The 234,652-nt window shown below is 35.8% G+C and overlaps 3 protein-coding genes across 5 annotated transcripts in view; 2 read left to right on the forward strand and 1 right to left on the reverse strand.

Annotated features, from left to right (window-relative positions):
• The window catches only part of LOC141521319 (cilia- and flagella-associated protein 43-like), a 288,518-nt gene extending 278,634 nt beyond the window's left edge, over window positions 1-9,884 (forward strand). The window contains exons 36-39 of the mRNA XM_074233774.1: window positions 3,270-3,434; window positions 5,235-5,315; window positions 9,132-9,285; window positions 9,489-9,884. Coding sequence (XP_074089875.1) covers window positions 3,270-3,434; window positions 5,235-5,315; window positions 9,132-9,285; window positions 9,489-9,655 — 567 coding nt within the window. The 3' untranslated portion in view covers window positions 9,656-9,884. The remainder of the gene's footprint in view (window positions 1-3,269; window positions 3,435-5,234; window positions 5,316-9,131; window positions 9,286-9,488) is intronic.
• Window positions 9,885-55,675: 45,791 nt separating this feature from the next.
• COL17A1 (collagen type XVII alpha 1 chain) lies at window positions 55,676-135,318 on the forward strand. Of its 2 annotated transcripts, none has more exons than XM_074233777.1 (57): window positions 55,676-55,761; window positions 81,682-81,744; window positions 83,673-83,717; window positions 85,670-85,774; window positions 86,800-86,931; window positions 87,660-87,707; window positions 88,748-88,783; window positions 90,317-90,364; window positions 91,242-91,385; window positions 92,575-92,733; window positions 93,502-93,573; window positions 94,467-94,544; window positions 95,320-95,388; window positions 97,407-97,568; window positions 99,413-99,502; window positions 100,940-100,984; window positions 102,006-102,188; window positions 103,307-103,510; window positions 104,449-104,478; window positions 104,954-104,980; window positions 105,693-105,719; window positions 105,851-105,913; window positions 106,834-106,938; window positions 107,796-107,858; window positions 108,797-108,832; window positions 109,699-109,752; window positions 110,436-110,471; window positions 111,272-111,307; window positions 112,599-112,661; window positions 114,422-114,457; window positions 114,712-114,783; window positions 116,284-116,310; window positions 117,907-117,942; window positions 119,941-119,976; window positions 120,288-120,368; window positions 121,403-121,438; window positions 121,717-121,794; window positions 122,477-122,530; window positions 122,815-122,856; window positions 123,097-123,150; window positions 123,445-123,504; window positions 123,950-123,976; window positions 124,282-124,314; window positions 124,398-124,472; window positions 124,831-124,881; window positions 125,476-125,589; window positions 127,126-127,263; window positions 127,762-127,827; window positions 128,511-128,651; window positions 129,359-129,448; window positions 129,725-129,835; window positions 130,683-130,829; window positions 131,184-131,531; window positions 132,276-132,413; window positions 132,950-133,003; window positions 133,291-133,371; window positions 134,331-135,318. In XM_074233777.1, exons 2-57 carry the CDS (start codon window positions 81,693-81,695, stop codon window positions 134,384-134,386), a joined length of 4,494 nt encoding a protein of 1,497 aa, XP_074089878.1. In that variant the 5' UTR covers window positions 55,676-55,761; window positions 81,682-81,692; the 3' UTR covers window positions 134,387-135,318. The 2 variants fall into 2 exon arrangements, with proteins under 2 accessions (XP_074089878.1, XP_074089876.1); XM_074233775.1 differs by lacking the exon at window positions 55,676-55,761 and adding an exon at window positions 72,661-72,819.
• Window positions 135,319-138,690: 3,372 nt separating this feature from the next.
• Window positions 138,691-213,100, reverse strand: SLK (STE20 like kinase). Of its 2 annotated transcripts, XM_074233778.1 has the most exons (19): window positions 212,789-213,100; window positions 190,219-190,383; window positions 186,976-187,024; window positions 185,594-185,743; window positions 179,525-179,597; window positions 179,184-179,378; window positions 176,294-176,375; window positions 173,662-173,790; window positions 171,640-173,013; window positions 169,605-169,735; window positions 169,256-169,379; window positions 167,327-167,506; window positions 165,358-165,450; window positions 156,769-156,898; window positions 156,137-156,261; window positions 153,641-153,829; window positions 152,607-152,732; window positions 143,238-143,351; window positions 138,691-142,411 (listed from the first exon to the last, which is right to left on the reverse strand). In XM_074233778.1, the coding sequence occupies exons 1-19, from the start codon at window positions 212,936-212,938 to the stop codon at window positions 142,265-142,267; spliced, it is 3,726 nt and encodes a 1,241-aa protein (XP_074089879.1). In that variant the 5' UTR covers window positions 212,939-213,100; the 3' UTR covers window positions 138,691-142,264. The 2 variants fall into 2 exon arrangements, with proteins under 2 accessions (XP_074089879.1, XP_074089880.1); XM_074233779.1 differs by lacking the exon at window positions 165,358-165,450.
• Window positions 213,101-234,652: the final 21,552 nt, after the last annotated feature.

The raw sequence follows: 234,652 nt of genomic DNA on the forward strand, positions 1-234,652 counted from the left end.
CAATTCTATGCCAGGACAAAAAAAAAAGACTGCTTAGCTATGGGACCTTTTTTACTGTCTTTGATTTCTATAAGGTCTGAGATTCAAAGGTTAAGGATATTTTAATTTTTTTTTTTTTTAGTTTTTGTAAGGCAATGGGGTTAAGTGGCTTGCCCAAGGTCACATAGCTAGGTAATTATTAAGGCCAGATTTGAACTCAGGTACTCCTGACTCCAGGGCTGGTATTCTATCCACTGTGCCACCTAGCTGCCCCTGTGCCACCTAGCCACCCCAAGGATATTTTTGATTTTTAAAATTTTTTAATTTTTAAAAAATTCCAAATTATTTTCTAGATTGCTTAGATCAATTCATAGCTACATCAACAGTATTTTGACCTGACTTTCTTTTATTAGACTATAGAATGTAAGGAGGGGAGTAATATGTAGGAAAAGTATAAAATGTATAGAAAGATAAAAAACTAGGTTGTAAAAACTATATAGAAAAGATTTTATATATTCAATCTCAGAAGTAATACTACTTGCGTTATTGAGAAAGGGAGTAACATGGTCAGATATAAATATATATATATATATATATATATATACACACACACACATATATATATATATGCTTTATTCAACATTCTCTAAATTCTGGGTTTCTTGTCCCTTGATCTTGAGTTTGAATAGCTTTCTGGGAAAGGAATAAGCCATCAGGCAATTGAGAGGAACCTATTTCATAAATGGCTGAGGAGAAGTCACTCTAATATGACTCTACTGTAAAGCCACAGGAGTTGATAGAGGCTCATCTGTGTGTACCTCTAAGGGGATGGCTACTACTCTCCCACAAACAACTATAGGCTTCCCTCTCAAACCACTGTGAACATTTCTCTTCCAAAAACACCTTGAAGTTCAATTTTGGGGACAAGAACCCAGAAGGCTAGGGAATGTTGCCTATGTGTGACAATATTTCCTAGAGACAAAAGGAAGCTACTGGAGTTTGAACAAAAGAAGTGATACAGTCAGAAGTAAACCAGGGTGGGGTGGCAGCTAGTTGGCACAGTGGATAGAGCAGCAGCTCTGGAGTCAGGAGGACCTGGGTTTCAACTACAGCCTCAGACACTTAATACTTACTTAACCATGTGACCTTGGACAAGTCACTTAACCCCATTGCCTTGCAAAAAAAAAGAATTCAACTTACGAAAAAACATTTTGGCAGCTCTATGAAGGTATAGATTAGAATGGGGAGAAACTTAAGGCAAGGAGACCAAGTTAGGAGGCTAAACTAAGTGAGAGTACATGATTATGTGAATGGAAAAGAGGAAGCAAATATAAGAATATTTTGGAGATTGAAATGACAAGATTTTGTAATTGATTTGATTGATTGTAAAGGGATAGTATAAGTGAATGTGAAAGTGAAAAATTAAGAAGTAATCAGCAAATATTTATTAAGAATCTACTTTGGGCAGCTGGGTGGCGCAGTAGATAGAGCACCAGCCCTGGAGTCAGGAGTACCTGAGTTCAAATCCAGCCTCAGACACACCTAATAATTACCTAGCTGTGTGGCCTTGAGCAAGTCACTTAACCCCATTGCCTTGCAAAAACCTAAAAAAAAAAAATCTACTTTATACCAGGCATTGTGCTAGGAACTGGAGATAGAGAATGAAAAAATTACCACTGACAATGAGCTTCCATTCTAATGGGGAAGATACGAGTATATATATACAACATAAATACAAAGGTGCTAAATATAAAATCCACAAAGTCCTTAAATACAAGTTAGTTTGGAAGAGAAAGATCTAAATGTTGGGGACAATCAGAAAAAGTTGACATCATGGTTGCAAATTTAGGCAACTTGCCTTTAACTGTCAAAGGGAAGCTGGAAGAAGTGCTGAAGGGAGGATAGAATTGTGACAGCGAATTTGAGATGACTCCCAGACATCCATCTTCTCTCTATGTTCTAATGTAAAACCGAAATCAAGAGTATTCAAATATATGCTAATTCAATTTAGAAGATCTTAATTTGGATTTTCTTCTGAATTTCTCCCTCTTCCTTTATCTTCTGTTACATATCAACATATAGAATAAAATCAGAACTTTTTTTATCATGAGCACTAACATTACCTAGTATCCCTGAAATGTTTCCTTGGACACATTTTAAGCCATCTCTGCTAACTTCTTTATTTTCCTCTTTAAGATTAACTTGTGATCTATCACTTTTACTTAACTACAATTTCTAGTTTCATTTATAGTGAGACAACTGATTGACATAATTCAATAAACTATTCACTCATCAACCATTTAGCAAGGATCTCACATTTAGAGAACCAACAACTAAGTTTAAGATCTTTCTTCTCACCCCTACTCTGACAAAAACAGGAATAATATTGAGAATTACTTTGTAATTTTCTTTCTTTAATGAGTCACCATGACTAAGAAATTAGTCAGCCCCTGGTGATAGATTTCTCCAATTGAGTCAAGCTAGTCCCCCCAAAAGAAGACAGAATCAGTTCTGGGGAAAATATATGAATGCTTTCCAGCTTTCTAGCTTCTAAGAGCTTGTACTCTACTGACATATCTTTCAAGTATTCATGGTTTACCTATTTGCCTCAATGAGGCATCTAGATATGATTGTTTTCTTAAATCTGAGCAGTTTAGCACTAAAGGTAAGGTTTCTGTGCTTTCATAAAAGCTGAACTTAGTCTTATATGAGAATTTTTTTCTAAATATATGATGGCAACAATTATAGGACTAGTATCCAAGGCTTGAGATGGAATTTGTAGAATCATCAAATGTGTTCCATTTCTTCCTAGAAGGTCTTCACTATTTCTCATGAAAGTTACTCATGAATTCCTTCACTGGTCCTACTTACCCTCCCTCTACCTTATCTTCTACTAGTCTCTCCTTTTCCTCTATCTTTTTTCCTCAGTTTGGGATATAAGAAAAGGTGAGATGATATCCTAAGTTGCCCTGGAAAGGGATAGCTTTTTGATGTATGATTCTGTTTAGAGAAATTGAAATAACTCTGAATAAAGTGAACTCTTTGTTCAATTTTTCATATTTTGTATTCCAGACTCAACAGGGATCTTCAGTATGACTGAGAGCAATGTACTAGAATACTATTTCTCAGGAGATATGTTTTTGTAATGATTATTGCAATATAATGTTAATTAGGTCTTTTAAAATTCTACAACATTTTAACAATAGTAAAATCACTTCTCTTATCTTCAGAAATGCATAAGCTAAATAATGGAATATGTTTTTGGTTGTTGTTGTTGTTGCTTTTATAAGGCCCAAGTTCAAAAGAAAATTGACAGCATGATAGTAAGTAAAGATGTCCACAAAGGAATATTTCAGATTGAATGGGAACATAAGAAAATGGAGATGGAAATGGAAGATTTAAGCCAAAAGATTTGGGATATTCAGATGCTGTTTCTTTCAAAAGATCGTCGAAAGGTAATCACTCTATAGCACATATGGTATTTTTCATCGACCACGTGGAGCCAGTAGCACTTTACAAAACATTTTCTGATCCTATAATTTCATGGATTATGGGGATACAGACAATAATGTGAGTGATTAAATGTAAATTATCATCATTAAACATGCATCTTAACATCTAAAGTAGTCAAAATAGGTCATGGTAAATTATCTTTGAATACAAATGATATTGACACATATCAATAAGCATTAAATGCCTACCATCTGCCAGGTACAATGCTAGATAGACCCTAGAGATATAAAGAAGGAAGTCAAACAATCTCTGTCTGCAGAGTTCATATTCTACCAGGAAAATCAGAATATAAACACATGGAAATACAAAAAATATATGCCAAATAAATAGCTAGAGAAATCAGAAAAGCTTCCTATAGAAGGGGACACTTGAGCAGGATCTTGAAGAAAAGTAAGGATTCTAACAGGCTGAAATGAAGAGAAAGTGCATTCTAGGCAAAGCAGGACAAAACAGAACTTAGATTAAATGTAGTAATATTCTTTATTAGGAACAAGAAACATGAATGTGCCAAAAGGAATATAAAAAAGAGTAATGCATAAGGAGGGTAGCAAAGGACACAGATCTAGGTAGGTTGTGAAAGAATTTGAATGTCGTAGGAGTTTAAAATTTATCCTAAGGGTGATAGGGAGTCATTAGAGTTTATTATGAAGACAAATGAGTTGGTAAGAACTGAACTTTAAAGGAGAATTACTCTGGCAGTTTTATGGAAGATAGAAAATGAAAGTGGAAAAGATAGAGGCAAAGATATCTTAGAGCAAAATAGAGCAGAGAAATAAGCAGGAGATTCAGGAGAAAACAGTATCAACAAAATCCAGAGATCATATCTAAGAGAAAAGGCTAGTCACCATTGCCAAAGTCTTCAGATTTGTCAATTAAGGGTCCAATGGTAACTTTGGGGACAACATTCTCAGTTGTAATAAAATCAGAAGCCTTATTTCAAGAGGTTAAGAAGAGAAAGGAAAGGAAGAGGAAACACCCATTGTAATTAGCTACTTCTTGGAGTTTTAACTAGGAAACAGAGAAATAAAGGATAGTAACTACAGAGGGTGCTGGTTTCTAACAAATTTGGAGGGGCATATTTTTAGGTAGCAGAAAATGAACAAGTAGAAAAGGAAAAAGGGAGGAGTACGATTGTGGGGACAGTATGAAGAAGATAGGAAAGGATGGGATCAAGAAAACAAATATAGGCATTGTAGTTGGCAAAGAGAAGTACCATCTAATCATTAGGAATTGGAATTAAGGGGGAGAGAATGAGAATAATGCCAAGGACTTATAAGACGCAAAGGGGAAAAAAAGAGATATATGATCTCTAAGGTATGAGGAAAGATACCAATAAAATACTGCAGAAGGAAAGAAAGTATAGCCTTTTGGGGGAATTGGATGGAGAATCAATTAAGATAAAATAAAAGGTCTTCCTTGATACAATGAAACCAAGCAGAAATTAGATGGGAAAAGGATAAAGTGAAGCCAGAGGAGGGATGATGGCTTAGAAAAGTATTGACATGTGAATGGATTAGAGATCACAATAAGGACAAAGAACAGGTTTGGGAAGAGAGTAAGGCATAGGAAAAGACTAAATGATTAAAAATTTATATTATACTAATTACATAAATCCAAGTACTGATTTAGCAATGGCATACATAAGTGAAATAAGTGAAACTAGTGATTTATTATAGGTCAAAATGACAAAATAATGTGAGGTTTTCATGTATATTAATCTCATCTTTCTTCCCCCCTCCCAGTTCCTAAGCGAACCAAATTATGATCTCCTGATCAACCACCAGATTTCTGTGATGGAGCAGACTCTCACTATAATGGACAAAGTAAGAATCAACCTTATTAATCATTATGTTATAGTTCAGAGCATTGTCTTATTAGTCTTAGGGAATTACCTACGGTACTAAGGAAATTGTTTTGTTTATTTATTTTCCAATTACATGCAAAGGTAGTTTTTTAACTTTTATCCTTTTGCAACCTTTTCAGTTCCATATTTTTCTACACCCCTTTCTCATGGCAGCAAATAATCTGATATAGGTTGTACATGTAAAATGGTATTTAACATATTTCTATATTAGTCAAGTTGTGAAAGAAGAACTAAAACTAAGAGGGGAAAGCATGAGAAAGAAAGAAAAAAATTGAGTTTTTAAAAAAGTGAACATAGTATGCTTCTGTTCTGCATTTAGAATGCACAGTTTTTCTCTGGATGTGGATGGCATTTTCTAGAACATGTCTCTCCTCTGAGAGTAGTGCCCTTTAGACACAGTTCCAATTTACTCTCAGACAGACTGGATCTGTTCACAACTCCAACAGGGCACTAAGGATTTTAAGTAACCTGCCCAGGGCAGCATAATATGTGTCAGAGGCAGGGATTGTCATATTCTGAATCCAGCTCTCTACTACTCCATAGTGTCACTCTCTAAGATTGTAAGGGGCATGGGAAATGCCAACCTGCATCAGTAGCAGTAGTTTCCTTAAATAGGAGGGTTTCTTATGTCAATGAAACCACAGGTCCAAAACTTCTATCCCAGATCTATCTACTATCATAATTTCTAAAATGTTTCAAGTAAGTTTAAGGGTAAAATCAATGGTTTTAATTATCTGAAATTGCCATTCTTGTCAGCAAGTATTAAACACTTTTTTATGAATAAAGTTCTGTCTTAGGTGCTAGGATGTGGGGAAAAAACCCAAGCAGTCCTTCAGTACTTATACTCTAAGGGAATAAGATGGGAGTAGACAATGGACTATATACATAGAAAATAACAAGGTAATTTGAAGAGAGAGAGAGTGCCAACAACAACAAGGAAATAATAATCTGATATAGGTTGTACATGTAAAGGCTTCATGAAACATAAAGGAACTGAATGGATTTGAATATAAGAGAGTATTCATAGAGGAGATTTTTAAAAACAGAATGTGTCGGGGAGGCTAGGTGGCTCAGTGGATAAAACACTGGCCCTGGAGTCAGGAGTACCTGGGTTCAAATCTGGTCTCAAACACTTCATAATTACCTAGCTGTGTGGCCTTGGGCAAGCCACTTAACCCCATTTGCCTTGCAAAAACCAAAAAAAAAAAAAAAAGAAGAATGTGTCCTAGGCATGGAAGATAACTTACACAAATGCTTGGAAGCAAGAGATGGAATATCAGTTTTGTCAAACAAAAATTGACTAGAATGTGGAGTGTGTAAAAGGGTGTAATTTGAAGTAGGATTGGAAAGATAGGTTAGCACTAAATTGTAGAGGCTCATAAATACCAGTTAGGAATTTGTATTTTGTCCAAGATGCAATAATGAAGTTCTGATGATTTTTAAGTATGAGAATGATTAGGCATTGCCTAAGAAAGATTATTTTGACAGCTCTTGTAAAGAAGGTGGATTAAAGAAAGCAGGACAGGAAACAAGATCTCTAAGAGAAAATTAACCTATGACAGGGAGGATGGCAGCACATTCCACAGAAATAGAGAATTTTGAACCCAAGTACTTGGAAAGAGCAAAAGAAAAATGTAGAAAGAGAAGATAAAAGGATCCAGGTCAGAACCTTGGGAGACTTATGAGGTAGTGTATGGCATATGATAAGGAAAAAAGGAAGAGCCATTCAATGGGAAAATATTGAAGATCAGAGAGTGGGGGGGGATTAATGATAGGGCAAACTACTAGAAGTAGCAGAGAATGAAGAAATCAAAGTCATAAAGAGAAGGGTTAAGATACATTTTCCTTGAGAAAAAGAGGAGAATATGGATAGATAAAAAAGAGAAATTTTGAAATACAGATTAAAGGAGAATTTGACAAATTGCATTTTCCCAGTAATACTGCATTAGGGACTTAAGGCAAGAAAAAGCATAAAACAGAAAGTGAAAATATGATAAACAATCAGAAAAATGAAAGTGAAAGCAGTGAGGGCCCAATTAAGAACACTAAGAATTTCAAGAATATTGCATAACTTCTACTAGGCAGGGTTCAGGATATCAGGAAGAACAGGAGAAAAGAAGGATCTTGGGTAGTACATAGGTTTAAACTTGGCAAGGAATGAAGAACAGAAGAGAACTGTATAATGACAAAGGACTGAGAGAGTGAAAATCATAAAGAGCTGAAATTTTTAACTATAATCAAGAGTAAGAAAGGATGGCCCTAAAGTCAGACTAAGGTTGATGAAATGGCAGAAGAGACAGGAAAGAAAGGAAGAGTAATGTTCACAGCAAGGATGAAAAATATGTTTGAAAGGAGTTGAGGTTTCTGGAGAGCAATTTGGAATTATGCCCAAAAATGTGAATACCCTTTGATCCAGCAATACCTCTACTGGGTCTATACTCTGAATCATGAAAAAGGGTAAAAACATCACTTGTACAAAAATATTCATAGCAGCTCTATTTGTAGTGGCAAAGAATTGGAAATCAAAGGGATGTCCATCAATTAGGGAATGGTTGAACAAATTGTTGTATATGTGCATTATGGAACCCTTTTGTTCTATTAGAAACCAGGAGGGATGGGATTTCAGAGAAGCCTGAAAGGACTTGCCTGAATTGATGCTGAGTGAGATGAGCAGAGCCAGAAAAAAATTATACACTCTAACAGCAACCTGGGGGTGGTGATCAACCTTAAAGGACTTACTTATTCCATCAGTGCAATAATCAGGGACAAATTTAGGATATCTGCAATGGAGAATACCATTTGTATCCAGAGAAATAACTGTAGAATTTAAACAAAGACCAAAGACTATTACCTTCAATTATTAAAAAAAAAAAGTTGTCTTAGTACTACATAATTTTGCTATCTCTAATATTTTATTTCTTCCTCAAAGATATATTTTTTTCTCTCAACACATTCAATTTTGATCAATGTATAGCATGGAAACAATGTAAAGATTAACAGATTGCCTTCTGTGGGGGGGGAGCGGGGAGGGAAGGGAAGGTGGGGGGAAAGTGTAAAATTCAAAACCTTACAAAAATGATAGGTAGAAATCTATTACTATTTTATATAATTGGAAAACAAAATATTTATATAATAAAGAAAGAAAAGAGTTGAGACAAATGAGGAGATTGTGATCAGAGAAGAATCTCAAAAATGTGTAATTGTAGTCCATTGCCAATCTGGGAAATAAAATAATAGACTATAGTCTCCCTCAGCAGCTATCTACAATAAATAGTACAGTGTAATATTGGGTCATAGTTTTCTTTATATAAAATACCAATCAGTTACCCATTTAATGAAATATTTGTAGTCTCTTCTATGTATATTACAAAAGGTAAATGCTAAATGTTTGGGGAGATTAGTTATGAAATTAAATTCCTTGCAACAAATTTATTTGGAGCTGATAAAAATCATGTCTATTTTTTCTGCTTCTAAATACATAAAGAGTTTTGTTTGGGGCCAGCTAGGTGGCACAGTGGATAGAGCCCTGGAGTCAGGTGTACCTGAGTTCAAATTCAACCTCAGACACTTAATAATTACCTAGCTGCGTGGCCTTGGGCAAACCACTTAACCCCATTTGCCTTTACAAAAACCTAAAAAAAAAAAAAGAGTTAATGTCCCTGATAATTAATTCATACATCTAGAAATTGTTCATTTTAATAGCATCCTTAATAAAGTAATAAGTTCCAATGCCTTCTTCTCATCAATATATTTTGGGAAATTATATAATTACCAGGCTCACAACAGAGAGGTGGAAGCCCTCAAAAAATTACTCAAGCAACTTGGAAAGTTCGTCACTCAAAGAGATTCAGCAAATTATACTCTAAGTTGTGAACTACAAGAAGTGTTGGTGGCTGTCAGCCAAAGACAAAAAATCTGTAGATCATTTGGTAAGCCAGATTACCTTTGTACAGTTAAAAAGTTGGTGGGAAGCTGTATATCAGAAAATTTTATTACAGTAGTTCGCAAAGCTTTCTGCATTTAAAATATTTTCCCTAGTTTAATAGTTTTATTAATCCATTCAAAGTAAATTATGTTTTTTCATTACTTTAGACAATAGTTTCACTAATTTTCCTGGGTTTTTTTTAAATAGGATCTAAGCTGACTTGTGAAAAGATTATACAGAAACAATATGAAGCTATGTTGCAACAACAAAAACTAGTAAATATTTCAAGAAGTCAGGCTGAAGAGATAGCAATTTTGCAGGCCGAAGTTGAAAGACTAAGAATGAAAACATTTCCTGCACTTATTCAAGTGTAGAAATGCTGGGGGGGGTGGGGGAACATGAAGACATAACACATTTTAAAAATCTGTTCTCATTTTCTTAAAATTCCTTTTTTCCAGGAACAGAAAAACTAAATATTCTTAATTTACTGTCCCTTACTTCTGAACCTTAATTGAAACCCTTTGGTTCCTCTTAAAAAGTTGTAGAAATTTAAGTTTTGCTCTGTAGAAATAGAAGTGTTGCTCTATGGAAATAAAAGTGTTATATCCCTTGAATGTGTCTTTTCTTAAAGCATGAACAAAATTTCCAGTAAGATTATCCGATGGGGGCAGCTAGGTGGCATAGTTGATAGAGCACCAGCCCTGGAGTCAGGAGAACCTGAGTTCAAATCTGACCTCAGACACTTAATAATCACCTAGTATGACCTTGCACAAGTCATTTAACCTCATTGCCTTGCAAAAACAATAATAATAATAATTATTATTATTATTACTATTATCAGGATGGGAATCAAGAAAAGTTTGGTTTTTTTATTTATCCATGGAATTGATAACATTTTTAAACATAAAGCATTAAATACATGTGGGCCCTTTCCCTCTCTGTTGGTGACTTCAATAGGTTCCATGGGTTTAATTATCATGGCTATGACTTTCAAATCTAAATATCTAATGTAGTTTCCTCTTCTGAACTCAACACCCACATCACTACTAGATATTTCCAGTAGGGATAGCCTACTGGATATTTCTGTCTAAATATTTCAGAAATATCAGAAACTCAGCAGCTCCAAAACAGAATTTATCATATCCCCAACAAAAAAAATAATCCCTATCCTTCCTTCTCAACTTTCCTCTTTCTGTTGAGAGAACCACCATCAGTCACCCAAGTTGGCAACTTCAGTGTATCATCCTCATCTATTCACACTCATTCCATATATCAGAGCAGTCAGCAAGTTGTCATTTCTTGCTGTCACCATCCTAGTTCAGGATCTCATAATCTTTCTTTTTGATTACTGCAATAGACTACCACATGATCTCCTTATTTCATTCCTCCTCACTCCACTCCATTTTCCCAAAAGTTGAAAAAGAGATTTTCTTAAAATGCAGACAAGTTTGTCACTCTCCTACTCAGAACTCCAGTAACCATTTACCTAAAGATAACCACCTTTTGGCCCTGTACAAAAAAGAAAATTTTCACAAGCCCTGAGGGACCAGGGAACAATTTGCAGAATAGGTAATCTACCCAGCAATCCTCAAGTTCTTGAGGTCCTGCTTGGGCTTGTCTTTGGGTTTGAACAGAGGTGGCTGAAAGAGTGGTATTCCACTGTCTATAGTTAGTTCTTTTCAACAATCACCAAAGAACTATCATTTCTAATTTTTCTAAAGTTCTATTCAGGTTCTTTTCTTTTAGTTATATTTGTCTAGGTCTGAAAGGGGCACACTGAGTTTCCTCACTCCTATAGTTTTATTATTTCTCTCACCAATTCAATAAACTTTTCCTTTAAATATTTACGATGCTATGCTATTTGGTGTATATATTAGGTATTGAATTAATTATCTATGGTGTCTTTAAGCATAATGTAATAATTTTATTTGTCTTTTTTATATAAAATCATAATTACTACCCCATTTTACAATTCAGGGGAAGCATAAGAGATTTTGCTCAAGCCCCTCTTTTTTAAACTCCATGCGAATCTATAAACAGTATATTGTTGGAGTCTGTTTCCTAACACATTCTACCATCCTCTTCTAATTATCTGGATGAGTTCATAGCATTGACATTGATGGCTATAATTGCCAGTTGTGTATTTCATTCCATCCTGTCCTTTTGTACTATTCCCCTCTCTTTGCTCCCATGGCAACTAGGTGACACAGCTGGTAAGAGGAAGACCCAAGTTCAAAACTAGCCTCAGATACTTATTAGCTGGGTAATCTTGGCCAGGGTACTTAACTTCTGTTTGCCTCAGTTTCCATAAAATGGGTATTATAATAATAGCACCCACCTCACAGAGCTTTTTGAGGATTGTAGTAGCTAAAAGATGAAATGACTGAGGAAAAAGATTCAGACTTCCAAGCATATCAGTTTTATTAAGTAATGCATGCTGATTGCTCAACAAACCAGGACTACGTCCTCTCAGTTTTGATACTGGTCTTGACTTGGCATCACTTCACTCAGCCTCCTCTTCCCTCTTGCTTGAAGGGCTGGTGGCAAGGCCTTCTTTTACAGAGGGCACAATTACACCTTCAGCTCACTCAATTCACCTTCTGCTGCCCGGCTTCCACAGCAGGTACCTCCTGATGTGTCATTCCATGCTCCCTGCCCCTGCTTTCCTATTTCCTTTTTCACACCATTTCCCTCCTTTATATTATAAACTCCTTTTATTCACTGTATTCTTGGTATTTACCACATGCCTGGCTACATAATGGGCCCTTAATAAATGTGTACTGGATTATTAGCTCTGATGAGTAATGGTTGTTGGTCATTCCTTTCTAAACAAGCTGTCTATAAACCTCAGATCAACAAGAGAAGCATATTCTTACAGTCTTACCAAAAGATCCAAAACACGATGTCGTACTTCCCAAGACTGATAATTCATGTAAAGAGCAAACTCTAATATCAAAAGAAACCTAAAAAGCATTGATAGGGATTATGAAGTCCTGAGGAAATACTTAGGGGCAAAGGTAGTGTTTTCATCACTGATGCTAATGCTGAATGAAAATGGTTAAGAGAATAGATGGCTAAGAAGTTGATACCTGAGAAAAAAGATTTGTATTTCTCTGTCTAAAATATAGGAATGACAAGCTCTTGACCAGGTTTAGAGTTTACTTAGCTGATAAAGCTATATTGGCTTGAACATCACACTTAGGAAGATGGTACTATGATTGTTTTCAGAATAACTTTCCTATAACACAATCTCAAAACATTAGGAAACATACCAAATCTATATTAATAACACAACATTAAACTATTTCATACAATCCAGAGAAAGGCTATTAGCTTAAGCAAACATCAATTCAAAAAACCCTTAGTATTTATATACAAGGGATATTTGTAGACATGTGCTTATTCCATATATATATAGATAAAGATATGGATATGGATATGGATATGATATATGGATAGAGATGGAGATGGAGATAGAGATGGAGATAGAGATATAGAGATAGATATACTCCTTTTATTCCTCATAAGAGATACTTCTTATTTGTAGACATGTACTTATTCCATATGTGTATACATGTATATATATACATATACACTCCTTTTATTCCTCATAAGAGATACTTTTTAGCCACAAGAACTCAAACAAGAGTTTGGAATGATATAACAAGAACCAAAGGAAATTAGGATAAACCTCAAAGTTATATATCCAGCAAATGACGTCTAATCAATCAGTCAATCAGAAATCATTTATTAAGTGCCTACAGTGTGTCAGACCCTGTGCTGAGGATAGCTGAGGATACAAATAAAAGGTATGGAAAAAATCCCTACCTGCAAAGAGCTTACGTGCTAATTGGGGGGGGGGGGACAAACAAGATATATTCAAGTATATATGGAATAAATAGAAAGTATATAAATGCAAATATATGCAAAATAATTCAATACAAGAAGGTTTAAAGAGGAGAATATTAGTAGTGGAGATCAGGAAGGGTTTCTTGTAGGTGATCTTTGAATCATAGCCTAAAGAAATTCTATGAGGAAGTGAGAAGAGAGTACATGCAGGATTTGAGGGAAAACCAATGGGAAGACAAAGAGATGGGAATTTGTGAGAAGGCCAATTTCGTGATCTATGGAGTAAAGAAAGGGGAATAATATATAAAAATGCACAATGGTAAGGTAGTTTGAAACCTGGTTATAAAGTACTTTAAAAGTCAATGGGGAGGGCAGGGCGGCTAGGTGGACCGAGCCACCAGCCTTGGAGTCAGGAGTACCTGGGTTCAAATTGTACCTCAGACACTTAATAATTACCTAGCTGTGTGGCCTTGGGCAAGCCACTTAACCCCATTTGCCTTACAAAAAAAAAACTTAAAAAAAAGAGTAAAAAAAAAGTCAATGAGGGATGTTCCTCATTTATCCTAGAGATAATAAAGAACCAGTGGAGTTTCTTGAACAGGGAAATCACATAGTCACATTTGTCCTTTAACATCACCTCAGCAGCTATTTGGAAGATGAGTTGGAGCAGGGAGAAAACTGATATTAGCAAAGAACAAAAAGTCAGATGAGAAGAAAGAATTGAATTAATATATGTCCCCAAAACACATGTTCCTTGTTAATCAAATCAAATCTATTGAGGTAGGGGATGAAGGTAGATATTACACAAAGAAATTATTCAAGAAGGGAGAGGGGAACTAGAGATGTACTCCCCCTTACCATGAATATAAGCAGGAAAGGAACAGTAATAGTACTTCAATGTCTAAAAAATGGAAAACTATGGATCAAGGGGCTAGGGCAAAAGCAGTGAAGAAAATGGATAAGGGAAGAGGTTGGTCTAACATTAGGGGAAATGATTTGTGGGGAGGAAGATGAGAAAGAACTGATAAGAGGTAAGTGGTAACTTTAGGAGACTGTCTTCTCAGATCCAGGGTCAGATTTCCCAAAAAAGCATCACACCCCAGGAAAGGGGTTTTGAGGCCCCTGAATACTTAGTAACCAGGAAATATAGGCAAGTTGGCTTTCATGTTATTCTGCTTCAATGAGTCCTTTATTGAAGAAAAACATTTTTATTCTTCTCTTATTCCCTACCTCATTCCTCACAAAACTTTTCCAAACATTCTCTCAAGGATCACACCTTTCCCTCTCTCTACTATATTAACTGAACAACTCCACTCCTTAATTTACTTAGAAAATTGAGGTCATTTAACATGAGCTATCTTTTCTCTTTATCACTTCATCTCAGAACTCCTAGACATCTAGAGAAGCTTTAGGCTAGATATAAGGAAAATCTTAATTACAACTATCCCAAAATGGCATGGGTTGACATTTGGGAAATAGAAAAGGAAGTAGCTTCCCCTGAATTGGCAGTCTCCAAGTAATCGTTATGATCATGGCAGGGGAAGAAGGAGGGTTAAGGGGGAGGTCATTCTAACATCTAACTCATCCCATATCCTTAAGGGATGTTAATATTCCTGCTAAATGAATTATACAGATTATGGAAGTCTACTTCACCTTTCGACTACCAAAGCTTTACCTCTTTTAACTTTTGGAGGGTGAAAATCTTTCTAAAATAAACTTCCTGTCTTTTATTCCATGCTGCATAAAAGCAGTAAAATGGAAAAAACACTGAAATTGAAGTCATCAATTACTGAAATGAGACCTTGGAGATACCACCACTTACTAATTCTGTGATTTAAAGTTTCATTTTTTAACCTCTCTAGATTGACTTCTCTCACACAAATACATACAAAATATATATATATATATATATATGTATGTATATACATATATATATACACATATGCATACATATGTATACACTAATGGTTCATTTTTAACCTCTCTAGACTGACTTCTCTTACACACACGCATACAAACATATATGTGGTATGTGTCCATATGTATACACTTAATAGGTCACAATGTCATAGGTTAAATGTAAACAGAAGAAATTTATACCATATAAATGTGAACTATTCTGTTTTTAGTTTTGATATCTGCTATGTCAGTTGTCACTTCTTCTATATTTAATCTATCTTTAAAAGCCTCTTCACCATTTCCCCTCTGTTTTTAATCTGTCTTGGGTTAGGAAACCAAATAACTAAGCTTCTTAAGAATTGTATGTTACCAAATAGACTTTGAGTAAAGAACTTAAGGAATTCTTTTGAATGATTTTAGTCTTGGGGCTTGAAGATAAGTCCAAATATTCAAAGAGCTTTTTCGTTTACTATAGAATCTCCACTGGTGTTCTAGAGAACTGAGATTCCCAAAAGTCTGACTTCCTAATAAGTTATTATCATATATTACTATAAAAAAATCTGATTGTCACCTTTTTTTGTAATTTACATTAAAACATATTTTTACAAACGTTTGAAACTTTTTCCTATGTGAACTGATGCTGAGTAAAATGAGCAGAACCAGAAGAATAATATATACACTAACAACAATATTGGGTGATGATCAACCATGATGGGATTTTTCATTCCAACAGTACAATAATCAAATGCAATTCTAAAAGACTTGTGATGGAAAACACCAGAATCACAGAATTTGATTTGAAAGGTACTTCAAAGCAATTTCAAAAAGTAGCTAATACTACAAGTAGTTTTTAAGCTACAAAAATAATAATTAATGAATTTTAATTAAATATAAAGCAAGTATAATCTAAGAGAAGTAGCAAATTAAGATGGTATATGCACTGAGTTAGATTATATTCAAATCTTGAGTCTGTTACTACTTACATGTGAGACCTGGAAGAAATCAGTTATTATTATTATTAATGATATCTTAATATTAATCACCACAACTTATATATCTTTTTGAGGTCTGCAAAGCAGCACTTTTAAAATATTATCTGTCTTTCTCATCATAACAATACTGGAGGTGTTATTATTATTCCCATTTTACAGAAAAGGAAATTGTGGTAGAGAGTGGGCAAACTTACCCAAAAGTCTGAATTTGAACTCAGATCTTCCTGTTTCCAGGTTCAGTACTCTACCCACTCTATCCGGAATCAATGAAAGAGAAGCAAATTACTCCATGAAACAAAAAGAAACATTTAAAGTCAAAAGGTTGGAAGAAAAAAAAACAGAAGAAAACATATGGTATCTCCTAGCAAAAAAAAGAAAAAAAACTACTGACCTAGAAAACAGATCAAGAGAAAAAAAATGTAAGACTCACTGGACTACCTGAAAACCCTAACAAAAAAGAAAGAGAAGAAGCCTAAGAATCCTATTTCAAAGAAATGTGGAAGGAAGGAAGGAAGAAGGAAGGAAGGAAGGAAGGAAGGAAGGAAGGAAGGAAGGAAGGGAAGGGAGGGAGGGGAGGGAGGGGAGGGAGGGAGGGAGGGAGGGAGGAAGGAAGGAAGGAAGGAAGGAAGGAAGGAAGGAAAGAAGGAAGGAAGGAAGGAAGGAAGGAAGGAAGGAAGGAAGGAAGGAAGGAAGGAAGGAAAAAGAAAAAGAAAGAAAGAAAGAAAGAAAGAAAGAAAGAAAGAAAGAAAGAAAGAACGAGGAAGGAAGGAAGGAAGGAAGGAAGGAAGGGAGGGAGGGAGGGAGGGAGGGAGGAAGGAAGGAAGGAAGGAAGGAAGGAAGGAAGGAAGGAAGGAAGGAAGGAAAAAGAAAAAGAAAGAAAGAAAGAAAGAAAGAAAGAAAGAAAGAAAGAAAGAAAGAAAGAAAGAAAGAAAGAAAGAACGAGGAAGGAAGGAAGGAAGGAAGGAAGGAAGGAAGGAAGGAAGGAAGGAAGGAAGGAAGGAAGGAAGGAAGGAAGGAAGGAAGGAAGGAATTCAGCAAGTGGAGAGAAATAAATAATTAAAGGACTTAGAAGCCATGTGTGAACAAGATTTAACACCCAAGACTCTCTGCTTACATTCATATGTGAGGGGATCGCTACTCATCTGGATCATGAAAGGAGTCTAATAAGAAAGAAGGCATGGGAATGGTTCTGTTATAACTTGATGATCTTAAAAGAGGAATGGAAACAGAGAGGGAAAGGAATATACTGGCTCCCTTACTATACTGGGGAAGAAGGAGGGAGGAAAGTTAGGGAAACTTGTCTCAAATAATGACAGTGCACAATTAGACATCTATACAAAGAAAGAAGAAAGAGTGGGGGGAGCAGGTGACATTTGTACCTCAATCTCATCTAAACTGGTCAAAGGAGAGAAGAACACATACACACACAGAGTTGGGTACAGAAAAATATTTCACTCAACAGGGAAAGAGGAAGAAAAGGGAAGAATGGAGAAGAGGAAATTAGAAAGGTAGATTAAGGGAGAGATTAGTCTTAAAACCTAAGGATATTTTAAAATATTTATAATTTAGAAATTAGAATGAAAGAATATTTGATGGAGGAGAAACAGTAGCAAGATTCTTATATCAGGAATAGCTTCCTTGGAAAAATCCTAATAGTTTGCCCTTGAAGGAAGATGATGCAGGAAAGGACATAACTGTGCTAAAAGAGGAATAAAAACACAGTTTATAGGAACTACTCAGGGGTTCTAGGTTCAAATTCTCTGCTGCATACCACTTACCTAAGCTTGAAAAGTCACTTAACCATCTGGGTCTTGTTTTCTTCATTGGCAGAATGACAGTTAAACTAAATGGCCTTCGAGATTCCCTTGCAGTTCTGGATCTATGATCCTAAGGGTAATTAGTTATTACTTTTATATTTCAACTTTCCCCATCATGGTTTTGATATATGATGGATAAACATAAAAATTTAAATGGGAATTTGGAAGGCAGTTTTGTGGAAGCTACAGACAACACATAAAGGCCTGAAGATGATACAGAAAAAGTATATTGGGAAATTCATAAAATATATAATATCAATAAAAATCTATCTTTTAATACCATAATAATTCAACGTTCTCCTGGTACCAAGGGAGGGCCAAAAAATTTTACATGAATTTTCTGGATTACAAGGGCACCATACATCCCTAACCACTGTAAAGTAGAAGGGATAACTGTACAACAGTTTCAAGAAAGCATGTTGCATGTTGAGTAAGGATGATACCAGATTTTTATTAAGAGAATACAGAGAAAAAGAAAAGAATAAGGAGAGGAGCTAGTGCCAGAGCTTTGGAGTGGAGATATAGTCTTGATTCTTTCTTCCATGAAACTTATGATGCCAAACTATCTCTGACCTGTAGTGTGAGAATGTTACTTTGGAAACTGCAGATCAGCACAGCAAGGAAAGTAGACTTCTCAATATATCCCCCAGAAGTTGAGGAGAATTTTCCCTTGATTCATGTTGGGTCTCCCTTGGCTGAACTAAGATCTTACCTCTCTTTCATCTAAAAAGATAATTTATTCTATATATTTTTCTGGTATAGTCTAATCTGTATAACCTATAGGTTTAGATAAATAGGTTTATTGACTATAATGGTCTTTTACATAACCATAATTTGATAGGAAGGAGTCAAATTAATAGGACAAACTCTCCTCTTTAAAGTGAACAGCTAGGGGTGGCTAGGTGGCGCAGTGGATAAAGCACCAGCCCTGGAGTCAGGAGTACCTGGGTTCAAATCCAGTCTCAGACACTTAATAATTACCTAGCTACTTTGGGCAAGCCACTTAAGCCCAACCCCGTTTGCCTTGCAAAAAACTAAAAATAAATAAGTAAATAGATAGATAAATAAATGAATGAATGAATAGATAAATGAATGAATGAATAGATGAATAGATAGATAGATAAATAAATAAATAAATAGAGTGAACAGCTAGAGCTGATCTAGAACCCCTTTCTGACACTGGAGAAAGGAAAACCCAGTCTCATAGCAATTCTGGTCGATGCCTGCCCCTCCCTTCTCAATCTAATCATTCTGGTTCTCCTCTCCAAGAGGAGACTTCATACCTTTAGATAACCTAAGTGGGCATCATATAGCTTACTTCCAGCCCATCCATAGCTTAAGGATGTAAAAGTTAGGCTGGAGCTAGAAGGATGGAGAGTCTCCAATGCCAAGATGAGGCTGTTAGGCCTTGTTGGCGCTGGGAAGACACTTAGGTTTTTCAGATCTTTTAGCACTTTTATGAAGTGATCCACTATAAAAGTCCAATGGAGATTTTCACACCTGCTTCCAGAGCGCTGAAAAGTCTTACGGGTCTTGATAAAGTGGCAGGTAATGACTGCAGTTTTAACCCTGATGGCATTTTCCCTCTTGAAAATGACATGGCAGGTGGCGCAGTGGAAAGAGCACCTGAGTTCAAATCCGGCCTCAGACACTTATTTTTAGTAATGACCTAGCTGTGTGGCCTTGGGCAAGCCACTTAACACCATTGCCTTGCAAAAAAAGAAAAAGAAAAGAAGCCCCCAATTGGTTTCCGTGTCTCTAGTCTGTCCAGTCCATCGGCCAAAGTGATTTTCCTTCTTTTAATTTTATTCAATCTGCAAAACTCTGCCCTCCATCCTTCTCCTAATGAGAATGATCAGAAAAAACAGTATCCTTGTTACAAACTTGTATAATCAGGCAAAGCAAGTGTCTTCGTTGGCCATGATAGATAAACATCTGCATATATGTGCACGGCTGTGCATTGTGTACATCATATATGTATGGTACATGGAGGTGCATGTACTATAGACACATACTATATATTTGTTTGCATGTATTTGTGTGTATGTGCGTGTACAGAGGTTGGTTCACTACTTCTATCAATCTGATCAATACTTGATCTATACCTGCCAGTGTTGAGCACTTGTGGAAGACCAAGGCAAAGTTTGGTTGCTGGAGAAAGTTCACTTTGATTTTGTGCCAGTGCCAGGACAGCAGGCTTCCACAAGTTCTGGATTATGGACTGTGTTCTCACACATGAAGCAGGGCCATATGCTTGCTCCCAAGTGTTTTAGCAGGATGTTTTCAGTAATGCTGTCCGATGCCTTTGAAGAAGACAAAAAAAAAATGGTAAAATAACCTAACACACTGACGGTAAATTGTTTAATCTGCAAAGGCTACATATCTAAAGTGGTGCGTGACTGTTTGGGGTTGATAGTGCACTCAATGCAGCCTCTGAGGCTGAGATGCATCAAAGTATGGGTCATTTCACTGCAGTTTATAGTGATTTTGGTCTGACAATTTTCACAAGAAAAAAAAAAAGATCCTCCACCAGCCCATACCACACCATCCATATGTGGAACCATTGTTTTCAGAAGATGGAGAAATATTGAATCTTGCGAGTAAGTTCACTTCCCTGGGCAACATACTTTCCAGGGATTCATGCAAGCATAGATGATGAGTTGAACACTGATGTTGCTAGAGCTAGCTCAATGTTAGGGAAATTCCTTAAAAAATTATGAGAGAGAAGAGGTATTAGACTAACAAGCCAAAGGACTTCATTGAATGCCTGTGAAATCTAGGCAACATTACCACTTCCATTTGAAACGTCTTGGGAAGATTCTGAAGATCACCTAGCAAGATAAGGTACCAAACTCTTGAGGTCCTTTCTTTTTTTTCTTTTTTTTTTTAGGTTTTTGCAAGGCAAATGGGGTTAAGTGGCTTGCCCAAGGCCACACACCTAGGTAATTATTAAGTGTCTGAGACCGATTTGAACCCAGGTACTCCTGACTCCAAGGCCATGCTTTATCCACTACGCCACCTAGCCGCCCCTCTGAGGTCCTTTCTTGAACTGAACTGCCAAATGTTCAAGCTCAGCTTCATAGAGACAACTTCAGAGGGCTTGCCACATTGTTCAGATCTTTGCCTAAAAGACAATTTTACAAAGAACTCACAAGAGGCAAGTTACATGGTGGTCAGAAGAAGCAATACAAAGACACTCTCAAGGTCTCACAGGAGTAGAGTGGCTACATCAAAGAAGGTGTTGCACTCTATGAGAGAAGCAGAATTCAAAAGAATGAGATGTGCAAATTTCCATATGTTCTGTTTAATGCCTTCCAAACCTGCATTGGTACAGTCAGACACACTGGGCCTTGACTCCAACTTAATGATGCCATTTTGGTTCTCTTCAACTACAAAGGACATAAACACATGTATGCATGTGTCTGCATGTGCATTTATGTACACAAATACTTTACACACATTTATACTTTGTGTACATTTTTATAGATATACTTTTATTGATTATGTACCTACATACTATATACACATATATGTATATACTATAGATGCATAAAAATATTTCATCTTCCTATGTGTGTGTGTGTGTGTGTGAAGATGTAGACAAATATACTTGTATTATAAATGTGCACCCACATCTATTTTCTTCATTTATCTAACAGGAAGAGGGCAGCATGTTTGATAATGCTCTGGAATCATAATCTCCCCAAGTTCCTCTGAAATTCTCCCCTTTATTATTTCTTATAGCAGTATCCCATCACATTTATATACCAAATCTCATTCAAACATTCCTCAATTCAACTTTGAAACTAGGACCTTTTCAGTACTCCCTGATCCTGAGGTCCCTCCTTCCTTCTAGTTGGAGAGAGGAGAAGGTGGTCATCAGAGAGCTTCTCCCAGACTTGAAAATTTAAGAGACTTATTGAAGGTTATATATAGGGTAAATAAATGGTAGAATTAGGATTTAAACTCAAGTATTTTATGTTGCCCATCCTAGAATCATAACCTGTTAGCACAGGCAAGAACATGAATGGTAGAATTGAAGTCAAAGAACCTGGTTTCCATTTCACAAAAGAATAAAAAGGAAAACGACTTCAAATGACATAATGTAAAGAGACTGCAGCAGTTAGGATAACATTATTTAAAATCTAAATTTGAAATTTACTTGCTATGTGATCATGGGCAAGCCACTTCATCTCTCGGAGACTCAGTTTCATAGGATAATAACCCTTAAGTTTGAAGTTTACCAAAGCTTCTAGCCCAACCCTTTAATTTTACAAAGGAGGAAATATTTCAAATTATCCTTTTCAGGTCTAGACAAATCTAATAAAAAGATAAATAAGAAAAAAAAGTTAAGCACATGAATAGAATTTTAGAAAACTGAAATCTCTGATGATTGCTGAATGGTAAAATATAGGAATATAACTATTTCTCAGCTTATTTACCATCTTTACAGAAATTGACCATGTATCAAGGCATAAAAACTTAACAAATCCAGAAAAGCATAAATATTAAACACATCCTTTACTAATCACACTGCAAGAAAAGAGATCTTTAAAGAAAGAACTAAAAATTAATTGAAAATCTAGTAAATTAGTCCTAAACAATTGGTGAGTCAAAGAAGATGTTATAGAAACAATTGTTGAATTAAAGAAAACATTATAAAAATATTATAGAAGCAATAGAAAATTTCATCAAAGAAAATGACAATGTCACCACATATTTAAACTTTGAGGATACTGAGAGGCTATCTACTTTATCAACAAGAGGAAAGGAGGAAAGAGGAAAAGAACACATCAATGAATTGATACCATCCTTGAATTATATCTTGAAAAATAAAGGGCAGCTAGGTGTTGCAGTGAATAGAGCACCAGCCCTGGAGTCAGGAGGACCTGAGTTCAAACAGCCTAAAATACTTAATAATTACCTAGTTGTGTGACCTTGGACAAGTCACTTAACCCCATCGCCTTGGAAAACCAAAAAAAAAAATCACTAAGCAAAAATCCCAACTAAACACCAAATGAGAAATTCTGAAAATCAAGGAAGAGAATAACAAAAGTAAAAGTAAAAAATTTTCATTGATCTGACAAACAAAAGTAGGAACTGGGTTTTTCTTCTAATGTAAGTATATAAACAATTCCTTTGATTTTTTTTTAAAGGGAAAACCAAGTTGACAGTATCAAATTTGAAAAAGCAAAAATAACTAAAATAGAAAATGAATAAACAATCAGTAACTATTTTGTCCGATTTTTGACAACAAAATTGATACCTAGGTGAAATGAATACTTAAATATTATCAATGTAATCCTATATTTTAAGTTTTTTTAAACAGAAATTTAATTGTGTCTACTGTGCACCAGACATTATGTTAAAAGCATTAGGCAAAGCTCATTCTATCCTCAATACAATCTTAGGAGATAAGGGATATTATTATCCCCATTTTATAATTGAGGAAACTGAGGAAAACAGAGGTTAAATTACTTGCCCAGGGTCACACAGTAAGAAAATATCTAAGGCTGGATTTGGACTCAAGTCTTCCTGACTCCAGGGCCAGTGTGCTAAAAACTCTGTGCCAATTTTTCTATGTCTATTGATATAATATGTCACATTACTTTTATTGTTAATGCCTCTTATGTTTACATCTTATCCTATCACATGTGACATTGACTATGCATACATGTTATGAAGGTTGACTTTCTTTTTTTGATGGAGCAAATGGGGAGTAAAAGAAAATTTAATGATGTGTTACCAAAAAAAAGGAAAAGGAAAAATATATCATTGAAGCATTTAAAAAAAGAGAGCAAAAAAAAGAAGAGTAGATTAGCAGATTAAATTAGAATAGAATTAGAATTATCAAATAGAATAGAATTAGTAAAACAGATCAGCAGAATAGTTTTGAAAGTTGTCATGTATGCTTAAAAGGTAAATGTAAACTATACTTTTAAAATATTCAGTTTTGTATACATTTCTTCCTGTTCTGATTGCCTATTTGTTCTATTTTATCATTTTATTTGGTGCTTGTTAAGTTCATTTTTTTAATAGTGAATTGAAGCAACTCCAAATGACCATATTTTCATGTTCTGCATTTACCAAAAAAAAAAAAAAGGCCAGATATAAGATGGCAGCATCCCTAGTCAGCCCCAATAAAGCTCTGTACTTCCTGTCTTAATAATGATGCACCATTGCTATGCAACACAAAAGAGAAAACATTCAACTTATTGGACTTGCAGACTTAGGACTCAAATGGGTGGGGATCTGAGCTGACCAAGTTGAATAATTCTTCAGTCACATGAAGTTAAGGAGTTAAGGAAATGATCTCCCAATTCAATCTCCCAAAGCAAATGGCCACAGAATGTAAATAATCTCAAATAATCTCTTTATTCTAGCATTCAGCCCTTTAGTGACTCTTGGTTTCTCTGATCTTTAAAGCAAAATATGAAACTTATTTTGATCCTTTTACTGAAAATTTTTTACCAATGAATATTTCAGTCTCTGTGAGAAAGTACAATAGCTAGGACTTCAAAGTTAAATAAATGCAAAACATAAATGCTAACTGATCCTATGGAGGTCAATGGTGGTGCAGTGTATTGAACATTGGACCTGGAGTCAGGAAGGTGGGTGTTCAACTTCTACCTCAGATACTTACTATCCTGGGCTTGCCACTTAACACCTCATCCATAAAATGGGGACATAGTAGAGAAGGAAATGGAGAATCATTCCAATGTCTTTGCCAAGAAAATCCCATGAGGTCACAAGGAGTCAAACAAGACTGAACATGAATTTATCCTATTAAAGTAGAAATAAATCTTTGTTTTCCTTCTGCTTTGGACGACTCTATCACCTAGCAACTTTCTTGCCAGTTTCCTCCTTTCTACCACTCTCAATCCCTCCATACCAAAAGTATCAGAATTTATTTAAATCACAATATAGTGAAATTTTGGAAACTCCTAGAAGTTAAGCTTTAAATAGAGCACTCAAGATCTTGCAGGGGGGGGGGGCCTAAATTTGTAAACTTGCTTCCACCCAAACCTGGTGTGGTGTTGAGTTTTAAAGTCCACATGATTATTGTTATTATTATTATTATTATTATTATTACAGATTCTACTCCCTCTAAAACATTCACTGATTTCATAATTGTCATGTGAAAAAAAATAGATTTTTTTTGGTCCACACTACACAAACTCCTGAATCTATGATACAGATCTGATTCACTCACTGAGCCCACAGATCTGAGTCTTTGCATTTATTTCTCCCTTGACTCATCCTCTGACATCAGTTGATCTCACTAAAAAAAAAAAAAGTGTGATTTATCCTGACACATGAAGCACAATGCAAACTCTGCATATTTTTCTAGCCTGGAGCAGAAAGGTGGATTGTTTTTATGTTCTCCAAAAGCCAGCTGCTCCAAAATCCTTCACATTATAGCCTGGGCCTAAGGCTCTGTTTTTGCTGGCTGCATCAGGAAAAATAGCATTTTGTTCCAAACAAGTGTTCTGACATGCTTGTTATTGTGTGAATTGGAATATAAAAACTTTAATTTGTTGGCCAAATTCTCAAAGCTTTGCAGAAAATGTACCTGGAAAAACCTGTATTTTCACAAAAATCTATGTGTATGGATTGACCTTTCTTTACACTGCTTAAAACTGACTGCTGCCTTTCAAAAACCTTCCTTTCTTCCCACATTCTTTAATTTCCATCACCTTTGAGGGAAAAAGAAAAGGACCATTTCTTAGGGACAAATTAACTGATATTATTTACAAAACAAATTTTCAGAGATCTTGCTAGGTAGAAGAGCATCCTCCCCTATCCCTTTCCCACTTTTCTGCCATATCCCAGATATGGGAAGAATTGATGAGAGGTACCATTCTATGGTGGCTAGATTATTGGACCCAAAGTTGAGGAGACCTGGTATCAAATCTTGCCTTAGATACTTGTTAGTTGTGTGATCCTGGACACATCACTTAATTAGAGGAATTGATGATTTCTAATGTTCCTTTCTGTTCTGAATCTATAACCCTATAAATTCTGGAATTTTAGCCAAAATCTATAGTTTTCAAAATATGCTTGCAAAAAATATTTTGGATATATTCACATGCATTAGTAGACTGAAATGTGTGGAATGATCTTAACTTTGTTTTTATAAACCACTACATTATTTTCATAGGAACTAGGCTTGTGATTTCTTTGGTATAGGGGAACCACCAGAGAATGAAATTAAGGCAGACAGACATGAAGTAACTTGTCCAGGGTCACAAAGCTAAAAACGTCTGAGGCCGAATTTGAATTCAGGAAGAGAGATTCTTGACTTCAGTTCCAGACCTCTATCCACTATACCACTTAAGTGCTTAATACCTTAAATGCTGGTCTTACAGCCAGAAAATCTTGAGCTAAAGTCCTATATTTGACAAATACTTGATCTCTAATCCTGAGTCTTTATTTCTCCCTTGACTCATCCTCTGACATCAGTTGATCTCACTAAAAAAAACAGCGTGTCAACTTCAAGTCAACTTCACCTTACTTTTTAAAAATTTAAGACTAGAAGGGGTCAGGGTGGTTCAGTGGATAGAGTTCTGTGAGGGGAATCAGGAAAGTGGCCTCACATACTTACTAGCTCTGTGATCCTGGGCAAGCCACTTCACCTCTGTCTGCCTTAGTTCCAAGTTTAAAATGGAAATAATTAACAGAAATCTATCTTGCAGGATTGCTGTGATGAATAAATAAATTATTTGTTTTAAAAAAACAAAAGGGGTGGCTAGGTGGCATAGTGGAGGGGCAGCTAGGTGGCGCAGTGGATAGAGCACCGGCCCTGGAGTCAGGAGTATCTGAGTTCAAATCTGGCCTCGGACACTTAATAATTACCTAGCTGTGTGGCCTTGGGTAAGCCACTTAACCCCATTTGCCTTGCAAAAACCTTAAAAAAAGGCACTCTGCTTGATACATCACAGATGATGTTTAAATGTACTTTCCCTTCCATTTACCATAATGCTTTTCAACATTTTTATAGGGAATTCATATCACTTGAATTTCTGGCTTAGTTTTTTTTTTTTTAATTTTTCTTACACGCAAAAAAGTGGATTAGCAGAGAACATGTTATTTAACAGGGAGTGACAAAATTATTTTCCTTCATGTCTGTGATCATTGCTGATATGATGGTGACATATACCTTCAAGAAAAGTAGTGTTAAAAAATGATACAAGAGCATAATGAATAGTTCTTACAAGTTTCTTTACATATGGCCCTACTGGGCAAGTAAGGTCTGTTGGTTTGATTTTTTTTTTGAAGAAAATTCTAGCATTGCCTTGTTTTTTTCTTTTTTTTGTTTTGTTTTGTTTTGGGGTTTTTTTTTTTTTTTTTTTTTGGATTTTGCAAGGCAAATGGGGTTAAGTGGCTTGCCCAAGGCCACACAGCTAGGTAATTATTAAGTGTCCGAGTCCGGATTTGAACCCAGGTAGTCCTGACTCCAGGGCCGGTGCTCTATCCACTGCGCCACCTAGCTGCCCCCACCTTGTTTTTTTCTTAATAAAAGCCTCTACCTCCCGAACTTGGAAATTTCCTAACTATATTGGCACAAATATAATGAAGTAGAGAAATGAGATGTTCATTTGAAAATTTAAGAACATAAAGGTGTTTTCTTCTAATCACTAGTAAATTTCACTGATTGAAAACTATCTACTCTCAAAAGCTTCATGACTTAAATTGTCTTCTGTGTAGACAGTTAATGATCATGTGGTGGAGTAGAGAGAATTCTGGTTTTGGAGTCAAAAGGCAAAGTCCTACTCATGGCTCTGTCAATAACTACCTATATGACCTGGAAGGGCAGCTAATTGGCTCAGTGAATAGAGGCATTAGCCTTGGAGTCAGGAGCAAAGGAGTTCGAATCCAGCCTCAGACACTTGACAGCTGGCTGTGTGACCTTGGGAAAGTCACTTAACTGCCTCAAAGTCAGAGCCACCTCCAGTTGTCCTCATTCATATCTGGCCACTGGATCCAGATGGTTCTGGAGGAGAAAGTGAGATTTGTGACATATCACAGCACCTTCTCACTCAAATCCAATCCATGAGCTTGTCATGGTATCACCTCCCTGATGTCATGGTCCTCTTTGAGAACAAAGGACAAATATCATCATCATCATCATCATCATCATCATCATCATCATCATTATCATCATCATCCTCATTATTATATAACCTGGAGTAAGTCATTTAGTTTCTGAACCTCAGTTTCTCCCTTTGTAAAATGAAAAGGTTATACTAAATGATTTTTGAGGTCTCTTTTTAAGTGTTTCATCTTTGAGGTGATACTGTGATAACCATATTGAAGTAGCTCCATTTGAGAGTATTTGTACATACAGTGATGGGAAGATTTATTATATTCTCCACACTTGTTTAATATAATTCTGGCAGTGACACTTCTGCACACATTTATTGTTTCCTTTCTTAATTGCATTTTTCAACATTGAATGTAATAATCATCAACAAGCAAAAGTATTTCTACATTTAAAAAAACAAAAAATTAGATTGTATATGAAACTATTAAATTCTATTTCAGTTTTTTGGTATTAACAAAGTTGATTTATTTGTCTCTGTCTGAACTTCTTTTTTTCTTCTGCATATTTTTTATGCTTTGTCAATGATCTTTTCTTTTTCTATGTCAAATACTTCCCACAAATTCATGCCCCACACCCCATACATACCCAAATTTCAGTTAGATATACATTCAAAGTTGTCCTCAAGGGTTCTACTGAAAATCCCAGGTCACATTCCATCTTGTAGACATGCCCATGGAAAGAAGAGTCATTGAGCCATCCTTAACATGTCTGTAATCTACAACTTCTACACCGTGTCATTGCATATATAAATATTTCCACTTGTATTGCATATCAAGCCTCCCTCCTATAGGCAGAGCCATAACTAGTAATTCAGACCTCTGGGACATATAGAACAAAAAGTACCCTCAAAATGGATCCGTTTTTAAAGATAAATTAATTTGATGAAAGAGGGAAGTTCCAGGAATGTGGTATATGTCACTATGGAGGATGAGATACAAGACACCTTGTGGCCACTACTAGAAAGTTGACCTCATACTAAGGAAAAGGGTAGGACCATGCAGAGAAGAGTTGACTTGAGGTACAGCTTCTGGGGAGAGTAAGACCACCAGTGGTTTCCTACTCTAAATCTTGATAACAGTTGTTTCTACCTACTGAAGGAGTATAAATGTAAACAATCCTCTAGGTTCCTGAACAAAACCTCAGTCACCCAAACCTTAGTTACAGCTCTGTCTATAGGAGCCTCTTGAAGATATATGATCAAAGCAGCCCTTTTGTGGGTAGACTTTTGAATCTCTTTAGCCAATATATGTTAAGGAATTTGGTTTACAATTCCAAAATGAGGAAGACTCTTGCAAGAACATCATTTCCAACCATATTCAGTTTGTATCAATGGTGAAGCTGGAATAATATGAGATGGGGAAAAGATTACAGTTTGATCATTAAGGAGCCCTTCTATACAAGGCAAATTGGAAATATGACCTAAAAACAGAATTTTAAGACAGGATGTTCCTCCTGCATCAAATTAGGAGATCTTGATTTTATCAAATTCAACAGATACCAAAGAAGCAAGAATACTTTTGAAATATCTTTATTTGACAGACTTAAGTTTCATAGCAAGTTCTTATCTGTTATCTACTTTGGTAGATGAAGTTTCCTCATTGGGATGTCCCTATAAACAATGAAACCACAAATATAATTCCCCCCAAAAAAAGTACTAGATATAAGATGAAATCCCAGACAAATAGACAGCAGGATCTCAAGGACTTCATTATCTTGGTGACATAGGATCTCTGAATTTAAAAAGACATCATCATAGTCAGTTCAATCCATAGTTGAAAAAAATCTTCTCCATAGCATCCCCATCAAGTGTTTATCAAGCAGAGATCTGAAGACTTCCAGTAAAAGTGAGCTCATTGCTTCCTAAAGCAGCCCATTTCTCTTGGCCAGTGATTATTGTTGAGAAATTTTTTTATGAATCCAAATCTGAATCTGCAGTTTATATCCATTGCTCTAAGTTCCATCCTCTGGGTCCAAAGAGAACAAAGTTATTTTCTTTTGCATATGACAAGCCTTTTAAACATTTAATTACCCCTACCTTGCCTTCTCTTCTGAATGCTCAATAATATCTTTTACAACCTACTTAACAAGGTGCCTGGTCCTTTCACCATCCTGACCTCCTTCTCTAGAAGCACTCCAATTAATACATCTCCTTCTAAACTGTAGTGCCCAAAATTGAATCCCTAACCAATGAACTAGTGGAGGAAGATATCACATATAGAGGGTGGTTGGTGGTCCTGAGTAAAGGCACCTGTATCATTAATTTCCAGGTCTGTGCTTAGCATGCTTTTAGCCAAACTTCTTCAACTGATCATAAATGATTCCAACATGGATCAGACACTTTACCCAAATAGATGCTCATAATAACAATAGAGACTGTAATCCTTAGATGTACAAATAATGCTTTATCCCTGAGGGTAGAAGGCTACTGGCATGGATAAAGACAAAAGGAATATAATAGGGCTTATAAATAATACGGGATTACCATGCCCATTTATTTGGGATTGTTCAGTGAACAAGTGAAAGATATTTTCTTTGTTGATGTGACTTTTTAAATCTTTAAATTCTTCCAGTTTTCTTCCTTTTTATGAAATATAAGCTGTTATATCAATTATTACAAATCTACAATATTTGAGGGGAGTTTTAATTATAAAAATGGACAAGAAAAATTAGAAATGGACTAGAAAATAATGCATCAAATGCTAAGAGCATTTGGTCAAGAAGAGAGAAGGTTCAGCAGGAACACAATAGCTGCTTTCAAATATTTGAAGGTTTATTACATGTTCTTTTTGGCTTTGGAAGGCAAAACTAGGATCAGTGGGTAGAAGTTGCAAAAAAGAAAAATTTAGTATTGATTAAAAGAAAAACTCCTAAGAATTATTGTTAGAAGGTACTGCCCTGGGAGATCATGAACTTTGCCTAATAAAGTTATCTTCAAACAGAGGTAGGATGACCATTTCTCTGAAATTGGATTAGGTATGAAGACCCACTCAGTGTTAAATTTGAAAATGAGCTCTTGGTCAACAATCTGCTATTATCTTTTTTATAGACATCAGGAAAAAAAACACAGGAATTCAAGGATACATGCAGAAAAATAAGTAACAAATTAGGTGGCCTCACTATGCTTTATGGAAATTCTTATAATTCCTTGTCACAATAGTCAGCATGGAAGTGAGGTTCCTGTCAGATTGCTCAGTTAGAGCAGATATCCCCTTCCCCATTATATACAATTGCTTTTATACCCTTCAGGTTTCTAGTCTCCCAAGCAGCCTAGGGAAATTGTCCAAATATAGTCATTAAAACAAACACTATACTATATGTCTTATGCTTCCCATCTCTGAATTTTTTGCTCTTCTCTCCTTGTAATCTTGGTTTTTTTTTTCAGTTTTGTGCACATATTTCTGTTGCACTGCTCTCTTTGGTACATCGCCTCATTCTGATTCATAACTAGGAATTTACTGGGGACCATAAGAGAACCCGGTCAACATCGACCACAAGGATGGAGGTGGATTCTTTTATTCAGGTATGGTCTGGATTACATGACTGACAAAATCCTCACCAACTCTGAAAGTCTATGATTTTCTTTCACACCCTGTAGGTTAAAAATGGTGGTTTCCATTTAATCTTTTTGCCCTCCCAATTTTTCTTCCTTACATTTGATTACAATATTCCTTGTTGAAGCTTGTTAAAAATCTGAGAATTTATGCTCCATTTTGAGAGCTAGAGGCAGAGCTCAATCTCATCATTGCTGTTTGTCATCTTGGGGAATCTGCTGGGTCCAGAATTCAAACACAGTGGGAAGTCAACATCCATCAACCAAAAGGGTCTTCCTAAGAATTAGCATGCCTAGCTACTTGGCAGACAGAACTTCATGATGTCTGACCCATAGAGAACATGGGTTTGGTATCTTGAGGGTAGACTGCAAATCATGTTCACATTTGTTAGGTAAACATTCATGAAGTTCTAATATGGAAAGTGAGCTTTACAACAGTTTGGCTTAGTCTGTAATGCTTTCCTAGCCAACCCTTGGGCCATTGAAGCAGGGTTTTTGAAACATGTAAGTACAAGTTTGATATTTCTGTAAGAGTGCCAAAGCTTTAATATCAAAACAGTAATTAGCACGAATCTTTGTGCAATTAAGCCATTCCAGAAAGCAAGGAGGTTGAAATCTTTGGCAAGATTTTCTTGTGCTTGAAAAATCAGTCCTTCCTAGAATATATTTTTCCTCAAAGCTTTTCTTCAAAGGTTTTAGAGTCTTAAAACCAAGTTTCTTTCTTTTTGTTTACTGATTATATGAACAGCTATTTATTTTCAGGAAATAGTTTGCAGTATGAGTCAAACTGCAATAGCAACCAAAGTGACCATGACTCCTATCAATACCTTTAATTATGGTTATTTCTAAAGAATCAACCCCTTGCTTCATCAAATTTTTTCATCTGAGCAATATTATTCCAGTTTCCAAGGAAGATATATCCTCCTACTGGGGTAAGGATGGCATTGCTTCAGTGATTCTAAATATTAAAGAGATAAAGTTTTGTAGAGAATAAATTTATCAGCATGCAAATCCAGGGAGAGCCTAGGGGAGCTTGATTTGTAAGACTAAAGATAGTCTGTTTTCTATCAAAGCTTTCCAAGACCACAGTTAAGGATCATGCACACAGAAAGTCTTTAGTGTGCTGAAAATTAAACATTTGCATAGTAATTATCAGCTCATCTGGAATGCCAAGAAGATCACTTACCTTCCAGTCAATAACCACTCCATCTTATAGGGAAAGCTTCTCTCTCATCATCATATTAAACATTGAAATCAGCCTAATTAGGTTGTTCAAGCACTTCTGCCCTGTCTATACAAATACCTAGAAAAAGGGGGAAGGGGAGAAGTCAGATAGAAATAGAGAGATGTAGAAACCCTTTTTCTTTACTATTCATTTTATTGTTATTAGGGAGAAAATATCTTCAAGCATTTGGTTTTAAAAGATTATAAAATGGGAATTGTTTAAATGACAGATTGACATAATGAAATGAGAGCCATCCTTGGAGTGAGGATGACCTGAGATCAAGTCCATCTGGCATATACTGACTGGGTGACCTTGGGTCAGGAAATAGCAGAATAGTAACTATCTGCTTTGGTAGAGGGAGTGTCCTTACAGAGTTGGCACATAAACATATGAAATCATAGGTCTATATTCTCAAAACAGGCAATTCGTTGCAGTCATGACAGTTTATTATAACCAGTCAGTCATGATGTTACTGTGTATTTGTATTCTGGTATCCAGTAAGTCCTAGACCTATTTAATCTGAGCGTATTCCTAAAATAATCACATCTTAATGATATATATATATATATATATATATAAATTCATGTTTTTAAGTTTTTTTAAGTAAAATAATGAAAATTATTTCAAAAGCTGAAAGCTTTAGGATTAAATGAAAGACACTAATAGGATGAAAATGACTTATAAAGTACTGCAATAATACCAATAAACGTATAATCATTGCATATTCATTTTTAATTCAGGAAAGTCATATTGTATATAAAGTGATAGTACCTAACACACTATCTCTAGTTCATAGCAAACAGTAAGCACAAAATAAATATTTGTTGAATTGAATTTTGCAGCAATAATTTTGTAAATTCAAAAAAAAGGTCAAAGATCTTAGTCATATGAGGTTTCTTTTGGTTGTTGGAGGGGGCAGAGTCAAGATGGCAAATCAGAAGCAACCCAGCTAAACTCTCAACATTATCCTCTAAACTTGAAAATAACACCTCAAATAAAATTTTGGAATTGTAGAGTCACAAAAGGACAGGGAGACATATGTCTGACATAAGAAAACTTAGGAGAAAACTGGCAGGAGAAGTTTGTGACACCAGGATAAATGCCTTGCTAAAGCTTATTCATATGGATCAGCAGCAACAGCATTGGGAACTCTCAGCTCAGTTAAGGTAGTTGAGCAACTGGTGAGAAAGAAATTACAAGGCACCCATTGCTAGCATTTGGTAATACTAGCAATGATTAGCTATTACCCTGACACAGTTCTGAGTCAGAGTACTAGAATGTAGAGAAGCATTGGTGGGGAGGGGTATCTGGTCACAAGAGAGCAGGGACTCAGAATGCAATTCCAAGGCAAAGAAAGAACACTAGCCCTTGTAACTGTAGTCGACCAAGGCCCCTCTTGGGGAAAGACCAGATTCTCCCAACATCATACCTTGGAGTTTGCAGACCCCCTAAAACTAGCTCTGAAAACAGAAACACACACGAAAAAGTGTCAAGTGCAGCCCCCCCCCCTTACAACTGAACAGAGTCCAACTTTAACACAAAGTTCAACAACAAGAAAAAGACTGGGGAAATAAGCAGATAACAACAACCAAAAATAATGAATTTGACCATAAAAAACTACTATGTAGCAAGGAAGATCAAGACATAAACTCAGAAGAAGACAACTCAAGAGAAAAATTGCTAATTGTATATAAGCCCAACAAAAATTCCTGGAAGATTTAAAGATAGAATGGTAGAGGAAAAATTGGAGGAGGGAATCAAAGTGATGCAAGAAAATTATGAAAAGGGAATTAATAACTTGCTAAAAGAGGCACAAAAAGGTGGAAAATAACAACAAAGAAAATAGAATTGGCCTAATGATAAAAGTGGTACAAAAATTCACTGAAGAAAAACAGTCTTTAAAAAATAGAATAGGTCATAGAGCACCGGCCCTAGAGTCAGGAGTACCTGAGTTCAAATCCAGGCTCAGACACTTAATAATTACCTAGCTGTGTGGCCTTGGGCAAGCCACTTAACCCCATTGCCTTGCAAAAAAAAACTAAAAAAAATAGAATAGGTCAAATGGAAAAGGAGGTACAAAAATTCACTGAAGAAATGTTCTCCTTAAAAAACAGAATTAGCCAAATGTAAAAAATGGTACAGAGTCTCATTAAAGAAAATAATTCCTTAAAAATTAGAATTGGGCAAATTAAAGCTAATGAAACGTGAAGAAATGATCAAAAACAAAATCAAAAGAATGAAAAAATAGAAGAAAATGTGAAATTTCTCATTGGAAAAGCAACTGACCTGAAAAATAGATTCAGGAGAAATAATTTAAGAATTATTAGATGGGCGGCTAGGTGGCACAGTGGATAGAGCACCAGCTCTGGAGTCAGGAGTACCTGAGTTCAAATCCAACCTCAGACATTTAATAATTACCTAGCTGTGTGGCCTTGGGCAAGCCACTTAACCCCACTGCCTTGCAAAAAAAAAAAATCCTAAACACACACACACACACACACACACAACGAATTATTAGACTACCTAAAATCCATGATCAACAGAAAAGCCTATCACTAGAGTTCAAGAAATTATTAGGGGAAAACTGTCCCAATATTTTAGATTCAGAGGGTAAAATAAAAACTGAAAGACTCTACCAATCAACTCTGAAAGAGAGCTCAGAAAGAAAACTCCTAGGAACATTATAGTCAAATTCCAGAACTTCTAAGTCAAAGAGAAAATATTTCAAATAGCCAGAAGAAAACAATTCAAATATTGTGAAACCACAGTCAATATCACCCAACATTTAATGTATTCCATGTTAAAAGAGCAGAGGACTTGATGTGTTATTCCAAAAAGGAGCTGAGATTACAACCAAGAATAACTCATCCAGGAAAAAAAAATGAGCATATAATCCTTCAGGAGGAAAAAAAAAATTGAAATTCAATGAAATAGAGAATTTTCAAGCCCTCTTTTTTTTTCTTTGCAAGGCTAAGTGGGGTTAAGTAACTTGCCCATGGTCACACAGCTAGGTAATTAGTAAGTGTCTGAAGTCATATTTGAATTCAGGTCCTCCTGATTCCAGAGCCATTGCTCTGGAGAGCAACATTACACTGTGCCACCTAGCTGTCCCTAAACACTCTTGATGAAAAGATCAAAACTAAGTAGAAATTTTGACATTTAAACAAAAGACTCGAGAGAAGAATAAAAAGGTAAACATGAAATAATAACATGAAGGATTTGATAGTTAAACTGTTTGCATTCCTGTATGAGAAGATGATATATGTAACTCCTAAGAATGTCATTATTATTAGGGCAGTTAAAAGGAGTTCGTAGAGAGAGAGAGGGCATGGGAGTGAGTTGATTGATTATATTGGAATGATCTCCCAAAAAAATGAAGGGGTGAGAAAGACTAGAATGAGGGGGAAGGAAGAGGTAGAATAGGGAAAATTTTCCTCCAAAAGAATCGTACAAGGAAGAACATTTACAGTGGAGTAGAAAATGGGTTGGGAAAAGCAATGCATGAACCTCACTTTCACTAGGAATTGACTCAAAGAGGGAAGAATATATGTATACACTCAGTCTTGTAAAGAACTGTAACATATTCAAAAGAAAATAGAAAGGGAATAGGACAAGAGAAAAGGAATGATAAAAGGGAGGATAGATAAAGGTGGTCGGTGGTTAGAAGCAAAATAGACCTTTAAGGAGAGATACAATAAAAAGAAGGAAAGAGAGGAAGAAGCAAGAAAATGGGATGGAGAGAAATGCATAGTAATCATAATTATGAATGTTATTGGGATGAGCTTATCTATAAAACAAATGAATAGCAGAATGTATTAGAAATCAGAATCCAAATTGAAACAGAAGACATACACAGGGCTAGTGCAGAATCTGATATGTTTCAGCTGAACTAAAAAAGGGCAGGATAGTAATCATGGTCTTAAACAAATTAAGATCAAAAATAGATCTAATTAAAAGGAATAATCAGGGGAACTGCATTTTACTAAAAAGGTCCATAGACAATGAAGAATATAAAAAATACAGCAAACTTCTCTGGGTCTCATTTCTGAAATATATACTGAGTATAAAACAGACAAATTTATAAAAATAAGAGCCATTCTCCAATTAATAAATGGTCAAAGGATATATAAACAGGCAATTTTCAGAAGAAGAAATAAAAAATATCTATAATCATATGAAAAAAATGCCCTAAATTGCTTTTAATTAGAGAAAGGAAAATTAAAACAACTCTCAAGTACCATCTCATATCTATCAGAAATGACAATTGCTGGAGGGGATGAGGGATGAAGTCCTGATGGAGTAATGAACTGGTTCAATCAATTCTGGAGAACAATAAAAGAAATAGTTCCAAAAAGCTATATTTAAAAAGAACTATAAGACCTTGCAAACTTTTTGACCAAGTAATATCACTACTAGGACTATACCTCAAAGAGATAAAAGAAAAAGGAAAACATCTATAAGTACAAAAATATTTATATCAGTTTTTGTTGTGGCAAAGAATTGGAAATTGAAGGGATGCTCATCAATTAAGAAGTGAATGAACATGTTGTGGCATATTATTGTGATGGACCTTAATTGTCCTGTGGAAATAACAAGAGGGTTAGTTTCAGAAAAACATGATAAGATCTAATGAATTGATGCAAAGTAGAACTGGGAAATCTTTGTGCACAAAAAAGCAGATATTCAATTGTGAAAGGTTTGGCTACCCTGATTGTTGCAAAAATCCAAGACAATTCCAAAGGATTCATAATGAAAAATGCCATCCACCTCTAGAAAGAAAATTAATGAACTCTGAGTGCAAATTGAAGTATCACTTTCTCACTTTATTTTTCTTCTTTTTTTGAAACATGGCTAATATGGAAATACATTTGTATGATTTCACATGTATAATTGATATATTGATTGCCTTCTTGATGGGTTAAGGAAGATAGGGGAAGGAGAGAGAGATTTATGAACTCAAAATTTAAAAAGAAAAAAATCTTTTAAATAAATAATTAATTTTAAACATTTTTAAAAATAAAAATTATTGTTGTGAATTGGATATTAAGCAGAGTTGTGAATACATAAATAGAAGGAAACCTTGGCCACATGTATATGAGGCATGATATAAACATGTATTGTAAGCTGGAGTTGAGGTGGGAGAGGAAGATTTTCAAAAGGAAAAGAAGTAATTTGTTCTTCCAATGTCCAGAGAACTCAAAGTAGAGTATATATGTAATGAGTCTGTTCTAGTCCTATTTTCCTAGGCCAAGTCTATTTCATCACCTCTCAGGGTTAGGAATTCTGAAGGATTGAATTGTCTCTTCTTAAATTCTTGACCCCCCACTAGCTGTGTTTGCCCCATATTTAGGCAATTATGACTAGTATCTCTGTTCCACTTATCAATTGACTTTTATGAAAAGTTATTTTCATCAAAGATAGATGAAAAACAAACTTTCAAGATTTTCCACAATACCTCTGGAACATATTTTCCCCAACACTACCTTAGTCACTGAGGAAGTAGGCTCATATCATATCCAGATGTGAAATGAAGTCATCTAAAGCTTTTTTAAATGCCAACAACAAAAAAAAAACTCTACTTTTCCTTATGATTAGCCAAAAGAAACTATCTACAGAATTTCCACCTATATTCCATGGTCTCTCCAAGATACTTCCTTTACATATTACCAAGATTCTCCCAGAAGCAACTTCCACAGTATCTTCTCTGGACATTTGTTCATGGAGGTTGGATCACTGGGTCACTATAGAATGAAATTCATTTATACTTTCCCCAACTGTCAAGAATACTCCTTTGCTGTATTCTAATACCCTTCTTCTTCTGTTCCTTGTAGGCAAAGTGAAAGTTCCTTTTTAGTATGCCTTCTGAAACTGAAGAAAAACAGAAAAACTCTGAAAGAGTATGCCCTCTTCCTACTAGGACCTTCAATAATGATTGTTAAAATTCTTTTTTGGAGACCACCATTTTGATAAGCATTATTGTAGCTGAAAGTTATATAATTCTTTAATGTTTTAAAAAGTACTTTCCATATACTCTCATTCAATCTATAGAAAAATTGTTAAATATATATGCATATGTTTTTAGAGAGTTATAATCTAAAAGAGACATCCAGAAACTGACAAATATTTAAGAATTTAGTTAGAATCAGAGACATCTCTAGTAGAGGGGAAATAGCCTACCTTTGCAGCTTAATTCAAATGGCATTGAACTTGAAGTAGAAAAACCTAGGTTTTAGTTCTAACTTAGCCACTCAGTGTTATAAGCCACAAAGTAAAAAAAGGAAATGTCTCCCAAATTCAGATATATAAGTCATGTAGGGGGTTATATGGGATGGACCAGTTGTAAAGACTTACTTCATTTATGATGATATATCTTGATAGGTATAAGATATATATTTTCATTGAATGAATCCTGGATGAAAACTTCCTCTGCCAAGGCAGAAAAGCTTGATCTTGGGGGTTTCTTTGGGCACTGGAAGGTTAGGTGTGTTGTCTAGGATCATATAGCTAATATGTCAGTTAGATCTGGAATACAAGTCTTTCGGATCACAAGGCTAGCTTTCTTTCCATAACTCCATAATGTGACCAATAGTAAAATAATAATGCTTTAGCCATTCAGCAGCTCAGAGTTCCCAGTCCCAAAAGATTCATCAGCCTCTCTAGTATCGGGAATTACAGGCATGCATCACCATGCCCAGCCTACCATTTTATCTTTGAAGTAAATCTCCCTTTGTAAAAGCTAAGTGATGTGAACTAGTTAAATGGAACTGGGGTACTAGTCACTGTTCCCCAATAGTAGGGGGAAGACAACTGGTGAGAGCTTGAACTGATAGTATTAGGGAAGAGACAAACCAAATTCTCAAGAGGACTTTGAGAGGGAGATGCAGTAGACTGGTTCTGAGAAAGTAAGTCCAGACCAGTCTACTTACTGGTAAATAAAATAAATTTTAAAAAAACTGAGGTCACATGAAAGTAATTTTTCACCAAATCACAGAGATCACACAGTTGAACATATACATATATATATATATATATATGTGTGTGTGTGTGTGTATACATATATATATCAATGTATATATGTAAATATATATACAGAGAGGAGAGAGGTATACATATATATGTGTGTGTATATGAATATGCATATGTATATATGAATTGTGGATTGTGTGCACTTGGGAATATATATACATGTTGTATATGAATTGTATGTGTGATATGGTATGTGTGATATGGCATATGTGATATATTGTGTGTGATATGGTATGTCGTGTTTGCATATTTGCACAGTTCGCACTGTGTCTCCCCAACCCCTATCCATATTGCTCATTTGCAAACTTTGTTCCCCTAGAATTTCTGCTGTCATTCTACATGCTGGACATTTATAACAAACTCTCTTGTAAGATGGTGAGCAGGAAAAAAATTGGATAAACTATTCAAGGACCTTTCATCTGGGAGGATATAGGAGGGAAAGATCTGGAAAATACATGGAGAAGCAATACAGCATCTCATTCTTGGGCTAGGATGGCAGCAGGGTCACAGGGATATCTGGTTCATAAGAGAGTTGGATTCAATACCATTCTATATTTAATCTCAACCTTAAATCTCTTTTAATGAGACTGAGTATCAATATCTGCATGTAGGTAGTAAAGATTAAACTGTATATAATATGATAATAGAAATAGTAATAGTAATAGTAATAATTTACATTTATATAACCTTGTAGTGTAGTAAAAGGAGTACTGAGCTTGGAGTCAGAAAAGACATAGGTTTAAATCCACATTCTGGCACACACCAGTTGAGTGACATGGGACAAGTCACTTAATTTCTATGAGCTTTAAATTCTTTACCTGCAAAATGAGCATGATAAAAATACCTATCTCACTGGGTTATTGTGAAGATCAAAGGAAATAATATATAGCACTTTGCAAATGTTAAAAAACTATATAAATATATAAAGTTTGCCACTTCCTATGGCATCAAAAATTTGTATTGCCATTTTTTATTTGTATACATAATTAACAAAGATTAGGAGAAAAAACTAAATATGTGATTACTGGAGTTCATAGAAACAACAATATTAATTTTTGAGGCTACAAACATTCCCAAAATCTATCTGCCAAGCTAAAATAATAGTTTTGGTTTATTTCTGCAAATAGCTTCCTGTTCCTTTGATATAGATTGATTTTCTCAGCCTCCCAGATTCTAGTGACAGCCTCCTAAACTCTTCTGTCCTCTAGTCCTTCCCCCAATTCAGTCTTCACATTGCTGCTACATTATAATTCCTTATATATAAATTTTATCATGTCATGTGTCTGATCAAAAATTTCAACAGCTTCCCCCCAAAAAAAAATCCAAACTTCTAACTCTTTCATTCTAAGCCATCCATAGCCTGCATCTCCCAATGTCTTCAGGACTTCCTCCTTGTGTACAATGGTCCAAACAAACCAAACTGCTTGGGATCCCATCTATGTTCAGGTCTTTTCCATTCTTATTCCTTTACTTTTACCATTCTCTCCTTCTGGAATGCCTTTCTCTCAATCTCTACCTTTTACTGCAGCACAAATTCAAATGCCATCTTCTCCATTTCAATTCTTCCAAATTAACTCTTTAGACTTCTTTTATGCTTTCAAAGTCTCTTTTTTCATCATAGTTAGCAAGTAGTTATTAAACATGCATTACCTAGAATTGCATTCTTACATTCACATAGAACTCCATGCTCTTACTTATCTATGCTTTTTGATAATAGGAACTATGATCTTCCTTCAGAGTCTAATATAGTACTTTACACAGAGGAAAACATTTAATAAATAAATGGTTTTTGAGTAAAGAATGCATCCCACTTTAATGACAATACTTACTGAATCTTCTCCAACAGAATTAGAAATAATAAAATAAATTGTGTGAACTCTATATCAGAAATGCTATTAACTTGGTAATAGCCTACAAATCCCTCTTGAATTAATGTAGTAATAAATTTAATGTTTGAACAGTTTTTGAATCCTAACTAAATAACTGATAGGCTTGTAATTAACATGTAGTATTATCTTTCTACCCTCTCTATCATAGATTGATTATAAAATAAATCTTTCTTTCACTTATAATTACTTTCAAATTGCTTTCTCCTTATGACTTTCTGAGGTTATACCAAAATATGCATTTCACCCCTCCCTATAAAAAGGTTCAAAGTTCATGTCCCTTTTCCCAGCCCAGATGATCTTAAAATTTGAAAGGGGTGGGATATATGGGGAGGGAGGAGCTCATTTGATGAGGAAGAGTGACTCACATAATTCATATCTCTCCTGACAAACTACTACCACTACCAAATGACTGTATTAGGCTTATAACTTTATTTTTTAAAATTATTTAGTATTTTATTTTTCCCCAATTACATGTAAAAACCATTTTCAACACTAATTTTTAAAATTGAAATTCTCTCCCTTCTTTCTCACTTCCTTCATTGAGAACACAAGCAATTTGATATAGATCATATATGTGTAGTCACGTAAAACATATTTCCAATTAGCCATATTATAAAAGAAAATAGACCAAAATTTTTTAAACCAAGAAAAATAAAGTAAAAAAAAAAAAAAGCATGTTTTGATCTATACTGAAACTTCATCAATTCTTTCTCTGGAAATGGATAGCATGTTTTTACTATTAAAACCTTCAGAATAGTCTTAGATTATTGTATTGCTGAGAATAGATATTTCATTCATAGTTAAATATCTCAGAATATTATTGTTACTGTGTACAATATTCTCCTGGTTCCACTCATTCCACTTTGCATCAGTTCATATAAGACTTTTCGGGATTTTCTGAGAGCATCTAGGTCATCATTTCTTAAAGCACAATAGTATTCCATCACAATCATATACTGCAACTTGTTCAGTCATTCCCCAACTGAAAGACATTCACTCAATTTCCAAGTCTTTGCCACCACAGAGAACTGCTATAAATATTTTTGTACATATAGAACCTTTTCCTTTTTTGTTTTTTTTATCTCTTTTGAGATATAGTTCTAGGAGTGGTTTTGCTGGTCAAAGGGTTTTATAGTTGATCCATAACTTTAGAACTGGAAAGGATCTTAAAGATGCTCTAAATAAACCCCCTCATTTGATAGAAGAGGAAATTGAGGCTATATAGCAAAATAGGGGCAAAGTTAGAAACAGAATTTCTGACTCTCCTGACTCTTTACTTTGCACTACAATGATTTGAAGGAATTCCTCTGAAACACTTAAACTCCATACAAATTAAAGAAATCTTGCTTTATAGAAAACAAGGGATATCTTCAAGGGAACCACATTTCTATTGCTACACCTCACATTTCATATCTTCAGATTGGAGCAGACCATGAATGAAAGATATAAATATCGATGCATAGACTATATACTGTATTTCCAAGAAATAGTAGTGATGTGACTGAAATGATTAATCAGAATTGGTGGAGGAAGGAAATTGAAGAGGTTAAGGAAGCATGCTCTGTTTTTACCATGTCCTATAATATCTCTCCTACTGATAAAAAAAAGGGTGTTACTAATTATCACTATAAATTGAATGTTTAATCTTTGGGAAATATAGATGATTAAGCATTGACTCACCTTCCTTTGAGAAGTCTTTAGAAGCTTGGAGTAACTTGTCCATTGCTTATTCCAATCCAGTGATTCTAGCATTTCTAGACACTGACTGATATGACTGTTTCATGATGATGGCAGGAATGACCACTCCTGCCCAATATCCCCTGAGCTATTGATGTAGTTTTGACCTATGGTTCAGTTTAGTATCATCTTCTTGAGGTTTATCTAAATAACATTCTCATACTCATCTAAGGGGGTTCCATATAGGTTTACAATAATATTGTACCCAAAATCCAAAAAGGATTTTGCCATTTTCTCCCCCAAAATTGTACCCAGGCAAAAAGTCCCACAGCATTATGTGAATCTGAAATCTGGAGGCTCTTGAAAATGTCATGGAAGTTGTACAGATTGTATCACCCTTTTTAAAGTATATTGATGAAATTTTCTGTTGCAACAGAAAAGGTTTGGAATCAGGGGACCCAGTTCTGCTACCTTTTACCAATGTGACATTTACTTCTTTCAGCCTTAGTTCCTCAACTATAAGAAGAAGATTAGGCTAGATATCCTCTAAGGTATCTTCTTGCTCCCAGTCAATAATCCTGTGATCATAAATAAGGCCTTTGATTCAAGATGCAGTGTTTATCTTGATGTTAATTGCCTTTACTTCCTTAAATTGTTTTGTCTAAATTTATCAATTTGAAGATCTGTCCTGTGAACCTGACATATGACCCCATGTTGTAATAGCAGTTCTTCCTATATTGTTTCACACAGTTGAATTTACCATAAGATCATGATAAGTCCAGAAGAAAAAGGAATTTGGAAACCACCTTACTACAAATACCAACAAGAAAAATTCCCTAGAAAACCTTGATCTTTCATAATTTCAAAATTAACTGGACCTTTATATAGCTAGAAAAGGGGCTTTGACTTAAAAGATATTTATGCAATGAATATATATAAATACCAAGTATGAACAGTTTATTACTTCAAAGAATATGTGTAGCAAAGGCTTAATCTTGTCCTTCATTCTTCCTTGTAAGAATCATACAAGCATCTTCAGGATGGATTTAGATGGACTTTTAGAGCTTGGGAGATAATCAGGAAGACATTATCAAGCTAATATGCTCATGGGAAGCACTAACACTGACAGGAAACCTATCATCCAGTGCCAGAGAAGAGAATATTCAACTTTGCATTTATTCTAATCAAACCTAGAATCCATCACAAAAATCATTTACACATGAGAAGGATGAAGCTGTATTACCAAAAGCTAAACTTTTTCAATGTGGAGCGAAATATATTGCAAAGAAGAGTTTCAGACTGGAGACATCCCAAACATAGCAGAGTAAATAAAACAAAGACACTAATAACTATAATATAGAATTGTGATAAACAATAAGAGAACTACATAGGCCATGAATCATATGTCAGATTACCGGGACAGAACTTCAAATTGATAAATTTAGACAAACAATTTAAGGAAGTAACGGCAATTAACATCAAGCTAAACACTGCTTCTTGAATCAAAGACCCTATTTATGATCACAGGATCATTGACTGGGAGCAACAGCAAATGAGTTAAAAATACTGCTAAGACCATTAAGCTTTGTAACCCTACCCTGCCATGCTAAGAGAGACCTCTGCAGAGAAGTTTTTTTTTTTTCTTTAGGAAATGGCCTATCATCACCAACTACTTGGGGTCATGGAAGATACAGTTATAATAATGAGGAAGAATTGAACTATAGAACAAGAAGGAATAACCATTAACTCAACTAGCTAAAAGTTGTAAGGGAAAAGATGATAGTCATCCCCTACTGTGAGCTATGAAGAGCCACAGAAGACTTTGCACACTGAGGTATAATAAAAGGTAATAGGTCTTCTGGGAGACCTTCTTGGTTCTTGACTCAAATGACTGAAGCTTTGCAGCTCTCCTTGAAAAGGCAGTTCATTGGTAGGTAACTGACAGAGTTTTATTTGCTTCCTTTGACCAACAAATTCTTTTATTTTAGCACTGTGAACTATAAACTTAAAAAGGTAACAATCCAATTAGTAATATCATATAGTACGTGGTAAGAGCTTAATAAATACTTATTGTTTCATTGGGTAACTAGGTGATTCAATGAGTAAAAGAACTGAACTTGGAGCTAGGAAGACTTGAGTTCAAAACTCACCTCAGACACCAGCTACATGATCTTGGGCAAATTTCAACCTCTCTCAGACTCAGCTTCCTCATCTTTAAAATGTGGATAATAATACCTATCTCCCAGGATTGTTGTGAGGACCAAAAGAGAAACTATATACAACTGTTAAAAATCTTAAAATAATCTATAAAAACTCACTGTTTTTAATTGAAATAGTGAAATTCTCTGATCTTCTGGGAGGATACAGTGAGCCAAATGGATGAGAAATCCTTCAGAGTATATCCAGATACATAATGTTATAGAAATATTTGTAATACAAGGGTTATACATTTAATAGATATTTAATATGTGCTTGGTGGTATCTTAAGTGCTGGGGATCCAAAAATGAAAAAAGGCAATAATTTCCTCAAAGACTATTGAATGTAAGACCCTGGAGAGCAGAGACCATTATGATTTATTTTTTGCATCTTTAGTGTCTAGCACATAGTAGATGTAGGATTGTATTATATTGGAAAGTCCTGAAAACATAGCAGAATAAGCAAATCAAAGACACTGATAATTATAATGCATAATAGAATATGATAAACAAATAAGAAAACTACATAGTACCATGAAAGATTTTAGGAGGAATAGGTCACTTTTCATTGAGGGTGGGAGTGGGAGGCAAGGTTATGGGAAGCTTCATCAAACACACGGTACCTGTACCAGACCTTGAAGAAAGGTCATAAATGGCAGTGTAAGGGAGTCAATTCCAAGCACTGAGAAGGATGTGAATGAAGGTACAGTAAGGAAGTACAAGATGATGTGAAGGAATAGCAAATATTTAAGTTTAGCTGAAACAGAGTGCATGAAGGGGAATAGTGGGATAAATGAATGAAAGCAAAAATATTCTGTGGGTCAAAGTTTTGTTTTTTTTCCCTAGCTATAAAAAGGTTCAGTTAATTACAAAAGATCAGAGTTTTCTAGAGAATTTTTCTTGGGTGATGGTCATTTTTGAATCAATTTCAACTATCATGATATGAAATAAGGAAGGAAGGAAGGTGGAAAGGGAAGAAGGAAGGAAGGAAGGAAGGAAGGAAGGAAGGAAGGAAGGAAGGAAGGAAGGAAGGAAGGAAGGAAGGAAGGAAGGAAGGAAGGAAGGAAGGAAATCCAACATTTCTTAAGCAATCAGTCTTGTATCAGAAACTGTACTAATCGCTTTACCAGTGTTATCTCATTTCATCCTCAAAATAACTCTAAGAGGTAGGTGTTATTATTGTCCCTAATTTTATAGTTGAGGAAACTGAGTCATAGATGTCCCTTCAGCTAATAAATATCTTAGGGCACATTTGAACTCAGGTCTTCCCAACTCTAGGCCCATCCCTCTATTATGTCATGCAAGGATGTTTAATCATTTTATCTTTATCTTTGAGGAGAGATGAAGACTGCTTCCATTTGCTCCAGAGCCAGAAGCTTAAGCCAAGTGATTAAACTAAACCAGACTCAAGGAAAAATGTATGTCTATGAATAAGAAATCTTAGATATCTCTACATCGCCTTGCCTTTTCCAATATTTGTATCTTCCTCTGAAAAAAGGCCTATTTTTCAGAAGAGTTGTATATGCCACTCCATCTTCAACTCAGATGCTGGTCAGGGTTCCTGATGAAATATCAAACTTGAAAGAATTGATTTTTGCATCAACGCCTAAGTCAATGTTAAGCTTGGGGAGGGATGTAAAAGTTATTTGTTCCTGTCTCTTAGTTGACATCTCACAAGGTTCTGACATGCCCATATTCCAGACCTGGAGTGGGAAAGAATATCAGATTTCAGACTTCTCTTGCTCTCCTTTCTATTCTCTTTTTCTTTATCTTCTTTCTCCTTCAGTGAGCAAACCTTCATGTACCAAGTGTTTTGTAAAACACTGGAGAAGCAAAGAAAGACAAGACTATCCTTGCTGTCAAGGAGCTCGCAATCTAAAGGGGAAGACAACATGGAAAATAACCCTATACAAACTGGTAAGATTTAGGGTAAATTGGAGATAAATAGTAGAGGGAAGGCATTAACCTTAAGGATGATTGGGAAAAGCTTCACTGGGACTTGGAAGCCAAGAAAACCAAGAGGTGGAGATGAGGAAGGAGAGAGGTCCAGGTCAGGAGAACTGCCAGGGAAAGTACAAGGAGTCAGGAGGTGGAGTATCTACAGTGAGAAACAGTAAGTTGTCCAGTGTCGCAGGTTTGGAGACTACATGGTGGTAAATAAGAGATAAGATTTCAAAGAAGGGAGCTGGGTATGGGCAGCTTGGAATGACAGAGGATTTTGTTTTAAGGTAAGTGGATGCCAGATTGTATAGAGCTTTAAATGCTAGGCTACAAGAAAAGAAGGGAGAATCATGGTAAAAAGAAAGAATAGATTTAGGGGTGAAGCAGACAGAGAGAGAAAAGACTAGGAGGCTTTGGTCAGAAGCAGGAATTATGGAGTTTAGGATGATGGAGGCAGACCAGTTTTCTTATTATTCTCTTCATTGCATTCTTCTCTGAAACAGCTTAACCTATGACTGACATTACCAAAGGGGGGGGGGGCATTCTTACCTGTCTCTTTTCTCAAGAAGGAAATCCTTTGCTTCCAATTAAAAAACAAAGCAAATATTTAATAATTTTATTTTGTTTTCAAAGTGAATTTCCCTGAATGTATAACTCTGGGCTTCGGGCTGGAGAATAAACCTACTTTTCTCTGCAGGGAAAACGGAGAGGAAGAATTTTTGGCTATTTTGAGTTAAGGGAAGAAAAAAAGGAGTCTTCTTATAATACGATAAATGTGATTTTTCAAAGAAATCCTTTGCCAAATAAGCTCAATCATGAATGAGTGGTGGCAAAAAGCCAGAGGTGAATTATATGAAATAGTTAAAGTAATATAAATCCAAGAAGATCTCCAGTGTTTAATAGGGAAGTTGACTGAATCTCCAAAGATCACAGTACAACCCCAAGTATTTTCATTCAGTCAAATAATTGGACAGGAGATGAGTTTTGCTTAATTTTATTTTACTTAATAAGTTCTTTCTTCATAGATAATAAAATCAATAGTATAATCATATTTTAAGAAACTTAGTTTCTCTAATTCAAATAATTAGATTGGCACTAGGCCTTGCTTTATTTTGTTTTACTTAAGTTCTTCATAGATAGTAAAATTCAGTCATATAATCATATTAAAACTTTGTTTAAAACACAACTCTATTTTAGATACTTCAGTGTCATTCTTTACATAACTCTCTCAAGTTCTAAAAGAGGAAACCCGTGGCTTCTGGTAAAGATCCAAAGATGCAGTAAAAAAAAAAAATGTATTTGATGATTTAATTTTCTTTTTCAAAATGACTTTCATTGAGTGTATAACTATAATACAGGATCATTAAGAATTACAAAACAACTATTCTTATTTATTTTACAAAAATGAATAAGAAAAGTTTCCCATGCAGAACACTCAAAGTTATCATTCTACTATTTTATATCTGTCAAAATGTTTCATCGATTGATTATCAGAGCTTGCCATCACTACCAGCAGATGCCAGAATGTCTCTATGATGATTGGCTGATTTTCTCAGACTCAGAATACACCCAGAGTCACGAGCTAGCTGAGTGAGCTGGGGAATTCCAGATTCTGTATTATATTAATTCCCAGCTACTCCCATACTCTTGAGATTGAGGTTGGAACTAGGGGGCCAGTGTGGGTTGCATTCCTCAAACTGTAAACTTCCCCAAATATGTCTCTTGGTTAGGCAACCCCCACCACGAATCAACACAGTGGATCAGCATCAGAATCAGGTGGGAAGGTGAGCCACACTGCCTGACCAATCTACATGATTCTTCTTCCCAACCCCCAATAGTAAACTCATTCCCACTCAATTCTCCTCTGCTCTCTATTTATCCTGTGTTCTCTTTACTCTCTTATTGTTATGTCACAATAGAAAAAAAAAGTTAAGAGTGAAAGGACCTGAGTTCCAGGAATTTACTAGATGAATGACCTTAAGTCATGTAACTCATGACCTAAGACCCCTGGCTCTGGGCTTATGTGGGCAAGGTGACTATAAGCCCTCCCAATAATTTCTCAGCAACTTATTTTGCCCCTACTTAAGGTTATCTTGGAGAAATCTCAGATTATAACTTATGTCAAAGTTTTCACCAAGTGAATAAAAGGTGAAGGATACCAAGTTAACAAGTATATGTTAAGAAAATACAATATAGCTTTAAGATCCTGAAAAAAAAGTACAATTTTTCTTTTTCTTTTCTTTTTTTTGGGGGGGCAGGGTAAGGCAAATGGGGTTAAGTGACTTGCCCAAGGCCACACAGCTAGGTAATTATTAAGTGTCTGAGGCCTACTATCTTTCTTACTTTGAGAAAAGAATCCATTTATATACATAAATGCAAATACACACACACACACACACACACACACACACACACACACGCCTACAAACAATTGCTAAAATGTTCTTCCTTGCTAGTGCACAGGTATTTTAAACTTCTTAGGATCATCCTGAAGTCAGGGTTAGAGCACCAGTCCCTTGTGGGGAGCCCTCCCCAACTTTTTTACTTTTTTTATATTTCTTGATTAAATCCCAAAAATCATGAGAATTATAAAACTAGAGTCACAGTTCTCCACACCCAGGAGATTCCTCTTCCTGAGTTCAAATCTTGACACACATACTAGTTGTGTGACCCTGGGCAAGTCAGGAGGATCTGAGTTCAAAATCAGTCTCATTCACTTAATAACTATCTAGCTGTGTGATCCTGGGCAAGTCATTTTTACCCTATTTACCTCAATTTCCTCATCTGAACTGAAGAAGGAAATAGTAAAACCCTCAACTATCTTTGCCAAGAAAACTCCCAACTGGTGTCACAAAGAGTTGGATATAGGGGGCAGCTAGGTGGTGCAGTGGATAGAGCATGGGCCCTGGAGTCAGGAGGATCTGAGTTCAAAATCAGCCTCATTCACTTGATAATTATCTAGCTGTGTGACCTTGGGCAAGTCACTTCATCCCATTACCTTAAATTATATAATAGATATAGATATAGATGATGATATAGATATAGATATAGATATAGATATAGATATAGATATAGATATAGATATAGATATAGATATAGATATAGATATAGATATAGATAATTACACTTTAACCATTCTTTTCTCAAAAACCAGTGGATGGTAACTACTCTTCCAGAGTTCAAGTGTTCTCGGACACTTATTGTATGACCCTAGATAAGTCACTTCTCCCTATTTGTCTCAGTTTCCTCATCTGTAAAATGAGCTGGAGAAGGAAATGGCAAGCCACTCCAGTATCTTCATGATTCTAAATGGGTGCATGAAGACTGTATATGACTGAAAAGCAGCAACAAGCTCCCTTGCATGTAGAAATCTCCAATCTGAATTCAATCTCCCCAAATAATTTTTCATTCTTATTTACTAACAAAACATATTTTCAAAAACAGCATATGAGAAAACTCAATTCAAAATGATAATAAAATTTATCAAATATGTGAAATTCACTAAGAGAAAGATAAATAGGACCAATAGAAAAGATAACTATAAAACTAAAATTGCTGAAATAAAAGGATATCTAAGCAACTGAAGGGACATTCCATGTTAAGAGATGGACTGGATTAATATAGCAATAATGACAATATTCTCCATATCCATTAATTATTCAATTTAAGACCAATTAAAATACCAAAAAAAATTTCTTTATATATCTAGTTAAAAGGATAATGAAATGAAGTAAGAAAAACCATGTGGAAATATAAAGAACAACACTGAAAAATAAAGTTTGTGAAGGTGCCATTATATATTCTCAAACTTCAAAACATATTACAAGGCAGTTATTATTTCTGCTTTGTAATATGTCTGGGATTTTAATTGGTCTTAAATTGAATAATTAATGGATATAGGGAATAGTGTCATTTTTGCTATATTAATCCATTTTCTGCAAAGATTTTTTTGTATTAACAAAATAGCATATGACAGAAACCAACAAAATATATATAAATATTAGTGCTTGTGGAATAATTAAAAACAAAAACTGACAAAAATTCACTTTTAATAAATGTTCTTTGGAAAAAATGGTCAACAGTTTGGTGGAAAATAGATTCTTCTGTGAATTCCAGTCAAATGATAAATTTAAATGCAAAGGGGAAAAAGTGCTTTTTAAAGGATGAAAGCAATTGGGAAAAGGTATTTATCATGGATATAACAGGTAAATTGCTTTTCCCCCATTCAACAAATCAAAAAAAAAAAAAGAAGAGGAAGGAGCAAGAGGAGAATGAGAACAAGGAGGGAGAGGAAGAGGAAGAAAACAAGAAGGAGAAGGAGAAAGAGGAGAAAGAGGAGGAGGAGAAGGAGGAAAAGGAAGAGGAAAGGAAGGAGGAGGAATCGACAAACATTTTTTATTTTATGCTTCGCAACTAATTTCACTGCAAATAGTTACAAGGCGAGTTCAATAAATCATACTGTGCTGATTATTAAATATATAATAAATTATTTAATTTAAAATAAGAGAATCATATAGCAAGAAATGCAATCAGTCCAGAAGACTGCTTCCAAGGCCTGGGTAGTCTCAAGATCCACAAAAAAGGAGTTGATATCCTATCCTAAGAAGAGGTGGGAGAGCACATTCACAGATTCTTTCCCATTCACTAATGGTAGGCTTTCTGTTCCTATGGTATAATCTGTTCCTGAGGAGTGTCTCAAAGTAGAGGTGGGAGTGAAGTTAGAAGGGAACATTCATACTTAACATGTAAGGACGGGTGCCTCAGGGTAAGCAATAAGTAAGACTTTTTTTCAGAATCAGTGTTCCAAAAATTATTTTTCTGCAAAATATTCTTTTTGTTTTAGACTTCTTCCCTCCCTACAGCACACCTGTACGCCAAAGTAAGTAGATTCAGGAGATGCTGTACCCAAACCATCATAACAGCTAAATGCATTCAAGCACCTTCTTTCCCTGCAGGCTAGATTACAGCTCGCACAAATAAAATTAAGGAGTGCCTACACCTTGTCTTTGCCCGAAAAAAAAATGACTTAAGGTTACAATTATGACATATCAGCACACAAAGAGCTTGGAGGTTCAAACCAGGAGTAGGCTAGCAACAGAACACATTCTCTCCCTCCCCCAAAGAAAACATTTAGCATATTGAGTGCCCATAGATGAGTGGTCCCCATTTGACTAGGACTGCTGAAACTTGTAAGGCAAGATAATATACATACAGACATATATACATATATACATATATACATATATATATATATACAGACACACATACATTACTTATGCTGTAAAACCCCCAGTACCAGAAATACAAGCTAGATCATGTCCATTCATCTGTTCAAGGCAAGGAAGAAGAAAGGAAAAGAATAAAATTCTAAATGCATATTTCAGAAAGGAAAACTCTGATTTTATTTTTAATCTTGTGTCTCAAGGTTAAGGAGATATGTTTCAGCAAGTTGCCTCCCCACCCCACCCCACCCCACCCCAGCTCTGATATGGCAGAAAACACTGGGCAAAGTCTGGATCAGAGTAGCCACTTTCTCCTTTTCATACCACAATCCCCAGAACCTTACAGAGTACTTGGCACACAATAGGAACTTACAGGTGTATTATTTGATTGATAGTCTTACTTCAGCACCTCCAATATTGACTATTTTCCATTTTTGTAAATTTTTGTCATTTAGGATGGTGTGAGATGACATCTCAGAGTTGTTTCTATTTGCATTTGTCCTACTAGTGATTTGAAGTTTTTTGGTGTTCATTTTAGATTGCAAAAAAGAAAAAATTGAGAACCATTTGTTCATATATTTTGATTATTTATCTACTGGATAATGACTCTTGTTATTACATATTTGTGTCCCTTTCCAACATATTTTAAATCACTCTGGGAGAGAAACAATAGAAGGCAGTACCAATTAAATTGCCACCAATACCTAAATCACCTCTCTGCAAGCCCCAATCAAGACAGCCCAGGGTCTTGAATCTAAGAGCCCTGGAAATTGCAGTGACTCTCAATTATAAACCCTAACCATATAGCCACCACCAAAGGAGAAGACTAAATCTACCATCCTCAAAATCAACCACTGACCAACTGTAATCAAACAGCAGGCAAGCCCAAGAACTTGTGGAATAGGAAATCCTCTGAGATTACTGGCCCTCCTTCTGGCCCAGCCCCCATCATCATTCAGAGGAGCAACTCCTATGGAGAAACCATTCCTTAATTCAGACAAGCTGAAGCAATAACATATTCTGAAAGAGAGAGAGGAGCCAGCAGGAGACTGTCAAATCAAACAAGCCAGCACTCTAATCTCCCTAAGTCCTGTGTGGAAGCATCCCAGGACCCTGAATCCAAAAGTCCCTGGAACAGCAACACCACCTCTGTCCTGCTCCCAACTCATTCTCCTTTGCCATCATTCAGAGAAACATCTCTTGTGAAAATGAAATCTGGCAACTCTTTCTTCAAATGTTACAGCCCCTTCCTTCTCAACAGCCACAGCTACTGAAGATACAGAAATAAAGTTCCCACCATTTTCAAATGGTTCATGATTCAAAAATGGATACAGTTCTATCAGTAGACAAAGACTAATTTTTTTCCTTTGAAAACCCTAAGGACAGTTGAAACCTAAATGTGTAGTACATCACCACCCTCTTAAAGAGAGAAGTGTTTGAGAACAGACTGTCTTATTTTTTTGTTCATGTTCCCAGTGATTATCATAGTTTTTAATACATATGAAGCTCTTAATCAATGCTTTATCATTCATACCATGCTTTTATCAATGATATTTAATGCAAATGGTTTTTTCACTCTACCATCTCTCTTCTAATTTTATCTTCATTGATTTTATTCATGTAAAATTTTTTTTAATTTTGTGTAGTCAAAATTTTCTGTTTTTTCTATTATTATCTCTTCTAGCTCTTAAGAATTCTATCCTAGCCTCATAGATTTTGAACGAAAAGGAACTTCAAGGTCAGTTATGGTAGCTAGTGTGGCAAAGCCAAGATTTGAACTCAGGTCTTCTGACATTAAATCCAGTTATGTTTTCACTGAACCATGCTATTATTGATGATTTTCATTCATCTGTCTATTTCATTCCAGAGTACCTATGAAAATTACACAAGATTTCAGTATAAAGACTCATTAACGCTATCTTGCCCTTCAATTTTCAGAGTCTCACAGTACACTCAGATATTATAATTTGTAACTTCCTGTCATATTTTAATAACTAGATTAATAATTAGGTTTCAGACTAATGTTCAAAGAAGTAAATCATAGAATCATAGATTTGTAGTCAGAAGGACCTTAGAGGTCACCTAATCCAATTCCTTTTTACAGATAAAGTATTAATGTCCAAATAAGTTAATGTGAATAACAAAAATAATACCTAACATTTAACACTTTAAAGTTTGTGAAGTGATTTACTTATGTGATCTCATTTGATACTCATACCAACTCTGTAAGATGAGTGCTATTAGTATTCCTATTTTACAGATGTGAAAACTAAGACTGAAAGAGGTTAAGAGACTTAGCTAAAGTCATATAGATAGTAATAGAGATGAGATTCAAACCCACACTTCTGACTCTAAATTTCATGCCCGCTGAGTCATCAGAAATTATTCTTTTTTTCTAACTTTTAGAACTTTGTCTCATCGTTGTCCCTGGTGTTGTTTGTTTACTAGCATTGCTATCTAATATATGAGGGCAAAAAAAATATTATCTATTACACTATGATCACCATCTGCTCCTTTGGCCATTATTCTTGTACTCTGTCTATCACATGAGTAGCTTAGTATTCAATAAGAGTTCTGGATCTGAAGTCAAAAGATCTGAGTTTAATTCCTGATCTACCACCCATTAGAACTTTTTGTGCCTCATATTCCTCATCTATAAAGTAGGAATAATAATACCTGTATACCTACCTCACAGGATTATGAAATGAAATAATACTTTGAAACCTTAAAGCACAACAAAACAGGAATGTTATATCTTTATTATCCTATATTACCAAGAACATGATGGTGTAAAAATCCAGAATAAAATATTTCTTCCAGGAACATCCTCAGAACCAGAATCCTAAGCAATTGCTAAATATCATACAAAACCTGGGTGGCATTGCTCTAACTTAAAAGTTTTGATAATTTTATAATAATTCTTAGGAGATGATGGTTTGATGTATAGGAAAATATCTGGCCCATTTTCTTTCAGAATGGTGTGATAGAAGGAGTCCTATATTGGAAATCAAGATACCTGACTTCTTGTCCTGAAGCATCTCTGTCATCATTGGCTATCCTTGGAGTGAGAGAATTTGATTTGAATCTAAGGGGTTTGTGGACTTTTTTTGTTTTAATATTTTGATAACTAAAATTGCATATGATTTGTTTCTACTGTATTTCCATACTTTTTAAAATATGATTCTGAGAAGGGCCCCATTGACTTCACTAAAGGTATCCTTGACACAAAATAAAGGTTCAGAACTTCTGCATTATAGTATTTCTTAGGTCCCTCTCCAGATGGAAGTTTCTATTAAATTTAACTAACAACAATTACTCTTTTGTATCAAAATGCTCCTCAAACTTTCCTGCCATTCTTGGAAATTTTGAATCCACCAGAGTTCTAGTATTATGTTTCACTGGGCCATGGAAATGAATTTTAAGCTCTCTAGAGACCATGCCCCCAGAACACAAGCTCTGACAGATCCTACTAAGCTGCAGAGTCTTGAAATACAAGCTTGGTGTTGACTATTTTTCTGTTGTTGAAAGAACATGCTATTTAAATTCTGAGAGGTTCATTGGCTGATCGAATACAAAATTATAAATATGTATGTACCACAGAATCTCTCAAAGATTATCTACTAAATTGCAGGAGTATTGTCTTCCGTATAAGTGGATTCATTAAATTATAGATGCTGGAAGTATTGACTTGCATATCATTGTCATACATTGGAATCTTGGTCATCATTGAATATTTCACAGCCTCTACAGTGGACGATGCAAGCAATAGACACTGAGTCAATAAATGAGTCAACCACTGAGATCCGATTAGAAAGGCTGGACTGTGACCTAGATGTATCCATAGGAGAGACTCAATATGCACAAAAGTTGGGTGTGGTCTTCCTAAAAAAAATGGAATGCATGCAGTCTTTGTACAAACTTGTTACATGAAAACCAAGGCTATCTTGAATCATGTCCTGTACAAGCCAAGAAAAATGTTTCTCAATGGGATGAGACTTTTCAGTTTCCAGGGTTATAAGCTGAAACACATTGCTCTTTTGAATACTTAAACCATAATATGGCATGTGTCTCCTAGGAGGTATTCCCAATGTTTATCTGTTGTTCCTAAACTATGTTGCCTGAAATTATCAGGACTAAATCTGCCACCACTATAAATTCCCTAAAATCAATTGTCTTTGAACACACAAAGAAACAGAAAGATCAGAAGCAGGTGGTACATAATTGGATCCTTTCTAGCTTTGATCCTGCCCTTTCTATGGAAAAGGTTGAGGTTTTCCTGTCTTTGATAACATTCATATTTTTTCCATAAGCAAACAGGGCAAATAAGTTGACCCACCTACTTCTCAGAGAGGTTGAATCTAGTGGGTACACATTCCCAAATTTAGGACTGAAAATTACGTTCCCTTCCAGACATGCTTTAAGAAAATCCCTCGGAATCCAAAAGACTTGTGTGTTTGTGTTTAGCAATTTGGTGACTTGGAGTGTATGTATATTTGGCAATTATGAGCAGATGCAGGATACCACTTCCTATCCTTTTCTTTAATTCTTTATTGTTTTCAAGTAACGTTAAACCACAGATGTCAAATGAATAGCAACAAGTCAAAGCTAATTTGAGAGCAAAGGAATTCCAAGTAGGACGTCATGCTGGCCTGATTAGTTTTCAATTACTTTTCAAGAAAAATCAATCAACAAACATGTATTAGGCTCCTACTTTGTGATAGATCCTGGGCATATAAAGGTAAAAATCAATTAATTTCTACCCTCAAAAAAGCTTGCATTCTACTGGAAGAGAAAACATGCACATAAACAAGTAGATAAAAAATAAGCATAAGGCATATTTTTGGGTGAGAAGGCACTAGTAGCTGAGGGGATCAGTTAAAGCTTCATAGAGAAGATGTTTTAGACAAAGTTGTGAAGGAACAAGGGATTATAAGAGGTCAAGATGAAGAGGGAATGCATTCTGCATAAGAGAGAACAAAAGTTTGGAACAGGAGATGGAGTGTTGTGTGGGAGGAACAGAGAAGATCAATTTGCCTGAAGTGTAGAATTCAGGAAGGAGAATAATGAATAATATAAAAAGTTGGACAAGTAAGTAGGTACAGGATAGGTTTATTTACAAAGAAATCTAGACCATTAAAAACAACAGATTATTTATGAGGTTGACATTACCAAAGAAAGAAATTTTTCTACTCCCTCAGGATAAAAAAGGGAAAGGAACAAAATCACACTGAAAACAATCTTTTTTTTATGTCGTTTTTGCTGTTTAATCATTTTCAGTCATGATCCCCTTTGGGGGTTTTTGGCAAAGATATTGAAGTAGTTTTCCATTTCCCTCTCCAGCTCAATTACAGATGTGGAAACTGAGGAATAAAGTGACTTGCCTAGGGTCACACAGCTAGTAAGTTTCTAAGGCTAGATTTTAACTTAGGTCTTTCCTGACTTCAAACCTGGCACTTTTATCCACCACTTCACCACCATTTAGTAGTAATCTACTAAGAATGATTTTATTTTTCCTTACAAACCATGAGGTTTCAAGAAAAATAGCTGGGCAGGGATTAGTTCAGGATTCAAGATTTAATATGATATGGACTTTAGAATTGTCCCTAAATCCTTCCTCTCTTTTGCCCCCTATATCTATTCAATGACAAAATACTGTCAGTTTCCTCAAGAATCTCTCCTACCTTTCACCTGTTTTCTATTCCCCTACCTTTTCATCAAATGTGAACTTCTCTGATCATCTGATTCAAACAGCTTCCCACCTCCAGTGTCTTTCCTACATAATTCATTCTATATGCTATTACTTGAATAATATTGTTAATGAATATCTAGCTCAAAACACTATAATGGTTTCCTATTAGGAAAGGAAAAAACAGATAATAAGCATGTTTTAAGCACCAATTTTCAAGGCACAGTGCTAAGAACTTTAAAACTTTCTTATTTGATTTTCACAATAGCTATAACAAATTATTACATATAGAATCACATTTAAATTCCTTAGTTTAACATTCAAGGGTCTTCTTTATAAATATTAGCTATTATTATTATTTACATGTTGTCTTCCCAATTAAAATGTGAACTCCTTGAAGCCATAGCCTTGACTCTAAGCCTAGTGTCTGGCAAATAATAAGCATTTAATAAATGGTTGTTGACTTGAAGACTTGACATCAGGGTCTGTTGAGAGACTGTGTGCCTGTAATTGGAGCAAAAGATTAGCAACATTTTGTAGGGCTCCTCATTAGGTTGATTCCAAGGTAAATTTTTTTATAGGTCACAAAAGCCTTTCACAAAAGGAAGTGCTTAGGGGCAGCTAGGTGACGTAGTAGATAAAGCACCAGCCTTGGAGTCAGGAGTACCTGGGTTCAAATCCAGTCTCAGACACTTAATAACTACCTAGCTGTGTGGCCTTGGGCAAGCCACTTAACCCCATTTGCCTTGCAAAAACCTAAAAAAAAGAAAAAAGTAGGTGCTTAAAAATATTTGTCAAATAAAAGGGTAATGAGCCTCATTAATGGAAAGAATACCCATACCAATGATCTCAGATTTTTTAACATATTCAAGTATGGAGTTGATATATTTGAGTTGAGTTGATATAATTAAGCTTTGTCATTTTAAAAATCCTGTGCATTTACCAACCACTCAAAATATTGGAATGTCTATCTTGAATCACAGCTTTCTTTCATGACAGAAAAAAAAATGTCAGATTAGGTTTTTTCAATTTATCTCTCTTGACCTTTATTGTTCAGTCATTTCAGTCATGACCCCATTTCACTTTTTGGAGGTGGTATTCCATTTCCTTCTCTGTTGAGTCCCTTTCTGGACTCCCCTCATCTTTCCCCAGGAGAGCATTGAAGGGGTAGGAGACAAGGATGAAAAGTTCCCCAAGTAGTCTGTTTATTCACCAGAATACAAGTGCCTAAATATCCTCTCCAGTCCCTAATCCACTCCCACTCCCATAGAAATTATTAAAACAATGTTCTGGTGTTCAAGAGCACTAGGTGATGAAGGTTCACAGCACTCCCACACACAACAGGGATATGTCAATCCCTCTTCTTGTCTTTTTTGAAACAAAATTATTACATAATGCCACATAAGTTGTAGACAAGTGTTCAAAAATAGTAAATACAAATGTCAATTGAACAATAATAAAAACTAATCTTCCCAAATTCCTAGAAATACATTTTATCCCCAACTTACAAAGTTTTTTCTTTTGCCAACAAAAAACCTTTCAAAGCAATCAAATTCAAAACCCAAACTAAAAGGAGTAACATTTAACTTTACCTAACTATTTCAGAGTTTAGACACTAACATAAACACAGAAAATAATTCTTTTGAATCACATTTACCAAGCTGAGACTGATACCCTGGGCAGTACCAGATCTCAGAATATAGAAACATTTTCCCACCTCTCCAGGCCAGTAGAGAGATGTAAAATGTCCTATAGATGTTTAAATACACATATACACACACAACTAAAATGTTAGCCATAAGCACAGGATTCATTCAAAAGACAAAATCTAAATTTCCCAATCCCAGAAAAAATCTTCTTCCCCTTTTCTCTTAACTAATTGAACCATGAAGCTTCCCAATCAATAGCCTAAGACCACTATAGTCATTACCCAACCCCACCTCCTCCCCAAACCAGGAAGATAGCATGTGGGTCCCTTAATTTCTAAAATAAGTTTTTGAGACATGGGTTTGAATTTTGAAGTTCCAAAAAGAAAGCTTTCTCTTCTCTCTCCCAGCTCCCTCTGCAGAAGATGGGGGTGGCAAAGAATGAGGGAGAGCATTTGAAATTACTTGTATTAGGGGCAGCTAGGTGGCTCAGTGGATAAAGCACCGGCCCTGGAGTCAGGAGTACCTGGGTTCAAATCCGGGCTCAGACACTTAATAATTACCTAGCCATGTGGCCTTGGGCAAGCCACTTAACCCCATTGCCTTGCAAAAAAAAAAAAAAAACCTAAAGAAGAAAAGAAATTATTTGTATTGTTGCATTCTCTGAAGAATAGTCAACACTATTGCAAACTGTCCAACAGCATGTGACATTTTTGCTCTCAACAGAGGAAGTGCAGTTATTGTCCAAGTCTGAGGTGCACCTGGCTGTAGGCTGGAAAGTGAAACTTATTGTGGCTTCTGAAGTGAAATCTGTCGTGGCATCAGGGTCTGCATCAGGGTCTGAGGCAACCATGAGAAGTCTCTGTAGTTGACCATAGATTTAGGGGTTTGGGTGGTGCTTAACTCACATGGCAGCTGCAGCCAATAAAAACAACAAGAAGGTCCTCCACATCTGGTTCATGGCCCTGGTACTTGGCAGCAGACTGCTACTTGAGGAAGAAATTCTATCCCAGGCAGCACTGCCTCAGAGACTCCACTTCCTGATGACTCCTCAATGCTGAATACTATTTGTCTTCTCACTTTCGCTTTACTTAATGCTAACTTACTTTTGCTGGTTCCTTAATGCTGAATATTTGTCTTCTCACTTTCACTTTACACCTCTGTTTCAACTTAAAATCAGCCCCTGGTAACATCAACCTGCTAACTTCTCCCGAGTTCTCTGCTCCTAGATGTCACCTGGTTCCTCTTGCTTGTATCTACTGGTCCTTATTCTGAACTTCACTCAGATAACTCTGCCTTCATGTCCCTGTATGGGTACCATATATTGAGTCCCTGTTCGGGCACCATACGTTGAGTCTCTTTCTGGACTCCCTTATCTTTCCCCAGGCAAGCATTGAAAGGGTGGGAGACAAGGATGACAAGTTCTCCAAGATCCCCAAGTAGTCCATTTATTCACCAAAATACAAGTGCTTAAATATTCTCTCCAGTCCCTAATCACTCCCACTCCTGTGGCACTTAGTAAAATAAAGTTCTGGTGCTCAAGGGCACCAGGTGATGAAGGTTCACAGCACTCCCACACAACAGTCCCTAACACTTCTCCACTTCACTTTATAGATGAGGAAACTGAGGTCAACAAGGTTAAATTACTTGTCCAGGGTCACATAGCTAGTAAGTATCTGAGACCAAATTTGAACTCAGGAAGATGAGATATTTCCCACTGAATTTTTTTGGAGGGAAAGACCAAAGTTTAATCCCAAAGTTGACCAAACTATTTTTTCATAATTACCAAGAGTGATAATGATACCTGGCAGAAGTATTGAGGAATAAATAGAAATCTACTTACTTAAGTTTAGTTAATACTGAAAAAAGTAAATTTACTATTTTAAAAAAGTTGAATTAGTGATGATTCTTCACTTTACAAAAAGATTCCCCATAAGATTTTTTAAACTGTCTTCTTCAACATTAAAAATATACTTTGATAACCAAAATTTTAAATCACATGTTCTTTTATTTTACAACTTATTTTGCAATTTATTTTGCAACTATGCATGACATTGCATTGGAAAGAACATTGGTAGAATCAGTTGGTCTGGTCTCAAATTTTAGCTTTGCCTGTTAGTTAATCTGTATGCATTCAGTCATTTCACATCCCTTTGCATTTCATCATCTATAAAACAAGAAATTTGTACTAGAAGACTTCTTATGTTGTCTCTTCCTACTCTAGAGCTATGAACCATTAGAGTGGAGTGAAAAGAGTCCTGGATCTGAAGTCAGAAGGCATGGGTTCAAATCTCCACTGTGCACTTGTAATCTTGGGCAAGGCATTGCCCCCTCTCTAAACCTCAATTTTCTCTGCTAGAAAATGGAGGAATTGGATTAGATGATTTGAAACATTGTCTCTAGCTCCAACTTTCTGCTTCTAAACCCCTATCATGTCAAGTGTAGTCCACCTGTGTTCACTTTACTTCATAAAAGGAAAACCTTTAGTCTAGTGCTACCCAAATGAGCTCCACGTGAGCAAATACCTTGGTGGCAAAGACTCTGAAGCTGTCTCACAGATTCCTAAAGACATTCCTTCCCTGAAGTCAACTTCAAGTTAATAATGACACACCATTGGGTGAATATTTTACCCCAGGTTGCCTTTTAAAGAAATCTTCCTTCCGGGCCATCAATCAAAACTAATGAATATGACTCATTAGCACAGCTCCTCATTCAAAAAGTTAGAACCACCTTTCCGGTATCTTAGTCACTGTTATTTCCCAAATCCAAGTGTCTGCTTCGCCTTTTTAACCAAGATAAGTATTGCTGGGTTGTTGGATTTTTCCCTGAGATCTTTATTTCCAAACTTCTTATAAACACAAACACTCCATTGTAATTCAGTGGATCTTAAAATTTCTTAATAATGGCAAATCACACACATATTGATTTAAGGTCTACAAAGCACTTTCCAAGGTAGATAGTAAAGGCATGGTTAACTCATGCTACAGGGAGAGATCCTTCTCTCCTCTGATGTATAATAACATACTGTTCCTTTCTTACATGTTTGCTATAATTTGTAATTGTAGAAGTCTTTACCTACAAGGCTTTTATTTATTTCCTTGGTCACAAGGAACCTTGCTTTATTAGCTATATATTATCCTCAGGTTTGTAGTAAAGTGGTTTTCCTTATTTATGTGGCAAAGTAAACACAGGTAGACTTTGCTAGTCACAATAGGAACATAGAACCTGAGACAACTAGAAAGAATGCTAGAGATCAGTTAATCAGTCCAACTTCTCTATACTAATTAAACTTGAATTTATCTAAATTGAAGTGAATAAGAATCTAAGGAAACATACAAATAGAGCTTATAAAAAATATCTTGTGATCAAAATCATTCATATCCTTTGATGGGATATTCTAAGAATGCCATGGTAGTTCTATGTGTTTTTAAAAGACTTGCCTGTACAAAACTATTTCTAATTACGAAAACTTAGCCACAACCTAAATGTCGAAATGATATGAGAATAAATAACTGAATAAATTGTGGCATATAAAGGCAATAGAATAGCATTACACAGTAAGAAATGGCAAATATAAAGAATACAAAGAAAGGAGGAAGACCTTGTGGTGACAAGACAAGAAAACAGAAATAAAAAATATATAATGAAAATAGTTATATTGAAAAAATAATTGAGCAACAAAATCTGAAAGACTTCACAGAATAAAGAATCCAGAAAGGGATTTAGAAGCAATTAAATATTTTGTTACTGTTTTATTAATATATTCATAAAAGATAAACTCAATATTTCATGAACAGTGGACTTTTTTCTTTTTTATATATTTTAATGGTTATTGATAATTACCAAGATTAAAAAATAAACAAAATAAAAACACTGTGACCACAGTGATCCAGAAAGAAGATCATGTGGGTTTGTTCAAAACTTAACATGGCTATCTGGGATTGGGAGGGTATGCCATTTAAGTGAAAAAAAAAATCATTGGACACGAAACTGATGTTCATAAATTTAGAGCTATAAGGAAGCTAAGAGAATATTCAAAAGAATTCCTTCATTCTATGAATGAGGAAACTGAGGCACAGAGAACTTAATTGACTAAACAAGAGCACACAAATAACCCAGCATCTATGACTACAAAGTCAGTGTTCTTTTCATTACACCACAGTGTCATTCCTTCTACTGTGCTAGGCTTGTATATGCAAAGGCAAAACCAAAATAATTCCATCCCTCAAGAGTAAAGGAGAGAAAATGCATTGATATCTTGGGAGAATCAGAAAAGGTTTCATAGAGGATAAGACAACTGATCTGAGAAGGAAATGAAAAGGAAAGCTAAAGAAGGAAGACCTTTCAGGTGTGGAGTTTAACTTGTTAGAGTACAGAGGCAAAGCAAAGAAAGTCAGCTAGAGGGGAAAGTTATTAAGTCAATTCTGCTGGAACATAGAGTTCATGAGAAGTGATATAAAATAACCTTTAAAAGGCAAGATTGGAGTCAGATTCTGAAGAGTATAAAATCCCAAGAGAAGTAATTGTTTATCCAAAAAAGCAAAGGGGGAACCCCTGAAGATTTTTGAACAGAGAATTGACAGGGTCAGATCTGAACTTTAGGAAGATTGGTCCCTGTATAGATTAGATTGGGGGGGAAGAGAATGGAATCAGAACAATGAAGTCACTTACTTTCAAGTAGAGAGGTGATAAGGGTCTAAACCAGTATTGAGTCCCTATGAATAGATATAAGGGAACAGATTTGAAAGATGAGAGATAAATAGAATCTATAGAACTCAGCAACTGATTGGCCTATGGAGGGAAAAGGGTAAGGAATAATCAAGGATTACTCTAAAGTTATGGACCTAAATAATGAGGATGATGATGATACCTTCAACAAAAACAGTATGCTTTAAAAAGAAGGGTATGAGCTGTGTGGCCTTGGGCAAGCCACTTAACCCCATTTGTCTTGCAAAAAACCTAAAAAAATAAAACAACCCAAAACAAAACAAAAGAAGGGTATGTCTGGGGAAAAAGATGATAAGTTCCATTTTGGATGTGTTAAGTTTGAGATAATATCAGGACATTCAGGTAGAGATGGCTAGAAGATTACTCTTCAAGTGGAAAGAACTTCCCTAGTAGAGCTAAGTGTTAAAGGACTGCTGTGTTCAAAGAAAACAATGGCAAAGACAGTGGTGGTACTAAGAGTCAGCATGAAGGTAGGAAATAAAAGTCAAAAGAGGTACAGACCACAGAGAAAAGGGGAGTGTATCTGAGATGGATCCATCCCCTTGTGCCCTACTCATGCATGGAGCAAATACTTGACTGATTGGTGTCTTCTGTTTTATGAACTATGTAATCAGGAGGAGAGAGAAAGAATAAGTGAATAGAAGATGGGTTAAAATTGTTCCCTTGCCAATAAGGTTAAACTATTTGTCTCTCCTATGTTCTTTTAATAAACCCTCATGATTTCAATGGCTGAAAGGTATATGTAGGAATAGTGTTTAAAGAACTGGCCTTTAAGTCAGAAAAGTTTGGGTATGAGTCTCAAGTCCAACACAAATTGACTATGGAACTCTGGTCAACTCCTACTTTGATAGTATTCCAAGGCACTTAACTTTCCAGTGCTCAAGTGACTTTTTAAGATTATGAATGGTAAGGCAGTTGCCAATCTGTGGAGGAGATTTCTTAATACCAATGATATCCTAGGTTTGTTTGATGCAATGCTTGGTAACCTCAATTTCTTGTAGGGGTCTGTGACTTTGAGAAGTTCCAGCATGATTCTCCTGTTCCTAAAGACATTTCTGGACATGAGAAATGAGTCTTAGAATTATTACTGATTCTACAAGACTTGAATCTGGTCAGTATGAGCTTCAGTAATGGGCTACAAATGAGACATGAAACTGTAAGAACAGTAAAGACAAAAAAGTGAAGCATTCATTTTAATAATGACCGATTTTCATCATTGATGACTATGGAATAGCTAAATTTAAATGCTAGAATCTCAATACCCATTGTCCATCTTAGGAAGAAAGGCTGAACCAGATGAATGAATTTAAAAAAATAATTATGAATGAATGAATAAAAAAGGTTTATTAGTAGCACACTATGTACTGAATTTTATTTTCAGTGCTGATCAAGTGACAAAATTTTGAAAACTCTGATAGATGTCTTTCTAAGATAACTTAGAGAGGAGAAAATAACAAAAAGATGAGAAAATGTCAAGGAAAATATTATTACTCCAAAGGGGTATTTTAGAGAAAATCAATCACTACAATCCCATGCAGAATTTCCCCATAAAATCTCAGTGATGAGGACTTGACCATATATTGTGAGTGGCTAGGTGGCAAAATGGATAGAGCACTTGTCTTGGCGTCAGGAGGACAGGAGTTTGAATCCACCCTCAGATTCTTGACCATCTGGTCACCTCACACCCAGGTCCATCTCCAGTCACCCTGATTCATATCTGGCCACTGGACCCAGATGGCTCTGGAGGAGAAAGTAAGACTGGTAACTTAGCACAGCACCCCCTCACTCAAATCCAATTCATATACTTGTCATGGCATCACCTCCCTGATATTGTGATCTTCAAAAATGAAGGACAAACATTAGGTGGCACAGTGGATAGAGAGTTGGATCTGGAATCAGGAAAACTCATCTTCCTGAGTTCAAATCCAGCCTTAGATGCTGATTGTCTATGTGATTATGGGCAAATTATTTAACCCTGTTTGCCTTAGCTTACTCATCTGTAAAATGAGAAGAAAATGGCAAACCACTCTAATATCTTTGCCAAGAAAACCCAAATGGGATCAAAAAGGGTTGAATATGGCTGAAAATGTCTAAACAACAGAGATGTTTTGAGGTATTCTTGATGAAAATATGAGAATGGAATACTCAAGTTTTAGCAAATGATTTTTCTACCAAAAATCTTATCTTTAAAGTCGTGAGATTGACCAGTAAAGAAAATACAAGTTCCTGCTATGTTTTTGCAAATTCTTTTTAAGAAAAGCATCTTACTTGATAGAACAAAACACAGCCTTCAGGGCTTTCCTTTCACAAGAAGTCACTCATACTTACCCTTATACTCAACTCTTTGATTAAGGCACCCATAGAGATAATTCTGTTTCACAGCCCTCTGGTTATGAGAGTCAAAGGTGGAATAAAATAGAGAAATATGCTTACCAGAAGGGGTAATTGTTATGAGGGAAAACTCCCTGCTCAGATTCCAAGTGGAGGTGTTCCTCTAAGGATCTCCATATGTTCCTTCTTTTAGATGACATTGCAGCATCAAGCCCAGGTATCTCCAAGTGTTCCTGAAGGAGATCTACAATCCCCCCAAAGAGATAGATAATACTGATAATACCAGAAAAATCAAGTGTAATGAAAAGTCTATTCTTTTGACTATGCAGAGCAGCTAGATAGGTAACCTGTTGAGTTAACATGTTAATATATGGATCAAGAATCATAACTGCTGATGGACAGTAATCTGGGTCTAAAACTTAATAGTCTCAAATTGTAGAAAAGAATTATAAGAAGGGGGATGGCCTCTAAGACTGTGGCAACTCTAAAAAAGTAGAGCCATTCTGGTAAGCACCTCTTATCAGGGTGCTAGGGTGCTCTGACCAAAGAATGCTAATTTAGGCAAAGAAATTATGTATGGTAAATTGTGATTTCAGTGATGACTACCATTTCCCTTTGTGTTGAGTCCTATTTAACCATGGATGTGTGTATCCAATGTTGAACAACCACTGGAATCTCCTGCCTCCTGCAGAGCCTCTTGAATATGATTAGCTCATGAATTAATCAGGCTTCATATGGCATGGAATTATACTTAATCAAGTCATGATGTAGTCTCTTCTCTCTAGGAGAAACCATGGTTGGAAAGAATGCTGGTTCTGGAGTCAGAGAAACTGGGCTCAAATCCCACCCCTGAAGTTGACTCCCTGAGGAAGTTGGTCTAGATCCTATCAAAGGTCTCCTTCAGTTGTAAATCTATAATCCCCAAAGCCTTTTCCCCAAAAATGTCACTTTCCCTCAGGCCCTTCCAATTGATCCTTCTCTCTAACACAAATTAATTAATCCAGGACTCCTGGAGACAAAGATGCTTAGCTCATCAGTAACTGTTATCTTGGATGAGTTCAGAAAGTCAATAATACTCTGAGGAGTTGGAATTAAGACAGAAAAGGTATTATCTGGATTGCATCAGGGAAACTGTGCCAGTCAGGAAGACCCAAGTCCAAATCTGGCCTCAGACATTTTCTAGCTGCCTGACCTTGGACAAGTCATTTAACCCCCATTTACCTGCTTTCTCATCTGTAAAATGGAAACCTCCTAGGGTTGTTGTGAGAATAAAGAGACATTATACATGTAAAGTACTTAACACAGGATCTGGCACATAATAAGCACTATATTAACTATTATTAAATGTCATCTGTTTTAATATTCTTCCAGGGGAGGTGTATGTATGGTTTACCATAATCTCAGGAGAATGGAAATTATATCTCAGGTGACAATAGAAAGTCACATGGTAGATGTTAGCAGGTTGAAGTTTATTAACACAGTGATTTGTAAAGAAAGATAATCATTTACTTTTATTAGAGGGCTTTAAAGTTTACAAACTACTTTAAAGACTGATATAAAAATGAACTATTTGAATTGTACATTGACACCGCTGTGATACTAAAAGAATCACAGGAAGAGTTTCAGCATATTGAAATTGTGGAAAAAACGTAAACAAGAATCTCATAGTATGAGATGATATATAAAGGTTATTATCTCTGTCAATGGAAGGAGCATGCTCTCTGATGGAAAGTACAAATCCATCAAAGTAGCAAGTTGAATGCTGAATGATGAAACAATTATTTTTTAAATTTTTTTTTGTTACATTTTAAGTTTTAAACTACGTTCCTCTCTCCTTCCCATCCTGCAGTATGGAAGGTCACCATTTGTCACAAATATATATTAGATGTATAGGAGTATGTGTATTTGTGTAAAACTATACTATGCATACTTCTATTTATCACTTCTTTTGCTAGAAGTGAATAGCATTTTCCTTCATAGGTCCTTTGTAGCTGATATCAGAATAGCTTAATCCACAGCTATTCTTTGAATAATATTGCTGGAACTACATTCCAGTGTTCTTTTCTTAGTTCTGCTCATTTCACTCTTCATTACTTCATTCAAGTCTTTCCATGTTTTTCTAAAACCAACTTGCTCAAAAAATAATAAAACTAGAAATAAAATGATTTCTTGCAGTACAGTAATAGTATTTCATCTCTAGATAAAGTATTTATTAAACATGATGCTAAGCACCATGTGAAGTATTAGAAAAACAAATACAAGAGGGCAATCTCTGCCCTCAAGGAGCTTGCATTCTAATAAAATAAGACAACACATAAAGAGGAGGCAAAAAAGAGTCAGGATACATATTATGGCAGATTGATCTGGAGATATCTGGGAACTGATGTGGAGGCCTTGTACCAAGCAAGATAACACAAAACCTCGCCTATCAGAGCCCAGGATAAAATAGGCATTGCTAAGGTTCTGGTGAAAAGAAGATAAGGAAGATGGGGAGGACAGTTAGAGTATAGAAGGAATAGTGTGGAAATGACCAAAAGTTGTAGATAATAATAGGATCAGATTCTGACCCTAAGACCTGAAAGTTACCTATGGATTCCCCACAACATTTCTACTTTGTGCTGCCATGAAAATGATGGTGACCATTGACATTTCTATAGTACTCTGAAGTTTACAGGATACTTTACCTACTTTATATTATTTGACCCTATTGATCTGGTAAGGAGGGAACTCAGTGGCCAATTTCTCCCACACTGACATCTCCTACCCAAGGAAAGAGCAACAGGTTACATCTCCCTCGGAACTAAGAAAATTGCATGAGGATGATTTGATGGAATAAAGGATATTTAGACTAGAAAAGAATTATTCTGGAGGAACATAATGGCTAAGAGTATTTGAACAGCTTTCATATGAAAGTAGGTCTAGACTTCTGTTTGGCCCCAACCAGCAGAATTTGGAACAGTTATTGAAAGATGCAGCACCAATTCCAGGAAAAGCATTTTTTTTTTTAGATTTTTTTCAAGGCAATGGGGTTAAGTGGCTTGCCCAAGGCCACACAGCTAGGTAATTATTAAGTGTCTGAGACCAGATTTGAACCCAGGTACTCCTGACTCCAAGGCCAGTGCTTTATCCACTGTGCCACCTAGCCACCCTAGGAAAAGCATTTTAATCATTAGAATTGTCCATAAACATAATGACTTATCTCAGGAAATAGTGGGTTCCCTTCCCTTATTGAAGATCTTTAAGAGGAAGCTAGCTAACTACTTGTTTGTTAAATTTTAGTGGCTAATCTTTTTGCCATCTGGTTGAAAAAAATGCAGGCTGAGGTTCCTTCCTTCTCTAAAATTCTTTTTTTTTAGGTTTTTTTTTTTTTTGCAAGGCAAATGGGGTTAAGTGGCTTGCCCAAGGCCACACTGCTAGGTAATTATTAAATGTCTGAGACTGGATTTGAACCCAGGCACTCCTGACTCCAGGGCCGGTGCTTTACCCACTATGCCACCTAGCCACCCCCCTACTATAAAATTCTACAATGATCTTATTCTGCTTAGTCTGAAGAAGCAAACCTTGGAGGTGAGGAGATATAAGCTGTTTTCAAGTTTTTTAATAGCTGTCCTATGGTAGAGGAATTAGTCTTGTTCTTTGAGTTCCCAAGGAATGAACTAGAAGCACTGGGCCATGGTTGTGAAGAGGCAGATTTAGGTTTAATGTAGGGAAACCTTGCTAATGATGAGCACTGTCCTAAAGTGCAATGACTTGCCTCCAAAGGCAAGGAGGTCCCTTGAAGCAGAGGGCTTCCAACAAAGGCTGTATGCCCAACCACCTGTGGGAAGATTATTGAGAGACTTCTTCTGAAGATGTCAGCTGAATTCCTTGGTCTCAGAGATCCCTTTCAACTCCAAGATCCTGTGACTCCCTGAGCCAGAGTTCTGTGTCTACGGGTCTGTAGTGAATTTTTCTGAAAGCTGTGAGCTGATTATCTAAAAAAGAGGGAATTAATGGAATGGAATTAATAATGATAATAATAATAGCTTACTTTTACAAAACAGTGTACAGTTTGGAAATGCACTTACACATTTTCTCATTTGATTTTTACAAGAGCCATATGTAAGTATTATTAGTTTCATTTTAGAGATAAGACAACTAAGACTCTGAGGGAAAGGGGGAGTCAAGTAGAGGAAAAGGTGTGAGGAGAAGTGTCTGGCCACTTTTCCCTGGACCAAGATGGGTCAGAGTTGCAAATGGGGCAACAACACCGAGCACACGTCAAAGAAGTGTCTTACTGTTGAAAACACACTGTCTATCCTTTCCAGGATCCCAGAATTCTTCTAGGACACCAAAGTATTGTAAATCTAAACTTCAAATGTGTAATGGCTTAGGAGATCACTCATGGATACTTCAATGTTTAACTTTCATCCTCTTCAAATAATTCTGAACTATTGGGGGGGGGGCAGGAAGGAAAAAGAGAGGGATTTGTAATACCTATTTCTATCTGAAGTAAAAGTTCTTGATCTTTTTTTGTATCATGGACTCCTTTGGCAGTCTAGTGAAGCTTATGGACACCTTCTCAGAACCATGTTTTTAAATTATTGAAGGAAATACCAAATTTCAGTTTGAAGTCCATGAAAATAAAGGTGCAAATTGTTTCTTATCCAAATTCATGAACTCAAAAGTTCATGAACCAGACTAAGAACCTCTCTGTTCTACACTTTTTTTGGAACTACTTGAAATTGGTTCAATCCACCCCTGTGGCAAGTCAGCAACACCCCCTATAGAAACCTCCAGTGTTGAAAGATCTGTCAATAATGCACAAATGTGCTTTGATGTTGCTAGAGCATCTGGCACCAAGATCACTAGCAAGAAAATCCGCCTCATCCCAAAATCTCTCTCCTATCCAGGTGCCAAAATGTTTGAAATACCACAAGTTGGTCTATTATCCCTTTGACCCCCAGCAGTGCCCTTCCCATTTTACTAAAAGAAAGAAAAGAAAAGAAAACCCACAATGACTACCTAAATCTTCCTGGAATATTTGATTAATATATTGGGTTTCAACCCCTAAAGTATTCATGAATTTGGCTAGATGCTTTTCTTCCTGACTGGAGGTATCGAGACACAGGAGAGGACTTGAGTGTGTGTGTGGTGGGGTGGGGATAGACATAGAAAGAAGAGGAAAGATTTGGATTCGAGATCTCAAATTTCAATTTCTCTGAGACCATTTGCTACTATCCCATGCCAACCTGAGCCTACCCCTGGTACCACAGTCTGGAATTTGGGGCAAAGTCAGACATAGGATGTAAGATCCCGACCTGTGGTGGTATTTAAGGTAGACTCCAGGGAGAGGAAGGAGGACAACTCCCAGTCAATTTCTTTCTTCTGAACCCTTGTTCCTTTTCTTCTATAAACCCATAAAAGATTAATCTACCTAAGCAATGAAGAAGGAGCTCTATAAAGTTTAATTCCTGGAGGCTGATTTTTTTTGCCAGTTGTATCCAACAAGTGTCAGATAATTGGAAGGGTGGAGTAAAGCTGTAAACCATGCCACACCTTTGTCAGGACTTGTTTGGGAGCTGAGTTACTGAAAGAGAAAGGGGGAGGAGGGAGAGAGAAGCCAGCATATTTGAAAGATCACTCAGACATAACACACCTTTGCTGGGGTGGGATAAAAAGTGTTCCCTGCACATTTTTAGAAGAAGAAAACATCAGGGGAGAGGAGAGGGGGGTTTCAACTTTTAGCAGTTCTCCATTCCTTCAGGAAAGAAACCTAGGTAAGTCCTTTGTTTGGACAATTTGATTTGAGATTTTCCTGATGTGTATAAAATGTTTTATAAACCTTAAGGGTTTCATATTGAATGTAAGCTATCGTTATCAGCATAGTTTATTAATGCTGATAGAAGAAATAGCTCATCAAGGTACAAATTGGGTTTTGCTTTATTTTCTTTAATTAGAAGGCAGCATGGTCCACTGGACAGACTCCTGCTCTGGAGTTAAAAGGCCTAGGTTTGAGTCTGACCTCTGCCACTTAACTTTTATTAGACTCAGTTTCCTAATTTTTAAAATGAAGGGAGTCAATGAGATAACCTCTGAGCTCCCCTTCAGCTCCAAATGTGAACCTAGCCTTACTTGAAACCCATAGCCAGATCACCAGATGGGGAGGAAAATGGGGGTGGGGGGAGCTAGTGAATGAGCCACCAGAAGTCAGGTTTTTGGGGTGACTTTCCATAGCATAAAATTTCCCCCTTTAGTAGCAAAGTAGCATATGGCTGAGAGAATATTGATCTGATATCAGATCATGATTGATTTTTTTCTTCAGCAAGTAATTTACCCTTTCTGGGTCTCAGTTCCTTCAACTGTAAAATAATGCCATTGGGTTGGACTAGATGACCTTTAAGGTCCCATTCATCTCCAAATCTATAATCTTTGCATCCTTGACTATCAGTCTCCTATTGATTGTTCCTGGAATATCTCAGGAGGCACAGGTATATATGAAATGCTAAATGGCACCCTGAGAGGTCCTAGCATAGATGGGGCTTATTAGAATAATCATGATTCACACTATTGTCCAGAACAGACTTCATCCCATCAATTGATGAGTCCCATCTTGACTTTAGTAGCTTTGCTCCTCTGTTTGGGTTAAATTAAATCCCTTAGCCAGAAGCACCACCCACCCAAACTGATAATATTAAAAGACAAGCAAGGTAAGTATGATTCTCCCCATTCTGTTACAATAGACAGAAAAGATGTTAAGTGACTTCTCTTAGGTCATCCAGCTAATAAGTAGCAGGACAGGAACCCAAATCTTCTGCCTCCAAACCCAACATTATTTTCATCATGCTGCTCTGCCTCTCCTGGATAAAATTAATTAATTGCTAAATTGCCAAATTCACCTTGGACTAGGGAATTTTCTATTTTTCTTAAACAGAAATTTAAGAAACAGTTGAATAAAAAATAATAAAAAAAATTTTAAAAAGAAATAGATGAATGGCTGTATTCGTGGGTTCAGGAAGCATCAGAAATATTTTTTTTTTAAAGTTCCTTGAAAGACAAAATCATTCCTTCCATGTTGGAATATTTTCCTTTAGAAACAGAGTACACGTTAAACTCAGAATTCCACTGTGATATATATATATATATATATATATATATATATATATGCATATATATATATACATATATATATATGTATGTATTGGGGAATATGCTTCAAATACATAAGCCACAGCAGAGATTACTGGAGAAAATGGCAAGATTTTAAATGGGGACAATGAAAATGAGTGAATCTACTTTAAGCTAGAGTTAAAAGCCTTGGAAGGATGCAATAAGAAACAACCAATGATATTCTTCAGAGCTCTTCTTATGTTTAATGCTAAATTTGGGCTCAAACTGTAAAAATTTATTTGCTGTAGCTTCAGACAAACAGAAGCATCTAATGTTTCAAGTCAACAAATATTTTTTGAGCCTCATCATTTGATAAGATGGTATTCTAGTTGCTGAGAATATAAAGATAAAAATGAACCTGTCTTGCCCTCAAGTAACTTATGTTCTCATCAGAGGTTATGAAAATGGATTTGAATTTCCTCTATTTTTCTCTAAAATCATCAACCATGAAGTCAGAAGACCTTAAGTTTAAATCTAGCCTTAGACACTTACTAGCTTGCCATCCTGGGCAAGTCATTTAATCTTGTTTGCCTTAGTTTCCTCAATTATAAAATGAGCTGGAGAAAGAAATGTCAAACCACTCCAATATCTTTGGCAAGAAAACTTCAAATGGGGTCATAGAGAATTGGACCCAAATGAATAACCTAACAGTCACAAAAATATCCTCTCTTTATCTTGAAGGACATTTCATATTTCCAGATCTCCAACAGAAGTTTCTAATGGCTCTGTCAATGCATTTCAAAGTCCCAAAATGTTCTTTGACTTAATTCTTTTGAAAAAATGCTGCACTAATTCAATAAGCTGGGCCTGTACAGGTTTCTCTCTTCCCTTTTACCAGCCTCCTATGCTTTGAAGTAACATGGCCTTAAAAAATCTAAAAATAATAAGACCATATAACAATCACTTCCCCATCTTAAATCAAGGGTGGTCGGGCATCATTTCCTGCTGAAAAGCAAAGAGTTTGGGTGTGACCACATCTTTTTGAAATAACCTGAAGGTATTGCCACCTTCAGGTAATCTAGTTAGTCTGTTCTGTGCTATCCAACTGCACCTCAGAAGTTAATGAATTTAAATTTCATCTTAAATCATATACTCGCAGCAGTCACTTAATTCATTCTTTACCTGAAAACAAAATTCTCTCTATAATATATCTGGCAAGCAGTCATTTAACCTTTACTTGACAACCTCGGGTAGAGGAACAGTAGGTGACTCAAGAGATAGAGTGCCACACCTGGAGGCAGGAAGACCTGAATTCAAATCCATTTTCAGACACTAATAGCTATATTTCAGTTAGTCACTTATCCCCATATGCCTCAGTTTCCTCATCTCTAAAAATAAGTTAGAGAAGAAAACGACAAATCAATATGATATCATTACCAAGAAAATCCCATATGGAGTCATGAAGAGTCAGACACAACTGAAACAACTGAATGACAAAAATAAGAAGTAGAGGAAATCCATTTCTTGCTGAAATAGCCAATTCTAATCCAGACGTGACAGCCTTTTACACTGAGATTCTCTGACATCCCTTTCAAACAATATGGGGGATCAGACCATGTAGCACAACACTGTACCCATTATCCAAATTCATGAACTCAGTTTCTTGGTATGGCAAAGTGACTAGCATCTATAAGACCCAAGTTCGAATTCCACCTTTGATATGACTGGGCAAATCCCTTTGCCTTTCTGAATCTCAGTTTCCTTATCTGTAAAATAGGGTTAATAGCAGTACCAATTTTGCAAAGTTGTTTTGAGCATCAAATGAGATAGTATTATACAAACCTTAAACATTAGTTATTATTGTTATTATTCAATTCTAAGTTGTTTTATATCTACATATACATATATAAATATAGATATTTGTAGACTATATATATATATATATATATACACACATATATATTCAGGGATCCTGGATCCTGCTAATACAAGCTCACAAGAGCTGATTGTAAAGTTTACAGTGTTAGCATTTATACTTTAGAAATATACAAATGCTACAAATCAGGACTAGATTTATTGTTTTGTTGATTATCTAGAGAGAAGAGAGTGATGGAGAACTGTAAATAATGCAGATCAAATTTAATAGTCTGTTGTGTGAGGGATTTTTTCAGAGAATTGATTGTTAAAACATTTACCAGCACACATGTAAATATTGTTCTTTGCTTTTAAAATTTAGCAATACATAAATCATGGAGGAATAGAAGTTGACAAAAGATATACATCCTTTGTAAACTTTTAGCAAAAAGTAGAGATGTTTGTTCTCAAAAATAAAGACTAAAGAGAAAAATATATTAGATTCTCCTTCTCTTTGGGGAATCAAGAACTGATTGTTGGGAGTGATAAGAACAACATTACACATATATAATCCTTTAAAGTTTGCAAAATTCTTTTGATATATTATCTCATTTGGTCTTCATGACATCCTTATCAGGTAGGTACTCAATTCTATTTTATAGATGAGGAAATGAGCCTCAGAGAGGTTGAATTACTTGCTTGTGGTCAGTCTGCTTTCTCCTAATGGTCCTTATCTACCACTCCACAATACCTCTCAGTTCTATCACTAAGATAGTTTATTATCCACAAACTCTCTCCAGTTGTCCCTGTCTTTTTATTTTAGTTGTTTAGACATTTTAGTCATGCTTGATTTTACATGACACCATTTAGGATTTTTCCAGACAAAGAGACTAAATTGTTGACCATTTCCTTCTTCGGCTCATTTAATAAATGAGGAATCTGAGGCAAACAGGTTAAGTGACTTGCCCAAGATCATACAATTTGGAAGTCTCTAAGACTGGTTTTGAACACACAAAGATGAGTCTTCCTGACTCCAGGCCAGGCACTCGATCCACTTCAACACTTAGTTGTCCCTTGTCTTTGTATTAGAGATCAATTATGAGAGCAGTTTTAATGGGTTTTTTTATTTCCATACAACAGAAAGTGACAGACAGCTCTTACAAATTGAGCTAAATAATTGTACTGATATGTTTATGTTGTAAGGAAATGCCCCCAGTATCTTCAAATCCTAAAAACATACCTTCCATATAAAAATACAACTCCTTCAAAATAAATAGCTGCAGAACTGCTTAACAGCACTGCTGTTTCTAATGAAAATAACTAATAATAGCTCATTTTATTATATCATTTTAAATTTACAAAGAGTACTTTCCTCACAGCAACTCTGTGTTACTATCTTTGTTTGGTAAATGAGAAACAGAGGCACAGAGAGCTTTATGACTTGACCAGAGTCACATGGTTAATAATCTTATCCTTCAGATTTAGGACTGGGTTTTTTTTTTAATCCCAATTCTGAATTTGATCCGAACTCTGAATTAGAGTAACCTGATGGAACTAGAATATACATCCTTGGATCTGGTAATTAGGCTCATTCTTTCACGCTAGTGTGTTTCATAACTTGATTCCTAAGTCTGCCAGTAAGTCAGTTTAAAAGCATTCATTCTGAAACAGTGCCTTATAAAGATGTGAACAATGGTGTCTTCTATGAAATGGGAGGGAAGTTAGCTGAAAAGAGAAAGTATGTACATGGCCCCTACTCAAGCCTTGAATCCAGGGGCAGTCTTCCCAAAATCCATAAGATTCCAAAGTTAGACCAAAGAAAAATTGTGGAAATATGGCACATCCTAAGGGTTTGGTGACCCTATCTATGTCCCTGGATTTGGACATGGGGGAAAGAATGTAGAGATGATTCCAATTGTAAATCTATTCTGCTATCCCTGTGCCCAGGGTTATGATCATTGGTCAGAAATTGACTGGCTCCAGAAATATCACTCTTGAAATGTCTCAGAAATTCCACTATGATGGCAAATAGTGAGTGGAAGAGAAACACTGGTGTGTAAAGATTACATAGTTAAACTTAGACTCAGTAAGACCTGGTGTACACACACACACACACACACACACACACACACACACACACACACATACAGCACACAGGCACACTCACCTTCCTCCAAAAGATATCATTTAGGGCCTAATAAATGAGTTTCACCTCTGATACCATTGTTATAACCTCAAGCAAGTTGTAAAACTTTTTTGTCTGTGACTCATTCTCCTCATCTGTAAAATGAGATTGTACTAAATGGTGTCTTAATGTCCTTTTCAATCTTAAGTCTTTGCCCTAAGAAGTTTCCTGAAAAACATTGAGGTAAAGTGCATTCCTTGCCCAGGGCTATACAGTTAATAAATGTTAAACCTAGAATTTGTGCTAATGTCTATCTGATCAGGTCCCAAATGCTTTTCATTGTCCTCCATTTTGTGACATCATTCCACAAAAATTAAAGGTGCCCACAAATAACCAATTGTTCACTTCCAACTGCCTCTAGACAAGATGATAAAATACGTAACTGGTAAATGGCCATTAGTCCATAGCTAAAGGTCAGTTTATTAAAGAAGGGCCTTCAATTTAGTGTTAGGTATTAAGTTCCATATAAGTTTGCATGTCATAAATTTGCATGGAATTTTTGGAAATCAATTCAAATCACAAGACAAGGATAAGTCTTTTAATTAAACTAGAATAAATTATTCTGCTTGTTGAACTCTTCCTCTTGGCCCTGGGATACATACTTTCTGTGGCATTTCAGCATCAGCCAAAATATGTTCTGTGGTATCTCATTCCCAGCCTGCAGCTAGGCTGTCTCTGAGAAAACATAATGAGAAGTCAGGGCAGCTGGTGTGCCAGGATCTACTTTTTTTATAGGTTGAATGGCATTCTACTGATGACTATTTTTCCATGGACCTGATTTTAGATGAGGAAGAGCAGTAGAGTATTCCAAGGATTCTTCTAAGGAAAGCTCTACAACAATGGAACATATTCCATGGTGCAAGTGCCAAGATATACATTGAACTGAGTAAAGGGAGAATATTACAGAATCATGGAATCTTGGGATGGAAAGGAATGTCATTCTTGTTTAAATCCTACTCAGAACATTGAGAAATTTTGTCCTGAACATCCCCAACATGTTGAGTGAATTAATATCCTCTAGATTACCTCCAGTAACAAATGTTACCTCTCTCCAACATAACATCCCTTCTCCACATTGTTCAGTCATTTCAGTCATGTCCTACTCTTCATGCCCCCACTTTGGGGAATTTTTCTTGGCAAAAATACTAGAGTGGTTTGCCATTTCTTTCTCCAGTTCATTTTATAGATGAGCAAACTGTAAGGCAAATGAAGATCAAAGGACTTGCCCAGGATCATACAGCTAATATTTTGAACTCAGGTCTTCCTGATCCCAGGTCCAGTGCCCTAATCACTGTACCCACTCAGCTGCAATTTCTTTTCACCCATCTAATGTGATATGGTTTTGAGATCTCCTGTCTTGTTTATTGCCTTCCACTTTACCTGTCAATGAGTCTTTTAAAATGTGGTTCCCTAAACTAAGCACCATCATTTCAGCTTCTGATTCGGGCAGAATACAATAGAACTATCACCTCTCTTTGTTCACTGTGGACACTATTAATTCTAACTCTTTTGACAAGTCACTGATAATACACTGAGCTCACATTCTCCTAAAGCACCAAGGTTGACTCTTTTGTTTGTTTTTTCATATAAACTGCCTTTTGGCCATACTTTCCTTATCTTTTACTTCTGTAGGGTTTTTGTTATTGGGGTTTTTTTTTAATCCTAACTGTGGAACTATACATTTAATCCAGTTAAATTTCATCTTGCTAGCTTCAGTTCACCATTTCAGCCTGTTGAACTCTTTCTGGATTCCAGTTCTGTCATTCATTTTGTTAGCTACACATCTAGGCTTCCTACCATCCCTGGCTATACCTTTATCTAATAGGACAGGAGGAAGATAGCTAGATGCTGTGACATTCTTTTGGAAAACTTCCTTGTTAATCAACACTGCTTCCAGTCAACCAATCAATCCTGAAACTATTTAACTGAATTCACCCCCTGTCTCTCCATACTGATCACAATGAGTAATGAATCTTTGATCCCTAGACTCTGACTAGGTCCATAAACAATATTAGGAGCAACTTGAGCCTATTAAATATTAATCACAGTCCATCTAAAATAGGAGTTAGTAACCTTTTTTCTTCCAAGAACCATTTGGATACTTATAACACCATTTGCAAGCTATATTTGCTAAAACCTTTAATTAATTCACCCCTAAGAAGCTACTAGATTTATTGAATTTTGAGTCCCCACCTGCAGTTGTTTTGGTAATGCCAAATCAATAAGGTCTGCTGACCAGAGATTCCCCACCCCAATCCAAAAGGACCTTTGAATGATGACTTTGATGAATATCTCTTATAGTCATTCAAAGGTCTATGTTAGATATATTTTCATTCCAAAAACCAAATCTTCTCTGGCACTATTTGTTTCTACACCTAAGCAATAAGCATTTTAAAGTTCTCCAGTCCTTGAATGAAAACTCTGGTACAAAGGATCATAATCTCAATTGCTATCATGATGTATTCTCATCTTATTATTATACAGAATGAATATCACCCAGGATGCAATCCTTGAAAGTCTTAAAAGTTGAGAATCTTCTTTCCTCTTCTAGGAATTGTAAATAGTGGTTGAAAATCCCTCTTAATATGTCAGTCTACAAGCATTTATTATGTGTTTATTTTGTTTCATGATTGATGTTATGTTCTGGGGGTATGAAGCAAGGCAAAAACAGTCCTTGCTTCAAGGAACTCATATTCTAATGGGGGGGGGACAACATGCAAACTACAAATTATGTACAAGGTGGTTAAAAGAAATCTCCAAGGGAAGGCATTAGTATTGAGAAGACCAAAAAAGAGCTTCTTCCAAAGGACTTTAGCTGAGACTTGAGAGAAGCCAAGATGGGAAGATGGGGAGACGGGGAGGGAGAACAATCCAAACAGATGGGACAACCAATGAAACAATGACAACAGCAACATAAAGTTTTATGATTCTCCTCTCTTAGAGAGATCCAGTTCTAATCAATCAAAAAACATTTCTAAAATGCCTCTATGTATCTATACAAAGTCAAAACAAAAATCAATTCCTTCCATGAAGGACCTTTAGGAGTGGGGTAAGGGGAGGGCAGAAAGATATAATGTATATTATACAAATATGTAAATATAGATGTCATTATTTGAGGAAGGAAAGGTTGTCAGCAACTTGGAAGGGCAGGAAAGGTTTCCCATGGGGGTAGCATCTGAACTAAGCCTTGAAAGATGATCAAAGTCTAAGAGGAAGTGGGGAGGGAGGTATGCCAGCATGGGGGAAGATAGACTGTACAAAATCACAGAGAAGGAAGAAGGAATTCTGAATTCAAGACACAAGTAGACCAGTCTGACTGGAACATAGTGTATAAAAAAGTGATTAACGTGAAATCAGCCTGAAGAAATAGATGGGAGCTTAATGATACAGGGTTTTCACCACCTATCTAGGGTGTTTGCATTTTATCCTAGAGGCAATAGGAAGCAACAACAAAAGTAATTAATTTTTCCTGGTTTCTCTGTTTTTCTCTCAGGTGGCTATGATATGGATGGAACTAAGAAAGGCAGGAGAGAAGGCTCTGAAGTCACAGAAAGAGGCAAGATCAGCACTTCTGAACTTATGCTCTAATGGCCAAAGACCCTCAGAGAAAACATTGATCATACCATAGAAATGACATGAAACCAAACATGAAATGCTCTGGGTTGTTTTTAACTAGTCTTCTTTAATAACTCAGATAGTTTTTCTTCTGTGACCTAATATTTCTGGATGAAAGCATAATAAAGATAGCTTAATTTTTTTAATGTTTTAAAATTTACCAACTGTTGGTGCATGTTATTCCAGTTGATCCTCCTAACAATGCTGTGAGATGGATGTTATTGATATCCCCATTTTATAGACAAGAAAACTGAGATCAAAAGAAATTAAACGAATTACCCAGGGTGCCCAAATAACTAAATATCTGGGACAGGATTTGAACTCAGGTCTTCTTCACTGCATATCCATCATTTTATCTATTTTATAACTGGATTCTTCAAGTCAAAGAGGAATGTGTATCAGAGAATCAATGCTCCTGCTAAAACAACTGAGGCAGCATGGTTCTACTACTTACTAGCTCTGGGACCGTGGGCAAGGCTTATAACCTCCATCAACCTCTGTTTTGTCACGTATAAATAATATTATTTATGTTACAGATTTTTTCTGAGAACTAAATGAGATTATAGATGTATGCAGTTTTGCAAGCCCTAAAGATGATATATAAATGTTAGCTATTTAGAAATAGTAGTAGTAGTAGCAAGAGCTATAGCTGCAGTGGTTATAATAGCAAGTAGTAGCAATAGCAGCAGCAGGAGTTTAGTAACAGTAGCAGTAGTAGCAGAAGCAGCAATAGTAGTATGGAATAGTTTGCAGAAGGAAATAGCTTCTAATTACAGAGTTTTATAAATGCCTGATAAGTACAATCAGCTCATGGACACCCTCTCCATACACATACACATGAAAGAGTTGAGTCTGAGGCTTAGATGCCCACTTCCCACGACCCCTACTCATTCCCCTCATGGGACTCCTTTGCCCCTTCAAGGTGGTGCTGTTTATTAATTTTGACCCAATTTTCCATGGATAAATGTTGGGAAAGGACACACATTGATTTATGTGCCCTAAAGACACTCATATCTGTAGCTGAAACATGCCATGTCCTGTTAATGCCTCTGAGTCTGAAGGAAGCATAAGGAACAATAGGCTTTGTGCCAACCTCTTGCCCAAGCTGAGGCAGCTCAGAGCAATCTGGAGAGACAGAATGAGTCATGGGAAGAAGTGTAAGGCTTTTTCCAATGCCAAACTTGTGTAGCAAAGACAAGATTCCATTGTTGAATAAGGAACATTAAATACCTCTTTCAGAGATATTCCATTTTGTTGGCTGTTATGAGTCACAGTGACAGAACATCCAAGGAGAGCAAAGAACAAGTGCCCCAAATAGGACCCTGATGTAACATGATGTCTTATGATACAGATTCAATTTACACTAATCCTCTCCCCAAATATAACTGCTGCATACTAAGCCATTACCAGAATGGGTTAATCAGGGCTTATTCCCAGGATGCTGAGGCTACTTCATCCTTGTACTCCTCTCCTGCACTGAGTCACCAGTCTCAAAGATGTCATCAGCATGGCATCCCTTACTCAAGTACCACCTACCTGCACCATCTTGCCCCTTTCTCTTTATCCTGGGAGTTGGGCTATTGAAGAGAATGGAGACCTGAAACTCCCTAGTGAACTGAATGTGCCTAAGCAGAACAGACAAAACACACACACACACACACACACACAAACACACACACACACACAAGTCACATCTCTGACCTGTGAGAAATAGGTGTTTGTTTGATGTCTATATAGATAGGCTAAGGCAGATGATAATTCTTCTTGCTCCCTTTCTACCACTCCCCATAGTTTGCCCAGATTTAAAAGAAGATTTCTGTGAGAGAGAGATATATATACCATTTTATCTCTTCCTTTTTTTCCCCTTAGTTATCACTGAAACAGTAACCACAAGACTTACATCCTTACCACCAAGTAAGTAGCTATTTTATTGTATTCTATCTCCCTGATATAAAGCATATCATGTTTTTCTTTATAGTTACACAATTCCAGAGTTGGTATATCTAAAATCGTCACCCTTGTGGAAGTCCTGAATGACTTTAGCATGCATTTATACATACCCAGAGGCAAGCTTTTTGTTTGAAAGCACATGGGAGTGTTTGAGGTTTAACTATGGTAAGAAAGAAATCTGAACAGTGAAATCCTTACCACCCTCCCAGATGCTTGCATGATAATTTTAATGTTAATGACTTAAAATGGACAAATTTGGCACCAGAGCACACACAGTTTAAAACTGAAAAACTTATAACTCCAATAAGACTGTTACCCTCAAGTCAAAAAGAAGACTTCATGCTGCTATTATCATATGTGAGCATCTGCTTAGTACCTCGCTCTTCACTCAGTCCTTCACTTGCTTGCCATAAGAATGAGAATTTATTCCAATTAAAGGGTATTTGGATGGAGAGATGGAGAAGGGGAGAGAGAGGGGAGAGAAAATAGTAAGAATGACTCAGATGGTTTTCCTGCAAGTAGTCACTAGTGATTCCCACAACAAGGATTCAATTCAATTTAATTGAATTAAGTAACCATTTAGTTAATTGAAGATCCTATGCCAAACACTATGAGGTATACAGATATGATTAAGACATGATCACAAATGTTTTCAGTAAGTTGGAAATTAAAGGATATTGAGTCATGAAACAGAGACAGTGTCTGAAAATATGCTTCAGAGTTCTGCAATGGCCAGTTGACCTAGATAGTCACAATCATCTTAGTATAAATTGTCTCTGGAGAAGAATATAATATTATTGTATATTTTTATAAGGAGTTATGGGAAGATTCATTCTGTGCCATTTTCATGATTTTGGCTAAAGCAAGATTATGGTTTCATAGGACTTAAAAGTGAAAGCACCTTGAGAGAGCATTTAGTCCAACCTCTTCATCTTTCAGAAATAAGGAAATGGAGATCAAAAGAGGTGAACTGACTTGTTTAAGGTCATAAAAAACCAGATCCTTTAACTCAAAATCCAAGGTTCTTGGTGCATCTAAATTCAATATTTAAAATGTTTATTGATTGCCTCTCGACCTTTTGGCTAAGTAAGATCAAGTGTGAAATGTTTGTTGAATTATTATTTTAATGTGAAAGATTTAAAATAGATTTAGTTGGTCCTTAGGCACATTAAAAAAAAGCTAACCTCATTAGACTAGTTAACTCAAACCAAAGGAGTTATCATTATCAAACTAATGATACTACTAATTTATTTGAGTTTCACAGACTGCTGCAGTCTGTGATGTGGGAGACTCAAGAAGGAGGTGACAAGACCTCTATTACACTGAGGGCTTACAGTCCAGCTAGGAAAATTTTATTTTGAGGCATGAAACAACTAGAAAAAAGCAGCAGATACTCCTCTCTCGGCCTCAATTTCTCTATCTATAAAATGATATTGAATGATTGTCAAGGAATATTTAAGATAAAAAAATCACAAGATTATATAATTTTATTATGTAATTATACAATTATAACAAATAAGTTATAATTCATTGATTGTTTTTAAAAACTTTTAAGTACTATGGTAGATACTAAAGGAGATCTATGCACTTGTTTTAATATTTAGATAATAATAATTTAGATAATTTAATATAATTAGTTCCTGTTATAATTCCATATATTTATCTGGTGAATTTTAAAATATTATTTGGGATAATCTATACCATTGGTTTCACCAGAAAGGGTCCATAATTAAAGAAAAGTTTTAGAATCCCTGGAAGAGAGGTACAAAAAGTAAAAGCATAAATGAGGGAAATCAAAGCAAAAGGAATGATGAGTGTGAGTCAAGACACTCTAGGGATGGCCTCAATGCAGATCAATTCTATCTTATTCCCTTACACTAACCCCCAAATTCTAATCTGGTTCTTGCTTCTGACAGAAGGCGGAACCAGCAATGGATATACTAAAACATCATCTCTCTCTGGAGGGAGTAGGCTGGAGAAGCAGAGTTTAACCCATGGCAGCAGTGGCTACATAAACTCCAGTAAGTACAGTATTGGCAGAGGGGCTATAGGAGCAGAGATAGAAATTCAAGGCAGGAGAAGCTGGAGAGGAGGATCACCAAAGCAATGTGTACAGGGAGACTGAGAACAACTTCTACCACATACCCAGCTTCTCAAGAGAAGGAAATATTAAGACAAAACATATCCCAAGTGAATGTGACTTGAAAATAATCAGTATTTGTGATCATTCACATTAAAATCTGGATATATATACATGAATAATTCAATAGACTTAATAGAGAAAATGTTTGCCTGCCTACCTAACTCACCTTTCTTCCTTCTCACCCAGTTCTAAATCATCTTTCAAGTATGTACAATACTTTAAAAAAAATTTTTTCCAATTTTACCATCTACCCTCTACAAACTACAATCACAGCCCAAAAGAATCTTTAATGTTGGGTTCATGGTGGGCTATGAGAATATAGCATAGCATAAGTTTTCCATAGAAATACTTCATTCCTGATAAAAACAATATTTTTCAGGCAAAAAAAAAAGTAAGCCACAAAAAGACTGTTAAAAAAAAATGCTGTACCATAGAAATAATCTGATCCAAATGTTTCTTTCTTTAGTAGGGAGAAGGAAATCCTATTTAATTGATGAATATGGCATTCATATGTAGTGGGGTCTAATTGAACAGTGGTCTAAGTTTAAATTCTATTGATTTTTTCCCAGATCTTGATTTCTTTGTCCCTATTTGGAGTTATTGCTGGTTTCAGAAATTTTATAGCCATGCATCCACAGACTCTCCCTTCTTTCATGGGTCCCCAATGGGTGTTACAGTAACACCAGCTCTATATGGGTAAAAAAATGCCATTTCACTGCTGAATGAAGAAATATTACTCCTTTAAGAAATAATCAAAGGCATTCACTGGCTCCTTTTCTGTAATTTTATTAGGAATACTTGTTATACATAGTCTAAGATAATTGAGTCTGGTTGAAAACACATTAACTGCTCAATTCATTTCTGTAAGAATACTATAAAAGTCAATCATTTTTATATTCATAGGTGGAAGTGTAAGAGGGAATGCCTCTACTTCCAGCTATAGGAGGACCCAGTCGCCTGCCTCTACACTACCCAATTCACCAGGCTCAACCTTTGAAAGGAAAAGTCATGTCACCCGCCATGCAACATATGAAGGTATCAGTATTATAGACTTCAGAGTTGGACTGTCCCTTTTCCTATGTCAACCTCATGCATTTAGAATATTGATCATTTATATTACTCTCTCTCCCTTTTCCCTTTTTCTCTCTTCTCTCAAATATTTTATGGATTCACATTCACTTGGTTATATCCTATTACATTACTAATTAGGAATGTTGATTCCTTATGTAGAGAGTACTAACTTAATAGAATCAGACCACATACTATTTAAGGGGTGAGAGTCTGAGTATAAGAGTGATATAATAGTTATCTGGGTCAATACTTCAGAACTAAATAGGGTTCAGAGTTCCATTTCAATAAGGTTCCCATTCTCTATCAAAGTTGTAGGCATTCCTATAACCAGGGGCACAATTATCTCTTCTCAAGAACTTGGGTCCCACGCTGATGTGATTATAGTAGGAGTAAGAAAGAAGGAATTTGAATGAAAAGGAATGGGAGCAGGGACTCCTTCCTTGGAAATCCACTTCAAAGATTAACATCTCTTTCCCTGAAACTCCCATCAATGGCAGGACCAATTTTGGAGCAACTAAAATGAAGAGCTCCAACCAGATCCAATGGGAGATATTAACCATTTATTCTATAAATCCATCTATTTTGGCTTTCCTTAGAAAGCTTTGGCAAAAAGGATTCCTCATTTTTGTCTCAAAATGTGCCACCCTATGTTGATAAAACATATTTATGCTAAATGTTTGATCCTTTTTCAGGGAGTTCCAGTGGAAATTCTTCTCCAGAATACCCTCGGAAGGAACTTGGTTTGTGCTTTATTTATTTCTAGTGGAAATGGGAGCTTATAGCCATAGATAGTTACCATAGGAGCAAACATCAAATATTAGATGGTTGTTCCTGAAGCACCCTAACCCATACCCTGAAGATACAATAACCTATTTTAAATGTCATATTCAATGAGGCATCTTCATGAATATTCATGAAGTCAGACATCTATAAAAGGTTTGGTCAAGGGCATCACCAAGTAATGAGATATAGTACTGTTATACCATTTAAACCTCAAACAATATATATATATATATATATATATATATATATAATCACTTGTCTCCACTTTTTAATTTGTCATATTGTTTCCAGAAGTCAACAAAATCTTAAATACCTTTCTACCCATTGTATTTTTATCCTTAGAAGTGAATTTATGATGCTTTTATAATGCTTTGCTTACAGTAGGGAAAAGGCTAAATAACAGAAAGTCAAAGGGGAAATTTTGGTAATTATTATTGTTGAAATTCATTCAATCCTTGTAGTCTCCTAACCTGCACCATTCAAGTCCCTTAATGAACTTTTTAAAAACACAATTAGCATTTGTTTCTCTTCTAGACAAACTAAATTAACTGAGTAAATGCTAATTTTCTCCATCATTTTGGCACATGGACAGCATTTATAAAGTACCACAAGACAGTGTATTACAGTAAATAGAATATGGAACTTAAAGATAAGAAGAAGGGGATTTAAAAGTCTGACTCTGACTCAGCTAGTTGTGATCATTTTGCCAGTCACATAATTTCTTGGAGATTTAGGTATATCCCTGAGACTGTAAGTAATTAAAAAAACAAACTAATGAGGATTGAATAAGTATGGATATACCAAATGTATGTGAAGTGTTTGGAGACCTATAAAGAGCTATGTAATTGATAATTATTATTACCGACTGTATATATTGCATTACCCAAGACTCCCACCTAGACAAGCAAGGCACCCTGAAATGTGCCTGGTTGTTATTATTAAGTTTTTACCTTGTCATCTGTTAGGCAGTCAAGATTGCTTCCCTTTTCCCCCACAGGATCTTCTTCCACCAGAGGACGGAGCCAGACTAGAGGTGAGTTAAAATTGTTGAGTTCAATTCCAGCATTCAATGAGCTCCTACTTCTAGAAAAATTTGGGGCATGCAAAAAAATCCCTTTCTTCAAGAAGTTTATAATCTTTTGATAATCTTTTTTTTTGTCTGTTTGCTCTTTCATGATAAATTGGGATTTAATAATGATTCAGCAAGTGGAACAGGTTCAAGACAAATAGCAAAAATCCAGATAAAAAGGGTTTGCTCTGCCTTGGATAATCTCAAGATTCAATTCAATTCAAGAAACCCTGGTTTAGCACTATTTGCAATGCCTTTTGTGGGTGCTAAAAAAAATCTAAAGAAGAAATTAGATATAGGACCTGCTTTCAAAGAACTTAGAACTGTATAACTATTACTATACATTACAATGAATTCCCTTTTGTAACTTTAAGTATGTAAATGTGAGCTGTGATTATTTTTATTCCTGGCTATCTGTTTTAATTGCATTTTTATGCTTCATAAGATGAAAAATACTCCATTTTTATTCTCATTAGTCAGATGAGAAGAATTCTCTATGATAATTTATCAATCTAACTTCCTCATAAGAGGCAAGTGCATCAGAAGGGAGCATAGCCTTTAAATCAGCTGGAGAAAACTGCTCTTGATAAGCAGAGTTAAAAGAAAGATAACAATACAATTCTTTTCAGACTTTAGACAAGGAACCACATGGTATAGTAGACAGGAGTGCTGGGGAGACCTGAGTTTGAATCCCACCTCTGTGACTTAACAGCTCTATGATCATATGCAGGTCATTTCACCCCTCCATTCTGTTACCTTATCTGTAAAATGGGGATAATAGTATCTGTTATTATCACAGAGTTATTGTGAGTCTCAAGTGAGAATGTATAACACACCTTGCAAAGTTTAAAGCATTTGTTCTAGTTATCATTCAACAAAACTGGAGTACAACATTGACTCTCCCAATGTTCTACAAAGACCTCAGACAAATTTGTTGTAGAACTCGATTATCATTAGTAACCTAAGCGTGTTATGGGGTAGTTTGGGTAGGTGTTTCAGATATCTAGCTTTCCCAAATGTAATGAGCATTTTGAATACAAACTGATGTCACAAGAAATTATACAGGTTTATTTTCCTGCTGTTTCTAGACAAAGACAGTTACATGAACAAGTTTAGTTTTAGAGTTCTCTAACACACTTAGTGCTCCTAAAAAGCTTGCTTAAAAAAAGAAAAAAGAAAAAAACTTGCTTACCCTCAATCCTTCTCAAATAAGGTCCTTATTGATCTCCTGTCTCAGAGTTGGTTTGCCCATTAGACATTTTACTTGAGCCTGGTCACAAGACCTTGGGGCATCTCCTGAACTCTTGTGAATGTCAATAAATGGAGCTTCGTTTCTTCTTATTGAATCAAGAGCTTTGTGAACCATTTACTTCTAAAGGCCATTTCATGTTCATGCTATATGGAAAACTGGATTTCCCAGAGTATCACTTTCCTTGAAGAATCAAATTCATTATATTCCTTCCCCTCATGGCCTTTTCCTTCTCTTCTATTTTGCAGAAAGTGAAATTCGAGTTCGCCTGCAAAGTGCTTCCCCATCCACCCGATGTGAGTTGTTTCATTTCTTAATGGAGAGAGAACAAAAGAAAAAGTAAGAGAGATAAAGAGAACAAGAAATAGAGAGAATGAGAATGAGAGAACATGAAAGAGAATGAGAGCTAATAAGAGTGAGAGGGGGAGAGAGAGAAGGAAAAAAAGAGAATGAGAGGGGATGGAACAAAAGACAATGAGAAAGGAGAGAGAATAAGAGAATTAAAGAGAGAAAGGGAGCGAGAGAGAGAGAATGAAAGGGAGAAAATGAGAAAAGAGGGAAAACAAGAGAATGAAAGAGTAGGAGCAGCTAGGTGGTGAAGGGAATAGAGCACTAGTCCTGGAGTCAGGAGGACAACTTCAAATTCAGCCTCAGACACTTAATAATTACCTAGCTGTGTGACCTTGGGCAAGTCACTTAACCCCATTGACTTGCAAAAAAAACTAAAAATAAAACAAAAAGAGAATGAAAGAGTAGAGATAATGAGAAGGGAAAGAATGAGAGAGAGTAAAAATGATATAGGAAAGGGAAAAGAAAGAAGGAATAAATGAGAAAAAGAGAAAGAAAAGAGAGAGACAGAGACAGAGACAGAGACAGAGAGAGACAGAGACAGAGAGACAGAGAAACTTGGGCATTTTCTTGGTCACCTGCAAACAAGCCCAGAACAGTGCATTGGTAGAGAGTGTTTATTCACCTTGTGATATCTACCCCAGTGAAGTCACAAGTCTGGCCCCCACCCATCAAATAACTGCTCAATGAAGAACTCAATGAAGAAAATGTTCCTGTGGCCCCTAAGTACCTTCCTCCCAGTCAGCATATAACAAATCTCTGTGGCAGCTGAGGTTAGGGAAGAGCTTTAAGGACTAATGAGAAGGTTTCTGGATTCTTGGTCAGGGACAGAATTGGACGATGTGAAACGCTTGCTAAAGGGAAGCAGATCAGCCAGTGCAAGTCCCACTCGGAATTCCTCCAACACACTCCCCATCCCCAAAAAGGCAACTGTGGAAACCAAGATGGTAACCGAGAGCTCCCAGTCAGGTAAGTACCAGAGAAGCCGACATGCAGGGGCTTTCAGAAAAAGAAATAGGTTTATCTTAGCCCAGGAAAACTTCCTGGGCCCTGATATGAATTTCAAACTGTGGTCTATACCTTGAGGAGTATCAAGTACTCTCTGTTTTTGACAATATTCAAAAAATGTGTAGGCGTGTTTGGCCAAAGAGCCTCACTAGATCACTGACCCATCTCCTAATACCTGAAGATTTCATTTCTCAAAAGAAGAATTATCCTCTAGACTCTCTCATCCCAGACAATTCCAGACAAAACTCAGTTTATTTTGCTTTGTACACCATGCTTTATGGGCATGTGAGGACAGCTCTAACTTTTTAAGAAAGCAGTTAGACTGCCAAGCAGAGCTAGTGGGAAGCATAGGAAAATACATGTCAGGGCAAACAGGGATAGTTGCTATTAATTAAGTCCCACCTATCATGAAAAACTTCTCTTTTCTGTGATTCTGTGCAGCTAATTTATCAAGCAATATTTCAAATGAGGGTGAGGGTAGAAAAAGGGAGGAGGAAAGAGCAAGAAAGGGAGCAAGGGAAGGCAAGGCAAAGGAAAGGAAAGAAAGAGAATTATTTAAACTAGGGATTTATCGAAGCAGTTCCAAATGAGCAAACATTTATTAAATGCCTACTTTTGGAAAGGCAATGAGGAAAAGTAGGGCAAGTTATACCTTTGGAGTCAGGAAGGTCAAGATTCAAGTTCTTCCTCAGACAATGTCTCGATACCATGACATATGGGCAAGTCACTTAACCTCTGCCTCAGACCAATCTCTAATGCTATAAATTACAGATAAGGGAGTTCTCAAGCTCACAGAGATAAAATCCTATATCTAGGTCAGTGATTCTTAGTCTGGAATCCATGAACTTATTATTTTTTAAAATATGTTTCATTAACTTCATTTCAAAATAATTGATTTCCTTTGCAAACTCATACATTTTATTTTATGTGTTTAAAACATTATTCTCAGAAGATATCCATAGGCTTTATAGATTGCAAAAGGGATCCGTGACACAAGAAAGGCTTGGTACCCCTGTTCTAGACAAAAAAAAATTCTCAAAGCTAGGTACTAGAGAATGAAAAATAGTTTGGTCTGTCATTCTATGAAGGGATTTAGGAAGCAAGTTTTGAGTCTTTTAATACTGACATATGGCTGTTGTGTGATTCCCAGTGTCAGGGACTTACGATACAACTATTGTGGATGCTAACCTCCCCTCCTACATGTGGTCCTCTACCTTACCTGCGGGTTCATCCATGGGAGCTTATCATAACAACATGGCAGCCCAGAGTTCTTCCCTCCTCAATACAAATGCTTATTCATCAGGATCAGGTATAGTATTAATATATACTCTCATCTGCCATCTTCTGGGTTTACTTTTATTTTGAAATTTGATTGGCTCCCTGAGCAATTTGTCATATTTTAACTAAACTTTCTCAAGTCTCTCACTTTCATAATATACATTTGGCATTCCAAAAGAAATTAGTGTTGCACATGAATTAATTACAATTTAAGAAGTCTTCATTGAGTGCCCAATACATTGCTACTAGCTATAGGAAAAGACCCTGGAGAAGAGAGAGAAAACTGAATGAAAACAAAGAGCCAGAATGATACTTCATGACCTACTTCTGAGTTTTCTGATTTTGGCCCAAACCCCACCTCTCTCAGGGATGCTAATAATTAAACTGTGTAAGGCAAAGAGCTAACCCAGATGTTCTACTGATGTGTCTTCCAGGTCTCTAGCTATGTCCTAAAGTAGGAACACCAAACAAAGAAATGATTCCACCATTTTAAGCACAGAATGTAATTTTTGTTGTGTGTATTTTTTTAAGAAAAACTCATGAAGATAGACTTATAAACCATTGGAACTGTAATCCATTTGGTGGGATTGGAAGAGGTCATCTAATCCAAACTCCCACCTGAAGCATTAGAACCTCCTCCCTGTAAATAACTTTGATAAATGATCATCCAACCTCTATTATTATTTTTCCCATTTTACAAATGAGACAACTGAAAGGTCCTATAAGACTTGATACCTATATGCTGGACCAGTCTCAAAACTAATCAACTAATAATCTTAATCATTGCCTCCTTTTTCAGTGTTTGGTGTTCCCAACAATATGACTTCCTGCTCACCCACTCTACATCCCGGGCTCAGCACCTGCTCCTCAGGTCAGTGATCAGCTTTTTTTCTAACTATGATGTTTAGAAGCAAAATGCTCAATACATCAGTGAATTCTGTCCTTGTCAGGGATCTATCCTTGGGCCAGACACCACACACACACACACACACACACACACACACACACACACACACACACACACACACACACATCTCTATGCTATCGATTGATCTTTCAGGGCTCATTAGAAAAATGAAGATATTGGATCAAATAACATCTAAGGTCTCTGCCAGCTCAAAATCTGTGGTTTTATGCTCCTAAAATGGAAGCAGGGTCCCTGCCGATCCAATCCCTCATACTTTGAATCTAACCTAGGCCTAGGAAAAAGATATAAAGGAAATAAGAAGATCCAAGGGGAATCTCTTCCAAGAAGGTGAAGAGGTGTTTAAAAGAGAAACTAAGTCTCCAATTCTACCTAGGCTAAACTTGTTTTCTATTATACAGTTCATTGTTGAGAGAGAATTTATGGGTTATACTAGCTTAGGAAAGGGGTATTCAAGGTCACCTTTGCATTACGTTCCCCTGGAAGGCATCATAGTATGGAAGAAGGGTTGTCCTGAAATCAGAAGAGCTTTGTTCGCCTCCCAGTCCTGCCATTTATTATTTGTGGGAGCTTTGACCTTAGTTTCCTCATCTACAAAATGAGGGGGTAAGGCTAGATGATTTTTATTCTTGATCTCAATAAAAGGACAATGAAAACTCACCAAATCCCTTTCCTTACAAACTGGTTTGTTCTCTTCCTATCTGTCAACCAACCACCTGCTACTTTTTGATCACATCCTTTTCCAATATTCTGCTGAACCTCCCAGGAGGAAGGAGATAACAAAGATTTCCAAATCACAGTGCCTCTCTTTGACTTGCTCTTTTAAATTCCTTTCACAGTGTTTGGAGTTCAAAACAACTTAGCTCCCAGCTCTTCCACCCTGGCCCATGGAACGACCACTGCCACCACTTCTACAGGTAAGTTGCCATGAGATGGACTTTGGTGGCAGTAAATTCATCCCATCAGAGGGCACATATGTGTCCGAGCTTTAGCCACTTCTCTGGAAGGCCCAAATGTACATTGAAATTTCTCTATTCTCTAACTTGACAAATAATATATCTGAAAGCAATTAAGGAAACACCTTTGAGAGTGCTCACCATATCAATATGGGCAAGGAGCTCAGAAAGGGGCTTGAGAGTGCACTGTAAATTCCCAAATAAATCAGACCAGTGGTCTCACCAGCCCAGGCCTATTTAAGCAATGACCAAAATAAAAAATATTTATCTGGGGAACACTTTCTAGGTACTCAGTCCTTTATTCTGGGAAATACAGAAAATTGGGAGAATAAATCCTTGCCCTCAGAGAGTTTATAGTCTAGTCAGAGAGATAAAAATTCACAGGTATGAATCAATTATATACAGGACAGCACACAAATAAACGTTAAACTGTGGGTCTTGCTATGTGAGTTCAGAGAAATGGTATGTCTATCAGAGGGAAATGTGGTAATCGAAGAAGGCTTCATGGAGGAGGGGGATCTTGAGCTGGGTCATGATAAAGGAGAATACGTAAACTGAGGCCCCCTAAGTACACTAGTCTTTAGTCCAATCTCATAACTACATGTATCAGAGAAATTGATTTATTTACTTTTTCTTCCAGTGAGATTGTTTTGAGCTTCACTCAGGTTCAGGTGGATTGGAATAGCCACCTGCCAGCACACTGATCTCCTTTATTTTGTTGGTTCTTCTCTTATAGTGTACGGTGTAAAGAAAAATGTGCCCCAGTCCCCTGCTGTTGTCAGTACAGGTGTGAGCACTTGTGCAGGTAAGTGTCCCCAGAAGACAGATTTGTAATAGGAAAATAGAGGGATAACTCCCTATCCCTATAATCTAATTCCATGTAGGCTAAGTAGAAAGAAAATGTTTGTGTATAGAATGTTTATATTCAAGTCAGGAAGACCTGGGTTCAAATTCTGATCTGATTTACTAGCTGTGCAATCATGGGCAAGTCTCTTAATTTTTCTTAGCTTTCGTTTTCTTTCTTATCCATAAAATGAGGATAAAAAACCTGTAGTACAAACTTGAGCAGGTCATTTAGTCTCTCAGTGATCCCATATCTCTCTGTAGGAAGATAAATTGTAGACCAAGTAGCAATGTGCTTTGGCAGGCAGAGTTTCTTTGCCAAGGAACTCCCAACACTGAAGAGATCATACCTCTGGACAAAGAAAAAAAATACTTACCTCACTGGGTGGCTCAACTTACAAATTTTAAAGTACTTTTTTATATGTCAACTAATATATTAGTATAGTCTGAAGGCTGCTAGGACATAGCACCTCAAGACATATTGACATTCTACATACATAGAAGAGACATTAAATCATTCTTTCTCTGCCAGTAATGGGAAGCCTTACATTAGCTAGGCACCCTGTTAAAGAAAAACAGAGTTAGATCTATTCTAGGGAATCAACTCTGCTCCCCCAAGCTCACTATTGGCCTTCAGGCACTCACAGATCCTGCCGACCCTACCCTTGGCCTTCCTGCTATAGAGTAGATTCTAGCTCTGCAGAATTCTTCTCAAGACTCAGGTATCCATCCCAGGAGTCTAAGGTAGAGGGATGGAACAAACCCATCTCAGAAGGTATTCAACCTCACCAGCTTATGTAAGAAGCCTTTACCTGCCTCAGTACATGCCTAATAGGTGATTATTTCTAGAGAGTCCTGAGCTAGGTCTATCTGAATGGGAAGGATCTTGCATCAATTGGTAGAGACCCTGAATCATGAGATGGATAGACTAACTCTGCACCTTTTCCAGTGTCTTAAAATATTGACTGATCTATTTGATGTCCCAGCTGGCTATGGGTCCCTTAGGAAAGTCTTTGGTTTCCTAAGTGACTTATCATTGTTCAACTATAAATATAGTTTTTCTTTATGTAAATTTATGCTATTATTATTATTATTATGGCTCTCATTATCGTTAATATCAGCGCTGTTGTTGCTGAATAGAGGACTCCTAGGTACTCGTAAGCTAATATCTTTTCCCTCAGTCATTCCTGGTCTTCATTTCCACCTTCCTCCTTTCCTAATCTCTGATATTCTTGTCTCCTTTCTCATTCTATTTCTTCTTTTTGGTTTCTCTTTCTATACTCCCTCTCTCTTCTCATTGCTTCTAGTACAAATATAAAACTCCTTTGTTTTGTATTTAAAACTCTTTACAATCTGACCATTCCTATCTATCATTCAGACTCTACACTCACTCTATAATCTAATCATATTGATGTACTTACTTTTCTTAATAAAAAAAAAAAAAGAGCCATCTCCTATCTCTAAGACTGTTCATTGGTTGTTTCCATCCCGAGAAGATTCTTCATTGTCATCTTCCCTTCTTAAAATGTCTGGTTCCTGGGGCGGCTAGGTGGCACAGTGAATAGAGCATTGGCCCTGGAGTCAGGAGTACTTGAGTTCAAATCTGGTCTCAAACACTTAATAATTACCTAGCTGTGTGGCCTTGGGCAAGCCACTTAACCCTATTGCCTTTCAAAAAAAACCAAAAAACTTCTGGGACCCTTCTTTATGGGACCTCAGCTGAGTCTTGAAAGAACCAGAAGTTTTTTTTAATGAAACAGTTTCACTAGATCCTTAGCTATTAGCGTCTTCCCTTCTAAAGTTGTCTTGCATCCTCTTTTTATGTTATCTAGTATATACACATGCACACACATATCGTGTCCTATGTAAAACCCACATATAGTAAGCCCAGCACGTAATAAGCTCTTAATAAGTACTTATTGATTCATTAACCACTTTTCTTTCTTCCCTCATCTTCACCCACTACTGCCTCTTTTGCAGTAGGAACCACCAGCTCCCACAGCGATGACCTGCTACGCAAGGACTGCAAGTTCTTGCTGCTGGAGAAGGATAACTCCCCAGCTAAGAAAGATATGGAACTCCTGATCATGACCAAGGACAGCGGGAAGGTCTTCACTGCTTCCACCACCGGGCTAAGTACAAGTAAGTGTAGACCACTTGAGGATGGCATTTGGGGGAAGAAATGGAATAAGTCATCAAGGAGATAGGAATCCCAAGGTACAGACTATTGTGGACACTCTAATAATAAAGCTGCCATTGTCCCATTCAACAGAAAGTGTCCATTTGGAAGCAGTCACAGGGTCTGATTTGAGTTCAAAAAATGGATAAAAATCAGGATTAAAAATTTCAACTACTGTTCCTAGCATGGATGACTTTGGAGCTCAAAAAAAACTGTATGGCATAATGGATATTGTCCTGGACATGGAGAAAGGAAGACCTGAATTCATTTCCTTCCCAAATACATACTGCTCTATGACTCTGGGGGAAATTCTTTAACCTCTCTGAGCCTCAGTTTCTTTTTCTTTAAAATGAGAATAATAATAACATCTACCTCACAGGATGGTTGTGAGAATCAAATGAACCCACACAAGTAACATGTTTTGCAAACCTTTAACTGCTATACAAATATGAACTATTATTACTTCCAACCTTTTCAAATTTAGCAACCTCTTTTTTATGTAAAAAATAATTTTGTAGAATTGTCACTGATATTGGCATCTGTCAATTAAGAAAATATAGAACACAAAGCTGCTATGAATTCAGGACCACTTTCAAATAAATTTGTATTTTATTAATGAAATAGAACCTACATACATTTGAAAAATAGCAACATCAATATATATATATGTATATATTTACATACATAGAAATATGTAAATATACATAAACACATATGTAAATAGCAGTGTGACTTAGTGGAGAGAGTACTAAACCTGGAGTCAAGAAGACTAGGTTCAAATTCTGCCTCTGGCCCTTGGTAACTGTGTAACACTGAGAAGTTCTCTGAGTCTCAGTACTTCTTTAAGGCTACAAACTAGAGATAAGTTTTATTCAGTGTAAAATAACAAATGATAAGTAAATAAATAATGACAATAGTTAACATTTATATAACACCTGCTTTTTTTCTAAGTACTAAGCTAAGGACTTTCTAATTATTTTCTCCTTTAATCCTCTCAATATCCCTAGGAGTAGGAGCTCTTAAAATATGCATTTTACAGATAAAGAAACTGAGGCAAACAGAGATTAGTGACTTACCCAGGATCAAATAGCTAGTAAATGTCTGAGGACAGATTTCAATTCTTCCTGCCTCTAGGCCCAGCACTCTATATACTATACCATCTAACTGTCACCTAATCATGAGTTCTTGATGTTTTGACATAATAAAGAACTATATAGGGCATGTTGTTTATTCAATTTACAAAAGTTATTTATGGATTAATTTGTCAATTCACTGATCCCTTAGAAAAACCCTACAGTTCCCCAGAGATTCCATTAGGGGACTCTGCTTTAAGTCAATAGGAGGATCAATAACTTTAAGAACCAATTAATAGTTTCCTTAAGTTTTAGTTCGATCATTCTTTTAGGGGGAAAAGGACAGGTAAATATTCAAACTCTCTGAAGCAAATCTGCCCACCTTTAAGTACTCAGCATTCTGCAGCTGCTGCCTTCCTAAGACCAAAGCCAAAATGCAATATTAAAAAGGAGAGCAGTTCCAGAGAACAGAAAATGAAGCATATTTGTTTGCCCATCATGGAGGCAGCCTGGCAGAGTAGATATAGTGCTAGGCTTAGAAAAAGCAAGTTCTGAGTTCAAAAGCTGATAGTAACTTTCTATTCCTGGATCCCTGATCCAATAGTGCCCTAGGACTTGCATAAATCACAGTCTGATTGTCTTCATAATGGAGGGAGTGTCCTATGCTGCCAAAATCGCAGGTAGTCCCTTCAAATATTCCTGTATTTGATGTTCACTATTTTATCTTCCTTCAGCTTCATTCTCAGAAGACACTCTGAAAAAAGACAAGCAAGCCATCTCATCCTCTTATGTTTCTGACTCCTGTCTCAAGTCTGAAGTCAATGGTAAGAGCAGATCTATTTGTTGGCCACCCTTACTTGGGTCAGATGGAATTCCACCTGCCTAACCCCCATCCAGCGTTGCTGCTCCATTACAAAAAAGTGTCTTTTCTTCCTCTTTTCTAGTATGGAATAGTCTATCCTTATCTTGCTAATTGTTCATTTTCTTCTTTTTTTAACTTCTTACTAATATTATTTGAATTTACACCACCTTTATTTCCAAGTCTATTCCTCTGTCCTCTCCACCCAGCTAACCAACCATTGCAACAGATTACCAAAGAAAGGAAGGGGGGGTGGGTAGAGATCGGGGAAGCAATTCAGCAAAAAACAATGAATATTTCAACTGAATCTGATAGTATATACTAGTATATACAACTTTAAATACCCATAGCCATCCACCTCTGCAAAAAGGGAACAGTAACCACTAATTTTCAAACCTGATAGCAAAACATATTTTCCACAGGTAAATTTCATAGCAGCAAATTGCTCTCCAATTTGGTGTCTATTTGGCTAATTGTTTCTGCATGGTAAGGTGTACCATGTACATATATTTTGAAGAGAAGAAACATGGCGTAGTAGATAGATATCCAGCCTTGGCATCAAAAGACTTGGCTTCAAATCCTGGTATGACTCATAATCTCCCAGGACACACATGCAGCTCTTTAAGGCTATAAGTTGGGGTGGCTAGGTGGCGCAGTGGATAGAGCACTGGCCTTGGAGTTAAGAGTACCTGAGTTCAAATCCGGCCTCAGACACTTAATAATTACCTAGCTGTGTGGCCTTGGGCAAGCCACTTAACCCCATTTGCCTTGCAAAAATCCTTAAAAAAAAAAAGACTATAAGTTACAGAAGAATTCCAACCTGAATTGTGAAGGAAGTTTCCACACCAGAATTTCACCCATGCTGAAGAAATCATAGGTCTGAACCAAGAGGGAAAGAAAAAAAACTCCATATATTAAAATGCCATGAAATTGCCTTGATTATGGGAAAGGACCATGTGATACCGAAAAGTATCATGAAACATTTCAAAAGAAGCATAGTGTGACTTCTTTTAAGTACCCATAATAGAACTGCTGACAGGACCAGGGAAGAGAATTTGTGCTCTAAGTCCCAGAACCTCTTCCAACTATTTTAGTCAATATATAAACATCATTTGCAATTTTCATTTTTTAAATTCAAATAAAACTGCTTAAAGTGGTATTAAGGAAATGTGTGGGCCTCTATGTATGAGTAAAGGCTAAATATTACCCGTTTTTACACTAGTCAATGTTAGCATAAACATAGATGAATCATCTCATTTATATTTTTCTAAATTCCAAGATTCAACTTCCAAGTCAAACTGACTGATTGTTGCCATATATGCGATATGTTTGTGTCCTGTGAGCATTTCTCCATTTCTGTGAAAGAATGAAATGATAGACTCTTTTTTTTTTTTCATTTTAGGGGGCCTAAAGGTTGCATCCACCAAGGATAAAGCCACCTATGCAGGTAAGGAAGATCATCTTTCATGCCCATTCCTTGGGGGACTGGTCCATAATACTGGGAAGGAGTACTTTATTGTTAAGGGACTAGATCATGGGTGTCCAATTTTTTAGCTTTTCTGGACCTCAATGCCCAACAAAAACTTGTCAAGGACCACATATACAATTTAATATTTATTTATGAATACAATGAAACCTATATTACCAGTGAGTGTTATAATAAAATGCATAATGCTGCATGAATGAGTTTTGAGGGCCACATGTGGCCCGTGGGCCTGGACAAGATAATGACCCTCATATCTTTGAACATTCTGAAAATGATCAGAGTTTTTTAAATAGTTTCTTGAACAAAGACATAGGCTTAAATGAAGATTAATCTGCAGAGTTTAGCCTAGGGGAAAGTGGTAGTGATAAGAGTGCTAACCAAGTTGGGGTACCAGAAACACCACATTCTACTTTATGATTCTTCTGGGGGACCATCTGACAACTCTCCCATATAAAACTCAGGCAGCAAGAAAGGAAAAAAAAAAATCACACTATAACACATCGGTCTAATCTTCAAGTTCCCCTGTATATACTGGAGCTTGAAAACTTCTGATGTGAATTTTGAAATAGTAATATCTAAAGAATGTAAGGGTTACTATGGAGAAAAAGTTCTCTAAACCTTAGGGCACCATAGAATTGAGCTTTATTTTGAGTCTCACATTAAGTCCTTGAGGTAAGCAAGGAAGGTTTGGTGGGCTCCAATTTATAGGATTAAGATCTCACCTAAAATTATATAGTCAATAAATGGCAGACTTAAAATTCAGTTCTTCATATTCCCAATCTTATATTCTTTCTACTGTACCAGTTTCCTAAAAATATACCAGAAGATTTTTAAATAATTCAGAAACTCTCTAAAAAATTTCTCTGTCCTTCTTCCTTCCCCCACCCACATTCACCTAGTTTCATTTTCCTTTGGCATATGGAAAGTCAGTCACTTAAAGGTGAACCTGGGTTCACCAAGCTGACATGCTTCTCTTCTCTAGAAATCCAGGGAGATGACCGTTTCGGAGGAGCAGGAAAAGGTGGAGGAGGTGGTGGGGCAGGTTTTGGGGCTGCCCCTGCCTGGTGTCCCTGTGGTTCCTGCTGCAGCTGGTGGAAGTGGCTGTTAGGCCTACTCCTGGCCTGGCTATTGCTTCTTGGATTGCTTTTTGGACTCATTGCTTTGGGTAAGAGATGACAACAGCAAAAGCAAGTTCTAGAATCTACCAGAAGCAAGAAGACCTGCTGTAGGAAAAGCTCTCTATATATTAATATGTTGTTCATTTATAAGTAGAACCCAAAAGATAGCAAATCTTAGGATTGGTAAGGACCTTGTTGTTGTTCAGTCATATCTGACTCTTTGTAACTCCAGGGATTATACTGTCCATGGTGTTTTCCTAGTAAAAGATCCTGGAGTGGTTTGTCTTTTCTTTTTTCCAGTAGATTGAGGCAAACAGAAGTTAAGTAACTTGCCCAAAGTCACACAGCTAGTGAGTATCTGAAGCCACATTTGAGCTCAGGTCTAGAATCAGGAAGACTCATCTCTGTGACTTGAAATCCAGTCTCAGACACTTACTAGCTGTTATGACCCTGGGCAAGTCATTTTACCTTTTTGGCCTCAGTTTCATCATCTATAAAATGAGTTGGAGAAGGAAATTTCAAACATTCCAGTGTCTTTGCCAAAAAATTCTCCTTATAGTATCACAAAGAGTGACTGAAAAATTGAACTAAACTGAAAAACAACTGAACAAGAGATAGTAGTTGCAAGCAACAACAGCGATAGTAATGGTAATGGTAAGTAATGTCAAACATTTTAAGTCCTTTTAAAAAAAAACTTTTCAAAATATTTCCATTTCCATGAGTTCAATGAACCCTTTGAATCTGGCAGAACAACTGCTATATCCATTTATCAGATTGGGAGACTGAGACCCAGAGAGATAACATCTCAATCACTGAGTCTAGGCCTGTACTTGCATCTCAGTCCTCTTTCCATGTTGCCTGGTTTCCTTGCTGGTTTGGTATAATCCATCCCAGCTAAAATACAGGTGCTAGGGAAAAGCATGGAGATTTACTGCCCAGTGACCCTGCCACCATGATTGAGGTCTCCATGTTTGGGTCTTGTTTAGATTAGAATTCTTACTGGTAAAAGTTTATCCCAAGATCATTTGTCTAGTGCTCATAGTACAACTATTATTTCTATGGGATGCTTCAAACAATCTTTACACAGGTTTGATGTTCACAAAAGCCCTATAAAATAAACTTTTACTCCAATTCCTATGATTCTTGTTTTCTGTCTTCCTTGCAGCGGAAGAGGTGAGGAAGCTGAGAGCTAGAGTGGACGACCTGGAGAAAATCAACACTAGCATGTTAAAGCATGAAAAGAGGATCAGCAATGATCAAAGTTATGTTATTTCCCCTCTTGGTGCGGGGAATGGTGAACTGGACAGCTACAATCAGGAGGCTCTTTGGGAATTTGTGAGGAACAGGCTGCAAATAGAACAAGAAAAAGGTGAGGAGATTCAATGGAAACCAGCAGGGTGGGAGTCAAGACCCTCAGAGTCAAATAGGAATCGTTGTCATCAGAGTTGTTAATTAATGAAAATTAAACTTAGGGTAAATTGGGAGTGGTCAAGATAGATGATACCATGAGGGTAGAATTAGTGATATGGTATGATCCATCCCCAGGGAATTTCAGCCCTTCACCTCTATAAATACTAGAGTCTTTGGGAGATTGGACAAGGTCCAATGGGGTTGGCAGTTAAAAACAGTTGCCTCCTTGTGCTATTCTCTGGAAATACAATCACTATATCCACTGTTGATACCCAGGAGCAAACCTCATTTGCCCTGAGATAAGTTATGACCGATTGCTATCAATCAATAAATAATAATGTTTTATGTACCTTCTATATACTAAGCAATCTGCTAGGGGCTGGGGATACAAAAAAACAAAAATGAAACAGTTCCTGCCCTCAAGAATCTTACATTCTATGGTAATTCACATTTATACAGAGCTTTATGACTATATCTATACATACATTATCTAATTTAAACTTTACAACAACCCTATAGTTAGATAGAACATATTTACAGATTAAAAAAATAAGTCACAGGGGAAGCTAGGTGGCACAGGGGATTCAGGAGGCCCTGGAGTCAGGAGGACCTGAGTTCAAATCCAGCCTCAGACACTTAATAATTGCCTAGCTGTGTGATCTTGGGCATGTCACTTAACCCCATTGCCTCAGATAAATTTTTAAAAAAATTTTTTAAAAAGATACAAAAGAAAAGTGATTTGCACAAGATTATATAGTTTATTAGAGGCAGTATCCAACTACACACAAGATCTAGTCTTGTGGTCTCTCCATTATATTCCAAAGTCTACTTTTTATTCTAGTGTTAACAAAGCAGAAAAAGACATGACATTAACTCGATTTTTGTTTTCTACTTTAGGAAATCTCCGAGGAAACCCTGGACCAAAAGGTTTTACAAATAAATCATTTCCCCTTGACTCTTGTTTCTGAGAAAATGCTACTTGGGATTTCTTGGATAGCTTGGGAAAGGTTTTCTTTTTTTCCCCCCTTTTCCCTACCCCTCCTTTCTCAACTCCTTTTCTCCTCCTTTACTTTTTTTTTTCATCTTGTTTCTCATTTCTAAGTTTGGAGAGTAGAACAGTTTAAATAGGTCCATTTTAAGGGAAATAATGTTAAATAATCTAAACTATTGGGGCTGGAAGGGCTAGATAATCTAGGTCCTTCATTTTACAGATAAATAAAGGAAGACCCAGATTGTTATCCAAAATTACCCATAGTCTATGATAAAGCTGGGAATAGAACTCAAATCTCTTCATTTTAAAATATTTTCTTATTATATCTAAAAAATTTGATATTAACATACTAATTGGATATCACTCTAAAATGACCTCATTTCAGAATGCTGATATTTTTATGTCTTTTAGGTGATATGGGAACTCAAGGTCCAAAAGGTGAGTAAGGAGAATTTCTCTAATTTTGATGGGAACTATGGCTTAGGAAAATCAGACAGGTTATCTTGGGAAATTTGCATAACACCCTATTCATTCATCATCATTCATCATTAACTGAAGTCTTCTAAAGGATGGGGCATGGGCTTAGGCCAGGAATTCCATTTTTAGTGTCAAGATCCTTTTTATTGAGGACCCCCCAAAGAGCATTTTTATGTGGGTTATATTTATTGAAATTTATCATATAAGAAATTAAAATGTTTTAATATTATTATGAAAATAGTTTTAACCTCTTGGACTCCTCAGAAAGGGCCTCAGGGATGCCCAAGAGACCAGCTTCAAAGACCCACTGACTTAAGTCAATTGAACAAATACTAAGAAGCCCATGGAACTTGGTCGTAGGACAGAGATAAAAAACTTCATGTCCTAGTGCTAAACAAGTCCTTTTTTCAGTCATGCCCAGTCATGCCCAGACTCAGAGCAAGAGGTAGAAATTTTCTGCTCTCCAGGACCTTCATTATGGATTCTGGCTCCACTAAAATTTTGGTTTCTAGAGGACAGCACCTATGAGCTCATTGACAAAATTCTAGCTAGAAATATATAGAGAAAAGCCTTTAGATGAGGCTCAAAACATTCTCTGCTTCTCTTCTTAGAAATCTGAGCCTTAATCTTCAGTTAATAATTTTTGGGGCGGTTTCTCTCTCTGCTTTTACAGGAGACAGAGGACTTCCTGGACTTCCAGGTGTGTAAACAATGATCACTTTCCTACCAAGTTCAATAAGATTATGTCTGAGATTTTTTTCCCCTGCTCAGACCCAGTTTCTTGTCACTAGTGGAACGAAAAGGAAGATAACCATTCTTCTGTATTCACAGGTGTCCCAGGGACTATGGGCCATTCAGGCCCAGAAGGACCAAAGGGTCAGAAAGGCAGTATAGGTAAGAACTGATTTTCTTTTTCTCCCAAACACTCTAGTTGTCCTAACAATAAAACAATTCAACACAAAGAGCATTTTAAAGTTTTACAAAGCACCTTAAATATATTATTTCATTGGAGCTTGTGAGGTAAGTCCAAATCTGTGAGGCAAATACAAATATCCCCATTTTACAGATGAAGAAACTGAGGTTTACAGAGAGTAATTTACTTGCCTAGGGTAATATAGCTAGTTAAGTGTTGGAGACAGGAGTTGGACCTATATCTCAATTTGAGTCCACAGTGTGAATTGGTAGCTAAAAAAATTATTGCAATCTTGGACTCAGGCAATTGGAAGAGTTTTCAGAAATAGAGATCACCCTTCTGTATTCTTCCCTCATCAGTCCTTATTTAGGGTGCTGTTCTGAGCATCACAGATTAATAAGATCATTTTGAGAACTTCCCAGAAGTGGGCAATCCAGATGGTAAAGGGCCCTGAGTCTCTGTTGAAATAGGCTCAGTCAATGGAACTGGGGATGTTTAGCCTGGAGAAGAGTACACAATAGTTTTCCTCCAGTATTTTGAATGACTGTGATATGGAAGAGGGATCCAATTTGCTCTGTTGACCCCAGAAGACAGAATATAAAGAACTGAATAGAAGTTGCAAAGAGACAAATTAGGTCTGTGTCAGAAAAACAAACTAACCAAAGGGGGAAAAAAGACCTACCTTATAAGCTAAGTGATACAAAAATGGAATAGACCATATCAAGAAGTGAGGATATCCCCTCCCTTGAGGATTTCAAACAGAAGGCCCCTTGTTGGCATGTTACAATGAGATGGACAACATGGCTGCCAAAATCCCTTTCAGTTATCAAAATATATGATTACGGTACATCATTCTTGGAACTGTGGTAGTTTAATATTTGAACATTCTTGTTGTTTGTAGGGGAACCTGGCATGGAGGGAATCAAGGGTCAGAGAGGTCAAGAAGGTCCATCAGGGCCTCGTGGTGAACCAGGACCTCCTGGGTTTGGAGAGAAGGGAGAAAGAGGTAAGAGGGGATTATCCTACCCTAAGAAAATGGAGGCTGCAGTGATGAACTGCAGTAGGATGAAAAGAGGATAAGATGTTCTCACTCTCTTCCATCACCCTCTCCACTATTCAGGCACAGAAATTCTAATTTCAAGACATTTTTCTCTGCTCCAACCTCATAAAGAAAAGTCTCTGGGAGGGGAATAAAGAGGAGAGGGGTAAATATGATGGGAGAAAAAGAGGGGTCAAGGATCAATATTGTCAGAGGAAGAACTTAGCAAGGGCATGATTCAGGGGTCAGAAAGTGGGTACAGTACTTGGAATTTGTCTGGAGGATGCAAAAGCAGTTCATTGGGTCTCCAGTGACATAAAGCTAGAATTGGGATATTTCAGCATTTCTTTATTAAAAGCAAACCAGCACAGCAACTTTGAGACTGTTCCATTGTGGTGGAACTGGAAATTCTGAAGAAACCTCCATGAATTGGAGTTTAACCATCTAACTTGTATCTCCAACCTGAGGCTAAATGACTTGCCTCAAACCACACAGCTTATAAATGTCTGAAGCAGGATTTGAAGTCGTGTCTTCCTGACTCCAGATCTAATGCTTCATCCACTGCTTGACCTATTGACAAATAGCCAGCTGTCCCAAAGCAAGAGGATCCTTTCTGCAATACCATGGTCAGGCTTCACTACTGGGAGCCCTCATTGTAACTATTGGACTCTTCAAACCACTGAATCTTCCCCCTTTCCCCACCATATGGGCCCTGGGGGATTCTAGGAAGTGGGAATTTTTTTCCAAATGACAGAATTAAGCTTTAAGAGAAAGCCAAGGTAAAAAAAAAATCAAGTCTTTCATTTGGTTGATTTACTCCTCAGGTATTGCTGGTCATCCAGGTCTTCAAGGACCCCCTGGTGTCCCTGGTTCTGTTGGTCCCAAAGGTAAGCACAGGACCTCTGATTGTGTCTGAATTACCTAGAGAGGCAGTGGTGTCCAGAGAATAAAGCCACGGGGCCCCAGTGTCATTACTGGTCCTTAGGGATAAGAGTAATAATCCTAAAAATCATGAATGGGAAGGAATTAGACAACTGGAATTCCACCAAAATAATTGCTGGGGCAAAATAAACAGAATTATAGGCCTGGGAGGGACCTTAGAGATTATTTAGTTCAATCACCTCGTTTTATAGAGGAAAAAACTGAAGACCAGAGAAGGGATGCCCCTAGTCCAAAGCCACACCACTGAGACTTTCCTAATCAACCTGTGTAGGACTCTCTGAGTTGGTGGGGGCCATATCTTTGTTGCCTTTCAATGACAGAGCACCCAGGAAATCAGTGAGGTTAAAATGATCCCATGCTGATTGTGGGACATATACTAGCTGGTTGCCTAGGTAAATCAAGTGGGTATAGACTCTGCTTGCAGATAAAATGATAAAAGAAAGGGTACAGTACTGTTACTTCTTTTTTTTCCTCCTCTCTCCTGAATCCAAATTGTTCTGTCTCAAGTACATGAGAGCAAGGGATAATTTTCATTCATCCAGTTATTTGTTTAGTATTTACTATGGGCAACCTGTACATCCCAGAGCAACTTGCTTTGAAATAGGTTCTTTCTTCAGAGAAGAGGAGGAATTCATCTTTGTATCCTGTTGTCTTTAGAGATTTGAGGAAGAATCTGAGCCTTTGTGATACACACACACACACACACACACACACACACACACACACACACACACACACACACAAACACAACATCAATCAGTGTGAGGTCTTCCACCAAAGCCCCTGAAGATTCCTGTGGTATCTGTTGTCTTTAGAGGTGCTGATCCCCAAATTAGGGTCCAATTCCTTGTTAATAACCATCTCCCTCCCTCTTTTTTCTCAGGCTCCATGGGTGCCCCAGGACCTCAAGGCCCCTCAGGTGAGTAGACCTCTCTTTGAAGTGCTGTTTTTCTGTCCAACAAAAGGAAAGCCTGAGGCAAAGAAAATTGTTTTAAGGAGGGGGAAAAATACTTAAAACACACAAATAAAACAACAAAGACATTGATAGCAGAGGTTTCTAGAGGCTTTTAGTCAGGTTTCAGTGGATTTTTATTTTTTTTGCCTTGGGTTGTTTTTTTATGAGCCCTGACTTTAACTGTTCAGATACCTTTTTCCTATTCTGAGTTGTACTTATTTCACTGGGAGTTCAGAGTACTTTATATGTGATCTGCTTCCATAAATCTTCAACCATGAAAACTATTCATCTGTCCATTTGAACAGAGCACCTGCCAACAGCTGAAAGCATTCCTTTATACAAGGTGCCCCAAAAGTTTTAATATAGATTCTTTAAGCTCCTAAAGCTTAAAATCTTCATTAAGACTTTTGGAACATCCTGTTCATTGCTTTTTAAGGTAATAAGTTCTCAGTCTCCTTTACTAACACTTTGTCCAGGTCAAGTGCATTAACCATGAGAATCCCCCAAAGTTATGTCTTGAACTCTTCTCAACTCCCTCCATACTACTGCACTTGGGATATCATCAGTTTTCATAGGTTCAATTATTATCTCTAGATGAAAACAAATATACAGTCCTAACTTCTCTTCTGACCTGTCAACTCAAATTCAACATACCTAAAACATATTTCATTTCTTTCAAAGTTTCTAGTTAATGCTATCCTTGAGAGCACCACCATCCTGCCAATTACCACTTCTCCCAACCACAAGATCATCTTCCAGTCTTCTCTCTTTCTCCACTTAGCCAATCTGTTTCCATCATATACCCATGTGATTTTCCTCTGGTTCTACAGGTCCCTCAGGCATCCAAGGCTTAAGAGGTGATCCTGGGCTCCCTGGTCCCAAAGGTAAGTTAGTAAAGTATTAGAGAAGGATGAGTTCAAGTCCAGGAAGCTATTCATTAAGCCTAAAGTTAAGCATCCTTTTATAAATAAGAAATATGTTAAATTATAGCATACTGATGATGTGGATTTAAATTCTGGTTTTGCAACTTTACATGGGTAACTATAGACATGTCCTCTTCAGGACTCAGTTTCATCATAAGAGGGAGTTGAACAAGATGATTCTCAGGTCCCTCATAGCTTGAAATCTTTTATCTTATGCGTATATTACTTACACTGAATGGTCAATGTAAGGTAAGGATGGTGGTGGAGACCATCAGCCAGTCAGGTGGGTTAATGAGTGAGACCTGAAGGGGAATCAAGAGGTGAGATCAAGGTAGAGATTGATTATATATGCACAGATAAAGGAGTAGAAACCCATTTGTCCCTGGAACTTCCTTTGGATTCTTTTCTTTAAGAATAACTGCACCTAGGGGTGGCTAGATGGCACAGTGGATAGAGCACCGGCCCTGGAGTCAGGAGGACCTGAGTTCAAATGAGGCCTCAGACACATAATAATAAGCTAACTGTGTGGCCTTGGGCAAGCCACTTAACCCCATTGCCTTGCAAAAACTTAAAAAAAAAAAAAAGAACAACTGCACCTCCTCTGTAGCCCTATCAGTACCAAAGTGTGTTTGTTTCTTCCCTAGGTGAGAAAGGATCGATGGGACCCCCAGGACCCAAAGGTATGTTGCGATATATGAAATATACAGGCATAACGGATTGATACCTCCAAGTGGAGGCAAGCTTAGAGGAGTTTTTAAAGGATGGGGATAGAAAGAGAATGAGATGTACCAAGCAAACGCTTATCTAACCCACCACCCCCAAGATCATGTCCCACATATGGAAGACAGGTGGTCATATACAGATTATCTGTGGTCCAAGTTAAGGGCTGACTGGCCAAGGTTAGGGTGATTTGTGGTCATAAACATAGAGCTTTATCAATTTAAAATTGAGATGAGTCAATATATGGTTGGTGTTACCTGGCAGGAGATAAGGATCAATGTTTCATTAGGGCTAGTGGTCAGTTTGAGGCTGGGTTAAGGTGTGTCAATCTACTACTGGGATTAGAATTCAATCTATGGCCAGGATTAGGGGCCAATTTCTCTTTGAGAAGCTCATACACCAGCAAAAGACCATCCTTAACAATTTAAGCCTAATTAGTCCCTTATTGTTTACCAATCCTGAGCTAACCTGCCAGGACCCAGGATGTGACTCTGAAGAGTGCTAGAATGTTATCCCTGTCCTGAACATTCAATGAGGCTGGGGCGGCTAGGTGGGTGCAGTGGATAAAGCACCGGCCCTGGAGTCAGGAGTACCTGAGTTCAAATCCTGCCTCAGACACTTAATAATTACCTAGCTGTGTGGCCTAGGGCAATCCACTTAACCCAATTTGCCTTGCAAAAAAACTAAAAAAAAAAGCATTCAATGAGGCCTAGGATTGCTGTCTGACAGTACTGACTCTTCCCCTCTATGTCCACTTTAGGTGACCTGGGTGAGAAAGGATCTCGGGGTCTCACAGGTGAGTGCTTACATAAAAACATTTTTAAAAAACTTAAAAGTCAATCAACTTTAAATTAAATACCTACTGGGCTATATACATCAATTGGGCAGCTAGATAATGCAGAGGATAGAGTACAAATCCAGCCTCAGATACTTTCAAGCTGTGTGACTAGACTAGTCAAGTCACTTAACTCTTTTTGCCTTGGTTTTCTCATCTGTCAAATGAGCTAGAGAAGAAAATGAAGAAGAAAGAAGAAGAAGAAAGAAAAAAAAGAACTACTTTAGTTTCTTTGACAAGAAAACCCTAGTAGGGTCACAGAGAGTCAGAAAAGACTGGAAGGACTCAACAACAACGACAGACTGACTAGGAGACTGAGAAATAAACACATCAAGACCTATGCCTCAGAGTTTCTAAATTTGCTGTCACATCCAAATCCTTTAGCAAGCAGACCAAAACAGTTGTTGCCTGAGGATCAGATTGAAATGATCAAATGTATGAGGTCTCTGTGATCATAGCAATGCTGTTTGTCCTTCATTCTTGAAGAAGACCATGATATCATGGAGGGGATGCCATGACATATATGTGAATTGGATTTGAATGAAGGGGTGCTTGGGCAAAGTCACCAGCCTCACTTTCTCCTCCAGACCCATCTGGGTCCAGTAGCCAGATATGAAGCAGGACAACTGGAGATGGCCCTGGGTTTGAGACAACTGGGGTTAAGTGATTTGCCCAAGTTCACACAGCTAGTAAGTGTAGAGAGTTTAATATTGGAATTTATAGTACCTCCCATCTATTCTGACATATTTTCTGTGTACATAATTTTTTGAACATTGCTACTGCAATGGAATGAGCAAAAACTCCTTCAAGGCCAAGGCCATGAATTAACCTTTTTTTGCAAAGTCTGGTATGCAGTAAGCACTGCTGACCAGCAGTGCCATGAATGTCAGAGAGAATGAAGTCATGGAGACTAAGTTCTGTCATTGTATGCTGGTTCTCAGGCACTTGCATCTTGTGATGTCTTTGATATTGACTCCAGGAGACTAATAGTCACTAAATTGACTATAAATGGTTTTTCTTGACTTCTAAGGAGCTAAAACTTACAGATGTGCCCCTGAGGGTCTGAGGGTGGAGGACCAGGTTGGCTCTGTTGGGGCTCATTTGTCACCAACAGAGCCAAATCTGGAAATGTCTTTCCATAGACACGCCAGGAAGTTGATTGACATTAGGGAAAGCCAAGGGAATGATCCTACCAGCTGAGGAGTCCCAGAAGTAAATCCTCTCTCCTTTTCATTGTGAATTTCCATTGTAGGAGAACCTGGCTTAAGAGGCATTCCTGGTACAACTGGTGAACCTGGTGCCAAAGGAGCAATGGGTGAGTGTCAAGAGAGGTTGTGTATTTCTCCCCAGTATCTTTGCTTATATGTATGTGTATGAATGCATTTGTGTGTACATGAACATAGAGTTGTGTTTTCCGCCTTATGTTTATGTTTTTTTTATTGAATTCAGCTCCTTAATCTCTGGTTCACCTTTCCTCTATATTTCCTGATCTAGCTCCTCGTTACACATTTATTATTTTTGACTGTCTCTTAAGAAGTCTATTTTCTCATGGATCAGAACTCAGTACACTGGGGCTGGTCCTGTGGGGCCTTCTCACAACACATCACTGAACATTAGAGTCAGGAGTCTTCTAGGCTGTGATTGCTCCTATCTAGTCAACGAGATCTTGTCTCTGAACTCTCTGCTTCTGGAAGAAAAAGGAGAAGATGGAGTGAACCCTTGGAGCTTTTGATGCCTCCATCCAGTTGAGAGAAGTCCCCTAAGCTAGCCTCATCAACTTCCCCAGCTTTAATCTTTTTCATTATATTTCTGAGCTTGTCCTGGCTGGCCAAGGGGATAAGAAGGGACGGCAGGGTATCCAGCTGCAGACCCTGATAGTAGTTTGAGTGGATGAATGATAAAAAAAAAAAAAGACCAAGGAGGAAAAAGATATAGAATATTCATTCATGGAACAAAAAATCTATTAAGGTGGTATTAGTAGTGTGCCCAGCTTCACTGAGGAAGCTGTGAAGGCAAATAAGATGCAGCACCTCACCTTTAGGGAGTTCAGAGTGTAATGGCAAAGATCAGATACACATAAATACATTACAAACAAGCCTATGAGAAATGTCACAAGAGGTAGAATGCCACAAGAGTTCAGAAGAGAGAGATCACACTGGCTCAAGTCAACATGTATTAATTATGTTTTATGTGCTCATCTCACTGATTGAGTTAATTTTTTTGACCATAAAAGCTCTCAAAAAGATCATACAACAAGTTGCAAAAAGACTTCTGCAGGGGAAAATCCATGAGATCCCTAAAGCATCAAAGGGTTGATTGTGCTTTGGGCTAGATTCTAGATTGCATGGCTGGGAAAATGGACCAGAACAAGACTGTGACTGTCAGTGGATGAGGAAGGATCATGGGAAGTGACTTTTGAGATTGGTTTGGGGGAAGGATAGAATTGTGATTGACAGAAGGGGGTGAGGCATAGAAAGGAGAGAGAAGAGAAGAGAAGAGAAGAGAAGAGAAGAGAAGAGAAGAGAAGAGAAGAGAAGAGAAGAGAAGAGAAGAGAAGAGAAGAGAAGAGAAGAGAAGAGAAGAGAAGAGAAGAGAAGAGAAGAGGAGAGAGCCATGAGGAAAGTTACAGAAGTGGGAAAGGTGAACCTGTGTTTAGAAATAGAGGCTAGTCTACTTTTGCCAAAGTATAAAATATATAAGCAACCAAAGTAGATAGCTAGGTTGGGGCTAAATTTGGAAGGACCTTCAATAATAGCCTAAGGAATTTGAACTTTTTTTGAATTGGCAATGAGGAGCCACTGATGGCTGCTTTACAAGGCATGGTTTAGAATCAAAGTGCTGGGTGTTAGATATAAACCAAGAAGAAGGGAAAGAGGTAAAGAGAATCTTACTGTATCCATTTGATTATCTAGAAAAGGACCAAAGGGATACTTGGACTAGATGTGTGGTTGTATTACTATGTTTTTCTGAAATAGTTGCTGCCAAGTATTCATCTAGGTCCTTTTAGGGATAGTGAAAGGAAGAGTCAAAAAAAATACCTACAGAATTAACTTGGTCTTTGATTGATTTGAACAGGTCCAGCTGGCCCAGATGGACAACAAGGCCCAAGAGGTTGGTCACTTTTTTTTAACTGCTTTCCTCCCCAATAACCTTTAGGTACTCCAAATTAAAGTAAACAATTCCACTACTAACAACAAACAATGCCACAGAAAAATATGCCTTTGGGAACATTACACTTGCTGTCCAATTGTCCTATGCAAAGTTATGAGTTAAGGTGGATTGTCACTTGCTTAGCACAGAATGGTCACCTTGCTTTTTTTTTTAAGGGGAAACATTCACAAATTGATCTCCTGATCTCTCTCTAGGTGAACAAGGTCTTAAAGGAATCCCTGGAATCCGTGGCCCACCAGGACCCACAGGAGAAGGAGGAAAACCAGGTAATAAAACAAAGATAAGTGGCTGCTGCCAATGCCATAATTGGGACCAATTCCCTTTCTCATGTTCTGGCTTAGCTAAGAACAGCAACAAGTTAAGGAAAATGTTGAGTCTGGACTTCTGTGGTTCATGATATTTGGGGAAACATAGATATGTGACATAATAAAGTCAACAATTTAGCATCTATGTAATGTTTTATTATTTTACAAAGCTAATATATTTTAATTCCATAAACATTTATTTAAGTCCATACTATGAGCATGACACTCTGCCAGACTCTGGAGAATCAAAGATAAAAAATGACAGGTCCTACTATCAAGGAATTTGCCTTCTGAGAATGATACAAGTTAAATTTTTTTTTAAAAAGAGTAGCTACTAGAAGGGATCTGAGGGGCAGCTAGGTGGCACAGTGGATAGAGCACTGGCCCTGGAGTCAGAAGTATCTGAGTTCAAATCCAGCCTCAGACACTTAATAATTACCTAGCCGTGTGGCCTTGGGCAAGCCACTTAACCCCATTGCCTTGCAAAATCCTAAAAAAAAAAAAATAGAAGGGATCTGAGAAGATTTTTAGGCAGAAGTCATACCTGACCTAATCTCCACATTAGCCTTGTATGATAAGCACTACAAATAATTTAACAACTATTTAATAAAAATTGGCTCAGGTATATCTTCTGTATCTAAAGATTATATACTATGCCATAGCACAGTATAATGAAAGAATATTTTTCTTGTAATCAAAAAGTCTGAAACTAATTGTCTGATCTTAGAAATGTTACTTGGGGAGAACCGGCCCTGGAGTCAGGAGGACCTGAGTTCAAATTCAGCCCTCAGACACTTAATAATTACCTAGTTGTGTGACCTTGGGCAAGTCATGTTAACCCCACTACCTTGCCAAAAAAAAAAACAAATGTTACTTAATTTGTCTGAGCCTCAGTTTCCTCATCTGTAAAACAGTGGCAATATTGATAAAGGATTGTTATGAGAAAAGTGATTTGTAACTTTTAAAGGACCCTGAAAATGCAAACTCTCATTAATCTTAGAATTAGTTTGACTATGAAGAGGCACCTGGCAAAATGGATAGAGAAGTAGCATTGAAGTCAGGAAAATCTGGGCTCTGGTCCTACCCCTTCCTGTGTGGCCAGGTGCAAGTCACTGAAACACTCAAAGATCTGCTCAATTCTGGAAGACACCTGCAGAGAAGATGCTGACCTGCATTTCCTTTCATCAGTGAAATCGCAGGTCCATTCTCTAACCCACATTATTATGACACTAGATGACTATTCAACAGCTGCTAAGTTTTCTTTTGAAAAGAACACTTCATTTGATTCAATCAAATTCAATTTGCTAAATGTCAATTAGGAAATGTCAATTATGCTTTCTTTGGCTCACCTGTGATGTTTCTGGGCTGCAATGATGCAAAGCCTGAAGTTCAGAATTTCTTTCATCTAAGGAAGTTCCCAGATACATTAGAACTCTCTCATTTGTCTTTCCTTCTCTTTAGGCCTCACAGGACCCCAAGGACCTCCAGGTGAGATACTAATCTCCTTCTGCCCCCACCTCAGACTTCTCGTTTCAAATGACTGTCAGTTATCCATAGTGAAAAATCTACTGAAGGTCTAAAGTAGGTTGGGGAACCTTTTTCTTGTCAAGGGTTATTTGGATATTTATAACTTTATTTGATGGCCATACAAAATTATCAACTTAAAAATCCTAACCCTAAAATGTTCTTAGATTTAATGAATTTTGAGTTCTCCTTGTGGTTGCCTTTGCAGTGCCAGACCAAATGATTTTGAGAATCTTATATGACCTGGACTAAGGTTCTCCCTCCCCTGGTCTAAAACAATCCCCCACCTGCCTAGACAGCTCACCTGGCTCACCAGCCTCCCTGAGCCATCCACCTCTCATATCTATCAGTCCAAGTGTGTTGGGCATTACAACCTCCTTCTGTTCAAGGGAATCTAGGCAATAAGTAATTTAAAAAAAGCAAAATCTGTTCAAGAGCATATCATTAATGAATGGTGCAGACATAAAGAAGCCCTCTCTGGATTATCCCACTATTTGGTGTTCACTGGGCCTCACTACCTTTTGTTGAATCTGCATTGAAAATTAAGAGTAGACAGACTATGGTACTAATGAATTTTTTCATCTAATATAGAATAGAATACTACAAATGAAAAAATAGGCATGCCCAATTTTAAGAGAAATTAGGTAATGGACCAAAATAAAATCAGACTGGGGGTCTAAGAAAGATTTAATAAAAGTTATACCCTCTTGAGAGGTATTGTTGGAACCAAGTCCTAGGATCAAGTCCCACCTCAGACATAAACTGCCTCCATGGTCCTAGGCAAGTCATGCAACTTCTCACTGTGCCCAGGTAACACATTAAGACTGGTTCTCAATCTTCTTTGGTGTCATGGACCATTCAGGGGGTCTGATGAAACCAGTGGATTACTTTTCAGAATAATGCTTTTAGATGCATAAAATAAAATAAATAAGTTTATAAAGGAAACAATTGTTTGTATTGGAATACAGTTAAAATATTTTGAAAAAGAAAGTTAAATTCACCGACCCCTGCTCTAAGACCATAAATTGCAGGAAAGGTGTCACCTGCATGGGTGAAGGGATTTTCCTACCCCAGGAGTCCTCTCTCCTTGGTCCCTAGTGTTCTTTGGGACAGTAACTGATTGGATTTACAATTATGCTCTAAAGGCTTGGTTTGTATTAGAGACAAATGAGAATATTCCATTCAGGAAGGATTTGAAGAAAGGGGACAAGGTGGGTAGGTTCATGAGAATGTTACAGGGAGGGATATTTTATAAATCTTCCCCATCCTAGGCTCTATGTCCAGGGGAATTATTACAAGGACTCCACCCCCTCATCCCTCCACCCCTACTGTGCTGAGTTTTGAACAAAGGCTGTCTTCAGGTCTGGCTTGTTTCCTTCTCAGACCAGGGAGGGAGGTGAAGACTCCACCTTTGCAAAGGTGGAAATTGAGCTGGAGCCTCCTTGACCTCCATTTGGAGATTTGTTCATTAAGCTTCAGTCCAACAGGCATTACGGCTAGGCTATGATTTATTTATTTAGCATTAATACTCTTGATTTCTTTATTTTCTAATATCATCAGGACTTCCTGGGACCCCAGGCCAACCAGGGGCTAAAGGTAAGTGGGAGTCCAAATGAAAAATTCATTCGCTTCCTCTTGGGGTTGTCTGGTCTTTGTCTCTCATCAAGACCTAGAGCAACAGTGACATCTAGTGACTATAAAGAAGCTTTTCCTAATAAATAAGCCCTTAGAGTAAATTTCCTCCCCAGTCCATCCTTTCCCCCATCTCATGCCATTGTCACCATGGACATAGAGATATATACATACTCAAAGGACTAAGATTTCTGTTGCACTGTGCAACAAGATGGGAACATCCTCAAATTCCCTCCACTGACCAAAGACAGCTCCATGAAACCCATATCTGCATGAATCCAACCCAGAGCATTCTTTCTGACCCTATGTGATAAATGCCTCTTTCTTGAGGCAGTCACATTCTTCACCACATCCCATGTCTCAAGCCTCTTCTATCTCCAGTCCAGCCTGTCAGGCAACAAGGATTTATCAAGGACAAATTGTATAAGCTGGAAGTACTATCTAGAAAATAAAACAACACAAAATATTAAACAACTCCTTCCCTAGAATCCCTTTTCTCACATTCTAACTTGTAAAGAAATAGATGCCTATAAGATAAAGTCTCCAACAGGAAATCCTTTTTATCCTCCCTTATTTCTTTACTTTTTTTTCTAATTACATAAAAAAGATAGTTTTCAACATTCACCTTCTTATAAGTTTTGAGTTCCACATTTTTCTATCACCCTCTCTTTCCTCTCCTCTCCTCACAACAGCGAACATGATATAGATTATGTGTGTACAATCATAATTCCATATTAAGTATGCTGTAAAAAAAAAGAATTAGAACTAAGGGGGGGGGAGAAATTAAAAAAATAAATATAGGATGCTCCTAAGTCACAGATCTGACTATGTCATGCCTTATAAAGAAGTTTCAGTGATTTCCTAATAGTTTCTAGGCTAAAATACATATTCCTATTTGGCCTTTAAAAGCCTTCCCTATTTAAGGGCAACTTACCTTTCCAGATCAAGGATACATTCTTTTCCTTTCTGTACTCACTCAGCTTTCCAAACAAACTGACTCACATGCTGTTCTTCAAATACCACACCTCTCTCTCTACTTGCCTCTGCTACTTAAAATTACTAACTCCCTTCAAGGACCAACTCAAGAGTTAGTTACCTCCTTCAAAAGACCTTTCCTAATTTCCTCAGCAGCTAGAAAAATCACAATTAAAGCCCAGGTCCTCCCATTTCAAATCCATTGTTTTTTTCACTGTCCTCTGAATCTTGGTGGAGTTCCCCAGGAAAACATCAGCTCTACTCCTTTCTAAAGTAACCTCTTTTTAGTTTTAGAGACCAAGAACATGTCCAATAAGAAAAAAGTTCTCCCCTCTCTTCAATCTCCCCTTCTCCCCCTCATTTCCATTGTAGAAAGAAAACAGTTTGATGGTTTAAGATCGGAATATAACCTGTGTGAGGCTCCCTGGGTTCAATCCCTGGTAGCTCCACTGTGGCTTTAGGGGGCAGCTAGGTGGTGCTGTGGATAGAGCACGGGCACTGGAGTCAGGAGTACCCGAGTTCAAATCGGACCTCAGACGCTTAATAATTACCTAGCTGTGTGGCCTTGGGCATGCCACTTAACCCCATTGCCTTGCAAAAAACTAAAAAAAAAAAAAAATCAGAATATAACCAACCATAAACTAGTTTCCCCTAAACACATTGGGAAGATGTCAGATGAAAACCACTGCCCCAAGTCTCTGGCACTCTTCTTCCCAGAAGTCACTTCAGGCCCAAGAAGATTTACGACTGAGGCCTTCAGAGTCATCAGCTGAGAGATTTCTGCATAATATAGTGTGCATACTCCCTTGTGCTTTCGCTCTACTCATGATGCCTTTAGCAAGAAGGTTCAGGGCATAGGTGGGAGATCAGTTCCTCTGGTGCAATAAGAAGACACTGAAAAATGATTCAGTGATCCATTAATTCATGCAAAAATCCAACACTCTCATCATTCCTTCTTTTTTCTTCCACACCCTTCTCCTTCCATAGGTGATACTGGTACTCCAGGCAGGATTGTAACTTCAGGTAAGGAAGACTTGGGATCATCCTGATTTCTGTTTCTCATTCCATTTACAATGTTTGCTTGTTCCTAGCTCTCTCCATGTTAATACATTTCGAGAAATATGTGATTCTAAGGTGATTTTGTTAGATGCAATAAAGCTCTAGACTTTTTAGATCAGGGGCCAGGGAAAGAGTGAGGTTTGTCCTCCTCCCTGCTCTCAAACTATGGGAAAGCGTTACTTTGAAATACAAGAGTCATGATGATACTTTGCAGTCTGGGGCTTAGAGCATCTACTTACTGAGGGTGGTTCATCCACTGCCTCACCTTTTTGCAGAGGGAACATCAACAGTCACTGTAGCAGGGCCTCCAGGGCCACCTGGAGCCATGGGACCCCCAGGACCACCAGGTCTTCCAGGTTGGTAAATTGTTTTTGGCTTTGTCTCACTTGCCTTTGGATATCCTTGGCAATGAAGCATCATATAGAGAATAAATGTGATCAAGGCAACCCAAACCTCTGACATTGCAGGGCCCTCTTGTGTTGTTTTCATGCTTATCCCACCTTGGGCACAGTTTCTCTCCCTGGTCTATCCTCTCCACAACTTGACTTGATTGCCAGTGCTAATTCTCAAAACCACGGTTAGCTGTTTTCTCTGCTTTCTGAGACTCTCTTTGGGTCTGTTCTCTGTTGGCTAAGTATGCAGCTGCAAAATACCATAGTCAGTAATGGAAGAAGAAAAAGAAATCTCCCATCCCCCAACCCTTACTGCTTCCTGGTCAAGACTCAATGGGAAAGGCTGGGTTCTTTATGACTCTCTCCTAGTCTTGCCTAATTGCTTGCACTCCTTGAAGTGACTTTCTACCCCTACGGCTGTCAAACTAAGTTTTTAAAGGCCAGGGGAGTGATCAAATTTCCCAATTCTAGTACCAAAAACTTCTTCACAGTTTGTAAAAGGTCTAAAGACATAATTTTATTAAACACATTTTCATCTTACACATTTAATGATATTAATTCTATTATTACATTTATATCTTAACATCTAATAACCACCCCCTTCTGTGATTTCATTAGTGAGGTTGAGGAGAAACCAATTAATCAAGGGTATCCTAACCAATTCCCTACTATATTTATGGTAAATTTCCAACATTTGTCATATATACTTTAGGTTATATTGCTTTTTGGACATATTGAAAACACCAGCATCAAGGCCTTTCATCTTTTTTGGGGGGTTCCATATGGAATTACTCAAGAGGGGCAGCTAGGTGGCACAGTAGATAGAACACCGGCCCTGGAGTCAGGAGTCAAATACAACCTCAGACACTTAATAATTACCTAGCTGTGTGACCTTGGGCAAGTCACTTAACCTCATTGCCTTACAAAAACAATAAATAAAGAATAATAAAGAATGACTAAAGAAATATAATTTGACTTATTTTTCTCCCATTCTACAGGACCTACTGGGCCAGCCGGTCTCCCAGGATTGCAAGGTATGCCATGCCCCAGAACATTGGGAAATACCAACAGTTCTGACAATATGTCATTAAAAGCTCAGAAGGCCTCAAGGGTCCCTTTACTGAGGAATAGAGTGGACATAAAACCTGTCCCCAGAGAGCCTGTTGTTCCTTTCCTCTACCAGATTTCATTCTCCCCAGAGTTGTCACCAGTCCAGATTTGGGGCTCGACTCTGTCCCATGAGATAAAAAAAAAGAAGAAAGTCATACAAGCTGATGAAGAAAATCCCAATTCTTTTTTTCCTGGCCAACAGGTCCCCGAGGGGAGAGAGGCATGGCAGGGGAATCGATCATTGGAAGCAGTTCCTCTTCAGGGGTTGGGTCTGCTCCCCGTGAGTAACTTGATTTTATTTGGTTCATGGAAATGTCAGTCTGAAGTAGGATGAAGAGAAACCTGGAGTCAGCTGGAGTCAGGACACAGGGAATGTCAGAGCTGTGACCTTCCCTAGATATACAGGTCTATTTGGAGAATAGACAGTTCAGACAGGGCTCCTCCTAGGGGCAGCGGAATCAGGACGTTCTCCCCCTACCCCACCCCCTAGTACAAAGAAGATGCCTAACTTCTCCAAAAGAAAATCCTAAGGTTTTTACTAATTTCAGAGTCTATGATTCAGGGGAGGAGGGATGATCACTTTGGATCTTCTCAGGTCTTTTAAGAACATCTGCAAAAAAAAAAAAATAGAAATCAGTTGTCTACTGTGCTTTGCCATGAATCTTAAACAAAGTAAAACAACAGAATCAAATAGGCAAGCACGCCCCCTCCTCTCTCAGAGAGTTTAATTTTGCCTACCAGTAATTTGCCATTGAGTAGGATTTGGGGGGCATAGCCATAGGTTTGGTGGCCAGTCTCCTGGGTGTTTCCCCAAGTTCCTAAGCCTGAAACCTTATGGGTGGAAAGACATTGCCTGAATTACTCCATGGCTCTGATTCCTTTCCTGGGTGGAACAGAACAGAGGTGGTAATGGAAGGAGCTTGTGGTAAACAATAGCCTTATCTGATTTCTTCTCTTTGTAGACTCTGCTCAATTGCAAGGCCCCCCTGGACCACCAGGACCACCAGGACCACCAGGTGATTATCCCAGAAGAGCCCTGGAAAGTAGAAGGGTGGTAGAGACTTATGAAGGAGCCGAAAAACATTTACAAAATCCATGTAAAATGTAGACTTCTAGAGTCAGAGTTAAAAGAGATTTTGCAGATCACATGGTCAGATCCTCAAATTTGTAGATAAGAAAACTAAGAACCAAGGAAATGAATGAATGAATTTGTTAGAATGAATGTGAAGCAAGGTCAGCTTAGAACTCATGATTCTTTGCCCATATTTTCAGCCTTGACTTTGTATGCTTTTTTCTCCAGGAGCCTCCATCACAGGCCCTCCAGGACCCCGAGGTCCAGCAGGTAATAAGCTCACATGCCTCTGGGTAGGGAAGAAAGGAGAAACAAGGATGCAGACCCCATGATATCATGGCTATTCAACATACCCAGACTTCCTCTGGAGCACATCCCTACCCAAACCTATCAGTGTACAAACTTAGCTATTTTTTCTTTAAATGTCACTACGTAGAAAATTAGTTAATTGAGAGTGAACCCCTGAGAAGTTTTCGATCTTGATTTAGAATGGGGAATTTTCTTCCACAGGGGAAGGTCTACCAGGACCTCCTGGACCACCTGGAAATTTCCTTGCAAACTCTGGTAAGGCCATCTCTCACTGGAAACACAATGAGTATCTCAATTATGAGCTTTGAGATTCTATGGGGGTAGTAAAGGGACAAACTTTGATGAAGCATTTTGGAGAAGCAAAATTTAAAAATACCAAACCCAACCTTTGGGACACCAGGTCTTTGGGGACAGGGGCAGGGCAGAGACAAACAATATATCCACAAATAGAAATTAATACTGGGCTGAAAAGAGGTGTCAGGGCAGTTTGGGGCTGGGAACGAACACTCATCACCTAGACCTCCTTTAGCCTGTTCATCTCTTCCACAGAAACATTCTTCTCTGGCCCCCCTGGCCCACCTGGGCCCCCTGGCCCTAAAGGAGATCAAGGTGAGTCTGTTGCTTTTGTGTTCATAGAGTCTTAAATGAACTCATCTATCCTTCCCACCTGGTGTTAGGAAGGGACCTAAGGAATGAGAACTTTGCTGAGTTCATTTTCATTGGTACCTTGGCTATTGCAGGGCACCAATCAAGCTGCAAAGTTTCTTTCATCTCCTCCCATTCTCCTGCTCTGGGTTCCAGTGGGAAAGAGGGATAGGGATGCCTAAGCCACAAAGACTCCCCCAAAGCCCTTCTCTGCCAGAGTCCTGACCTGAGCAGCTGAATGCCTGTATGGGAAGGAAGTCAAGAAGCATCCTCTGATTTTTTCCAGCATATTTCTCCCACAAAATCCCATTCCCTTTCAACACTCAGTTCACCGTAATGGCCCCTCCCTAAATCCCTCCAGTTGGTGTTATGTATCAATCTCACAGTCTCCCTATTTTCTCTCCAACAGGTTCTCCTGGACCTCGAGGATACACAGGTAAACAAAGAGGATGGAGATAAAAAAGGATTATTATATTATCTATGCAAGGTAGGGTTGGGGGGTTGGGGAGAAGGAAAAAAGAGAAGGACACTGGGAATCCTTGAGCTTCTTGGAAATTACTTCATCAAAAGAGTTCTATGCTTAGGTGTGTGTGTGTGTGTGTGTGTGTGTGTGTGTGTGTGTATAAAGCAACACAATGTGGGTATTTGTAAAGGGCAGCCAAGGTGGGAATTGGTGGGAGATTCCATCTGGGAGACTGTAAAAAGGAGATCTAATAATTCTGACCCCCTTTTGACTCTCAGGAGAACCTGGCCTTCCAGGACTATCTGTCTCAGGTCAGTGCTGGATCATTTTCTCCTATTCACTTCTTCCTTCAAATTTAATGGCCATCTATGACAATTATATCTTTTACTTCCAGGTTCAGAAACTCTGGGAGTCACTCTACAAGGCCCACCTGGTCCACCTGGTGCTCAAGGACCCAAGGGTGACAAAGGTAGAGTTGGCAAGAAGGGGGAATTATTGGGATGGGATGTTCTCACAATCCATGGAAATTTAGGATTTCAGGCATCCAATAAGCCCCTTCTTTCAGACTCTTAATCATTACATGAGTCTTTGCTATGCAACCAGCTTTGAGCTAAAGAAAAGTACAGAGGAGGCAAACCTGGTCCTCAGAAATTAACACACTTCTTTTTGTAAGAGAACTGGGATTACATTGAGAAAAGCCAACAGTGCAACATACCAAGGAGGAACTTTGAAGAGAGGGGAGGCAAAGTCAGTTGGCTCATTAGAGAAGGACTCCTGGAGGATGATGCTTTTTCAGCTGATTCTACTTTCTCTCTTCCTGCTTCTAGGTGACCCTGGCGTCCCAGGTGCTCCTGGAATCCCCGGAGGCCCCTCTCGAGGTAAGGATGTTCCCTTGAGAGGTGAACCCTTCTCCTGAGAAGGCACTCCCACTGATGATTTTAGAGAGAAATCCTTTCCATTTCCCTTGATCCCAACTGATTGGGTTTTTTTGAGGAAATTATTGAACAAGCATTCACCGAGTTCTCTGTGTGTGTGTGTGTGTGTGTGTGTGTGTGTGTGTTTCTGTGTAATATATAGTTATAGGTAAATATTTTTTGTAGCTTTGGAAGTAACCTAAATACTGAGTGCTAAGTTAGTGGTATAGAGAGGGCACTTTAAGGAGAGAGAGAGAGAGAGAGAGAGAGAGAGAGAGAGAGAGAGAGAGAGAGAGACTGACTAGTATAGGCTAGAATAGATAAGAAAGGCTTCAAGAAGTAGGTAGGACTCTAAAGCTGGATTTGAAAAGGTTATCTCTATGACCCTCTTAAGCATGAGCTCCACTGTTAACTCGGGTCTAATCCTTTCCCAGTTGCTTGGTGGATCTTAATTTACTTCTCCCTTAGAGAAGGGAAGGCAGAAACTCATCAAAGATAATACTCACCCCATTTCCCCATACCAAATAGAGAGACTAAGTCCATTTCTATTTCCTATAGGGGGATCATCAAGTTCAAGGGGGCTCCCAGGTCCCCCTGGCCCTCCTGGCCCTCCTGGTTCCATCAGCAGCTCCAGACGGGAGATTCAACAATATATCTCTGATTACATGCAAAGTGAGTGCTGGTCCAGCCCATTTGGGCAATAGGGCCTCTAGACTCTGAATTTCTCAGGGATTTGTACAACACTAAATGGGTGGGCATGGTTGGGAGGCAATGAGAGTAACAATTCTCAAACACAGGCATGGTATGGGTCCTCTCTCCACCACCATCCTTCAGAGTGGAAAGGAGATGGTTTCATGAGCTTCTATGGCTTAAAAAGCTCTGCACTGGTGGCCATCCTTCTGATGAAGACCCTCTTAGAATTTATTTGGGCCAGGGGCAGCTAGGTGGCGCAGTGGATAAAAACACTGGCCCTGGAGTCAGGAGTACCTGAGTTCAAATTCAGCCTCAGACACTGAGTAATTACCTAGCTGTGTGGCCTTGGGCAAGCCACTTAACTCCATTGCCTTGCAAATCCCCCCCCCAAAAAAAAGAATTTAGTTGGGCCAGTCCTCAGACAAAAGGCATATGAAATCCATCAGTTTCATCAGCAAGCCTCAGAGAAGCAGAATCCTGGGCAGGTCAATAAGAAACCATGATTTAGGACATCCATGCATGTAATAAACATATATGTTTATTATATCTCTATAATTTATAATATTTATAATAATTTTATAATATATAATAATGTATATTTATAATTTATTATAACAATCATATATATTATATGCAAATACAAACACACTTTCAAATAGTAGCTTACACATACATACAGGCCGATATTATGTCAAATGAGTATTCTTCCAGTTTTCACATGAAGAAATTATCCTCGTGGCTGCAGGAATTTGCTCAAGGTCACACAGTTGAACTAGGGCATCAACTCTGATTTCTTTACTGAGCCTCTGTACTATACATATACAGTCCCATACATGATCGTAGGTACTCATTCCTAGCACAAGGGAAATATTTGTGGATTTGGTATACACACACATGTGCCAGGCTTGAGCAGTTAGGTGGCACCATTGTTCAGAGAGTGCTGGAAGTCAGGAAGCCCTAATTAGGTTCAAATCCAGTCTCAGACACTTTCCAGATTGTGACCCTTGGCAAGTCACTTAACTCTGCCTCAGTTTCTTCATCTGTAAAATGAGCTAGAGAAGAAAATGGTAAACCATCTAAGATTTCTGCCAAGAAAACCCAGGTACCAGATACTTCCTAATTCCATAGCTCTCTTACTAGATGGCCCTTCCTCAAACACTATTCCTCTAGAATTCCTGCTCCCCACAGAAGGGAGACTGACTAGGATCTACCTATCACCCACAAAGATTAAGCCTGCTTGTTGGATCGAAGAAAGATTTAAGTGAATCTTTATCCTTCTAAACCACCCCTCACAGAGATGGGCACATCTCTGATCTGATCCTTCCCGTGCCTCAGTTTCTCCATCTTTAGTAGAAAAAGAACAATCCCTTTGCTCCCCCCCCCCAATTCAGTGAGAACAGCAGGACCCTCAGGGGTTTTGAGCTTCTTTTTGAAAAGAAATAGACCTCTGTAACACTTGAAAAGTCATGTTCCCTTACTGAGATGGATTCCATTCTACTTTTTTTTGGTGTATAGGTGACAGCATCAGAACTCACCTCTCTGGAATTCAGGGTCCCCCTGGTCCTCCAGGCCCCCCAGGGCCTGTCACCACCATTGGTGGGGAGACTTTTGACTACACTGAGTTGGCGAGCCGAGTCATGAGCTACCTACGAAGTAAGTGTCTAGTCCCCTGCACCCTACCTCCATATTCACACACATTTCTTCACTCCATATTCATATGCCTTTCTCTCCTGATCTCACAGAGACTGACCTGTTTGGCAAAGATGCTCTTCCATAAAGTCCCATCTATGGTTTCCTGCCCACCTTCCCCTCTCAAATCTAATGAGATTTTTTTTTATGCAGAAAAACCTCATTAACTCAGATGGTGCAGTCTTGCAGACACTAAGCTAGGCCTTTATGTTAGAAATTTCTTAATAGGATTTGCTGGAAAAAAAATTAATGCCATAAAGTAAAATAGCAGGAATCATATTTAGCCAAACTAAGAAATCACTGATTTCTAGTCCTTTAGCAGCAGTCATTTAGGGACAAATGATATCAGGGATTCTTCTCTGTACACTATACACTTAAATATACTTTGAAAGGATTGAGTATATGGTACAGTTTTAAAAAGAAAATTTCATTCCATTAAACCATTTTTTTATATCTCCACAGCTTCTGGGTACAGTTTGGGTTCTTTTTCTTCTATTTCCTCTGAAGACATTCTGCTTGTGCTGCAAAGTGAGTAGTAGACTGGTAACTAGAACTATACTGTTACTATTTATTGACTGGCTGACCATTGGGTCCCTTCCTTAGTACCTCCTGCCCTTGTTCATTTTACTATGACCAGGGATTTTGTCTATACCAAAAAGAACTCAGAACTCAAGAGTCTTGCATTTGCAGCAATTTCCTAACAATGTGTCATATGCAAGTCTCAGAGCTGTCACCAACCTATGACCCTTCTAATCTCTACCAGATTAGAAAACTTTAGAAAGGTGGTGATCGGGCAGCTCGGTGGTGCAGTGGATAGAGCACCAGCCCTGGAGTAAGGAGGACCTGAGTTCAAATCCAACCTCGGATACTTAATAATTACCTAGTTGTGTGACCTTGGCCAAGTCACTTAACCCCACTACCTTGCAAAAAAGAAAAAAGAAAGGTGGTAATCAGCCCCTATGATGCCTAGCAAATAGGTCAAAACTTCTTTCTGGGTATCTGGAGAAATATTGGCCCAGGGACACTGCCCCTGGGAAATGACAACTTGTTCTTCTCCTGTACTGTGGTCTCAGTTTGAGCATCTGCACATGGACAGATCTATTCACAATTGTTATCTATGGGAGGCTGTGGTTGCTGGGCCAGTCAGTCTCATCTCATTTCACAAAGGGGAAGTTCCATTCTGTTATGTCTTTGTTTGGGGTTTATTTTAGGAGAAGAAGTGCGCCAGTATCTCAGGCAGTATCTGATGGGTTCTCAAGGATCTTCTGGGTCAGCAGGAGCTGGTGGGGATGGGTCCCTACGGTCTCTGGACTATGAAGAATTGACCAATCGCATCCTAAGTTATATGAGAAGTGAGTATTCTGACCTCAGGGAGCTGGAGGAGAGGTTTAAAAGATGGAGTTGACTTCCATTCTGAGCATCTTCAGAAACAACTTGAACCCTCACTCTGCTCCATGTCGAGACTAATGGAAGGTACATTTAGAAAAGTATAGGACCTTGGTCTCATGACAATTCAACTATCACACCCAAATTCTGGAGCAGAGTGGGGGATAAAGTTCCAGAAACAGGTTCATTTAAAAACATTAATCTGAGAAGGGATTCATAAGCTTCACCAGATGTTAAAGAGGTTCATGACATAAAAAAGGAATGACATAAAAAAGGAATCTCTACTCTACTCTCTCTTTTGTCATCTTTATCCATGAGAGATAGTCTAGTATAAGGTTTCCATGAACACTATTCTTAGAGCCAGAATGCTCAAATTGGAATATTGGCTCCAATAGTTCTTAGTTATGGGACTTACTCTTGACCCCCCATCTATGAGGGTTTCCTCAGGGTTTTGTAAAAATGAGAATAATGTATACTACCTACCTCATAGCATTATAAGGAAAGAGCTCTGCAAACAAGATCATAGAGTGTGATTAAATTATTGTCATTCCTGTTTTCCCTTGACAATTATTTGGTGACCCTCTCCTCTTTTACATTCCCATTCCTTTGGCTCTCTTGGTTTTCTTTTCTTAAATGAGCAGCATCCACTATGTCTCTGGTTTCCTTTTCCTAGGTAATGGGATTAGTATTGGACTCCCTGGTCCTCCTGGTCCTCCAGGACTGCCAGGAACATCCTACCAGGATCTGTTGTCTCTGCTCCGAGGTAAGATTAAACTTGAATATTTTTTGCAGTACTGTAGTATAGCACTAATTAGATATGCAAATCTACTAATTCCACCAAATTTTTCTTTGTATAGAAGAAAGTTTGTGTGGCTTTGAGCTGTCAAATATGTCATCAAATAAAAGATGCATAATAATAAATTTAAAACTTTTTCCTTAAAAAAAGATTAAACTTGCAAAGAATCACACTGATATAGGATGGAAGGTGGCACCCCCTATAATCTAGCTCATGATTCTCTATTCTTCCTTTTCATTCCAGGGTCTGAATTTAGTGGCATCGTTGGACCTCCCGGACCCCCAGGACCCCCAGGACCTTCAGGCAACTCCTGGTCCAGTCTCAGTATGGAAGAACTTTCATCTTACCTGCAGAGTAAGGACCTAAGCATGGGGACTTGGGAAGAGAGGATTAAGGATAGTGGAAGATTACAAGGGATAGAGGTTTCCATTGCTAGAATGCTTCAAAGTCATAATACACCTTCATGTGTATTATTTAATTTGATCCTTAACAACAGTCTTCCAAATTAGGCAGTGCATGTTTTTGATCTCCCATTCTCAAAAGAGAAAATTAGATTTAGAAAGGCTATAAAGTGATTTGCCCAAGGTAATATAACTAATAAGTGATGGAAGAACTCATTCTTTCAGTTCTTTCAACTTGAAACCTCTTTTCAAGGCACTTTACTTAGCCTCTAACACAATCTCCCTCGGCTTTGTGAGGATAGCAAATGAAGAAACCGTCAACCAATTATCAAACATTTATTGAATGTGCACTAAATACTGTACTCAGGTACATTTTGGGAATCACTGAGTCTCTGCTCTCCACAAGTCTCTGCTCTCCAGAAATTTTAAAAATTGTTAAAAATGCATATTCATACACACACACACACATACAGCAATATAATGGTGTATAAGTAAATGCTAAATTTTTCCAGAGATCCTGAAAGAGAGCCCAATGTGAACTGAAGGAAACTTGGGAGGGGTAGTTAATGGTTCAGGTCATTTCAGTTGATGCCTTTGAGAGGCACAGAAGTTACTTCTGTCCCTAAATCATTGTTTGGATCCCATGCTCACTGCCATGATCCATCCAGGTTCCTTAGTATTCCTCCTTTTCATTTCATTGGGCCTGTTCTCTCTCAGATTTGAATTGAGCAGAGCCCATAAACCAGTCAAGGGGAGGTTCTACTTTCCCATCAGGTCCTCTTCCTATCTCCCTTCAACAGGTGCAGGCTTTTCTTCAGTCTCTGGTCCTCCTGGCCCCCCTGGTCCTCCAGGCCCAAGGGGACCTCCTGGAGTTTCAGCAGCCTTGGCAACCTATGCTACTGAAAACAGTGATAGTTTCCGGAGCGAGCTGATCAGCTACCTTACAAGTAAGTGTCCAATAAGAGCCATTCGTTTCCTACCCTCCCCCTCCTTCCATCCTCCATCCAGCCCCATTCCCTCAACTCTCCCATCTCCGTTGAACTTCCATTATTTGTATAGGAATTGAGAGTTCAGGGTTGCCCTCCCATGGTCAATCTGAAGCCATCACAACTCCTCTCTGCCCTCCCCACCCCTCTAACCTGGTTTCACAAGAAAAAGAGACCCATCTGTGGATGCCCTTACAGAAGTGATCTTGACAAGAAACAATTAGAAACATGTGTTGAGATCTTTAGTCCTCTCAACAGCTTTGACTTTGCTTCTTCTCCCTGAAGCTGCTGTTATCAAACTGTTCTGTTTAATAGGTCCGGATGTCCGAAGCTTCATCATGGGACCTCCTGGCCCCCCAGGGCCTCAGGGCCCTCCAGGAGATAGCCGGCTAAGGGAGGTTGATGGTTACTACAACAGGGGAAGCAGCAACTCCTACGGTTCTTCGGCCAGCCGAAGTAGCTCCTCACTGGGAGTGGGAGGATCCAACGGAGGATTTGGAGATGGTGGTCCCTATGGCACTGATGTGACCACTGGAGGAGGCTATGGGGCAAGAGCAGGAGAAGAGGGCACCTTTGGCACTGAAGGCAGAGTTTTTGGTGCAGGCTTCGCAGGGGACCTGGATTACAATCAGCTGGCTGTACGCGTATCAGAGAGTATGCAGCGTGAGTAAGAAACCCCCAGCCTAAGAACCTGAGTGCCTGTGGTGCACCCTTGACTTCCCAAGACCTCAGATATTTGGAGATGTAAACCCTAAGAGCCTGTAAGGCAGAAAAGGCCCCAGCATTTCATCAGTATTGGCAGCTGCCGTAATTCCCCAGAGAAAAGATCTAGGGCCCTTCTTTGTGGGACTCCCTGCAACTGGAAGTCATTTTTCAAGCAGAATCCCAAGCTTTAAAGGGGGATATGGTTACCCAGCATAAATTGACACTATGGGGAAAAAGGTCAGATTTGGCACTACAGAGTCAAAGTTTGAGGTTCAACTCTGCTGCTTCCTCTAGTACCTGTGTGAACTTGGGCGAGTCCCTTTCTGAACCTGTTACCCCATTGATAAAATGAGGGGATGGGGTTAGATGACCTCTAAGGTCTCTTCTAGCTCTAAATTCTGTGATTCTTTAATTCTCTGATTCTGGAAACAAACTGCCTAGGGATCAGAGCTTCTTAATGCAGTAAATAGAAGGTTCAGTTCATGTCCTTCATGTCAAGTTTAAGAGAACCAGCTTTAGCTTCCCCAGACCTTGGGCTTCCAAGTGCAAGTAAAATTGCCTTGTGCCTTCTCCCAAATGTTGGGAGAAGGGACCTTGAGATGAATTTATTCAATCCTCAGGCCTTTCTCTGCCTACAAAATGGTGTGAATTTCTTCTCAGGGACCCCAGATACTTTCATTGACCCAAGGATCTATTTTGCAGGTCAGGGTCTGCTACAAGGAATGGCTTACACTGTACAAGGACCACCGGGCCAGCCTGGACCCCAGGGTCCTCCTGGTATCAGCAAGGTGTTTGCAACCTACAGTAATGTGACTGAGGACCTAATGAACTTCTTCCGAAGTAAGGGCTCCCCTAATAATGCAGCCCCAGGACTTCTCTGGGTGCTGAGCCTCGTTCCCCCCCCCACTTAAAGATTGACGAGAAGTCAATAGAACTCTCCCTTTCTATGCTCTGCAAAAGCCTCTTAGTTACTAAGTTTTAAAATCAAGATGATTTGCAAGCTTTTTTCCCCCCAGCACTAATGTTTCATTGTTTTCTCCTCTGCAGAATGTAGACGATAACAGTGATTTGAGATTGGGCTTGTTTTGCTTTGTGCTTTTTCCTCACTGTGGCCATGAAAACTTGTACATGCACAATTTACTATCATTTCTCAAATCAGGGTTTCAGAGGCTAAGCAAACACAAGAGGGATTTTGAGGAAGATGTGCTTTAAAATCCTCCTCACCCACCTACCTACTTCTATTTGAGCTAAAATCTGTTACAAAATCTACTTTCAGGGCTTTTGCTAAGATCCTCCTTGCTCTTTCCCATAGATCTCTCTGAGCAGAGGGTAGCAGTAAAGCCCCATTTGAACTTACTCCTGTTTCCTTTTTGTAGCTTATGGGACAATTCCAGGGCCAAAGGGAGATACTGGCTTTCCAGGACCCAAAGGTAAGTGTCAATAGAGGGAGTAACTACTTGCTTGCCCAGTAAAAAAAAAAAAATGGCAAAACAGCTACCACTTCCAGTGACTATCCTGGAAACCTGATAATCCTTCTTCACCATTATGAAACAAAAAAGTACCTCTAATCCAAGGTAAAGACTTTTTGCATGAACTGCTCATACTTACTACATGAGAATTACTCCATGAATTTATTCTTTATGAGTTTACTACTACCTCAATTAATTGCCCTTGACCACTCTAGACACAGGATACTAGAACTCATTTATTACTCCAGGTGAAAGGGGACCAGCTGGCAATCCTGGTAGACCTGGGCCTCCAGGCCCCAGAGGACAAAAAGGAGACAAGGGAGACAAAGGTAAAATTTTTAAATCACATTTTTATCAAAGTTTGTTATTCTTTAATTTATTTTACCTTGAACAAAATCTACTGTCATAATCTTTCTAACTTTGGTACAAATGCATCTTTCTGATTAAAGAGAACTTTATTCAAAAATGTTCAGAATGAGGGGTTAACTAAGGCACAGTGAATAGAGTACCAGCCCTAGAGTCAGGAGGACCAAGTTCAAATCCAGCCTCAGAAACTTAATAATTGGCTAGCTGTGTGATATTGGGCAAGTCACTTAACCCCATTGCCTTAAATTTTTTTAAAAAATATTCAGAATGGGCTTAAAATTTCAACATCAAGTTTTAAAAAGGTTCCTTGGTAAGGAAATCTCAGCATAGGAAGTATACAATTCAATGAATATTAAGCACCTTCTAGGCAAATGGAACTGTTTTAGATACTGTTTTAGGAGCTGACCACATAATGAAGGGAATGTGTGTTGTGTATAAGTGTACATGTGAGCACTCATATGCAGAAACTCAAATATGATGCACAGTAGGTGACGATGGACAAAAGATAGTAAGTTCTTTAAGAAAATTTGAGGAGGGATCATTTTCACCTGGGAGAATCAAAAAAAAATTTCATGTTCAAAAATCAAGGAGGCTGACCCCATGCAGTCAAGAAAAGCCCCCATTCCAGCAAAAGTATTTGCTATAAAAAGGAGCTTGGAGAAGCAACATGATGTTAATGGATAGGAAGACCTGGGCAGAAGTCTTCCTTTACACTTATTGGATGTAACATTTCAAAGCCCTCGGGCAGCTAAGATCTTAATTACCTTCTGGTACCCACCTGCAGTTCTTGGTCTTATCTGGAACTCCCTAAAACAATGAAATCACAAATCCAGTCCAAAAAATTTAACCATCTTTGTGGGTACAAAATGAAGATAGTGTTCCTAATCGTTCTGTGTGTTTTTTTTCTCTTCCCAACTTCTAGGTGAACAAGTTTATGTTGGCAGGAGGAGGAGGAGAAGCATTGCCGTCAAACCATAAGGACACACATACTCAGTAACATGGAGCTTGTTCCTGGAGCAAGGGTGGGCTAAAAGTCTACTGACTTTCTTTTAGGACATCTTAGTCAACCAACTGAATAGTTTGGGTCAAGAAATGTTAATAGTCTCAATTTGAAACGGCCTCACTAATGCTGGCTTTGGCTCTAACAGCATGTGGATAATTCCTCAGGCTGGATAAACCTTAAGTAACCTATTTTGGGGGATTTATCTGCTCAGTACTGAGCTCCACCTGGGAGTTTGCAACAAATGCTCCCAACAAAGGGCAGTCATAGACTCAAATTTTCCTACTACTTTCAATCACAATTCCAGGGATTCTTTCCCTTTGCTGTGGCTTAACTTTTAACTGGTTTTAAATTGAGCTCAAAAGATGAGTAGTAGTTCATGGTGGTGGGTGGCTTCACTGCTTTGTCCCAGTTAACATGTCCAGGGTTGTTTTCAGCTGTTCCCTGTCTTTATTTCTATCATCTCTCCCTAGCCATGGAGAGCTGATTAAGGAAAACTAATCCATTTAAGTTACTGGGAAGAATAGGAAGCCACAGATTTCAGTTCTCCTCTAGGAGGAGATACAGTTAAGCAGGGTTTTTGAAAACATCATGGTTTTGCTTGAAAAAGAGAAAGTAACATATATTTGACTATCACTGGGCACCAAATGTCTACCTAAATTTCTAATAGCTCATGTTAGGCTATTTATAAACTACAGACAAAAAGAGGTGGCCAAATTCAGAAGGGTTGGGGGTTGGAGATAGTAAATATTGAACAAATTGCTTCAGTTCTGAAATGCCTACTTCTGACTGTGGAGGATGTATATGGGGTGGGAAGGAGGGAAGACTGTCAGGATCAGATGAATTTAAGCACTTTTTAAAAATTTTTTAAACTTTTAAAACATTGTATGTGGTCAAGTTGAAGTTGTTTCCATTGTTAATTTCCAATTAAAGTTTATTAATTATAGATCTTGTTTGTTGAATCTTATTGGTAAACAGGAAACACAGATATTCTTTGTGTTAACTGAGCCTAAATAAACTTGGTTATTCAGGAATAACTTTAACTGTACCTTCTACACAATTACAACTAATCTGTGGTCTTTAAAACTAGACAATAATCCTTGGAATCCTGCTATCTGGGCATGCCACACATAATCTAAAATTCTGGAGACTTTCTGGGCCAAGTCAAGATGGCATTGTGAAGCTAGGATATTCCCAGAGCTTTTTCCTACACAAGGTTAAATGAAGCCTCTACAGAAACATTAAAGCTACAGATCCCTCCAAAAAAAATCAAAACTAATTTTCAATTTTAGATAATGTGGAAGATCTTCACTGAAGATGTCTCTTCAGCTAGGCAGGAGAGAGGGAAAGACTTTTAGCCACAGTGCAGCCCAGGTGCTGATAGCTAAGGGGCAAAATACAGGCCTGGATTGGGAACAAACCACTGCATAGGCAGAGCCTGGATATAAAGGAGGAAACAAACCTCTGCAAAGGCAACAGCTGGGCTGCATAGGCAACATCTTGGCCAGCAATAAGCCATGGAGCAGATCCCAGCCCCAGCACAAAAGTTCGGAATCATACTCCCTTTACCCCAGGAACAGAGTTCAACAATCAAAATGAGCCAAAAAAGAAAACCAAGAGTGCTAACCACAGAAAGCCACTATGCAGAGACGATAAAAATGCCTTCTCAGAAGAAAGCAGTAACAAATTATCTACATAGTCTCAAAGGAGACTATGAATTGGACTCAAATTCAGAACCTCTTAGAAGAGCTTAGAAAAGAATTTAAAAACTGAAGAAGAGAGGAAGAAGAAAAATAGAAAAGGAAATGAGAGCTATGCAGAAAAATTAACCAAAGAAATTAACTCCTTTAAAAGTTAAAAACAACCAAATGGAAAAAGGATGTAATTATTGAAATTTGTCAAGAATTCTTAACAACTTGGGAATAATTAACATGCATGTGATAAGAAAACAGTTAGACTCTTTGCAATTACTGTGTTAATTTACTTTTCAACAAGTGGGTGAGAATTAGGGCAGTTTTAGTTCAAGAAAAATATACATCCAACAAAAGCCTCACTGAAATGAAATCAAAATGGATGCTCAGATCCAACACTATATTATACTTTTACATTTGGTCTCACTTAGAACACCCGCCAACCACTTTGCCTCCAGATTCTTCCCTTTCTTATCACCAGGTTAAACAAAGGTAGATGGTATCTTTCTCTGAAGAGCTGGTTTATATGCTATATGGTCTGCCTGGTGTCTCAGAGACTAATTCAATTATCTGGAATGTTGGAATGCTTAATTTTCAAATAAAAACTGGTACTTGCAGTTATGTGCCATAGGATAATTCATTATCTCAATCTACTTTTTTATAACCTATTAACAAAGATTCAAGTTGGATACTATTACAAGTTGGTCTTATACAAGAAGGCTTAGAAAATGTATTAACAACTTCTAACAACTTAGGATGTACTGTGAAAAAAAAGTTATTTCTAGATATAATACACTTCCTTCTGTCTCACAAAGTATCACAAAATTTTTTGATCTTTACCAAAAATCAATTTCCTATTCTAACATAACTGTTACCAAGGGCTGCAACTATGGACCTTACAATTTCCACTTTGTTTTATCAGACTAAGACTTGTCCCAACTACTGAATTTGTTTACAATAGTTTATCCCAAAATGTTGTGCTAAGCACCTAGAGGTCAGTTCAAAGTTGACTTAAGATGGAAGTTCAGAACTGCCAGTCCTTGCTTGTAGTTGGTGTTCAGTAAATGAGTTTGAAAGCATCCTAGATTTAGTTATTTGGAAATCATCCAATTCAATCCACTCATTTTATAGATGAGAAAACAGAAATAGCAATTCATAGCACTGCAATGAACTAGACTTTTATATATAATCACTTCTTATCTAGGAACACTACAAAATATTTGAAAGAACCAGAATTCACACCTCAATCATGAACTCAAATTGTAGTGCTACCATCCTGAGCATGAGAATGAGTCAGATTATGTTCATGGAGCTGAAGCTTTATTTCCCATCACTGGTATTCAACTATAAGTAGAGTTCCAAAATTCTGGAAGAATAGTCATTCCTCCAGTAACAGTTGGAAACTGTCCCACATTCTAAAAGGTAAAAGTAAATTGGGAGCCCCATAGTCCAAACTATGCCTGAATAAAACTCTCCCAACATGTAGTCACATAATCTTTATTCATTATACTTCAGAACAATTTTATGAGGAAATTCCTCTTGACTCCACTGACCATTTATCAAATTTTAAACCTTAAGTCCCCCATTTGTACCCTGTGGAGAACAAGTCAGTCCTCTTCTATAGGATAACCCTTCAAATACATAAAGAAGATATCTCCCCAAGTCTGTTTCTCTAACCAATCTTCAAAATTAAAGATAAATGGGGTTATTCAAAGTGATGGATTTCCCACCTTGAACAGTCATATGAAATGATTATTTTGACAAAAGTGAGTTTAAAATATGTGATGAATTATCCATTCTTTGCAGAGACTACAAATGTGAAAGATTGCCTATACTGTTGAATTGAGTTGATGTAAAGGTTAATTTTATTGAACTTCTTTTTTCTTCTTTCTTATCCTTTGTTATAGAGGATGACTTTCTGGATGGAGGTAGGAATATATGTATGTGTGTAGATAGATCTATATATGTATATAGATATATAGATATATAGAGATTGATAAAATGTTGTTAAATACAAAAGATTTCTTGATCTGAAAATGTGCTTTTTAAACATAAAATCTCCATATAAACATATTTGACTTTTCCTCTACTTTTAAAGTTCCCTATTTAAAAAAAAATTCTTTGGAGTACATAGCACAGAAGAAAAGAAAACTGGGATCAGGACACAGTTTTGTCATTTATTCCTTCTGAGACCTGGTCCAAGTCCTAGGGCATTATATGCTTGGCACATACTGTTTATTGACTACTGACTTCATCTTTAGAGGCCTTAAATTACAGGGACAGTACTAGTACTAGATCTGCAAATCAGTGACACTAATATCCCTGCTTACCGAGAAGAGCTACATGACCTGTGTGTGTTTGTATATGGGAGTGCATGCACATGTTTAAGCATACATACACATAACAGAAACAGGAAAGGCTTAGCCATGAAAGGCCAGAGATATGATGCACAGGAAAGTCAACAGGCGGAGGAGAAAAAAACTTAGTAAACCATAAGTTCATCATTAATGGTGAAAAAGAACCAAGCAGTCAGTCTTAAACAGGGACAATCCATTTAACAAGATTCTTAATAAAACACTGCTTCCTCAAAATAATTTAAGAAATGACTTTATTTTAGTGTGTCAATCCCACAACTGCAAAGACATTTTGCTCTCTAGTAGACAAGAGGCACAAACTGAAACAAGAGTTCTTTCTGAAAACTTGTGGAGCCATGACAATGCAGGTCAGAACAGTATCACCTACAGCAGCAGCCTACATGGAAAATGACAGGATATTCTGCCTCAAGTTTAGGAGCAGAACTTTAAAGCTACAGCAAAACCACTGCAACCATGGCAACAAGACAGGTGTTAGGTTATTGGGCCTTCATCAGAAATGTTTTCATATCATACCATTTCTTGTAAAATACCTTTTTCCCAAAAAGAACTGATTTCCACCCTTAGAACTAATTTCCCCGCTCGGTTCTAGATTTTCCTTTAAGCATACCCTTATCTATCTAACAATTTGACTGTATTTGACTCTTTCAGAAGAACCTTCTCTACTAAGCACTGTATGGGCTGGGAGAGAGCTATTAGCTAAAGTGGGTTTGGGAGATTATAAAAGGCAGTTCTAAAACTTGCTGATGCTTATAAAATTGGAGACCCTTCAATGAAATGGGCCTAGTATGCCTGAGCATTTTTGTGCTTGAGGAAAACACTACTTCTTAGAGGTAGCTGTGGTTCTGGTTTTTGTTTAATTAAAATTCAACTTAACCTGTCACAGATTACAGGGAAATCATTGTATCAGCTGAATGGAAGCAAGATGAATTTTCTATTTACCCAACCTGTGGTCTCTCTTAGGCCCCACAGAAAAGGGTAAGAAAAAGCTTATTCACAAATTCACATGAACATAACTTAATTTAGCAATTTGTATCCCAGCTATGAATCAAAAGGGCTAGGAAATAGAAACCTGGCACAACTAGCTTTCTGAGTTATACCTGTCTGAGAATGTGTCTATGACACACAAGGAAACTGACTGAAGAATGTTTCAGATATACAAATTAAGACTCTTTTTAATGAGTTTCATTGCATGTTCTGCCACAGTATCATAGGAAACAAGCCAAGAATGGTTAGTTCTACACACTGTGGCTTCAAAGAACTCCTTTCCTCACAGGAAAAAAATCTCTTATCTTTTATAATTCTACACAACAAAACATTTTTAAAGGACCTTTATCAGTTTTCATTTTAAAATTAACTTTTGATTCCATCATATTAATTCTCCATCCTTACCCCAACTTTTTGGAAAATGTTCAATCTTTAAGGCAGTGTTCATTCTGATACACTGAATCTAGTCAAAAGGGAGATGCAAAACAGAGGTATTACAATCAGGGTAGTGCTTTTTGACAATCAAACTTAGCTAAAGTGTCTCATAGTCTTGGCCTGACCTCCTTTATTCAGCAATATGAACATGCAAATTCAATGGAGTAGAAGGTTATGAAATGTTCAGAGGAAAATAGTTATGTTCCCAATATACCATAGCACATGAACCAACCACAACTAAAGAATGGGAACACCAATGTCCTCTGCTGAGAAAGGAGTGAAGGTCCAAAGGTCAATGAACTGATATTTTCCAAAGAAAAGGTAGTATGTGAACACATCTATTTTCCTCCTCTACTTCTTAACATCCCCAATTCAAATAAATCATTGACTACATTGGGCATCATGATATCGTGATATTTTCAAAACAAAATAAAATATTTCCATTTTCTTACTATTATTTTTATAAAGATGTAGCTTGAAAAGATCTTCCAAACATTTTTTAACCTAGCATTTGAGAATAAGCTATTTGAAAGAGTTCTGCATACAATAACACATTTGAGTGAAGATGGTATGTGAATTTACAACCAGTACATGATATATTTATATAGATGTGTGTATATATATATATATATATATATATATATATATATATATATATATATATATATTTAAAAAAAAACCTTGGTCAGAAATTAAGGCTAGCTATAAAGTAGTCCAAGTAAATTATGCTTATCAAAAACAATTACAAAATAAAAATTTAACATGCATTTTTCGATCATTTAAACAAGTGACAGAGTAAGCTTCAGCATTCAGAGTTTTTCAGTCAACTGCAAGAGAATGAAATTGTTATTTACATTTCTTTTCCTTAACTCAACAGTGTTTAAAGGAAATATACTCTTAGGAGTTCCACCAGCCTCCTATTTGATACAAACCAGCAAGATAGAAAATAGATGTTTTAAAATTGGGCACCAAGATAGTGGATTTCAAATAATAGAGGGCAAGTACATAAACATATTTGTCTCTCACATACCACAGAACAGTTTATAATACTGTCATGATATGACTCACCCTTTGAAATTCTAACCCTCAAAAGAACTGACTTTGAATAATTCTTTAATAGCCATACTTACAACAAACTGCATAATAAAAGTTTGACTTTACTCACTGCAAATCAAAGAAAATAATTTAAAATACATCTATCAACTTAAAACAAAATAAAATTGCAACAGGTAAGCAACCAAATTTCAAAACACAAAAAATGTAATCCAAAAAACATTGGTCTAAATATTTAACTTAAATCTTTTTGAGTATGCTGAAAGTCTTCTTATATTTCTTAGATTAATTATGATCACTATGTTTATAAATATGATTCAGGGTCACTGAATCTCTAAGAGAGTTTTAAATGAAGACTTTGGTAAGATGGGGGAGAAGTCATTTTAATTAGCCCAAGAATGTTTCTTTTAAATGGGCTATCCCCATTGAATTCAATTTTGACTACTAAATCTATACTTAGTTTGCAGAACATCCAAATATATTAGAATAATGAACTCTTAGTAGGATTTTTTCACTTTTATATATTTTAGTGCAATATATTTTTTGAGTGAGAATTTCTGACAAATGGTAGTAGCAGCAGCAAGATTTTTTTAAGTGGTAACTTTAATGCTAAAGGGATTTTTCTCTCTTCTCCTTCAACCAAAAAAGAAAATCCTGTCTTTGAAGAGAATGAATTTATATATTTCAGGCACTATGTTAATGAAAGCACCTTCATTTTTAGATTGAATACCTATAACAAATTGCTGAAAAAGTTTTCACTTTAAAAAGGGTTTGTTACTGAATTTAAGGATAAAAACAATAATATCTTTTGCTAAACAAACAGAGTCATTTTGGGGTCCTTTTTTATGAAAGCAATCTGATTCACCACAAGAAATTTCAAACCCAAAATAGTAACATTTCAACTATAGAATTTAGTCATCACTGAGAACTTAGTTCAGTTAAAAAGGTATTAACAATGTTTTATGTTACAGCTTTTCTGAAACTTCAAACATTTCTCTAATACTTTTATGAGTAGCTTAATGTCTAAAATAATAAAGATGCTTTTAAGTTTAATATAAAAAAATACCTTAAGAAATAACTAAGACACCACTGTCCAACATGGAGCAATCAATGTCTGCCCTAGCTTACCTTCTCCACCTCTGCCATTATAATCTTGAGGAAAGCAAACAAAAAAAAAAAAGCTCACTTAAATAAGTGATGCAGACGATTGTCTTCATGAACTTTCTGATGTAATTTGTAGATTTTAAGGGTGGCAAAAGATGAAGAAGCAAATTAAAAAAACAAAAAGCAAAGAGCAATCCAATCACACTTTCTGGAGTTATGAACCAGTGGAGTGCAGGCTAGGAATTGGATAGAATTTGGAGATGCGACTCTGGGTTGAAGGGTTAAGGCATTCAGATTCTCCAGTCATTTTAAAGAACACTTCTTGTTCTTGAAGCTTCCTTGCAAACTCTTCTTCCAGGGTCTGGAGGTGGGGGAGGAGGGTGGAATGAGAGGGGTAGAGAGAGAAGAAAAGAAAAGTTATCATCTAATGTGATTTTAAACAGAATCCTGCTCTAAATAATAATCAAAATATCTCAGCCCTGGAATATTTCTAAGTCCCATCCCCTCAAGTCCTTGGACTTCTTGCTACTGTTCACCATGGCCCCAGGTTGTCACTCTGAAATATCCAGAGAATATAGAATATTATTGCAATAACTATTTACTCAAGCTAATTCTGATCAGTTTCCTAAATTGGTTCTGGAGAGGATGGAACTGGCTAATGGGCATCCTTCAATATCAGCAAGTTTCCCCCACATGCCTAACTCCAATCTACCTAAGTTTTTGTTAACATCATAATCCCAAAGAAACAGCAAATCTGTCACAATAGAAAACCGCTTTCCAGGTGCAAAATTATAAATACATTTAATTCAAGACTGTTCTAATTAAATAATGATGGAAGACTCAATGTCTTTGGAGTCTTCACATGTTTTACTTTTTGGCTAAGGGAACACATATGGAAAATTCTAGTGTTAACAAAAAATTATGAAATTCTTACGAAAGTACACCTGAATGACTATAAATATCTAAAAATATGCCAGCTAAATTGAATTGTGTATTAAAAATGGAATGTGAGAAGTTCTAGGGAGAACAAAGTAAACAAAAAATTTTATGAGCCACTTTTTGAGACTCTTATTTTCTATAATGAATACCAAACTATTACCAATTTAACTTTAACTTGTATTAAGTTAAATAGATTTATCTTACAGATTTGGGATATTGCCTCTTAATCTCTTTTTTGTTAAAGTTACCTTTTTTCTAGGTCTCAATTTTTCTCTCCACTCCTTTAGTTCTTGGCCATGTTCCTCATCTAACTCCTTTAGTTTCTGAGTCTCATGTTCAACCAATAGATGGCATTTTTCATTCTGAAAATAAGGGGGGGAAAAAAAAATATATATATATATATATATACACAGAGAGAGAGAGAGAGAGAGAGAGAGACAGACAGACAAAGATACAGATAAAAGGTAATACTTCATCAGAGTAAACTTTTCTTTTAAAACTTATAAACTCAGTAATCACTAAAAATATAATCAAATAACATACAAAGTAACAAGTAAATTTAACATACACTCCTGAACATTTAGCAAAGTAAAATCAAAAAGTGGTTTCTAATTTTTTTGCAACGTCAAAAAGAGAAATTATGAATATTTTTGTACTAGGCTATTTTCCACAATTGTGTTTTCAAAAATGGATTACCAATTTAAGATTGAATATCATACACTGATAGAACTCAAAATTTATTTCAAAACATCATCAAGGGGCAGTGAGGTGGTGCAGTAAAGCACTGGTCAGTCTCAGGCACTTATTACCTAGCTGTGTGACCTTGGGCAGGTCACTTAACTCCATTGCCTTGCAAAAAAAACCAAAAAATATCATCAACATTCAGAAAATGCGGGGCAGCGAGGTGGCACAGTGGACAGAGAACCAGTTCGGAATCAGGAGTACCTGAATTCAAATCTGCCCTCAGATACTTAACAATTGCCTAGCTGTGTGACCTTGAGCAAGTCACTTAACCCCACTGCCTTAAATAAAATAAAAAAAGACTCAGAAAATGAACCATGGCCTAAATTAAAATTTTTCTGGCTTAAAAGTCAAATCAGTTATATGCTATATATAAATAGCAATACAGATAGATATATAGATAGAGAGAGCAAGGTAACATGGAATAAGTCCTACTTCTTGTTCTTTCTTTACAAATATGTCTAAAAATTTAGAAGGCAGTTTTGCATATGCTTTACCACCAATACCAGATAGTAAAGTTAGTAACCACTGTAAACCAAATCAACTCAACAAGTATTCATTGGATGCCTACAATGGGCATAATACATAACAAGAACTATAACTATAACTCTTAGGCAGTATGGTATGATGAATTACCCAGGAGTATCAAAGAGAATCTTCTCTAATATGCCCCTTAGGAGCTGGGGGGTGGAACCAAGATGGCAATGCAAAGCTAGGCTGCTCCCAGAGCTTTTCCCTACACAAGATTAAATGAAGTTTCTATACAAATATTAAAGCTACAGATCCCTCCCAAAAAAAAAAGATAGAAACAAGTTTTCAACTGTAGACATCATGGTGGATCTTTAGAGAAGGTCTTTCCCATCAGGGGGAAAGAGTGAGGTAAAGCAGGAAGCTTTTAGCCACAGCATATACAGCACAGGTCCCGCAGCCAGATAAGCAAGCCAGCAGAGAGGGTCCTAACCCCATTCAAATACTAAACCCTGGGAACACTGAGCAAAAGACAGGAAACAAACCTCTGCAAAGGCAACACCTGGGCTGCATAGGCAACATCTTGGCCAGCAATAAGCCAGAGATCAGACCCCAGCCCCAGCACAAAAAGCTCCCTCCCTTTACCCCAGGAGCAGAGCTCAACAATCAAAATGAGCAAAAAAACTAAAAGAGAGCTAACCATAGAAAGCCACCATACAGAAAGAGATGATAAAAATGCCATCTCAGAAGAAGAAGGCAGTGACAAATTATTTATATGGAAAGTCTCAAAAGAGTCTATGAATTGAACTCAAAACCAAACCCTCATAAAAGAGCTTAAAAAAGAAATTAAATCCAAAGAAATGGGGAAGAAGGAAAGTAGAAAAAAGAAATGAGTCATGAAGTAAAATTATGAAACATTGATTAAAGAAATCAACTCCTTTAAAAGTAAAAATAACCAAATAAAAAAGAATATAACACTTCAAAAAATAAAATCAACCAACTGGAAAGGGAATGCAAGTCAGCAAAAACTAAAATTAACCAACTGGAAAAGGAAACACAAAAGCTAACTGAAGAAAATAAAATCCTAAACATCAGAATTGGAAAAATAGGAACTAATCAATCTATGAGACAATAAGATTCCATCAAACAAAAAACAAAAGACTGAAAAAATTGAAGAAATCATAAAGTACCTTTGAGGAAAAACAACCTGGAAAACAGATACAAAGGAGAAAATTTACAAATTACTCATCTACCCTAAAGTCTAGATAAAAAAAAAAGATCCTGGAAAATATCTTTCAGGAAATTATAAAGGAACACTATCCCAATATACTACATCAAAAACACAAATAGTCCTTGGAAAAATACATAGAATACTCCAGAAAAAGATACCCCCCACCCCACCCCCAGGATCAAAACTCCAAGGACTGTTGTGGCCAAATTCCAGAATTTTCAAATAAAGGAGAAAATACTGCAATCAGCCAAAAAGAAGCAATTTACCCAGGACTTAGCAGCTTCAACTGCTGGAGGGGCTGGAATACAGTATTGTGGAGGGCAAAGGACCTTGGATTATTATAACCAAGAAGTTCTACCCTGCAGAATTCAACATATTCTGTCAAGGGAAAAGATGGATGTTCAATGAAATAGAGGGCTTCAAAATTTTCTGATAGAAAGAGCAGAAATGAACAGAGAATTTCATCTTCAAATACAAGATTCAAAAGATGCATAAAAAGAAAGGAGAGAAAAAACAAAGGTTAGTCAAGAACATTAAATTATATACAACCCTATGAGGGAAGATAATACTTGTAACTCTTGAGAATCATGTTTCTCTTTAGAGTTAAAGGGTTGAATATAGCTGAAGAGATTGTACTTAGAGGCTATGAATATGGTTAGTTCTTGTGCTTCATCATCGAAGCAGAACAAAATGACATCACTATGTTTGAGACAAATTACAGTTGTTTCTGACTGTGGCTGACCAGACCAATATGTGCTCAGAATGCTCTACCACAAACCGGGTACAAATATTCCAAGTGAACAACTGGGATATTTACTCTTAACTTACACATCTCACATTTCCTTTGGGCTACTTTAATTATGCCTTGCTAAAAGAACACAGCTCTTTACCTGATAAGGGAACTCTATGCTGCACAGTCCTGTGCCAGTGTCTCCCATGCCTTAAGAGAAACCTTGAGGATGTCCTAGTACTTAAAGACTCTATACATAATTAAATCAAAAGTGACTTTGCTTTACTAGATACTTAGAGATTTGTAATACAGTGGGGCAGAGGGTGGAGTACTAAAGGGACAGAGGGAAAGAAGACATCCAATACCTTAGTTGGGGAGGGAATGGACATGAAAACATCATGAAAAGATTTTGCTTTGCTTGATGCTTTGGCTCATGAGCATTATGTGTAAATGGAGGGTACTTGAAAAGAGGGTAAGGTATAAAGTGATTAAAATGTGATATGATTCATGACTCTTGAGATGTGTATTTCTAATGAGTCAGATAAGGAGAAGATACCCGGTGACTATGACGCAATGTTGTTTATCAATCAATTAAGCAATCAATCAATCAGGTCAAATAAAAGGAATATATTTCGACAAAGAGGATGTAATTACAAGTCAGGGTTAAAATAATAAAAACATACAAAGATTGGTGGATAAAGTGACAAGGCACAAAGACTTATAGTAGAAGAAAGAAGTACTGAGTAAATCCTGAACACTGAGTAAATCCTACTCAATAGATTTGGCTCAGAGAGGGAATAAGATACATTCCCAAATGGGTTTAAAAAAAAAATCTATCCTCCCTAGAGGGAAGTGGGGGGGGGGGGAGGAAAAGAAAAGGGAAGAAGGGACTGATAAAAGAAAAGGTGAAGGTATAAATGAAAGTAAACTTAAAGTAAAATTTTAAAAGAAAAGTTAAAGGGGGAAGAGAGCAAAACATTGATGAGGAGGAATAAGAGGAGAAGAAAGGGAAAAGTACAAACAGAGATAGCATGGAGAGAAAGATATAATTAGTAATCTTAATTGTAAACATCAATAGGATGAACTCTCCCATAAAACAGAAGTGGATGGCAAAATAGATTAAAAACCAGAATCCTATAATATGTTCTTTGCAAGAAACACATTTGAAGCAGAAAGATGCACACAGGGTTAAATATGAAAGGCTGGAACAAAATATATTACGTTTCAGTATTAGTAAAAAAATCAGGGGTAGTGATCCTGATCTCAGACAAAGCAAAAGCAAAAATAGAACTCTATTAAAAGGGATAAGGAAGAAAAATTGTTTAGTTTAAAAGTAATATCTTCTTAAAAGTCACCATAGGCAAGGAAGTTATATCATTATTAAACATATTTGCATCCAGTGGGTTGGTGTCCAAATCTAGAAGTTGAATGATATACGAGGAGACATAGACAGCAAAACTATAATAGTGGGGAACCTTAACCTCCCTCTCAGGACTAGAAAAAATCTAACCACAAAATAAACAAGAAGGAAGTTATGAAGGTGAATAAAATCTTAGAAAACTTTGATATTAGAAAACCTCTAGAAAAAACTGAATAAGGATAGAAAAGAATATACCTTTTTCTCTTCAAGTTCATAGCACCTCAAAAATGCATGCTTTATAGATCATGATGCAATAAAAATTACATATAATAAACACAGAAAAATAAACCAAAAATTAATTGGAAATTAAACAACTTAATTTTAGAGGATGAGTGGATCAAACAACAAATCATTGAAAGAATCATTTCATCCAAGAAAATGATAACAATGAGACATCATACAAAAATTTATGGGATGCAGCCAAAGCAGTTTTTAGGGGGAATTTTATATCCCTAAAATGCTTATATGAAGAAAATAGAGAGAGAGGAAATCAATGAATTGCATATGCAACTAAAAAAGCTAGAAAAAGAACAATTAACAAATCCAATTAAATATTAAATTAGGAATTCTAAAAATCAAAGGAGAGATTAATAAAATTGAATGCAAGAAAAATATTGTTCTAATAAGTAAAAATGAGTTTGGTTTAAGAAAAAACAATAAAATAGATAAAATTTTGATTAAAAAATGAAAAGAATATCAAATTACTAGTATCAAAAATGTAAAGGGTGAACCCATCATCAACAAGGAAGAAATTAAAGAGATAATTCACGGCTATCTTGCCCAACTGTATGCCAATAAATTTGATAACCTGAGTGAAATGAATGAATATTTATAAAAATACTAATAACCCAGATTAACATAAGTGGAAATAAAATACTTAAATAACCCTACTTCAGAAAAAGAAAATGAAGAAATCATCAATAAATTCCCTATGAAAAAGTCTCCAGGTCCAGATGGATTTATAAGTGATCTACCAAATATTTAAGGAATGATTAATTCCAATTCTAAATAAGTTATTTTTAAAAATAGGAGTTCTGCCAAATTCTTTTTATAATATCAGTATGGTACTGATACTTAAACCAAGAAGAGTTAAAACAAAGAAAATTATAAACCAATCTCCCTGATGAGATTTTTACATCAAAATCTTAAATAAAATTTTAGCAAAGAGATTACAGAAAGTTATTATTAGGATAATACACCATGATCCCACAGAATTTATACCAGGTGGGCAGGGAAGGTTAAATATTAGGAAAACACTCAACATAACTGAACATATCAATAACAAAACCATCAGAGATCATATGATTTATCTCAACAGATGCTCAAAAAACCATTGACAAAATATAATAACCATTCCTATTAAAAACACCAAGTATAGCAATAAATGAAGTTTTCCTTAAAATAATAATCAGTGTCTACCTAAACCATCAACAAATATATGTAATGGAGATAAACTAGGAGCATTTCCAATAAGATCATGAGTGAAACAAGGATGCCTATTATCCCCATTACTATTCAGTACAGTATTAGAAATAATAGCTTTAGCAAGCAATAAGAGAAGAAAAAAAAATGAAAGAATTCAGAATTGGCAATGGGGAAGCAAAACTTTCACTTTTTTGCAGGTGATATGATGGTATATTTAGAGAACCCTATAAAATCATCAAAAATATACTTGAGGGGGTGGCTAGGTGGCGCAGTGGAGTGGCAGTGGCCTTGGAGTCAGGCGTACCTGAGTTCAAATCCGACCTCAGACACTTAATAATTTACCTAGTCGTGTGGCCTTGGGCAAGCCACTTAACCCCATTGCCTTGCAATATATATATACATACATACATACATATATATACTTGAAAAATTAACTTCAGCAAAGCAACAGGATATAAAATAAACCCACATAAATCATCAGCATTTCTATATATGAACAACAAAGTCCTAGGCCAAGCGATAGAAAGAGAAATTCCATTTAAAGTAACTGCAGACAACATAAAATACCTGGAAATCTACCTCCCAAGACAAATCCAGAAACTGTATGGACACAATTACAACACACTTTTCACACAAATAAAATCAGATTTAAACAACTGGTAAAATGTCAATTGCTCATAGGTGGGTCTAACTAATATAAGAAAAATGACAATTCCACCCAAATTAAATTACTTATTTAGTGCCATATGAATCAAGCTACCAAATAATAATTAAAAATAAAATATTCATCTGTCAATAATATCAAAGGATCTACTAAGTAAAAAATGTTAAGGAAGGTGGCCCTTCCTTAACTATACTAAAAAACTATACAGTCATCAAAACTACCTGGTAGGCAGCTAGGTTGCACATTGAATAGAGCACTGGCCCTGGAGTCAGGAGGCCCTGAGATCAAATTTAGCTACAGACACTTAATACTTACTTAGCTGTGTGACCTTGTACAAGTCACTTAACCCCACACTGCCTTGCAAAAACAAAAAAACTGGTAACGAAATAAGTAATAGACCAGTGGTTTAGGATATGTACAAAAGGAGCAGTAGTAAAAGACTCGAGTAATCTATTGTTTAACAAACCCAAAGACATTAGCTTCTGGGATAAGAACTCACTGTTCAACAAAAATTGTTGGGAAAACTAGAAAATAGTATGGAAAAACTAGGTGTAGACCCACATCTCACAGCAAATGTCAAAATAAGGTTAAAATGGGTACAGCATTTAGACATAAAGGGTAATATCATAAACCAATTAACAGAACAAGAAATACTCTTATCAGTGGAATCAATGGAAAGGGGAGAAATTTGTGATCAAACAAGAAATAGAGTACATTATAAATTGCAAAATGGATGATTTTGACTATATTAAATTAAAGAGGTCTTGTGGGGCAGCTAGGTGGCACAGTGATAATATGGCCTTGAAGTCAGGAGGATCCAAGTTCAAATCCAACCTCAGACACTTAATACTTACTTAGCTGTGACCTTGGGCAAGTCACTTAACCTCACTGTCTTGCAAAAAAAAAACACAAAAAAGTTTTTGCATTTAATAAAACCAATGTTGCCAAGATTAGAAGGAAAACAAAGGTGGAAACAATCTTCACAGAAAGGAGTTCTGATAAAAGTCTCATTTCTAAAACAAAGTAGAGAATTGAATAAAATTCATAAGGTTACAAAAGGTCTCATTTCTAAAACATGTAGAGAACTGAATCAAATTCATAAGGTTATAAGTTATTCCTCAGTTGAGAAATGGTCAAAGAATATGAACAGGCAGTTTTCAAATGAAGAAACTAAAGCTAAGGGCAGCTAGGTGGAGCAGAAGATAGAACACCAGCCCTGGAGTCAGGAGGACTTGAGTTCAAATGCAGCCTCAGACACTTAATAATTACCTAGCTATATGACCTGGGACTTGCCCTACTACCTTGTAAAAAAAAAAAAACACCAATTTAAAGTTATATATAATCTTATGAAGCAATGCTCTAAATCATTAGTGATTAGAGAATGCAAATCAGATTGGCTAAGAAGACAAAAAGGGAAAATGATCCATTTTGGAGAGGTTGTAGGAGGATTGGGATATTAGTGTTCCACTGTTGGTAAAGTTATAAACTAATCCAACTATTCTGGAGAGCAATATGGAACAATGCCCCCAAAACACCAAAACTGTTCATATTCTTTCACCTAGCAATACCAATACTAGGACTATATCCAAAAAAAAAAGTCATAAAGAATGTTTAAAGTTCCAAATGTTCCAAAATATTCATAGAAGCCCTTTTTGTACTGGCAAAGAATTGGAAATTGATGGAATGGCTATCAGTTGGGGAATGACTGAACAAATTATGTAATATGAATATTTATGGAGTACTATTGTTCTGTAAGAAACCATGAATGGTCAGAATCACAGGAACTAATATTGAGCGAAGGGAGCAGAACCAAGAGAATATTGTACACATTAACAACAACATTATGAGTTCATCAACTTTGAACAGTTCAGAAGCTAGGACAACCCTGGGAGACCTGTTATGGACAACCCCATTCACATCAACCTGAAGGGAAAAAAAAAAAACCCACAGAATCTAAATAAACACTATGTTTAGTTTTTTAAAATTTCTCTTACATTTTCCTTCTTATCCCGCAGATTTCTTCCTTTTCCCTTAGTTATAATTTCTCATATAGAACATGACTAATTTGTAAGTATGCTAAACACATATGTACATATATAAAGTACACTAAACTGTTTGCCCCTGGTGGGAAGGGAGGGTGGGAAAAAAACTGTATGACTTATAAATATGCATGTGGATGATGAATGTTGAAAAACTTTCTTAACATGCAATTGGAAAAACAAAATAAAATTTCAACAAGAAAAAAATTAAAATGTCCTTTAGAAGTTTAAGAAACTATATCCCTGCAACATGGGAGTAGCGATCAACATTAATGGACTTGCTCATACCAACAGACAACAATTAGGCACAATTTTAGGGTATCTGCGACAGAGAATGCCATCTGTATCCTGAGAAAGAATTGAAGAGTTTGAACAAAGACTAAAGACAATAGTCTTTAAAAAAAAAATTCAACTTAAATCAATGCATACCATGGGAACAATGTAAAGACTAACAGACTACCTTCGGTGGGGGCTTGGGGGGAGGGAAGCAAGATGGGGGGGGGGGGTTGTAAAATTCAAAATCAAATCTTTCAAAAAAATTTTAAAAAAAAGAAACCTTAAAAACATCTCTGATCACCCTTTGAAAAACAAAGGAATAAAATGAATTCCTATTAAAATGATGAAGAAAGAAATCTGTATTTAAAAGTACAACACTGGTTCTGGCTGGTTCAATTATGAATATATGTTGTATCTCCTCTGAGATACAACAAATTAAAAAAATGCTAATCAAAAGTGAAGTCAGATAATTAAGGCTTATTTAAAAATTTTAAGAATCCTTTAATTATTATTTTACTGTTTAAGCAAGGAGATGTTGAAAAGATGCTCTATACAATGAGTCTGTATAAATAAGTGATGAAACATCATGAGATCCTTTTGTTTTGGGGGCTTGTGTAGCTAACCTGTAGTTGATGTAGCTCTCGGACATTAGCTTCACACTGCAACTGAAGGTCCCGCATCTGATTTTCATGCTTTTGATGCTGAGCCATCCTTTCGTTTTTCTGTCTCTTTTCTTCTTGAGCAGCAAACTAACAAATAAACAAACAATACAGGAGGAGTCAAAAGCATCTTAATTTATTGGTTGTCTATTTAAGGATGTTAATTTAATAGATTAAGTTGAATATTTTAAGTTTATATATATTTTCAGATGTACAAAAATCTACTTTGTCAATATGCCTAAGTGTTAGAAATGAGCTATAGAGATTTTCCAAGCTTCCTCTTCTGAAGAAGAAAGGAAAGAAAACCCATACTGAAAAGCTTTTGGTTCTTCCCACAAGAAATCTGAGAAGAAGAGATTGGAACCTCCTGATTACTTAGACCTGTGATCAGAATATCTGGTAAATATAATGTTATGGCTTGGGAAGACAACAAATCAGAAAACATGTGAGTCTTCACTAAGTAAGCACTCTGAGGTTATTCTGATTCACTGACTCCTTCAAGTTATGAGAAAAATTTATGAAAATTTTGCTTTCTCAGATGTAAAGCAAGATTCACACTGGAAATCACTCTCCACAGCTTTTTCTTACACATCAAGGCTTTGGGGATCTTAAGATTCTATACATCATCCTAACTGCTATAGGACCTAAAGTGGATTTATGGATGAGAAATGTAGTAAGATGTTCCTTCAGTGGAGTCACAATGAGCCAATATAACAATTTAAATTTAAGCAACTTAGAACATCTTTATCACTCTGAGGTTACAGTTGAGATCAATTTAGTTTAAGGTCTGGGATAAGGGGGTGGAATGGGGGTGTTAGAGGCACTCTTCTTTGAATAGCACCAGCCCCAAGAAGTTGGTCTTATTTCCATCTTGATTTTGGCTCTGTATCTCATTAGGCTAAAAATGTTAAATGTGTATCAATAATACTATTATTTACCTTTCAAAACTAATTTAATTCTTAAAAATCCTATTCAAAGTAAGTAATTTGGTTCCTTGCCTGTTTAATTTTATCACGATCCTGGTCAGGAGTTCCTGTTGAATTGATTCTCAAACTCTTCTTAAACATGGCCATCCGAGTCTTGGCTTCACTACGCTGGATCTTGGGAAGTCTTGCTCTTTCTTGAGTTTGTCTGTTTTTTAACTCTTCAATGAGCCGTTGATTATATCGCTGCATTTGTTCAGTTTCCTATAAGAGTTTCAAACATATCTACTGATACAGAAATAATATAATATAGCAATTTTAATTTTAGGTACTTACTATTCACATAGTATCTTTTGGAAGTTACATCCTTAACATGTATAGATAAAAATAATAAGCCTATATTCCTATTAACATAGTAAAATTTAAATTAAATATTTCTAATATTTTCACTGAATAGTTCTTAGAATAGCCAGAATTACATTTGTGCCCATTTAATATACCTTTGTCTCACAAGTGTTATAGTTTAATAAATAATACCAAATAAGATCTTACAATTAATCCACAGTTTAATTTTCCTAAAGAAACATAAATATCTTAATCTCCTGTTCATAACCTTTCATAATTTCCAGTCACCTACAGGATAAAGTTCAAAATGTGTTAGCTTGGCATTCAAGATGCTCCACAAGATGGTCTTAGGCCATCTTTAAAGCCTCTAAACAAGGAGCTGTCCATGAAGAGAGAGAAAACTGTATGAGCATGCTCTTGCAAAATTGTACTTCTTAAGGGAAGAAGCTTATTTATTTCTTAATCTAAACTTGTCCCACCAGCACTGTGAAAATATAAGGTTTAATAATTTATTTTTTAAAATGTGAATCTGGGGGCAGCTACGTGGCTCAGTGGATAGAGCACTGGCCCTGGAGTCAGGAGTACCTTAAAGTTCAAATGCAGCCTCAGACACTTAATTACCTAGCTGTGTGGCCTTGGGCAAGCCACTTAACCCCATTTGCCTTGCAAAAAAACCTAAAAAAAAAAGTGAATCTGACACAAACAATTATCTGCTTTTAGACTTTATGCACTTAATTAAAAAAAAATACCATGCAGGAAACCTCCTGACATAAATGCAAATATGAAATCTACATTTTAATCTAATACCAGGAAATCTGACCACTTGATTAAAATCTTCCATATAAGATACTTAAGAAACATGAAAAATCAGATTCTTTTTCCATGAACTCTTTAATCTTTTGAAATGAAAACAAAACTTAAATTTTCCTTTATTTCATTTTCAACCTGTCCTTGCTTTTGTTTTAACTCATCCATTCAAAATGTTAATCCCCCCCCCCAACTGAAATATCTTAAAAAGACAAAGGCCTTGCTTCCCTACTTTTGCCAACCTGTGAAGTTACCATCAAAAATTAGGCACAAAATAATCTCATTTACTACAACATAGTTAATATACTTTAAGTGAAAGTAACTATAAATGAATGTTTATTTGGTCTTTTTCTTGTTTAAAATTAGTAATAATAATAATAAACTAATTTTTAAAATTCTCTTTCCAGTAGATCTAAGTACGAGTCCTGATTTTTAATACTCTAAACAACACAGGATCTAAGAAGTCATTATGATGAGGCAATATGAAGGATTTTATCTTATGAAGTATTATGTTTTATAAAGTCAATTAAATGTGTCAATTAGTTGTCATTATTATGATTTGAAGTTACATGGTTTTATAACCCTGATCAGGATATAGTTAACTATCCACAATTCTTCAAAGAAATATACTAAGACAAAAGACAGTAAGAACAAAAAGGCAATCTAAAAATGTGACTTTTGGACAAAAAATTATTACTAAGAATTCAGACAAGAATGTATATGAAATTATGAAGTGTGAAATAAGAAGAATCAGACATGACAACAATAATCAAAATGGAAAGAAAAAACTAAACTAGATATTGTATAATTATAATGAGAAAACTTGGTCCCCCCAAAAAAACAGATAAAAAATGCATTTCCCTCTCCTCTTTGAAGAAAAAGGGGCCCATGAGTTTGGAACATTGGTCAGATTCAATTGATATTCTACTAGGTTTTACTGACTTACTTTTTTTCCATTCTTTGTTACTAGGAATGGCTCAAAGGGTAGACAAGAAGGAAAAGTGATAAAAATTAAGGTGATGCAAAAACAAAAGATCAATATAAATGTAAAAAAAAAGTGATCTTCTTACAATAATTCCCATTCCCTTCTCTACCCCTTACCCTCATTCCCTTAAAAAACACCCTAAATTGAATTTGAAGCTGAATTTAAATTTTGCCTCAGTCACTTATTAGCTATGTGATCCTGGGCAGTTTTCTCAATTGTAAAATGGGGTTATATTAGAACTTACCTAATCTCTTGAGGTTTACTGTAAGGATCAAATGAGGTAATATTTGTAAAGCATTTAGCACAGTTTAGTACATAGAAGGTGTTCAATAATGCTTGTTCCCTTCTCTTTCCCCTTGGTTATATATAAACATTCAAAAACCCTAAAAATATCATGATGAAAAAAGAAAGAGAACAAGAATCTTTTCATTTACCTTTTCATGGCGCTTAAGTAGCTGATGCCTTTGCATGAAGTACTGATCCTTGAGTTGCTGTTTAAGCAACTGATGTTTTTCTTGTAAGTGTCGTTCTTCAAGTTCCCAAATAGCAGCTTCACGGGCTGGAAGAGGAAAACAATTTTCTGAAATGTACATTTGGTTCCCCCCCCCCAATATAATCTTGTTTTCTAGTTTTAATATTAACCTAAAACATATATTCTATTTCCTGTAGTTTATGAATACTTATATTTTAAAGTACATCTTGGTAAATTAATGAGAAATATAATTAACTAAATGTTTAGAAGAAATAAGTATTTCAATTTTCATCCATTATATAGTTATAAAGTATATCCAAACGCATAAGATACTAAAGGAACCCAACATGACTAATGAGTTTTCAAGGCTGTGCAACTAATAAACTACTTTAAAGAAGTTAATTTTTCATCTGAATTTTCAATTTGTCTTAAATTCTAAATCTAACAATGTTTCTAAAAAAGAAAAAATGTTCTCCTTTCTTCTCTATTTTTCCTTTCTTATCTCTGAAAAGAACAATGCTGACCCATTTACCCATAAATTTTTAATACTGTTAATGCTACTTGAACATATACAAGTTCCATATTTCTACATACCTCTCATGAGCTGCTGTTTGTTATTCAAGCATTCTCGCTCAATGTTTGCTAACTCTGCTTTCTGTTGTTGGATAATTTTTTTCAGTGCTCCATCTAATTCTTGTTGTTGCTTCTGGACAAATTCTTGCTCCTATCAGATATATATATATATATATATGCAAAAATCCATTCAGTATTTTGTGAGCATATTTGGACATATATTTGTTTGTGTGTGTGTGTGTGTGTGTGTGTGTGTGTATGTTAATGTTTAACAAGAGGCCCAGATCATTATCAAACAAATCACCAAAAACGGTAAGCTTTGGATAATCAGAAAATAAAATGGTTATAAGGTTTAAATCATTCTAAACTCAAAACTAAGAGAAATATACACACACCATAAATTTACAATCACAGTAATAATTACACAGACTGTACTAGTGCACTAACATCTTGCTTCTAGAAATGGTCCAAAGTGCACTAAGCAAAATAAGAAAAAATAGGCAATGCCTCTTAGAAAGTTGATTTACAAAAAGTCAAATTTTAGAACATTTTCCCCTAAGAAAACAATAGTTAGAAAGAAATGAATCACATTAAGAGATTAATCTTTTATTGATGGTGATGTCATTTAGACATGTACCAAGAATAACGATTTGAGGTATACCATATCATTCCTTAAGAATTATGAAGATTAGGGGCGGCTAGGTGGCGCAGTGGATAGAGCACTGGCCTTAGAGTTAGGAGTACCTGGGTTCAAATCCAACCTCAGACACTTAATAATTACCTAGATGTGTGGCCTTGGGGAAACCACTTAACCCCATTGCCTTGAAAAAATCTTTAAAAAAAAGAAAAAAATTATGAAGATTAAGGATTACTTGACTTCACTTAACAAAAGCTTTGTTATAAGCTTTGTTCCTTAGAAGAATTCCAAAAGTTTTAGTCACAAGAAGGTTCTGCTAAATTATAATACCATGTAGGTTTGAGAATCTGAAATGATTATACTAGAGTGTGTTTTTAAAAAGGGAACAAATTCACATAGCTATATTAAATTAAACCAGTCAATGATCTGTTGCCTCCATTTCTTCCTTAGAGGCCAGACCACTTCTGATCTAGCCCCTAAGATAGTGGACCAAATCCTTCTACATATGTGTGTGTGTGTATATACACACACACACACACACTTCACATAAAAACAGATATGAGTCCCTAGATCAGATAAGTCCCTTAAATCAAGAATGATCCAAGTCCAATATGATCAAGAATCCAGATTCACTGAGTTTCAATCAAAATCAGGGGATAGGGGGATGTTTCTCCAGTTAATTTCACTGGAGAAATCTTTCTTTAAAATAATGCCTCAAGATTGATAAACTAGCTATTAGAGCAAGAATTCACTATGTAACAAAAACTGTTGGGAAAATTGGAAAGTCAACTGCTAAAAACTAGACACAGACTAACATTTCATAATGCATACCAAAAAAAGCTCAAAATGAGTGCAAAGGCTTAAAACATAAAAGGTTAATATCTAAAGCAAATTAATGAGCAGGGAAAAATATTACCTACCAGACTTTTGGACAGGAGAATTCCTGACCAAACAAGAGATAATAAAGGCAAAAAGGATAATTTTTGACTGTATAAAATTTAAAAAAACTTTTGTACCAAGGCAATTTACAGATGAGGAGATCAAAGCAATCAATAGTCATTTGAAAAACTGCTCTAAATCATTACTTATTAGAGAAATGCAAATTAAAGCTTCTCTGAGATACCACCTCACACCTCTCAGACTGGCCAATATGACCAGAAAGGATAATGATCGCTGTTGGAAGGGTTGTGGGAAATCTGGGACACTATTACATTGATGGTAGAGCTGTGAACTCATCCAACCTTTCTGGAGAGAAATTTGGAACTGCACCCAAAGGGCAACAAAAATGTGCATACCCTTTGACCCAGCAATACCACTACTGGGTCTATATCCTAAAGAGATGATGAAAAAGGGTAAAAACATCACTTGTACAAAAATATTCATAGCAGCCCTGTTTGTGGTGGCAAAAAATTGGAAATCAAGTAAATGTCCTTCAGTTCGGGAATGGCTTAGCAAACTGGTATATGTATGTCATGGAACACTATTGTTCTATTAGAAACCAGGAGGGATGGGATTTCAGGGAAGCCTGGAGGGATTTGCATGAACTGATGCTGAGTGAGATGAGCAGAACCAGAAAAACACTGTACACCCTAATGGCAACACAGGGGTGATGATCAACCCTGATGGACTTGCTCATTCCATCAATGCAACAATAAGGGACAATTTGGGGCTGTCTACAATGGAGAATACCATCTGTATTCAGAGAAACAACAGTGGAGTTTGAACAAAGACCAAGGACTATTACTTTAAATTTAGGGGAAAAAAACTGGTATCTTCTTGTCTGATCTTGCTATTTCTTATACTTTATGCTTCTTCCTTAAGAATATATGATTTCTCTCTCATCACACTCAATTTGGATCAATGTATACCATGGAAACAATGTAAAGACTGACAGATTGCCTTCTGTGGGGGGGGGGGGGGGGAAGTAAGATTTAGGGGGAAAATTGTAAAACTCAAAATAAATAAAATCTTTAATAAAAAAAAAACTTTTGCACCAATACAACCAAGGCAACTAAGATTAAAGAAGATGCAGGGAACTAGGGGAATTTTGGCAGCAAATCAATTTTACAAGTATAAAAGTCACTTCTCAATTGATAACAAAAGATATGAATAGGCAGTTTTTAGAGGAAGAAAAACTATCAATAGTCATATAAAAAAATGCTCTAAATCACTGATCAGAAAAGATGCAAATGAAAACAACTCTGAGGTACCACCTCACAATCATAAGATTAGCTAAACTGACAAAAAAGGAAAATGACAAATGTTAAAGGGAATGTGGGGAAACAGGTATGCTAATACACTACTTGCAACTATGATGAACAGTCTAACCATTCTGGAAAATAATTTGGAACTATGATCAAAAAAACAAAGCATATCTTTTGGTCTAGCAGTATCACAAATAGATCTATACCTCAAAGAAATGAAAGAAAGAAAAAAAGTATCCAAATGTAAAAAAATATTTATGGCAGTTCTTTTTATATTGGCAAAGAACTGAAAACTTAGTGAGTGTCCATCAACTGAGGAATGACTGAAAAAATTATGGTATGTGAGGGCAGCTAGGTGACGTGGTAAGTAGAGCACTGGCTCTACTTACTCAGGAGGACCTGAGTTCAAATTCAGCCTGAGACACATAATAATTACTAGCTGTGTGATCTTGGGCAGGTCACTTAACCTTGCAAAACCAAAGGGGGAAAAAAAGAATATTTTGCTATAAAATGATAAAGGGGATGATTTCAGATGAACTTGATAACACCTCAATGAACTGATGCAAGAAGTGGACCATAACTAGGAAAACAATTTACAGAATTACAGTAATACTGCAAAAAAAAATCAACTATTATAAACTAATTCTGATTAACACAATAACCTACCAAAATTCATCTTGAAACATGCTATCTACCACCTTCTGAAAGAAAATAATAGATTCAGAGTACTTAAAAGAAGATTTTTTTTACTTTTTCTTTTTTTTGGGGGGGTAGGGGAGAAGTGGGGAACCATGATTAAGTTGGAAATTTGTTTTCTATGATTATACATATTTGTAATGAGCTTAGTTTTTCTTGATTTCTCAGTGACTAGGGTAGAAGATAGGAAGAGGTAAAGAATTTGGAAATGAAAAAAGAATAAAAAATACCCCATGTTTTAAGATAAATAATTTTTTAAATGCCTTAAGATTATCTATAATTTTATAAATAGGTAAAAGTAGCAGATTAAGTTATTTTTACCTGGGTGGCCTCAATTGTGTGATTCAACATAACATAAAATACCATTTTTATAATCATATTGGATATCAGTAAAAAGAAAAAGGCTTATAAATTAACTGCATAAATTACAATTTCCTATGTAACTAACATCAGTCTTTTACAGCCAGAAAACAGGATAATTCTGTGTAGTATACAATTACCTAGAATAATTCTTCAGAATCCCATTAGCTACCTTTTGCCATGAACTCCAAAACCTCCATTTAAGGAGAAAGCTCAGTTCACAGATGTTATTTCTCACTTGGCCCCATGACTTTGGGACTTTGTCTCTGCTTAGTACCTTCCCTCCTCTTCACCTCCACTTTTCAGTTTCCTTTTGAGTGCTTTCTTTGGCTTTTAGATTGTAAGCTCCTTGAGGGCACAGACTATTTTTCTTTTTCTGTATTTTTTAAGGGTTTTTTTTTTTTTGCAAGGCAAATGGGGTTAAGTGGCTTGCCCAAGGCCACACAGCTAGGTAATTATTAAATGTCTGAGACCGGATTTGAACCTAGGTACTCCTGACTCCAGGGCCCGTGCTTTATCCATTGTGCCACCTAGCCACCCCTGTTGCACCACCTAGCCGCCCCTTTTTTTCTGTATTTGTATCCACTGTACCTACTACAGTGCCTAACACATAGTAAGTACTTAAACATTGCGATGACTGTCTGAATAAACCATTTTAGTTTTTAAAAATTATGGAAAACTCAATTATTTAGAGTCAAGAAAATAAGGCCATCTCTCTGTTCCTCTATTCACATTTAAATTTCCACGAAGACATGTTTCTTATAGTAAAATTACTAAAAGTTTGGAGGGAGTTCTCTAGAGCCATTTCAAAAATATCACTTTTTGGTCCTTTGTTCAATATTTTCATCAATGAACATAGAAGAAAAATTTAACAAAATTATCAATGGCATAAAACTAGAAAAAGTGCTGGCTACTATAATGAATGGAACAATACACTAGGGAGGATATCAAGAGAGATAAAAGCAAAGTTCCAAATTTAAGTTAAAAATTGGAATATACAAGTATGTGATGGGAAAGACAGCAATTTATGTAAAAATAAATCTCAGGTATCTTACTTGAAAACAAACTCAGAATAAGCTCAGAAGTTCACATCTACTTTAAAAAATTTTGATATATTCAATCTCAGAATTATTATATAATGTCTAAATAGTTCCTTTTTATTCTGTATAGTCAGACTACAGTTGGTATATCGTATTCAATTCTAAGCAGCACATTTTAGAAAGAAAATTGATAAACTAGAGTAGCCACGAGAAGACAAACAAGAGTTTTAGACCATAGAAGTGAAATAATATAATTTTAATGAAAGAAAAGAACTTTCTAACATGAGAGATTTCCAATACTATAACAGGCTGCATTTCTGAAGGTTTCTAGAACTAAAAAGTGTCCCAAGAGAAGTTAGATGAGTTAGAATGGATGTTAGAAAGGGAGCTAAAGAATTGGGAGTCAAGATGGATAGGTATGACTATAATTAACATGCATCCTACCCTGAGAAGAAATTTGGTTAAAAAATCCTTGAAAAATTCATTTATAAAATCAATTAATAATAATGCTACTTTAGCTTTTCTCTTTGACAATAAAATCAGAGTGTATTTTGAAAGATTTTATACACATAACTCTTAACAAAAATAAATTCAAACTTTAACATAAATGAGGAATACTAAAATAATAATTCCCCTCAGTGGCGTCTCACTGAATTATCTCAAATAGCTCACCTGATTTATCTGTTACTCAAGTTTTGTCAGTAAAAAATGGGGATTTAATCACTATCAATAAATTTGTCAGAAACAAATGAATGTTCATAATGTACATTTGGATCCTTGAGTTATGAATGTAATTTAACTATGCAATAAAATGCAATACAGTAGATTTTATCTACTTACAAATTTTCTTATCTAGGTAAAGTCCTGAGGGGCAATTAATCCAATATTGAAAGTTCTTCTGGGAATCAAGGAAGATAAAAATACAGTAATGTAGAGGGATTCATTTAAGGAAGTAGCCAGAATTGGTTCTCAATTATAAAGAAAACAACTTTGAAAACAAAAAAGATAGGAGGGAAGAAGGAATCAATAATTTCAAATAGAATTTGTAATTTACCCACTCCCTGATAACTAAAAGATGACTGCTTCTTAAATAACAAAATGACAAAAAAATTCAAGAATTTCTATAGAATCTCAGTATGGGTCAATATAGCCTTATTTTGAGAACAGATGGATTTATTAAGAAAAAAGAATAACAAGACGACAGTTAAAGAATATGAATTAGTGATGTAAATATAATATATAATACTGCTGAACAAAAACAAAGTATTTACACATTAAAACTGTAAAATAATCCTTGATTTAAAAATTAAGCAATCTCAGTACAAAATATTTGTCCCCTCCTTACTAATTACCTATCTTTAGAGTGAAAGAAAAGTCATACAGATTAAAAATACAACTTGGTAATTAAAAAATATGGGCAAAAACAGAACACTGTATAATAATAGATAGTTTACCTATTTCAGACATTTTGTGGTTTTACAAGGCTAAAATTATGGTCATGATCAGAAAAGTAATAGGGATTTATAATTTTCCTCTCCCTTAAAAACACTCACACTTTGCTTATTCTGTTGAAAAATTTTAAAAGCTTTTAATTGAAAATATCTAAAAGATATGCCTTGGTTTCTGAAAAATCAAAATGGATTTTTTCTACTTCTGTTATAAATATCAAAAACCAATACTGCAGGGTCAAATTGGTAACTTTTCTCTGGAGCTGTGAAAAAGAAAACAGATAAGATGGTAAAGCATAACTAATTTACACAAGACATATGGATAAGCTGTAATTTGGACTACTATATAACTGAACAAACAGGAAGTAGGGGAAAATGGATTAAAGATGCCATTTTACATTGACTTTTCTGACCACACCCATACTTTTAAAATATAGAACACAAAATGCCACTTCACACAAAGGAAAAATAGTCACAGCACCCAACTGCTCACATGTGCAGAATTCATAACTTTAATATAAATCTGTTTTTTTCTTTTTAATGAAATCATTAATGAAGGTTAAATCTGAGGCAGAATGGGGTAGAATCAAGCAAAGTAAAGTAGGGATTAGAGGACCTATATGTAAATCCCAGCTCTATAACTCATGTTTTATATGATTTTAGGTTTTCTTTGTATGTCTAGCATTTAGTACAGTATATGGTACATGGTAGATACTTAAATGTTAAATGACTGACTATGCCTCAGTTTATTCAATTATAAAATGGGAATATTTTCCTGAGATAAAATCATAAAAGATTAAATCTATATCAAAGCATTCTGAAAAATCAGTTACTAATGTAAAATACTGTTAAATGTAATTTTTTCTTGATTTTCACTATGGAAACCAATAGTGAAATCAGTGAAAAGCACATGTGAGTCAAAGAAAAAGGGAGAAAAAAAACAACAGAAGCCATTCTTTGGGCTTTTGGGACTTACATCCTGCATTTGAGCGTTGAAGAGTGTACAAGATGACAATTGAAAAGACTGAATCATAACCTGAGCAACACCCTGTGAATCAGAATACAATGCACCTCCTAGGTGAGAACATTAAAGAAGAAAATCCCCTGAATATCTATCAACAATAAAAATTAAGGGTTTCATATGGCCTGGGGAAAACTATTTGACCTCACTAGACCTCAAGATTCCTCATCTGTAAAATTAAGAAAGTTGAACGTCTTGATCCCTTAAATCCTTTCTAGCTCTTTGATTTTTTTACTTTTATGAGTACTATCTATTGCTATGCATATAGAAACAGAAAGAAATATCTGTTTATGACCGTATGACTTGGACCATATTCCAAAATCATATTTAAATGATAATTAGATTATCCAATATTTTCTATTCTCTATACTTATTTCTCACAATAATTTCTTACAAAAATTAAAAATTGACTATTCTCAATCATGGTTCAGAAATGGCATAGAAGGGAGAATTCATCCATTAAGCAAATTCTGATGACTAATGAGGTCCTTTCCAGTTCTATAGTTCTGTGATTCTATCATTAATTTCTTGATCCTTACTTCTAAGGAGAAGGCAATCAGAATTTAAAAAAAAAAAATGACCTACCTAAATCAACCCAGCCTTGTTACTATGCAAAATCTAGAGCAAGAGGCCCTGATTTCACCTTTGACAGAAAAAGCAGTGTTTCTCCTCTTGACCACTAGGTTACTTTCACTTCACATTCAGCATAACAGAAGAACAGCATACTCAGTATCTACAATCTGAATTTAAGAACCACTTGTTTGGTCAAGGTGAAAAGAGATACTCAATATACTTTCTAATACTGCTTGGATTTTGAGAAAATTATATAGATATAAATAAAATTTCAAAGGCTCAAAGCATTATATATCTCTACTAAACAGTCATAAGAATATTCTTTGAAAAACAGGAAATATTGCCTATAAATAAAGTTTCCAGAATATTTTATATACATATATATATCACATATGTCTATTATTTGGCAGCTATAAATTTCTAATATATATTCCAAATATTCAACACAATTTCAATTATCAACACAAATCATAAATATCAGCATGAACTTTTGCACCGAAAAAATGTCCTGAGGACAAATCAATATAAAATATTAGTTGCAAATAAAATGAATCCCCTCACAAACAAGTTTATTAAGCTGAGAGAATAACACTGCTTTCTGTTTTTAGTAGCATTAAGCTGCTGCTGTTACCTGAGCATGCTGGGTTTGTGCAAGCTCCTCTTTCCTGCGTTTCATGAGCTCTTTTCTCAGCTCTTTGGGTGCTTTCTCCACTTCATTTATAACCTACAGTGTATAAGCATGCAGGAGGTGGGGAAATAATACTTTCTCCACAGCAAGCAGTTATGTGAGCATATAAGCTAAAAGTCAATTATCAAAGTAATTACGAAGCTCCCTTTCAGCATGCATTAGCAAAGATGTTAGTATAGCGAAAAAGAAGCAAAGGATAGAACATGCTTTCACCTGAGTGTAAAAAAGAACTTTACACCAAATAAAAGTTAACTAGCTGCTCAGTTATTTCTTTATATTACCTTCTTTCTTAAACATGTTTCAAAGACAATCAGTTGATAAAACTATCACCTTCAGTTATTGAAGTTACACCAAATGTGGTATCTTCAACTGATTCTCTTGAAAAAGTCATAAAATGAGAAAGGTATTTATAAAACAATTTGAAAAATTATAAGAAAGATTAAGTTGCCATTTGTAAATATACTAAATGTCATGTCTGGCTTGAGGATTACAAAGGAATTTCATTTAATTGTAATTTAATCAAATATAAGCCCACTCTGCATACTACGCCCCCCAAAAATCAAATCTTAAGAGCACAATACATCATTTTATATCAAGTGCTTTAAAAATCAACATACCAGACAATTTTGTGCAAAAACAACCAGAATTCATTCCGTTTAAAAAAAATAATAATTCTGATGTTATTCTTAAGCCAAACATAACAAAATGGGTAAGTGAAAATCTACTAAATATTAGCACCATTTAAGAAACTGACAGATTGTTAGGAAATGTGATTCGTTATACCAGAAGGTTAATAATCATAACTGATTTCGTATCTTTTTAGCCCCATCATGTAATCATTTCAGAGTCCGAGATTTGTACACCTGCTGACCACAAATCTGCAACACCACTTTAAAATCTAAATGATCTTGTTTAAAAGCACCCATAGAAAAGACTCCAAATCACCACATGCTACTGATGTTCTCTTAAAGAAATTGTTTTTGATTTAACAAATATTTTAAATTCCCCACCATTTTTCCCAAGACCCAATCACCAAAAAAAGAAGAAACTCCCCAAATGCAAGAAGTTTAGCAACAAGAAAAAGAAAAATACATATAACATAACTGTTAAAAAAATGTATGAATGTTTACCCAAATATTTTCAATAACCCATAAACCCCAAAACAGTAAGTGTAATATATTTATTTTTATAAACAGGTATAAATGAAATAAGCAGACATCTACAGAAAAAAATTTTAAAGAATCTCAATTAAAATAACCTATAAGATGAATTCTGCAAAAAGATTATTATGTACCAAAAAACTGTGTGTAGATACACACACATAATTTAGTATATAAACAATATCTTTAATATACAATAATATGATAAAATTTTATCTCCTTTCAAAATATATGAGAAAAGCTTTGGCCCTAAGTTTTCTGGCTATGTTCAATTTAAAAATCAAATCTTCAAGATTCAATGGCATGAAAATTTTTTTCAGAATTTTATAGAAAATAATAAGTAGATCACTCATTTATAATATTTAAGTCAACTAAGACTTTTCATCCAAATCTATAGAATTAATCATAATCAACATACTGGACCTAATACATTATGTAAAGGTGAATCCTCTAACATGAAAGAAAGAACACTTTAATGAAAAATGAAATCACCTAAGAGCATCTAAGAATAATCTCTAGGTTTCCTTTTAAGAAATAATAGGAATCAAATTAATCAAGGGAAAAAACTTGACAAAGAATATTTACGTTCATTATGAAATCTGTAGATTGTCTTCATAGTCATATGCTTTATATTTTCACCTTAAAAATTAACTTCTCTAAAAGTTTTCAAATATTGCACTAATTCTATGCATGACTTATATGAAAAGTTTCCAACTCATTTCTTTAGCAAATCAAAACATTTGCACTTTTACCTCTTTTTTTCGATTTTTCAACATGTTCTGAAATTTGGACAGTTCTTTCTCTTGTTCTCCTTTAATACGTTTGGCTTCATCTCGTAAGCGATTTGTATGTTCTTGTTCTAGACGCTCTATTGTCTGTTTCTGTTGTTTTTCTAGATTTTCAATCTCTTGGTCATACTGTCGCTTTTTACTCTGCAAAACAATTAGTCCCAAGATTAATTATAAACCACTTCTTTTTTAAAATTACATTTCTGCTGATTTGAACATGTCACTTAGAGTATATAGTAATCAGACAAGTAATCCTTGCTACTACATTATGACACTAAATTGTCATTTTCAATTGTTCAGGTTCAGGTCCTACATGCATGTTTCACTTTGTCATTTGTTACTTAACTCTTCCCTGAGGTGTGTATAAATAAATGAAAGGAAAGTTGGAGAAATGGAAATTCTCAAAGTTAATAGAAATTTTGACAGGTAAAAGACATTTAATTCACCTAATAAGGTTGTTCTAAAATAATACAATCACTATACCTTTTCAATTTACTTCTGAACTCAAATTCACAAAATAAACATAGGTCTCTACTCCCAAATCAAGTTCCTTGAAAAGTCTTTCACTTTACTTTTTGATCTAAAGATTTAGAATCAGGTACCAAAAAAAAAATTAGAAAAGACATTCTAATAAAATTTCTCAAGGAAATGGAGATTAAAATGGAGGAAATGTGTAAACAGGAAACCTAGTTCATTTGTAAAATTATGAAAATAAAATATTAAATGATAAATTACATATTAGATCATTAATTTTTAGCCAAGAAATATTAAAAACTCTCTAGTGAATGAAAACATGCTTAACACAAAAAAATGCCCTGGGCTTTATAAATGTAAAATCGGTGATGCTTACTTTACTCCCTCAAGACCTTTTTACTCTCAGCATATTTTTAAAAAGATTAAGTGAGAGGGCAATAAGAAAATATTTTACCTTTATTCTGACATTTTGATGGGGGGGGAAGCAAATCTGTGCAAGAATTTAAATCCTTGGAAGAAGCTAGGAGGCACAGGGAATTATAGCATCAGTCCTGGAGTCAGGAAGAACTGAGTTCAGATTCAGCCTCAGGACATTTGATAATTACTAGCTGTGTCACTTAATCCCATTACCCAACAAAAACAAAAAGATTTTAAATCCTTATCTAAAGATAAGAAAAATTCAAAAACAGGACTATTACAAAGTTGCAGCAAAGGACTAGACCTTAAAAATTATATAGATTTTTTTTTAAATATAAAGAACCAAATGAAAAATGCTTCTACCTATAAATTAATGTAGATATTCTGCACAATAAAAACTGAATTTTTCTTTTATTAAAGATTTTATTTGAGTTTTACAATTTTTCCCCCAATCTTACTTCCCTCCCCAACACCCCCCCATGGAAACCAATCTGTCAGTCTTTACTTTGAAAAACTGAATTTTATTATGCAACACTAATAATTTTTGCAACTAGAGAGAAGATGCAAAAATTAAGTAAGCATAACAGAAATTAATATTGTCTTCTTGGAGGTATTTTCTTTAGATTAATAGTAAAATTTCATTTCATCAACACTGAAAACCTAGCAATGAAAGCATTGAAAACTTCTCTAGAAGTACTGGCTTGAAAATTATGAAGTATGACTATGACTGAGTTACACAACAAGCAATCCTGAGTAAAAAGTCAAAATCAGGATACCAGAGACAAATCAAGTAAAATGAGATGGAAGGTTCAAACTCATCACAATGATGGAAAAGAAAAAGGAAAAAGGGGAGAGGGAATGTACTTCAAATGCATCATAAGTTACAATATGTAATTACAAAAATTGAGAGGAAGATTAGAGAGCTATAGTTGTTCTGTCAATCAGATATTTTTATCACTGAAATATCTTTTTAAAAAGCTGAAGCAAAATCCAAAGGCTCACCATCATTTCTTGTTCAAAACGCCTGAAAATTTGTTCCCGTTGCTGCTGCAGTTTGTTGTTGAGCTGCTGCTGAGCTCTTTGTTCCTCTTTCTGTAGAAATCTTAATTCTCGAAGCTCTTGACGTCTAGTTAAAACATAATGATGATTGTAGGAATGGTAAGGTCATATTTATAAAAGTTATGACAAGAAGTTAATAAATTAAGCATCATTTATTTACAACTTTCTCAAAGTGAAAAAATAAGACTGACCATTTGCATTTTTCTCAAAATTTGATGCAGTTAAAAAATTTCAGAATACATTAATGAATACACAAAACCTTTGGTGTGTACTATCAACATTTTCTACTCACCGAAGAAATCTCAATTCTTCAGTTTTTGAATCACTATCTGTAACTATCTTTGATGTTGTCACACTCACTTCTACACCATCAACAACAAATTTTCGTGTTTTCTTCAATGTTTTCTTATGTCTTCTTGTTTCCTGAACGACAGAATTCATCACTGTTTAATAACTTATTTGTTGTTATATAATCTATCACATATAACAGACTATAAAATATATATCATAATTAATAATCATTGCTTAATAATTATTTAATAAGCAATGAGTAGTATACATTGATGGGTAGGTAATAACATTTCTTGCAATATTTTCAAACTGTTAGCTTGATAAATGATAAACCTCAATTCCTTAAAAGTTGCATGAACTAACAAACTACAATTGAACTATATGCAGTGTGACCATAAAGATAAAACATTAATTTGTATGAGTGGTTTATGAAATCAGATTCATTACTTAAAGGCAACATATAAGGAATCTACCATAATCATAAAAAAATAATAAAAGCTAATTTGATACATACCCCAAGGCAGAAAATTCTTGTGCTCCCAACACATCAGTCCTACCCTAAGGTCATATGCTCCCATATGCCTGATTTTCTACCTTCCATTAGAAAATGGAAGAGATTGAGAAGGAAATTCTGTATGTACACATATATGTCTGTATATGCACATGCATGTGTATTTGAATGTGTACATGTATATGTATAGAGAGGGCTAACTCTCTGCTCCCTATCTCCTCATCCACCCCTACAGTCCTAGGAGTCCTGGATGGCAGGGAACAAGTCCAAGCCCAAGAGTCAATGCCAAAAGTAAAAGTAAAGAACTGTGATCACTAGTTACAAAAGTTAGAGGAGGGAAGGGTAAACTCATGTCAGAAGTGGTATCAGAAGGGAAAAAGAATACATAACAGTGGAAATGAGCATATAAGTCCCTGTTATATGTAAGTCTTGAGACCTAGCTAGGGCTGAGAAAGGAGATATATATATATATATATTTTAAATGATCAACTAAGTTTTGGCCACCAAACATAAAGACCTAGTTAGAATTCTCCCTCAATTCCTTTTTTATTTGTCTTGGGGGTTTTGTTTTGGGTTTTTTTTGTGAGGGGGAAGAGGAAGCAATTCTCCAAGGTCATAGCTACTAAATAACAAGCTACCGAGGCTAACCTTGAACTCAGGTCCTGACTCCAGGGCTCTATCCACTGCCCCATCTAGCTGTCCTTCTCTCAATTCTTCCAATTTCTCTTTCTCTTAAAACTTAATAGTTCATACATGACTATATATACTAATTCATTACTATTTGCTAAGACATCTAGGTGGCACAAGTGGATAGAACACCAGGCCTGGAGTCAAGAAGATCTGAATTCAAATCCAATACTTACTAGCTGTGTGAATTAATCATTAATCACTTAATCCTGCTTGCTTCATTTTCCTCATCTGTAAAATAAGCTGGAAAAGGAATTGGGAAACTAAATCCAGTATCTTTTTCAAGAACACCTCAAACAGGATCAAATGAGACTTAAAACTACTGAATAAAAACAAAGACATCATATCTAATAAGAAAATGCACCTTTCTCCTTTCTTTGCAGAAGGAAACTATGGGTACAAAACACTAGTTATACTGTCAGATTCAACTAATGTATTATTTAATTTTAAGGGTTTTTTAATTCCCTTTTTTGGTTTTTTTGTGTTTAGTTTGTTTGTTTGTTTGTTTTTATGTTTTTGCAAGGCAAATGGGGTTAAGTGGCTTGCCCAAGGCCACACAGCTAGGTAATTATTAAGTGTCTGAGACAAGATTTGAACCCAGGTACTCCTGACTCCAAGGTCGGTGCTTTATCCACTACACCACCTAGCCGCCCCCCCTTTTTCTTAATCAGAAATGGGCAGATGACAAGAGAGGGATGAAGTTAGAAAAGAAGATGTGAAAACAAAGAAAGCAGTAAAATATTTTAAAACCATCAGTTCTAAATTAATGACAAATTGAACTGCTAACTTGGCCATGAGAAATCAAATATTTGCTAAATAAATAATAGAATATACTTACTTGTAAAGATATTGATCCAGTGTCTTTGTTTTTGCTTAGGAAGCTAGAGATGGATAAATTCAAATCAATGCTGCTGTTATCAGCCGTGGAACCAGTGCCTGAATCAGTATCATTTTCCTTTTGATTCTCAGGTTCTAAATGTAGTGGGGTTTCAACTTGGGATGGTATACCTGTTTCTCCTTTATCTTCTGTCTCTTCAGAGTTAATATTAATACTGGGAATGGGGATAGGCTGAGGTTCACTGGGTTGTGAAGCTATAATAACTTGAGGTTCAATTTTAAATGGTATTTCACTTGGAAATTCTGTTTGCTCTATGTCTAGCAGAGGTTGATTAGAATCCTGAGTTTCACTTCCTACTGACTTTTCACCAGTATGAATCACTGTGTTTTGGACCTGTATTTCTTTAGTGCTACCTGTTTCCTTAATTTTTTCAATTTCATTTGTCACTGGCTTCTCATCAATGACCACTGTGTTCCCTGAAGTATTGTTTAAATGTTCCTCATGTCTGTTCATTACACATATATTTTCACTTTTACCTTCTACAGATATCTGATCTGTAACATTTGTTTCAACTATCCTTTGTATCTGAGTTTCCTCAAAACCACCAATCTTAGGGTCAACATCAGGCTTAATTTGCTTTTGATTTTCACTTAATTCAGCCATTTCATTTTTGTCACTACTCTGAGCTTCCTTGGCATTGTTTCCAGCTTCTTTCTGGTCTAGATCTAGTGCTTCACCTGTTTCCACTGTATCACCCACCTCACCTTTGGTGAATTCAGTCTCCTCTATTTTATCTTGCACTTCTGATTTAAATCTAACTTCACTCTCAGTTTCCTGAGTGTCTGTCTCTCTTCTATTTTCTTCTTTTTCTCCAGTCTCTTCAGAAACCAATTCTGCTATATGATCAGCAATGTCTTTAATTTCATTTGTTTCTATTATCATGTTTTCAGATAATTGCTGCTTTTTCTGATCCTTTATTTCCTCAGGTTTCAGATCAGTGGTCATTTCTGAGGTTTTAAGTAGTTCACTGTCTTTTCCTTCCCTCACATGGTCTTCTACTTCCAATGTCTCTTTGACCTTGAAATCCTTCTCTTCTGTCTTATTTTCCTTAATTAATCCTGTCCCATTTTGAAGCTCAACAATATTTTCAAGGTGATCATCAGCAATGTAGTTAATATTTCTCTCAACATTTTTTTCAGGCTCACCAGTGACAGTTTTCTCACTAATAATACTGCTTTGAGCTTTGTCTGCAATACTGCTATGTTCTGTTTTTTCCGATACAGATTCCAGAACACAAGCATTCTGCGAGAGTTTATCTTCTTCAGAACTGGCAATACTGAGATCAGATGAGGCACGCTTATTAGCAGGTATAGGCTAAAAGATATTAATAAGGAAAAGATGCTTAGTATTCTTTTTTCTAGATATTATATGTATAGCAATAAAAAACGTTTTGCAAGCATAATATGCTGGTGATCTAATATCCAGAGGAAAAGCCTCTCCATCATAAAATGAATTTTAGGGAATCACTGACATCTCCTCCATTACCACACACCCAGATCTGGAGTGGGAATCGGCAATATTTCAAAATAATATTACACAGTTCATTCTGGTGTTGATCAGCTGCAATATACAGGAAAATAAACAGCAAAATTCCTCCACTGCATACCAAAGTTTACTCATCACTATTCTTGGGACTCTTAATCAAGTTTACATTTACAGTTGCCTGTTAGATGTCCTTATTACATATGCTTCTAAGTACCAAGTTACTAGAAGAATTACAAATTTAGTAATTTAATAGGTTAAAAGGCATTTTTTATGCACTACCTACTGCTGATACAAATATCTTTAAATTATTTAATCATTCCCTGATAAAGAAATTTCAAACAAGATTTTTCACCTAAACAAAACTGACTTAAAATTAATTTTAAAATGGTATTTTGTAATTATAGGTGATCTTTAACACGATGGAAAATTCCTCAATCAAAATTCTATCTAAATGGAACTTTACACCATTAGACTGACCAGAGAATTTTCTGTTTCTTCATCATCATCATCTTCTTTGCCATCTTCAACTTCTTCTGTTACTTCAGCCTTTGCCTCAGCAATCAATTCTCGGATAGGTTTGTTGGAAGTTACAGTAACAAAAGGATGCTGTTAGTCATCAAAAAAAAACACCAGTCACAAATGATGTACTTATACATTAGGTAAATATGAACTCAAGACATTATTAATTCTTATTCTATCATAACTAGCTGTATCTAAGACAAGGTGCATAATCTCTCAGGGCTTTAGTCTTATATACAAAATGAGAAGTTTAGTCTAAATGATCTCCAGGGTCACATCGCACACTAAAAGTCTTAAATTCTAGGATTCCATTAGGATAGTTAAACAATTTGCCTATATTATACAATCCCATCAAAAGCATACTGATCTGGGGCAGCTAGGTGGCTCAGTGGAAAGAGCACCAGCCCTGGAGTCAGTAGGACCTGAGGTCAAATGTGACCTCAGACACTTAATAATTATCTAGCTGTGTGACCCTGGGCAAGTCAATTAACCCCATTGCCTGGCCCCCCCAAAAAAGCATACCAATAACATTCTTCAAAGAAAATATTAGAATTATATGTTTTATATACACACACACACACACACACACACACACACACACACACACACACATAGTTGGACTTATATAAAATTTTGGTATGACAGAAATCATCTACTTCTCTCTATAATAAGTACTTGGATATTTCTATTGATTGTATAAATTTGGTACCATAAAATACAAAGGCACTGTTCTAGCTGCTACAAAAGTTAACTTTTATAATTAATGATTTTTACTATGATATACAAAATTATTCTAAAAAGATACTCCCATCATTTCAATATCCTTAAGAACCCTAAAAAGATCTGTAGTAATTATAATTTTAAAAATTACTATATATACAAGTTCTTAAAATATCAATCATTATTCCTCCTTTGGAAATAAAATATATCAAATCCATATAAAAATGTCATTTAAAATTCAGATACCAGGCAAAGGAAAATTTCTCACATAGAATTAGAAAAGTTTGCTTGAGTTTCTTTGTATGGTTTTCATTATATCATCTACCAGTTGAGAAAAATAGGATGCCATTCACAGAGCCAAGAACTGGGCTAAAGAGCATCTACTGATCCACACAGTGGCTAACTGGCTATATGACTCTGGGAAAGGTAAACTATCTCTCAGTGCCCCAAGCAACTCTCTTAAGACTATATATTGGAGGGGAGGCTAGGTGGCACAGTGGATAAAGCACCAGCCCTGGAGTCAGGAGTACCTGGGTTCAAATCTGGTCTCAGACACTTAATAATTACCTAGCTGTGTGGCCCTGGGCAAGCCATTTAACCCCATCTGCCTTGCAAAAAAACTTAAAAAAAAAAAAGACTATATATTGGAACAACTAGGTGGCATAGTGGATAGAGCACCAGCCCTGGAGTCAGGAAGACATGAGTTCAAATTCGGCCTCACACACCTAGCTGTGTGACCTTGGACAAGTCACTGTACCCCACTGCCTGGCAAAACAAAACAACAACAAAGACTATATATATTGCAGAAAAGGTATAGACTCATATTGATAAGGGAGTTTCCTCACCAAAGAGGTTACCTTTAATAATGACATCACAGGTTCATTCCCTATCCCTATAATTTATTATTAGCACAGATGAGAAAGGCAGCATGGCATTGTGGATGGAGAGCTAGAGTCAGAACAAGCTCTGTTCAAATCCTAAGTGACACATCCATGCTGGTTATCTGAAACTAGGCCAGGTCCCTCAACATCTGTGCCCCAAAAAGCCCTCTATAGTAGTAGAACATGACTGAAATGCATCTTATACAAGTCTGGCAAAATGTGTTTCTGAAGTCATTTAAACACACTTGTTTAAATTCCTTAAGAAGCAGGTGATCCTACATCATTTCCTACTTCCATCTACCAAGTCCCTAGTATTGCAATAAGCAACAAGAAAGGGGGCAGCTAGATGGCATAGCGGACAGAGCAAATCTGACTTCACACTTAATAATTGCCTAGCTGTGTGACCCTAGGCAAGTCACTTAACCTCACTGTCTTAGTAAAAAAAAAGAAGAAATAAGCAACAAGACATGAAACATTCAGTCACTGCCTTCAAGAACCTCATGACCTTGTTCTGTAGACATAAAATTCAAACTACATTCAATACAACAAAACCCTAATTTGAATCATGACAACAGCCTTGTCAGGTCCTGCCATGTGCTCTTCCCCTCAAGGGGGAGGGCACCTCCTTGCTAAGAGCTTGAGGAATTATTTTTCACTGGATTCTCATATCACTATGAGTCAAACAGGACTAGGGTTATAATTTTGTAAATGAAGAACCTAAAAGTTCTGAAAGACTAAGCAAGATCAGAGCTAAGTCAAAGCATCCTAGGACTAATGCCTTAAACTGAGAATGCCTAGCACTATACAATTATGTTCAATAAAAACAAACTGTGATAAGTGTCCTAACAGGTGTAACAAAAGGTTACAGGTGAAATATTCTTAAATTTCACCAGTTCATCCAGAGTATATTTAACAAATCTGAAATTACATTCCCCTCATAATGAAGTAAAAATAAAATTTGGTATTGTATGCCCAACTTTTTAAAATACCTGGAGAAGCTGGGAAGTATTCCATCTGGCATCCACATTTTTTTCCAAACATTTCTTTAGGAAGTCCTTAAAATTTGAAGACCTTCAAAAGGAATTTAAAACAAATAACTTGCTATCTTATGTTATTACTTAGTAACCTGCCAAATACTGAAACAAACTACAGTGAAATTTCAATTCAGATAAATATGCAATTATATCATAAAGGGTTTTTTTTAAATTATCATATTTCCCCATGCATAAGATGCATTCTTTTTCAAAAAATTTGGGGTCTAAAAATTGGGAGTGTCTTATACAGTGGTTGTATATTTTTTTACTTGCTTTTTTCACTTGTTGTCTTTGCGCTCATTGTTTCACAATCAATACTGGTATATTAGGTTACATTTTGTCACGTTCTGCCCAGAAATGGCTCAAGAAAACATTTTCATACTGTGCTACATTCAAGTTAAAAGTGACACAGTTAAACAATGTAAAGACTAACAGACTACCTTCTTTGGGGGGGGGGGAGCAAGATGGGGGGAAAATTGTAAAATTCAAAATAAATGAAATCTTTCAAAAAAAAGTGATACAGCTTGCAACAAGAAAAGGGACAGCTCGGTGGCACAGTAGACAGAGCACCAGTCCTAGAGTCAGGAAGAGCCGAGTTCAAATCCAGACTCAGACACTTAACAATTGCCTAGCTGTGTGACCTTGGGCAAGTCACTCTTAACCCCACTGTCTTAAATAAATTTTTTTTTTCATTTTTTTTTCAAGACAAATGGGGTTAAGTGGCTTACCCAAGGCCACACAGCTAGGTAATTATTAAGTGTTTGAGGCTGGATTTGAACTGAGGTACTCCTGACTCCAGGGCTGGTGCTCTGCACTGCGCCACCTAGCCACCCCTTAAATAAAATTTTAAAAAAATTAAATTAAAAAAAATGCAGTTGGCAAAAGTGAATGGAAATCATGCTGCTAAACCTAAGCTTGATCTTCCTCCAACTGAGAAAACAATCCCAAGACTAGCTACAAGAAGAAGAAATTCTACTGAAAACGGTCCAGCAGAAGAAGGCCATGAGAGGCACATCAGCAAAATGGCCTGATTCAGAGAGGGAACTGAAGCTATGGATTGAAGAGCAAAGGGCAAGTGGAATTCTTGTGTCCACAAAGATGGTTCAGCAGGAGGCCAGAAGAATTGCTGATGAAAAAAAAGCTACTGATTTCAAAGGAGGACACAATTGGTGATTCAGGTTCATGAAATGCAATGAACCAAGTGCATTCACACACCAGACTTGCCCAAAAGATGCCTAAAAGCTATGAACAGAAGGCCCTTAAATTTCATGATGAATAAAACTTGAATTCAATACTATACATATATATACATATATACATATGTATATATATATATTTTTTTTTCAAATTTCATTCCTCAAAACTAAGGTGCATCTTATACATGGGAAAATACCTAAATCAATTTACATACTTAGCCTTCTAATAAAGGTTCATTTTAAAATTTTAAAAATTTAAAAAGTCAAAAATTACAAGAAAGAAAATGAAAAAATAAAAGAATGAAGGAGACCTAGCATTACCAGATTCTAAATTATATTATAAATCAATGGCCATTAAAATTTTTGGTACCCATTAAAAAACAAAAAAGAAAAAAATCTGTCAGGGGGATGCAAGAATGAAGCAATAATGTAATATAAAAAAATTCTTAAAATCACTAGTAATATGAGAAATAAAAATTAATCAATTCTGAGGTTTCTCTTCATACCCAAACTAACAGAGTTGACAAAAGATGGAAACATTCAGTGTTAAAGGAACTACAGGAAAACAGGTATACTATTAAGTTTAAATCATGATTTTTGCTAAACAAGTATTTATTAACTTGTGTCAGGTAGAATGACAGGTACTAAATACACAAAGACAAACGTGAAAGTAGCTCCCTTGTTCTCAAAGCGATGTATGTGTACATGTGTGTTATTTGCATGTGCATATATATGTTATATATTATAATATACAATTTGGACCTGGTTATAATTATGAGAAACATAAATGGAGTATGTGTGGATGCAATATATAGGTGTGTACACATATACATATATATGTGTGTACATGGTACATATGAAGACATGCTTGTATGTGAGGTGTGTAAGCATGTATCACACACACACACACACACACATACACCAGATCTTACAGGGGAGGGCACCAGCAGCAAGGAGTAGGGAAGGCCTCTTGAAATATGTTTTAAAAGGTAATCAGAGATTTCAACAGGTGAAAGTGGAGAGACCACTCCCAACCCATAGGAGAAAAGACAGTGCAAAGGAATGGAAATGTAAGGAGGAGGGTCATGTATAAGGAACAGAAAGTGGGCCATGGCTGGGGGTGGGGAGTAAGAGAGAAGGGGTCAAAGTAACAGGTGTCAGGCTGGACCCAGGTTGGGCGTCATCTTGTGGAAATTTCTACTACTAATCTGTGGAATGTTTCACATGTCAACAGATATATATAACTATTGAGATAATTTGATTTGCTTAATTGTTTTTCATTGCTAAAAGGAAGGTTTCTATGGGGGGGGGAAGAGGCAATTGTAAAGAAAAAATGGTATAAACATACACAAAATCAAAATCTCATCACTTCAAAAATTTTCTCTACTTTTTAAAATCCACCAAGACAATATCAAGTACAAATGTGTTTCACTTTCTCATAGCACAAAAATTATAATTTTTAAATTGGGTTCAATTCTGCCACATTTTAAAGAGAATATACAAATCCTCAAAACTGATTTTATATCTTAAGGAGTTAGGAACAATTGAAATCACTATGAATTTCTAATGAACTTAACTCTGAATATCCTTTTGAATTGTGGAAGAACTGAACTTATATATTTTATGAAGTTACATTTAAAACACTTTACCATTTTGAAGGTTGTGCCAGTGTAGGAGGTTCAGACTTTGCGATTTTCAGCAGTACTCTCATTGGATTTAGCTCATGATGAGGAGGTTCTATCTGAGCCATTTCTATTAAAGTAATGCCCAAGGACCAAACATCAGCTTTATAATCATAGGGTCTATCTTTAGATGTCTCACACATAACCACTTCAGGAGCCATCCTATCAAGGTAGACAAAATTTAACTTTAATAGTAAAAATCAATAACAGTGACTAGAAATCATGTATTAAAAATATTGCTCTATGTGATCAATATTAGCAAAATTAGTTTTACATAATATTATAAGTTCACAAAACTGAATACATACCAATATGGTGTGCCAATAAAAGAATCTCTTCTTTGTATAGTCCTTGTATTTTTAGCCGATACACCAAAATCCGCTTAAAATAAATTTCCATACAAAAATGTTACTAATTTTAAGGTATTACAGTAAAATTCAATGTATTGTACAGATAAAAAGAAAAGACATTTCAAGACTTTAATATGGCTACCCTGTGGATAGCTTCAGAACTTCTAAAAAGAATAGATAATTAAAACTGTTTTCCTCAGCAACCTCTAGTACCTTAATTTTCCTATCAAAAACATAATCATAATGAAAATATCTCATCAGAAAACATTTCTCCCAACACTTTCTATTTCTTGATTAAACAAATTCTACTCTCTTCAGAACTAAAAATGCTTAAGTCAATATAAAGTTAAAAAATATAAGCATCAGATCTCAAAAATATACCATCTGGTGCTACAAGTTACTTCAAAAGAACAAGAAATATTTTTCTTTTAACTTGTGAAGAAAACTATCTTAAAGCAGCCTTTCATATGATTTAACATATGAATTACTATCTACTTTATTAAAATGAAGCAGAAGGAAAGAGACAAACGACCACTATTTTAAATTTGTATGACTGATAATGATGTTTGTCCTTTGTTCTCAAGGAGTACCATGACATCAGGGAGGTAATGCCATGACAAGCACATGAATTGCATTTGACTGATGAGGGCTGTGCTAAGTTACCAGCTTCACTTTCTCCTCCAGATCATCTGGGTCCAGTGGTCAAATACGAAATAGGACAATTGGAGATGACTCTGGATGTGAGGCAGTCAGGGTTAAGTGACTCGTCCGGGATCACACAGCTAGTAAGTGTCAAGTGTCTGAGATTGGATTCAAATAACTGTCCTCCTGACTCCAAAGCTAGTGTTCTATCTACTGTGCCACCTAGCTAAACTCATCATGCCAAATTATATAAACTATGAGACTAGACAACTGTCAAATCCGGCATAAAATTAAAACTGTATATATTATTTCATATTACATATTTACATATATATACCTTATATAAAAATTTAACTTTGTTGTAGATAATTCCTATAATTGAAAGACTAAATAGCTAACATAAAAATATCAATAATTTAGTTATTATAGGGTACAAAATATAATTAAGTCTGGCACTTAACAAAAGATAATAAATCAGCAAATAGTATTGTTTTATATGAAAATATTTTCATAAAAAGCTCTGCCAGTTCCTATAAAACCATTCTGGTAAACACTTGCCTGAATAGTATAATCACATTGTATCACAATTTTCTCCAAGCAGTCAGAAAACAATTTCAGCTCACTGAAATTATAAGCAAAAGGAGGAACTATTTATATTTCATGGATGAAGGAAGCAGAACACAGATAATTTAAGGGTTCTGCCTTTTGTCATTCACTGGCACATTAAATATTCTTTGGGATTTCTGGTTTTAACTTTTATTATCTACACCATAACATCTGTATACATATTCCTTTGGAATGTAAAATTCAAAAACATATTTAATAAACACCTACTCAAGACAAGATATAATTACTGAGAATAAAAGAATCAAAATAATCTGGTTCCAACCTAGATTTCTAGATAGATTTCACAGATTTGCCCTTCATACTCTCAGTTTTCTAGCCATGGCTCTTCCCATGGCTAGTGTTAGTCAATTCATCACCTACCTCTATAATTTTGTACAAACTGTCCTCCAGACCTAGAATGCTTTCACTTCTTCTGATCCTGGAATCCCTAGTTCTCTTTTCAAGGCATGACTCAAATGAAACCTCCTATAGAAAGCCTTTCTGATTCCCCCATTATTCCTCACCAATCTTTCAAAATTACTTTAAATTTATTTAATTATCTGAATATATGCTACCTCTCTCAGTAGAATGTAAGCTCCTTAAAGAAACTATTTTATTTTTGTATCCCCAATTGTCTACCAGCTTACATGTGAGCACTTAATAAAAGCTTGTTTAAATTATAATATAAAATTTTATTGAAATTTTTTTTAGCTGAAATTTCTTTAAAAATCTCGACAAATCATTTTATTTTCACCAGCAAAGGGCTTCAACTGTAACTTTTATTGTTTGTTTCAATTTAATAACATAATGGATTTAGTCAGTTAAGAATTATTTTTTAGGGGAAGCTAGGTGGTGCAGTGGATAGAGCACTGACCCTCGAGCCAGGAATACCTGAGTTCAAATCTGGCCTCAGACACTTAATAATAACCTAGCTGTGTGGCCTTGGGCAAGCCACTTTACCCCATTTGCCTAGCAAAAAACCTTAAAAAAAAGAATTATTTTTAAAAATCACATTCTTAGTAACTTGATTAGCCATTTCACTACATATTGCCTATATCAAATTATGAAACAAACTTCAATGTCATAAAAGATGTGAGGAAATTATAGCTCAAATAAAAACAGTAAAAACTATTATGTAATAAACAAATTTTTGTAAAGCTTTGAGGAAGGGCTAAAAAAGGGAAAAGGTCATAAGCTTTAGCTTATAGTCAACTTTTATATTTTAATGTTATACTACACATTTTTATTAATATGCTAACAAGTTTATCTAAACCTGAACGGTAGTATGCAATACCACATACAGAATAAGTCTTGCAGTCAGAAAGAAAGGGATTCAAGTCCTGCCTTTAACAGATATATCAGCTCTGTGACTATGGACAGGATCTAACTTTTCAGGGTCCCCAGGAACTATCTGAATATAAGTCACAGGACAGTAGTTCAACTGCATCCTTAAAGGAAGTTAATACAGGAAATTCCTATACAACTTTGTCCCAACTGCCTTGCACTCCAAGAAATAAAAATTGTAAATTTAATATTAAATAGCAATGTAATTAAGTTTGCATAAATTGCTAAAATTGATATTAACGCATATAATTTCTATTCCGTTTCCTATTTCTATTTCCTCTAATAATTTCCTCCATAATTATCCATTCAGTTTCCTTCACTTTTCTTCTTATATGGTCACAGATGCCAGATACTCTGTTCTACTGCTTATCAGATTTATTTATACTCATTCTTATCAAATTTAATTATATCACAGTACTATTCCACTGAATTAATGATTCAAAATTTATTTTAAAATTTCTTTATTGTTTAGGTTCTTTCTTTCTTTCTTTCTTTTTTGCCATTGCAACTAATTCTGTTATGAAAATCTCCCAACAGTTAACTTTTGTTTTTTCTTTTAAACACTCTGGAGTATATTACCAAAAATGGAGTGACGAGATCAAGAGATTTAATTAGTTTTGCTACTTTTACTGCACACTGTCAGACTGTCTTCCAATACATCTCATCAAGTTTACTACTCTAGCAAAAAATGAATGTACATTTCTCAATAAGTCTGATAGCAATGAGTTTTCTTATTTTTATTTTTACCAGTTTGGTTAACTGTGAGCTAATATACCTCAAAGTTGTTCTAATTTCCATTTCTGATTATCAGTAAGGTTGAAAAAAATGTTCAAGTGATTAACAAAAATTTGTGCATTCTCTTTTGAAAATTGCATGACTATATCCTTTTTATCTATTATAAACTGGGAACTAGTTTCCTTTAAAAATTTTCAACAGTTCCTGTAAATATTTTAGTTATTGTGAAGTTTTTAGATGTCTTATGTGCCATATATTTTCCTGAGGGCAGCTAGCAGTAGATAGAACACTGGTACTGGAGTCAAGGGGATACAAGTTCAAATGTGGTCTAATACACTTGACACTTACTTAGCTGTGTGACCTTGGGCAAGTCATTTAACCCTGATTGTCTTACATCCAGGGCAATCTCCTGTCATCCTGATCCAGATCTAGTCACTGGACACAAATGGCTCTGGAGGAGAAAGTGCAAGTGACTTTGCACAGCACCTGCTCACTCATATCCAATTCATTTGCATGCCATGGTCTTCTTCAAAAAAGGACAAACAATATATTTTCCTGATATATCAAATTTTTCTATTTAACTATGCTGTTTGTGTTGAAGATGGTTATTTTTCAAGAAATCAATCTTGTTAATAATAATTTCTTATACTTGTTTAATAGTCATTTCCATTCCACAACTAGGATAAATACATTATTCCATTTTCTACTATCTTTCTTTACAGTTTTTATAAAATTCTTTTTTGCTTATGTTTAGGACCACTATATATTGGGATTTCACTGAGATATATGGATATTTTGTTCATCTTTCAATATGTTTTACTATGATTGTATCTTCTTTACTATCTCTGAATTCTTCCAGCATTTTCTCTATACAACTTATATTGGCTTATATTCTATTTTGCATTACAAGTATTTGTGTACATATCTCATCACCGTTAGTAAATTAAAAGTTTCTTGAAATCTGTAATTTCTCTGAACACTGAGCACAATAACCTAGACAAAGGAGGCACTCAATAAAGTTTTTGTAAATGAATTTTAAAGCATAATGTAATTTTTAAAACACAAATATATATTTATATATTTGGATATGTAAGTATATTTATGTCTATATAATATATAAAATATAATTTTTTAAATTCCCTATTTAAGGCAATTCAACTAAAATTGTAGAAATGTAATTTTGAATTTAAATTGCTCCTTTGAAAATGGCTAATATGACAGAAAAAGAAAATGACAAATGTTGGAATAGATATGGAAAAATTGGTACACTATTGCAATGTTGGTGGAGTTGATCCAATCATTCTGGAGAGCAACTTGGAACCATGCCCAAAGGGCTATAAAACTGCATATCCTTTGCCTGGGGAATATTACTATTGGGTCTGTACCTAAAAGAGATCAAAGAAAAAAGGAAAAAAAGACCTATATGAACAAAAATATTTTCAGCAGTTCATTCTGTAATGGCAAAGAATTGAATATTAATGGGATGTCCAAGTTATAGCATATGATTGTGATGAGATACTACTGTGCTATAAAAAAAATGAGGCACAGGATGATTTCAAGAAAACTGGGAAAACTTATATGAACTGATGCAAAGTAAAGTGAGCAGAACCAGGAAACACTGTATACTATAACAGCAATATTGTAAAATGTGAACACCTTAGCTCTTCTTAGCAATACAATGATCCAAGACAATTATAAAGGACTTACAATCAAAAATACTACCCACTTCCAGAGAAAGAATTGATGGAGTCTGAATTCAGATAGAAGAATACTTATTTTTTATTTTCTTCATTTATCTTAGGATTTTTTGGTCTGCTCTTTGTAACATGGTTAATATGGACAAATGTTTTGCAAGTCTGCACATTTATAATCTACATTGAATTACTTGCCTTTTTAAGGAGGACACTGGGGAGGAGCAGGGAGAAAATTTGGAACTCAAAATTTTTAAAAATGAATGTTAAAAATTGTTTTAACATGTGATTGAGAAAAAAATAAATTTAAAAAAGATCTAAAGTCACTCTACTGGTTGGGGGGATAAAGATGTATAACTGGATTTACATATATTATTATTTTGTTCAATAAACTTAGAAATGTGAAAACCTAAAAAAAAAACCAGGAAATTAAGAACATAAGTCTTCTCTATGACAAATTTTATTCCACATAATTCTCAGAAATTCTCAGAAAAAACTCAAAATCATGAATTTTGTTTTATTTTTCTGCCTTTTCTTTTTTAATCCTAAAACAGTCACATCATTTGATACTCCTAAACAACTGCAAATATTAGGACTTCATGAATATTTTTTTGCCTAAGAAACAGTGTTAAAAAAATTATCAATCCTAAAACTGTATATACAAAATAACATTTTGTATATATTTATATACATTTAACATATATGTGTGTGTGTATATGTATGTATGTATGTATGTATGTATATATATATATATATATATATATATATATAAATACACATAATCAGAAAAACAGCTTTTTTTTCTTCTTCAACTTAAAAGAACTCTAAAACCACCTGGTCCACTCATTTATTTCACACATGAAAAAATGAAGTGCCAGAAAAATTAAGTGATTTGGTGTATCTGAACACTAAAATTAAATATCACACATCATATCAAAGGGAATTAAAGGAGAAAAGGCACAAAATAAATAATTAAAAAACTTGACTGATATTTAGACTAAATACTTACCCAATTTAATGTCTCCTTCCAATGTAAAAAGAATGTTGCCTGCTTTTAAATCTCTATGGATAATTTTATTTTCATGCAAATAATTCAATGCCTCTAAAGTCTGCTTGCAAACTACTTGTATCTGTGATTCTGTTAATGGTCTCTCAAGTTCTATAAGAGAAAAGTACAAAATACATTTTTGTATTTTTCAGCACTTAACTATTTCCAATACATACCTATATCATTGTGACAGGTTTTTAAACTTTATAAAACATATATGGTTTTTTCTATTGTCATTTCTCCATTTTAAAATATCCAGTCTCCAAATAACAATATGAAAATAAAAATCAAAGAAGGTCATTGATTTCCTATATTATTTCAAGTATTAAGCACATCCATCACATGGTTGCCAGGGTTTGTCAATTTCACTCTTGCAACTTTTCTCAACTTGTACCCTTTTCTCCTCTGACACTGCTACCACCCTGGATCAGGCCCTCACCTCCTTATGCCTGAACTACTGTATTAGTCTACAAGTTGATTTGACTGATACAAGTCCCATGACATTCCAGGCCCCATCTCCCATCAGCCACCAAAGTAATTTTCCTAAATTACCATATATCACATGTCACACACTCCCTACTCAACGAGGAGCTCCCAGTCACCTACATATAAGGGTAAGGAATCATTTTTCTGCCAAAGGCCATTCAGATATTTATAACATTATTCAAGGACTACATTTGTTCAAACATTTAATTAATTCACTCCTAAAAAAGTTTCTCAATTTACTGAATCTACTGAACCCAGTGGTTGCCTGGCAATGCCAGATCAATATGACCCATGGACTGGATGCTCCCCATCACCCCTGATCTACAACATCACATGTAAAAACTCTGTTTGGTATTCAAAGTCCTTCATCTTTCCAATCTTTTTACTCCTCATAATGCACCAAGAATTCTTTGATCCAGTTCTCATTCCTGATCCTCAAACAAGATACTCCATTTCTAGAATCTAGGCATTTTCATGCCAGCAATGCTTTCCCACCTCATCTCTGCCTCCTGACTTGCTTCCAGTTCCAGCTAAAATTCCACTTCTACAGGAAGCCTTTCCCAACACCCTTAATTCTAATGTCTTCCCTCTGTTGATTACTTCCTATTTATCCTGTATATCTCTTGTCTGCACATAATTTTTTACATACTATCTTGACCATTAGATTGTGAGATCCTCTAGGTCAGGAATTTCTTTTGTCTTTCTATATAAACTCACAGTGCCAGGCAAACAGCAGAAAGCTGATTGATCTACTGACATGGTAGAAAATAAATAATGTTCAGTAAATTCTACAAGTGCTTTCATATTTATTGAGAACAATTAAAGATGAGAACTATAAAGAATAAATTGATACTTACCCAGCATCACAGCATCTACTGCACCACCTGCACAAAATTCAATGAGGATCTGCATGTAAATAAAAAAACACAAATCTGAAATTTCATTGGATAAAAAAATTCAAACTAGATTTTGACAAATTAATAATAAAATTCAGAATAAGATTTTCATATTCCAAACTTAATATGGTTACTATTCACATCAATCTTTTAGAAGAAAGCAATCTTACTATTAATGCAAAAAAAAGTTTTTCCTTAATAAATTATGATTCCACTAGGCTTTTGAGAAAATTATATATACATCACTGGACTGAATCTGTTAATGGTCTCTCAAGTTCTATGAGAGAAAAGTACAAAATACATTTTTGTATTTTTCATCGCTTAACTGTTTCCAATTTATACCTATATTATTGTGACAGGTTTTTAAAATTTATAAACATATATATATATTAGCAAGCAGTTTATAATTTGTAGTTTTCAAGCAGATTTTAGAGGCATTGAATTATTTGTACCACTGGAATATATACTGTTTAAATATATCTATAGGAAAATACTGTTCAAAGTTATAATGCTAGGATTTTTGGAAAATGCTTTCAAGTACTAATATCTCGTGAGAAAACAATTCTAACATTTTCACTGAATTTTCATGTTTGGGTTAATAAAATGTTTATTATTTTTAAAATAATATTAACTACGTAAACTTTGATGCTTGAGTATTAATACAAATAATGCCTAGAAACTATATGTATTAAATCTAATCTAAAAATGTCATGACATTTATCAACTATCAGAAAGGTAAATGATTAAAGCTATCATGTCTCCTTAAATGATTTTAGTCTGCTAGCATAGTGCAGTGGATAGAGAGCTGGCCTCAAAGTTAGGAAGACCCTGATTCAACTCCTATCTCTAATGCACACTGATGGAATGACTGTTTAGGCAAGCTAGCTACTCTCAAGGCTCTAAGTTATAGAGGCAATGTTAACCTGTACAGACAGGTAAAATTTCTTTACCTTGGAGTAACCGTTTTAAACCAATGAAATAACAGCTCCTGTTCCTTGTTCCTATCCCTCTACAACAGTGCCAAATGAAAATATGAGCATCTAAGGTGATGGGGAATTTAGATAGAATGGCCCAGGAGAAAACATTAAGAACTGTAATCAGTGGACCTGGTTCCAAATCTCCATTCCAACCCATCTGACCTTGAATAAGGTCAATAATTTGTTCAAGCATATTCATTTATAATTAAGAAGTGGGGTAGGAGTAAATGTCTTCTGAGACACACTCCAATTCTAATTCTATAATCCTATGATTTCAGCAGTAGAGGGAACTCCCTGTGAACAAACTTTCCACAGATTCATATTAGCAAGTCTTAAAAAAAGTTTCCTGGGACACTATAAGTTTAAGTAATTGCCAATATTCAAATAAAGCCATGTGTCAGAAATCCAAGTCTTTCTGATACTTATACTAACATTATGCCATCGTCATAATAAGCATCATCAATACATTTATATAGCTCTTACTTTGTGCTAAGTAAGTACTTTACAATTATCTCATTTGGTCTTCACAACCTATAATTACCCCCATTTTACAGATTAGAAAACTGAGGCAGTTAGGAGTTAAGTGATTTTCCTAGGGTCATACAGCTAGTGTGTTTGAGACTGTATTTGAACTATCCAGTATACATTATACTACCTCTCAACAAATTTAATTGAATTTTTATACATTTCTATTCACACACCCCCACACACACACACACACAAATATATTCTTGTTTAATTTGCAGAATGCCTGAAAAATAGATGCCCACTGTTTAAGATTTTTGACAATTTTGCTAGTTTATACAAAAGAATGGAAACCTTTAAAATTAACCATTTCTCTACATAAGACAGGGTTATTCACAATGCTGTAAAGTGGACAGTACAGGTCATAAAAAATACAATTTTACAGGTTGAGGGTACTATGTTACACAAATATTAAGTAATTTACCAAAGATCACATTATTAAGTGGGACAGGTAGCACACTAGTTCAAAACAGTTATATCTAATTCTAATGCTCTTTCAACTAGACTAAACTTGTCTTTTCCATATTAGCTTGCCCCTATTCCTAAGAGGAATTTGCATTTAAACCAATAATTCATTTAAAACAACAATCTTAATTAAACTAATGCTTAATCCCAAGCAAGGAATTGATTAGCTATTTTCAAGTAATAGAGATAAAGGGAAAACTTAAAAGGTCATTTTATCTATCTTGCTTTCTTATTTTACATTTAAGGAAAGAGAAAGTAAAATGATCTGCTCAAGGACCTACAACTAAGTTAATGTTTAGTAAAATTAGTAGAGCTAGGATAAAAACTCAACTTTTCCTGATAGTTTAGACCGGTATTCTTTTCACCAACAATACACTGCTACTATGTCAAAAGTAATCTTATACAGCTTATTTCAAGCCTAATATCATTTAGAAATCACATATACAAAAATCCAAATGATGTACATCCACTTCAAGTACTAAATTCAGTCTGGTTAAAATTTAACAACTGCTGCAACAGTCCTAGTAAGTTTTATGTAATTTAAAGTAAATTTAAGCAAGAAATAATGGAAAATCACTACCAACTTTCAGGGAAGTTCAAAGAAAACAGTTCAATTTGAAATTAGATAAATTAGTGATTTATCTTTCCTTAGATCATGTAAATTCTAATTTCTAAATAAAATTATTTTGATTAACTATTTTGAATTTTAAGTAGTTTTTAAAAATAGTTTAAAAAAGTTAATAGGATTATGTCAGATTTAGACTTGAAGAATAACAAGAAGCTTTAACTTTTCCCACAGACAGAAATAAAATTCCCCATGACTACACTTAGAACAAATTAAGATGAGTCAGGTTTACCTAAAATTCCAAGTTAAAAGTACAGCCCCAAATAGTTCTCATTATGAAACCCAGGCAATTTACAAACTGTGAGAGGCGTCATGGTGCAGCTAGCCTTAATATCAGAAAGACAAAGTCAAGTCCTACCTCATATCTGTACTGGTTCAGAGAGATCATTAAGAGCTCTAGCTTTTAAAAAATGTACAAATTTAACCTTGAAAATACACATATTTTAGAAAATTAATTTTTTGGTAACCCTACAATTATATCAACTCTCCCATAAGTTGTATCAATTACAGCTGAAAAGAAGGGTTAAAATCTATAAATTGTATTTTAAAAATTTATAAGTCTTCTTATATTTATTCAAAAAGAAAAATGTCAAAAGAATACAAAATGCTTACCCAAAGATTGTTTTCATAATAGAAGGCATCTAGCAGCTTGACTATATTTGGATGATCACATGATGCCAAAATATCTATCTCAACCATATAATCTTCAAGTTCTTCTTCAGATTTAGTGTCAATCACTTTCGCAGCAGCTAACACATTTGTCTCTTTATTCTGGGCCTAAAAATTGAAGAAGAACAACAACAACAACAGTATTACTACATTTAATATTTGGAATTGTTTTAAAATATTACAAAGGTAAAAATGATTAACCAATTTAATAATATGAACTCTATCCATTTGTTCTGTTCCTGCTCTCAATAACAAAAAGTAAAAATTAGAATAACTTCCTACTCTTTCTACAACTGAACTAATATTTATATTTTATATAATTTGTATAATAATCAAGCTAGTTGTGAGCAACCTCAATAAAAAAACTAAAGCTCAAAGTATGGTATTTGATAGTGCTGTGTTCTGGAAACCATGGTCTGATCACAGTAGTTATTGAAAAAAATGGTTACCTTAAAGACATGGTTCTCTGGGAATAGGAAGGGGAAGAGGACTGATGTTCAGACAAAGTATGGTAATAATAATCTATTTTAAGATTAAATCTGAGTACAAATTGAAGTTTATTTTTTTCACTTTATTCTTGCTTTTTTTGAGGCATGGCTAATGTGGAAATGTGTTTAGCACAATTTCACATTATAATATTGTATGCTTTCTCAATGGGTAGGGGAGGAGCTAGAGAAAGAGAATTTGAAACTAATTTTTTAAAAAGAATGTTAAAAATAATTTTAAATATATGAAAAAATTGATTTTAAAAGAAAAATTAGAAACAAAATATTTCATGTGTCTCATGTATACAATTCATGTCTTTCAGGAAAATGTACTCGAATATTAGCTTAATCTATATAGAAATAAAATACTTTATAATTCATAACAAAAGAATCAAAGAATCCCAGGATTCCAGAGTTGAATGGGCTCTCAGAGACTATCTCAAGGTCTCAGCCCGTACTTGAAAAGAAATCCCCACCATAATATATGCCAGACAAATGGAAAACTTTTATTACATTAAATTTTTAATACAAATATAACCAACTTGGCCAAGATTAGAAATTTTAAAAAATAGAGGAAAATTTTTAGACAGTTTCTCAGATAAAAGTTTCACATCTTAAATATATAGAGAATTTTGTCAAATTTATAAGAATATAAGTCATTGCCCAACTGATAAATGCTCAAAAGATATGATATGGCAGTTAGGTGGTGCAGTGGGATACAGTGCTAGTGCTAAAATGAGGAAGACCCGAGTTCTTTTTTTTTTAGGTTTTTTTTTTGCAAGGCAAATGGGGTTAAGTGGCTTGCCCAAGGCCACACAGCTAGGTAATTATTAAGTGTCTGAGACCTGATTTGAATCCAGGTACTCCTGACTCCAGGGCAGGTGCTTTATCCACTTCCCCACCTAGCCACCCAAATGGAAATATATTTTTTGTTTTGTTTTGTTTGTTTGTTTTTTAGGTTTTTGCAAGGCAAATGGGGTTAAGTGGCTTGCCCAAGGCCACACAGCTAGGTAATTACTAAGTGTCTGAGACCAAATTTGAACCCAGGCACTTCCTGACTCCAGGGCAGGTGCTTTATCCACTGCCACCTAGCCACCCCTAAGACCTGAGTTCTTGACTGACCTCAGACACTCATTAGCCCCTGTGACCCTGGGCAAGTCACTTAATCCTATTTGCCTCAGTTTCCTCATCTGTAAAATGAACTGCAAACCACTCCAGTATATTTGCCAAAAAAAAAAAAACAAATGAGATCACATGTGCAGGATACAACCAAATAACTGAACAACAAAACAGCAAAGCATATAAACCGGCAGTTTTCAGAAGAAATCAAATTTATATTTAGTCACAAGAAAAAAATTCTCTAAATCATCACTGATTAGAGAAATCAAAATTAAAACAACTTTGAGAAAAATCACACCTATCCAATTAACTAAAATAGAAGGGGGACATGACAAATGATAGAGGGGATGTGAACAACATCAGGACACATACATTGTTGGTGGAACTGAGAAATTATTCATTTATTCAATCATTTTGGAGAGCAATCTGGAATTATGCCCAAAGAGTCATAAAACCGTGACACATTTTAACCCAGCAAATACCAGTATTAGGTCAGCTTCCCAAGGTGAACAAGGATAAAGGAAAATAACCTTTATGTCTAAAATATTTAGGGCAGCTCTTTCTGTGGTGGCAAAGGGCTGAAAATTGAAGAATGACCACCAATTGGGGAATGGTTAAATAAGCTGAAGTATAGGATTATGATGGAATACTTCTTACTGTGCTCCAAGAAATAATAAGCAGGTTGATTTTTAGAAAAATATGTTTTTAGAAAAGCATGAAATGAGAAAAAATAAGAAAACCTTGGCTACAGTAATGGCATTATTGTTCAAGGAATAACTGAATGACTAAGTTATTCTGAATATTAGAAATATTCAAATCAGCAAAAAAAATCTATGAAGGAGGCTGTTATCTACCTTCTGAGAAAAAAACCAATAAATAGAAGTAGGCATAATATGGTTTATAACACATATATCTATATATCTATAACAATCATATATAGAGAGAGATATAGTTATATCTCTCTCTGTCTCTGTCTATGTCTGGGTGACCCTGTCTAGCACAGGGTGGAGAAGTATAGAGAGAAAGAGTTTAAACTTGACATGTAACCCCCCAAAATCAAATAAATTTAAAAAATTAATATACCTAATAAGTGGCCATTCAGATTTGCCACCTCTTGAAATAACACATTCTACTTTAAGACAGTTCTAATTATTAGGTAGTTTTTCCAGAAAATCAACAAATAAATAATGCCAAAAAACCAAACTACTACTTCCTGGAAATTAATGTATCCTAAAATACTCATTGATTAAGATAGACCAAAGATACAATCTTGTATGACTGTTAAATATAAATTTAAAATTTTACATCTTTGGTACATCCTTAACCTAACTTAGCACCTGAAATAATTTAATCATTCAACAAGATTTGTACCTATAATTTTAGAAACCAAACTTTCTATAAAAATTAAGAGAAAGTTGGGGCCGCTAGGTGGCACAGTGGATAGAGCACCGGCCCTGGAGTCAGGAGTACCTGAGTTCAAATCCAGCCTCAGACACATAATAATTACCTAGCTGTGTGGCCTTGGGCAAGCCACTTAACCCCATTGCCTTGCAAAAACTAAAAAAAAAAAAAAATTAAGAGAAAGTTGCTTGTTGTCTTGGGGAGTAGGTAGCAAAGAAAATGGAAAAAAAATCTGAAACTCAACATAATTATTAACAAGTTACCCTATATCTTTCACACTTATTTTATAAATATTCTTCCTATAAGTAAAATGAATAAAATTCTAACCAATGTACTGAGATATTAATTTGAGAGGAAAGTATGGTTTTCACTTTAAAAGAGAAAAAAAGGACTTTAAAATGATCATGTTAAAACTTTAATTATAATGCTTCATTCTCAAAAATCAACATAACTTAGCAAATTTAAACAACTTAGAACCCACAAAAAGAAATCTAAGACCTTCAAATTTTTTTTCTTGTGACGACCTTCAAATTTTTTTTCTTGTGACTATGAGGGGAGGGGTCTTCCTCTGAATTGCTTGTATTAGTTTCATGTTCTAAAGTAGAGTGAAAATTAAACCTTCCTGTACTACCACTGTATATCACCTGTACTAACCTCATTGTAGTACTAATAAATTAAACATGAAAGATTATTTCTAGATATCTAATTACACAGTGAAACAAAACTATTAGCCTATTCCTATACCCAAAAATAAATTTAAATGATAAACCATACTAATTTACCTAAGAGAAATTACTTTAGAGGGAGAACCTTTCTGAAAAATGCAAATAAACTGTAAAACTTAGCAGCATGCCCTGAAAGTGGTATTAATTATAAAAATTTAAAATAATTCAACTTGAAGTGTAACAAATAAAGTAACAGTACCAGTTTTCTAGTGACTGAAATCTTTTCTTGAAGATGGCATTTTCTTAAACACTGCCATATGCTTTAAAAGTCTGACAATATTTATATAAATAACACTTTAAGATTTACAGAATCCTCCCCTTACAATAATCCTGTGAGGTCCTTTTCTTATTTTTTCATATTCCTCATGGAATTTGATATGAGAAAAGGTTCTAAAAGTCTCACTTGAAATAATACCTCTCTGGGGCGGCTAAGTGGCGCAGTAGATAGAGCACCGGCCCTGGAGTCAGGAGTACCTGGGTTCAAATCGGATCTCAGACACTTAATAATTACCTAGCTGTGTGGCCTTGGGCAAACCACTTAACTCCATTTGCCTTGCAAAAAACTAAAAAAAAAAAAACAAAAAATAAAACACCTCTCTGATCAAATACAGTATGTAGTATTATGTATCCATAACTTTACCAAAATTACCCAAATAAGCAAAATGTAGGCTCCTCAATCTAATTTTATTAATTACAGCTTATAATACATTTTAAATTTTTTATTAATTTAAATAAAATACTTAGCTGTATAACTCTAGTTATCTATACCAAGAATAATTATTGATCAATTAAGATAAACATCAACCAAAGTAAGAGCCACATTATTAATAAAATAGCTCTATTACAAATAGTGAAGTGAAAAAGATATTCAAATGAGAACAGGATATAAGTTAAAATAAAGAAAACAAAAAATAAAAAGGACACAAATATATCTTACCACTAGATTATTTTATAAAATCCAAAATAATAAATGAAATTATTTCTACAGTAATATTCTAAATACATCTTTCTGGCAGCCATCACAAGCTCTAAAATATAACTCATCTTCCTATATACACATCTCACAAACACACACATATACTCACCCTCTCTCTCTCAACAAATCTCTACGACTGTCAGAATCAAATAGAAATTCCTCTGGCTTTTAAAGACCTTCATGACCTGGCTCCTCCTTTTCCAGTCTTCTAACAGATATTCTATGGTTCAGATACAATGATGTACTTGCTGTTCCTCAAATATAACACTCCCATTATCTACCTCCACGCCTCTGCATACACTACTCCTCAAGAGTTCTCCCCAGCTTTACCTTTGCCTCTTAACAGGAACAGCTTCCTTCAAGAAGGGTCAAATCCTACTCTCTGCAGGAGACTGTTTCTGTCTGCTCCCTCTAGATGTTGGTGGTCTTCTCATCTGCTATGACTTTTCCATCTACTCTTTATATATCTTTGTTGTTCAGTCACTTCAGACATGTCTAAATCTCCGTGACCCCATTTGGGCTTTTCTAGGCAAAGATACTGGAAGTTTGCCATTTCCTTCTCCAGCTCATTTTACAGATGAGAAAACTGAGGCAAAAAGGATTACATAATTTATTTGCAAAGGGTCACAGATATTAAATATCTGAAGTCATATTTGAACCTCAAGAAGAGGACTTACATTTAAAAAAAAAAGAGGACTCATGGCACTGTAGACACTGGGTCACCTACATATCCTGTATTTTTCTTGTATATACTTAGTCTCCTCATTCAAATGAAAGGGAAAGCTAGATGACATAGAGTGTGAGACCTGAAATCAGGAAGACTCATCTATCAGAGTTCAAATCTAGCTTGAGACACTTAACAAAGAGTTGAATACCACTAAAATGACAACAACAAATTAACATGTGTTCCCTTTCTTTGTATCCCCTGCACTTAGTACAGTTCCTGATCCCTAATACACACATAAATACTTGCTGACTGTTGACAAATGACAACTTTAAGGTTCCTTACTTGCAAAAGTTCTATTGTTGATATATGTATTATCATTAAACCCATTTGAGAGATAAAAATATAATATAGTTTAAGACAGGTGTAGTGATTTAACAAGAGTCACGTATCTATAAGTGTCAGAGGTTTGAAATTCATTGTTCTTCTGACTGTGAGTACACTGCTCCTATTACTTCTAGTAGATCATGCAAAGAGGCTAAGATAAGAGATAATTTATCTGGTAATTGTGGATGATTTTATTTTTACTAAAACTTTTGAAACAGAAAAAGAGTTAAGTAGAAACATAATATGAATCCTAAGTTATGAGCTTATAATTAACCAAATAATGACATTTTGAAGTCCTCATCTTCCTGGACATCTCTGTAGCATCTCGTACTACTAACCACTGAATAATACTCCAAACTACTGAACTGATTTTGCAGAAAACCATCTAGTTCTTCTAATTCTCTGAGCAGTCATCCTCTGCCTTCTTTAATGGATCTTCCCCTTCTTTCTGACTTAAAGTGGAGATTCATCAAAGTTCTGCCTTTGGCACTCTTGTCTCTATAGTATACTCAGTATTCACTCCCATAGCTTTTCAATTATCACCTCTAACAATTTCTACTTCTAACCCTGACCACTTGTAAATTCCAGGCTTTCATCTTCACCTGGATAACAATTTGTCTAAAACTGATATTATATTTAACACAGAAGTGACTATCCTTTGACTTCATTAACTTCAGTACTACCACCATTTGCTCAGTTTTCCATTTTTGAAACAGAGCTATTGTCTATTCTCTCTTACTTAGCTTTCATATCAGTTGTCAAGTCCTGTTTCCTTCAAATCTCTTTAATCCATCCCCTCTGTCTTTCTGTCACTACCCTAATTCAGGCCCACATTACCACCTGCCTAATTAACTACAATAGCTTCCTTAACAACTTAAAACCAAGTCTTATAACTATTTTGATTATAGCATTCCTTTGTTCAAAAATCTTAAAGTGTTTCCTACTGTCAATAAGTAAATTCAAACTCTTCTACCTAGAATTTAAGGCCTTCCATAAAGTGACTCTACTCCAAAACCAACACTTTGAGAACCTTCCCACCTTTTCTTGTGCCTTCATGAGATGAGTTAGTATCCATATTTTAAAGCCCAAAGCAGAGGTCACATCTTTCATGAAGCTCTGTCCTCAATCTCATATAATAACCACCCAACTGGCCTTCACTAGTGGTGACCTCCCCTTTCCCTTTGTAAGTCCCTCATATGGCACTTTGCCTTTATAATTTATAATTTCTTTATAATATACCTTTATAATTTCTTGTAATCATAGTTATCTATAATTATGCTCTAACTTGATTGCAAGTCACATGAGGGCTAGTGGATCATATACTACTCAAAGCTGTATTTCCCAAACACCTAGCACAGTAAATTAGTATCTACTGCAATTGAATAAAAAATTACTGAGTAAGACTTGTAATTTCCAAGATGGCTAATATCCAGCATAAATTTATGCTCAATACAAAATAATTCCAAAGAAATACAAAGATATATTAATCAGCAGACATTTACTAAGCACTATTATGTTCCAGACACAAGGTTAAGAACTGGGTATACAGAAATAAAAATGAAACAAGTGGGCTTCCTTAACATGAGCTTACATTCTAATGGAAGTGTCAACAAAGACTTAGAAAGGTTTATATAAAACAGATAAAAGATAACCTGGAGAAGCCTTAGCAACTTCAATAGATTAGGAAAGGCCTCATATGCTAGGTGGATCTTAAACCACATCTTGACAGAATTGTGGGATTCCAAGAGGTCAAAGTGAGGAGGGAATGTAGCCCAGGAACTGGAGATATCCAGTACAAAAGTACAGAAATGGGAAGTAGAGTATATGTAAGGAACAGGAAAACACTCAATTTTTCCAGATCGCATAATTTATAAGATAGGACCAGATTGTGAAAAGCAATCAATGCCAAGTAGAATTTTATATCTGATCCTAGAAATAATGGAAAGTCACTCAAATCTAATGAGTAAAATGGATGACAGTCAGACCTGCATCTGGAGGACCATTTTCATGGCTATATATAAGATCAATTAGATTGGAGAAAGAAATGAGGCAAAGAACTTTTGATGAGACTTAAACTACAGTTGAATCCATGTAAGAGAAGGGTACAAATTCAAGAGACAGAATGGAGAAAGAAAAGAGACAGAATGGAGAAAGAATTAAGATTCTGCAATTAAACATGGGGGGGGTAAAAGAGTGGGTTTGAGGGAAAATATTAAGTTTGGTATTGGAGCTGTTGATTTTGAGATGTCTATGGGACATTCAATTCAAAATATCTAACAGTTGAAAATTTGAGACTGGAACTCAGGAGACAATGAGGATAGAAATAATAGATTTAGAAGTAATCTAAATAAAAACGATAATTAAAACTATGGGAAATGATGAGATTACCAAGTGTGAGAGTGGGTTTAGAAAAATGGGAAATGAGATCCCAACAGAATATCAGGGTATGCTCATAGTTAAGGAAGTAAGGCATGAATAATATCCAGTGAAAGAACCATTAGAAAAGTAGAAAGAGAACCAAAACAGAGCAATATCACAAAAGTCCAAAGAGGAGAGAATACTGAAGAGAAAGTAGATAGGAAAGCATGAGCAAACAATATCAAATGCTGGAGAATGATAAAGAATAAGTATCAATTTTAAAGGGTCATTAGATGTGGCAATTAATAGATCATCAGTAACTATGGTGGCAGTTTTAGCTGCATAATGAGGTGAGAAATCAACGAAAAGGATTGGAAGTAGAAGGAAAATATGCAGATTTTTCAAGCAGTTTGTTTAAAAAGAGAAAGAAAGTTAAAGGGTATTGTGCAAGGATAATAGGGTCTCCAGAGATTATTTTCAGTATGGGGGAAAGGGGGAATGAGACTGAAGAAGAAGTGACAGAGATAAAGTGAAGATAGAAGAAAGAGAAGCAACAGTATAGACAATCTGCTAAAGAAGATAAAAAGACCTTGGTCTTGGCAAGGAGAAGGGTCATGTCTTCATCAAAGATTGGAAAAAGGGAGGCAATAGCAAAGGACATCAATACAGATGATATATTGACAGGAAGGGGGTGTAGGGGTATGGGGGGTGTCTGTATGTGTGTCTCTGTTATATGCAATATAGTTATAGATAAATATTTTATGGAGGCTTAGAAGCACATGAATACAGGGAGAAGTAGAAAGGAAGGGAAGGAAAAAAGAATTCCTTTTTTTTTAAGGTTTTTGCAAGGCAAATGGGGATAAGTGGAGGAAAAAAGAATTCTAACATGAATACTTGTTTAAAACAAAAAACACCCCATAAGATATTAACAGAATTAAGATAAAACACCAAGAAAAATTATGAAGTAGGAAAAATGTTAGAATGCATTACTTTGAATTAGTGTTGACAATTTTTAAAGACTAAAATAAAAATTCTATGGAAATACTGAACTGTCGGAGAAATGAAGAATTAGAACAAACTGTCTTAGAAAGACAAAGATCATGATATAAAAGACCAGAGGTGCTTAGACTATAAATGAAATCAACATAATGCCAAGTCTTATGCAAACAGTGTAACAATATTCAATCAATGAGGAGTTAGAGAATATAAATGCCTCAACAATAATTCTTAAGAAATCTGTGGCCATATTATCTCTCCTGGATCAATGGTTGTGAGTAAAACAAATTCCTTTAATTCCTTAATGAAGATCATAAACCCTATCATGGAAAAAAAAAGTCAGCATTTTAAAAATCATCCCTTTAAAGTCCATGAAGTTATTGTCCAAAAATGCTTCTCAAGATATGTTACATAAATCTGATTTTCCTGAATAATTAGATTTTACTTTAACATATTAATTCAATTTGGGGGCAGCTAGGTGGCACAGTGGATAGAGCACCGGCCCTGGGGTCAGGAGGACCTGAGTTCAAATCTAACCTCAGACACTTAATAATTACCTGGCTGTCTGACCTTGGGCAAGTCACTTAATCCCATTGCTTTAAATAATAAAAAAAAAAATACAAACATATTAATTCAATTTCTTGCTTCTACACAATGTGCTCTGCAACTCATACGCATAAAAATATATTTAAATGCTTTATTTAGAAGCCCAATTCATAATTACATAAGATTATAATTTTTCCATTTTCATAATACTAAAGGGTTTAATGGTACAAACACATGCAAAAAGATGGTCCCATAAAAAAAACTGAAGGCTTAAGTCATTAGGAATCTAAATAAACAATCATATCCTTCACTTAAAAAATACTCTGAAGTATACCTGTCAGATCTATGGAAAAGGAAGCAGTTTATGACCAAGGAAGACATGTAGTACATCATTAAAAACAAACTAGCTAATTTTGATTACATTAAATTAAAAAGCACAGACAAAACCACTGTAACCAAGATCTAAAGAAATGCAGTAAATTGGGAAACAATTTTTATAACTTGTATTTCTGACAAAGGACTCATTTCTAAAATATACAGAGAACTGAGTCAAATTTTCAAAAAACAAGCCATTCCCCAACTGACAAATAGTCAAAGGCAATTTACAGATGAGGAAATCAAAACGATCCATAGTCATATGAAAAACTGTTCTAAATCACTATGTATTAGGGAAATGAGAATTAAAGCACCTCTGAGGTACCACCTCACACTTCTCAGACTGGCCAATATGACCAGAAAGAAAAATGATCAATGTTGGAAGAGATGTAGGAAATCTGGGGCACTAATGCATCATTGGTGGAGCTGTGAACTCATCCAACCTTTCTGGAGAACAATTTGGAATTAGCCCAAAGGGCAACAAAAATGTACATACCCTTTGATCCAGCAATACTACTACTGGATCTATACCCTGAAGAGACCATGAAAAAAGGATAAAAACATCACTTGTACAAAAATATTCATAGTAGCCCTATGTGTGGTGGCAAAGAATTGGAAATTAAGTAAATGTCCTTCATTTGGGGAATGGCTTAACAAATTGTGATGTGTGTGTGTGTGTGTGTGTGTGTGTGTCTGTCTGACGGAACACTATTGTTCTATTAGAAACCAGGAGGGATGGGAATTCAGGGAAACCTGGAAGGTTTGCATGAACTGATGCTGAGTGAAATGAGAAGAACCAGAAAAACATTGTACACCCTACCAGTAACATGGGATTGATGAACAACCTTGATGGACTTGCTCATTCCATCAACAATCAAGGATGATTTTGGGCTATCTGCGATGGAGAATATCATCTGTATCCAGAGAAAGAATTGTGGAGTTTGAACAAAAACCAAATACTATTATCTTCAATTTAGAATAAACAGTTATCTTATTATGTAATTTTGCTATCTCTTATATTTTATTTTTCTTCCTTAAGGATATGATTTCTCACACACCATATTCAACTTAGATCAATTAATACCATGGAAACAATGTAAAGACTAACAGACTACCTTCTGTGGGGGGTGGGGTGAGGGAAGCAAGAATAAGGGTAAAATTGTATAACTCAAAATAAATAAAATCTTTCTTTAACTAAAATACTCTGGGGCGGCTAGGTGGTGCAGTGGATAGAGCACCGGCCCTGGAGTCAGGAGTACCTGAGTTCAAATCCGGCCTCAGATACTTAATAATTACCTAGCTGTGTGGCCTTGGGCAAGCCACTTAACCCCATTTGCCTTGCAAAAGCCTTAAAAATAATAATAATAAATAAATAAATTACTCTAAATAGAATTAAGATTATATTAAGTCACAATTCACTGAAAGGAATTAAATATATAAATAGATAAAAATAATTACACTTTTTGTGATACTGTTTAGTATTCTCCATATTTAACACCTTCCAAATTCTAAACCAAATTTTCCGAAATATGTACTTGTCATTCTCCCCTATATCTACCTCAAATTAAATCAAGTATTAAAGTATATTTAGACTTATTTGGAGTATTTTGGGGTTCTTCATGGAATTTCCATACCTCTCTGACAATGTTGGTCCACAAACTACAATTATTTTTGGATGATTTTTCACTACTGCTACATATGAGCACTACAAGATAATGTGATTGATCCCTTCATTTAAATACAACTTTCTTTTATCTCCTGATTTCACTTATAATCAATATGATTCAGTTCCTCCAACAATGTGTAGATTTTAGGGATGATGGGCATGAGTTTCATGTTTAGAATATGAAAAGGCAAATTAACATTTATTCTTCAAATTCATCTATTCTTTCATTAAATTTCAGTCAAAAGAGGTCTACTAAATTTAAATAATTGACCACTGAAAAGCAATAATTTTCCTGAAAATATTTTTAAAGGAATAGTCCTCATCTCAATTTTTGAAGTAGCTTATAATTCTATATACCTATAAATTTTTTGACCCATCTGTGTTTAGTCAAATGTTATTCCAGGAAGACAGTCTACGCTCTAAGGACTAGTCCAGTTCATTATCCTGACTTATTAGGTGATGAATTATTTGAATTCAGAAATTCACCAAAGAAAATACAAAATGGTCTTTGAAATCCCATGTGGTCCCAACATGATCACAGTCTTTAAAAACAAAACAAAACAAAAATCTGCATGATTCTTAATTGCCTGTGCCCCCTTTTCTACTTCTTTGCTATCATCATAGAGAAAGTAGAAAAGGACAATCTGAAAAAAAAATCTGAGGGGGTTTAGTGGTCTACAAGCTCAGATTAAAAGTCAATAGTGTGGTGAAGCAGCCAAAAGAACTAAGACAATGCTGGAAAGCATTTTAAGACATAGCTTCTGAATACCCTTCTCCAAATATTCTCAGTTTATCATTGTCCCAGAACTAAATCCAATATGGCAAAATAGAGGAGAATTCAGACTAGCACCATGTTATTTTTGAAAGTTATATCTTTCTATGCAGCCCAAGATAGCAATATTTTTGGTGGCAACATCACTACTGGCTCTTACTGAGACTGCTGTCTACTAAAAATCAGATTGTTATCTAGCAAGGTCCTCCCCCACCTTTTGCAATGAAGATAATTTCTTGAACCCAACTATATTTTACATTTATCCCCCATTAAATTTCACTTAATTGGATGCAATTAAGTTTTCCAGCCCAATTCTTCCTTGCTTTCTATCATCTGGAAATTAAGGTTACCATCTATCCCTATATCTAAATCATCAATAAAAATGTTTACTTATAAAGGCCAAAACTCAAATCTGGGAATATTTCACTTGTAGAATTGTAGTGGTATGGAACCAAAAATTACTACATTTTGAGATCAGCATTTAAGCCTTATGAATCTCTCCAACAGTATTATTTCTAACCCAAATCTCTCCACCTTTTCCAAACTCAATCAACAAACATTCATTCAAGTGCTTATATGATGCAAGTCCTATGTTAGATACTAGAGACACAAGGAAAAAAGTTAAATAGTTCTTCCTTCAAGGACCTTACAATATAAGAGGGGGAAACAATACACAAACACGCTACACAAAATTTCATACAGATATATCCCAAACATAAAAAGTTATTAAAAGGAAATTTTGGAATGAATGTCATTAGAAGAGGATCTAAAGGACTTCATAAAGAAACTGGAGCTTGTGCCAGCTTTTGAAAGAAACCAAAATTTCAAGTCATGGAGAAGCATTCTAAACATGAGGGATCATCACTGTAAAAGAACAGAAATGGGATCTAGAGCAGCATACATGAGGAACAGCAAAAAGATCAAAATGGCTAGACTGCATAATGCATGAAGAGGAGTATGGAGTAAGGAAAACATGGAAACAGGCAATTAATGCATTGACACAGGTGAGAAAGGATGAGAATCTGAACTAAGGTGTTAGTTGAGTGGAAAGGGAAGCACATATTCGAGAGATACTACAAAGGTAAAAACAAGAAGGGACAACTGACTGAATATGTGACAGGTCAAGGTGTGACAAGCTTTTAAACCTGGGTGACTAGATGAGTGAACCCTCAATATTAACTGAAATTGTAAGTAATAATGAGTTCTGATTTGAGATATGTAGACAATTCAAAAAAGAAAAAAGGCAATTCATGATGAAAGATAGAATTCAAGAGAGAGAAAAGGACAAAGAAGTTGGATAGATTTCTGAGTCACTATCAAATACTTTCTTAAAATCAAGATAAACCGTATCTACAGCATTTCCTTTATCATTTTAGTGAATGAGAATAGTTTAAAGTTAATGCCACTTTATGATCAATGCTTATTAATTTAATAAAACAAACACTGGGAAAATCAAAAAATATTTAAAATATGGAATAACAAATATTAATTTATTCTTAAGTCTAATACAGTGAAACAATAATAGTGGTATATCGGTTGAGTTCAAACAATCTATAAAGCACTATGCAAGAAGCTCTAGGAAATACAAAGAAATATAAGCTTCAGTTCCTATTTTCAATTGAGCTAGTCAGAGAGAAATCAATGCAAAAACCAATAAATAGTTCAATAAAACAAAATATGAAATGCCATCAGGCAATACATGATAATTCATCAAAAGATGATACAAATTGTTGCAGGAATTTAATGGAGAAATTTAAAGAAGACAATTATAAATTGGAGTAATCCAAGAAGCTCTCACAAAAAAGGGATCTGAGCTTATCTTGAGACAAAGAAAAAATGGATGTACAACATCAGAACTTAAGATTAAAGAGATCTGGGTATCTAATTCTTTTTGATTTTTGTCTAACCCTGACTAAATTAATTTACATTAATTCATTTTTAGTTGTTTTCCACTTTTGCTTCTAAAAACAGTCTTGTGCTTTACTATGACAATGTAGATAAACATTTATGTAAGCCTATACTCTACTTACTCAGAATAGTTTCTAAATACACAATATAGGATTACAATGACACCAATTATCTTGAAATATATTTGTCAAGAGTATTTCAAAAGCAAGTTCACGGGGCGGCTAGGTGGCATAGTGGTTAAAGCACCGGCCCTGGAGTCAGGAGTACCTGGGTTCAAATCTGGTCTCAGACACTTGATAAATTACCTAGCTGTGTGATCTTGGGCAAGCCACTTAACTCCGTTTGCCTTGCAAAAAAAAAAAAAATCTAAAAAAAAAAGCAAGTTCCCAAAACTCCAGATAAAGAATCCCACCTGAAAAAAGCAATATTTAAAAGTTAAAGATTTAAAACAAAATTTCCTAGAAAAGTTTAACAGATATATATAAAAAGCTGCCATAACGAGGAGACCAAAAAAACTCAGAAATCTGATTTTCTTGCCAAGAGATAGGACAATCAAGGACAGCAATGGTTTAGACCACAATCTCATTTGCAAACTATAAAGAAAAAAGGTGAGGAAGATTATAAACAGAATACCTCTCAAAATAGTGAGAGGGAAAACAAACATGTAGAAAGCTTGGTATTAGAGACCACTATTATCAAGGTGAACTATCATGTTAAGAGTATTTTAAGATAAAACCTAAAGGACATGTAATAGTGTACAAAATGATTTGCCATTCTTTTTTTTAATTTTACTTTCATCACAGATATTGACATTTGGACTCTTGACACCTTAGTAGCAGATGGCAGTACAAAGATAAAGTCAGTACAAGTAGTTTAGCCAAATCAAGCACACAAAGAAGAAAACCCTGTAAAGGAAGGAACATGAGAGATGGGAGGAAGGGCAATATTTATGAAAAGGATGACCATATGAAAGGCTAACACTTAAATATAAAATAACCTGCATTATTTTGTTTTGTTGAACTGCTTTTCTTTGAGAGCAAAGAAATGTTCGACAGAAGTGGCTTTTACTGGGTAGTAAAAAGTGTTATTAAAGAAGGAGGGGGAGGGGCTACATAGTAAATTAGATGGTTTCCCTTAAGTCTAAATAAGCTAAAAAAAAAAAAGAACACTTCCAAGTTTTCACATATACGCAGGAATTGCAAAGATACATTCAAATTAATGAATACTGAACCTGAATAATAAAATGCATTAGAACTGTGTAATATGCTTTATGAAAGCTGAGTCCTAGTCTTGAATCTACCATTAACCAGTTCTATGATCTGGGGCAAGATGCACAGCTTCCTAGAGGCCATTTAGGAAGACAGATGAATCAGTTCTAAGGTCCCTTGTTTAGCTATTATGATTTTCCAATAGCATCAATTGTTTTTTGGTTTTGTTTGTTTTTTTTTTTTTTTTTTGCAAGGCAAATGGGGTTAAGTGGCTTGCCCAGAGTCACACAGCTAGGTAATTATTAAGTGTCTGAGACCGGATTTGAACCCAGGTACTCCTGACTCCAGGGCCAGTGCTTTATCCACTGCGCCACCTAGCTGCCCCACTGCGCCACCTAGCTGTCCCAACATCAATTTTTAAATTGATATAAATAGAATTTAAAACTCTTTGGAAAACTGAAATTAAAACTTACAAAAGGAAAATTAAATAATGATATGTAATAGCTATTATAGCTACCATTTATATAGTACTTTAAGGTTCATAAAGTACTTTATAAATATTATTTAATTTGATCTTTCCAACAATTCTGGGAAGTAGGTGCTATTATCCCCATTTTACAAATGAAGATAACTGAGGAAACAAAAGTTAAATGCCTTGCCATGATCACATATCTATTAAGTTTCTGAGGCAATCACTATTTGAACTCCAGTGCTCCTTATTCCAGGCCTAGCCCTTTTATCTCCATGCATCATATAGCTGCCTAACCAAAAATAAAAATAATATTGTCAAGTAAATTACATTTAAATCATCTATAATTTGAAGGCTTTTTCCATTTGTATTAAAAGCACAGTTCTATAATCTATCACATTGTTAAAAAATAACTTCATTCTACATATTACAGTTGGATGTGCACTAAAAAAGGACAGGCATAAAAGGACTTTTTGTCCTTTTTTTTTTTATCATTTTCTGCTAAAAGTACCTGTCTAAAATCAAAAAGTGGTTGCAAATTAAAACAATACTGCCTTTTACCTTACAGACAGCTATTTGGAAAAGATGACAAATATAAAAGATAAATTTTGGCAAGACTATGAAAGAAGTACACTAATATACTCTTGGTCTAGTTACAAAGTAATATAATCATTCTGGAAAACAATTTGGAATTACAAAAGAAACATCACTAAACAGCTCAAACACAGGAAACCCAGTGCTGGGCTTATAGCTAAGGTCAAAGATGAAAGGGAAGGTCCCATATTTAACAAAATATTCATAACGGCAATTTTTATAGTAGCAAAAACCTAGAAAAGTTACTGTCTACAAAAATGAAATATAACAAAGCACCATAAAATATATGCAAATTAAGAGAAACTGCTGAAGCCTTGGATTCTGCCCCTAAAATGCTGAACTCTAAATATTGAGTTTTCACCATCCTTACCCAGAACCAGACTTCTCCCAAGCAGGAGCCCCAGAATCAACTTTCTCCCCTCTTTCAAGAAGCTCCCTGTGATGTGTGCTCCTCTCCAATTTCAATGAAAGCTTTCTGAAAGCTAAGATGGTCTAGTTTACTTTTGTTTTGCTTTCCCCAATGTTTAGCACAGTGCTTATGCTTGATACATTCATTCATTTACTCATATATGAATGAATTTATGTAGAGTGAAGTAAGCAGAACCAGAAAAATAATATGCATATTAACACAATAATGCAAATAAAAAGAAACAATACTAAAAAGGTGGATGAACTAGGATTATTTGTAATGAATAACCTTGATCCCAAAGAACAGATGGTGATATTCATGTCTCAGTAGAGAACTACAGGAACAGAATCTTGCATACAATGTTACTTGGTGTTTTGTTGACTGATTTGTGTAACTGCTTTTCTTTGTATAAGGGACATGGTTGATGGAGGGAAAGATCATTCAGAAAATGATTGTGATATAAAAACAAAAGCATCAATAAAACTTTAATAATACCAAAGCTAGTAATAGTTATGATAAACATTGGAAGCTTTCCCAGTATGATCAAGGGTAAAGCAAAGATATCTACCATCTCCACTATTAGACCTCTTTTTAACTGCACTTCTGAACCTCTGATTTCTTTATCTAAGCAATTGTCAGAAAGAAAACTCCATCTATCAATGCAGATCAGCTGCTGCTGTGAAATTTATGGTCTTAACAAATTGGCAACGGTATTGACCTGACTTGCCAAGAAATACAGAGCCATACAGGATCATTTGATAAGTAATCAGCAAGTACTAACTACAAAGGGAATCAGACAAATCTTTTCCTAAGAGATGCCACCTGAACTAAACTTTGAAAGAAGTTAGGGATTCTCTGAAGCAGAGGTGGAAAGGAGTCTATGGGGAACATGCCTATAAAAGTACAGAGACTGGAAATATGGAATGTTATATATGAGGAACAATAAGTACACCAAAGATCAGAACATAGAATGCACAAAGGAGAGAAAGGTACAAGTGTAGAAAGGTAGGCTAGAATCAGACTGAATAGCGAATTCTTTATTTTATTCTCAAGGCAGTAGGGAATCACAGCAGTTTCTTGATATGATGGGGGAGCTGTAAAACAAGTCTTAAGTCTTGTAAAACAAGAGCTTAAGAACATTATTTTGATAGCTCATATGTGGAGGACTCACTGGAGAGGAGGAAGGGAGAGACTTTAAAAAGGAAGTTCAATTATAACACTAATTTCTATTGTCCCAGAAAGAGATAAAAGCCTGAACCAAGTTAGTGATTGGACGGATGGAAAGAAACGGACTGATACCAAAATTGTTGAGGAGGAAGCATCAACAAGACTTAGCAACTGACTGAATATGGATGGCAAAGGAGATGGATGGAAGTGTCAGGGATTATTATTACTGAATCTGGATAACTACAGTAATAATCTAGATAAAACCTAGAAAATGAATCAAAGCAATCTACCATTCCTCAAGAATAACCTCAAGAAACACTATGAGACCTTATTTCATAAATACTACTAAGGTGGATTATATTTTAGTTAAAAAGCTTTTAGGACATTTTATATCTTTAATTGCATATCTCAAATGTATCATCTAAATGTAAAAAGGTACAAGCAAAACAAAATGTAGGGAAGATTTAAAAAGCCCCCCCACCAGTGACCAAAAAAGTAAAAGAAATTTTTTTTTGAAGTTAAAACCTTGCACAAAATAAAATCAGCTCAACTAAAATCAGAGAAAGAGAAAGAAATGTTTCCATCAAATATCTCTAAGGGTATGACATACAAACTGTATAGGGAAATGATATGAATTTTTTAAGAATAACCCCAACAGACAAATGTTCAGACTAGATGAAAGTTTTCAAAAGAAATACAAACTATCTTTTAACTACCTGAAAATGTCCAAATTAACTAATTAACCAAGAAATGCTAATTAAAAACAACCCTAAGATACTACTGTAAACCTACAATGTTTGAAAATTTGTCAGAAGAAAGAAAAACTCATTTTTAAAAAGACTGTGGTAACACAAGCCCACCAATTCTCTGCTCCCAGAATTGTTTATTCATTTAACCATTCTGAAAAATGATCTGGAATTACATAAGAAAAATTAAGAGATTACACTACTAAGCCTATATCCCAAGGAAGTTACTGACATCAAGAAATATTTCTATGAATAAAAACAAAACAGCATTATTTGTAAAAATAAAAACTGAAAACAAAATGTGTCCAAATTCAGGAGTGGCTGAATATATTATGCATATTAATCTAAAAGATTATTTTGCCATTACTAAGGAATATCAAATGTGAAGAATTAAGAGAAACAAAAAGTACTTGTATGAAATAATGTTAAGTATAGAAAATAAAGAAAAAAGAATATATAACATTTAGTCAAAAATGTAAACAAAATCAACAGACAAAATTCATGTCAAATGCAATTGTCAATGTTATAGAATTAGAATATAACAGTTAAATAAAACATTTCTTCTATAAATCACTGATAATCTTGCTAAATTTATGGCTTTATTTTTAATGGGAAGGGGAAGAATAATGTACTTTCTACAGAGGTTTGCTTGGGTGTTTTTTAAGAAATATCTGTTCAAAAATAATATAAAAATAAGAAAAAATTATGAAATAGTGAAACTCAAGGATTATATAATCTAACTGTATTAAACAATAAAAATGTAAAAATAAAGCCAAATTTGTTTTCTCGCATGCTTAAAAAAAAAAATTCAGCAATCTTAAAAAATATTTATAAGGGGCCGTTAGGTGGCGCAGTGAATAGAGCACCGGCCTTGGTGTCAGGAGTACCTGGGTTCAAATCCGACCTCAGACACTTAATAATTACCTAGCCGTGTGGCCTTGGGCAAGCCACTTAACCCCATTGCCTTGAAAAATCTAAAATATATATATATATAAGCTCCAAATAGCCACATAAAAGAACCCTGAATCTAAGTAAAAAGTAGAACTTTAAGAATGAAATAAGTTCCTTTATCTTGTATATTTTAAAATTGTGTTTTTAATAATCAAAGTCCTTACTGTTCTCATGGGATATAATTTTTATTTTATTGGATTTTGAAGACTCAAGTTTTACATTAATAGTGTCTGCCTTCTCCATAATACTATGCAAAAGATGGTCTCTCTCTTCTTGGTTGTCAAATGAAGCAGAAGTCACATAAGTAAGTCATCACAATAGGACATCTTGGTGTATAATGCAGTATGGACATATCAAAAAATTAATTTCTCAAGAATAAGATATACCCCATCATCAATAAGTAAGAATATATGAAAATGATATAGTAACATCACCAAGAGGTTTATAACCCTTATGTTTCCTATTTTTCTAAATTTCACACAAAAAAAGTTGAAGGGTAGGAATCCTCAGAAAAAAATGTGGAAGGAAATTAATTTTTAAAATTTTTTTTACATTAAAATGTGGATATATCCCAAGATGAATTTGTTTTTAAAAATTACAAATCACCATGCAAAATAAATTTAGATATCCTTAAAAAAACTACATATATATGCCCATTAGTTTCATAACAAATCTTAATCAGTATGTAAAGAGTTAAGCTATCATTCACTAAATCACTTGAAATAAATTTTTTAATAGTTAAACATAGAGCTTGAAATCTTATTATAAAGTTAAAAGTAAATGAAATATATAAAGTGGGGAATATTTGGATTTTTCAGGCAAGAAGAGGGAGAAAGGGAGGTAGAGAAAGAGGAAGGAGGCAAAGAATGAGGGAGGGGGAAGAGAAAAAAAGAAATAATTTGGTATAGAAGTAAAAACAATGAGAGACTATTTGGGGTAGTTTTTAAATGCATAAACCATGGCATGTTACCTATGATTTTATCTTTGTGCCTAAGAGTATAAAAGCAGTCATAAATACTTATTTTCTAATAAAACAATTAAGCTAGGGTGGCAGGAATCTGTCCTCAACATCTGTTTCCCCCTTCTTCAACAGTATTTCTGTGGCAGGAGAAATTGGTGAAATAGTTCACTATCTGCTTATCCTATTTCCTGTCCCATCTTATTTGCAAAATTGGGGGGGGGTGAACTTTGTGGTCAAGTCCCATTCAGATGAACAATCAATGAATTTGTGAATATTTTTTTAAAAAACTAAGATCCTAAACAAAATATTAATAAAAATATTAACAAATATTCTTTATTCTCATTGGAAAATGAAAAGCTTCTTATAACCTAAAGGAACCACAATAATTTTAATGCCCTATTTTCTCAGTGTGCTAAAAGCAAATGCACAAAGATATGACAAATACAACTTATGAAAATTAAATTTGAAAGATAAATATAAATACAACTTAAAAGTGCCTATTGTATAAACCATGATATACCTGTGCTATAATAAGTTATCCAGGCCATTCCATCACCCTCCTTTTACCTAAAGAATTCAAAATGGCAAAAGTAAGGGAATCAAGTCCTTTGCCCTAGGGAGGTTAGAAAAATCAAACTACTGGCGCTGAGAGAGTTCTTGGAGACCGTCTAATCCAAGCACTACATTTAACAGATGAGGACACCTAAACCTGGAAAGATGAAGTGCCCAGCCCAAGGTCACACACAGCTATTGAGGAGCAAAGCTGGCCAGTAGTTCTTCCCACTACAGATCTTCTGGTCATCTTCTCCCGCCCACCCACATCCCAAACCACCTCTCTCCTTCTTAAATAAGCAGTAGATCCCTTTTCTAACTTTTAGATGCCGCAAATGACACATTCTTCACAGGCAAAGGAACAAGCTTTGAAAATCGGAAATACCAACTTATGCATCACACTTTGGCCATGAGTTCCAAACTTCCCTTATATCCCAGTATTATGACAATCTTGGACTTCAGGATTTTAAAAAGATTCCAAAAATCCAGAAAAAAGTTGCTGACATTTACGACTTAAGGTTAAAAGTTCAAACCTCTTTTTAAAATTTAACTTGTCCTAAAAGATTTTTAAACTTCAACTGACTGCTTGTTTGGCAAACTCGTTTCTTCTGGAAAATTTCCTTCAGAAACTTTAGTTCTGTAGAGGCTTTTGTCAATGAATTGAAGTATAGACTTTTGAATAAAATTTATTTAAAATCATTATTCTGATCCAAAAGTGTCAAGCTAAGATTATGCTGGGTGCTCCTCTATCATCCAGAATCAAAATCGACCTGTTTGACTCCAAACATCCAGAATAACTCGGGGACAAAAGTACTGTGTTCTCCAAACGTCCTGCATGAGGATTCATTTCTCATTAGAAGGGCTTCAGGGGCAGGTAAGTGACAGGCTACACAACCTGGTTGCTACTTTGTATCTAATGAAAACACATCCCAGCAGACATTGAGGGCCCAGCATCTGAGCCCGCTTCTTAACTAGCTCTTAATCACAAGTTTGACAGTCCTTGAAGTCGACCCAGGGCCGGACCAGGGCCAGGGCCAGGACCGGGGCCGGGGCTGCCTGGCCCGCTGCAAGCTCTTACCTTGAACACTTTCCCAAAGGCTCCGTCCCCCAATTCACCTATAATTTCCCAAAAGTCCTCGGGGTTCAAGTCTCTCTTCACATGCTCGTACTGCTTCTTCTTCTTGTCGCTGCCCAATTTAAAGATTTTACGGAAATTGAAAAAGGACATTTTTCCTGCCGGGCAAAGCTCCCTCCAGTTACACAAAAACCACGATAAAATGCTCAAGTTTCTCCTCAAGCCTCCCCCTCCGCCCGGGTCTCAAGGGCAGGAGGGCGGGATCGGGGTCCCTCCGCGCGCCCCACCGCTCCGCGCAGCCGGGCCGGGCAGGGCCGGGGAGGAGCGGCCCGCTCCCGAAGTCCCGGCCCCCGCCGGGGGGAGCCTGGGGGAGGCGGCGCCTCCGAGGCGGGCGGGGAGGCGGCCGTCCAAAGGCAGAGGAAGCCTCCCGACCGGGGAGCCCGCGTCCCCCACCCCGCGACCCCGAGGAGCCCGCTGGGGGCGGGGGGTCGAGGGGCGAGCTGTCCCGGCGCCGCGGCTACCGGCCCGCAGGCCCGCGTCACGCCGAGTCCCGAGAGCGGGCGACCAGAGGAGGGTGGCTTCTCAGGCGAGGCGGGGGCGACGCGCCGGCCTCCTTCCCTCTGGGCCCCCCGGGCGCCGCTGCTGCGGCGCCGGCCTCGAGCGGTTCCCAACGGCCCGCCTAGTCTCCCAGGCGGCGCTCCCGCCGCGACCGCCTCGGCGCCTCCTCAGCCTCCAGAGCTCCGGCCTGGGGCGCGTGCCCGCGCCCTCGCACGCGGCGGCGAGCCCCGGCTGGTCCCGCGCACGCGCGCTCCGGCCGCGCGAGCGCACGCAGGCACCGGGGGCAGCCGCGGAGGACCGTAGCCGGGCGAGCTCTGCGGCGGCCGCGCCTCGCTGAGCCCGAGGCCCGGCTCGGCGGGGACGGGGGCGCCGAGGGGAGCGGCTGCGCCCAATCAGGATGATTCGGGGAGTGACCTAAGAAGCGTGAAAGGCTTCCACTACAAACACTATGGCGCCCTGGCCCGGCCCACCCCGCCCTTCCAGAGAGCCTTGACTCGGGCCAAGACGCCTCATCCCAGAGGCGGCGAGGATTGGTCGCGAAGCCTCCAAAGTAGGGCTATAGCCATATTGCAGTCTGAGAGTACTTTTGCACATTTAGAGACCTTTTGGGTCCCTACCCACCACAGGGCAGAGCGCCAGACTAACTTCAAGTGACTTCCCGTATCTCAGGATTAAAGTCCCAGGAGTTCCGGACTGAGAAAAATCTTAACCACTTCCCCAAATTTTATCCCAACCCTTATTTCCTCACATTTTGAATCATTCAACCAGTATTAAATGCCTACTATGGGCCAGAAACTGTGCAAGGCACTAAAGATAGAGGTAGAAAGAAGAAACAATGACCCACAGTCTCATGGTAAAGGCAACAAGTACAGAGGGAAATCTATACAGCATAAAGACAATAAAAACAGTAAATGCAAGAGGACGTCAGCAATTGAAGGAATCAGGAAAGGTTTCAAGCACAAGGTAATCCTTGGGCTGTCTTGGAGTAGGAGAGGGATGCTAAGAAACACGGAATGACTGTGTGCAATTAATTGCACTCTTCTGGAGATGAAGGGGTGCAAAGTCACTAGGAAGAGGAATGAGTGCATTGGACTCTGTTGAGGGAGGAGCAGAAGGCCAATTTGGGAGAGATGGAAAGCTAGAGAGATAGGGCGGGTGGGGTTCTGTATTTAGAAGCCTTCTAAAGGAAACAAAACACTATGCTAGGTGTCTTGACAAAAAGTATAAAACTTGATCCCTTGCTATCAAGAATCTTAGACCTCAGGAGGAGAAATAACATGAATGCAGATAGCCATAGTCAAGGCTGACTGTAATGCCATTGATAAAGTTCTATTTTTATTGCTTCATTGTCTTGTGGAGAGGTGACCCTGGGTTTTTAGCAGTGATGTCAGAAGAGAACAAGTATTGGAAGTTACTACCAAACTGAAAAGGCTTTAAGTATAGCTCTGGAGTTGGACTATGTAATTTGTCTAACATCAATCTTATATTTGGAGAGGTTGATCATAAACACCTGTGAAGGAACAGAAGTGCATTAGTAAAAATACCGATATTTGAAAGTACAGAAGAATGCATTAAGTTCCACAGAAAAGTAAAAACAAAATTCTTTAGGGATTCAAGGGAGAAAGAGAGAAAAATTTCATTTAAGCCTTTAGTAGCTCTATCCTCCACAAAAATTTGAATAGTAGCCAAATACATATTGGTAGATACAAAAGAATTGAAGACAAAGTTCTTTCCCCTTATGACATCTAGGAAATCATAGTATTAATATCCTTCTGAATACCTAAAGTATAATAACACCCATAAAAATTCATTCACTGTGCCCAAAGGGCAATAAAAATGTGCATACCCTTTGATCCAGCAATACCACTAGTGGGTCTATACCCTGAAGAGATCATGAAAGAAAGGGTAAAAATATCACTTGTACAAAAATACTCATAGCAGTTCTGTTTGTGGTAGCAAAGAATTAGAAACTGAGTGAATGTCCATGAATTGGGGAATAGCTGAACAAATTGTGGTATATGTATGTTATGGATCATTATTGTTCAATTAAAAACTAGGAGGGATGGGAATTCAAAGAATCCTGGAGGGATTTGCAAGAACTGATGATGAATAAGATGAGCAGAACCAGAAGAACATTGTACACCACAACAGCAACATGGGGTTGATGATCAATCTTAATGGACTTGCTCATTCCATCAATGCAATAACTAGGGACAATTTTTGATTATGTGTGATGGAGACTACCATCTGTACCCAGAGAAAGAACTCTGGAGTTTGAACAAAGACTATTAGCTTTAATTTAAAAATAAAACCTGGTACCTTATTATGTAGTTTTGCTATCTCTCATATTTTTTTCCTTAAGGATATGATTTTTCTCTCAACACATTCACTTTAGATCAATGTATAACATAAAAACAATGTAAAGACTAACAAAATTCCTTCTGTGGGGGGGAGGGAAGCAAGATTTGGGGAAAATTGTAAAATTCAAAAATAAGTTTTTAAAAAATGTAAAAGGTCATTCACTCAGAAACATAATATTCAAGTCAGCTCTCACCCTTCTTTGAAAGGAATGAGGATGGTAGATATGGAACACTACATATGATATTATACTTGGATGATGTGTTGATTAATTTTACTGAACTTTTTTTCTCTTTTATAAGCAATAGTTTTCTGGAAGAGATGTAAGTGACATAAAAATAAATACAGAAAAGTAGACTGGAGTATATAGACTGGAATATACATAGGGATGAGCCTGTGGGTGCTCCATTCCAGGAACTGAATTGGGTAATGTATATTTCTCAGCACTGAAAAATGTGCACTTTGAGGTAAAGGGGTAATAATTTTATTGGACCCTTGGTCCTATGATGGCAGCAAGGGGTATCAAAAGGCATTGGTCAATGATCTAGAAAAAACTACATACTCAACAGCTTTAAAGAAGAAACAATTCTCTTCTTCCTCTATCCAGCACATGTAGTAAGGAACTCTGTCATTATGACTTCTTTTTTAGGGTAGGAGATGGAAATGGACTTATGTCAGTGTTAATCATATCACTTTTAGACAACTTTGTTATATAAATGTATATATAATATATGTGTATATATATATATATATATATATATATATATATATATATATATATTTAATGGGGAGGGGGGTTGCAAGGCAATGGGGTTAAGTGACTTGCCCTAGTTCATGCAGCTAGGTAATTATTAAGTGTCTGAGGTCATATTTGAACTCAGGTCCTCCTGACTCCAGGGCTGGTACTCTATCCACTGTGCCACCTTTGTTGCCTCCAACTTTGTTATATTTAGCTGACATTTACTTCCCTGTAGTTTCTCTCTATTAATCCTAATGTCGCCTTTCAGTAGCAATTTTCTATAAAACAACCTTTAAAATATTTGAGTTGGGTTTCCACCATGTTTCCACCTCCTAACATGTTACCTGTCCTCTTTTCTCTAGAAAACTCATATCAATTTACCTAATCTTTGTGTCACCTATGGTTAAGAGGGTACTGTCTTTCAGATGGAACTTGGACTCAGCTCAGACAGATCAGGTTCAGTTCTAGGGAAGGCCTTATCCCTAAAAGGGTCAGATTTTCCTCATTCTCTGACTTGTTATGCCCCATTTTCCAGAGTTCTGGGGGAAATCTGTACCACAAAGTTTAAGCATGATTCATATCTAAGCTCTCTTCTAAAAGATGAGATCCATTCTAGAAAAGGCACTCGGTAAACAAACTAGATACAGCTACATAGCATTTCTGCCACCAAAGCTGCTTAAAAATACAAAATGATTGTAATACAAAACTGCACTAATTGCTTAAAGCATAAAATAATAGCCTATAAGGCCTCCCAAAGGTAAAGTAGTTGTGGGATAAAACACCTCAAATCTATACAGTCTGAACAACTTACAAGGTCCAGATATCTTGGCCAGCCAAGGTATAGCTTAGACTCTTACTCCTTTAGCTATAGCATCGACCTGATTGGTAATGTTTCTTCCCTAAGAAATGCTGTCAATACTGCAGGAAGCACCTCTGACCCAGGAACTAAGGAACTCTTAAACTTAATAAGAGGGCATCAGGGCTCACAGCAAATTCTCAAGAGTGTTGTCCATTGACCTGTCATCAGGGGAAAGAAACAGGAAGCAGAAGGGAATTAAGGTCTCAAGGCTTATCTAAACAAGTTTATATTCTCACTTCCAGGTGCTGAGTTCCATGACAATCATAGACATTCTTCCTCTAGATTTGCTTTAGTTTAACAAAGATTTTCTAAAAATGTGGCAATCAGAACTGGATGAATATTTCATGTATGGTCTGACCAGGGCAAAGTAGGACTATGATTTCCATGCTGCTGAACATCAAACTATTAAAGTAACCTAAAACATATCTCCACTAAAGTCCAGTACATTGTCATGGCATTAAGGTAATAATTTCCAAAACCAATTCCAGTGAAGAACAAACTGAGTCATCTTAATAAGCTAGAAAATATGAACTTGATCCTGGCCAAAAGGCCGGCCTAGATAAATTGAAAGATCATAGAATCATAGATTGAGAATTAAAAAGGACCTCTAAAATAATCCTAGTCCTACCACTCTATTTACAGCTAAGAACACTGAGGTTAACTACAACAGGCTGTAAGGAAGGGTAAAGATTTAAATTTGTTCTGCAAATCTAGTCCTTTTTTTTTTTCTTTTTACCATACTATGGCTGATTGGTTCTTATCCTTCATTCTGGAAGAAGGTCATACTATACTGCCTCTAATAATTCCCTTATCACCTCCAGGATCAAATATAAAATACTATATTTGACATCCAAAGTTCTACCTTTCCATTATCTATATACCACCCCTCCCCTCTCACATATACACACATATTTAGTACCACTGGTCCTCATGCTGTTCCTTGCTCAAAACACTTAGATCTAACTGGCTATCTCTCAGTCCTATATCTTTCTCCTTGCTTATCTCTGTCTCCTAACTTTGCTGGCTTCCTTCAAATCCCAACTAAAATCCTACCTTCTCTAAGAAACTTTCCACAATTCCCCTTAATTCTAGTGTCTTCACTCTTGATAACCTTCAATATTTCATGAATCACCAAATTCTGTTCCTCTGATTGGAGAATTGAAAACAACTCAGTTCACACAAATCTTACCAGACTTCACAAGGGGATTTTTCTGTTTTTTTCTACCATGCCCTACTTTGAGGACCTTGCTCCTTCTTCTCAGTCTTTTGTATAATGTCTTCCATTATAATGTAATCTCTTTCACTAACACTCTCTTGATGAGATTGTTAACTGATTCAAACATTTAGGAAAACAATTGGAAGAAAAAAAAAAACATTGAGAGAACTATCCCAAAGGACTATAAAATGGTGCAAACCCTTTGATTAAAACCATTACTAAGTCTGTATCAGGAAGGAAAAAAAAGAAAAAGGAAAAGGACCTATATGTACAAAAAAAAATATGGCATCTCTTTTTATGGCAGTAAAGAATTAGAAACTGGGGCCAGCTAGGTGGCACAATGGATAGAGCACTGGCCCTGGAGTCAGGAGTACCTGAGTTCAAATCCTGCCTCAGACACTTAATAATTACCTAGTTGTATGGCCTTGGGCAAGCCACTTGACCCCATTGCCTTACAAAAAAAAAAAAAACTAAAAAAATAAAAGAATTAGAAACTGAAGAGATGTCCACCAATTGGAGAATGGCTGAACAAATTGTGGCATATGATTGTGACATAATACTATTGTGCTATAAAAAAAATGAGGAGCAGGATGATTTCAGGAAAACCTGAGAAGAGTTCTGTGAATCGATGCAAAGTGAAGTGAGCAAACCCATGAGAACACTGGACACAGCAACAACAATATTGCACAATGATCAATTGTGAATGACTTAGGTAGTCCCAGAAATACAGTGGTCTAATTCTAAAGCATTTAAAATGAAAAATACAATCCACCTCCAAAGGAAGAACTAATGGAGTCTGAATATAGATTGAAGCATATTGGTTGGTCTTTGTTCTCTTTTGCAACATGGCTTGTTTTGCATAACTGCACATGTATAATTTATATTAAAGTGATTACACTCTCAAGAAAGGGGAAGGAAAGATGAAGAGAGAGGAAATTTGGAATTCAAAAATTGTAAAAAATTAACCTGAAAAGTATTTCATATAATTGAGAAAAACAAAATAAAAACATTAATAAATAGATTGAAAGCTTCTTAAGGGCCAAGAATTTTCTTCTTCATATTTGCATTCCTAATGCTTAGCACAATACCTTGCTAGTAGGTATTTAAGAAATGTTTATTGACTGACTTGACTGATTTATTGGTTTATTGGTACATAGTTGTTTATATGTTGTCTCCCTTATCAGACTGCAAACTTTTTGAGAGCAATCTCTTTGTTGTCCCAGTACCTAGACCCCTTCCTGAGGCACAATAGGAGCTTAATAAATATTGGACAAACTGACTCCATCATGGGATCTTGAAACACTGAAGAATATAGTCCAGAATATGTCCTCCTCAGCTACACCCAGATTTATGATCCCATTACAATAATAATGTATTTAAAATCACAGTTTCTGTACTGAATTAACATATCTCCTTATACCTAATAAGATATATTAGTTCAAAGCAAAAGGTATTTAAATAGAATAAAAAGAAAAAATACAAAGAAAAATTCTCTTTTATGAAAAATATCAGTCTTCCCCAGAATGTCATCCTGTTATTGGAAGAGAGAGCTTGTGCTTCTAGAGCTGGTTCTCTGGATTCAGTCACTTAGTCTCCTAGCAACTCACTGTGCAGTACTGCTATTCTGCTTCACCCCTACTTACAGTTCATCTGCAGAGTTGATGTCATCTGCTGCTGAGTTTCTTTTTTATTGAACTACTTCCATATACTATTGTCAGATACTGGGGCTTCTTTAAACAGAGTATATAAAGTATATAAGTGTATGGTAGATGGGTGGGTGGGGTGTGGATGTGGGTGGGTGGATGTGGATGGTGGGTGGATGTACTCTTGTGATCTTGTTTTTTTAATATTCAACTACACAGCTCTACCCAGCCAACACAACAGAGTCCCTCAAGTCAAAATCTACGTTTTTCTGTGACTATTTAGTTACTACTTTGAAGTACCCAAGCAAGTTCCCTTGTTAATTAGGTGGTGCTAAGTTCCATGAGCTAGCACCAAAGCTCTTACAAATTATCCTGGAATTTACTTATCAACATGAATAATAATTGATAGCATTTACATAAGTTTGATTGAAAAATTGTACCTATATCATGGAGGGTGGGGAAGAATAAGGGACTGAACTGATAACTTTTACCCCACAATACTGTAACTATGACCTGATCATAAGTCTTCCTTATAAGATTGTCCAGATGAAATGATTTCTTCCAGTTTGAAAATCCTGTTTGAGTCTTACTAGTAATTTAGACATTTATTTTGTAACTAACTACTTTTATACATACTCCCCTTAAAAACAATAGGGAAATTCCCATTTAATTCCATTTTGCTTTCTTTATTTCTAATTCAATTCAATGAAAATTTACTAGTCAATTTTTTATTCTGTTCTATACAATTAAAATGGAAATAGCAAGTTTCTATATAATTAGAGTTTTTCTTAAGAATTCTAGAAAATGGGGGCAGCTAGGTGGCGCAATGGATAAAGCACCGGCCCTGGAGTCAGGAGTACCTGGGTTCAAATCTGGTCTCAGACACTTAATAATTACCTAGCTGTGTGGCCTTGGGCAAGCCACTTAACCCCATTTGCCTTGCAAAAAAAAAAAAAAAAAAAAAACCAATGACAACAACCTAAAAAAAAAAGAATTCTAGAAAATGAGAGCAATGTGGAATTATGCCCAAAGGGCAACAAAAATGTGCATACCCTTTGATACAGCAATAACACTACTGGGTCTATACCCTGAAGAGATCATGAAAAGGGTAAAAACATCACTTGTATAAAAAATATTCATAGTAGCCCTATTTGTGATGGCAAAGAATTGGAAATTGAGTGACTGTCCATCAATTGGGGAATGGTTTAACAAACTGTGGTATATGCATGTCATGGAACACTATTGTTCTATTAGAAACCAGGAGGGATGACTTCAGGGAAGCCTGGAAGGATTTGCATGAACTGATGCTGAGAGAGATGAACAGAACCAGAAGAACATCGTACACCCTAATACCATCATGGGGGTGATGATCAACCTTAATGGACTTGCTCATTCCATTAGTACAAATATTCAGGCACAATTTGGGGGTATCTGCAATGGAGAATACCATCTGTATACAGAGAAAGAATGGTGGAATTTAAACAAAGACTAAAGACTATTACCTATTATTTAAAAAAAAGTTATCTTATTATGTAATTTTGCTATCTCTTATACTTTATTTTTTTTCCCTTAAGGATATGATTTCTCTCTCATCATATTCAACTTAGATCAATGTATACCATGGAAACAGTGTAAAGACTAACAGACTGCCTTCTGTGGGGGTTGGGGGCAGGGAGGGAAGTGAGATTAGGGGAAAAATTGTAAAATTCAAAATAAACAAATTTAAAAAAAGAATTCTAGAAAATGGCTTAGAAAATAATAATTTCTCTCCAGAATACTGATGTAAAAAAGTCAAATGTTGATTAAAAAAATAAAAATCTTTCTTTTATAAAAAAATCATCTGACCTAACTCTTTATTCAGGAGAACCTAAAAATATCTTCCCTTCTAATTCACTTTTCTTTCTGCGTCATACTAAACTGTTACTCCTCCATAAAACCACTGCTGCTAAATTGATTCTTATTGTGTGTGGTTATGTAGTGAGAGACTTTCAGAATCTCATAATCTTCAAGAATTAAAAACAAACACTCCTGTATATCTGTCCATCCTTATACCTAGTGTCCAGATTCTGTTAAAAATCCAGATATATCCTGTTATATATATATATATCATTTTTAATGTGAAATATTCAATACTGAGCTTAGTTTGTTTAGAGGTTTAACTGGTAAAGCAGTGAAAGTTGTACCAGACAGAGTCATTTGGATATATTTTAAATGATCACAGAATTTATAATAATTTAAATATAAAAGTGACCTTAAAATTATTGTAATCCAAATTTCTCATTTTATATAGACCAATTCAACTTTGCTACATACAGATAAGGAAACTGTAGCCCAAAGTTATTGACTAATATACCAAAGGTCAAACAGAAAGTATATGATGAATCAGGATTCTAATCTAGAGTCTCCCAAATCTGGTCCACTTTAACCTTGCTACAGCTATTCACTACAGAAGCAAAAATAATTTCAGAAATCCTATTCTTCCCTACTTTGGAAGAAAGTTAGAAACATACTTGAGCTCAATGGCAAGCTCACCAGCCTGGAGTCAGGAGGATCTGAGTTCAAATCCAGCCTCACGCACTAGATACTTACTAGCTGTGTGACCCTGGGCAAGTCATTTAACCTCATATGCCTGGAAAAGAAAAGAAACACTTGCGGGGAATGGGATTGAGATGATTTTGGATGAGACAGATATAAAACGCTTTTGGTCTCAGAATTGGCTACTCTTGCATAAGAGCAGAAGTTTGCTACATAATCTGCTTGTTTTATCTATCATATCTTATCTATCTTCATTTTATAGAAATACCTCAGAGATGGTAATGTAGTGGAAAGAACACTGAAGTGTGTTCTCCCTTTCTCTTGGTTTCATTTCCTCATAAAATGAGATCTGGATTAGATGATTTCTGAAGTCTTTTCCAGCTTTTAAATTCTATGTTCTTTGTCTTCCTAATAATCTAAGACAGCCAGATCTAAAAAAGTAGTCATGTGCATTTTTATAATGGGAGTGACTTAAGAAAACATAATTATATCTTAGAGTTTTTAAAGGAAACATTTGCTGAACTCTCTCTATATATTAACTTTGTATTCTTAGGTACTTACTTTAAGGAACTTAACTTGGAGGTGAGATTCCATATCTAGAAATGAAAAAAATCTACAAATATTTACAAATTAAAATATGTTATTGTATTCCAAAGGCAATTTCAGGTTACTGCTGCAGAAGATTCATATTCCAGATCCCAAAGTTTCCTTTGTAATATGAAGCAAAGTAATAGTATTACTATGATAATCATATAACACCTAACCTTTCTTCCAGATTTTGAATAAAAACAATTCCCACTCATTCCTTCCACGCAGATCTCACACTTAAATTATAAATCTATATTTGTTTCTTCCTATGATTGATACACAGTCATTTTACATCTTTTTAGATTCTGATAAATTCCAAATTTTCACATTTCAACCTTTCAAAAGGTTCCTATCACTACAGAAACACAGTGGGAAGTTACAAATACTCTCTCAGCTAATACCAATTAAGGTAATAGTTTTTACATGCTTATAGATTTCTTTTTTTAGGTTTTTGCAAGGCAAATGGGTTAAGTGGCTTACCCAAGGCCACACAACTAGGTAATTATTAAGTGTCTGAGGTCGGATTTGAACTCAGATAGTCCTGACTCCAGGGCCGGTGCTCTATCTACTGCACCACCTAGCTGCCCCCACTGTGCCACCTAGCTGCCCCTACATGCTTATAGATTAAGATTACATAAAGCAATATGTGTCAAGCACTAAATAGCTCTATATAAATGGCAACCAGTTTTATTAATGATTATATCATCATCATCATTATTATTATTTTCTGATAATAAAACTCTAAGGTTCACAACATAGTTCACAAAACATCTCAATAACTATTTGGTAGGATATTTCTCTAATAACAAACATACTAAAATTATAGATTATATAGAATTATAAGCATGATCTCTATACAGGGATGACATACAATTCACAAAGTATTCAAAATTACTTTGGTGAGGCATTGGCACAGTAGAATATACAAACTTGAATTTGGTGTTCAGAGGACCTGAATCTAAATGTCAACTATCACCTTCTGTGGGATAATAACTAAGATATTTCCTCTCTCTTAACTTCAGTTTCCTCATTTATTAAATGAAGTTGGATTAGATGAACCCTCAGGTCATTTTCAAACCTAACTCTATGATCCTATCAGACCAAAGAAAGCCCTGGGGTATCTTGGTGTAGCAAGGTTCTTTCATCCCACTTTGGAGCATACTCAGAGTCAATATGTATCCTGACAATCATATATAAGTAGATAACTCAGCAAATCCCTAATCTTGTGCAAGTGGCCAATTCTGAAAATAAAAGCTTTATATGTCTGCTTCATACAAAACCATCTTAATCCTATTTCTCCCCAAATCCTCCAAGTATATTTCTAATACTATTTCTAAGTAGGGTGAAATGGGATTTCTGGAACCCTTTATGCTATGGCAATGAATGACAGTAGCAAAGCTAAATATGCTAAATTTGGAAGAAACTAGATTAGAAATCTGGCTTCATCATGTATTACTTCAATGGCCTTGGGTACATTATTCAATATCTTTGGGCCTCAGTTTCTTCATCTGTATCTAACAAAGCTGAATTGGCCTATATAAAATGGGAGAATTGGACTAGAATACTTCTAAGGTGATAAAAGTTTCTAGCCAAATGGTGGAACAAAACAAAAAGGATTTTGAATTTTAGAATAATATGGTAAACCCTGAGTGTTTCCTTAGTTGTCCCACTGTCCCATCACAACAGAGGAATGGGGACCCTATGAGTTAAAAAGAACAGATATCTTCCAGTTCAGTCTTTTGTTTTTGACTCTCCCACATGATAAGAAAGGTACTCTATGCGTTGGCTCTCCAAGAAGGGAGGGGTGGGAAGATGGGTTACTGCAACAACTCCCATGTGGTAGGTAAGCTTGCTCTTGGGTTCCTGCCAGTCTTTTCCACTTTATGTTTCCTTCTCTAAATGGGTGACTGAAAACAGTTCTTTGAAGTGAAGCACTGTGGCCACTGACAAGAAAACTGGTCTATGCCTAGTCATTTTACCAGCAAGTTATTTGGACAGTTCTAAAATAATATAAAATATAAAATGCCTAATTAATAGTCCTTTATATTTTGCTTTATATTTTGATGAAATAGAACCAGAACATTATAACACAAGTTAAAAGTTTCTGAATTACACTCTGTTAATGTGCACTTTGTGAGTGTCCTGTATTTAATATTCCTTTCAAGTGTAAGAATAACACCTGACTCTTTGTATATTGAATACTTCTTTTATTATCCTTTTCTTAAGAGGACCTAGATATGAGCCATAAAAAATCATCATTGAAGTGACACTTTAATAAGTTAATGAATATGAGAAAAAGGAGTTCTGTCTCATCAGAGAGAAGTCTCTCCCACAACTGAATCTGGTTAAGCCACCCTCCCGACTGGTTCCAGAGTACAAGGGGTTTCTTGAGCGAATGGGGTGTCACATTACCCCAGCCTCTGTGGGCCCAGAAGTAGTTCCTATAGATAGATTTGAAACCATAACTGTTGCTTATGTATTCCTTTGTACATTTGTGTATTGATGTGCACATTGTAGGAAGTCATTTTAAAAAAATACCTTTTTAAAGAATACATTTTTAAAAATTTAATAAGTTCTAACTTCATACATGTATTTGTTGTTAGATTTCCATGGGAATTTATTATGGAAAGTAGTCCTAAATGAATTATCTGAAGCATCTACTTGAATTATCTTAATAGGAAAACTACTGTAAGGGAATTATGGGTTATGTTAGAAAGAACAGTGTTGATGAAAATTGTAATTGATTAGGATTCTGGTCAATATTCAAATACACATTACAATGTAAAAAGAGAACAAGCCCTTATTTTTAGAAATAAACTTCATTCTTGGATATAATCATTTAGAAGTAAATCTCTAATGCAGTTGGTTAATTTTAATGGTTGATAAAAATGAATACTATCTCAATGACTGGTTTCTTAAGAAATAAGTTTCTTTCCTATCTTGATTCTATATACATATTCCTTCGACTTCTAATGAAAATCATACTTTCTTCACAGCTATTTATATCAATAAATAATTTGCCATGCTCTATTTTTTTTGAACTAGGAATTCTGATTTTTCTATATTGCTTTTCATTAGCCTGTGGCATTGCCTAATCCAGATATTGGCTTTATGCCATCTTGATTATTCTTTGTTGTTGATCTTCTATTCTTCTGTCTATCTTGGGTCTTCTAGATTCTCTCCCCTACTAGTGTAGTAGTGTTTTCTCACCCCATCATTCACTCACTCGGTCCAGATAAAATTTCCTTCCTCTCCACCCAGTCTAGAGATTACCTCCCTTTATAATATTTGCATTCAAGGATTAATGATTCAAATTTGCATTTTAAAAGCAAACCAAGTGTTTTTTCACCTAAGAAGTTTAATATATTCAAAACCCCATAATAAAACTTTTATATAGACTTCTATATCCCTACTATACTGTAGTATTTTTTGTTTTTGCAGATGCAGTCTTTTTATCATGGAGAGTCTAAAATAGTTTATTAAATTCTAATTAACATTTACATATGTTTTTATTGTTATATTTTTCATGAGAATTTGTTTTCGGATGAATTATCTGTAGCATATACTTGTATTGTCTTAGTGAAAATGTTGTCAGCAGATATAAAAAATATTTTTGTAGGGTCCACAGTGTTTTTAGTTTAATTAAATACAACACTACTTTAGCCTATTACTGCTTTTAAGGAAATCTATATCATAATTCTCTATATTTTACTTATTAAATTTAAAACTTTTTTCTGATTTCTGTTGAAATTGATGATACAAAATCATCCCCTAAATTCTAATTTGTTCCTAAATTGTCACTGAACTTTCTCCCCCTCAATTAGGGGACTATTCGGATTTTGGTTTGGTTTTAAAATTGTGCCTTTAAATTCTTCCTTTCTTTACATAATAGCAAGTATTAGGAAATTATTTAAGTGATAAAGACTATTTCACAGCCAAGTACTACTTAGCGTTAACCAACTTTAGAACACTCACTTCAAAACAAATAAATTTGCAAGCTTTCTTTCAGAGGGATTCAACTTTCTCTCCCCCTCAAGGCACAAGATTTACTTTCCCATAAGGACATTATATTCAATTGTGTTTTGAAGGCATCCAGATTCTTCAGATAAACTAATTTGTGATGTGGTACCCTCTTATAAACCAGGACAATTGAGTTATTTTCAAATTACTCACCCCTTTTATTAAAGCTGGCAAGACAAGCTAGTTCAATTGTTAATATAAAAGTGGTATAAAGTGATGTATTTCTTCAATTTCAATAAAACATTTTAATTTAAGAATGGAGTCTTTCTTTAATGTAGCCAAACTATGGGTACAATGTTGTATTAAAGAAAGGAAAAATAGCAATACCCTTTCATTTCTACCACATGTTTTTATTAATCAGCAAAGCTAAAAATATATGCAGTAAACCCTCCCACCGGGGTGGTAGAAACAGATCTGTTTTGATAAAAGACAATGGGACAGTGACATATATAATAAGACAGTGAATCTTGTATAATTTCACTCTATTAGTTGGTCATTGAGCTCTTGCCCTCCCAAGAGAACCAGCAATTAATTGATGTTGGTAGGATCTATGAATGTGAAAAGTACCCTGAGACAAATGAGACAAAGGTCAAATGTCAATACTGATTCTTGGATAAATTGAAAGCACTGGTTGAGAAATTTTACTGACTTTCTGAAACAGTACTGTTTAAATGTAATCTTCTTATTTTTATCACATTTCCCTGAAAAAAAATCCACAAAGTTTAACTAAATAATGTGTTCATGTATAATTCTTTTGTATAGGCATATATGAGTTGATCTTTCTCCATTTTTAATATATATTAAAAGCTAAAAGACTCAAAGACCTATTTATGGAGAAAAATTTCTTGGATCTGTCTATCTCCATGAACTGGTAAAAGACCTTTTGGGGGGCCAGACCTATGATTTTATTGATGTAGTGAAGTTCCTGGAAGAAATCTAGCCATTCTTATAAGCAGCTGTTCCACAACTTATTGTCACAGAGAGTTATCCAAGGTCATAGTCACTAGATGTCCTAGATAGGAAATGATAGTTACTAAAAATTCTCACAAGAGAAGACAAATTGAAAAGAGAGTATTGTCTTGAGTTCTAGCACTTCAAACTCTAGGTTATGTTACCTCAAGTAAAAAATAGAATTGCATAGCTCAAATTCTAAGTAAATGTGTCTCAATTTATATATTGATAGATGTTTACTTGCAAAATTTTGCGAAGAATTATTTTTAATATGATTAACGATTTCTCAGGGTATCTCTATCAAAAATTTATGTCATTACATATAAAGGTAAAAGTAAGGAGATCCTGCATCTAAGTTAGCTTTGATAATTTTCCAAAACTTTAAATATACCTGTTTTTTCTCAAATTTCAAGAAAATTTCACACTCATCCTGATTGTTAGCTACATATATAACCTTTACCTTAACATTAACATTTTATAAAAATGTTTAATGCTCATAAAATTATAATAAAATTCAAGTTCCAACAGTCACATTAAATTATTCCATTAATCTATTTTTACTACAAAACTGTTTAAGAATGAAACTTATTTTTATTGGTTAAACCCTAATCAGAGGGGCAGCTAGGTAACAGAGCAGATAGAGTGCCATGTCTGGAGTCAGGAAGACCCAAGTTCAAATCCTACATCAGATAGCTATGTGACCCTGGGCAAGTCATTTACCCCTGTTTGCCTCAGTTTCCTCATCTATAAACTAAGCTGGAGAAAGAAATGGCAAACCACTCCAGTATCTTTGCCAAGAAAATCCAAATATGGTCACAAAGATTTGAACATGACTGAAAATAACTAAATAAATAAATAAATAGCAATAAACTGCAATCATAAAGATATAATTAGACATGATCAAAATTAGTTGCAAAACTTTAAGAGGTACCTTCTTTTTAGCATTTTTGCAAGGCAAATGGGGTTAAGTGGCTTGCTCAAGGTCACACAAGCTAGGTAATTATTAAATGTCTGAGATCAGATTTGAACTCAGGCACTCCTGACTCCAGGGCCGGTGCTCTATCCACTGTGCCACCTAGCCGCCCCAAGAGGTGCCTTCTTACAGAAGTCATTTCTAAATTTTTTAAATGAGACATGAACTTACAAGTCTAACTTTAGATGAATAGCCATGAATTTGTCTAAGATACCACTGAATAATAAATAATATTACAACCAATACTACTTACATTATATTAACCATTTGCATCACCTTCTAAGGTATTAGATATCTAGAAAAGAGTGATTGTGTGATCATCCCAAAACCTTCTGTTTCATTCTCTTCAGATAAAAACCAGAGAAAAGTGATATCAGAGGTGAATTTAGTTTCTGCATCTACATTAAAAAAATCAAAAAACATCTCCAAATTTTATTAATTATATAGTAAATAACTTTTCATTTAAGGACCTCCTACTTTCTTGGAGCCCCTTATAATTTAGAGACTGCATGGACAGCATATCTAGAAACTTAATGTTAATAATCATTTAACCCAACATTCTGTTAATACTCATTTACTTTAATTCCTTTTATTTATAAGGACAATTAGTTAACAAGAACAATTTTATTGATTTAAAAAAGACTAAGTGAAAAACAACAATGACTTTGCCATGTTCACTATTCTGCTTGGAGACCACATTTGTTCCTTGGATCTGTTAGGTGCAACTTATAAAAAATTAATAATATACAACCTTCATTGCAATTCTAGTTACTGAAACTTAATCTTTTATTATTGATCCCAAAACTTGATTTTGGCAACTTTGCTGGTAGAGAAAAATAACATCTGAATATTTTTAAATGTTTTGGAAACACTTTCTAAAAGCACAGCAGAGTAATTGCAAAGTTGGAGAATATCCATCCTTCAGTAGAAATAAAGAATTGGGAAAAATTCATATCAAGAACAAACTTTTAATTAGAATCCTTATAAAAAATAGGTAGAGGTATTTATTGACTTAGTGTGTGATGTTATATCTCGGGTGCATCAATGTCATGGATCTTAAATTTACATATTTAATTTCTGGTCTTTATACCTAATAGAACAAAAATGGGGGAGAAAAATATATGAAAATAACAAACATATGTATGAGATAAAAAATAGCCAGAAAAATATCAAATTATTCACATTTACATAAAAATAATTTTTAAAACCACTATTTGTTCTTAGGTCCATTTAAAGAAAGTAAAATAATCCAGTGCTTTTAAAAATTTTACCTTGTGAGGGGATGATTCATTACAATTCACCATGAATCATAACAGTCTATGCTATGAAGATTTTAAAAATAAAGGCTTTTAAAACATTTACTGAAATATTATGGACGTTCTTAATTTTGTCCAGAAATATAAAAATAAGGCAAAACAACAAAAGTAATCTAATAGTCAGATTTTTATCAAGGAAAAAGGATCTACAAAGGCTGAATGTTTTTTCATTTTAAAAAAAGCTTTAATGTTTTCAACTTCGGGGGGGGGGGGGGGACCTGAATGATCTGTGTCATTTTCACTACAGTTAGTCCTAGCAGCTGTTTAATTTAAGAAAAGAATTTAACTCCAAATTTGTCTCACTCAACTTTCTTTACTTTCTAGCAGATAACTATGGAAAATTAGGGATTGGGTACTATTGATTTAATTCTATTTGAAGGAAAAAGAGTTTTCTTTTTAAGAAATAACCAGTTTTACTATTATTAATTTTTAGAATGCTGATAATACCTCAATTGATAACAGCAATGCTCCTATCTGTCTCCTTCTCTCCCCTGGCATTGCCATCACCTTGGTGCAGACCCTCATTACTTTATGCCTGTACTACTGCAATAGTCTGCCTCAAGCTATTCCCCATTTCAATCTAACCAATATTCAACCAGCAAAATGATCTTCTTAAAGCACAGGTCTGATCATGTCATCTCCCTATTCAATAAACCCATTATCTTTGGGATCAAATATAAAATCTTTTGTTTGACTTTTTAAGCCCTTTATAACCTGGCCTCTTCCTGCTTTTCTAGTCTTTTCATAACTGACTCCCTTCTATATACCCTATAATATAGTAACTGTGACTTCCTTGTGTGTTCTTTGCCAACAACACTCCCGTTTCAAACTATGAATTTTCACATGTTGACCCAGGTCTGAAGTTTCGCCTCTTCCTTCCCTCTGCTTCCTGGCTTCCTTTAAGCCTTAACTCAAATCTCACCCTCTATAAGAGTTTTTTTTAATCATATTCTTTGATTTGTGTACACCCTCTGAGATTATCTTTTAGTTTACCCTGGCTATATCTTGTTTGTATGTCATTAGTACATAGTCTCCCCAGTTAGATTGTGAGCTCCTTCAGAGTCAAGGTTGCTGTTTTTTTTTTCATTTCTTTGTCTCCCCAGGGCTTAGTAGGTAGTAGATGCTTAATAAATGCTCATTGATATGACTTGATTCTAATGATAACCCTAGGAGATAAAAAGGGAAAGTATTAATACAATTTTACTTATGAGGAAAGTCAGTCTCAGAGAGAACTGAATAAGAAAGGAGTTTGAAGACTTGGACTCTGTAACCTGCTGGCAGTTTGGCTTTGGACAAATCAAAATCTCTCTTCCTTCACAAGTAAAGAGAATCCAAGTACCATATATCAAAATTAGTTACTTTTATTGTGATAATTATAAGTACTTTCATTAAATTAAGTTGAACAAGCATTAAATGCATTATTATGTGAAAAGCACTATACTAGGATCTGGAGAAACAAAGTTGAAAAATTATTTAGTCTCTGCCTTTGTAGAGCCTGTTGTCAAAAAAGATACAAAGTGTGATAAGAGGTAGAATAGATGGGGAAAAGAATAAAGATTTTTTGGAAAGTTTGAAGAGAAAGAGATCACTTTCAAATGGGAACATCCAGGAAGGTTTCATAAAGGATTTAGTATGTAAACTGTACTTTTTTTTAGCGTTTTTTTTTGCAAGGCAATGGGGTTAAGTGGCTTGCCCAAGGCCACACAGCTAGGTAATTATTAAGTGTCTGAGGTCGGATTTGAACTCAGGTACTCCTGACTCCAGGGCCGGTGCTGTATCCACTGAACCACCTAGCCACCCCTGTAAACTGGATTTTAAAGAAAGGAAAAAAAATTTAAATAGGCAGAGATGGAAAGAGTGTGTGTGTGTGTGTGTGTGTGTGTGTACACCCACAAGTGTGTGTGTGTGTGTTCTTGGAATAGATGACTATTTGCATAAATGCGTTAAAATGAAGTTAAAAAGCATTTAACGACTTACTATGTGCAAAAACATTAAGCTAAACGTAAGAGTTACAAAAAGAAAAGTGATGTAGTTCCTGCTTTTTTCCCTATTTGGGGAGAAAATATTGAGGTTTCAGCTTTGACTCAGAGGAAATTGTTCCATTGTTCATGGTAATACATCTTTAATGTCACTTTTATTGGTAAAATAATATGTTTCTGATGTTGAAACATTCAACAATACCAAAGACTTTAGTGGTGAGTGAACAAGACAAGATAGGGGAGTATTTATAATTTGATTTGACTGGAACATATAGATTGTGTGAAACGGTATACTGCAAAATAAGTCTGGAAAGGTAAAGTTAAGACATTGTGGGGGGTCCTTAAATACTAGGCTAAGACATCTACATTTTTGACATAGCCATAGAATCATATACTCTCAGCTTTAGAAGGGACCTGGAAAGTCACCTCTTTCTGATCCATATTGGGCATACATCCACAGAAATTATCATCCAGCCTCTGCTTGAAGAATCTTTTGTGACAAGGAACTCATTTAGACATTTCTAAGAAATTTTTTTTCTTTTGTTAAATCAAGATTTACCTATCTATAACCTCTGCCCCATTGAGCTTAGTTCTTCCCTCTGGAACCAAGCAAAATAAATAGAACCCACTTCCAAATAAGAACCCTTAAAATATTTGAAGATAATCCTGTACCATCTGAAATTTTCTCCAAGCTACCTATCCTTAAGTGCTAACATTTATTCTCATATGGCATCATTTTGAATCTCCTCACCATTCAAATCACCCTCTTTTAGAAACTGGAGACAGTGGTACAAGTAGAAAGACTAAGACTTGAAATGCTAAACTTGGAGTAAAAAAACCCTGAGTTTGAATCCTACCTGTGGCCTTAGTTAAGTTATTTAAATACTCTGGTCCTCTTTCTATATCTGTTAAATAAGGGAGTTGGATAGACAATGATCTTCAAGATATCTTCCAGCTCTTTATCTACGATCCTGTGATTTTTATCCTTTCTGTCATGGGCAGCTAGGTAGTGCAATGAGCAGAGCACTAACTTTAAAGTCAAGAGGACCAGAGTTCAAATCTAGCCTCAGACACTTGACACTTACTAGCTGTGTGACCTTGGTTGAGTCATTTAAACCCGCACTGCCTTGCATCCAAGGCCACCTCCAGTTGTCCTGATCCATATCTGGTCCCTGGACCCAGATGACTCTGGAGAAAGTGAGGCTAGAGCCTTAGCACACTACTCCTCACTCAAATCTAATTCATTTGCTTATCATGGCATCACCTCCCTGATGTCCTGGTCTTCTTTCAGAATGAAGGATATAATCCCCCTTACACAAAATGACTAATATGTAAATATGTTAAACAGAAATGTTATTATACAACTTTTACACTGCCAAGGGGTAGACAGAGAAAAGGAAGGGTGGTAGAAAAATGTTTAACTTATAAAGTTGCAAATGGATGATTGCATGTATTTGGAAAGATAAAATAAAATATCAATTTTTTAAAAAAAGAAAATAAAGGACAAACATCAAAATATCATTTCTGGCACATAGTAGGTGTCTAATAAATGTTTGTTATTTTGATTGTCATGGTAAAACCCATACAGTACATTTCTATTACTTCAGATTCAGACTATATTAGTTTTTTGGCTGTCATATTGTTTATAGTATATATTTTTGCTAAGATTTCTAATTTATAGTCTGTTTTGTAAGGGCTTGGATTGCATCTATTTCCTCCTCATGCTGGCTCTACATATGCAATTTCATGGTATTGGTGACTATATGAAAGGGTGATTCAAAATTAGAGATACAGGGAGAAAGGAAGATAGATTTGTTAGGAACTTCTCATACTAGTTGAGGTAATAGGTGTTGATGTTTTGAATAAAAGGGGTACCAGTGTCAGTATAGTTAAGGGAGAATATGGGAGAGCCATTGTAGAGGTAGAATTGACTAGAATTGGTAAGTTGAATTGGCTGTGCCCTTACCAATTAATGGTACCATTAAGAGACAAAAGAAAGTTGAGAATAGGGGCAGGTTTGTAGTAAGATGAACTCAGTTTGAAGTATGTTGACTTTAAAATACCAATGGAGGGTAGCCAGATGGTATAGTGGATAGAGCCCTGGACCTGGAGTCAGGAGAACCTGAGTTCAA

The sequence above is a fragment of the Macrotis lagotis genome, chromosome 4, assembly GCF_037893015.1.
Source record: "Macrotis lagotis isolate mMagLag1 chromosome 4, bilby.v1.9.chrom.fasta, whole genome shotgun sequence".
Taxonomy (NCBI): Eukaryota; Metazoa; Chordata; class Mammalia; order Peramelemorphia; family Peramelidae; genus Macrotis; species Macrotis lagotis.

Coding starts and splice junctions, on each gene's coding strand:
- COL17A1 (XM_074233777.1), top strand. CDS start 81,693: ATGGATGGAACTAAGAAAGGCAGGAGAGAAGGCTCTGAAGTCACAGAA. Junction 92,734..93,501: donor TGCTTATTCATCAGGATCAG/GTATAGTATTAA, acceptor CTCCTTTTTCAG/TGTTTGGTGTTCCCAACAAT. Junction 100,985..102,005: donor GGATAAAGCCACCTATGCAG/GTAAGGAAGATC, acceptor TCTCTTCTCTAG/AAATCCAGGGAGATGACCGT.
- SLK (XM_074233778.1), bottom strand. CDS start 212,938: ATGTCCTTTTTCAATTTCCGTAAAATCTTTAAATTGGGCAGCGACAAG. Junction 179,598..185,593: donor GGAAGGAGACATTAAATTGG/GTAAGTATTTAG, acceptor ATTTATTTTAAG/CGGATTTTGGTGTATCGGCT. Junction 156,899..165,357: donor CACAAACCCAGCATGCTCAG/GTAACAGCAGCA, acceptor TATATCTGATAG/GAGCAAGAATTTGTCCAGAA.